This window comes from Dendrobates tinctorius, unplaced genomic scaffold (genome assembly GCF_039654945.1).
Source record: "Dendrobates tinctorius isolate UK_male_01 unplaced genomic scaffold, ASM3965494v1 ptg000315l, whole genome shotgun sequence".
NCBI lineage: Eukaryota > Metazoa > Chordata > Amphibia > Anura > Dendrobatidae > Dendrobates > Dendrobates tinctorius.
Window position 1 is genome coordinate 1978449 of NW_027361982.1, and position 287299 is coordinate 2265747.

The 287299-nt window shown below is 48.7% G+C and overlaps 5 protein-coding genes and 3 long non-coding RNA genes across 18 annotated transcripts; 5 read left to right on the top strand and 3 right to left on the bottom strand.

Moving 5' to 3' along the window:
- Positions 1–8267: 8267 nt before the first annotated feature.
- LOC141073745 (uncharacterized) lies at positions 8268–11456 on the bottom strand. The gene is made up of 2 exons (XR_012227060.1): positions 11325–11456; positions 8268–8937 (listed from the first exon to the last, which is right to left on the bottom strand). It is a non-coding gene; the product is annotated as an uncharacterized lncRNA (long non-coding RNA).
- A 15575-nt stretch (positions 11457–27031) lies between these two features.
- Positions 27032–72433, top strand: PPP1R13L (protein phosphatase 1 regulatory subunit 13 like). 3 transcript variants are annotated; one of them, XM_073561244.1, is made up of 12 exons: positions 27032–27050; positions 61807–61898; positions 64158–64279; positions 64406–64916; positions 65105–65200; positions 65286–65371; positions 65884–66747; positions 66829–66966; positions 71276–71409; positions 71499–71665; positions 71749–71945; positions 72250–72433. In XM_073561244.1, exons 2-12 carry the CDS (start codon positions 61844–61846, stop codon positions 72286–72288), a joined length of 2409 nt encoding a protein of 802 aa, XP_073417345.1. In that variant the 5' UTR covers positions 27032–27050; positions 61807–61843; the 3' UTR covers positions 72289–72433. The 3 variants fall into 3 exon arrangements, with proteins under 3 accessions (XP_073417345.1, XP_073417344.1, XP_073417343.1); XM_073561243.1 differs by lacking the exon at positions 27032–27050 and adding an exon at positions 41811–41967; XM_073561242.1 differs by lacking the exon at positions 27032–27050 and adding an exon at positions 57490–57758.
- A 1743-nt stretch (positions 72434–74176) lies between these two features.
- On the top strand, positions 74177–151091 carry ERCC2 (ERCC excision repair 2, TFIIH core complex helicase subunit). Of its 6 annotated transcripts, XM_073561238.1 has the most exons (30): positions 74179–74292; positions 75460–75580; positions 111313–111442; positions 116231–116330; positions 124291–124368; positions 124755–124817; positions 124891–125004; positions 125073–125189; positions 125282–125398; positions 125470–125593; positions 125662–125758; positions 125915–126048; positions 126169–126337; positions 126803–126921; positions 127000–127069; positions 127305–127374; positions 127456–127557; positions 127656–127719; positions 127787–127908; positions 128020–128112; positions 128185–128257; positions 129430–129500; positions 129581–129724; positions 131488–131631; positions 132394–132480; positions 148231–148440; positions 149537–149620; positions 149695–149859; positions 149937–150061; positions 150190–151091. In XM_073561238.1, exons 3-28 carry the CDS (start codon positions 111438–111440, stop codon positions 149776–149778), a joined length of 2655 nt encoding a protein of 884 aa, XP_073417339.1. In that variant the 5' UTR covers positions 74179–74292; positions 75460–75580; positions 111313–111437; the 3' UTR covers positions 149779–149859; positions 149937–150061; positions 150190–151091. The 6 variants fall into 6 exon arrangements, with proteins under 6 accessions (XP_073417340.1, XP_073417337.1, XP_073417338.1 ...); XM_073561236.1 differs by having other exon boundaries at positions 74178–74292; positions 149537–149859; XM_073561237.1 differs by having other exon boundaries at positions 74178–74292; positions 149537–149859; positions 149937–150050.
- A 31950-nt stretch (positions 151092–183041) lies between these two features.
- Positions 183042–188615, top strand: CKM (creatine kinase, M-type). Its single transcript, XM_073561245.1, has 8 exons — positions 183042–183162; positions 184377–184589; positions 185483–185637; positions 185837–185969; positions 186055–186226; positions 186482–186605; positions 186684–186873; positions 188160–188615. Exons 2-8 carry the CDS (start codon positions 184397–184399, stop codon positions 188336–188338), a joined length of 1146 nt encoding a protein of 381 aa, XP_073417346.1. The 5' UTR covers positions 183042–183162; positions 184377–184396; the 3' UTR covers positions 188339–188615.
- Positions 188616–195874: 7259 nt separating this feature from the next.
- Positions 195875–224142, bottom strand: MARK4 (microtubule affinity regulating kinase 4). Of its 4 annotated transcripts, none has more exons than XM_073561250.1 (18): positions 223270–224142; positions 222697–222894; positions 222565–222618; positions 212402–212450; positions 212257–212322; positions 210350–210420; positions 207857–207913; positions 207531–207767; positions 206125–206244; positions 205925–206024; positions 205526–205635; positions 205287–205440; positions 204069–204283; positions 203737–203840; positions 203426–203680; positions 201846–201925; positions 199566–199610; positions 195875–198973 (listed from the first exon to the last, which is right to left on the bottom strand). In XM_073561250.1, exons 1-18 carry the CDS (start codon positions 223309–223311, stop codon positions 198909–198911), a joined length of 2022 nt encoding a protein of 673 aa, XP_073417351.1. In that variant the 5' UTR covers positions 223312–224142; the 3' UTR covers positions 195875–198908. The 4 variants fall into 4 exon arrangements, with proteins under 4 accessions (XP_073417351.1, XP_073417352.1, XP_073417349.1 ...); XM_073561251.1 differs by having other exon boundaries at positions 203426–203662; positions 223270–224135; XM_073561248.1 differs by lacking the exon at positions 201846–201925 and having other exon boundaries at positions 223270–224139.
- Positions 224143–224407: 265 nt separating this feature from the next.
- LOC141073805 (uncharacterized) lies at positions 224408–268435 on the top strand. Its single transcript, XR_012227068.1, has 4 exons — positions 224408–224473; positions 250494–250538; positions 252717–252940; positions 268311–268435. It is a non-coding gene; the product is annotated as an uncharacterized lncRNA (long non-coding RNA).
- LOC141073806 (uncharacterized) lies at positions 227375–230179 on the top strand. Its single transcript, XR_012227069.1, has 2 exons — positions 227375–228438; positions 229749–230179. It is a non-coding gene; the product is annotated as an uncharacterized lncRNA (long non-coding RNA).
- EXOC3L2 (exocyst complex component 3 like 2) lies at positions 268274–284800 on the bottom strand. The gene is made up of 12 exons (XM_073561247.1): positions 284729–284800; positions 280547–281013; positions 278294–278727; positions 274996–275150; positions 274681–274906; positions 273247–273347; positions 272759–272869; positions 271601–271736; positions 271196–271318; positions 269240–269395; positions 269030–269151; positions 268274–268902 (listed from the first exon to the last, which is right to left on the bottom strand). Exons 2-12 carry the CDS (start codon positions 281001–281003, stop codon positions 268602–268604), a joined length of 2322 nt encoding a protein of 773 aa, XP_073417348.1. The 5' UTR covers positions 281004–281013; positions 284729–284800; the 3' UTR covers positions 268274–268601.
- Positions 284801–287299: the final 2499 nt, after the last annotated feature.

A 287299-nucleotide genomic window follows, 5' to 3' on the forward strand; every position in this document is an offset into this window, starting at 1 on the left:
AACCTTGATGCCTGGTTCATCATCTACATTTTCAATTCTTTATTCAAATCTCTCATCTCTGTATCAAAACATTCCTAATTCTATATAAAAGCCATTTCCTAGTTACCAATACTCTTATAAGATAAATCATTATCAAATACTTCATATTAAAACTTTTCAACAATTCTTGTAAGTGCTGGACACCGCTCCCAGCCGGGATCTCTTGCAGTGTCCTTTGATTGGAGTCATGCTCCAAATGAGGTAGACGTAATCTTCGCAAAGTGTCTATATGTAAAACCAAGAGAGGGCACCTAAATAGGTGCAACTATTTACAAACAAAAGTTTTTGGATCACTCCAAGTTCATGATCGCTCAGTTCAAATGTAGAGGCTGCCAACAACACAGGGCAACACTGGGAAAGCAAAAACTAAACCATGATGGTCAAAAATAGAACAAAAGGCACAATGGTGCATATAAACCCTCCTGGGTAACGAGAGTTAGTGTACGTTACTAGTGCTGGTCCCCTCCTGGGGTTCTGGAAGCTGCTGATTGGGTACTGCTACCAGATGTGATACTTTGGGTGTCTTCATCCTGTTGCTGGTTGCTTGCTAGTTCCAGTGCGCTGGTGCTGGTGCGTGGCCTAGCACTGAGGGATGCCGCAGCTTGTTGGCGCTGATAGGCGACTACATGGGGACTCGGCAGCCAAGGGATCCCAAGGTCACTATCCCAAAGCGACCTAGACTCCTCCAATCCCCGAAGATGCAGAATTGTGCGTGCCTGTTCCAGCCGCATTCTTCTCAGTAGGGACCTCCTCAACCTCCACATTTCTGACAGTCTAGTGCCCCCAGCTGACTCTTCCAACTGCTCCATTTCGAGTTCCCGCAAGTTGCCTCCGACAACGTGAAGTTGGGGGGCAACCCATTAGGAGGGCCGGGGTATATACCTGGTGCCTCCCGGCGGTGCGGTCTCTGTTCCGATGCAGGAATAGTGGCAGTGGACGCTGCTCGGTGGGACACCGGGGACGGCGGTGGAGCTAACGGCGGCTCTGGGTCCGCGGGGGTTTCTGTAGGGGCCTGCGCAGCCGCGTCAGGTCCGGACGGGGGCTTCTCTTCCTCCGCCTCAGCTCCCTGTGCTGTGTACAACTCCTCTGGTAGTAGCGGCAGAGAGGGAACAAAGTACGCTGCCGGTGGCATGGCAGCGGTTCCAGGCTCCACAGGGTCTTCCTGGAAGAGGTCCGGTGCAGCAGCGGCGGGTACCGGTGTCACGGGTACCGCAGGTGTAGGCCCCTCCTAGGCGCGCTGCAGGTTCAATGTCCATAGCGCTTCCTGCCTCAGTTGCAGGCGGCGCATCAGCTGGGCAATTTCGTCCTCCAGCTGCTGACGGTTCATCTCCGCTACGGGGTTGGAGCCTTCAGCCATGGCGCCGGGGAGATCCACTTCCCCGCTCTCCGCAGGCCTCCTTCCCTCTCTCTCCAAGATGGCGTTCTGGCGTTCATCTCCCTCCTCTCTCGGCCCCTTTCCCGCCACTGGATTCTGTCCCTCCTTCTTGGGGCGGCGTCTTCTTCCAGCGCCTCCATACCAAGCCAGTATACGAACCCCTCGGAGGGTGGGCCATGTTGCTGTCAAATAGTAATTCAGGCAGGGGAGGCCCAAGACTGTTCGCGGTCTTTTCCTAGGACCTCCCATCTCGTCATGCCCTTCTTCTCCACGCCAACGGCCATTTTTAATGTTCATTTCACAGTCTATCAAACTGGGTCTTCTGCACATTCTCAAAAGTTTTAAGTCCAACAAATCTTAGGCGCACAGAACCCGATGGCATCGGGTCTCGTCATCCTGTTTGTGACGCCAAGTTGCGTTGCCCTCCCAGGGCCGTGGGGTACTCGGTACCGGGCCGGTATCAGGGGGATGTGTCACAGCGGCGGTGACCCGGACCGTGGCCCTGGGCGCCCAAGTAATAGGAAGATGTGAATGGTGGAATGTAGTTAGATGAATAGTTCGTGACGCCACCTGTGGTTTTCGGCAAGGGAGGTGTTAAGCCGATGCTGCAGACATCCTCTGGTGTGGTGCAGCAATGATGTTATAGCCCTCCACAGGCAGGGCTGTTGTCCCAGGGCAGTGTAGATATGGAGACACTTAGATGATGTAGTGTCTGGCGCAGGGGATGTAGCAGTGCCAGGCGGAAGGACGCAGGAAGGAATGGAGGACACAAAGGCATGTAGTTCCAAAGCTTTACTCACAGTCTGTAGTGCCCGCTTCTGTGCCGTGTCCTCCGGGTCTGGGACTCAGTCAACCTCCAAGCAAGATGGAATGCTCCCTTCCACACTCCGCCAACTAATGTGCCTTTCCTGAACGTCTCCTCTATAGCGCCTTTAAGTGTGAAGATCTCCTAGTACTGAGTTACACTGGAGTTCCTCCTGACAGATGTTCCCAAGAACTCTACTTGTACGGCAGACAGCTGTAGCCTGCTTCGGGGACTCTCTACTCCTAAGTCCCGGCTCTCTATCCGTGTTGTTGTTGTGCCCTCAAGTCTTAGATGGGAGTAGCGAATTTACAGCCCACTACTCCACCGGTGTCTGCTGCAGAACCATTAGTGTTCATACAACCTCGGGGACCGGGCCCCGGCCTTGCGCTTAGAACTTCTAGGCAGGGGTCTTCCTCTAACCCACGTCCTCTATGTTCCCTTTTACTCCTGCGTTCCGTACTTGTCTTTTCCCTTCTATGGAAGCTCAGGTTCCGGTTCAATGTCCTTCTCCTTCTTTCCTTTCCTGTGCCAGCTGGCCCAAATTCTCTAGGTAGAAATGCTTTTGGGCCAGTACCAGGAGGTATTCGCCAACCATGAGGATGATTTTGGATGTACCACAGCCATTACGCACAGCATTCCCATGGCAGGAACGGCTCCCATCAGACAGCGGTATCGGCAGATTCCCCCGCAACTATATCAGGAGGTGAAAACTTTACTGGGCCAAATGCTGCGGAAAGGAGTTATCCGAGAAAGCCAGAGTCCCTAGGCAGCCCCCATCGTGTTAGTCCGCAAGAAGGATGGCACCTAGCGGTTCTGTGTGGACTATCGGAAATTGAACGTTTGTACCATCAAAGACTCATACCCGCTGCCTCGGATAGAGGAGTCCCTATCCGCCCTGGGGAAGGCGACATGCTTCTCGACTTTAGATCTGGCCAGCGGGTACTGGCAGGTGCCAATGTCAGAGGAAGACCGTGCCAAGACCGCGTTCATTCTCCCCATGGGACTGTTCGAATTTAATCGTATGCTGTTTGGGCTGGCCAACGCCCCTGGGACCTTCCAACAGCTGATGGAGCAGTGTCTGGGAGATCTCAACTTCGAGCCCACATTGATATACCTGGACGACATCATCATCATGCCACCACATTTGAGGACCACCTGGTTGGGGCAGGTGCTCGGGCGGCTGCAGAAGTATGGGTTGAAGGTAAAGCCCCAGAAATGCCACTTGTTTCGTACACAGATCGAATACCTGGGGCATACCGTCTCCGCCGAAGGCGTTAGACCATCCATGGAAAAGGTCGCCGCGATCCAAGGGTGGCCTACTCCCGAGACAGTAAAAGATGTACGAGCCTTCCCGGGGCTGGCCGGATATTACTGTCACTTCGTAAAGAACTTTGCAAGACGCGCTCGAGCCCTGCAAGACCTGCAGAAAGGGGCCCTTGCCGGAGCGAATGGATGGAAGATTCAGTGGCGCGAACCACAAGAAGAGGCCTTCCGAGATCTCAAAGCCACCCTCTCGGACACCCCGGTGTTAGCGTATGCAGATTTCTCACAGCCGTTAATACTGCACACTGACGGGAGCCTACACTGGCTAGGTGCTGTATTGTCCCAAGTACAAGACGGCCGGGAAAGAGTGATCACTTACGGCAGTCGATCACTCCACGACTCCGAACGAAATCCCGACAATTACAGCTCCTTTAAGCTCGAACTCCTCGCAGTAGTGTGAGCTATGACGAAGCGGATCGTAGAGTGCCTGGCGGGCTCCGAGGTGGTGGTACGAACTGACAATAACCCGCTGGCCCACCTCGAAAATGCCAAATTAGGGGCTCTGGAGCCACGATGGGTGGCCCGGATGGCCAAATTCAAGTACAAAATCATCTATAAAAGGGGAGCGGAGAATGTGCATGCCGACACCCTCTCCAGGATCCGGCGTACAACCCCAGGGCAAAGTCGAGATGACGAACTGAAAGGAGAGGAAACGCCGTTCGCTCTGGCCCCCCCCGGCCTTACGGCCACCACGCAAGAACAATCCCATATGGAGCCCCCAAGAGGCATGCTAGAACAACCCCATGATAAGTGGATCCAGCAACAGCAGAAGGATGGAGAAATTGGACCCCTACGTCAATGGGTGGCCACCGGCAAAATACCTAACGACTCCCAGAGGTAGACCTTGACTCAGGACACGTTGTTAATGCTGCGCCAATGGGAGAAATTAGTGATCAGAAAGGGACTATTGCACCGCAAGGCAGTATTGCGGACGACATCAGCAACAGCTTGGCAGGTAGTCGTGTCGGGAGCCCAACTTGGTGAACTAGCTCGAGAAGCCCATGAAAAAGGAGTTCATTTCGGGGCTCAAAAGACTTTTCAGAGGTTACAGCAAATGGTGTACCATCCTCGCTTACAAACTGCAGTGGAAGAGGCTTGCCGTGCGTGTCGCCTATGCGAGCTAGCTTAGCCACCCGCACAGCGGGCCCCAGTACAAACAATAGTAGCATCGGCACCCCTCGAACTCTTGATGATTGACTATTTGACCATTGGCCCCGCGCACCAGGGGTATGAACATAGCTACACCGTCTATATGGTATCGATAAGTCCCGGACCACTCCGTACCACCCACAGGGGAATGGGGCCTGCGAACGATTTATTCGAACGCTAATTCAAATGTTACGCACTCTGGCGATAAACCGGAAGGCCCGCTGGCCTGAGTACATCCCTGAACTGGTGTGGGTTTATAACAACCGGGTACACCGAGTCACCGGTTACAACCCTTACTCGCTGCTATTTGGCCGGGAAGGCAAGGGGATCATGGAGGTGGAATTAAATCTGTAAGAGCAACAACCGTGGACAGGGGTCTCGTCGTGGGTCCGGAACCACCGGCATCGGCTACAAACCCTGCACCGAATCATCCACACAAAACTCCAGGACCTGGAACATCCAGGGGGGACTCTGCCTCAACCCATCGACCTCTGGGCCGGGGATCGGGTACTCATACGTGATCAGCACACTCAGAACAAGCTGGAAGCCCGCTGGGAAGAGAGTCCATATCGAGTATTGCGCCGAGGAAACCCGACGGGCCAGTGTACGAAATACAACCTGAGAAAGACGGTGATCTCCCTACCCATACCGTGCACCGTAATATGTTATGGCCCTGTGCTTCCACCAACCCCACACGACCCGAGACCACGCCTCAGGTCCCAGAACCTCTGCCAGCAGTATGGGATGAGGACGATGAGGAAGACCTCCCAGCAGTACAAACGGACACTTCAAGGAATAATATCCCAGCGGACCCAGTCGACCCACCAGGCCCGACCGACCCGCCACCTTCCACCACCCAAGAAGACTCCACTACAGTTGAATCAAGACGCTCGGAGCGGGCAACAGCTGGCAAACCCCCCGAATCTACGAACAGGATTAGTTTGTATGGCAAAGGAGAACTGGCGAGCATACAGGATGGCCGAGTGTAGGAGGAGAAGTCCCCTCTGTGTATCCGGGCTGGAACCAAGGGGGCCGTCACCAAGGTTCCTAGGGAGACTGTTTCCGGGGGACACAATTGGGGCCGGACCGCAGAGACTTCTAGAAAGGTTGGGGGAGGAGCTACTATAAAAGGGGCTGAGGACGCCAACAGGAGTCAATCAACGCAGCAGGAGAGGAGAAGAGAGGAAGCTAAAGGGCACCAGAGAACCAGAGCGAGAGCCAGAACCAGAGCAAGCAGAACAGAGCAGCGATGGGAGAGACTGAAGGGAGACTCACTGCTAACAGAAGGGAGACGGCACCGAGCTGTCCAACGGAGAGACCCCGCCCGGCTCTGCCCCGCAGGTGTGGCCTGTATGCTGCCACCAGCTGCCGCCACCGCTCAGCTCCGACCCGCTGGTGCGGCCCGACTGCTCCCGCCCGCGGCGGCCGCCGCCCGACTCGGTATGACCCGTCCGCTCCCGCCCGTGGCAGCCGCTGCCCGACTCCACCCCGCGGGTGTGGCCTGTCCGCTGCCGCCCGCGGCTGCTCCACTCCAGCCTGCAGTTGCGGCCTGTCTGCTACCGCCTGCGGCCCCCGCAGCTCGGCTCTGGCCCACGGCTGCGGCCTACGCCGTCCGGACCCCGGGCAACGCCATCCCACCTCCGCCGGGAGGTGTGATGCAGAGGAACTCTTCAGGGGCCTGCTGTGCCCCCACTTTGCCAGGGCGTAGGAATGCCCGAAGTCTCCGCCAAATCTTCATCGGCTGGGCCCAGCAGCTGATACGCCGAAGCATCATCGATCATTGCTCTGCCAGACGTCAGAGAGGATAAGTGACACGTTGTTGTTAACATTCTGGACCCGTAGGTGGCCATACCGCAGCCCTATAATGACCGGTCTTTGCCGGGTTAGTCGTATTTGTGTTACTAGTGTATTCTTGTGTTGATCCCTGCGAGGATAACTGCTGTTAATGGATCACCCTCCCAGGGCTGTGGGGTACTCGGTACCAGGCCAGTCTCTCACAGGGGAATGTCACAGCAGCGGTGACCCGGTCCGTGGCCCTGGGCGCCCATGTAAAAGGGGTTAAGTGATGGAATAAAGTTTATGAGTGAATGATTCGTGACGCCACCTGTGGTGTTCATCAATGAAGATGTTAAGCTGACGCTGCAGACAGATCCTCTGGGACAGATGGTGTGGTGCAGCAATGATATTGTGGCCCTCCACAGGTAGGGCAGTAGTCCCAGGGCAGTGTAGATGAAGTGATAAGGGAGAGACGTGAATGGTGCAGTGTCAGGCACAGAGATGTAGCAGTGCTGAGGGTGTTGCAGGAAGAAGGCAAGGACACAACAGGGTGCAGTTTCTTTACCTTTACTTTGCTTGGCAAATGCAGTCCAGGGTCCAGATTACAGATGGCACAGGAGCTGGCTAGCCTGGAAGCAATTTAGGAATCTCTCTATGTAGATGGGTTGTGTAGTCTCCTTCCTAGCGCTTATTTTTAGGTACTTGCAGTACTGTGTTACACTGAAGTTCCACTTGCTTATTCTCTTTAGAACTCCCTTGTATGGCAGACAGCTGTAGCCTTCCTTCCCTGGCTCACACGACGCTGTGCCTCCGAGTCTTATGAGGGAATAGAGCATTTACAGCTTCCTATTCCTCCGGTTTCTGTTGCAGGACCATCAATCTCCCAGCTCTTTTCCTCCACGTCCACACACGTTGCCCTCCTCACACGAACTCCTATTTTCCCTTCCTGGCCCCCAGAGAGTAGCTCTTCCCCCAATTTTGGTTCAGAGCTCCCTCTGCTGGCCTGGAATGGAAACTGTGTTGTGTGTCTTGATAAACTGCCAGAGAGATGCCCCATTGCTTCCAAGCATGACATCACCCTCCCTAGGAGGAAGGCAATGCCACTGTGGCGACCATACTCCTGGGGGCACCACATTAACTTGTTTGGTTGCTCGAGATAGCCCCTATAGGCATATATATATATATATATATATATATATATAAAAGTTACATCTTAAAGTTCCTCCCGTCTCCCACCTCGTCACTGCATCCCGCGTACCTGCGATTACTACATACATTGCACAAACAAACCTAATTGGGGGGTGGAGCAGCTCGAGCACTGGAAGTGTATATAGAATTTTAGGGATTATTCATATTTTCCTGATACCTGGCCTCCATGTGTAATGCAGGATCTGCCACTCTCAACTTGTCCTCCATGTGTAGTGCAGGGTCTGTCAATCTCTACCAATCCTCCATGTGTAGTGTGGCATCTGTCACACTCTACCAATCCTCCATGTGTAATGTGGGGTCTGTCACTCTCTACCTGTCCTCCATGTGTAATGTGGGGTCTGTCACTCTCTACCTGTCCTCCATGTGTAATGTGGGGTCTGTCACTCTCTACCTGTCTTCCATGTGTAATGTGGGGTCTGTCACTCTCTACCTGTCCTCCATGTGTAATGTGGGGTCTGTCACTCTCTATCTGCCCTCCATGTGTATTTTGGGTCTGCCGCTCTCTACCTGTCCTCCATGTGTAGAGCGGGGGTCTGTCACTCTCTACCTGTGAGCAGGTTGCGGGGTGCATTGACAGACAAGAGACAGAGCAAGGATTAACTGGGTTTAATTTACAGTGGGATACTCCACGCTGGGAAGTAAAGGGTTAAACAAGGGATGAAGCAGTTCAAATGTAACATTGTAGGTAGGATTAAAGTACAGTAAAGACAGTAAGGGCAGTTCTTGTGGGGTTAACTTATCCTATCCGCCGATTCTCAGGCCGTGGGTGTTATGAAGCCGTGATGGCGCCAACAACGACTGGTGCAATGCTTGCGAAGGTCCTGGAAATAACGGTCATCTGACTACTGGCGGCAGCGGTTGATCTCCTGTACCTTCCGCTGAGCCCCTAGTCTATGTACCAGTGTAGCTGGAAGGATGGAGGCCACAGCACTGTCTGAGCCCAACGTGGTCTGGCAAACGTATACTGGAGAAGCAGCGCACAGATCACAGTTCCACCCTCGGTCTCTCTCAGGTGGTACACGCACGGTACTCATGGACCCGTAGCACTCAGCTCCTTGCTTAGTAATGATCAGTGAGCACACTGCACTTCCTTTCTCACAATCTCTGCTGGCATTGGCGGGGATGCTCCGGCGCGGGCCTGCGTCGTTCTGGTGCTCGAGGGAAGGCGAGCACACTCCTGTCTGCTGCGCGCTGTCTCGTCCCGCCAAGTCTGCCTGTTTCCGCGCACGCTGTCGTCTCAGAGCCTTAGTCACACCCCCTGCTGGTAAGTGCAAAGGTCTTATCAGAAATGGAACAAATTGTATATAACATACTTTGTCAAGCACTAATTCAAATTTATGCCCCTATATTTGTTATTACAATGCCGCACTTTACCTTTTTGCATTAAGCCCTAACAAGTGCCTCTGATTATTGCACTGCAGCACTTTTTTCACTGCAGCACTTTCCCCATTTTTTATACTGTTCAATACCTTTACCATTGCACTGCAGCACCTTTACTATTGCACTGCAGCACCTTTACTATTGCACTGCAGCACCTTTACTATTGCACTGCAGCACCTTTACTATTGCACTGCAGCACTTTCTATAGTGATATGAATTTAATAGCTATTTGCATTTTTTTCAGTATTCTATACATGATTGCACCGCAGCACTTTTTATAGCATTCATCATTTTATAAAGTTTTTTTGGCACTGTTGCACATTTTATAGGGTTTATTAACCTTCAGCACTTTATATTTTGTTTACATTAATATTAACCCTTTAATTGTTGTGTTTCTACTATTTCACATTATTTCTATATTAGTGCATTATTAATTTGGTAGCTTAATTTTGGTACATGCATTTAATTATTTATTAATTTTGATGGTTATAATTATGGTATTATTGTGCTATGCAGTAAATTATATATGAATGTACTATGAGCTATGTATTTTGACGGGCTATGTACTTGGATATTTAAATATATTTTTGTATAAATTTCATGAAATATTACTATTTTAAACGTGCTCTGTTTCAGCTATTTTTATTATTATTATTTGGTATACCTAAGGGTATGTGCACACGCTGCGGTTTTGCTGCGGTTTTGCTGCGGTTTTGGCCCTGCAGAACTGCAGCATTTCCGCAGACATGGTACTTTACCATGTTAGCCTATGGGTTTTAAAAACCGCAGTGCTCACGCTGCGGTTTTTTACCTGCGGAAAAGCTGCGGGTTTTTTTCCGCAGCATGTCAATTGTTTCTGCGGATTCTGCTGCGGTTTGCCACCTATTCCATTGTCCAGGTGTCAAACCGCAGGGCAAAACCGCAGGCCAAACCGCAGCAAAACCGCAGGTCACTTTACCTGCGGTTTTACTTGCGATTCCGCAGGAAAAAACCCGCAGGTGAATCTGCAGTGTGTGCACATACCCTAATAAATATTAATAAAATATATTTATATACTATTTCTTTTATGGTCTTTAAATGCACATTTTCTTATAGGATTTTAAGTGCAAAGGTGGTCCGGTTCACTAAGCTTTCCTCTGAACAACAGAGGAAACAATTCCGGACCCGGCACAAAACAGGTACCCCTGGTCTGGTCCTTCTTATATACCTGCCCTCCATGTGTAGTGAAATGTCTGTCACTCATTAACTGCCCTCCATGTGTATTTCGGGGTCTGTCACTCTCTACCTATCCTCCATGTGTAGTGCAGGGTCTGTCACTCTCTACCTGTCCTCCATGTGTAGAGCGGAGTCTGTCATTCTCTACCTGTCCTCCATAATAATAATAATAATAATAATTTTATTTTGATATCGCCAACACATTCACATTTTAGAGGGGACTTGTACAGACAATGAAAGACATTACAGCATAACAATAATCACATAGATCAACAGATACTAGACACGAAAGGTGGATGGTAACAATTGCTTATATTGTTCGGACCAGCCATAGTGTAAGAATCGGGTGTTAATGCTGAAAGAAACCGGTTATCAGCCTGAATATGCAGCAGTATAGACACAGAGGGCTATTAAATACATAAAGCATGTGAGAACAAGATACAAGGAACCTGGTTATGGTGAAAATTTTGAATGTTCATCACAGGGATAGTTAGGTTCCTGTCACTCCTTACAGCTGCTGCATTCAAGACAGATTGTAGGGGGAGAGTTTAGTAAGAGGAAGACCGATTAGCAGAGAATTACAATAGTCCAGACAAGAATGAATAAGAGCAACAGTAAAAGTAAGAAAAGGTTGAATTCTAGAAATGTTTTTGAGGTGCAGATAACTAGAGCGAGCCAGTGATCCGAATTTGGGGGTGAATGAAAGATCTGAATCAAGTATATTCTGCCTTCAAGCACGCTGACATGATGTGCAATCCAGCATACAGCATAAACCACAGCTCTGTCTTCCAAAATAAGCAGACTGTTCTCTGTAGTCTAACTTGTTTATTTGTGAAGAGTATAGAACATGTGGTAAAACTGTAAAGAATACAATGACATACATAAGTATTGGGCAGATGACCACACAGTTAATACAGATACAGGAAGCATTTAGTGTGATGCAATTTACATAGAAAGAAAACACCGGTGTCCAATTACATCTACTGACCACTGACTACTATGCAGCTAATAAACTCTCTGCACACACTGCATTGTAAGAAAGATTAAGCTTACCAGATATGCATTAACCAGATAACGAATTCAAGTTGGAGAATTAAGATGGAGGACAGGTAAACACGTGCATTCTATGATATACACAGAAGCAAAATGGCCCTTCTTCATCCCAGAATACATTGCTTCCTTCCCACAAAGCACTGCTTCAATCACATAGTGCATTGCTTCTGTTAAAGGCACAGACTATATAATGATATCAAAAACACTGCTATAAATTCAGCCACCACTAGATGGTGCTATAATTGTGAAGTACAGTATTCAGTTGTACGGGACATCTTGTTCTCCAGACTCCATTTTTGTGCTTGCGACGCCATTTTGTTGTTTATGAGTTAAATTTTGTAACTTAACTAGGTGAAAGTTCGCGGCTGTAATGAAACCAGACTGTCCCAGTCCGAGCAAGATATGAGACCCTAAAAGAATGTGCTATTGTTCTATTCTCTACGTCACGTAGCTAGGGACATATTCTGATTTTCTTGCAATATTATTGGCTTATAAAGTGAATGTATTAAGACGATGCTATTGGTAGCTGAGTACTTTGCATAATTAAGCAAAATACTATAAAAAGGTGACATAATAAAGGGGGTTAGTGATCTGCCTTGATCCTCCCGTACAGAAACCCCTGTCTCCGTGTGGTCATTCCCAGTTGCTAGCAACGCCCTGTGAATTAATTTGGAAATCACTGGATCAACCGTGAAGGGTTAATTTAGCCCTCCCTCAATAGCTCCCTCAACAGCTTGGCGCCCAACGGGGGCCCCCGAATAGGGACGCCTCTGCCCCCGGAGGACAACAAGACAAAGGACCTTCGGAGCGGACACAAGTGCTGGAAAATTGGGACTGATCATCCCCCACAACAACCATGGTAAGTTGGCAGTTATACTGTTCAGACTGACCGTTGGTGTGGTTTTCCTGTGCTTGTTGCTGCAAAGAGGATCTGAGGTTTGTCCCCGTGGTGGGGTGATTCTTGGGTGGAATCATATAGAGGTGCAGTCCCGTTGGGGGCCCAGTGCTCGAACCGTACCTCATAAGGGACGGACACCCCGGAGTGACCAGTGATTGTGGCTCTCTTTATAGTCAAAATATCCTGAAGTCCTGATCACTGTTAGATCGGGGGTGGTGAGGTGATCGAAGACTTGGTAGGATACGTAACTCAGGTAAATATAGATATATATATGTGATGAAGGAGCAGCCGCCATCTTAGATATGGGGCCACATGTCTGAGCTTGGCATCCATTTTGGTCTAAGTTCAGGAATTACAGGCAGTTAACGGCTTCTATACCCCCAGGTTCTGTGTACTTAGTAAATACAAGCAGGATTTAGTGTTCCAATGCTAAATAGCTAGGGCCATTGGTGTGATAATGAGGATAGGCCCAAAGCAGAGCTTCAAAGCTCAGGTACGGAGCCGTGCCAGCAGGGGGCCGGAAAAAAGCCTAGGGCTTCAATTAGAATGTACCTGCTAGCAGACGCAGGAATATACGTCCTTTGTGTGTCCCCGACGCTTTGGCTCCATCCTAGGAGCTTGGATTATTAGCCCACCCTCTGACACAGGGGGAGGAACCTAGCGTGTTTAAGGACTAGCAGCCCCTGGCAGATATTCATTCTTTCACACAGAAGATCCAGACGATGATGATCTAAGAAGGACCTGGGGACAGACCTGCCGAGGGGAGCAGCGGCCCATGCTTTGGGGGTCTGTCCGGCAACTAAGATTCTTGTACCTGTGGACTGCAGAGCTCCCCAGCACCCACATGACCCTACAATCTGGTAATCTTGTATCACAAATTCGAGCAAATGAACTCCAAATATGAAGCGTTCCATTAAAATACAATTTATTTCAATATATTTTTTTAAAAAAGACATACAAAAATAAAATAAAACAAGATGTCTCCAAAATGAGACGTCACCAAAAACTATTAAAGCTACTATCAAGGCTAACAATTATAACCATTCAATTCAGAATACACAGCGTATTTTTATGCCAAATAACTGAAAGAGACTAATACACTTTATATTTAAAGAGGTATATATATCAGGAAATCAATCCATATGGAAGCAGAGCCCAGCTATATTAACTCCATAGTTATATATTTATTATCAAAAAAATTGGTTATATGTATCAGCAGAGCCCAGCTCCATAATCACATATTTATTCCCAATAAAAAGATTATACATATCTAATAATACAAAAGCGTTTTCTAGAGGAAATGAATTTATACCTGATAGTATGTGATGGTGGCGTCTCACTATCCCTAATCTGGTAATCTTGTAAATCTTGTACCCTTATTGTTATATCTTTTCTCTGACTGCACATTTGCTGTATATTTCTGTAATTATCTAGTGCGCCCTTAAGGCAATTAAACTATAAACTTAATCTTAGGCTGATGCTTTTACTCTGATCACGAATCTTAGAACCCCCAGCGGGTAACAGGACCTCCTCCCTGGCGACCATTTGCTCTAGGTGCAGTTCCCTTATTGACCTGAGAGACAAAGGGGGCGCCGGAGAGCTGTGCCTGTGTAGTTACGTCACGGTCGTGACGTGGGAGGAACGGGTCTGTGTGCGTTCTTCCACAATATATATAACCAGAGGTGTCCGGAGGGATAGTCTGATACGCCCTCTTCCTTTCATTGAGTACCGTGAATTTTGGGCTTCCCAGAGGGGATTGACCCTGTGGAACAGACTGCTCCAGATCTATGCACAACTGAAGTAAGGATATTTAGCTCTAAGTGAGAGAATCTGTGGAAGGAAAAGAATTTCGTGGCTTGGCACATGAATTGTGTGACAAAGGTGTTAGGAAGAACAGAGGAAGTGAATTCTGATTGTTTCTGTTACTGCTATGTTGAAGAAGAAAAATTGTCTATTATGACAGGGCCTGGAAGTTTTGTGGTTCAAGAAAGTGACTGTGGTGTGAGAAAGTGATTAAGAAGGAACTGAGATTAATGAGACTAATGTGTCAGGCAAATAGTTAAAAGTGATGATTTGAAAGAAGAGGTCTCCCTGCTAGGTGACAATTGTATAAGGAGACCGGGAGTAGCAGCCCCCACCTTTGCTGACGGTACCTATTATCATCCGCCGCCAGCCTCAGTCCCCGTTATGCCTAATATTGCTAGTGGTTATGAGTATCCACCCCCTTCCAGATCCAGAAAAAAAAAGTTTTCAGAAGACTTTAACCAGCTCTGTATCAGCAGGGAAAGAAAAAAAAAAAGCAAGCTAGCAGCTGCAGCTGCTCCAGTTCTCCCTCCAATCCCAGCTCCCCCTCCCACATCACCCCCACCGCAGCTCGTTCACACACAGCAAACCCCAGCCCCTCCCTGCCAATTCTCGCCTGCAATGCTGGCGTTGTGCCTGACTTGGACACTTTCAGAGAGATTGTCATACTCCCACTGTTTTAATCGGAGTAGATGGTAGACCCAATTAATATACTCTTACAAAACCGATCCCTGTGGGACCCTTCCCCGAGGTTACTGCTCAGTTTGTAATCTCTCCCACATGTCCAGTAAATTTTCTAGGGGGCAGATTTATTATCACAGTTCCACTCCAGAATACAATTCCAAGATGATGGTCGGATGGTTCTTACGTTATATAATCCCTATGTAGATGAAGACAGTGAGGAAATCTGTATTTTTCATGACTTTCCCACAGATGCCACAAGGGGCCCAAAACAGTCCCATCTAGTTTGCAAAAAAAAAAAAATATGAGCAGATGTCTTTTGCCATTGCTGCCACTGTTAGTTTTCTCAAGTATCTGGCAGCACTGAACTGTCGGGTTTCGGCCTCGAGACTTCAGTTCTGCCTTGGTCAAGTGATATTCTTGGGTCACTGTCTCCTTCAGGGTGTCAGACACCTCGCAGAAGAAAGAAAAATAGCTGTCAGCTCCCTTCCTTTCCCAAAAGATGAAACTGAACTCCAGCTTTTTCTTGGACTATGCATTTATTTTTGTCAGTGGATACCAGATGCATCCTGCATAATGCAACCCCTTTACAATGCCTTGAAAGACGTATAATGAGCTATAAGGAAAGATGGCAATGATGAGGATTATCTCCAATATGATTGCTCCCAACTTCTGACTGAAGAGACAATTCACTCCCAATTCCTGATCTGGTGTTATACACGGATGGTTCAAGATATGCTGACGAGTTTGGTAGATTCCACACGGGATACGCTGTTACCACAGAGGACACTGTAGTGCACGCAGCTGTACTCTTGCCTCACAGTCAGCATAAGAAGCAGAACTCCAGGCTCTGTCTACTGCATGTACTTTGGCCAAGAATAGACAGGCTAATATATACATGGACTCACGGTATGCATTTGGTATTGCTCACGATTTTGGGGCTCTATGGGCCAATCGAGGGTTTATTACTACTGCCGGAATTCCAGTGAAAAATGCTGAAGCTGTTAAAGCCCTCATGTACTCGATCAAATTACCTACTCAGGTGGCCATTATCAAAGTTAAGGTGCACGGTCCTAGGAACAGTCCACAGACTGTTGGCAACGCATTTGCGGATATGCAAGCAAAAGCCGCCGCTCTCTTACCAGTTGAACCAACCATACCAACTATGGTGACCACACGCTCTCAGCGTAAACAGTTACAAGAAGCACTGACCCTACAAGAACCTGATGATCTACAACAGACTGAAGTTTTGTGTCGGACCCAGCAAGACCGCTTAATAACGATGCAGAGAATGTCTCCAAAGGAAAAGGTGAAGCAATGGAAGACTGATGGGGCACGTATGGATAATGGTCTCTGGAAAAAGGACCAACTCGTGTGTCTCCCTAAGCGGATGTACCCTGCTATTGCCACATGGGCACATGGACCTACACACCGATGGAAAAAATCAAGCCCTCGCACTGGTGCAAAAATTCTACTGGGCCCCGGGAATTTCCACAGTTTTGACAGCGCTCAACCATGCCTGTAATATCTGTCAGACCTGCAATCCTGGTCAACTTCAACGTGTACCCCCGAAGCATCTTGCTAAGCCCAACTATCCTTTCCAAAGGCTCCAGGTGGACCATATCACATTGCCTAAGTCTGGAAGGTATGAATACTGTTTGGTTGTTGTTGACATGTTCTCCAGTTGGCCGGAAGCATTCCCTGCTACCAACATGACTGCAAAAACCACAGCGAAGAAACTGGTGATGGAAGTCATATGCAGATATGGGGTTCCAGAAGTTGTTGAAAGTGATCAGGGCCCGGCCTTTTCTTCTCAAGTGTACCAAGAAGTTCTGACAATGCTTGGATCCACTGTAGCCCTCCATACTCCGTACCACCCACAATCCAGTGGGAAAGTTGAGAGGCTGAACGGCACACTGAAGGGACAATTGACCAAAATGATGCAGGAGACTACGACTCCATGGCCAGAGCTCTTACCCATTGTACTATACCACATCCGTACTACCCCTATTGTAAAATATGGTTTTGTGCCATATGAGATATTGTTTGGTGCAAGGCCCCCAGTTGCAAATTTCCAGCCTCAGCAGTTATCAGAAGAATCTGACCGTGCTGTTCAATATGCTATTCAGCTTAGCAAGATTTTTACTAACACCCATGCTCTAGTTTCCTTTTCTTTTCCAGATTCAGCAGAAACTGACACCTGTTATAACCTGAAGCCTGGTGATTTGGTAGTCGTGAAAAGGCATGTCAGGAAGCACGGACCAGAACCCTTGTATGACGGTCCCTATCACATCCTCCTCATCACCCAACAAGCCAATAGCAAATATAGGGGGCATAATGTTTTGGTTTTTCGCATTTTCCATATTATTATTGGTAGAAGTTAAAGTTAGAAGATATTCAATGACTCAGAGATCAATACGATAAAGATGATGATTGTAATAAGGACAGTTGGTGGTCAGACACCTTCTCCTTTCTCAATCCAGCCAATTGATTTAAGGGAATTGGGGGCTGGATAGCTGGGATCTTACAAAGCTTGTTGCATATTGCTGTATATGTGATACTAAAACTTGGTCTTTGGTGTATTTCTATATGTATTAGGAAATTCTGCACTAAGACAGCTAATGATGATACCAATGGTGTCGTTGCCCCTGCTCTTCTCTGCACCGATCTCAAAAGGCTACTTGATGAAGATGTTGAAGCCAAGCACATGGCTACCTACAAAAGATCTTCACCACCGTTATCAAAAGTTGTTATTCGTAAATTGTAGCATACAGGGGGGATGGGTGCGCCGCAACAGTCATGACTGATAACACGGCATCAGCCATGTGAAGACCAGTACCCCTCGAGCTTATGGCTTGGGATAGCACCTCTAATGCTGCATAATAGTTAACAAAATTTATCTAGGGGGGACTGTGAAGTACAGTATTCAGTTGTACGGGACATCTTGTTCTCCAGACTCCATTTTTGTGCTTGCGACGCCATTTTGTTGTTTACGAGTTAAATTTTGTAACTTAACTAGGTGAAAGTTCGTGGCTGTAATGAAACCAGACTGTCCCAGTCCGAGCAAGATATGAGATATGAGACCCTAAAAGAATGTGCTATTGTTCTATTCTCTACGTCACGTAGCTAGGGACATATTCCGATTTTCTTGCAATATTATTGGCTTATAAAGTGAATGTATTAAGACGATGCTATTGGTAGCTGAGTACTTTGCATAATTAAGCAAAATACTATAAAAAGGTGACATAATAAAGGGGGTTAGTGATCTGCCTTGATTCTCCCGTATAGAGAACCCCGTCTCCGTGTGGTCATTCCCAGTTCTAGCAACACCCTGTGAATTAATTTGGAAATCACTGGATCAACCGTGAAGGGTTAATTTAGCCCTCCCTCAATAGCTCCCTCAACATAATTAACCCAGCCCATAATACAAAACAGACTGCCCTATATCAGAGGGCAGAACAAAGTATGACCCCAAAACAGAGGGTAAGTTGCTGGGGAGTAATGGAGGAACCACACAAGGAAATGGCAATGTCGGGCATAGGTAGGTTAGTGAAGGGAGGACAAACAAGGAGTTCATTTTTTGACAGGTTCTGTTTCAGATAGAGGGAGCCCTCCATGTGTAGTGTGGGGTCTGTCACTCGCTACCTGCCCTCCATGTGTAGTGTGGGGTCTGTCATTCTCTACCTGTCCTCCATGTGTAGTGTGGGGTCTGTCACACTCTACCTAACCTCCCATTGTAGTGCAGGGTCTGTCATTCGCTACCTGCCCTCCATGTGTAGTGTGGGGTCTGTCACTCTCTACCTGTTTTACATGAGCAGTGCGGGGTCTGTCACTGTCTACCTGTCCTCCATGTGTAGTGCAGGGTCTGTCATTCTCTACCTGTCCTCCATGTCTAGTGCAGGGTCTGTCATTCTCTACCTGTCCTCCATGTGTAGTGCAGGGTCTATCATTCTCTACCTGTCCTCCATGTGTAGTGCAGGGTCTGTCATTCTCTACCTGTCCTCCATGTGTAGTGTGGGGTCTGTCACACTCTACCTAACCTCCCATTGTAGTGCAGGGTCTGTCACTTGCTACCTGCCCTCCATGTGTAGTGTGGGGTCTGTCACTCTCTACCTGTTTTACATGTGCAGTGCGGGGTCTGTCACTGTCTACCTGTCCTCCATGTGTAGTGCAGGGTCTGTCATTCTCTACCTGTCCTCCATGTGTAGTGCAGGGTCTGTCATTCTCTACCTGTCCTCCATGTGTAGTGCAGGGTCTGTCATTCTCTACCTGTCCTCCATGTGTAATGCAGGGTCTGTCATTCTCTACCTGTCCTCCATGTGTAGTGCAGGGTCTATCATTCTCTACCTGTCCTCCATGTGTAGTGCAGGGTCTGTCATTCTCTACCTGTCCTCCATGTGTAGTGTGGGGTCTGTCACACTCTACCTAACCTCCCATTGTAGTGCAGGGTCTGTCACTCGCTACCTGCCCTCCATGTGTAGTGTGGGGTCTGTCACTCTCTACCTGTTTTACATGTGCAGTGCGGGGTCTGTCACTGTCTACCTGTCCTCTATGTGTAGTGCAGGGTCTGTCATTCTCTACCTGTCCTCCATGTGTAGTGCAGGGTCTGTCATTCTCTACCTGTCCTCCATGTGTAGTGTGGGGTCTGTCACACTCTACCTAACCTCCCATTGTAGTGCAGGGTCTGTCACTCGCTACCTGCCCTCCATGTGTAGTGTGGGGTCTGTCACTCTCTACCTGTTTTACATGTGCAGTGCGGGGTCTGTCACTGTCTACCTGTCCTCCATGTGTAGTGCAGGGTCTGTCATTCTCTACCTGTTCTACATGTGTATGTGGGGGTCTGTCACTCTCTACCAGTCCTCCATGTGTAGTGTGAGGTCTGTCACTCTCTACCTATCCTCACATTGTAGTGTGGGGTCTGTCACTTTCTACTTTTCCTCCATTTGTAGTGCAGAGTCTGTCACTCTTTATCTGTCCTCCATGTGTAGTGTGGCGTCTGTCACTCTCTATGTCATGGTTAGGACATGGTTAATGTCCTGTTCTCACAGGGTTAACTTTTGCCGGCCTCTCTTTGGATCTGGGAGGGGTATTTATACTCACTCCAAACTAGCATTCTCTGTCAGTTATACTGCTGTTCTGGTGTGTCTGACCCCTGGTGTGCGTGTACTGTACTCTGCGTTGTTTGTTTGCTTCCCGTGTATGACCCGGCTTGTTCCTTCACTCTGTACTCCGTCTCTCGTTTTGGTACCATTGTCTTTTCTGGTTCTGACCTCCTGGCTTGGCTATCGTTACTCCGTTACAGTTTACCCCTATTGTACCGTCTAATGCCCGTTCTGGTTTTCTGATCTATTGCTACATCCTGACTATCCATTCTGTCTAATCCTTTGGTACTGTATTGCTATCTCATGCTTTGACCTCGGCTTGATCTGGTTTCTGTCTCTGTCTATGCCCCTTGGTAACATTGTCCTGTAGTTACCTTTCTAGGAGTTTCCCTGCAGCTCCTAGCTCCATGGAGCTTAGGCCACGCCCTCAGCATTCACGTGATTCAGGTCCTGGAGCATGCATTGTCACCACTGCTGCCCGCTCCGCAGGTATCTTTGTGCACAGTCTTTGTTCTCAGGACACGCGCACTGGCTCAGTGAGCAAGTGCAGAGCGGTGTTCCTGACACTCTACCTGTCTTCAATATGTAGTGCGGGTCTGTCACTCTCTACCTATCCTCCATGTGTAGTGCAGGGTCTGTCACTCTCTACCTGTCCTCCATATGTAGTGCAGGATCTCTTACTCTCTACCTGTCCTCCATGTGTAGTGCAGGGTCTGTCATTCTCTACCTGTCCTCCATGTGTAGTGCTGGGGTCTGTCACTCTCTACCTATCCTCCATGTATAGTGAAGGGTCTGTCACTCTCTACCTGTCCTCCATGTGTAGTGCAGGGTCAGTCATCCTCTACCTGTCACGTAAGTGATGATGTTTTACATCAATGTGCTTAGATCTTGCACTAATCTTCTCACTGCTGGCAAGTCTAATGCAACCTTAGTTGTCCTCTTTGATAACTGTTGGTTGAGCTAATGGCTTGCCGAAATCTTCCAAAAGTTTCAACTAAATTACTTCTTGACTGGCATAAGCAGTAGACATATTCTGCTTCTGTAGAAGATAATGCGACTGACATTTGTTTTCTGTATTAGGATTTATAAACAAAAAATCACCACGCTATGCTGAGAAAAGAGAGAATATATATGTTAAATACTCATGAGCACCCGTCCTTGCTTCCCGAGTGACGTCACATAAGCACCGCCCCCTATCACGCCGCGTCCTCAGCGCTGCTTCCAGCCGGAGCGCGCGAGGTGCTGGCGTTCTCCCGCTCCCTTCTTCTCATGCTGACTCTCCTACCGCCAAGCAGCCTTCCCCTTTACTCCATCTAACGGACAACAAGCTGCTACAGGCTGCACAAGTAAGTGCTTCTCATTGGTCACACTGCCCCTTTGAGAGGATTACTTTTGTAACCATCAGTGTCTCACTAGAATGCCTCCAATTGTGCCACCAAGGTGGACTGTCTCTAATTACTACCAGAACCCCACCAGAGGGCCTCCAGCGATCCAATTGATCCCAAACCACGCCATTTGGTACACGCCCAAATACCCAGTGTCATTTAAAACAACTTGGCACCCTTTCTTTGCTATACTGAGGGACTTTAATTTTTAATTTTCAATCTGCCATCTCCACAAGCCAATCATTCTAAAGCCCCCGTTACACACTGCAATATCGCTGGCAATATCACTGTAAAGTCACCGATTTTGTGACGTTGCAGCGATATTGCTAGCGATATCGCTGCATGTGATACTTACCTCCGACCGGCTCCCCCCCTGGTTATCGCTGATCGTGCGAGAAGCTCCGGGATCATTTCTCGTCGTCAGCTTCCTGCTGGGCTTCCTGTGGTGCCGAAGAGCGACACATGGACGCGGGCGGGAGGAAGCAGGAGCAGGATCGCCCCGTCTGACAGGTAAGTAGCGATCCCCGTCACTAGCGACCACCTAGCGATGCACCAGCGATCCTGACCGCGTCATATCGCTGGTCGGGATCGCTGGTGCATCGCTAGGTGTAACGGTACCCTAACAAACACCGTCTGGATCGTAATCTCCGTAATCTCCGGTCCTCCCAAGACCTCCTTCTCTCCTCCACACTTATTCACTCCTCACCCAACCGCCTCCAAAACTTCTCCCGAATAGCCCCTATTCTCTGGAATTCTTTGCCCCAACAAGTCCTACTATCAACCACATTTGGATCCTTCAGACGGAACCTGAAAACCCACCTCTTCAACCTCTTCAAGAAAGCCTACAGCCTGCAATGACCCCGCTACCTCCTTCTCTCTCACCACTACCTCAACCAACACCGGAACTGCTGCAACCCACCAACCTACTGTCTCCTTCCCCACCATCCTGTAGCATGTAAGCCCAAAAGGGAAGGGTCCTCTCTCCCCTCTGTATCAGTCTGTCATTGTTTGTTTGTTTACTGTGATATCTGTAATTTGTATGTAACCCCTTCTCATGTACAGCACCACGGAATCAATGGTGCTATATACAGTAAATAAATAATAATAAATAATATTGGTACAACGGTGTGGTTATTACTGCCCAGGGTGACGAGTAAGTACTGTATTTTCAAATCCTGCAGCCTTCTAGTGCACACTGTACACCCACTGTGTTAATACTAACATCACCATTTATTATTCCACTAGCCATACCCGTCAGCTGATGAAAATTATCTGCATCATATCTATTTCTTGAACATGTTCCACATCTACTCATTCAGCAAGTGAGTATTTAACATATATATTCTCTCTTTTCTCAGCATAGCGTGGTGATTGTTTTTAGTTTATAAATCCTAATACAGTACATTGTTATGGTCCCGGATGCTGCGCTCTCCTCCCGGCGCGTCCCTGGGTCCCGGCACGTCCCCGCACCCGGCTTCCAGGTTCCCCGGCATCGGGCACCCGCGCACTGGGGAAATTCCGGTGCTCTGCCTCCTGGGAATTATGATGCAGTGACGCCTCCCCCAACATGGTGGCGTCCACCGGCTATTTAGGATTGGGGTTTAGTCAGGTAAGGTGCCTGACTGTCGACTTCGGTGACACTGTCTCCTGCAGCGTTCACTCTGTCCCAGGCCGTACCTCTTGTCTGCACCTCCAGCGCTCTCTCTGTGTCTGCCGCTATCGCTCCTGCCTTCCCTTGCCTGCTTATTCTCCGGTGTTCCCCTCTGTTCGCTTGCCTCCTGCTGTGTCTCCCTGTCTTTGCCTTATCCATTTTTACCTCTCTATTATAGCCTCCCGTCTGTGCCATCCTCTGAGTCTGCTCGCAGTCCCTCCTCCACTGTTTCAGGTCCATTGCTGCTCTGATTATCTGTGTATCCTCTCCAGGCTTACCCCAGTCGCCCCTTTGGTTCTGGCCATCACGGTTCTACCCTCCGTGGGCCTGCCCCTAACACTCCCTGTATAGGGGGTGGTCATCACCTGGGCCGCTCGCCCTCAGGGGGCTCTGGAACCGTGACCCAGAGGGTCCACTTCCGGGTTGTTCTTTATCGCCCCTGTAACAGCAACCGTAAAATACATCAACAGGAGTAGACACAGTGCCTGTTATATCACCAGTTGCATCTGAGACCTACCTTCCCTCACCTTCTGAGTGGTTAGCGCCAGTGTATTCATACTAGTTTTATGACATTTGCTTTCTGCTGGACCAAGAAATTGAATTTTCTCCTAACTTGAACAAGTAACCACTTGTTGATTTCCGATCACTTGAATCTCCAGCCCAATCTGCATCCACATAACCTCTGAGAGTGAGATCTCCTGATGAAGATTTCTTAAGATTTAGTCTTTGAGTTTCTTTAAGATATTGAGAGAAAAGAGGGAGACACAAAAGTGCAAATAGGGTCTTATCAAACATTACACAGAGTTGTCCACCAAGAGAACTACTCACCTGGGAGAGTGAAGGAAAGACATATATTAATGGTGGCTGCTGCAGATCCACAGGTCAGTGCAGGACCTGGTTGAAGCATACACTTAGGTAGGAAGGAAGGATCATCCCCACGCTGCCGCAAGAAGAATTCCAAAAATTGTAGAGGTTTCAACGTGGTTTATTCTACGCGTTTCAGGGTTCAGGTGACCCCTTTCTCAGGACATACCACAAATATTGTATTTAGTCTTTGAGTTTCTTTAAGATATTGAAGAATTCTCTTAATTGCATTCCAGTCTCTTTGGCGTGGCTTGCTTACGCGTCGGCAGAGAATTCCAGCTGTGGCTCTGATATTTGGAAGAGTTGTGGTTGCTATGTACAGAAGCGCCCCCACTGCTTGTCTGTAACTCTCATTGCTGGGCAGCAGATCTTCTTCTTCCAACTTTTAAGTGTTTTGGTGTTGACGCACCTTTGGCTTCTGACATTCCAAACTGGTTTATGATTGTGGAAATTTTAGAACTTTGGTTGAGAAGAAAACTCCTATCTTCCTCTCTCTGGATTTGGATTCCAAATAATATGTCACATTTCCAAGGTCTTTAGACTCAATTGAGAATTTCACCAAGCTTTGCAATTTCATTTCGATTGTGGTAGCTCAGTAAGCTCTCATGTCTGGAGTTGGTGAAGGGACTCCATCTCTTCATTAGTAGCATTTATTCACTTCTGCTTCCCGTGGACAGGCAATTTTTCCATCTCCTGCCATGACTGTGGCTCTGGTTCAGGAAGTGTTCTGACCATATAAGAAAGGCGTGTAGCTGAGATAGCTTTGTTTGGCCTTTCTGATCTCCTGACTGGAGGTTGACTTGGTTCTTCTTTGTCTTCCTTGGTGGCTTCAGAGCTTATCCACACTTCAGTGTTTTCCTTTTCAGTGTTTGGGTTTGGTGATTGAGATTCTTGTTCTTGCTTCTTAGGTTGAATAACTGGCAGGGCCGGACTGGGACTAAAATTCAGCCCTGGCATTTGAAGTTACACAGGCCCACTAGTCACATGGTGACTATATAATATCTTTGTGCACTTGTAGTTTACAAGAAGTGAGAGGAGATTAACACGACTATATAACATGTAGTCAGAGCTGTGCCCAGTATTTCAGCTCAGTCCTATTTATTGCTTTTAGGTACAGTACTCCTCCCAAATCTCTGTCCCCTTTTGTATGCATGATTACAGAATTCCTGGCAGAACTGCTCTCTATTGGGCAACCAGACCCCCTGGTCATAGCCGCCCCTATCATACCTCCCAACTTTTGAAGAAGGGAAAGATGGACAAAGACTGCGGCGCGCGCAAATTTTGGTCACGCCCAGCCACACCCATTTCACAACTAGTCACACCCATGTCCACACCTAATCGCACCCATTTAGCACTGCTGATCACACTGACTGGTACTGAGGGCACAGTGGCTGGCATTATGGGCACACTGACTGGCACTAAGGAAGAGAGAAAACAGAGAGAGAGAGAAAAAAGAAAACAGAGAGAGCGAGAAAGAAAGGGGAAAGAAAGAAAGAACAGTGAGAGACAAAGAAAGAACAGTGAGAGAGAGAGAAAGAAAGAGGGGAAAGAAAGAAATAACAGAGAGAGACAGAGAAAGAACAGAGAGAGAAAGAAAGAAGTAAAGAAAAGAAAGAAAGAACAGAGAGAAAGAGAGGAAAGAAAAAGAAAGAAAGAGGGGAAGAAAGAACAGAGAGAGAAAAAAGAAAGATTAGAGAGAGAAAGAAAGAACAGAGAGAGAAAGAAAGAACAGAGAGAGAAAGAAAATGAGGGAAAGACAGAACAGAGAATGAAAGAACAGAGAAAGAAAGAAAAAGAGAGAAAGAAATAAAGAAAGATTCTACAAAGATACTATAGCAGCCCGGCTCCCATTGTAGTGCCCACCTGAGCCTCCCGATGCAGGACCTATCATGATCCGCTCACATGGCCGGCATCCCCGATTCCAAGGCAATTCTGCTGTCTGCGCTGTCGGAGGAGGACACGGTGATGGATCTGAAGCATTCCTGGTTCCGTCACAATCTCCTCAAGAAATTATCTCATTTCCGGTCAGCTTCCAGCACATCACTTCAGGTGGAACGTAATGTGTGTGTTTTAAAATGCTCCTTGGGGCTCCGCCGTGTACTCCTGTGTCCGTGGGAAAAGCCCGCTTTGTATGCTTTGTACACACTTGGCTCCGCTCCATACATCCCGTACACATATGGCTCCACTCCATACACACACGGCTCCTCTCCGTACACCTCGTACAGGCGTGGCTCCTCTCCGTACACCTCGTACACACGGCTCAGCTCCGTACACGAGTGGCTCCGCTCCGTACACCTCATACACACGGCTCCGCTCCGTACACCTCATACACACACGGCTCCTCTCCGTACACCTCGTACACGCGGCTCCTCTCCGTACACCTCGTACACATGCGGCTCCGCTCCGTACACCTCGTACACACGGCTCCGCTCCGTACACCTCGTACACACGCGGCTCCGCTCCGTACACCTCGTACACACGCGGCTCCTCTCCGTACACCTCGTACACACGCGGCTCCGCTCCGTACACCTCGTACACACGCGGCTCCGCTCCGTACACCTTGTACACACGCGGCTCCGCTCCGTACACCTCGTACACGCGCGGCTCCTCTCCGTACACCTCGTACACGCGCGGCTCTGCTCCGTATACCTCGTACACACTGCTCCGCTCCGTACAGCTCGTACACACGGCTCCGCTCCGTACACCTCGTACACACGGCTCCGCTCCGTACACCTCGTACACACACAGCTCCGCTCCGTACACCTCGTACACACACGGCTCCGCTCCGTACACCTCGTACACCCACGGCTCCGCTCCGTACACCTCGTACACACGGCTCTGCTCCGTACACCTCGTACACACACGTCTCCGCTTCGTACACCTCGTACACACACGGCTCAGCTCCGTACACCTCGTACACCCACGGCTCCGCTCCATACACCTCGTACACACGGCTCCGCTCTGTACACCTCGTACACACACGTCTCCGCTTCGTACACCTCGTACACACACGTCTCCGCTTCGTACACCTCGTACACACACGGCTCCGCTCCGTACACCTCATACACACACAGCTCTGCTACATCCACACTGTAAATCCTGACCCCACACATACTTACCTCAACCAGCACCATGACAACAGCAAAGCAGAGTCTTGCAGACGGTAGAGGCAAGGCTGAGCGCACAGGACCTGTGATGAGGTCACAGGAGGGGCGGAGTCAGGGGTGACATGATGGGGGTCTGGACAAAGGCTCCTGATCATGTGACCCCCTGACTCCTCCCCTCCTGTGACCTCATCACAGGTCCTGCGAACAGAGCGAGCAGGCAAGCGAGTGCGACGCTGTGAGTGGCTGCGGGGGGGAGGGGGTCTCATGCTAAGGCGAGGATGGGGTGCATGGGGGGGGCGGCTTAGCTCCCTGCAGTGCGGGAGGAACTTGAAACTATCACCGCCATGCCCGCAGAGGGCCAGCGGCAGGAGCAACAGTGGCCGCAGCAGCTGGCAAGCGGCCACCCGCGGCCCACGTGACAGCGGCCCACGTGACAGCGGCCCAGCGGGAAAATGCCCGGTTGGTTATATTGCCAATCCGGGCCTGATAACTGGTGTAACTTCATGGAATTTGAGCGATACAGAGTTTTCATCAATCACTACATTTCTGCTGATTGTTACTGTGTTGGTCTCTGGGTGCAGGATTCTGTATCCCTTGAGTTTTGCTATAGCACACCAGGACTCTTGCTTTGCGTGTGATTCCCACTTGGAACGTTTTTCTTTAGGAACATACATAAATGTTTTGCTTCCAAATATCCTGAGGTGCTTCAGGTTAGGCTTCTCGCAGTTCCATAGCTCATATGGAGTTTTATTTGTGGCTTTACCTGGCACTCTGTTTTGAAGATAGTAAGCTGTCATGATGGCTTCTCCTCAATACGTTGTAGGTAGATTTGCATCAAACAACATACTTCTTCCACTTTCACAGAGAGTACGGTTCTTTCTCTCTACAATGCCATTTTGTTCTGGGTTGTATGGAATGGTAGTCTGGAACACAATTCCATCCTTTTCCAAAATGGTTTGCACCTTACCACTTGTATATTCAGTTCCATTATCTGCACGCAGGACTTTTGACATTCTTCCAAATTTGTTAAACACTACAGCAACATATTCTTCAAGTTTCTGTGGAACTTCATCCTTACTGTGAAGCAGGTAGGTGATTGTATATCTGGAGTAGTCATCAATAAATGTGATGAGGTTTTGAACAGCTGACATGTGCCCGCAATAGGCGCAGGTGGAATTGCGATCCACCTGTGTCTATTAACTAGTTACACTCCACTGTCAAACGCTGACAGCGGCATTTAACCAGCGCTTCCTGCCGTGCGGCCGGAAATGTGCGCATCGAAGACCCCCGTCAAGTGATCGGGGGTCAGCGATGCGTTGGCATAACCACCAGATGTCTCCTGGAGGTGTCCATGGTTGTTGATGCCTGACTGCTATGAGCGCCACCCGGTGGTCAGCGCTCATGGCAATGCTGTATTTCTGCTACATATAGGCGATCTGAGCATCGCGTATATGTAGCAGAGCCGCTCATGCTATGGCAGCTTCTAGCCTCCCATGGAGGTTATTGAAGCATGCTAAAAGGAAAAAAAAGAGTTTTAAAAAATATAAAAAAAAATAAAGAAAACCTAAAAGCTTAAATCACCCCCCTTTTGCCCCATTCAAAACAAAACAATAAAAAAAAACATATACACTACTGTAAATTTGGGGTCACCCAGACAATTTTGTGTTTTCCATGAAAACTCATACTTTTATTAATCAAATGGGTTGCCAAATGAATTTAAAATCTTGTCCAGACATTGACAAGGTTAAAAATAAAAAAGATTTTTATTTGAAATAATAATTTTCTCCTTCAAACTTTTCTTTCGTTAAAGAATGCTCGCTTTGCAGCAATTACAGCATTGCAGACCTTTGGCATTCTAGCAGTTAATTTGCTGAGGTATTCTGGAGAAATTTCCCATGCTTCCAGAAACCCCTCCCACAAGTTGGTTTGGCTTGATGGGCACTTTTTGCGTACCATACGGGCAAGCTGCTCCAACAGCTCAATGGGGTTGAGATCTGGTGACTGTGCTGGCCACTCCATTACAGATAGAATACCAGCTGCCTGCTTCTTCCCTAAATAGTTCATGCATAATTTGGAGGAGTGCGTTGGGTCACAGTCCTGTTGTAGGATGAAATTGGCTCCAATCAAGCGCTGTCCACAGGGTATGGTATGGCATTTGCAAAATGGAGTTATAGCCTTCATTATTCAAAATCCCTTTTACCTTGTACAAATCTCCCACTATACCAGCACCAAAGCAACCCCAGAACATCACATTACCTCCACCATGCTTGACAGATGGCATCAGGCACTCTCCCAGCATCTTTTCAGTTGTTCTGCGTCTCACAAATGTTCTGTGTGATCCAAACACCTCAAACTTGGATTCATCTGTCCATAACACTTTTTTCCAATCTTCCTCTGTCCAATGTCTGTGTTCTTTTGCTTATATTAATCTTTTCCTTTTATTAGCCAGTCTCAGATATGGCCTCTTCACTGTAGACGTTAACACTGGCGTTTAGCGTGTACTATTTAATGAAGCAGCTAGTTGAGGACCTGCGAGGCATTGATTTCTCAAACTACAGACTCTAATATAATTGTCTTGTTGCTCAGTTGTGCAGCGGGGTCTCCCACTTCTCTTTCAACTCTGGTTAGAGCCTGTTTGTGCTCTCCTCTGAAGGGAGTAGTACACACTGTTGTAGGAAATCTTCAGTTTCTTAGAAATTAAGGCTATTCCATGCGAGAAATTGCCAAGAACAAGAATAGATTGTCGAGTTTCACATGAAAGTTCTATTTTTCTGGCCATTTTGAGAGTTTAATGGAACCAACAAATGTAATGCTCCAGATTCTCAACTAGCTCAAAAGAAGGTCAGGGTTTATAGCTTCGCTAATCAGCCAAACTGTTTTCAGCTGTGCTAACATACTTGTACAAGGGTTTTCAGGGGTATTCTAACCATCCATTAGGCTTCTTACACAGTTAACAAACACAAAGTACCATATGAACACTGGAGTGATGGTTGTTGGAAATAGGCCTCTATACACCTATGAAGATATTGCAATACAAACCAGATGTTTGCAGCTAGAATAGTCATTTAACACATTAACAATGTAATAGAGTGTATTTATGAATCACTTAATGTTAGTTTCATTGGAAAAAACTGTGCTTTTCTTTAAAAAATAAGGAAATTTCTAAGTGGCCCTAAACTTTTGAACGCTAGTGTACACATATTAGGTATCGCCCTGTTCAGAGAAAAAGGATTAACCCGAACGCTAAATGGCATAGCGAGAAAAAAAGAAAAAAAACGCCAGAATTACGTTTTTTAGGTTGCTGTGACATTGCATTAAAATGCAATAACGGGCGATCAAAAGAACTTATCTGCACAAAAGTGGTATCATTAAAAATGTGAGCTCTGTGCGTAAAAAAAACAAAAAAACAAGCCCTCACCCAACCCAAGATCATGAAAAATTGAGACGCTACGGGTCTCGGAAGATGGCGCAATTTATTTTTTTCTTTTTAACAAACTTTGGATTTTTTTTCACCACTTAAGTAAAAGAGAACCTTGACATGTTTGGTATCTATGAACTCTTAATGACCTGGAGAATCATAATGGCAGGTCACTTTTAGCATTTAGTGAACTTAGAAAAAAAAGCCAAGCAAAAAACAAGTGTGGGACTGCATTCTTTTGCAATTTCACGGCACTTGGAATTTTTTTCCCTTTTTGTAGTACATGACATGTTAGAATCAATGATGTCGTTCAAAAGTACAACTCGTCCCGCAAAAAACAAGCCCTCACATGGCCATATTGACAGAAAAATAAAAAAGTTATGGGAAAAATGGAAATGCAAAACCAAAAAATACCCCTGGTCATTACTGCTGCTTACATGCTGCGCTTTTCTTTTGAATTCATCCACAAGTTTGCCTTTAACATACTCTAGTGTCAGCTCATCATCTGGCTGTGCATCTAGTGCAGTCATGAGTGTGTAATATCTCTCTGGAAGGCCACTTAATAGAAGTGCAGCAACATGAAAATCTTTTTCTTCTCCAAGACCCCGGAGACGCTCCACAATCTCTAGGGTGTTTCTTATATAGTCCTGCATACTTTGTCCATCACTTGCTTAGCTTAGACTGATACAGCTTTCTCATGAGATAAAACTTATTGCTGAGATTTAATCTTTCATGCACTTTCTGTAACTCATCCCACATCTCCTTTGCAGTTGCACACTTGCATATATGCCCAATCTGATTATCATCTACACTGAGGGAGATCATGCTTTGTGCTTTCTGATCCTTCTCCGGCCAGTCATCTGGTAATGGATGAGGCACTTGTTCCAGACTATATTTCCACGTACCTTCTCTTATTAGCAGCATTTTCACCTTTAATTTCCAGGACTGGTAGTTCTGGCTAGTGAGGTTTGGCAATGAGAACTTGACAAGATTGCTGCTAGAGGACATCTTATCTGTTGCTCTCTGCTTGCTTTTGCTTTGGGCTTCTGTTGCTGTGTTAGGCTGATTTGATATTAGCGTTTTCTTAAGCTCCACCTACTTACTCATGCATTCTGCGTACCTAACATTGTGTACGCAGGGACATGCGTTGTATGCGGATGCGTCAACGTGCGTTATTTTGACGTGTCCACCGAATGCATCATGTTGCATTTTCTTGTGTTCAGCGGACACGTCAAAACGACGCATCCACATACAACGCATGTCCCTGCGTATACTTAGATAGGTACGCAGGACGCATGCGGAAGTAGGGGGAGCTTAAGGAAAGAAGTCTGCAACACCACGCTGCAGACTCAAACGCTAATGTGAATTTAGCCTTACTCTGGGGTTCTGTGTCACTCTGGGCCCATAACGTGTTGGCAGCGGATCATTCAGGATACTCTCCAAGCGAGTGACAACAGAGCTTCTTTATTTAGGAACATTCAGGAACAATATACAGTTGTGGGCAAAAGTATTGACACCCCTGCAATTCTGTCAGATAATACTCAGTTTCTTCCTGAAAATGATTGCAAACACAAATCCTTTGGTATTATTATCTTCATTTAATTTGTCTTAATGAAAAAACACAAAAAGAATTGTCCTACAGCCAAATTGGATATAATTCCACACCAAACATCAAAAAGAGGGTGGACAAAAGTATTGGCACTGTTCGAAAAATCATGTGATGCTTCTCTAATTTGTGTAAGTAACAGCACCTGTAACTTACCTGTGGCACCTAACAGGTGTTGGCAATAACTAAATCACACTTGCAGCCAGTTGACATGGATTAAAGTTGACTCAACCTCTGTCCTGTGTCCTTGTGTGTACCACATTGAGCATGGAGAAAAGAAAGAGGACCAAAGAACTGTCTGAGGACTTGAGAAACCAAATTGTGAGGAAGCATGAGCAATCTCAAGGCTACAAAGACCTGAATGTTCCTGTGTCTACCGTGCGCAGTGTCATCAAGAAGTTTAAAGCCCATGGCACTGTGGCTAACCTCCCTAGATGTGGACGGAAAAGAAAAATTGACAAGAGATTTCAACGCAAGATTGTGCGAATATTGGATAAAGAACCTCGACTAACATCCAAACAAGTTCAAGCTGCCCTGCAGTCTGAGGGTACAACAGTGTCAACCCGTACTATCCGTCGGTGTCTGAATGAAAAGAGATTTCTTACCCCGAGACATAAAAAAGCCAGAGTTTGCCAAAACTTACCTGAAAAAGCCTAAAACGTTTTGGAAGAATGTTCTCTGGTCAGGTGAGACAAAAGTAGAGCTTTTTGGGCAAAGGCATCAACATAGAGTTTACAGGAGAAAAAAAGAGGCATTCAAAGAAAAAACATGGTCCCTACAGTCAAACATGGCGGAGTGTTGTGAGTTCATTTTTCCCTTCACCATTGAGGTCTGATGAACTCCCGCCTCTGGTGAAGGAAGGTAGTGAGACTGATTACCAAACACCTGGGCAGCTAGATGATGACTGGGTGGCTGGAATTGAGGACTGGATATAAGGCTGCCGATGCCCTTCTTCCTGGCTGGTGATTTTCCTGCTGAATTCTTGGAGACCAGTCTGATTCCTGCATCTCAAAGCTAAGTTTTTCTGCTCTGCTTTGTACTCTTCAGTTTTGTTTTTGTTTTGCCTTGTTTTTTGGGAGTTCTGCCATCCCCGGCTGGGGGTGAGCTGAATTCCATTTTTGTCTCTGATCTGTTGATCTTTTGCTCTGTCTTCAGAATATACCTGAGTGCTGATATAGTCTTTTGAAGCCTAGCGACTTCAGGGCCTGTTTTTCCTATCAGACGGTTGGCTCATTTTGATAGGGTTTTTGCGGATGGCAGACAGCAGCTTTCCTATCCTGTCCTATGTAGTTAGCTTGGGCCCCATCATTTGCTCAACCTATCTTTCTATCTGTGTTAGTGTTTTCATCTTGCTTCACCGTCATTATATGTTGGGGGCTGCCTATTGCTTTGGGGTCTGCTCTGGGGCAGTTTAGTTTTTCCCCTTTCTGTCTTTAGGTTATGTAGTTCTCAGGCTGTGATCGAGGGGTCTAGGGCACCGTAGGAACCCCCCACGGTTACTGCTAGTTGCTGTGGATAGGTCCAGGGGTCTGCAATCCGATAGCTGCCAACCTCTCTGGTTTTTCTGGACTTAGCTGGTATTTTGTTTTTTCCTCCTTCGGTGACTCATCATAACAGAATCACCAGCCATACCGCAGATCCTAGGGTGCTCAATAGCAGGAGAGAATTGTAAAAAAAAAAAAAATTCTTGAATTTCCAGAATAATTGTAAATTATTTTTTGCCTTGAAGCCTAACTCGTCGGGGAACTCCGCGCAGCAGGTTAAAATTGTCATCTCTTTGCTGCGCGGCGATCCCCAGGATTGGGCGTTTTCTTTGAAACCTGATGATCCTATTCTGAATAATGTGAATGCATTTTTTCAAGCCTTGGGGTTGTTGTATGATGAATCTAATGCTATTGATCAGGCTGAAAAGACCCTGTTGGCATTAAGCCAGGGTCGGGATTCGGCAGAGTTGTACTGTCAAAAATTCTGAAAGTGGGCGGTCCTTACTACCTGGAATGATGGTGCCTTGGCAGCCCTCTTTCGGAAGGGTTTGTCAGAAACTGTAAAAGATACTATGGTGGGATTTCTTGTTCCCTCTGGTCTTGACGATTCTATGTCATTAGCCATTCAGGTGGATCGGCGTTTACGTGAACGCAAAACTACACGAGAGATGTTGCCACCTGTTGAACAAATGTCTGAACCTATGCAATGTGATAGAGTTTTGCCTAAGGCGCAACGTCAGGAGTTCAGAAGGCGTAATAAGCTGTGTTTTTTTTGTGGAGATGCCTCGCATATTATTTCTGTCTGCCCTAAACGAGAGAAACGTTGTGCACACACGTTTTCTGTGGGTGGTGTTCAACCTAAGTTTCTTCTGGCAATTACTCTGATCTGCACCCTGTCCACATTTTCCACCAAGGCTTTTGTGGATTCAGGAGCAGCTCTTAACCTGATGGACTTGGATTTTGCTAAACGTTGTGGATTTCCTATGACACCTCTGCGGACGCCTATCCCTTTGAGGGGGATTGATGCTACTCCTTTGGCGAAGAATAAACCTCAGTTTTGGACCCAGGTGGTAATGCGGGTCGCCCCAGACCATCAAGAAAATTGCAGATTTTGGGTGTTGCATAATTTGCATGATACCATTGTTCTGGGGTTTCCCTGGTTGCAAATCCATAATCCAGTTCTGGATTGGAAATCTTTGCCTGTGGTGAGTTGGGGTTGTCAGTGTGCCCTTAGTGATGCTCCTGTTTTCTCCACCTCTCCCCAGTCGCATGATGTTCCTGACTATTTGGCTGACTTTTATGATATATTTAGTGAGAATGAGTCTGCTCATAGGAGTTATGACTGTGCAATTGAGCTGAACCCGGGGTGTAAATTCCCCAAGGGTCGGCTTTTCAATTTATCTGTACCCGAGCACGAGGCTATGCGATCCTATATTAAGGAGGCATTGGAGAAGGGTCATATTAGACCATCCTCTTCACCCTTAGGTGCTGGGTTTTTTTTCGTGGCTAAAAAGGATGGTTCATTAAGGCCTTGTATTGACTATCGTGCCCTCAACAAAATTACTGTTAAATATCAGTATCCGTTACCCCTGATTTCTGATCTATTCTCTAGAGTTAAAGGTGCTTGCTGGTTTACCAAGCTTGACCTCAGGGGGGCGTATAATCTTATTCGCATTAAGCATGGGGATGAATGGAAGACGGCGTTTAATACTCCGGAGGGACATTTTGAGTACCTGGTGATGCCTTTTGGGCTCACTAATGCCCCTTCTGTCTTCCAGTGCTTCATGAACGATATATTCCGAGACTTTGTGGATAAATTTTTGATTATCTATCTGGATGATATTTTGATCTTCTCCAAGAATTGGAACTCTCATGTGGAACATGTTCGGACTGTGTTCCGGATTTTGAGGGAGAATTCCCTGTATGTCAAGGGATCGAAATGCCTTTTTGGGGTACAGAGGATTTCATTTTTGGGATTTATTTTGTCTCCGTCAACTATTGAAATGGACCCGGCCAAGGTACAGGCCATTTATGATTGGGTTCAGCCCACTTCTTTGAAGGCCCTCCAGAAGTTTTTGGGTTTTGCTAATTTTTATCGGAAATTTATAGCTAATTTTTCTGGTATTGCCAAGCCATTGACGGATTTGACTAGGAAGGGTGCTGATGTGCTGAATTGGTCTCCGGAGGCTGTTTCTTCCTTTCAGGAGCTGAAGCGAAGATTCACTTCTGCTCCGGTTTTGCGGCAACCTGATGTCTCACTCCCGTTTCAGGTGGAGGTGGACGCTTCTGAGATTGGTGCAGGACCGGTGTTGTCCCAAAAAGATCCTGTGACATCTAAAATGAATCCTTGTGCTTTCTTTTCCCGAAAGTTCTCCCCATCCGAACGTAACTATGATGTGGGGAATCGGGAACTGTTGGCCATGAAATGGGCATTTGAGGAGTGGAGACATTGGTTGGAGGGAGCCAAACACCAAGTCGTGGTCCTTACTGACCACAAGAATTTGATTTACCTGGAGTCGGCCAAGCGCTTGAATCCTAGACAGGCTAGGTGGGCCTTGTTTTTCACACGCTTTGATTTTGTGGTCTCTTTTCTTCCTGGCACTAAGAATGTCAAGGCAGACGCCCTCTCTAGGAGTTTCCTTGCTGATTCTCCTGTTGTGACTAAGCCTGCTACCATCTTAGGCGAGGGGGTAGTTCTTTCTGCCATCTCGCCCGATTTGAGACGTGCTCTTGAAGAATTTCAGGAGGACAAACCTGAGCGTTGTCCCAGTGGAAAGTTGTATGTTCCTGACCAGTGGAGGAAGAGAGTGATGTCTGAAGTTCATTGCTCTGCATTGGCTGGTCATCCAGGTATTTTTGGTACTAGAGATTTGGTGAGTCGGTCTTTTTGGTGGCCCGCCTTGTCTCATGATGTCAGGAATTTTGTGCAGTCCTGTGGGACTTCCTCCCGGTCTAAACCTTGTTCTCGCTCTAGTGGCTTGTTGATGCCTTTGCCAGTGCCCAGGAGGCCATGGACCCATATTTCAATGGATTTTATCTCTGATATGCCTGTCTCTCAGAGAATGACTGTTATTTGGGTGATTTGTGATGGATTCTCTAAGATGGTCCATCTTGTACCACTCCCTAAGTTGCCATCTTCCTCTGAGTTGGTGCCCTTGTTTTTGCAACAGGTGGTTCGCTTGCACAGGATTTCTGAGTACATTGTATCTGACAGAGGAGTTCAGTTTGTGTCTAGATTTTGGAGGACTTTCTGTTCCAAGCTGGGAATTCAGTTGTCCTTCTCCTCTGCGTTTCACCCTCAGACCAATGGGCAGACGGAGAGAACAAACCAGACTTTGGAGTCGTATTTGAGATGTTTTATTTCTGCCGATCAGGATGATTGGGTTTCATTTTTGCCCTTGGCCGAATTTGCTTTAAATAATAGAGCTAGTTCTGCCACTTTGATGTCACCTTTTTTTTGTAACTTTGGTTTTCACCCTCGATTTTCTTCAGGGCAAGTGGAGCCTTCTGCCTGCCCAGGTGTTGACACTGTGGTGGAGAGAATGCACCAGATCTGGGACCAAGTAGTGGATAAGTTGTCTCTCTCCCAGGAAAAGGCCCAGCGGTTTTCCAACCGGCGTAGGACCGTTGGTCCCCAGTTTAAGGTGGGTGATATGGTTTGGTTGTCATCAAAAAATATCGCTATGAAGGTGGCTTCTCCTAAGTTTAAGCCTAGATTTATTGGACCTTACAAGATTTTGGAGATTATTAATCCGGTCTCTTTTCGGTTGGCTCTTCCTGTCACATTTAAAATTCATAAGTCCTTGTTGAAGAGGTGTGTTGAACCAGTAGTTCCTGTGGTGGCACCTCCTGACCCGGTATTGGTTGAAGGTAACATGGAATATGAGGTAGAGAAGATACTGGATTCCCGTCTGGCTAGACGGAGACTCCAGTATTTGGTTAAGTGGAAGGGTTATGGTCAGGAGGATAATTCCTGGGTCTCTGCCTCTGATATTCATGCCTAAAGATTGGTGCGTGCCTTTCATCGGGCTCACCCGGATTGCCCTGGTGGCATGGATGAGGGTTCGGTGACCCCCTCCTCAAGGGGGAGGTACTGTTGTGAGTTCATTTTTCCCTTCACCATTGAGGTCTGATGAACTCCCGCCTCTGGTGAAGGAAGGTAGTGAGACTGATTACCAAACACCAGGGCAGCTAGATGATGACTGGGTGGCTGGAATTGAGGACTGGATATAAGGCTGCGGATGCCCTTCTTCCTGGCTGGTGATTTTCCTGCTGGATTCTTGGAGACCAGTCTGATTCCTGCATCTCAAAGCTAAGTTTTTCTGCTCTGCTTTGTACTCTTCAGTTTTGTTTTTGTTTTGCCTTGTTTTTTGGGAGTTCTGCCATCCCCAGCTGGGGGTGAGCTGAATTCCATTTTTGTCTCTGATCTGTTGATCTTTTGCTCTGTCTTCAGAATATACCTGAGTGCTGATATAGTCTTTTGAAGCCTAGCGACTTCAGGGCCTGTTTTTCCTATCAGTCGGTTGGCTCATTTTGATAGGGTTTTTGCGGATGGCAGACAGCAGCTTTCCTATCCTGTCCTATGTAGTTAGCTTGGGCCCCATCATTTGCTCAACCTATCTTTCTATCTGTGTTAGTGTTTTCATCTTGCTTCACCGTCATTATATGTTGGAGGCTGCCTATTGCTTTGGGGTCTGCTCTGGGGCAGTTTAGTTTTTCCCCTTTCTGTCTTTAGGTTATGTAGTTCTCCGGCTGTGATCGAGGGGTCTTGGGCACCGTAGGAACCCCCCACGGCTACTGCTAGTTGTTGTGGATAGGTCCAGGGGTCTGCAATCCGATAGCTGCCAACCTCTGTGGTTTTTCTGGACTTAGCTGGTATTTTGTTTTTTCCTCCTTCGGTGACTCATCATAACAGCGGAGGTTCCCTGATGTTTTGGGGTTGCTTTGCTGCCTCTGGCACTGGACTGCTTGACCGTGTGCATGGCATTATGAAGTCTGAAGACTACCAACAAATTTTGCAGCATAATGTAGGGCCCAGTGTGAGAAAGCTGGGTCTCCCTCAGAGGTCATGGGTCTTTCAGCAGGACAATGACCCAAAACACACTTCAAAAAGCACTAGAAAATGGTTTGAGAGAAAGCACTGGAGACTTCTAAGGTGACCAGCAATGAGTCCAGACCTGAATCCCATAGAACACCTGTGGAGAGATCTAAAAATGGCAGTTTGGAGAAGGCACCCTTCAAATATCAGGAACCTGGAGCAGTTTACCAAAGAAGAATGGTCTAAAATTCCAGCAGAGCATTGTAAGAAACTCATTGATGGTTACCGGAAGCGGTTGGTCGCCGTTATTTTGGCTAAAGATTGTGCAACCAAGTATTAGGTTGAGGGTGCCAATACTTTTGTCTGGCCCATTTTTGGAGTTTTGTGTGAAATGATCAATGTTTTGCTTTTTGCTTCATTCTCTTTTGTGTTTTTTCATTTAAGACAAATTAAATGAAGATAATAATACCAAAGAATTTGTGCTTGCAATCATATTCAGGAAGAAACTGAGTATTATCTGACAGAATTGCAGGGGTGTCAATACTTTTGGCCACAACTGTATGATAAGCTTAATAGATCAGGAATAAATAACTTGTGCGTCTCTATCTGTGCAGCATCTGCAGCAGGCTGCTTCTCTCATACACAGACACAGGAAAAGCAGGAAATACAGTCACATGCTCTCCCTGTGTGAGCCTCTGGGAGTTTTTTTTGCTGTAACTTTATGAACAGCATACAAATCTAGCAACTAAACACTCATAGACAGGAATGGAGTTGTTGCAACAAGCATATCCCAATAGTCTGTCACTCTCTGTCCTCCATGTGCAGTGCGGGGTCTGTCACTCTCTACCTGCCCTTCATGTGTAGTGCGGGTTCTGTCACTCTCTACCTGCCCTTCATGTGTAGTATGGGATCTGTCACTCCACCTGTTCTCTATGTGTAGTGCGGGATTTGTCACGCTCTACCTGTCCTCCATGTGCAGTGCTGGGTCAGTCACTCTCTACCTGCCCTCCATGTGTAGTGCAGGGTCTGTCACTTGCTATCTGTCCTCCTTGTGTAATGCAGGGTTTGTCACTCTCTACCTGTCCTCCATGTGTACTGCGGGGTCAGTCACTCTCTACCAGTACTAAAAGTGTAGTGTGGGATCTGTCACTCTCTGCTTAACCTCCATGAGTAGTGCAGGATGTCACTCCCTACTTGTCCTCCATGTGTAATGCAGGGTCTGACACCTCTCTACCTGTCCTCCATGTGTAGTGCAGGGTCTGTCACACTCTCCCTGCCTCCATGTGCAGTGCGGGGTACGTGACTCTTTACCTGTGCTTCATGTGTAGAGCAGGATTTGTCACTCTCTACCTGCCCTCCATGTGCAGTGTGGGGTCTGTTACTCTCTACCTGCTCTCCATATGTAGTACAGGGTCTGTCCTTTGCTCCTTGTCCTCCATGTACAGTGTCTTTCACTTGCTGCCTGTCCTTCATGTGCAGTGCAGGGTCTGTCACTTGCTCCCTGTCCGTCATGTGCAGTGCAGGGTCTGTCACTCATGCCTTGTCCTCCTTGTGCAGTGCAGGGTCTGTCACTTGCTCCCTGTCCTCCTTGTGCAGAGCGAGGTCTGTCACTTGCTGCCTGTCCTCCTTGTGCAGTGCAGGGTATGTCACTCATGCCTTGCCCCCCTTGTGCAGTGTAGGATCTGTCACTCATGCCTTGTCCTCCTTGTGCAGTGCAGGGTCTGTCACTTGCTCCCTGTACTCCTTGTGCAGAGCGAGGTCTGTCACTTGCTGCCTGTCCTTGTGCAGTGCAGAGTCTGTCACTTTCTCCCTGACCTCCACACGCAGTGCGAGGTCTGTCACTTGCTCCCTGTCCTTCATGTGCAGTGCAGGGTCTGTCACTCATGCCTTGTCCTCCTTGTGCAGTGTCTGTCACTCATGCCTTGTCCTCCTTGTGCAGTGCAGGGTCTGTCACTTGCTCCCTGTCCTCCTTGTGCAGTGCAGGGTATGTCACTCATGCCTTGCCCCCCTTGTGCAGTGTAGGATCTGTCACTCATGCCTTGTCCTCCTTGTGCAGTGCAGGGTCTGTCACTTGCTTCCTGTCCGTCATGTGCAGTGCAGGGTCTGTCACTCATGCCTTGTCCTCCTTGTGCAGTGCAGGGTCTGTCACTTGCTCCCTGTCCTCCTTGTGCAGAGCGAGGTCTGTCACTTGCTGCCTGTCCTTGTGCAGTGCAGGGTCTGTCACTTACTCCCTGACCTCCACACGCAGTGCGAGGTCTGTCACTTGCTCCCTGTCCTTCATGTGCAGTGCAGGGTCTGTCACTCATGCCTTGTCCTCCTTGTGCAGTGTCTGTCACTCATGCCTTGTCCGCCTTGTGCAGTGCAGGGTCTGTCACTTGCTCCCTGTCCTCCTTGTGCAGTGCAGGGTATGTCACTCATGCCTTGCCCCCCTTGTGCAGTGTAGGATCTGTCACTCATGCCTTGTCCTCCTTGTGCAGTGCAGGGTCTGTCACTTGCTCCCTGTACTCCTTGTGCAGAGCGAGGTCTGTCACTTGCTGCCTGTCCTTGTGCAGTGCAGGGTCTGTCACTTGCTCCCTGACCTCCACACGCAGTGCGAGGTCTGTCACTTGCTCCCTGTCCTTCATGTGCAGTGCAGGGTCTGTCACTCATGCCTTGTCCTCCTTGTGCAGTGTCTGTCACTCATGCCTTGTCCTCCTTGTGCAGTGCAGGGTCTGTCACTTGCTCCCTGTCCTCCTTGTGCAGTGCAGGGTATGTCACTCATGCCTTGCCCCCCTTGTGCAGTGTAGGATCTGTCACTCATGCCTTGTCCTCCTTGTGCAGTGCAGAGTCTGTCACTTGCTCCCTGTCCTCCTTGTGCAGTGCAGGGTCTGTCACTTGCTCCCTGACCGCCACACACAGTGCAGGGTCTGAAGTGACAGATGTGATCACAGGTTTCTTTATATAAAGTCAGTAAAACCCATACAAAATTGTGAAGTAAAATAATAAAGAGACTCTGACATAAATAAACCATTATTGCTGCATCAGTAATGACCCAGCAACGTTCTTTATCCCATATAGTAACAATAACAAGAACGGAATTACGGAGTTTCATCCTTAACGACAAGCACAGTCCTAAAATATATTGTTCATGTCCTAGAGTGTTTGCTATAAAAGCTACGAGTTGTAAATAACTTCGAGCCTGTTCAAAAACTGGAAAGTGGTTCTTAAGTGTGAAACTTAAATTAATTTCACCAAGTGGCGAAATCAGACCCATTATCAGGGATTAGTGGTGTTATGGGCATTTCCGGTGACTACCGAGCAGCACCACGTGACGCCGCCAGATCGCCCGATCCTTATGGAATGCTGGGAGGTGCGGAGTCCGGCAGGACGCGGGGCGCGTTGGGACTTGTAGTCTGCTGCTTCCTCGCCTGTTTCACTTTTGAAGCGATGGGGCAGGATAAGGACTACAAGTCCCGGCATTCCGTGCGCCGGCCCCACCTGTGGATGCGGAGCTACCTGCGTGTCCTGGAATGTGGGGGCGGGGCCTGCACCGAGACTTCGCCAAGTAACGAGAGAAGTGAAAAGACTCCCCGAAAGTGCAAAGAGGGGGCGGTGGAAGGAGAGCAGGTGAGAGACCCTCAGACAGTGGTGCTGTAGTGGAAATACTGTACAGGGGGTGTGTTGGGGGAACATTGGAAAGGGGTGAATGCTCTGCAGTGGGGGTGTCTTGGGGGAATACACTGTAAGGGGGGGGGATGCTCTGCAGGGGGGTGTCTTGGGGGAACACTGGAAAGGGGGGAATGCTCTGCAGGGGGGGTGTCTTGGGGGAAATGCTCTGCAGTGGGGGTGTCTTGGGGGAAATGCTCTGCAGTGGGGGTGTCTTGTACACTGTAAGGGGGGAATGCTCTGTAGGGGGGTGTCTTGGGGAAACGCTTTGCTGGGAGGTGAATGCTCTGCAGGCGGGTGTCTTGGGGGAATACACTGTAAGGGGGGGGATGCTCTGCAGTGGGGGTGTCTTGGGGGAAATGCTCTGCAGTGGGGGTGTCTTGGGGGAAATGCTCTGCAGTGGGGGTGTCTTGGGGGAAATGCTCTGCAGTGGGGGTGTCTTGGGGGAAATGCTCTGCAGTGGGGGTGTCTTGTACACTGTAAGGGGGGAATGCTCTGTAGGGGGGTGTCTTGGGGAAACGCTTTGCTGGGAGGTGAATGCTCTGCAGGCGGGTGTCTTGGGGGAATACACTGTAAGGGGGGGGATGCTCTGCAGGGGGGTGTCTTGGGGGAAATGCTCTGCAGTGGGGGTGTCTTGGGGGAAATGCTCTGCAGTGGGGGTGTCTTGGGGGAAATGCTCTGCAGTGGGGGTGTCTTGTACACTGTAAGGGGGGAATGCTCTGTAGGGGGGTGTCTTGGGGAAACGCTTTGCTGGGAGGTGAATGCTCTGCAAGGTGGGTGTCTTGGGGGAACACTGGAAAGGGCTGAATGCTCTGCAGGGTGGTGTCTTGGAATGCTCTGCAAGGTGTGAATACTCTGCAGTGGGGGTGTCTTGGGGGAATGCTCTGCAGTGGGGGTGTTTTGGGGGAATCCTCTGCAAGGGGGGAATGCTCTGCAGTGGTTGGGGAAACGCTTTGCTGGGAGGTGAATGCTCTGCAAGGTGGGTGTCTTGGGGGAACACTGGAAAGGGGGGAATGCTCTGCAAGGGGGTGTCTTGGGGAAACGCTTTGCTGGGGGTTGAATGCTCTGCAAGGTAGGAGTCTTGGGGGAACACTGGAAAGGGGTGAATGCTCTGCATTGGGGGTGTCTTGGGTGAATGCTCTGCAAGGGGTGAATGCTCTGCAGGGGGGTCTTTTGGGGGAATGCTTTGCAAGGGGTGAATGCTCTGCAGGGGGGGTCTTTTGGGGGAATGCTTTGCAAGGGGTGAATGCTCTGCAGGGGGTGTCTTGGGGGAATGCTTTGCAAGGGGTGAATGCTCTGCAGGGGGGTGTCTTGGGGAAATACTTTGCTGGGAGGTGACTGCTCTGCAAGGTGGGTGTCTTGGGGGAACACTGGAGAGGGGTGAATGCTCTGCAGTGGGGGTGTCTTGGGGGAATGCTCTGCAAGGGGTGAATGCTCTGCAGTGGGGGTGTCTTGGGGGAATGCTCTGAAAGGGGGGAATGCTCTGCAGTGGGGGTGTCTTGGGGGAATGCTCTGCAAGGGGGGAATGCTCTGCAAGGGGGGAATGCTCTGCAGTGGGGGTGTCTTGGGGGAATGCTCTGCAGTGGGGGTGTCTTGGGGGAATGCTCTGCAGTGGGGGTGTCTTGGGGGAATGCTCTGCAAGGTGGGAATGCTCTGCAGTGGGGGTGTCTTGGGGGAATACTCTGCAAGGGGGGAATGTTCTGCAGTGGTGGTGTCTGGGGGGAATACTCTGCAAGGGGGGAATGTTCTGCAGTGGTGGTGTCTTGGGGGAATACTCTGCAAGGGGGGAATGCTCTGCAGTGGGGGTGTCTTGGGGGAATACTCTGCAAGGGGGGAATGCTCTGCAGTGGGGGTGTCTTGGGGGAATACTCTGCAAGGGGGGAATGCTCTGCAGTGGGGGTGTCTTGGGGGAATACTCTGCAAGGGGGGAATGCTCTGCAGTGGGGATGTCTTGGGGGAATACTCTGCAAGGGGGGAATGCTCTGCAGTGGGGCTGTCTTGGGGGAATACTCTGCAAGGGGGGAATGCTTTGCAGTGGTGGTGTCTTGGGGGAATACTCTGCAAGGGGGGAATGCTCTGCAGTGGGGGTGTCTGGGGGGAATACTCTGCAAGGGGGAATGCTCTGCAGGGAGGTGTCTTGGGGGGAACACTGGAAAGGGGTGAATGCTCTGCAGTGCGGGTGTCTTGGGGGAATTCTATGCAGGGGGGTGTCTTGAGGAATGCTCTGCAGGGGGGTGTCTTGGGGGAATGCTCTGCAAGGGGGTGTCTTGGGGAAACGCTTTGCTGGGGGTTGAATGCTCTGCAAGGTGGGAGTCTTGGGGGAACACTGGAAAGGGGTGAATGCTCTGCATTGGGGGTGTCTTGGGTGAATGCTTTGCAGGGGGGTCTTTTGGGGGAATGCTTTGCAAGGGGTGAATGATCTGCAGGGGGGTGTCTTGGGGAAATACTTTGCTGGGAGGTGACTGCTCTGCCAGGTGGGTGTCTTGGGGGAACACTGGAGAGGGGTGAATGCTCTGCTGTGGGGGTGTCTTGGGGTGAATGCTCTGCAGTGGGTGTGCCTTGGGGGAATGCTCTGCAAGGGGGTGTCTTGGGGAAACTCTTTGCTGGGGGGTGAATGCTCTGCAAGGTGGGTGTCTTGGGGGAACATTGGAAAGGGGTGAATGCTCTGCAAGGGGGGAATGCTCTGCTGTGGGGGTGTCTTGGGGGAATACTCCGCAAGGGGGGAATGCTGTGCAGTGGGGGTGTCTGGGGGGAATGCTGTGCAGTGGGGGTAATCCTCTGCAAGGGGGTAATGCTCTGCTGTGGGGGTGTCTTGGGGGGGAATGCTCTGCAGTGGGGGTGTCTTGGGGGAGTACACTGTAAGGGGGGAATGCTCTGCAGGGGGGTGTCTTGGGGAAACGCTTTGCTGGGAGGTGAATGCTCTGCAAGGTGGGTGTCTTGGGGGAACACTGGAAAGGGGTGAATGCTCTGCAGGGGGGTGTCTTGGGGGAATGCTCTGCAAGGGGTGAATGCTCTGCAGTTTGGGTGTCTTGGGGGAATTCTCTGCAAGGGGGGAATGCTCTGCAGTGGGGGTGTCTTGGGGGAATTCTCTGCAAGGGGGGAATGCTCTGCAGTGGGGGTGTCTTGGGGGAATTCTCTGCAAGGGGGGAATGCTCTGCAGTGGGGGTGTCTTGGGGGAATGCTCTGCAGTGGGGGTGTCTTGGGGGAATACTCTGCAAGGGGGGAATGCTCTGCAGTGGGGGTGTCTTGGGAAACACTCTGCAAGGGGGGAATGCTCTGCGGGGGGGTGTCTTGGGGAAACGCTTTGCTGGGAGGTGAATGCTCTGCAAGGTGGGTGTCTTGGGGGAACACTGGAAAGGGGTGAATGCTCTGCAGTGCGGGTGTCTTGGGGGAATGCTCTGCAGTGCGGGAGTCTTGGAATGCTATGCAGGGGGGTGTCTTGGGGAAACGCTTTGCTGGGGGTTGAATGCTCTGCAAGGGGGTGTCTTGGGGAAACGCTTTGCTGGGGGTTGAATGCTCTGCAAGGTGGGAGTCTTGGGGGAACACTGGAAAGGGGTGAATGCTCTGCATTGGTGATGTCTTGGGTGAATGCTCTGCAGGGGGGTCTTTTGGGGGAATGCTTTGCAAGGGGTGAATGCTCTGCAGGGGGGTGTCTTGGGGAAATACTTTGCTGGGAGGTGACTGCTCTGCAAGGTGGGTGTCTTGGGGGAACACTGGAGAGGAGTATTGAATGCTCTGCAGTGGGGGTGACTTGGAATGCTCTGCAAGGGGTGAATGCTCTGCAGTGGGGGTGACTTGGAATGCTCTGCAAGGGGTGAATGCTCTGCAGTGGGAGTGTCTTGGGGGAATGCTCTGCAAGGGGGTGTCTTGGGGAAACCCTTTGCTGGGGGGTGAATTGTCTGCAAGGTGTGTGTCTTGGGGGAACACTGGAGAGGGGTGAATGTTCTGCAGGGGGGGTGTCTTGGGGAATGCTCTGCAGGGGGTGTCTTGGGGAAACGCTTTGCTGGGAGGTGAATGCTCTGCAAGGTGGGTATCTTGGGGGAACACTGGAGAGGGGTGAATGCTCTGCAGGGGGGTGTCTTGGGGGAATGTTCTGCAGGGGGGTGGCTTGGGGAAACACTTTGCTGAGAGGTGAATACTCTGCAAGGTGGGTGTCTTGGGGGAACACTGGAGAGGGGTGAATGCTCTGCAGGGGGTTGTCTTGGGGAAACGCTTTGGGAGGTGAATGCTGTGCAAGGTGGGTGTCTTGGGGGAACACTGGAAAGGGGTGAATGCTCTGCAGGGGGGGTGTCTTGGGGGAATGCTCTGCAAGGGGTGAATGCTCTGCAGTGGGGGTGTCTTGGGGGAATGCTCTGCAAGGGGTGAATGCTCTGCAGTGGGGGTGTTTTGGGGGAATGCTCTGCAAGGGGTGAATGCTCTGCAGTGGGGGTGTCTTGGGGGAATGCTCTGCAATGGGGATGTCTTGGGGGAATGCTCTGCAAGGGGGGAAACGCTTTGCTGGGGGGTGTATGCTCTGCAAGGTGGGTGTCTTGGGGGGAACATTGGAGTGGGGTGAATGCTCTGAAGTGGGGGTGTCTTGGGGGAATGCTCTGCAAGGGGGGAATGCTATGCAGGGGGGTGTCTTGGGGAAACGCTTTGCTGGGGGTTGAATGCTCTGCAAGAGGGTGTCTTGGGGAAACGCTTTGCTGGGGGTTGAATGCTCTGCAAGGTGGGAGTCTTGGGGGAACACTGGAAAGGGGTGAATACTCTGCATTGGGGGTGTCTTGGGTGAATGCTCTGCAAGGGGTGAATGCTCTGCATTGGGGGTGTCTTGGGTGAATGCTCTGCAAGGGGTGAATGCTCTGCAGGGGGGTCTTTTGGGGGAATGCTTTGCAAGGGGTGAATGCTCTGCAGGGGGGTGTCTTGGGGAAATACTTTGCTGGGAGGTGACTGCTCTGCAAGGTGGGTGTCTTGGGGGAACACTGGAGAGGAGTATTGAATGCTCTGCAGTGGGGGTGACTTGGAATGCTCTGCAAGGGGGGAATGCTCTGCAGTGGGGGTGACTTGGAATGCTCTGCAAGGGGGGAATGCTATGCAGGGGGGTGTCTTGGGGAAACGCTTTGCTGGGGGTTGAATGCTCTGCAAGGGGGTGTCTTGGGGAAACGCTTTGCTGGGGGTTGAATGCTCTGCAAGGTGGGAGTCTTTGGGGGAACACTGGAAAGGGGTGAATGCTCTGCATTGGGGGTGTCTTGGGTGAATGCTCTGCAAGGGGTGAATGCTCTGCAGGGGGGTCTTTTGGGGGAATGCTTTGCAAGGGGTGAATGCTCTGCAGGGGGTTGTCTTGGGGAAATACTTTGCTGGGAGGTGACTGCTCTGCAAGGTGGGTGTCTTGGGGGAACACTGGAGAGGAGTATTGAATGCTCTGCAGTGGGGGTGACTTGGAATGCTCTGCAAGGGGTGAATGCTCTGCAGTGGGAGTGTCTTGGGGGAATGCTCTGCAAGGGGGTGTCTTGGGGAAACTCTTTGCTGGGGGGTGAATTGTCTGCAAGGTGTGTGTCTTGGGGGAACACTAGAGAGGGGTGAATGTTCTGCAGGGGGGGTGTCTTGGGGGAATGTTCTGCAGGGGGGTGGCTTGGGGAAACACTTTGCTGAGAGGTGAATACTCTGCAAGGTGGGTGTCTTGGGGGAACACTGGAGAGGGGTGAATGCTCTGCAGTGGGGGTGTCTTGGGGAATGCTCTGCAGGGGGTTGTCTTGGGGAAACGCTTTGGGAGGTGAATGCTGTGCAAGGTGGGTGTCTTGGGGGAACACTGGAAAGGGGTGAATGCTCTGCAGGAGGGGTGTCTTGGGGGAATGCTCTGCAAGGGGTGAATGCTCTGCAGAGGGGGTGTTTTGGGGGAATGCTCTGCAAGGGGTGAATGCTCTGCAGTGGGGGTGTCTTGGGGGAATGCTCTGCAATGGGGATGTCTTGGGGGAATGCTCTGCAAGGGGGGAAACGCTTTGCTGGGGGGTGTATGCTCTGCAAGGTGGGTGTCTTGGGGGAACATTGGAGTGGGGTGAATGCTCTGAAGTGGGGGTGTCTTGGGGGAATGCTCTGCAAGGGGGGAATGCTATGCAGGGGGGTGTCTTGGGGAAACGCTTTGCTGGGGGTTGAATGCTCTGCAAGGGGGTGTTCTTGGGGAAACGCTTTGCTGGGGGTTGAATGCTCTGCAAGGTGGGAGTCTTGGGGGAACACTGGAAAGGGGTGAATGCTCTGCATTGGGGGTGTCTTGGGTGAATGCTCTGCAAGGGGTGAATGCTCTGCAGGGGGGTCTTTTGGGGGAATGCTTTGCAAGGGGTGAATGCTCTGCAGGGGGGTGTCTTGGGGAAATACTTTGCTGGGAGGTGACTGCTCTGCAAGGTGGGTGTCTTGGGGGAACACTGGAGAGGAGTATTGAATGCTCTGCAGTGGGGGTGACTTGGAATGCTCTGCAAGGGGTGAATGCTCTGCAGTGGGGGTGACTTGGAATGCTCTGCAAGGGGTGAATGCTCTGCAGTGGGAGTGTCTTGGGGGAATTCTCTGCAAGGGGGTGTCTTGGGGAAACTCTTTGCTGGGGGTGAATTGTCTGCAAGGTGTGTGTCTTGGGGGAACACTAGAGAGGGGTGAATGTTCTGCAGGGGGGTGTCTTGGGGAATGCTCTGCAGGGGGTTGTCTTGGGGAAACGCTTTGGGAGGTGAATGCTGTGCAAGGTGGGTGTCTTGGAGGAACACTGGAAAGGGGTGAATGCTCTGCAGGGGGGGTGTCTTGGGGGAATGCTCTGCAAGGGGTGAATGCTCTGCAGTGGGGGTGTTTTGGGGGAATGCTCTGCAAGGGGTGAATGCTCTGCAGTGGGGGTGTCTTGGGGGAATGCTCTGCAATGGGGATGTCTTGGGGGAATGCTCTGCAAGGGGGGAAACGCTTTGCTGGGGGGGTGTATGCTCTGCAAGGTGGGTGTCTTGGGGGAACATTGGAGTGGGGTGAATGCTCTGAAGTAGGGGTGTCTTGGGGGAATGCTCTGCAAGGGGGGAATGTTCTGCAGGGGGGTGTCTTGGGGAAATGCTTTGCTTGGAGATGAATGATCTGCAAGGTGGGTGTCTTGGGGGAACACTGGAAAGGGGTGAATGCTCTGCAGGCGGGTGTCTTGGGGAATGCTCTGCAAGGGGGTGTCTTGGGGAAATGCTCTGCAAGGTGGGTGTCTTGGGGGAACACTGAAGAGTGGGGAATGCTCTGCAAGGGGTGAATGCTCTGCAGGGGGGTGTCTTGGGGAATGCTCTGCAGGGGGGTGGCTTGGGGAAACACTTTGCTGAGAGGTGAATACTCTGCAAGGTGGGTGTCTTGGGGGAACACTGGAGAGGGGTGAATGCTCTGCAGGGGGGGTGTCTTGGGGGAATGTTCTGCAGGGGGTGGCTTGGGGAAACACTTTGCTGAGAGGTGAATACTCTGCAAGGTGGGTGTCTTGGGGGAACATTGGAGAGGGGTGAATGCTCTGCAGTGGGGGTGTCTTGGGGAATGCTCTGCAGGGGGTTGTCTTGGGGAAACGCTTTGGGAGGTGAATGCTGTGCAAGGTGGGTGTCTTGGGGGAACACTGGAAAGGGGTGAATGCTCTGCAGGAGGGGTGTCTTGGGGGAATGCTCTGCAAGGGGTGAATGCTCTGCAGAGGGGGTGTTTTGGGGGAATGCTCTGCAAGGGGTGAATGCTCTGCAGTGGGGGTGTCTTGGGGGAATGCTCTGCAATGGGGATGTCTTGGGGGAATGCTCTGCAAGGGGGGAAACGCTTTGCTGGGGGGTGTATGCTCTGCAAGGTGGGTGTCTTGGGGGAACATTGGAGTGGGGTGAATGCTCTGAAGTGGGGGTGTCTTGGGGGAATGCTCTGCAAGGGGGGAATGCTATGCAGGGGGGTGTCTTGGGGAAACGCTTTGCTGGGGGTTGAATGCTCTGCAAGGGGGTGTTCTTGGGGAAACGCTTTGCTGGGGGTTGAATGCTCTGCAAGGTGGGAGTCTTGGGGGAACACTGGAAAGGGGTGAATGCTCTGCATTGGGGGTGTCTTGGGTGAATGCTCTGCAAGGGGTGAATGCTCTGCAGGGGGGTCTTTTGGGGGAATGCTTTGCAAGGGGTGAATGCTCTGCAGGGGGGTGTCTTGGGGAAATACTTTGCTGGGAGGTGACTGCTCTGCAAGGTGGGTGTCTTGGGGGAACACTGGAGAGGAGTATTGAATGCTCTGCAGTGGGGGTGACTTGGAATGCTCTGCAAGGGGTGAATGCTCTGCAGTGGGGGTGACTTGGAATGCTCTGCAAGGGGTGAATGCTCTGCAGTGGGAGTGTCTTGGGGGAATGCTCTGCAAGGGGGTGTCTTGGGGAAACTCTTTGCTGGGGGTGAATTGTCTGCAAGGTGTGTGTCTTGGGGGAACACTAGAGAGGGGTGAATGTTCTGCAGGGGGGTGTCTTGGGGAATGCTCTGCAGGGGGTTGTCTTGGGGAAACGCTTTGGGAGGTGAATGCTGTGCAAGGTGGGTGTCTTGGGGGAACACTGGAAAGGGGTGAATGCTCTGCAGGGGGGGTGTCTTGGGGGAATGCTCTGCAAGGGGTGAATGCTCTGCAGTGGGGGTGTTTTGGGGGAATGCTCTGCAAGGGGTGAATGCTCTGCAGTGGGGGTGTCTTGGGGGAATGCTCTGCAATGGGGATGTCTTGGGGGAATGCTCTGCAAGGGGGGAAACGCTTTGCTGGGGGGGTGTATGCTCTGCAAGGTGGGTGTCTTGGGGGAACATTGGAGTGGGGTGAATGCTCTGAAGTGGGGGTGTCTTGGGGGAATGCTCTGCAAGGGGGGAATGTTCTGCAGGGGGGTGTCTTGGGGAAATGCTTTGCTTGGAGATGAATGATCTGCAAGGTGGGTGTCTTGGGGGAACACTGGAAAGGGGTGAATGCTCTGCAGGCGGGTGTCTTGGGGAATGCTCTGCAAGGGGGTGTCTTGGGGAAATGCTCTGCAAGGTGGGTGTCTTGGGGGAACACTGAAGAGTGGGGAATGCTCTGCAAGGGGTGAATGCTCTGCAGGGGGGTGTCTTGGGGAATGCTCTGCAGGGGGTGTCTTGGGGAAATGCTCTGCAAGGGAAGAATGTTCTGCAGGGGGTGTCTTGGGGAATGCTCATTAGGGGGGTGTCTTGGGGAAATTCTTTGCTGGGAGGTGAATGCTCTGCAAGGTGGGTGTCTTGGGGGAACACTGGAGAGGGGTGAATGCTCTGAAGGGGGGTGTCTTGGGGAACGCTCTGCGTGGGGGGAGTGGAACGCTCTGCGCAGGATGGTGTCATGTTGGAAAGTTGAACGTTCTGCCGGGTGAGGGAGGTTATTGTGTGGGGGGATGGATGGGTTAATTACGGGGGTGGGGGGGTGGAATGCTCTGCAGGTGGGGTTCTGTAATGCTGTAGATAAGCCCCCGATGTAACCTGAAAGATAAGAAAAATGAATTATATTATACTCACGGGGCGGCGGTCCGGTCCGATGGGTGTTGCGGTCCGGCGTCTCCCATCTTTTAACGGCAACCTCTCCCGGCGCCTGCGCTCTGCAGGACTCTGCTCTGCCCTCAACAGGGCAGAGCAGTGCACCTGCGCAGGAGCAACGTCAGGTAGCAAAGAAGAGGACATCACCGTTAGAAGATGGGAGGCGCCGGACCGGTCTGCGACAACCATCGGACCAAAACCGGACCCGGACCCCCCCCCCCCCGGTGAGTATAATCTAACGTGTTTTTCTTTTTAGGTTACATAGGGGGCTTATCTACATGCCATTGGTGTCATGGAAATTGAGGAGTAGGAGGTTTGGCTTACCGACTCTACAGTCCTGATAGCAATCCTGCAGTGACAATCATAGAGGTCTGCTGGGGACCTTTGGTTGTTATGCCAACCCATCGGTGACCCGTGATCTCGTGACGGGGTCACCGATGGGCGGGGTTTCCAGCGCTTGACAGAAATGCAAATTAAATGCCACAGTCAGTTTGACAGCGGCATTTAATGGGTTAACAACCGCTGGTGGTTCGCGATTCCAGCACCGCTGTTAGGCCCCTTTCACACATCAGTTTTTTGCTGTCAGTCGAATTTTGAAAAAAAAAAAAAAAGATCCGGCGACTGATGCAGCTGGATCCGTTTTTTCTCATTGACTTGTATTAGCGACGGATTGCCTCACGTTTCATCCGTTGTTCGACGAAAATTGTTTGTCCATCGGCCGGAGACGACGGACAAAGTAACTTTTTGTCCACTTCGAAAAATCGTACAGCGACGGATCGTTTACTAGAATGGAAGGCTATCTGTCGTAATCCGTCAAATGACATAATCCGACAATGGATTCCGTTTTTTTTTTTTTTTTTTTTTTTAACTGAGCATGCTCCAATTTATTTAGTATCAAATTATAGCCAGCCCCCAATTAGGAAAGGTATATAAACCTGCCAGGTAGGGATTCACTCAATCAGTGTCCCGTCCAGCACTTGGGGTAGCACGGTCCAAAACTTTGGTTAAAATAGAAAAAATTAATGGCTTAAAAAATGGATCCGTCAAAAAACTGAAGAAATGGATGAAAAAACTGATGCGACGGATCTGTCTAAAAAAAACAAAAAAAAAACGGATCCGTCGCATCAGTTTTTCACAATCTGCCATGAATCTGTCGAGCCAACGGATTGTGACGGCAAAAAACTGATGTGTGAAAGGGACCTTAGGCTATGTGCACACGCTGCAGTTTTGGCCGCTGCGGACGCGCCGCAGTTTTAGCTGCGGTGTACAGTACCATTCAAATGAATGGTAACCAAAAACCGCTGTGTAGACAGTGCGGATTTATCCTCGCGGTTTTCCTGCGGTTTTGAAACCGCAGAAAGAAGTGACATGTCAATTCTTTCTGCGGAATCCGCAGCGGTTTCCTATCTCCACCATTGTGGAGATGGTGAAACCGCAGGCAAAACCGCAGAGGTTTTATCTGCGGTTTTTGCAAAATCCGCGCGGATGAATCCGCAGCGGATTCCGCAGCATCTGCACACACCCTTAGAGGCACATGTCAGTTGTTCAAAACAGCTGACATGTCAGGAAAGATGTGGGCTCAGCGCCGGAGCCCACATCAAAGGGAGAGAGTCTGACATCGGCGTACTATTACGCCCGATGTTGGAAAAGGGTTAATGATGAGGCAAGCTTTATGGATTCTGTGTCTCAACACCAAGTTCCCTAATGGAATGAATTATAAGAACGATCTGTTCTACATATGTTAATAGCAGGCCACTCCCGTGGTTTTCCCTCACCTGATTCTTTCACCTGTGATTGGACATTCCTCTCCATATAAGTCTTATTGTATTTCTTTTCTGATATCCTATGACTAAGGGTGCACATTGCACCAGAAACGCGTGAGGATTTTTTTTCATTTTTTATCATGGATTAAATAAACTTGTGTGACTTTTACCTTGATGGTGTGCTATTTTGGCCCTATCTTCTATTCATAGGAAAGTGAATAACTTCCCAATGTCTGGGGGTCTGACCCACAGATCCCAAATGTTTCCCGGCTCTGCAGCCCCACGTCCTGATTGCCGCGGAGGTAGTCGTTTTGCCTTCATTGTCTGTGCACGGAGCCGTGCTCTGTTGTACTTTAGTGTTGCTCTGGCTGGGTTGCTGGAGCGTGGCTGTTGGCTCCTGCTCCTCCGATGCTTCTGCTTCCAGTATCGCTGAGAGCACAGTTCTGTCCACTGGGGCGACGCTGATCCTGCTGTTAATGTGCTCGATCACACTGCACTGCTGTTAAGATGAGACAACCCCTTTAATTGAATAATTTAGGAAAACATTAGAGAAAGCGATAGACATTTCTTTACAGACGGTGATGCCCCCCCATCTTGGTCTCTCTGAGGCCCCTGTAGAAACCCTGGGATTAAATAATGGGATCACTGTGGGGAGCGTCCTGTACATTATATATTGTATGTTTTGGGGGACTTCGTGTATGTTCCCTCAGTGAGATCTGTATATTCTCTTTAGTAGAGGAGAGATTTATACAGTGACTTGCAAAAGTATTCACCCCCTCAGCATTTTTGGTGTTTTGCTCCCTCACAACCTGGATTTTCACTTTTTTGTTGTTGAGGGTTTGCATCAGTTCATGTACAGAACATTCCAACAACTGTGAACATTTGGTTTTCTTTTGCTTGTAAAGCAAACGACTAATGGGAGAAAATAATTGAAAACTGGACAAAATAACTGCAAACTTCATTGTGCATAATGATTCACTCCCCTAACGTCAGTACTTTGTGCAACTACAGCTGTAAGTTGCTTTGGATAAGTCTGTATGAGCTTTCCACTTCTTGCCACTGGGATTATTGCCCATTCCTCAAGGCAAAACTACTCCATCTCCTTCACGTTAGATGGATTCCTGTGGTGAACAGCAATCTTCAAGTCTAACCACAGATTCTCCATTGGATTAAGGTCTGGGCTGTGACTCGGCCGCTCCAGAACATTCACACGTTTCCCCTTGAACCACTCAAGTGTTGATTTAGCAGTATGCTTTAGGTCATTGTCTTGTTGGACGGTAAACCTCCATCCAGTGTCAAATCACTGACTGAAACAGGGTTTGCTCATGAATATCCTTGTATTTCACACCATCCGTCTTCCCCTCTACTCGGACCATGTTCCCTGTCCCTTCTGACAAAAAACATCCCCACAGCAAGATGCTGCCACCACTATGTTTGACTCTGGGGATGGTATTGTTGGGGCGATGACTGTGTTGGTTTGGCCCCAGACATGGTGTGTACCTTGTGGGCCAAAAAGTTCAATTTTGGTCTCATCTGACCACAGCACCTTCCTCCATACATTGGGGAAGTCTACCACATGTCTTTTGGCAAACTCAAAATGAGCCTTAAAATTTTTGTAAGTAAAGGCTTTTTTTCTGGCCACTCTTCCATAAAGGCTACCTCTATGGAGTGTACGGCTTATTGTGGTCGTATGGACAGATACTCCAGTCTCTGCTTGGGAACTCTGCAGCCCCTTCAGGGTTAACTTTGATCTCTGTGCTGCCTCTCTGGTTAATGTAAAGTGCTGCGGAATATGTTGGCGCTATAGAAATAAAATTATTATTATGCCCTCCTTGCCCGGGCTGAGAGTTTTGGTAGGCGGCCCTTTCTTGGCAGGTTTGTTGTGGTACCATGTTCTTCCATTTGATGGTGATCTGGGGGATCATCAGAGATTGGGAGATTTGTTTATAACCCATCCACGATTTGTACTTCCCAACATCTTTGTCCCTGACTTGTCTGGAGATCTCCTTGTTCTTCATGGAGTTGTTTGGAGATCTCCTTGGTTTTCATGGTGTTGTTTGGAGATTTCCTTGGTCTTCTTGGTGGTGTTTGGAGATCTCCTTGAACCTCATGGTGTTGTTTAGAGATCTCCTTGGTCTTCATGGTGGTGTTTGGAGGTCTCTCTGGTCATAATAGTGTTATTTGGAGATCTCCTTGGTCTTCATGGTGGTGTTTGGAGGTCTCTCTGGTCATAATAGTGTTATTTGGAGATCTCCTTGGTCTTCATGGTGTTGTTTGGAGTTACCTTTGGTCTTTGTGGTGCTGTTTGGAGATCACCTTGGTCTTCTTGGTGTTTGGTTAGTGGTGCCTCTTGTTAATGGTGTTGTAGCCTCTGTGGCCTTTCAGAAAAGGTAAAGTGTATATACTGACAGACATGTGACACTTAGATTACACACAGGGGGACGTCCTGTCACTAAGCATGGGACTTATGAAGGGAATTGCTAGCACTAGAAATTTTTAGAGGCTTCATTGCAAAAGGGTTGAATACATATGCACATGCAAATTTTTAGTTATTTGATTTAAATTTTTGCCTATATTTTTCTCACTTCGTCAACTGTCTTAGACTATTTAATGCTGCTATGTCACACACAAATCGGATTACAAAAATATTTACACACAGGTAATGTAACAAAATACGGTAGGTTAAAAGCCAAGAAGGTTAATACTTTTGCAAGACAGACATGGTTGAGGCCATCTATGGGATTTCGGGGAGGGTGGATTCCTATAAACTGAGTCTCTGCTCTCGCTGTTATTATATAACGCCGGGATCCGGCCTGTGTCTGGCTGTTATGCAACAGTATCTGTGTATAAAACCAGATTGTGGCCTCACCCTAGTGATGTCAGGAGCCCGCGCTAACGTGTATGATCTCCACACGCTGCAGTTCCATGCAACACCACAAATAACACAGTGATAACTCTTATATACAAGAGGACAAAAACCAGAGCATGCGATAGAATGCATATAAAAATATCAGTAACTTTATTCAAAATCTTACAAAATGCATATAGTCATAGTAGTAATAAAGCGCCAGTCAGAAAATGCATATGACATACACCCAAACCTCACCGACTCCTTCCATGAAGATTGGACACCCCCTGAAGCAACCCCAATATGTAGCTATATAAACCCCATGTATACAAAAATGTCATTAAGCCTCAGTGGCCATATAGGGGACTCGGGGAATACAGAGTAATGTTATAAGGAACACAGTCACAACATACGTAGAAAGATCATATATATATAATAAGGTTGTGTCCAAACAAAACAACAAGAAGGGCTTACCATGGAGATGTGGGGGGAGAAGGGACGCCTGGCAGTAACATCTCCGACGCGCATTTCGTGGCGCAAAAGGCCGCTTTGTCAAGCGGAACACGCGTCGGGGATGTTACTGCCAGGCGTCCCTTCTCCCCCCCCACATCTCCATGGTAAGCCCTTCTTGTTGTTTTGTTTGGACACAACCTTATTATATATATGATCTTTCTACGTATGTTGTGACTGTGTTCCTTACAACATTACTCTGTATTCCCCGAGTCCCCTATATGGCCACTGAGGCTTAATGACATTTTTGTATACATGGGGTTTGACACTCTGGATATAGCTACATATTGGGGTTGCTTCAGGGGGTGTCCAATCTTCGTGGAAGGAGTCGGTGAGGTTTGGGTGTATGTCATTTGCATTTTCTGACTGGCGCTTTATTACTACTATGACTATATGCATTTTGTAAGATTTTGAATAAAGTTATTGATAATTTTATATGCATTCTTTCGCATGCTCTGGTTTTTGTCCTCTTGTATATAATAGTTTGTAGGAGCTTATGCATTTGGTACAGGATTCTGGGTGGTATTCCCCCATCTACGTGGTACTGTATCATATTTATGGGGCTTTTGTTGCCAGTGATAACTCTGTGTATAGATAATGTAGTAGATGTCACCTGCAGTCCTATGTAACAGCACAGATAACAGTGATAACTTTGAGTACAGATAATGTTGTAGATGTTACTTGCAGTCCTATATAACAGTGATAGGAGTACAGATAATGTAGTAGATGTCACCTGCAGTCCTATGTAGCTCCACATATAACAGTAATGACTGTGTGCAAATGTAGTAGCTATCACCTGCAGTCCTATGTAGCAGCACATATAAGACAGTGATAACTGAGTACAAATAATGTAGTAGATGTCACCTGTAACACCACAGATAACAGGTTGACTATGGCCCATTGTGACAATTACACTGTCGCCTCTGCTACATCTATCGTCTCTATGTTCAGCCTGTGTTGCTACATTTGTGGATGTCGCAACCTCCTGTTTGGATCCTCCCTCTCCCAGTTTATATTCAGCACCAGTTTGGCACCTTCCCATCCAGACCAGTACATCATGGTGCAGACACAGCAGCGACCGAAACTTACACGGTTTGGGAGTTTGGCGTCATTATCCAGAGGGAAGAACCTGCGCAGCCGCATATGGTGGGTGTACGGAGAGCCCCGTGGTTCTATCATCAGTAGTGGGTGAGGAGCTTTGGTGGTGTATAGAGGACAGGTGGTTATATCATGAGTAGCAGGTGAGCAGCTTTGGTGGTGCATAGAGGACAGGTGGTTCTATCATCAGTAGCGGGTGAGCAGCTTTGGTGGTGTGTGGAGGACTTTTCATAGTTACTAGGCCTTGACATAAGTTCTGTTGAAGTTTTTCCGAAACTTATTGATCGTTATAGGCCTTTTGTCAGAAGATGGACAGCAGTTCTCTTGGCCTCAGTCCGTGCACCATCTGTTAGGCCTGTTTCACGCATCCGTCTGTTACCATCAGTCAAAATCCGCCGTTTTGCAAAAAAAACGGATCCGCCATTTTGCTTGGCGGATCAGCTTTTTTCCCATTGAGTTGCATTACCGGCGGATCTTGACGGATGGCCATCCGTTGGATCCGTTTTTTTGCGGATCTGCCAAAATTTTATTGTCCTCCGACATGCCTGGACGGACAATGCAAAGTTTTGCCGGCTGGATCCGCATTTTACATTGCGCATGCCCGGAGGACTTGCCTCGGCCGTAAATTTAACCCTAATCTCTGTTCTGGCGGCTGAAAAATCTCTCTCTCTCGCTAAAAAGTTATTTTCCAATAGGTATCTATGGTGGACAGATGTCATGGCATCCATCCATCCAGGCTGTGGCCACTGTGGGGTGTATATCTCCTGAGGGTATACATGCCTCAGTGGTCATACATGAAGTGTGTGGTGCGACTATCCGGTATTGTTTGGCAGATACGTCCCTGGTCTCTACTGATTTGTGTTAGACGTGGTGTGACCTGCCTCTGGGGTATCATGTCCTTAGGGTAATACAGGTAATTAGATCCCATTTACCCAAGTCCCTTATGGGGTCTGGCGACTTTAGTGAGATTTTGTTGAACGATGCCGGACTAGAGCTGGAGATCAGCAGTGACGTATGACAACACAAAGGTTGATTTACTGTAGGATATTAGTGTTTGTGCCCTTCTGAGTTATGGCTGATTGAGCTGTATACAACATTTACAGAATACAAATGACCAGTCACCAAATAATATCACTGTGCAGATATAAACGCCATATAGCTACTGATAAAATCCAATAATACTGCTATATAAAGGCAAATAATACCACACTGAGCTCTGCAGAGTGACTGAATAACCACGACCCCTGTACAGTTAGTATAGTGGTAGATATCGTTCATAGGCAGGCTCGTTGCAGACGTTGACTCACAGTTCATGGTCTCCCTGATCGTAGTCATTCATTTTCCATTTTTTTTCTCCATTTGGCCCAGACCACTATCAGGACTTTAATCATTTGTGACTTTTCTCAGAAGAATGTACATACACAATGATCGGGCCTCTATAGAGTAATAGTGCCCTACCACCCGGGTGCCCCCAAATGGCGATGCTGCCAGCCCTGGGTCTCCCATACGGCGATGCTGTCCCGTCCCCCCCTCCCCGGGTGTCCCCATACGGAGACGTTGTTCTCCCCTGGGTGCCCCCATCTGGCGATGCTGCTTGCCCCCATACGGCGAGCTGCCCCCCCGGGTGCCCTGGGGTGTGGTGTCCCATACGGCGATGCTGTTTCATCTCCGGGTGCCCCCCTACGGCGATGCTGTTCCTTCCTCCATATGGCGGTGCTGCCTCCCCCCCCCCCCCGGGTTGTCCCATACGGCGACACTGTCCCCCCCCCCCCCCCCGGGTGCCTCCATATGGTGACATTGTTCTCCCCCGCTCCCCCCCCCCCCCGGGTGCCCCCAAATGACGATGCTGCCATCCTCGGGTGTCCCATACGGTGATGCTGTCTCCCCCCCCCCCCCCTCGGGTGCCCCCATAAGGTGACGTTGTTCTCCCCCGGGTGCCCCCATACGGCGGTGCTGCTTGCCCCCCTATGGCGATGCTGTGCCCTGTTCCCTGGGTGCCCTGGGGTGTCCCATACGGCGATGCTGTTCCTCACCCCCCCCCCCGTGCTCCCGTACGACGATGCTGTTCCATCTCCTCCAGGTGCCCCCCTACGTCGATGCTGTTCCTCACTTCCCCCCGGGTGCCCCCATATGGCGATGCCGCCTCCCCAAAGCCCCCCCTGGGGTGCCAACATACGGCGATGCTGTTCCCATGAGTGCCCCCGTAAGGTGATGCTGTTTGTCCCCCTAAGGTGATGCTGCAACCCCGAAGTCCCATCTGGGGTGCCACCATACGGCGATGCTGCTTCTCCCCCATCCCCAGTGCCCCCATACGGCGATGCTGTTTCACCTCCTCTGGGCCCCCCCTTTATGGCGATGCCGTCCCCCCCCCCCCTTGGGTGCCCCCATACGATGATGCTGTTCCTCCGCCCCCTTTCCGTGTACTACGGTACTACCATACGGCGATGCCGTCCTCCCACTTGCTGCCTCTATTCAGCGATGCACCCCCCACTGAACCTAGCTGCCTCTCCATCCAGCGATTGTGCCATCCCCTTAAATTCTCCCCTTACACTGCTATAGTTAGTCTCAAAGTAGCAAGCTGATATTTTTAATGGTCCTGAGGACGTGGATACCATTATAAGTACCGCAGACCCTAGCAGTGCACTGCCGGATCAGTCCATATTGCTTTTGCCATAATCTGCAGATGGGCAGTCCGTTCTTGGGGGGTGATGTGCAATGATTGCCGTCACTGAAGGTCTTGTGTTGGGAATTTGTACAATGCACCCTGTGCTGAGGATGAAGACCTGTTTACCCCTTATTTGTTGTCATCAGGAAAAACCCAGACAAGGAAGATACCAGCTGATTACCAGAGAGGAGCTGTCATCTGTGTAACCCTGACCCAAATATCTTCCCGATTTACATATCATGTATTATTACAGGAGGCGGACATTATAGCGTCACCTCCACTGGTGGTTTTCCATCTTTGGCAATGTTGCCTCTTCTCACTGGTCCTCAGACATTGTTGGGTGCGGTCATCCTGTCGCTGGTGGTCATGTATTAGCTGTTTGCATAGCAAATAGCCACGATGCGAAGGAGGAACCGGTCTCCACCTTTATGTGTTGCCAACAAGGAAATGCACCGATGAGGAAGATGATACCAGCTTCTTACATCAGATGAGACGCCCACTATAACCCTGACCCAAATATCTGCCTTATTACATAATGTGTGCTGTTATAGGTGCAACACGGGGTGTGGTCGCTGGTCCTCCATGGACGTGGACCCTCAACTTGCTGTCTGAAGTTCCCCAAACCCACTAGATAAAAGCCGGCCGAGCTCCCTGATATCAGTGAAGTCGGCTGCTCATCTAATCCGGGTTCAAGGGAACGACATATTGTAAAATATGAAGATTAGATTGTGAGCGCCTGGGATGATGTGAGTCCTGGGCTCGAATCCCACCAAGGGCAACATCTGCAAGGAGTTTGTATGTTCTCCCCGTGTTTGCGTGGGTTTTCTCTGGGTACTCCGGTTTCCTCCCACGTTCCAAAGACATACTGATAGGGAATCTAGATTGTGAGCCCCATCGGGGACAGTGATGATAATGTGTGCAAACTGCAAAGCGCTGCGGAATATGTTAGCGCTATATAAAAATAAAGATTATGATTACATGGGCTGTGAGCACCTAGGGTTTGTGATAATGGGAGTTATTTGTTACATGGACTATGAGCTCCTGGGGTCTGTGATTATAGGAGTGATACTTTGGGTGAGTTGTGGAGATTTGTGTGCTCCCGGGTTCAGTATATCATACGTCCCCATTCTCTTATTTGCTTTGCAGTCTCTCTGAATTAGGTTTTTGTGTGCTGTTTGTGTGTTTACCCCCACTCCCTTTTGCCCCTGGGGTAAGAATCCACCTCCATACTGTGCCGGCCAGGTTCACATGAATCTGTCACATTCCTGGCGTCGGTCTGCCCGCCCTGAGCATGAGTCACTCGCACCTGATATGTTTCCTTGTGCCTCCCTACTCCTGGCTCAGACACTATCTCCTCAGCTTTGGCCCATGCACCCACCTCTGCTTGCATCTCCACTTTCCCTCTTCTAAAATGGAAGTTCTTCTTCCCAGGACAAAGCTGCTCGGCTGGAGGGACAGGGTCTCTAAGATGGCGAGGGACAACGTCAAATCTGCGCACTCCCTCCTGGACCTGGACTTCCAGTGTAAGTGATGACCTCCAAGTAGATACAGAGCCAAGATGTGCAGAGTAATTATAGAGGGCTGCTCTGTCGGACCCGGCGCGGGCTTATAAAGCAATGTATACAGTTGTGTACATGATTTGGACTGTATGGTGCCCTAGTGTATAAGGTGTTTTGTAGGCTTATGAATAGGATGCTATAAAATAAATGTGTGTATACAGTGGGTACGGAAAGTATTCAGACCCCCTTAAATTTTTCACTCTGTTTCATTTCAGCCATTTGGTAAATTCAAAAAAAGTTTGATTTTGTCATTAATGTACACTCTGCACCCCATCTTGACTGAAAACAATGTAAAATTTTTTGCAAATTTATTAAAAAAGAAAAACTGAAATATCATATGGTCATAAGTATTCAGACCTTTTGCTCACATTCATATTTAAGTCACATGCTGTCCATTTCCTTGTGATCCTCCTTGAGATGGTTCTACTCCTTCATTGGAATCCAGCTGTGTTTAATTAAACTGATAGGACTTGATATGTAAAGGCACACACCTGTCTGTATAAGAGCTCACAGTGCATGTCACACCAAATGAGAATCATGAAGTCAAAGGAACTGGCCAAAGACAAAATTATGGCAAGGCACACATCTGGCCAAGGTTACAAAAGAATTTCTGCAGTACGCAAGGTTCCTAAGAGCATAGTGGCCTCCATAATCCTTAAATGGAAGAAGTTTGGGACAACCAGAAGTCTTCCTAGACCTGGCGGTCCAGCCAAACTGAGCAATCGTGGGAGAAGAGCCTTGGTGAGAGAGGTAAAGAAGAACCCCCAAGATCACTGTGGCTGAGCTCCACAGATGCAGTAGGGAGATGGGAGAAAGTTCCAGAAAGTCAACTATCACTGCAGCCCTTCACCAATCGGGCCTTTATGGCAGAGTGGCCCAACGGAAGTATCTCCTCAGTGCCAGACATATGAAAGCCCGCATAGAGTTTGCTAAAAAACACATGAAGGACTCCCAGACTATGAGAAATAAGATTCTCTGGTCTGATGAGACGAAGATAGAACTTTTTGGTGATAATTCTAAGCGGGATGTGTGGAGAAAACCAGGCACTACTCATCACTTGCCCAATACAATCCCAACAGTGAAACATGGTGGTGGCAGCATCATGCTATGGGGGTGTTATTCAACTGCAGGGACAGGACAACTGGTTGCAATTGAAGGAAATATGAATGCGGCCAAGTACAGAGAGATCCTGGATGAAAACCTCTTCTAGAGTGCTCTGGACCTCACACTTGGCCGAAGGTTCACTTTCCAACAAGACAATGTCCCTAAGCACACAGCTAAAATAACAAAGGAGTGGCTTCAGAACATCTCTGTGACCATTCTTGACTGGCCCAGCCAGAGCCCTGACCTAAACCCTATTGAGCATCTCTGGAGAGACCTGGCTGCAATGAAACAAAGAGTGAAAAATTTAAAGGGGTCTGAATACTTTCCGTACCCACTGTATATGGTCTTACACAGGTTGTGGTATGAGGTGCTGTTTATGGACCACGTGGTTGCAATATACAGACACACATAGTGTATCTGGAGCTGTATAAGGCCCGGTATATGTTGTGTGGTGATCTATAAGCTCCTGTCCCGGGATCTGGGCTCCTTATACTGTACACTGTATATAGTGTTTGTCATCGGCAGCGATATAATAAATACAGATGATTGCAGGGTGGAGTAATTTGTACAGGGATGGGACTGGAACATTGGGCAACACAGATACCGAGCAGATCCCTCCCGTCCACCCCACGTACAGTCATGTGTGCAGAGATGGCAGAGGAGTCTCCCCACCCTTTAATTCTTAATTATCTCCTTTCATTTGATAGAGTAGATGTGATAGCTGGTAGCAGGTTTTCATGGGGGCTGGGAGATGTGTACCTGCATCTGATATGAGGACAGGAAGTGTTGTCATGTGGACACAGACAGATACGCAGGGCCGTCGGCACTGGGAGACTATTCACAGTACAGGACCTTGAGAGAGAGTCAGTGAAGTGCATTGTGGGTAGGAGGTTCAGTGCTGTCCCCAGGCTGCTGAGGCTTCTCTTGCCACAATTACTACCAGATGAGGCTTTGGCCGTTCTGTGCCGGGACTCTGCCCATAGCCCGGAGGATGAAACTTCTCGACTGGCTCGGGTTTCTGGCTTATGTGGGTTGATGGAGCTGTGGTTATTGGGGAGGGTCCTTGGTAGAAAACTTCCCCTTCTCTGTTGATGATGGTTTTGTTCTGTTTCTCTGCAGCTTTGGCGGCTCATGAGCTGAATTTGAAACAGATGGAACTGGACTCGGCCACAGCCAAACTGGATGAACTGAGATGGGAACTGGAGAAGGGGAAGTCGTCCAGTATCCCCAGCAAGGTGGAGGTAAGACTAATAGCGTCAGTCTGTGCCTTTAAGGCTGCAGCCACATTGACTCTCAGATCTGGTCTGTCTGAATCAGCTGGAAATGTGACAGCACTCAAGTCTAACCCTTGTCTTGTCTCTCCATAGGGCACAGAAGTTTCCAGTTATCAGAATGCCAATCCCACCTTGTCTCCGTCCCTCACCCGCCGGTCCATGTCATCACAGAGCCCAACGTCAGTCAGTCTGACATCACCTCTGCATTCGAACAGACCCAGACAAGAGTCTTCCTTGGCAGCCCCGATGCCTCCATCTTTGACCATGAACTCCACATCCACTGTGTCCTCCATGTCCTTCAGCTCCTCCCCAAACATTACACGCAGGTCTTTGCCTTCTGATAGTGGCGACCCCTTTATGACTGTCTCACCCCGACCGTCCTGGGGTCGCCCTTCATCTCCTCGTCTCCAGTACTATGATCGCCCAACATCGTCCACCACCTCTCGTCTGTCTTCTGGCTCCTATGATTATGGCTATGTGCCTAAGTCAGTGTCACCTATTCCCGACGGACCACCCATGGGCATGTACACTGAATGGGCTCCACCGCAGAGACCCCCTCCAGCCTACGAGATCCCTTTAGGATTTTCCCAGCCTCGCTTCTCAGGTAACTGTAATACTCATGGTGACAACAAGATTTACCTTTTCCTCCATAACTACAGTCAGTTGGGAGTAGTAGTCATTTACAGGATGTCCTGCTCTCAGACAGCGCTCCTGCCAGTGTTGTAGCTATCGTGGTGATCAGTAGGTTTAGGACATCGTTGGGTGTTTAAGTTTGCACTGTCTCTTCTGCAGAAGATGTCGGTTCTCTGCGCCGGCGCCCTCCTCACCAGCGCAGTTGGAATGAGTCTGACTTGGACACAGTGTACGACAAGAAGACCATGCAAGATAGTGAGTGAGATTTCATTTACATGGCTCTGACTCTCCAGTAGGACGTTTTTTCTCTTTCATATTTTTAATTATTTGTTCTCTACAGGGCCTGATCGACCGTCTTTGGGTGGAGTTCCTGTAGTGAAGGCCTGGAGGGAAACTAGTCTAGACCCGACCCCAGTAAAGAGCAAGGTGGGTGAAGAAACAGCAGGACAACAATGATCCAGTAGGGTTGGTGCAGGACGTTTCACATACATTGTGCATTGGGTGTGTGATTATTCACGTTGAGTAATATGTAATTCACACGTGAAGCTCTGGTGTAAGATGATCCCTCGGTCCAAGCCGTCCTCACATGTGAAGGGATCTGGTTGGCAGATCAGCTTCAGGCCAGGTTGTCACTAGTCTGGTAATCAGTTGTGAGTCATTGTGTTCAACACCCCCAGGCCTGCGTGACACAGAATGTTCTATAGACAGAGGCCAAAATGTTCAGGTTATACAAAAATAGCTTTGTGCTGAGTCGGGGAGCGGGGGGGGGATTCCTCTTTCTAAATCTTCATGTCTATTTCACTCAAAATGATGCAGGATAAGGGTCATACAGGAGTGAAGGTGCACAGGTGGGAAGTGCCTGAGGTGCTCAAATCAGGGTCCCATGTAGCTGATGAGCCATTTGGTTTAATAACGGATTACATTTTCTCTCCCTTCAGGGTGATGTCTCCGTCTCCTCTACACTCCCTCGGGGCTACAAGTTTTCCTCTACAGACCGCATTTCTCAGGGGCCTGATCCTGGTTGGAAGTCTGGAGCAGGAACCTTGCCCAGATCTCTTCCCTCTCAGCAGCCCATTTCTCGCATTCCTGTCCCTCCACCTGGAGGTCGAGGTCAACCGCACAGACCTCTGCCCCTCTCAATGATCTTCCGTCTACAGAATGCATTCTGGGAACACCAGGCTCCACCTCAGATGTATTCATCTACTCCAGTGAATATGCCACCTGTAGCTCCAGTGTCCATTCCTGTGGTACCAGACATTTCCATTCCTGTGGCAACAGTTGTGACCCCACCTGCAAATGAAGAGGTCCCCCGACCTTTAAGCCCCACTCGCCTTCAGCCGCAACTGCCTCCATCATTAGCAGAGGTACAGAGGGTCCTGGAAGATATTCCACGACCACTGAGAAGACGAGGCTCTCAGGAGCACACTGCACAGGCCACCCCTCTTCCTTCGGACCGACGACAGTACCGGCAAATCATGGGACGACTCTTTGGAAAGGCAACTCCTAAATCCTCTGCTGTTCAAGAACAGACAAAAACTGATGAGAAACTTCAAGGATCTGGAAATAGAGCTGCTCCCTCCTTTGAAGAACAAGTTACAGAGGCAGAGATTATTTCCAGAATGAAGACTATTCCTGAGGAGCCTAGGAATGAAGAAAAACCTGAAGGCGCCACCTACAAGCCTACAGTTATTCCTGAGGACCCTGTCTGCATCATTCTGGAGGCATCAGAGTCCCGCGTAGGCGCCACGGCTCCAGAGGTGGAATTCAATGTTCCAGATGTGGTCAGCGGAGGACAAACCCTGGTAAGAGATGGTCTATTTAGAACAAAGACAAAATTGGTTGCAAAGCTTCATAATGAAGATTTGACTTCTGCTTTGTTTTAGGAAATACGTTCAGCTTTGAAAGGTCGTAATCCTCCACGAATGGCTCGGCCCAGACGTGCCCGGCTAGATCCCCTAATTCTGCTACTTGATGGGGCACTAACTGGGGAGCTGGATGTTGTCACGCAGGCTTTGAGGGAGGTAGGTTGTATGAACCAGAAGTGAGGGCAGTAGAAACATAAGAGGTTGGGTTATTTTTGATAGAAGACATCTGTATGTTGATCATAATTCTGGGAACAGGGAGTAGAGATGACTGCAGAGAAAACTGGATGGTGTGTCTAGAGTCTCTGTATCGGACCATAGTGTTCCCTCCAGAGTCTGGTTAGTTGATTCATAGTAAGTCTAATGCCTCTGGCTTGGGCTGCACTTTTTACATTGACAGCTATAAAATAAATAAAAACTAGATGGGAGTCCCTATTAGGACGAAGGTTATCTCTTCAAAGTTGGCAGGTTGCCTGGGGAAAAAGCGGCCAAATCCTCTATTTGCACCCTCTATAAGGAGAATCAGTATAAAGTTCTGATGTTTTGGTACCACACCCCTGATCTTCTCCACAGGCTGAATCCTTTGCTCTGAAACCAATTTTGGTGATGTGGCACTGACGTGGTTGCTCAATATCATATTTTCTGGTCCTTTCCAGGGATCATGGGTTTTGAGAGGAAGTGAGACAGTTAATCTCTAGGGTTCCTTATGTGGAGGTGGGACTTGACCCAACCATTTATCTATTAAACATTTCACCTAGGGGGATGGAGAAAAACTCATCTAACTTTATTACATATTCTTACAGCAGCAAGATGTTTGCTTGCCCTTAACTGGAACAAGTCCTCTCTTCCTTCATATCAGCATTTATTAAATAGAATTAATGACATCCATAGGATGGAGTATATGACGACCCTCTTGGGAGCGAGAGTAGATGGTTTTGACTCCATCTGGACCCCGTGGGACTACTTTTGGGCTCAGGCAAATGACTAGTCCAGCTTCTAAATGTCTGGTCTCCTGTTTGGATCCTGTATCCCTCTCCTACCCACCACTGATGTGTGCCTCGTCCTTTTGTCTATTTGAGTTTCATCTTTAGTTTATTTAGGGTATTCTGCATCTGTTTTTGCATGTTTATTGTGAGATGATCCTTGCTTAGGTAGAATATGGAAACATGGGTATCTAGTCCGACCTGACATAGATGCTCATAACCGTTTCTCATAAGGGGTTTCCCCCCCTACTCTTTCTCTCTCTCTGCCCCATTAAACTAAACTTAAAAAAAAAAAAAAAATATGGAAAAAAATCAGGCAGCACTCCAGTTCAAGGAAAAATTGTGGACTTTAATCCAGCACCAAGTGGGTGCAACGTTTCAACCTCACAGCACGGTCTTTGTGCTCGACAAAGACCGTGCTGTGAGGTCGAAACATTGCACCACTTGGTGCTGGATTAAAGTCCACAATTTTTCCTTGAACTGGAGTGCTGCCTGATTTTTTTTCCATTTATATTTTGCGTTGGACAACCGCATTACTCAGGAAGTATTACACCCCAAATCTGCTCAAGTTTGTGCTGCTTTCTGTTATATATAGTGCCTTGCGACAGTATTTGGCCCCCTGGAACTTTTCAACCTTTCCCCACAATTTTGTGGAAATTCAACAACTGAAAAGTGGGGCGTGCAATATTATTCGGTGTGTGTGTGTATATATATATATATATATATATATATATATATATATATATATATATATATATATATATATATATATATATATATATATATATATATATATATATTTTGTAGGGATGTGACTCGCTCAGGTGCAGCGGGAGACAATCATGAGGCAGGTTCTTCCCAAAGTTCATGAGGTTTATTTGCTCCATAAACCATATCTCAGCATATCACCAACATCGCCTCTAGCTTAGGCACAAAAGAACATAAACGTCCGTGGCTTCAGACTCGGACCGAGAGTCTCAGCACATGCTGGGAGGTGTAGTCCTCCTCATATACAACTAATATACATAGGCCAGGGCAATGTCCAGAGCAGCGCTCTATCTGCAGCCGCAGACACAGGAAGGCTTCTCCTTCCTTGGAACACAGACCACTCTCTGTAGTGTCCCACCTGGACACAGGGAAGTCTGTCCACACTCTGACAGACTCCCTCTCACTCTCACATGTGCCAAACACCTCAATTACATAGCCCTGTAACCACACCCAAAGGGGATCACATGGCTATGACATCACTAAAGGTTGTATAGACACACACAGGCTTCCCTGACACAGTGTAACAGAAAGATCAGCAGTACCTCTGCTGATCAATACACCCTGGAGCCTGCATCCCAAGGCCACCCACCTTGAGACCCATAATGGTCATTTAGGACCCTGCTCCTGTTACCACACTGAATGTGCCTGTACACCCGTCCTGGGACACCCACACAGCGCCCCCTAGCTGACAGTGGTAACTACACCACAAAATAAATATATATATATATATATATATATATATATATATTAGTACAGACCAAAAGTTTGGACACACCTCATTCAAGCGTTTTCTTTTCATGAGTATGAAAATCGTAGATTCACTCTGAAGGCATCAAAACTATGAATTAACACATGTGGAATTATATAATTAATAAAAAAAGTGTGAAACAACTGAAAATACTGTATGTCTTATAGTCTAGGTTCTTCAAAGTAGCCACCTTTTTCTTTGATTACTGCTTTGCACACTTTTGGCATTCTCTTGATGCGCTTCAAGAGGTAGTCACCGGAAATGGTTTTCACTTCACAGGTGTGCCCTGTCAGGTTTAATAAGTGGGATTTCTTGCCTTATAAATGGGGTTGGGACCATCAGTTATGTTGTGCAGAAGTCTGGTGGATACACAGCTGATACTCCTACTGAATAGACTGTTAGAATTTGTATTATGGCAAGAAAAAAGCAGCTGGGTAAAGAAAAAAACGAGTGGCCATCATTACTTTAAGAAATGAAGGTCAGTCAGTCCAAAAAATTGGGAAAACTTTGAAAGTGTCCCCAAGTGCAGTGGCAAAAACCATCAAGCGCTACAAAGAAACTGGCTCACATGAGGACCGCCCCAGGAAAGGAAGACGAAGAGTCACCTCTGCTGCGGAGGATAAGTTCATCCGAGTCACCAGCCTCAGAAATCGCAGGTTAACAGCAGCTCAGATTAGAGACCAGGTCAATGCCACACAGAGTTCTAGCTGCAGACACATCTCTACAACAACTGTTAAGAGGAGACTTTGTGCAGCAGGCCTTCATGGTAAAATAGCTGCTAGGAAACCACTGCTAAGGACAGGCAACAAGCAGGAGAGACTTGTTTGGGTTAAAGAACACAAGGAATGGACATTGGACCAGTGGAAATCTGTGCTTTGGTCTGATAAGTCAAAGGTTCCAACCACCGTGTCTTTGTGCGACGCAGAAAAGGTGAACGGATGATACTTATATAATTCCACATGTGTTAATTCATAGTTTTGATGCCTTCAGAGTGAATCTACAATTTTCATAGTCATGAAAATGAAGAAAACTCTTTGAATGAGGTGTGTCCAAACTTTTGGTCTGCACTGTGTGTGTGTGTGTGTGTGTGTATATAATATATTTAGATAGAGATATGAGATAGATGCACTTGTGATAGAGATCTCTGTAAACATTGGTGGGTATTAACTTGATAATCCTTAGCATTAAATTAACTTGGGTAAATTAACTGTAGACTTCAATTTCCTCAGCAGAGACTTGCGTGTACATTGGAAACTTCACTTTCCTCTCCACTTGCTGATGCCACTATATACATTGATTTATTGGAGAGTCCACCATTATCTTCTAAAGCAGTTGTGTACATAGACATTGCAGACTTTATCATTATCTTCAGGACCAGAACCTTCCTTGTAGATTGGAGACCTTGTTACTGTCCCCTAGAGAAAATTCTAAGCATACACATTGGAGACTTCACCATCCTCTTCTAGAGCTGATTCATTCATATACATTGCAGATTTGAACATAGTCTCCAGAACCCGATTAATCCATATACTTTGGCAACTTTATTTTCGGGAGCTGTTCACATAAATTAGAGACTTTGCCACATACATATTCTTTAGAGAACTGGCGGACAGAGACAGAAAAGGGCCCTTTTGCAGGTCCATATCTCATCATAATGCACAATTTCACCTGCTTTGGTGGTAGAAATGGGCCACCTAATCTTTGTCCCCTGTGTGGTTACATTAATGGCATGTCAGTCCCTGCATTGAAGACCTTACTATAGTCTTCAGAAGTGGATCCCACCATATGCATTGGCGAAGTCCCATCAGCAGCAGCTCCTGGCTGTAGATCCGTCCATGTGTATTTTCCACCTTCGTTGGGTTGAAGCATCCAATTTTGACTATATTTGGCGCTCGTGGCCCTTCTGGTTAGATTTCTTGTAATCAGATTCCTTTTCTTTTTACTGACTTTCCATTTACTCCTCTTTTAGGTCAAAGATCCAAGCCAGCCAAATGAGGAGGGCATCACCGCTCTTCACAACGCCATCTGTGGCGCCAATTTCCATATTGTTAATCTGCTCCTTAACCATGGTGCCAATGTCAATGCCGCTGACAGCCATGGATGGTAAGATGAGGGGGAATAGCAAACCTGAGGTGACTGGTCATTTACAGTGAACAGAGGTGAAATGATGCAGGTGAATTTGTTCTCCTCAGGACTCCTCTTCACTGCGCCGCTTCCTGCAACGACCTTCAGATCTGTTATATTCTGGTGCGACATGGAGCCGCCATCTTTGCTACAACTCACAGTGATGGTAGTTTAGCTGTGGATAAATGTGATCCCTACAGGGAAGGATACAAAGAATGTCTCACCTACCTGACAGGTTAGTCTCCTGCCACAGATCCTCTGTGTCACCCCATCCTTATGGATCTTCATCCACATGGATTTTTCTCTTCCTCTTCTCAGAGGTGGAGCAGTGTATGGGAGAGACGCAGAGTGGAGTTGTCTATGCCTTGTGGGATTACACTGCAGAGTTCGCAGATGAGTTGTCCATACGTGAGGGCGACACGGTCACTGTTCTCAGAAAAGATGGAGAAGGCGGTACCTGGTGGTGGGCAGCGCTGTGTGGCCGAGAGGGTTATGTGCCCCGCAACTATTTTGGTGTAAGTATTGAAGTAATGATGCATTGCAATTTTCAACCAGCGCAGAGTCATCTTGTATCTAAAGCTTTGACATTCTAGAAGATCTACAACTTCCAAATAGAATTTTTCATATTCAAACATCCTGATAATTAACTAAAACATTCTGGATTACCCCCCCACCTCCCCCAAAAAAAATAGAGATTGAGGATCCTTTCCTTCATGAGGTATCTGATGATCGCTCATTTTCTAATGTAATAAAACTCTCTTCCTCCGAGTGGTGCTATTGACTGTCACATTCACTGTTGTCTTCACTTTTGTGTTGCAGATGTACCCGAGGCTTCGCCCGCAGCGCAGTCCTCTGTGAGGTGTCAGCTGAAGATGTGTATGTTTGTGTGTGTACAGGCGGCTGTGTGTGTTGATATGTCTGATTTGTTACTTTTCTCCCCGTTCTTCCTTTAGCGTTTGTATAAATAGTCCTTTTTCTAATAAAATGACGAGCAGTGATTGTTTCTGTGGTTTCAGTCAAGTTTTGATTATCACTTGTAAATGTGTGACTTTTTTTCTTCACATGACTGGCATAAAAAGACCCAAATCACACTGCATTTGAGAAGGCCAGCATCTGATTCACCTCGTCATCCCCTTAAGTGGGGCGCAGGAAGAAATGAAACCTCAACCCATGAACATTTTTATAAATGATCTAGATAAGGGAACTGAAGGTAAACTGATCAGATTTGCACATGATGCAAAGTTAGGAGGGAGAGCTAACACTAGAGAAGACGGAGAAACGATTTTGAAGGATCTAGATAAGCTTGAACAATGGGCAGCGACAAATAAAATGGTATTTAACGGGGAAATGCAAGATTCTACTTTTGGGTAAGAAAAATGAAAATTACATTACAGAATGGGAGGAATAGAACTAAACAACAGCATGTGTGAAAAAGACTTGGGTATACTAATAGATCACAGACTGAACATAAGCCAACAGTGTGATGCAGCAGCAAAAAAGGTAAAGGCAGTTCTAGGATGTATTAAGAGAAGCATAGAGTCTAGATCACGAGAAGTAATTATCCTCCTCTACTCCTCCTTGACCAGGCCTCATCTGGAATACTGTTCTGGGCACATTTAAAAAAAAAAAAAAAAAAAAGACATTGAAAAACTGAAGCAAGTTTTATTTATTTTACTTATATAGCGCCATTAATACCACAGCGCTTTACAGACATTATCGGAACTGTCCCCATCATTAGGGCTCTCAATCTAGATTCCCTTTCAGTATGTCTTTGGAGTGTGGGAGGAAACCCACGCAAAAACAGGGAAAACATACAAACTCCTTGCAGATGAAGTTGAGAAGAGTGACCAGGATGGTGAGCGGACTGCAAAATATGTCCTATAAGGAAAGGTTAAAGGATCTGGGAAAGTTTAGGTTGAAAAAGAGAAGGCTAAGCGGAAACTTAATAGCGGTCTACAAATATCTGAAGCGCTGTCACAATGTAGAGGGATCATCATTACTCTGAGTTGCACATGCAAACATAAGAAGCAATAGAATGAAACAAAGAGAGAAGATACAGATTAGATACTAGAAAAAACGTTTTGACAGAGAGAGTGATCAATGAGTGGAACAGGCTGCCACAAGAGGTGGTGAGTTCTTTAATGGAAGTTTTCAAACAGAGGCTGGACAGACATCTGTTTGAGATGGTTTAGTGACTCCCACATTGATTAGGGGGTTGGGCACGAGGACCCTGGAGGTCCCTCCTAACTTTTACATTCTAAGAAATGAGCAGTCCCCATAATCTATTAAACTGGAGCCACATCAGAGACTTACAGCGCAGACGTCAATGTGCTGATATGGGAATGCCTCAACTGGAACGCGTTCAGTTACTATAATGGCGGCATCACACTGGCTGGTGCATAGTACAAGGGACCTTGCGTGTTTAATCTGACCTGGGAGTAATGTCTATGCAGAGTTCCTCTTCATACATCGGGAACAATGATCGCATACACTTGTTAGGATGGTTTTCTACACTCAGCCGAACACTTGTCTATAGAAAACTCTCCTCATACATACACATTTAATCACACCTTTCTACCTAGTTGTTTTTCCATCTACCGCCATCATCCTCTGGCATCAAGACAAAGCTGTCAGTTGAAAAGGGGAGGGTGTACATATAGGCTAAGTATACAGTTGGAAAGGTGTAGTTGTAGCGGACCAGTAACTTCTATTCTGATCTTCCCTCATAGAGCCATCAGAAAGGTCATCTACACCGAGCTCCCCTCATACAGCGGTGAGAAAGATGATCTATATTGAGGTCTCCTCATGCACCCATCAGAAAAGTTGTGTATTCTGAGCTTCCTTCATACGCCAGACAGAAAGGTACCCCCTTGCCGTGCTCCCCTCATATACTTGTTAGGTGTCCAGTACAGAGCTTCATATACCTACTAGAAAGGTTTTCTATATCAAGCTCCCCTCATACACTCATCAGAAAGGTCGTCTATACCGTGTTCCTCTCACATCTGTCAGAAAGGTCGTCTATACCGTGTTCCCCTCATCTGTTAGGCCGTCTATACCAGGGTTCCCCATCTCTGGTCCTCAAGGCCCACCAACAGGTCATGTTTTCAGGATTTCCCTTGCATTGTACAGGTGATACAATTATCACCTGGGCTATACTAAGGAAATCCTGAAAACATGACCTGTTGGTGGGCCTTGAGGACCGGAGTTGGGGAACCCTGGTCTATACCGTGTTCCCCTCATACATCCATCAGAAAGATTGTGTTCAGTTCTCAAAGACCAGTCATTTCTTCTATACAAAACCCCCTTCAAACACCCATCAAAATGGACTTCTACAGAGATTTCCTTCCACAACCATCAGAAAGATCTACTATACCAAGCTCCAATCATATGCAAGTCAGAAATGTCATCTCCACTGAGTGGATATTTAGTGTCCGGTGCTAAACTTCGAAAACTAACTTCTCTCGGAAGTCCGCTTTAATGTTAGGAGTTTTGGGGGATGTCTGGGGCCGAGAGATTTTTTTTCCAGATCCAAAATTCGGGTCTTGTTTTTAATGGGATTCGGGTGCAGTTTTGGAACCTGAACCGAACTTTGGACAAAAGTCCAGGTTGGGTACCAGAACCCGATTTTCCACCGTTCCGCTCATCCCTACCCATTATACATATGTCAGACAAGTCTTCTATGCAGAGCTCCCTTCATTCACCCAGCAGAAAAGTCCTCTATATTGACTCCTACAACAGTCAGCAAGGTCATCTAAACTGAAGGGGGAGGGTTGGTGACTGGCCGGTTGTTTTGCGATGTACAGGATGGGTAGGTGCCACAGTTCCTTCATATTACAAGAAATTCACTGAAAAGGACATAAAATCCCTCTCAAAAACGCCACAGAAAAAAGTGTCCTCCATAAGTGGCAGCACAGGTGCAAAATACTGATGAACTCGCAAGCCCGACCATCTCTAGGGGCAACTGCCCATTTTTAGAATTGAGGTGAGCTTAATTTTTTCGTTGCTTATGAACTTATTTTTTGCTTGCAGGCCCAAATGATCTCATGGTATGGTCGTCACTAATAATCTATAAGTTGACATGGTGCACGTGACGTATTTGTGTGACCTGTGCAGTATACAAGCCTCATCTGTGCACTTCTAATACTCAGCAGTAAGTTTCTGGTGTGGAGAAGCCCGTAGTCTCATCTCTGCCAGGCGTTGGTATTGTTTGTGAAGGAAGTGAGTCCACTTCCGGGTCCGGTTGTGTGGCGGAGCTATACAGGGTGGGTCTGGTTGTGTGACGGAGTTGTACGGGGTGGGTCCGGTTGGGTGGTGGAGCTGTACGGGGCGGGTCCGGTTGGGTGACTGAGCTGTACGTGGCGGGTTCAGTTGTGTGGCGGAGCTGTACGTGGTGGGTCCGGTTGTGTGGTGGAGCTGTACGGGGTGGGTCCGGTTGTGTGGCGGAACTGTACGGGGCGGGTCCGGTTGTGTGGTGGATCTGTACAGGGCGGGTCCGGTTGTGTGGTGGAGAGATGTACGGGGCGGATCCGGTTGTGTGGTGGAGAGCTGTACAGGGCGGGTCCGGTTATGTGGCGGAGCTGTACAGGGCAGGTCCGGTTGTATGGTGGATGTACGGGGTGGGTCCGGTTGTGTGGTGGAGAGCTGTACGGGGCGGGTCCGGTTGTGTGGTGGAGAGATGTAGAGGGGGGGTCGGGTTGTGTGGCAGGGCTGTACGGGGCGGGTCCAGTTGTGTGGTGGAGAGATGTAGAGGGGGGGCCGGTTGTGTGGCAGAGCTGTACAGGGTGGGTCCGGTAGTGTGGTGGAGAGATGTACAGGGCGGGTCCAGTTGTGTGGTGGAGAGATGTAAGGGGCGGGTCCAGGTGTGTGTCAGAGCTGTACAGGGCGGGTCCGCTTAATATGAAAAAAAATTCCAGCATCCAGATCAGTAATTAGATTAAAAATTTTTTTATTCCTTTATTCCAAAATTTAAAAAAATCATAAGATTCTCCATCATGATAAGAGACGTATCAGGACGTGTAGTTGGACGCGTTTCGGACAAAAAAACCAGTCCTTATTCTAAGACAACCAGTCTTAGAATAAGGACTGGTTTTTTGTCCGAAACGCGTCCAACTACACGTCCTGATGCGTCTCTTATCATGATGGAGAATCTAATGATATTTTTTTACATTTTGGAATAAAGGAATAAAAAATTTTTTAATCTAATTACTGATCTGGATGCTGGAATTTTTTTCCATATTACGCTTTGCTGCAGAGGGATCCTGTTTCCACATTCCGTGCACCGATCGGACTTATAGCTGTCTTCTTTGGGGTGAGCTGAAATTTTTTTTTTTTTTTTTACACCTTAGGGCGGGTCCGCTTGTATGGTGGATGTACGGGGCGGGTCCGGTTGTGTGGGGAGCTGTACAGGGCGGGTCCACTTGTATGATGGATTTATGGGGCGGGTCCGGTTGTATGGCTGAGCTGTAGAGGGCGGGTCAGCTTGTGTGGTGGATGTACGGGGCAGGTCCGGTTGTGTGGCGGAGAGATGTAAGGGGCGGATTCAGTTGTGTGGTGGAGAGCTGTACGGGGTGTGTCCAGTTGTGTGGCGGAGCTGTACAGGGCGGGTCCACTTGTGTGGTGGATGTTCGGGGCAGGTCCGGTTGTGTGGTGGATCTGTACAGGGCGGGTCCACTTGTGTGGTGGAGAGATGTACGGGGTGGGTTCGGTTGTGTGGTGGAGAGCTGTACGGGGTGTGTCCGGTTATGTGGTGGAGAGCTATACAGGAGGGGTCCGGTTGTGTGGTGGAGATGTAAGAGGCGGGTCCGGTTGTGTGGTGGAGATGTAAGAGGCGGGTCCAGTTGTGTGGTGGAGAGATGTAAAGGGGGGGTCCGGTTGTGTGGTGGTGAGATGTAGAGGGGGGATCCAGTTGTGTGGTGGAGAGATGTAGAGGGGGGGTCCGGTTGTGTGGTGGAGAGATGTAGAGGGGGGGGTCCGGTTGTGTGGTGGAGAGATGTAGAGGGGGGGATCCAGTTGTGTGGTAGAGAGATGTAGAAGGGGGGGTCCGGTTGTGTGGTGGAGAGATGTAGAGGGGGGTCCGGTTGTGTGGCAGCTGTACAGGGCGGGTACGGTTGTGTGGTGGAGAGATGTAGAGGGGGGGTCCGGTTGTGTGGTGGAGAGATGTAGAGTGGGGTCCGGTTGTGTGGCAGAGCTGTACAGGGCGGGTACGGTTGTGTGGTGGAGAGATGTAAAGGGGGGGTCCGGTTGTGTGGTGGAGAGATGTAGAGGGGGGGTCCGGTTGTGTGGTGGAGAGATGTAGAGGGGGGGTCCGGTTGTGTGGAGGAGAGATGTAAAGGGGGGTCCGGTTGTGTGGTGGAGAGATGTAGAGGGGGGGTGTAAAGGGGGGTCCGGTTGTGTGGTGGAGAGATGCAGAGGGGGGGTCCGGTTGTGTGGTGGAGAGATGCAGAGGGGGGGGGTCCGGTTGTGTGGTGGAGAGATGTAGAGAGGGGGCCGGTTGTGTGGCAAAGCTGTACAGGGCGGGTCCGGTTGTGTGGTGGAAAGATGTAAAGGGGGGGTCCGGTTGTGTGGTGGAGAGATGTAAAGGGGGGTCCGGTTGTGTGGCAGAGCTGTACAGGGCGGGTCCGGTTGTGTGGTGGAGAGATGCAGAGGGGGGGTCCGGTTGTGTGGTGGAGAGATGCAGAGGGGGGGGGTCCGGTTGTGTGGTGGAGAGATGTAGAGGGGGGTCCGGTTGTGTGGTAGAGCTGTACAGGGGGGGTACGGTTGTGTGGTGAAGAGATGAAGAGGGGGGTCCGCTTGTGTGGTAGAGAGATGTAGAGGGGGGTCCGGTTGTGTGGCAGAGCTGTACAGGACGAGTACGGTTGTGTGGTGGAGAGATGTAGAGAGGGGTCCGATTGTGTGGAAGAGCTGTACAGGGCGGGTACGGTTGTGTGGTGGAGAGATGTAGAGGGCGGGTACGGTTGTGTGGTGGAGAGTTGTAGAGGAGGGGTCCGGTTGTGTGGTGGTGAGATGTAGAGTGGGGGGGTCCGGTTGTGTGGTGGAGAGATGTAGAGGGGGGTCCGACTGTGTGGCAGAGCTGTACAGGGCGGGTATGGTTATGTGGTGGAAAGATGTAGAGGGGGGTCCGGTTGTGTGGTGGAGAGATGTAGAGGGGGGGGGTCCGGTTGTGTGGAGGAGAGATGTAGAGGGGGGTCCGGTTGTGTGATGGAGAGATGTAGAGGGGTGGTCCGGTTGTGTGGTGGAGAGATGTAGAGGGCGGGTACGGTTGTGTGGTGGAGAGATGTAGAGGGGGGTCCGGTTGTGTGGTGGTGAGATGTAGAGTGGGGGGGGGTCCGGTTGTGTGGTGGAGAGATGTAGAGGGGGGTCCGATTGTGTGGCAGAGCTGTACAGGGCGGGTCCGGTTGTGTGGAGGAGAAATGTAGAGGGGGGGTCCGGTTGTGTGGTGGAGAGATGTACAGGGGGGGTCCGGTTGTGTGGTGGAGAGATGTAGAGGGGGGTCCGGTTGTGTGGTGGAGAGATGTAGAGGGCGGGTACGGTTGTGTGGTGGAGAGATGTAGAGGAGGGGTCCGGTTGTGTGGTGGTGAGATTTAGAGTGGGGGGGGGTCCAGTTGTGTGGTGGAGAGATGTAGAGGGGGGTCCGGATGTGTGGTGGAGAGATGTAGAGGGGGTGTCCGGTTGTGTGGTGGAGAGATGTAGAGGGGGGGTCCGGTTGTGTGGTGGAGAGATGTAGAGGGGGGGTCCGGTTGTGTGGTGGAGAGATGTAGAGGGGAGGTACGGTTGTGTGGATGAGATATGTAGTGGGGAGGGGTCCGGTTGTGTGGCAGAGCTGTACAGGGCGGGTCCGGTTGTGTGGTGGAAAGATGTAAAGGGGGGGTCCAGTTGTGTGGTGGAGAGATGTAGAGGGGGGGGTCCGGTTGTGTGGTGGAGAGATGTAGAGGGGGTGTCCGGTTGTGTGGTGGAGAGATGTAGAGGGGGTGTCCGGTTGTGTGGTGGAGAGCTGTACAGGGCGGGTCCGGTTGTGTGGTGGAGAGATGCAGAGGGGGGGTCCGGTTGTGTGGTGGAGAGATGCAGAGGGGGGGGTCCGGTTGTGTGGTGGAGAGATGTAGAGGGGGGTCCGGTTGTGTGGTAGAGCTGTACAGGGCGGGTACGGTTGTGTGGTGAAGAGATGTAGAGGGGGGTCCGGTTGTGTGGTGGAGAGATGTAGAGGGGGGTCTGGCTGTGTGGTGGAGAGATGTAGAGGTCCGGTTGTGTGGCAGAGCTGTACAGGGCGGGTACGGTTGTGGTGGAAAGATGTAGGGGGGGGGTCCGGTTGTGTGGGGGAGAGATGTAGAGAGGGGGGTCCGGTTGTGTGGCAGAGCTGTACAGGGCGGGTACGGTTGTGTGGTGGAGAGATGTAGAGGGGGGGTACGGTTTTGTGGTGGAGAGATGTAGAAGGGGGTCCGGTTGTGTGGTGGTGAGATGTAGAGTGGGGGGGTCCGGTTGTGTGGTGGAGAGATGTAGAGGGGGGTCAGTTTGTGTGGCAGAGCTGTACAGGGCGGGTCCAGTTGTGTGGAGGAGAGATGTAGAGGTGGGGTCCGGTTGTGTGGTGGAGAGATGTAGAGGGGGGGTCCGGTTGTGTGGTGGAGAGATGTAGAGGGCGGGTACGGTTGTGTGGTGGAGAGATGTAGAGGAGGGATCCGGTTGTGTGGTGGAGAGATGTAGAGGGGAGGTACGGTTGTGTGGTGGAGAGATGTAGAGGGGGGGTCCGGTTATGTGGTGGAGAGATGTAGAGGGGGTGTCCGGTTATGTGGTGGAGAGATGTAGAGGGGGTGTCCGGTTGTGTGGTGGAGAGATGTAGAGGGGGTGTCCGGTTGTGTGGTGGAGAGATGTAGAGGGGGGGTCCGGTTGTGTGGTGGAGAGATGTAGAGGGGAGGTACGGTTGTGTGGTGGAGAGATGCAGAGGGGGTGTCCGGTTATGTGGTGGAGAGATGCAGAGGGGGTGTCCGGTTATGTGGTGGAGAGATGTAGAGGGGGTGTCCGGTTGTGTGGTGGAGAGATGTAGAGGGGGTGTCCGGTTGTGTGGTGGAGAGATGTAGAGGGGGGGGCCGGTTGTGTGGTGGAGAGATGTAGAGGGGAGGTACGGTTGTGTGGATGAGAGATGTAGAGGGGAGGGGTCCGGTTGTGTGGCAGAGCTGTACAGGGCGGGTCCGGTTGTGTGGTGGAAAGATGTAAAGGGGGGGTCCGGTTGTGTGGTGGAGAGATGTAGAGGGGGGGTCCGGTTGTGTGGTGGAGAGATGTAGAGGGGGTGTCCGGTTGTGTGGTGGAGAGATGTAGAGGGGGTGTCCAGTTGTGTGGTGGAGAGATGTAGAGGGGGTGTCCGGTTGTGTGGTGGAGAGCTGTACAGGGCGGGTCCAGTTGTGTGGTGGAGAGATGCAGAGGGGGGGTCCGGTTGTGTGGTGGAGAGATGCAGAGGGGGGGGTCCGGTTGTGTGGTAGAGAGATGTAGAGGGGGGTCCGGTTGTGTGGTAGAGCTGTACAGGGCGGGTACGGTTGTGTGGTGAAGAGATGTAGAGGGGGGTCCGGTTGTGTGGTGGAGAGATGTAGAGGGGGGTCTGGCTGTGTGGTGGAGAGATGTAGAGGGGGGTCCGGTTGTGTGGCAGAGCTGTACAGGGCGGGTCCGGTTGTGGTGGAGAGATGTAGAGGGGGGGTCCGGTTGTGTGGGGGAGAGATGTAGAGGGGGGGGTCCGGTTGTGTGGCAGAGCTGTACAGGGCGGGTCCGGTTGTGTGGTGGAAAGATGTAAAGGGGGGGTTCGGTTGTGTGGTGGAAAGATTTAGAGAGGGTTCGGTTGTGTGGCAGAGCTGTACAGGGCGGGTCCGGTTGTATGGTGGAGAGATGCAGAGGGGGGGTCCGTTTGTGTGGTGGAGAGATGCAGAGGGGGGGGTCCGGTTGTGTGGTGGAGAGATGTAGAGGGGAGGTACGGTTGTGTGGATGAGAGATATAGAGGGGAGGGGTCCGGTTGTGTGGCAGAGCTGTACAGGGCGGGTCCGGTTGTGTGGTGGAAAGATGTAAAGGGGGGGTCCGGTTGTGTGGTGGAGAGATGTAGAGGGGGGGGTCCGGTTGTGTGGTGGAGAGATGTAGAGGGGGTGTCCGGTTGTGTGGTGGAGAGATGTAGAGGGGGTGTCCGGTTGTGTGGTGGAGAGATGTAGAGGGGGTGTCCGGTTGTGTGGTGGAGAGCTGTACAGGGCGGGTCCGGTTGTGTGGTGGAGAGATGCAGAGGGGGGGTCCGGTTGTGTGGTGGAGAGATGTAGAGGGGGGTCCAGTTGTGTGGTAGAGCTGTACAGGGCGGGTAGGGTTGTGTGGTGAAGAGATGTAGAGGGGGGTCCGGTTGTGTGGTGGAGAGATGTAGAGGGGGGTCTGGCTGTGTGGTGGAGAGATGTAGAGGGGGGTCCGGTTGTGTGGCAGAGCTGTACAGGGCGGGTCCGGTTGTGGTGGAGAGATGTAGAGGGGGGGTCCGGTTGTGTGGTGGAGAGATGTAGAGGGGGTGTCCGGTTGTTTGGTGGAGAGATGTAGAGGGGGTGTCCGGTTGTGTGGTGGAGAGCTGTACAGGGCGGGTCCGGTTGTGTGGTGGAGAGATGCAGAGGGGGGGTCCGGTTGTGTGGTGGAGAGATGCAGAGGGGGGGGTCCGGTTGTGTGGTAGAGAGATGTAGAGGGGGGTCCGGTTGTGTGGTAGAGCTGTACAGGGCGGGTACGGTGGTGTGGTGAAGAGATGTAGAGGGGGGTCCGGTTGTGTGGTGGAGAGATGTAGAGGGGGGTCTGGCTGTGTGGTGGAGAGATGTAGAGGGGGGTCCGGTTGTGTGGCAGAGCTGTACAGGGCGGGTCCGGTTGTGGTGGAGAGATGTAGAGGGGGGGTCCGGTTGTGTGGGGGAGAGATGTAGAGGGGGGGGTCCGGTTGTGTGGCAGAGCTGTACAGGGCGGGTCCGGTTGTGTGGTGGAAAGATGTAAAGGGGGGGTTCGGTTGTGTGGTGGAAAGATTTAGACAGAGTTCGGTTGTGTGGCAGAGCTGTACAGGGCGGGTCCGGTTGTATGGTGGAGAGATGCCCGAGGGGGGGTCCGGTTGTGTGGTGGAGAGATGCAGGGGGGGGGTCCGGTTGTGTGGTGGAGATGTAGAGGGGGGTCCGGTTGTGTGGTAGAGCTGTACAGGGCGGGTACGGTTGTGTGGTGAAGAGATGTAGAGGGGGGTCCGGTTGTGTGGCAGAGCTGTACAGGGCGGGTACTGTTGTGTGGTGGAGAGATGTAGAGGGGGGGTCCGGTTGTGTGGGGGAGAGATGTAGAGGGGGGGTCCGGTTGTGTGGCAGAGCTGTACAGGGCGGGTAAGGTTGTGTGGTGGAGAGATGTAGAGTGGGGGTGGTCCGGTTGTGTGGTGGATAGATATAGAGGGGGGTCCGATTGTGTGGCAGAGCTGTACAGGGCGGGTACGGTTTTGTGGTGGAGAGATGTAGAGGGCGGGTACGGTTTTGTGGTGGAGAGATGTAGAAGGGGGTCCGGTTGTGTGGTGGTGAGATGTAGAGTGGGGGGGTCCGGTTGTGTGGTGGAGAGATGTAGAGGGGGGTCCGGTTGTGTGGTGGAGAGATGTAGAGGGGGGGTCCGGTTGTGTGGTGGAGAGATGTAGAGGGGGGGTCCGGTTGTGTGGTGGAGAGATGTAGAGGGCGGGTACGGTTGTGTGGTGGAGAGATGTAGAGGAGGGGTCCGGTTGTGTGGTGGTGAGATTTAGAGTAGGGGGGGTCCGGTTGTGTGGTGGAGAGATGAAGAGGGGGGTCCGATTGTGTGGCAGAGCTGTACAGGGCGGGTACGGTTGTGTGGTGGAGAGATGTAGAGAGCGGGTACGGTTGTGTGGTGGAGAGATGTAGAGGGGGGTCCGGTTGTGTGGTGGTGAGATGTAGAGTGGGGGGGGTCCGGTTGTGTGGTGGAGAGATGTAGAGGGGGGTCCGGTTGTGTGGTGGAGAGATGTAGAGAGCGGGTACGGTTGTGTGGTGGAGAGATGTAGAGGGGGGTCCGGTTGTGTGGTGGTGAGATGTAGAGTGGGGGGGGTCCGGTTGTGTGGTGGAGAGATGTAGAGGGGGGTCCGGTTGTGTGGCAGAGCTGTACAGGGCGGGTCCGGTTGTGTGGAGGAGAGATGCAGAGGGGGGTCCGGTTGTGTGGTGGAGATGTAGAGGGGGGGGTCCGGTTGTGTGGTGGAGAGATGCAGAGGGGGGGTCCGGTTGTGTGGTGGAGAGATGTAGAGGGGGGGTCCGGTTGTGTGGTGGAGAGATGCAGAGGGGGGTCCGGTTGGGTGGTGGAGAGATGTAGAGGGGGGGTCCGGTTGTGTGGTGGAGAGATGCAGAGGGCGGGTCCGGTTGTGTGGTGGAGAGATGTAGAGGGGGTGTCCGGTTGTGTGGTGGAGAGATGTAGAGGGGGTGTCCGGTTGTGTGGTGGAGAGATGTAGAGGGGGGATCCGGTTGTGTGGTGGAGAGATGTAGAGGGGGGGTCCGGTTGTGTGGTGGAGAGATGTAGAGGGGAGGTACGGTTGTGTGGTGGAGAGATGTAGAGGGGGGGTCCAGTTGTGTGGTGGAGAGATGTAGAGGGGGGGTCCGGTTGTGTGGCAGAGCTGTACAGGGCGGGTACGGTGGTGTGGTAGAAAGATGTAGAGGGGGGTCCGGTTGTGTGGTGGAGAGATGCAGAGGGGGGGTCCGATTGTGTGGTGGAGAGATGTAGAGGGGGGTCCGGTTGTGTGGCAGAGCTGTACAGGGCGGGTACGGTGGTGTTATGGAGAGATGTTGAGGGGAGTCCTGTTGTGTGGTGGAGAGATGTAGAGGGGGGTCCGGTTGTGTGGCAGAGCTGTACAAGGCGGGTACGGTTGTGTGGCGGAGAGATGTAGAGGGGGGGTCCGGTTGTGTGGTGGAGAGATGTAGAGGGGGGGTCCGGTTGTGTGGTGGAGATGTAGAGGGGTGGTGCGGTTGTGTGGTGGAGAGATGTAGAGGGGGGGTCCGGTTGTGTGGTGGAGAGATGTAGAGGGGGGGTCCGGTTGTGTGGTGGAGAGATGTAGAGGGGGGGTCCGGTTGTGTGGTGGAGAGATGCAGAGGGGGGGTCTGGTTGTGTGGTGGAGAGATGCAGAGGGGGTGTCCGGTTGTGTGGTGGAGAGATGTAGAGGGGGTGTCCGGTTGTGTGGTAGAGAGATGTAGAGGGGGGGTCCGGTTGTGTGGTGGAGAGATGTAGAGGGGGGGTCCGGTTGTGTGGTGGAGAGATGTAGAGGGGAGGTACGGTTGTGTGGTGGAGAGATGTAGAGGAGGGGTCCGGTTGTGTGGCAGAGCTGTACAGGGCGGGTACGGTTGTGTGGTAGAAAGATGTAGAGGGGGGTCCGGTTGTGTGGTGGAGAGATGCAGAGGGGGGGTCCGGTTGTGTGGTGGAGAGATGTAGAGGGGGGTCCGGTTGTGTGGTGGAGAGATGTAGAGGGGGGGTCCGGTTGTGTGGTGGAGAGATGTAGAGGGGGTGTCCGGTTGTGTGGTGGAGAGATGTAGAGGGGGTGTCCGGTTGTGTGGTGGAGAGATGTAGAGGGGGTGTCCGGTTGTGTGGTGGAGATGTAGAGGGGGGTCCGGTTGTGTGGTGGAGAGATGTAGAGAGGGGTCCGGTTGTGTGGCAGAGCTGTACAGGGCGGGTCCGGTTGTGTGGTGGAGAGATGCAGAGGGGGGTCCGGTTGTGTGGTGGAGAGATGTAGAGGGGGGGTCCGGTTGTGTGGTGGAGAGATGTAGAGGGGGGGTCCGGTTGTGTGGTGGAGAGATGTAGAGGGGGGGTCCGGTTGTGTGGTGGAGAGATGTAGAGGGGGTGTCCGGTTGTGTGGTGGAGAGATGTAGAGGGGGTGTCCGGTTGTGTGGTGGAGAGATGTAGAGGGGGGTCCGGTTGTGTGGTGGAGAGATGTAGAGGGGGGTCCGGTTGTGTGGCAGAGCTGTACAGGGCGGGTCCGGTTGTGTGGAGGAGAGATGCAGAGGGGGGTCCGGTTGTGAGGTGGAGAGATGTAGAGGGGGGGGTCCGGTTGTGTGGTGGAGAGATGCAGAGGGGGGGTCCGGTTGTGTGGTGGAGAGATGTAGAGGGGGGTCCAGTTGTGTGGTGGAGAGATGCAGAGGGGGGTCCGGTTGTGTGGTGGAGAGATGTAGAGGGGGGGTCCGGTTGTGTGGTGGAGAGATGCAGAGGGGGGGTCCGGTTGTGTGGTGGAGAGATGTAGAGGGGGTGTCCGGTTGTGTGGTGGAGAGATGTAGAGGGGGGATCCGGTTGTGTGGTGGAGAGATGTAGAGGGGGGGTCCGGTTGTGTAGTGGAGAGATGTAGAGGGGGGGTCCGGTTGATTGGTGGAGAGATGTAGAGGGGAGGTACGGTTGTGTGGAGGAGAGATGTAGAGGGGGGGTCCGGTTGTGTGGCAGAGCTGTACAGGGCGGGTACGGTTGTGTGGTAGAAAGATGTAGAGGGGGGTCCGGTTGTGTGGTGGAGAGATGCAGAGGGAGGGGTCCGGTTGTGTGGTGGAGAGATGTAGAGGGGGGTCCGGTTGTGTGGTGGAGAGATGTAGAGGGGGGGTCCGGTTGTGTGGCAGAGCTGTACAGGGCGGGTCCGGTTGTGTGGTGGAGAGATGTAGAGGGGGGGTCCTGTTGTGTGGTGGAGAGATGTAGAGGGGGGTCCGGCTGTGTGGCAGAGCTGTACAAGGAGGGTCCGGTTGTGTGGTGGAGAGATGTAGAGGGGGGTCCGGTTGTGTAGTGGAGAGATGTAGAGGGGGGTCCGGTTGTGTGGTGGAGAGATGTAGAGGGGGGTCCGGTTGTATGGCGGAGAGATGTAGAGGGGGGTCCGGTTGTGTGGCAGAGCTGTACAGGGCAGGTACGGTTGTGTGGTGGAGAGATGTAGAGGGGGGGTCCGGTTGTGTGGTGGAGAGATGTAGATGGGGGTCCGGTTGTGTGGCAGAGCTGTACAGGACGGGTACGGTTGTGTGGTGGAGAGATGTAGAGGGGGGTTCGGTTGTGTGGTGGAGCGATGTAGAGGGGGGGTCCGGTTGTGTGGTGGAGAGATGTAGAGGGGGGGTCCGGTAGTGTGGCAGAGCTTTACAGGGCGGGTACGGTTGTGTGGTGGAGAGATGTAGAGGGGGGGTCCGGTTGTGAGGTGGAGAGGGGGGGTCCTGTTGTGTGCCAGAGCTGTACAGGGCGGGTACGGTTGTGTGGTGGAGAGATGTAGAGGGGGGGTCCGGTTGTGTGGTGGAGAGATGTAGAGGGGGGTCCGGTTGTGTGGTGGAGAGATGTAGAGGGGGGTCCGGTTGTGTGGTGAAGAGATGTAGAGGGGGGGGTCCGGTTGTGTGGTGGAGAGATGTAGAGGGGGGTCCGGTTGTGTGGTGGAGAGATGTAGAGGGGGGGTCCGGTTGTGTGGTGGAGAGATATAGAGGGGGATTCCGGTTGTGTGGTGGAGAGATGTAGAGGGGGGTCCGGTTGTGTGGTGGAGAGAAGTAGAGGGGGTTCCGGTTGTGTGGCGGAGAGATGTAGAGGGGGGTCCGGTTGTGTGGCAGAGCTGTACAGGGCAGGTACGGTTGTGTGGTGGAGAGATGTAGAGGGGGGTCCGGTTGTGTGGTGGAGAGATGTAGATGGGGGTCCGGTTGTGTGGCAGAGCTGTACAGGACGGGTACGGTTGTGTGGCGGAGAGATGTAGAGGGGGGGTCCGGTTGTGTGGTGGAGAGATGTAGAGGGGGGGTCCGGTTGTGTGGTGGAGAGATGTAGAGGGGGGTCCGGTTGTGTGGCAGAGCTGTACAGGGCAGGTATGGTTGTGTGGTGGAGAGATGTAGAGGGGGGGTCCGGTTGTGTGGTGGAGAGATGTAGAGGAGGTCCGGTTGTGTGGCAGAGCTTTACAGGACGGGTATGGTTGTGTGGTGGAGAGATGTAGAGGGGGGGTCCGGTTGTGTGGTGGAGAGATGTAGAGGGGGGTCCGGTTGCGTGGTGGAGAGATGTAGAGGGGGGGTCCGGTTGTGTGGTGGAGAAATGTAGAGGGGGGGTCCGGTTGTGTGGTGGAGAGATGTAAGAGGGGGGGTCCGGTTGTGTGGTGGAGAGATGTACAGGGGGGTCCGGTTGTGTGGTGGAGAGATGTAGAGGGGGGGTCCGGTTGTGTGGTGGAGAGATGTAGAGGGGGGGTCCGGTTGTGTGGTGGAGAGATGTAGAGGGGGGGTCCGGTTGTGTGGTGGAGAGATGTAGAGGGGGGGTCCGGTTGGTGGTGGAGAGATGTAGAGGGGGGTCCGGTTGTGTGGCAGAGCTGTACAGGGCGGGTACGGTTGTGTGGTGGAGAGATGTAGAGGGGGGGTCCGGTTGTGTGGTGGAGAGATGTAGAGGGGGGGTCCGGTTGTGTGGTGGAGAGATGTAGAGGGGGTCCGGTTGTGTGGTGGAGAGATGTAGAGGGGGGGTCCGGTTGTGTGGTGGAGAGATGTAGAGGGGGGCCCGGTTGTGTGGTGAAGAGATGTAGAGGTGGGGGCCCGGTTGTGTGGTGGAGAGATGTAGAGGGGGGGTCCGGTTGTGTGGTGGAGAGATGTAGAGGGGGGATCCTGTTGTGTGGTGGAGAGATGTTGAGGGGGGGTCCGGTTGTGTGGTGGAGAGATGTAGAGGGGGGGTCTGGTTGTGTGGTGGAGAGATGTAGAGGGGGGTCCGGTTGTGTGGTGGAGAGATGTAGAGGGGGGTCCAGTTGTGTGTTGGAGAGATGTAGAGGGGGGGTCCAGTTGTGTGGTGGAGAGATGTAGAGGGGGGGTCCGGTTGTGTGGTGGAGAGATGTAGAGGGGGGGGGTCCGGTTGTGTGGTGTAGAGATGTAGAGGAGGGGTCCGGTTGTGTGGTGGAGAGATGTAGATGGGGGGTCCGGTTGTGTGGTGGAGAGATGTAGAGGGGGGGTCCGGCTGTGTGGAGGAGAGATGTAGAAGGGGGGTCCGGTTGTGTGGTGGAGAGATGTAGAGGGGGGTCCGATTGTGTGGTGGAGAGATGTAGAGGGGGGGTCCGGTTGTGTGGCAGAGCTGTACAGGGCGGGTACGGTTGTGTGGTGGAGAGATGTAGAGGGGGGTCCGGTTGTGTGGTGGAGAGATGTAGAGGGGGGGTCCGGTGGTGTGGTGGAGAGATGTAGAGGGGGGTCCGGTTGTGTGGTGGAGAGATGTAGATGGGGGTCCGGTTGTGTGGTGGAGAGATGTAGAGGGGGGGACCGGTTGTGTGGTGGAGAGATGTAGAGGGGGGGTCCGGTTGTGTGGTGGAGAGATGTAGAGGGGGGGTCCGGTTGTGTGGTGGAGAGATGTAGAGGGGGGTCCGGTTGTGTGGCAAAGCTGTACAGGGCGGGTACGGTTGTGTGGTGGAGAGATGTAGAGGGGGGGTCCGGTTGTGTGGTGGAGAGATGTAGAGGGGGGGTCCGGGTGTGTGGTGGAGAGATGTAGAGGGGGGGTCCGGTTGTGTGGTGGAGAGATGTAGAGGGGGGGTCCTGTTGTGTGGTGGAGAGATGTAGAGGGGGGTCCGGCTGTGTGGTGGAGAGATGTAGAGGGCGGGTCCGGTTGTGTGGTGGAGAGATGTAGAGGGGGGGTCCGGTTGTGTGGTGGAGAGATGTAGAGGGGTGGTCCGGTTGTGTGGTGGAGAGTTGTAGAGGGGGAGTCCGGTTGTGTGGTGGAGAGATGTAGAGGGTGGGTCCAGTTGTGTGGTGGAGAGATGTAGAGGGGGGTCCGGTTGTGTGGTGGAGAGATGTAGAGGGGGGTCCGGTTGTGTGGCAGAGCTGTACAGGGCGGGTCCGGTTGTGTGGTGGAGAGATGCAGAGGGGGGGTCCGGTTGTGTGGTGGAGAGATGCAGAGGGGGGGTCCGGTTGTGTGGTGGAGAGATGCAGAGGGGGGGTCCGGTTGTGTGGTGGAGAGATGTAGAGGGGGTCCGGTTGTGTGGTAGAGCTGTACAGGGGGGGTACGGTTGTGTGGTGAAGAGATGTAGAGGGGGGGTCCGGTTGTGTGGTGGAGAGATGAAGAGGGGGGTCCGCTTGTGTGGTAGAGAGATGTAGAGGGGGGTCCGGTTGTGTGGCAGAGCTGTACAGGACGAGTACGGTTGTGTGGAGAGATGTAGAGGGGGGGTCCGGTTGTGTGGTGGAGAGATGTAGAGGGCGGGTACGGTTGTGTGGTGGAGAGATGTAGAGGAGGGGCCTGGTTGTGTGGTGGTGAGATGTAGAGTGGGGGGGTCCGGTTGTGTGGTGGAGAGATGTAGAGGGGGGTCCGACTGTGTGGAAGAGCTGTACAGGGCGGGTACGGTTGTCTGGTGGAGAGATGTAGAGGGCGGGTACGGTTGTGTGGTGGAGAGTTGTAGAGGAGGGGTCCGGTTGTGTGGTGGTGAGATGTAGAGTGGGGGGGTCCGGTTGTGTGGTGGAGAGATGTAGAGGGGGGTCCGACTGTGTGGCAGAGCTGTACAGGGCGGGTATGGTTATGTGGTGGAAAGATGTAGAGGGGGGTCCGGTTGTGTGGTGGAGAGATGTAGAGGGGGGGTCCGGTTGTGTGGAGGAGAGATGTAGAGGGGGGTCCGGTTGTGTGATGGAGAGATGTAGAGGGGGGGTCCGGTTGTGTGGTGGAGAGAGGTAGAGGGCGGGTCCGGTTGTGTGGTGGAGAGATGTAGAGGAGGGGTCCGTTTGTGTGGTGGTGAGATGTAGAGTGGGGGTGGCCGGTTGTGTGGTGGAGAGATGTAGAGGACGGGTACGGTTTTGTGGTGGAGAGATGTAGAGGGGGGTCCGGTTGTATGGTGGTGAGATGTAGAGTGGGGGGGTCCGGTTGTGTGGTGGAGAGATGTAGAGGGGGGTCCGGTTGTGTGGCAGAGCTGTACAGGGCGGGTCCGGTTGTGTGGAGGAGAGATGTAGAGGGGGGGTCCGGTTGTGTGGTGGAGAGATGTAGAGGGGGGGTCCGGTTGTGTGGTGGAGAGATGTAGAGGGGGGTCCGGTTATTTGGTGGAGAGATGTAGAGGGCGGGTACGGTTGTGTGGTGGAGAGATGTAGAGGAGGGGTCTGGTTGTGTGGTGGTGAGATTTAGAGTGGGGGGGGTCCAGTTGTGTGGTGGAGAGATGTAGAGGGGGGTCCGGATGTGTGGTGGAGAGATGTAGAGGGGGTGTCCGGTTGTGTGGTGGAGAGATGTAGAGGGGGGGTCCGGTTGTGTGGTGGAGAGATGTAGATGGGGGTCCGGTTGTGTGGCAGAGCTGTACAGGACGGGTACGGTTGTGTGGTGGAGAGATGTAGAGGGGGGTTCGGTTGTGTGGTGGAGCGATGTAGAGGGGGGGTCCGGTTGTGTGGTGGAGAGATGTAGAGGGGGGGTCCGGTAGTGTGGCAGAGCTTTACAGGGCGGGTACGGTTGTGTGGTGGAGAGATGTAGAGGGGGGGTCCGGTTGTGAGGTGGAGAGGGGGGGTCCTGTTGTGTGCCAGAGCTGTACAGGGCGGGTACGGTTGTGTGGTGGAGAGATGTAGAGGGGGGGTCCGGTTGTGTGGTGGAGAGATGTAGAGGGGGGTCCGGTTGTGTGGTGGAGAGATGTAGAGGGGGGTCCGGTTGTGTGGTGAAGAGATGTAGAGGGGGGGGTCCGGTTGTGTGGTGGAGAGATGTAGAGGGGGGTCCGGTTGTGTGGTGGAGAGATGTAGAGGGGGGGTCCGGTTGTGTGGTGGAGAGATATAGAGGGGGATTCCGGTTGTGTGGTGGAGAGATGTAGAGGGGGGTCCGGTTGTGTGGTGGAGAGAAGTAGAGGGGGTTCCGGTTGTGTGGCGGAGAGATGTAGAGGGGGGTCCGGTTGTGTGGCAGAGCTGTACAGGGCAGGTACGGTTGTGTGGTGGAGAGATGTAGAGGGGGGTCCGGTTGTGTGGTGGAGAGATGTAGATGGGGGTCCGGTTGTGTGGCAGAGCTGTACAGGACGGGTACGGTTGTGTGGCGGAGAGATGTAGAGGGGGGGTCCGGTTGTGTGGTGGAGAGATGTAGAGGGGGGGTCCGGTTGTGTGGTGGAGAGATGTAGAGGGGGGTCCGGTTGTGTGGCAGAGCTGTACAGGGCAGGTATGGTTGTGTGGTGGAGAGATGTAGAGGGGGGGTCCTGTTGTGTGGTGGAGAGATGTAGAGGAGGTCCGGTTGTGTGGCAGAGCTTTACAGGACGGGTATGGTTGTGTGGTGGAGAGATGTAGAGGGGGGGTCCGGTTGTGTGGTGGAGAGATGTAGAGGGGGGTCCGGTTGCGTGGTGGAGAGATGTAGAGGGGGGGTCCGGTTGTGTGGTGGAGAAATGTAGAGGGGGGGTCCGGTTGTGTGGTGGAGAGATGTAAGAGGGGGGGTCCGGTTGTGTGGTGGAGAGATGTAGAGGGGGGTCCGGTTGTGTGGTGGAGAGATGTAGAGGGGGGGTCCGGTTGTGTGGTGGAGAGATGTAGAGGGGGGGTCCGGTTGTGTGGTGGAGAGATGTAGAGGGGGGGTCCGGTTGTGTGGTGGAGAGATGTAGAGGGGGGGTCCGGTTGGTGGTGGAGAGATGTAGAGGGGGGTCCGGTTGTGTGGCAGAGCTGTACAGGGCGGGTACGGTTGTGTGGTGGAGAGATGTAGAGGGGGGGTCCGGTTGTGTGGTGGAGAGATGTAGAGGGGGGGTCCGGTTGTGTGGTGGAGAGATGTAGAGGGGGTCCGGTTGTGTGGTGGAGAGATGTAGAGGGGGGGTCCGGTTGTGTGGTGGAGAGATGTAGAGGGGGGCCCGGTTGTGTGGTGAAGAGATGTAGAGGTGGGGGCCCGGTTGTGTGGTGGAGAGATGTAGAGGGGGGGTCCGGTTGTGTGGTGGAGAGATGTAGAGGGGGGGTCCTGTTGTGTGGTGGAGAGATGTTGAGGGGGGGTCCGGTTGTGTGGTGGAGAGATGTAGAGGGGGGGTCTGGTTGTGTGGTGGAGAGATGTAGAGGGGGGTCCGGTTGTGTGGTGGAGAGATGTAGAGGGGGGTCCAGTTGTGTGTTGGAGAGATGTAGAGGGGGGGTCCAGTTGTGTGGTGGAGAGATGTAGAGGGGGGGTCCGGTTGTGTGGTGGAGAGATGTAGAGGGGGGGGGTCCGGTTGTGTGGTGTAGAGATGTAGAGGAGGGGTCCGGTTGTGTGGTGGAGAGATGTAGATGGGGGGTCCGGTTGTGTGGTGGAGAGATGTAGAGGGGGGGTCCGGCTGTGTGGAGGAGAGATGTAGAAGGGGGGTCCGGTTGTGTGGTGGAGAGATGTAGAGGGGGGTCCGATTGTGTGGTGGAGAGATGTAGAGGGGGGGTCCGGTTGTGTGGCAGAGCTGTACAGGGCGGGTACGGTTGTGTGGTGGAGAGATGTAGAGGGGGGTCCGGTTGTGTGGTGGAGAGATGTAGAGGGGGGGTCCGGTGGTGTGGTGGAGAGATGTAGAGGGGGGTCCGGTTGTGTGGTGGAGAGATGTAGATGGGGGTCCGGTTGTGTGGTGGAGAGATGTAGAGGGGGGGACCGGTTGTGTGGTGGAGAGATGTAGAGGGGGGGTCCGGTTGTGTGGTGGAGAGATGTAGAGGGGGGGTCCGGTTGTGTGGTGGAGAGATGTAGAGGGGGGTCCGGTTGTGTGGCAAAGCTGTACAGGGCGGGTACGGTTGTGTGGTGGAGAGATGTAGAGGGGGGGTCCGGTTGTGTGGTGGAGAGATGTAGAGGGGGGGTCCGGGTGTGTGGTGGAGAGATGTAGAGGGGGGGTCCGGTTGTGTGGTGGAGAGATGTAGAGGGGGGGTCCTGTTGTGTGGTGGAGAGATGTAGAGGGGGGTCCGGCTGTGTGGTGGAGAGATGTAGAGGGCGGGTCCGGTTGTGTGGTGGAGAGATGTAGAGGGGGGGTCCGGTTGTGTGGTGGAGAGATGTAGAGGGGTGGTCCGGTTGTGTGGTGGAGAGATGTAGAGGGGGAGTCCGGTTGTGTGGTGGAGAGATGTAGAGGGTGGGTCCAGTTGTGTGGTGGAGAGATGTAGAGGGGGGTCCGGTTGTGTGGTGGAGAGATGTAGAGGGGGGTCCGGTTGTGTGGCAGAGCTGTACAGGGCGGGTCCGGTTGTGTGGTGGAGAGATGCAGAGGGGGGGTCCGGTTGTGTGGTGGAGAGATGCAGAGGGGGGGTCCGGTTGTGTGGTGGAGAGATGCAGAGGGGGGGTCCGGTTGTGTGGTGGAGAGATGTAGAGGGGGTCCGGTTGTGTGGTAGAGCTGTACAGGGGGGGTACGGTTGTGTGGTGAAGAGATGTAGAGGGGGGGTCCGGTTGTGTGGTGGAGAGATGAAGAGGGGGGTCCGCTTGTGTGGTAGAGAGATGTAGAGGGGGGTCCGGTTGTGTGGCAGAGCTGTACAGGACGAGTACGGTTGTGTGGAGAGATGTAGAGGGGGGGTCCGGTTGTGTGGTGGAGAGATGTAGAGGGCGGGTACGGTTGTGTGGTGGAGAGATGTAGAGGAGGGGCCTGGTTGTGTGGTGGTGAGATGTAGAGTGGGGGGGTCCGGTTGTGTGGTGGAGAGATGTAGAGGGGGGTCCGACTGTGTGGAAGAGCTGTACAGGGCGGGTACGGTTGTCTGGTGGAGAGATGTAGAGGGCGGGTACGGTTGTGTGGTGGAGAGTTGTAGAGGAGGGGTCCGGTTGTGTGGTGGTGAGATGTAGAGTGGGGGGGTCCGGTTGTGTGGTGGAGAGATGTAGAGGGGGGTCCGACTGTGTGGCAGAGCTGTACAGGGCGGGTATGGTTATGTGGTGGAAAGATGTAGAGGGGGGTCCGGTTGTGTGGTGGAGAGATGTAGAGGGGGGGTCCGGTTGTGTGGAGGAGAGATGTAGAGGGGGGTCCGGTTGTGTGATGGAGAGATGTAGAGGGGGGGTCCGGTTGTGTGGTGGAGAGAGGTAGAGGGCGGGTCCGGTTGTGTGGTGGAGAGATGTAGAGGAGGGGTCCGTTTGTGTGGTGGTGAGATGTAGAGTGGGGGTGGCCGGTTGTGTGGTGGAGAGATGTAGAGGACGGGTACGGTTTTGTGGTGGAGAGATGTAGAGGGGGGTCCGGTTGTATGGTGGTGAGATGTAGAGTGGGGGGGTCCGGTTGTGTGGTGGAGAGATGTAGAGGGGGGTCCGGTTGTGTGGCAGAGCTGTACAGGGCGGGTCCGGTTGTGTGGAGGAGAGATGTAGAGGGGGGGTCCGGTTGTGTGGTGGAGAGATGTAGAGGGGGGGTCCGGTTGTGTGGTGGAGAGATGTAGAGGGGGGTCCGGTTATTTGGTGGAGAGATGTAGAGGGCGGGTACGGTTGTGTGGTGGAGAGATGTAGAGGAGGGGTCTGGTTGTGTGGTGGTGAGATTTAGAGTGGGGGGGGTCCAGTTGTGTGGTGGAGAGATGTAGAGGGGGGTCCGGATGTGTGGTGGAGAGATGTAGAGGGGGTGTCCGGTTGTGTGGTGGAGAGATGTAGAGGGGGGGTCCGGTTGTGTGGTGGAGAGATGTAGATGGGGGTCCGGTTGTGTGGCAGAGCTGTACAGGACGGGTACGGTTGTGTGGTGGAGAGATGTAGAGGGGGGTTCGGTTGTGTGGTGGAGCGATGTAGAGGGGGGGTCCGGTTGTGTGGTGGAGAGATGTAGAGGGGGGGTCCGGTAGTGTGGCAGAGCTTTACAGGGCGGGTACGGTTGTGTGGTGGAGAGATGTAGAGGGGGGGTCCGGTTGTGAGGTGGAGAGGGGGGGTCCTGTTGTGTGCCAGAGCTGTACAGGGCGGGTACGGTTGTGTGGTGGAGAGATGTAGAGGGGGGGTCCGGTTGTGTGGTGGAGAGATGTAGAGGGGGGTCCGGTTGTGTGGTGGAGAGATGTAGAGGGGGGTCCGGTTGTGTGGTGAAGAGATGTAGAGGGGGGGGTCCGGTTGTGTGGTGGAGAGATGTAGAGGGGGGTCCGGTTGTGTGGTGGAGAGATGTAGAGGGGGGGTCCGGTTGTGTGGTGGAGAGATATAGAGGGGGATTCCGGTTGTGTGGTGGAGAGATGTAGAGGGGGGTCCGGTTGTGTGGTGGAGAGAAGTAGAGGGGGTTCCGGTTGTGTGGCGGAGAGATGTAGAGGGGGGTCCGGTTGTGTGGCAGAGCTGTACAGGGCAGGTACGGTTGTGTGGTGGAGAGATGTAGAGGGGGGTCCGGTTGTGTGGTGGAGAGATGTAGATGGGGGTCCGGTTGTGTGGCAGAGCTGTACAGGACGGGTACGGTTGTGTGGCGGAGAGATGTAGAGGGGGGGTCCGGTTGTGTGGTGGAGAGATGTAGAGGGGGGGTCCGGTTGTGTGGTGGAGAGATGTAGAGGGGGGTCCGGTTGTGTGGCAGAGCTGTACAGGGCAGGTATGGTTGTGTGGTGGAGAGATGTAGAGGGGGGGTCCGGTTGTGTGGTGGAGAGATGTAGAGGAGGTCCGGTTGTGTGGCAGAGCTTTACAGGACGGGTATGGTTGTGTGGTGGAGAGATGTAGAGGGGGGGTCCGGTTGTGTGGTGGAGAGATGTAGAGGGGGGTCCGGTTGCGTGGTGGAGAGATGTAGAGGGGGGGTCCGGTTGTGTGGTGGAGAAATGTAGAGGGGGGGTCCGGTTGTGTGGTGGAGAGATGTAATAGGGGGGGTCCGGTTGTGTGGTGGAGAGATGTAGAGGGGGGTCCGGTTGTGTGGTGGAGAGATGTAGAGGGGGGGTCCGGTTGTGTGGTGGAGAGATGTAGAGGGGGGGTCCGGTTGTGTGGTGGAGAGATGTAGAGGGGGGGTCCGGTTGTGTGGTGGAGAGATGTAGAGGGGGGGTCCGGTTGGTGGTGGAGAGATGTAGAGGGGGGTCCGGTTGTGTGGCAGAGCTGTACAGGGCGGGTACGGTTGTGTGGTGGAGAGATGTAGAGGGGGGGTCCGGTTGTGTGGTGGAGAGATGTAGAGGGGGGGTCCGGTTGTGTGGTGGAGAGATGTAGAGGGGGTCCGGTTGTGTGGTGGAGAGATGTAGAGGGGGGGTCCGGTTGTGTGGTGGAGAGATGTAGAGGGGGGCCCGGTTGTGTGGTGAAGAGATGTAGAGGTGGGGGCCCGGTTGTGTGGTGGAGAGATGTAGAGGGGGGGTCCGGTTGTGTGGTGGAGAGATGTAGAGGGGGGGTCCTGTTGTGTGGTGGAGAGATGTTGAGGGGGGGTCCGGTTGTGTGGTGGAGAGATGTAGAGGGGGGGTCTGGTTGTGTGGTGGAGAGATGTAGAGGGGGGTCCGGTTGTGTGGTGGAGAGATGTAGAGGGGGGTCCAGTTGTGTGTTGGAGAGATGTAGAGGGGGGGTCCAGTTGTGTGGTGGAGAGATGTAGAGGGGGGGTCCGGTTGTGTGGTGGAGAGATGTAGAGGGGGGGGGTCCGGTTGTGTGGTGTAGAGATGTAGAGGAGGGGTCCGGTTGTGTGGTGGAGAGATGTAGATGGGGGGTCCGGTTGTGTGGTGGAGAGATGTAGAGGGGGGGTCCGGCTGTGTGGAGGAGAGATGTAGAAGGGGGGTCCGGTTGTGTGGTGGAGAGATGTAGAGGGGGGTCCGATTGTGTGGTGGAGAGATGTAGAGGGGGGGTCCGGTTGTGTGGCAGAGCTGTACAGGGCGGGTACGGTTGTGTGGTGGAGAGATGTAGAGGGGGGTCCGGTTGTGTGGTGGAGAGATGTAGAGGGGGGGTCCGGTGGTGTGGTGGAGAGATGTAGAGGGGGGTCCGGTTGTGTGGTGGAGAGATGTAGATGGGGGTCCGGTTGTGTGGTGGAGAGATGTAGAGGGGGGGACCGGTTGTGTGGTGGAGAGATGTAGAGGGGGGGTCCGGTTGTGTGGTGGAGAGATGTAGAGGGGGGGTCCGGTTGTGTGGTGGAGAGATGTAGAGGGGGGTCCGGTTGTGTGGCAAAGCTGTACAGGGCGGGTACGGTTGTGTGGTGGAGAGATGTAGAGGGGGGGTCCGGTTGTGTGGTGGAGAGATGTAGAGGGGGGGTCCGGGTGTGTGGTGGAGAGATGTAGAGGGGGGGTCCGGTTGTGTGGTGGAGAGATGTAGAGGGGGGGTCCTGTTGTGTGGTGGAGAGATGTAGAGGGGGGTCCGGCTGTGTGGTGGAGAGATGTAGAGGGCGGGTCCGGTTGTGTGGTGGAGAGATGTAGAGGGGGGGTCCGGTTGTGTGGTGGAGAGATGTAGAGGGGTGGTCCGGTTGTGTGGTGGAGAGATGTAGAGGGGGAGTCCGGTTGTGTGGTGGAGAGATGTAGAGGGTGGGTCCAGTTGTGTGGTGGAGAGATGTAGAGGGGGGTCCGGTTGTGTGGTGGAGAGATGTAGAGGGGGGTCCGGTTGTGTGGCAGAGCTGTACAGGGCGGGTCCGGTTGTGTGGTGGAGAGATGCAGAGGGGGGGTCCGGTTGTGTGGTGGAGAGATGCAGAGGGGGGGTCCGGTTGTGTGGTGGAGAGATGCAGAGGGGGGGTCCGGTTGTGTGGTGGAGAGATGTAGAGGGGGTCCGGTTGTGTGGTAGAGCTGTACAGGGGGGGTACGGTTGTGTGGTGAAGAGATGTAGAGGGGGGGTCCGGTTGTGTGGTGGAGAGATGAAGAGGGGGGTCCGCTTGTGTGGTAGAGAGATGTAGAGGGGGGTCCGGTTGTGTGGCAGAGCTGTACAGGACGAGTACGGTTGTGTGGAGAGATGTAGAGGGGGGGTCCGGTTGTGTGGTGGAGAGATGTAGAGGGCGGGTACGGTTGTGTGGTGGAGAGATGTAGAGGAGGGGCCTGGTTGTGTGGTGGTGAGATGTAGAGTGGGGGGGTCCGGTTGTGTGGTGGAGAGATGTAGAGGGGGGTCCGACTGTGTGGAAGAGCTGTACAGGGCGGGTACGGTTGTCTGGTGGAGAGATGTAGAGGGCGGGTACGGTTGTGTGGTGGAGAGTTGTAGAGGAGGGGTCCGGTTGTGTGGTGGTGAGATGTAGAGTGGGGGGGTCCGGTTGTGTGGTGGAGAGATGTAGAGGGGGGTCCGACTGTGTGGCAGAGCTGTACAGGGCGGGTATGGTTATGTGGTGGAAAGATGTAGAGGGGGGTCCGGTTGTGTGGTGGAGAGATGTAGAGGGGGGGTCCGGTTGTGTGGAGGAGAGATGTAGAGGGGGGTCCGGTTGTGTGATGGAGAGATGTAGAGGGGGGGTCCGGTTGTGTGGTGGAGAGAGGTAGAGGGCGGGTCCGGTTGTGTGGTGGAGAGATGTAGAGGAGGGGTCCGTTTGTGTGGTGGTGAGATGTAGAGTGGGGGTGGCCGGTTGTGTGGTGGAGAGATGTAGAGGACGGGTACGGTTTTGTGGTGGAGAGATGTAGAGGGGGGTCCGGTTGTATGGTGGTGAGATGTAGAGTGGGGGGGTCCGGTTGTGTGGTGGAGAGATGTAGAGGGGGGTCCGGTTGTGTGGCAGAGCTGTACAGGGCGGGTCCGGTTGTGTGGAGGAGAGATGTAGAGGGGGGGTCCGGTTGTGTGGTGGAGAGATGTAGAGGGGGGGTCCGGTTGTGTGGTGGAGAGATGTAGAGGGGGGTCCGGTTATTTGGTGGAGAGATGTAGAGGGCGGGTACGGTTGTGTGGTGGAGAGATGTAGAGGAGGGGTCTGGTTGTGTGGTGGTGAGATTTAGAGTGGGGGGGGTCCAGTTGTGTGGTGGAGAGATGTAGAGGGGGGTCCGGATGTGTGGTGGAGAGATGTAGAGGGGGTGTCCGGTTGTGTGGTGGAGAGATGTAGAGGGGGGGTCCGGTTGTGTGGTGATGAAATGTAGAGGGGGGGTCCGGTTGTGTGGTGGAGAGATGTAGAGGGGAGGGGTCCGGTTGTGTGGCAGAGCTGTACAGGGCGGGTCCGGTTGTGTGGTGGAAAGATGTAAAGGGGGGGTCCGGTTGTGTGGTGGAGAGATGTAGAGGGGGGGTCCGGTTGTGTGGTGGAGAGATGTAGAGGGGGTGTCCGGTTGTGTGGTGGAGAGATGTAGAGGGGGTGTCCGGTTGTGTGGTGGAGAGCTGTACAGGGCGGGTCCGGTTGTGTGGTGGAGAGATGCAGAGGGGGGGTCCGGTTGTGTGGTGGAGAGATGCAGAGGGGGGGGTCCGGTTGTGTGGTGGAGAGATGCAGAGGGGGGGGTCCGGTTGTGTGGTGGAGAGATGCAGAGGGGGGGGTCCGGTTGTGTGGTGGAGAGATGTAGAGGGGGGTCTGGCTGTGTGGTGGAGAGATGTAGAGGGGGGTCCGGTTGTGTGGCAGAGCTGTACAGGGCGGGTACGGTTGTGGTGGAGAGATGTAGAGGGGGGGTCCGGTTGTGTGGGGGAGAGATGTAGAGTGGGGGGTCCGGTTGTGTGGCAGAGCTCTACAGGGTGGGTACGGTTGTGTGGTGGAGAGATGTAGAGTGGGGGTGGTCCGGTTGTGTGGTGGAGAGATATAGAGGGGGGTCCGATTGTGTGGCAGAGCTGTACAGGGCGGGTACGGTTGTGTGGTGGAGAGATGTAGAGGGCGGGTACGGTTTTGTGGTGGAGAGATGTAGAAGGGGGTCCGGTTGTGTGGTGGTGAGATGTAGAGTGGGGGGGTCCGGTTGTGTGGTGGAGAGATGTAGAGGGGGGTCAGTTTGTGTGGCAGAGCTGTACAGGGCGGGTCCAGTTGTGTGGAGGAGAGATGTAGAGGGGGGGTCCGGTTGTGTGGTGGAGAGATGTAGAGGGGGGGTCCGGTTGTGTGGTGGAGAGATGTAGAGGGCGGGTACGGTTGTGTGGTGGAGAGATGTAGAGGAGGGGTCCGGTTGTGTGGTGGTGAGATTTAGAGTAGGGGGGGTCCGGTTGTGTGGTGGAGAGATGTAGAGGGGAGGTACGGTTGTGTGGTGGAGAGATGTAGAGGGGAGGTACGGTTGTGTGGTGGAGAGATGTAGAGGGGGGGTCCGGTTGTGTGGTGGAGAGATGTAGAGGGGGGGTCCGGTTGTGTGGTGGAGAGATGTAGAGGGGGGGTCCGGTTGTGTGGTGGAGAGATGTAGAGGGGGGGTCCGGTTGTGTGGTGGAGAGATGTAGAGGGGAGGTACGGTTGTGTGGTGGAGAGATGTAGAGGGGAGGTACGGTTGTGTGGTGGAGAGATGTAGAGGGCGGGTACGGTTGTGTGGTGGAGAGATGTAGAGGAGGGGTCCGGTTGTGTGGTGGTGAGATTTAGAGTAGGGGGGGTCTGGTTGTGTGGTGGAGAGATGAAGAGGGGGGTCCGATTGTGTGGCAGAGCTGCACAGGGCGGGTACGGTAGTGTGGTGGAGAGATGTAGAGGGGGGTCCGGTTGTGTGGTGGTGAGATGTAGAGTGGGGGGGGCCGGTTGTGTGGTGGAGAGATGTAGAGGGGGGTCCGGTTGTGTGGCAGAGCTGTACAGGGCGGGTCCGGTTGTGTGGAGGAGAGATGCAGAGGGGGGTCCGGTTGTGTGGTGGAGAGATGCATAGGGGGGGTCCGGTTGTGTGGTGGAGAGATGTAGAGGGGGTGTCCGGTTATGTGGTGGAGAGATGTAGAGGGGGTGTCCGGTTATGTGGTGGAGAGATGTAGAGGGGGTGTCCGGTTGTGTGGTGGAGAGATGTAGAGGGGGTGTCCGGTTGTGTGGTGGAGAGATGTGGAGGGGGGGTCCGGTTGTGTGGTGATGAGATGTAGAGGGGGGGTCCGGTTGTGTGGTGGAGAGATGTAGAGGGGAGGTACGGTTGTGTGGATGAGAGATGTAGAGGGGAGGGGTCCGGTTGTGTGGCAGAGCTGTACAGGGCGGGTCCGGTTGTGTGGTGGAAAGATGTAAAGGGGGGGTCCGGTTGTGTGGTGGAGAGTTGTAGAGGGGGGGTCCGGTTGTGTGGTGGAGAGATGTAGAGGGGGTGTCCGGTTGTGTGGTGGAGAGCTGTACAGGGCGGGTCCGGTTGTGTGGTGGAGAGATGCAGAGGGAGGGTCCGGTTGTGTGGTGGAGAGATGCAGAGGGGGGGGTCCGGTTGTGTGGTGGAGAGATGTAGAGGGGGGTCCGGTTGTGTGGTAGAGCTGTACAGGGCGGGTACGGTTGTGTGGTGAAGAGATGTAGAGGGGGGTCCGGTTGTGTGGTGGAGAGATGTAGAGGGGGGTCTGGCTGTGTGGTGGAGAGATGTAGAGGGGGGTCCGGTTGTGTGGCAGAGCTGTACAGGGCGGGTCCGGTTGTGGTGGAGAGATGTAGAGGGGAGGTCCGGTTGTGTGGTGGAGAGATGTAGAGGGGGTGTCCGGTTGTGTGGTGGAGAGATGTAGAGGGGGTGTCCGGTTGTGTGGTGGAGAGCTGTACAGGGCGGGTCCGGTTGTGTGTTGGAGAGATGCAGAGGGGGGGTCCAGTTGTGTGGTGGAGAGATGCAGAGGGGGGGTCCGGTTGTGTGGTGGAGAGATGTAGAGGGGGGTCCAGTTGTGTGGTAGAGCTGTACAGGGCGGGTACGGTTGTGTGGTGAAGAGATGTAGAGGGGGGTCCGGTTGTGTGGTGGAGAGATGTAGAGGGGGGTCTGGCTGTGTGGTGGAGAGATGTAGAGGGGGGTCCGGTTGTGTGGCAGAGCTGTACAGGGCGGGTACGGTTGTGGTGGAGAGATGTAGAGGGGGGGTCCGGTTGCGTGGGGGAGAGATGTAGAGGGGGGGTCCGGTTGTGTGGCAGAGCTGTACAGGGCGGGTCCGGTTGTGTGGTGGAAAGATGTAAAGGGGGGTTCGGTTGTGTGGTGGAAAGATTTAGAGAGGGTCCGGTTGTGTGGCAGAGCTGTACAGGGCGGGTCCGGTTGTATGGTGGAGAGATGCAGAGGGGGGTCCGGTTGTGTGGTGGAGAGGTGCAGAGGGGGGGTCCGGTTGTGTGGTGGAGAGATGTAGAGGGGGGTCTGGTTGTGTGGTAGAGCTGTACAGGGCGGGTACGGTTGTGTGGTGAAGAGATGTAGAGGGGGGTCCGGTTGTGTGGCAGAGCTGTACAGGGCGGGTACGGTTGTGTGGTGGAGAGATGTAGAGGGGGGGTCCGGTTGTGTGGGGGAGAGATGTAGAGGGGAGGTCCGGTTGTGTGGTGGAGAGATGTAGAGGGCGGGTACGGTTGTGTGGTGGAGAGATGTAGAGGAGGGGTCCGGTTGTGTGGTGGTGAGATTTAGAGTAGGGGGGGTCCGGTTGTGTGGTGGAGAGATGAAGAGGGGGGTCCGATTGTGTGGCAGAGCTGTACAGGGCGGGTACGGTTGTGTGGTGGAGAGATGTAGAGAGCGGGCACGGTTGTGTGGTGGAGAGATGTAGAGGGGTCCGGTTGTGTGGTGGTGAGATGTAGAGTGGGGGGGGTCCGGTTGTGTGGTGGAGAGATGTAGAGGGGGTCCGGTTGTGTGGTGGAGAGATGTAGAGAGCGGGTACGGTTGTGTGGTGGAGAGATGTAGAGGGGGGTCCGGTTGTGTGGTGGTGAGATGTAGAGGGGGGGTCCGGTTGTGTGGTGATGAGATGTAGAGGGGGGGTCCGGTTGTGTGGTGGAGAGATGTAGAGGGGAGGTACGGTTGTGTGGATGAGAGATGTAGAGGGGAGGGGTCCGGTTGTGTGGCAGAGCTGTACAGGGCGGGTACGGTTGTGTGGTGGAAAGATGTAAAGGGGGGGTCCGGTTGTGTGGTGGAGAGATGTAGAGGGGGGGTCCGGTTGTGTGGTGGAGAGATGTAGAGGGGGTGTCCGGTTGTGTGGTGGAGAGCTGTACAGGGCGGGTCCGGTTGTGTGGTGGAGAGATGCAGAGGGGGGGTCCGGTTGTGTGGTGGAGAGATGCAGAGGGGGGGTCCGGTTGTGTGGTGGAGAGATGTAGAGGGGGGTCCGGTTGTGTGGTAGAGCTGTACAGGGCGGGTACGGTTGTGTGGTGAAGAGATGTAGAGGGGGGTCCGGTTGTGTGGTGGAGAGATGTAGAGGGGGGTCTGGCTGTGTGGAGAGATGTAGAGGGGGGTCCGGTTGTGTGGCAGAGCTGTACAGGGCGGGTACGGTTGTGGTGGAGAGATGTAGAGGGGGGGTCCGGTTGTGTGGGGGAGAGATGTAGAGGGGGGGTCCGGTTGTGTGGCAGAGCTGTACAGGGCGGGTACGGTTGTGTGGTGGAGAGATGTAGAGTGGGGGTGGTCCGGTTGTGTGGTGGAGAGATATAGAGGGGGGTCCGATTGTGTGGCAGAGCTGTACAGGGCGGGTACGGTTGTGTGGTGGAGAGATGTAGAGGGCGGGTACGGTTTTGTGGTGGAGAGATGTAGAAGGGGGTCCGGTTGTGTGGTGGTGAGATGTAGAGTGGGGGGGTCCGGTTGTGTGGTGGAGAGATGTAGAGGGGGGTCAGTTTGTGTGGCAGAGCTGTACAGGGCGGGTCCAGTTGTGTGGAGGAGAGATGTAGAGGGGGGGTCCGGTTGTATGGTGGAGAGATGTAGAGGGGGGGTCCGGTTGTGTGGTGGAGAGATGTAGAGGGCGGGTACGGTTGTGTGGTGGAGAGATGTAGAGGAGGGGTCCGGTTGTGTGGTGGTGAGATTTAGAGTAGGGGGGGTCCGGTTGTGTGGTGGAGAGATGTAGAGGGGAGGTACGGTTGTGTGGTGGAGAGATGTAGAGGGGAGGTACGGTTGTGTGGTGGAGAGATGTAGAGGGGGGGTCCGGTTGTGTGGTGGAGAGATGTAGAGGGGGGGTCCGGTTGTGTGGTGGAGAGATGTAGAGGGGGGGTCCGGTTGTGTGGTGGAGAGATGTAGAGGGGGTGTCCGGTTGTGTGGTGGAGAGATGTAGAGGGGGTGTCCGGTTGTGTGGTGGAGAGATGTAGAGGGCGGGTACGGTTGTGTGGTGGAGAGATGTAGAGGAGGGGTCCGGTTGTGTGGTGGTGAGATTTAGAGTAGGGGGGGTCTGGTTGTGTGGTGGAGAGATGAAGAGGGGGGTCCGATTGTGTGGCAGAGCTGCACAGGGCGGGTACGGTAGTGTGGTGGAGAGATGTAGAGGGGGGTCCGGTTGTGTGGTGGTGAGATGTAGAGTGGGGGGGGGCGGTTGTGTGGTGGAGAGATGTAGAGGGGGGTCCGGTTGTGTGGCAGAGCTGTACAGGGCGGGTCCGGTTGTGTGGAGGAGAGATGCAGAGGGGGGTCCGGTTGTGTGGTGGAGAGATGCAGAGGGGGGGTCCGGTTGTGTGGTGGAGAGATGTAGAGGGGGTGTCCGGTTATGTGGTGGAGAGATGTAGAGGGGGTGTCCGGTTATGTGGTGGAGAGATGTAGAGGGGGTGTCCGGTTGTGTGGTGGAGAGATGTAGAGGGGTTGTCCGGTTGTGTGGTGGAGAGATGTAGAGGGGGGGTCCGGTTGTGTGGTGATGAGATGTAGAGGGGGGGTCCAGTTGTGTGGTGGAGAGATGTAGAGGGGAGGTACGGTTGTGTGGATGAGAGATGTAGAGGGGAGGGGTCCGGTTGTGTGGCAGAGCTGTACAGGGCGGGTCCAGTTGTGTGGTGGAGAGATACAGAGGGGGGGTCCGGTTGTGTGGTGGAGAGATGCAGAGGGGGGGTCCGGTTGTGTGGTGGAGAGATGTAGAGGGGGGTCCGGTTGTGTGGTAGAGCTGTACAGGGCGGGTACGGTTGTGTGGTGAAGAGATGTAGAGGGGGGTCCGGTTGTGTGGTGGAGATGTAGAGGGGGGTCTGGCTGTGTGGTGGAGAGATGTAGAGGGGGGTCCGGTTGTGTGGTAGAGCTGTACAGGGAGGGTACGGTTGTGTGGTGAAGAGATGTAGAGGGGGGTCCGGTTGTGTGGTGGAGAGATGTAGAGGGGGGTCTGGCTGTGTGGTGGAGAGATGTAGAGGGGGGTCCGGTTGTGTGGCAGAGCTGTACAGTGCGGGTCCGGTTGTGGGGAGAGATGTAGAGGGGAGGTCCGGTTGTGTGGTGGAGAGATGTAGAGGGGGTGTCCGGTTGTGTGGTGGAGAGATGTAGAGGGGGTGTCCGGTTGTGTGGTGGAGAGCTGTACAGGGCGGGTCCGGTTGTGTGGTGGAGAGATGCAGAGGGGGGGTCCGGTTGTGTGGTGGAGAGATGCAGAGGGGGGGTCCGGTTGTGTGGTGGAGAGATATAGAGGGGGGTCCAGTTGTGTGGTAGAGCTGTACAGGGCGGGTACGGTTGTGTGGTGAAGAGATGTAGAGGGGGGTCCGGTTGTGTGGTGGAGAGATGTAGAGGGGGGTCTGGCTGTGTGGTGGAGAGATGTAGAGGGGGGTCCGGTTGTGTGGCAGAGCTGTACAGGGCGGGTACGGTTGTGGTGGAGAGATGTAAAGGGGGGGTCCGGTTGTGTGGGGGAGAGATGTAGAGGGGGGCGTCCGGTTGTGTGGCAGAGCTGTACAGGGCGGGTCCGGTTGTGTGGTGGAAAGATGTAAAGGGGGGGTTCGGTTGTGTGGTGGAAAGATTTAGAGAGGGTCCGGTTGTGTGGCAGAGCTGTACAGGGCGGGTCCGGTTGTATGGTGGAGAGATGCAGAGGGGGGTCCGGTTGTGTGGTGGAGAGATGCAGAGGGGGGGGGTCCGGTTGTGTGGTGGAGAGATGTAGAGGGGGGGTCCGGTTGTGTGGTAGAGCTGTACAGGGCGGGTACGGTTGTGTGGTGAAGAGATGTAGAGGGGGTCTGGTTGTGTGGCAGAGCTGTACAGGGCGGGTACGGTTGTGTGGTGGAGAGATGTAGAGGGGGGGTCCGGTTGTGTGGGGGAGAGATGTAGAGGGGGGGTCCGGTTGTGTGGTGGAGAGATGTAGAGGAGGGGTCCGGTTGTGTGGTGGTGAGATTTAGAGTAGGGGGGGTCCGGTTGTGTGGTGGAGAGATGAAGAGGGGGGTCCGATTGTGTGGCAGAGCTGTACAGGGCGGGTACGGTTGTGTGGTGGAGAGATGTAGAGAGCGGGTACGGTTGTGTGGTGGAGAGATGTAGAGGGGTCCGGTTGTGTGGTGGTGAGATGTAGAGTGGGGGGGTCCGGTTGTGTGGTGGAGAGATGTAGAGGGGGTCCGGTTGTGTGGTGGAGAGATGTAGAGAGCGGGTACGGTTGTGTGGTGGAGAGATGTAGAGGGGGGTCCGGTTGTGTGGTGGTGAGATGTAGAGTGGGGGGGGTCCGGTTGTGTGGTGGAGAGATGTAGAGGGGGGTTCGGTTGTGTGGCAGAGCTGTACAGGGCGGGTCCGGTTGTGTGGAGGAGAGATGCAGAGGGGGGTCCGGTTGTGTGGTGGAGAGATGTAGAGGGGGGGTGTCCGGTTGTGTGGTGGAGAGATGCAGAGGGGGGGTCCGGTTGTGTGGTGGAGAGATGCAGAGGGGGGGTCCGGTTGTGTGGTGGAGAGATGTAGAGGGGGGGTCCGGTTGTGTGGTGGAGAGATGCAGAGGGGGGTCCGGTTGGGTGGTGGAGAGATGTAGAGGGGGGGTCCGGTTGTGTGGTGGAGAGATGCAGAGGGGGGGTCCGGTTGTGTGGTGGAGAGATGTAGAGGGGGTGTCCGGTTGTGTGGTGGAGAGATGTAGAGGGGGTGTCCGGTTGTGTGGTGGAGAGATGTAGAGGGGGTGTCCGGTTGTGTGGTGGAGAGATGTAGAGGGGGGGTCCGGTTGGGTGGTGGAGAGATGTAGAGGGGGGGTCCGGTTGTGTGGTGGAGAGATGCAGAGGGGGGGTCCGGTTGTGTGGTGGAGAGATGTAGAGGGGGTGTCCGGTTGTGTGGTGGAGAGATGTAGAGGGGGTATCCGGTTGTGTGGTGGAGAGATGTAGAGGGGGTGTCCGGTTGTGTGGTGGAGAGATGTAGAGGGGGGGTCCGGTTGTGTGGTGGAGAGATGTAGAGGGGGGGTCCGGTTGTGTGGTGGAGAGATGTAGAGGGGAGGTACGGTTGTGTGGTGGAGAGATGTAGAGGGGGGTCCGGTTGTGTGGTGGAGAGATGTAGAGGGGGGTCCGGTTGTGTGGTGGAGAGATGTAGAGGGGGGGTCCGGTTGTGTGGTGGAGAGATGTAGAGGGGGGTCTGGTTGTGTGGTGGAGAGATGTAGAGGGGGGGTCCGGTTGTGTGGTGGAGAGATGTAGAGGGGGTCCGGTTGTGTGGTGGAGAGATGTAGAGGGGGGTCCGGTTGTGTGGTGGAGAGATGTAGAGGGGGGGTCCGGTTGTGTGGTGGAGAGATGTAGAGGGGGTCCGGTTGTGTGGTGGAGAGATGTAGAGGGGGGTCCGGTTGTGTGGTGGAGAGATGTAGAGGGGGATCTGGTTGTGAGGTGGAGAGATGTAGAGGGGGGGTCCGGTTGTGTGGTGGAGAGATGTAGAGGGGGTCCGGTTGTGTGGTGGAGAGATGTAGAGGGGGGTCCGGTTGTGTGGTGGAGAGATGTAGAGGGGGGTCCGGTTGTGTGGTGGAGAGATGTAGAGGGGGGTCCGGTTGTGTGGTGGAGAGATGTAGAGGGGGGTCCGGTTGTGTGGTGGAGAGATGTAGAGGGGGGGTCCGGTTGTGTGGTGGAGAGATGCAGAGGGGGGTCCGGTTGGGTGGTGGAGAGATGTAGAGGGGGGCTCCGGTTGTGTGGTGGAGAGATGTAGAGGGGGGTCCGGTTGTGTGGTGGAGAGATGTAGAGGGGGGTCCGGTTGTGTGGTGGAGAGATGTAGAGGGGGGTTCGGTTGTGTGGTGGAGAGATGTAGAGGGGGGTTCGGTTGTGTGGCAGAGCTGTACAGGGCGGGTCCGGTTGTGTGGAGAGATGCAGAGGGGGGTCCGGTTGTGTGGTGGAGAGATGTAGAGGGGGGGTGTCCGGTTGTGTGGTGGAGAGATGCAGAGGGGGGGTCCGGTTGTGTGGTGGAGAGATGCAGAGGGGGGGTCCGGTTGTGTGGTGGAGAGATGTAGAGGGGGGGTCCGGTTGTGTGGTGGAGAGATGCAGAGGGGGGTCCGGTTGGGTGGTGGAGAGATGTAGAGGGGGGGTCCGGTTGTGTGGTGGAGAGATGCAGAGGGGGGGTCCGGTTGTGTGGTGGAGAGATGTAGAGGGGGTGTCCGGTTGTGTGGTGGAGAGATGTAGAGGGGGTGTCCGGTTGTGTGGTGGAGAGATGTAGAGGGGGTGTCCGGTTGTGTGGTGGAGAGATGTAGAGGGGGGGTCCGGTTGGGTGGTGGAGAGATGTAGAGGGGGGGTCCGGTTGTGTGGTGGAGAGATGCAGAGGGGGGGTCCGGTTGTGTGGTGGAGAGATGTAGAGGGGGTGTCCGGTTGTGTGGTGGAGAGATGTAGAGGGGGTGTCCGGTTGTGTGGTGGAGAGATGTAGAGGGGGTGTCCGGTTGTGTGGTGGAGAGATGTAGAGGGGGTGTCCGGTTGTGTGGTGGAGAGATGTAGAGGGGGGGTCCGGTTGTGTGGTGGAGAGATGTAGAGGGGAGGTACGGTTGTGTGGTGGAGAGATGTAGAGGGGGGTCCGGTTGTGTGGTGGAGAGATGTAGAGGGGGGTCCGGTTGTGTGGTGGAGAGATGTAGAGGGGGGGTCCGGTTGTGTGGTGGAGAGATGTAGAGGGGGGTCTGGTTGTGTGGTGGAGAGATGTAGAGGGGGGGTCCGGTTGTGTGGTGGAGAGATGTAGAGGGGGTCCGGTTGTGTGGTGGAGAGATGTAGAGGGGGGTCCGGTTGTGTGGTGGAGAGATGTAGAGGGGGGGTCCGGTTGTGTGGTGGAGAGATGTAGAGGGGGTCCGGTTGTGTGGTGGAGAGATGTAGAGGGGGGTCCGGTTGTGTGGTGGAGAGATGTAGAGGGGGGTCCGGTTGTGAGGTGGAGAGATGTAGAGGGGGGGTCCGGTTGTGTGGTGGAGAGATGTAGAGGGGGTCCGGTTGTGTGGTGGAGAGATGTAGAGGGGGGTCCGGTTGTGTGGTGGAGAGATGTAGAGGGGGGTCCGGTTGTGTGGTGGAGAGATGTAGAGGGGGGTCCGGTTGTGTGGTGGAGAGATGTAGAGGGGGGTCCGGTTGTGTGGTGGAGAGATGTAGAGGGGGGGTCCGGTTGTGTGGTGGAGAGATGCAGAGGGGGGGTCCGGTTGTGTGGTGGAGAGATGTAGAGGGGGTGTCCGGTTGTGTGGTGGAGAGATGTAGAGGGGGTGTCCGGTTGTGTGGTGGAGAGATGTAGAGGGGGTGTCCGGTTGTGTGGTGGAGAGATGTAGAGGGGGGGTCCGGTTGGGTGGTGGAGAGATGTAGAGGGGGGGTCCGGTTGTGTGGTGGAGAGATGCAGAGGGGGGGTCCGGTTGTGTGGTGGAGAGATGTAGAGGGGGTGTCCGGTTGTGTGGTGGAGAGATGTAGAGGGGGTGTCCGGTTGTGTGGTGGAGAGATGTAGAGGGGGTGTCCGGTTGTGTGGTGGAGAGATGTAGAGGGGGGGTCCGGTTGTGTGGTGGAGAGATGTAGAGGGGAGGTACGGTTGTGTGGTGGAGAGATGTAGAGGGGGGTCCGGTTGTGTGGTGGAGAGATGTAGAGGGGGGTCCGGTTGTGTGGTGGAGAGATGTAGAGGGGGGGTCCGGTTGTGTGGTGGAGAGATGTAGAGGGGGGTCTGGTTGTGTGGTGGAGAGATGTAGAGGGGGGTCCGGTTGTGTGGTGGAGAGATGTAGAGGGGGTCCGGTTGTGTGGTGGAGAGATGTAGAGGGGGGTCCGGTTGTGTGGTGGAGAGATGTAGAGGGGGGTCCGGTTGTGTGGTGGAGAGATGTAGAGGGGGGGTCCGGTTGTGTGGTGGAGAGATGTAGAGGGGGTCCGGTTGTGTGGTGGAGAGATGTAGAGGGGGGTCCGGTTGTGTGGTGGAGAGATGTAGAGGGGGGTCCGGTTGTGAGGTGGAGAGATGTAGAGGGGGGGTCCGGTTGTGTGGTGGAGAGATGTAGAGGGGGTCCGGTTGTGTGGTGGAGAGATGTAGAGGGGGGTCCGGTTGTGTGGTGGAGAGATGTAGAGGGGGGTCCGGTTGTGTGGTGGAGAGATGTAGAGGGGGGTCCGGTTGTGTGGTGGAGAGATGTAGAGGGGGGTCCGGTTGTGTGGTGGAGAGATGTAGAGGGGGGGTCCGGTTGTGTGGTGGAGAGATGCAGAGGGGGGTCCGGTTGGGTGGTGGAGAGATGTAGAGGGGGGGTCCGGTTGTGTGGTGGAGAGATGTAGAGGGGGGTTCGGTTGTGTGGTGGAGAGATGTAGAGGGGGGTCCGGTTGTGTGGTGGAGAGATGTAGAGGGGGGTCCGGTTGTGTGGTGGAGAGATGTAGAGGGGGGTCCGGTTGTGTGGTGGAGAGATGTAGAGGGGGGGTCCGGTTGTGTGGTGGAGAGATGCAGAGGGGGGTCCGGTTGGGTGGTGGAGAGTGGAGAGATGTAGAGGGGGGTCCGGTTGTGTGGTGGAGAGATGTAGAGGGGGGTCCGGTTGTGTGGTGGAGAGATGTAGAGGGGGGTCCGGTTGTGTGGTGGAGAGATGTAGAGGGGGGGTCCGGTTGTGTGGTGGAGAGATGTAGAGGGGGTCCGGTTGTGTGGTGGAGAGATGTAGAGGGGGGTCCGGTTGTGTGGTGGAGAGATGTAGAGGGGGGTCCGGTTGTGTGGTGGAGAGATGTAGAGGGGGGGTCCGGTTGTGTGGTGGAGAGATGTAGAGGGGGGTCCGGTTGTGTGGTGGAGAGATGTAGAGGGGGGTCCGGTTGTGTGGTGGAGAGATGTAGACGTGACATTTTCAAAACTGTGTTAAAACAAACAAAAAAAAAAATGAAGCCGCATCACTGGGAGTAGAAGCTTCTTATAGAGAACAATGTTATGATCTTGCAGGTGTTTCTCGGGGATTTTAGGAAAGGATTTTTGCAGCTTCTGACCTAAAATATTGCCGCTCTAACCTGCAGCCTGAGGCCACCGCCCTCATAAGCGGGTTAGTTCATGTCCCCCCGCGCTGGTATTTGGTTTATCCCTTGTTTACCCCACCCCGGGTATTTGTTTTTCTCCCCGCCCTTATAGTCGGTTTATCGCTGGCGAACCATCACTCTGGCATCATCGTGCTTTGCAGCACGTCCGCCGCCATTTTTCTGAAGACATTATTTTAGCTCTATATTCGGGTCATAGGTCACAGCAGCATCAGATGACTTCACCTCGTTTTTTTATTTTTCCTTGCCAGAAACAAAAATGGCGACCGGACAGTCGTGAGCCCACTGCGTAACTCGTGCCAGTGTGCCCCTTAAGTAGCCAATAAAGAAATATCGGAGGGCGTGACCTGTTGTAGATGCGAACTCAGCGACAGCAATGAAGTAAGCGGTGAAATTACAAAATGTGTAAATTATTCAGCTCTCTGTATACTGTATACCCCATGTACAGCTGTATTATATTGTATACCCCTATATACAGCTGTATTATACTGTATGACCCTTTATACAGCTATATTATACAGTATACCTCTATATAGAGCATTCTCTATAGTGTATTATACTGTATACCCCTATACACAACTCTCTATATACCCATATATATAGCAGTACATACTGTATACCCCTTTATATAGCTGTATATATACTTTATACTGTACACCTCTATATACAGCTCTATTATAATGTATACTATTTACAGCTCTCTATATACCCCTGTACACAGCTCTCTATATACTGTATACTTCAATACACCGCTGTACATATTCTGTATACCCCTATATCCAGTTGTATTATACTGTATACCCCTATACACAGCTGCATATATACTGTATACCCCTATATACAGCTGTATATATACTGTATACCCCTATATACAGCTATATTATACCGTATACCTCTCTATACTGTATTATACTGTATACCCCTATATACAGCTGTATATATACTGTATACCCCTATATACAGCTGTATTATACTGTATACCCCTATATACAGCTGTATTATACTGTATACCCCTATACACAGCTGCATATATACTGTATACCCCTATATACAGCTGTATATATACTGTATACCCCTATATACAGCTATATTATACCGTATACCTCTCTATACTGTATTATACTGTATACCCCTATATACAGCTGTATATATACTGTATACCCCTATATACAGCTGTATTATACTGTATACCCCTATATACAGCTGTATTATACTGTATACCCCTATACACAGCTGTATATATACTGTATACCCCTATATACAGCTATATTATAACGTATACCTCTCTATACTGTATTATACTGTATACCCCTATATACAGCTGTATTATACTGTATACCCCTATACACAGCTGTATATATACTGTATACCCCTATATACAGCTATATTATAACGTATACCTCTCTATACTGTATTATACTGTATACCCCTATATACAGCTGTATTATACTGTATACCCCTATATACTGCTGTATTATACTGTATACCCCTATATACAGCTATATTATAACGTATACCTCTATACTGTATTATACTGTATACCCCTATATACAGCTGTATATATACTGTATACCCCTATATACAGCTGTATTATACTGTATACCCCTATATACAGCTGTATTATACTGTATACCCCTATATACAGCTGTATTATACTGTATGACCCTTTATACAGCTATATTATACAGTATACCTCTATATAGAGCATTCTCTATAGTGTATTATACTGTATACCCCTATACACAGCTCTCTATATACCCATTTATACCATATATATAGCAGTACATACTGTATACCCCTTTATATAGCTGTATATATACTTTATACTGTACACCTCTATATGCAGCTCTATTATAATGTATACTCCTATTTACAGCTCTCTATATACCCCTGGACACAGCTCTCTATATACTGTATACTTCAATACACCGCTGTACATATACTGTATACCCCTATATACAGTTGTATTATACTGTATACCCCTATACACAGCTGTATATATACTGTATACCCCTATATACAGCTGTATTATACTGTATACCCCTATATACAGCTGTATTATACTGTATACCCCTATATACAGCTGTATTATACTGTATACCCCTTTATATAGCTGTATATATACTTTATACTGTACACCTCTATATGCAGCTCTATTATAATGTATACTCCTATTTACAGCTCTCTATATACCCCTGGACACAGCTCTCTATATACTGTATACTTCAATACACCGCTGTACATATACTGTATACCCCTATATACAGTTGTATTATACTGAATACCCCTATACACAGCTGTATATATACTGTATACCCCTATATACAGCTGTATATATACTGTATACCCCTATATACAGCTGTATATATACTGTATACCCCTATATACAGCTGTATTATACTGTATACCCCATATACCCCTATATACAGCTGTATTATACTGTATATCCCTATACACAGTTGTATATATACTGTATACCCCTATATACAGCTGTATACCCCTATATATAGCTGTATTATACTGTATACCCCTATATACAGCTGTATTTTACTGTATACCCCTATACACAGCTGTATATACAGTGGGGCAAAAAAGTATTTAGTCAGTCAGCAATAGTGCAAGTTCCACCACTTAAAAAGATGAGAGGCGTCTGTAATTTACATCATAGGTAGACCTCAACTATGGGAGACAAACTGAGAAAAAAAAATCCAGAAAATCACATTGTCTGTTTTTTTTTTCATTTTATTTGCATATTATGGTGGAAAATAAGTATTTGGTCAGAAACAAGCAATCAAGATTTCTGGCTCTCACAGACCTGTAACTTCTTCTTTAAGAGTCTCCTCTTTCCTCCACTCATTACCTGTAGTAATGGCACCTGTTTAAACTTGTTATCAGTATAAAAAGACACCTGTGCACACCCTCAAACAGTCTGACTCCAAACTCCACTATGGTGAAGACCAAAGAGCTGTCAAAGGACACCAGAAACAAAATTGTAGCCCTGCGCCAGGCTGGGAAGACTGAATTTGCAATAGCCAACCACCTTGGAGTGAAGAAATCAACTGTGGGAGCAATAATTAGAAAATGGAAGACATACAAGACCACTGATAATCTCCCTCGATCTGGTGCTCCACACAAAATCCCACCCCGTGGGGTCAGAATGATCACAAGAACGGTGAGCAAAAATCCCAGAACCACGCGGGGGGGCCTAGTGAATGAACTGCAGAGAGCTGGGACCAATGTAACAAGGCCTACCATAAGTAACACACTACGCCACCATGGACTCAGATCCTGCAGTGCCAGACGTGTCCCACTGCTTAAGCCTGTACATGTCCGGGCCCGTCTGAAGTTTGCTAGAGAGCATTTGGATGATCCAGAGGAGTTTTGGGAGAATGTCCTATGGTCTGATGAAACCAAACTGGAACTGTTTGGTAGAAACACAACTTGTCGTGTTTGGAGGAAAAAGTATACTGAGTTGCATCCATCAAACACCATACCTACTGTAAAGCATGGTGGTGGAAACATCATGCTTTGGGGCTGTTTCTCTGCAAAGGGGCCAGGACGACTGATCCGGGTACATGAAAGAATGAATGGGGCCATGTATCGTGAGATTTTGAGTGCAAACCTCCTTCCATCAGCAAGGGCATTGAATATGAAACGTGGCTGGGTCTTTCAACATGACAATGATCCAAAGCACACCGCCAGGGCAACGAAAGAGTGGCTTCGTAAGAAGCATTTCAAGGTCCTGGAGTGGCCTAGCCAGTCTCCAGATCTCAACCCTATAGAAAACCTTTGGAGGGAGTTGAAAGTCCGTGTTGCCAAGCGAAAAGCCAAAAACATCACTGCTCTAGAGGAGATCTGCATGGAGGAATGGGCCAACATACCAACAACAGTGTGTGGCAACCTTGTGAAGACTTACAGAAAACGTTTGACCTCTGTCATTGCCAACAAAGGATATATCACAAAGTATTGAGATGAAATTTTGTTTCTGACCAAATACTTATTTTCCACCATAATATGCAAATAAAATGAAAAAAAAACAGACAATGTGATTTTCTGGATTTTTTTTTCTCAGTTTGTCTCCCATAGTTGAGGTCTACCTATGATGTAAATTACAGACGCCTCTCATCTTTTTAAGTGGTGGAACTTGCACTATTGCTGACTGACTAAATACTTTTTTGCCCCACTGTATACTGTATACCCCTATATACAGCTATATTATACCGTATACCTCTCTATACTGTATTATACTGTATACCGCTATACACAGCTGTATATGTACTTTATTATACTGTTTACCCCTCTATACAGCTATATTATACTGTATACAGCGCTCTGTATACTATATACCCCTGTATACAGCTCTCTATATACTGTATACCCCTGTATACAGCTCTCAATATACTTTATAATTCTATACAGAGCTGTATATATAGTATACAACTGTATTATACTGTACACTCTTATATATATGTATATGGTCATGGGACTATGGGATGGAGGATGTGTGATGGGTATATGGTCACTGGACTATAGGATGGAGGATATGTATGACGGGTATATGGGCACGGGACTATGGGATGGCGGATATGTATGATGGGTATATGGGCACAGGACTATGGGATGGAGGATATGTATGATGGGTATATAGGCACGGGACTATGGGATGGAGGATATGTATGATGGGTATATGGGCATGGGACTATGAGATGAAGAATATGTATGATGGGTATATGGGCATGGGACTATGGGATGGAGGATATGTATGATGGGTATATGGGCATGGGACTATGGGATGGAGGATATGTATGATGGGTATATGGGCATGGGACTATGGGATGGAGGATATGTATGATGGGTATATGGGCATGGGCCTATTGGATGGTGGATATGTATGATGGGTATATGGGCACGGGACTATGGGATGGAGGATAATTATAATTTGTTATAACTAACCACAGTTAGTTACTATGCCCGGGCAGCGCCGGGCTCTTCAGCTATACTTTATAATTCTATACAGAGCTGTATATATAGTATACAACTGTATTATACTGTACAATCTTGTATACAGCACTCTATATACTGTATACCCCTATATACAGCTGTATTATACTGTATACCCCTATATACAGCTGTGTATACTGTAGTAATGTGCTTTGTGCCCTCCTCCAGGCTGAATATTGAGGGGCTGCTGGTGCACTTTCCCTATGAGTACATCTATCCGGAGCAGTACTCCTATATGCTGGAGCTGAAGAGGACATTGGATGCCAAGGTGATGCCGGGGAGGGGTATTCTTGGTGGCAGAGATCGCAGGTAGTGATGATGTTGATGGTGGCATTACTGACGTGTGTAGGGATGATGATCCGTGTCTCTTTAGTTTTTCCTCCCGATTCTCCGTTTATTCTCCTTTATCGTTCATTGGGAGTTTAGATTGTGAACAGCTCTGGAGATAATGACGATTTCTGTGCGGAGCTGCGGAGTAAATACATATTGTAGTGCAGCGGGGTTGGTGCCATGTAACAGACAGGCAGTGACCAAGCAAAGTTCAGAGCAAAACATATTTAATGTCCAAACTCACATAAATAATAGCACACGGATTGCAATCGGGAAACAAGACAGTCCACATCCAAGACCGGTTGCTGTGGGTGACCGCACCACTGTGCTACGTTGAGTCAGAATCAGAGCGCAGAGTGGATTTGCCCTCACTTCCATACCGGGGATCCCTTTAAGAGGGGCCTGGGGTCAGAATCAGAGTGCAGAGTGGATTTTCCCTCACTTCCATACTGGGGATCCTTTTAAGAGGGGCCTGGGGTCAGAATCAGAGCGCTGAGTGGAATTGCTCTAACTTCCATACCAATGATCCATTTAAGAGAGACTGGTGTCTGAACCAGATCGCTGAGTGGAATTGCCCTAACTTCCATACCGGGGATCCCTTTAAAAGAGCCTGGGATCAGAACCAGAGTGCTGAGTGGATTTGCCCTGACTTGCATACCAATGATCCTTTTAATAGAATCCTGGGGTCAGATTCAGAGCGCTGACGGATTTGCCCCAACTTCCATACAGGAGATCCCTTTGAGAGAGGCCTGGGGTCAGTACCAGAGCATTTGAAGGCAATTGCCCTGACTTCCATACCAGGGATCCCTTTAAGAGAGCCTGGGGTCAGAACCAGAGCGCTAGGACTTCCGGTTCCGGCGCCAGCGTGGCTGCAGCGGGGTGAGGGAGCTCTGCGCTTCAGCCTGATATTGAGCGACTTAAATAGACCACTGGTGCGCGCTACTCAAAGGAAAGGTGACCGCTGACATCACCGCATACCGGAGGCACCGTGGACTGCTGCTCCGAAGCACGGGTGGCAAGAGCAGAGCCGCGGGAGCACGTGGGATGGCAGGAGAGATCCCCAAGATGGCGGTGGCTGCAGCAGCGCCACAAAGCGGGAAGCTCAGTAGTAAGGGAAACCCGGAGGCGCAGCTGAAAACACCCAGGTCAGAACGGGAAGAGACAGGGGGAACCCACATAAAGCCCCAAAGGACACCGCCGGCCGGAATCACAGAGCGGGGAAGGTCCGGTGACGGGGACGCTTATACAGGGAGACCGCAGGGAGCTGGCAAGAGAGGTGGCAGGATACCTCACGGGAGATATAAAATCTGCAGTGAAGGAGGCAGTAAAAGACGCTTTAGAAGAGATCCAGGAAATATCAGCGCAACATGCCAGCAGGCTGGGGCACTTGGAGCAGAGGGTGTCAGATATGGAAGATTGGACAATTCAGCTTGAACAGGAGCTGGAATTGTCCCGATAACAGGGCACATGGCTGAGGGACAAACTTGAGGACCTAGAAAACAGGTCCCGAAGAAATAACCTGCATCTAGTGGGGCTACTCGTATCTGTCACATATCAGCAACTCAATGAGATTTTTGAACAAGAACTGCCTACAGCCCTAGGAATACAAGATAAGTGCAAGGTGGAAAGAGCACACAGGGTAGGCCGGCATGGAGGGAGCATGGCCAGAGACACGCGCCTAAGTGGAGCGGGGCACGGTGACCAACGTACTCAGAGACTTCGCCAGGCTATTGCAAAGTATCTGGATTTCAAGGATAAGGACAAAATTCTGCGCCTTTTTAGGGCCAGGCGACAGCCACTCATGCTCCAAGGACATAAGGTTGTCATCTTTGAGGATTTTTCACCAGAAGTCACTAAAAACCGCAGGGCCTTCAGTGAGGTCTGTAGCCTCCCTCTACAAGAAAGGCATCCAGTTCCAGCTACTTTACCCTGCTGTCCTCAAAACGAGGCACACGGATGGCTCCTTTAAAATTTGGAGGGACTCCAGCGAAGCCACGAGGGCGTTCATGTCATCTCCCACGTGATCTCCCAATGGACGTCGCGACGAGGAAAGAGAAAGTGAGGAAAGCGGCAACCGCTCAGACCGCCTGAAGACATGAAAGCTCCACTAGGAAGGCTTTTCTACAAGGGCATCTCCAGACAGGAGGATCTCATTGATGGTGTCTGTTGATGTTGTACCTTAAATCGTTGCGTGATTACTCTAAAGTGAAGAAGGTCTCACAAACTTTTGAGAATTGCTGCAGCACGTAGATATAAGTTGATTGTACTCTATCCGTTCCCAATTTTTATGTCTTTATATTTCCAAAGTTTTACTTTTTCTTTATATATAGCCGGTACTGCAACTATGTCAAGTTGGCCAGGTTGAGGAGAAGGTAGTGGAGGGCCATGTTGGAAAAAATGGAAGTACTAGTGATATACATGGCAAGGGGGGGAAGGGAAGGGATGGGTGGGGAAGGGAATGTTGAAAATGTTTCCCGTGTTGGTGTATTCAGTTCGGGGACTAATTGGGTTTGGCTTGATATGTGCTGTAACACTTTAGATGCTTTTGTCAAGATTTGGTTCACTTCTCATAACACTCCTGGAGGCGGACTTTGGCTATCCCGCCCAATACTTTTTACACAGACAGATCGCTTGTCATCGAGCCACATTGTTACCACGAATGGTTAAGATCATAACATGGAATGTTAAGGGTCTTAAGACCCCAGAAAAAAGATCCTTAGTGCTTAGGCACCTGAAGAGATTGCGTGGAGACATAGTCCTGCTCCAGGAGACACATTTGCCTCAACATGACATGTTCCTTATGCACAGACTTTGGGTGGGAGAGGTTTATGGGTCGGGAGCCAAGGGAAGGCAGGCGGGGGTGATAATTCTGGTCAACAAAACACTTCTGCACAAACTGGTAACGTACCAACTTGATGATCAAGGAAGACATGTCAGAGTAGTCTTAGAAACTCCTAGCGGAATATTAGACATCCATAATGTTTATGCCCCCAACTCGGCCAGGGATGTGTTTTTCCAAACCCTTTGCACCTCAATTATGACTTCTGGCGCACATAACTTGATAATTGGAGGAGACATGAATGAGGTAATGCTGGATTCGGAGGACAGATCGAAAAGTGGGAGGGGTGGAAGCAGCGCTACTACGGAGAGGGGAAACTCTCCTCTGTGCAATTTTGCAACTGACCTAATGACCGGGGATGTATGGAGACAACATCACCCGGTCGAGCGGCAATACACCCACTATTTACACCCGCACAATTCATGGTCCCGTATTGACATGTTCCTGGTTAGCGAAAGCCTAAATGCAAAGGTTAAGGAGGCCAAGATAGGTGATCTAGTAAATTCAGATCATGCTCCAGTTGTCCTGACCTTATTTGATATGCACCCAAAAGGCTCGGACATAATATGGAGGTTCCCTCATTTCTTAAAAAAAGACAAAGACTTCGCCAAACTGTTGCGAGAGTTGTGGTCAGAGTATTTGCATCACAACCACCAATCCACAACGGACCACACACTACTCTGGGAGGCGGCTAAAGCCATTCTCAGAGGTAAAATAATAGCACACACTTTAATGGTAAAGAGGAGAGTGACCGACCAATATTTAAAGACAAGTAACTCTGTTAGACAAGCGTACAATAAGTTTCAAGGGCACCCCATTGAGGTCAGTAAAAAAGCTTGGTTGGAAGCGAAGTCAGAATTTGACACGTGGGCCAGAAAGAAGGAGATGTTGGGGAAGTCATTGACGGATGCCGAGCTCCACAGGTTTGGTGACAAAGCTGGACGCATGATGGCTAACCTAGCCAAAGGTAGATGTCCAGGGACTCAAATAGTAACACTCAAAAGACAAGATGACTCCATAACGACTGACCCGCGAGAAATAAACAGCATTTTGGGGAGGTTTTACGCTTCTCTATACGAACCCCGACGGTCTGATCAGGTGCAGAGAAGGAGATGGCTGGAGGGAGTGGAACTCCCGTTGATCTCTGAAACTGATCTATTAGAGTTAAACAGGGAAATAACAGAGGAAGAGATTTCTAGAGTTATTGGGGATCTAAATATTCATAAAGCCCCTGGGCCGGACGGGTTTGACGCCAGCCTCTATAAAATTTTGAAGGACCTGATCGCCCCGCGTTTGAAAAATCTGTACAATGATTTCCTAAGAGGCGAAGCCATTTCTGATCACATGAACACAGCCTATATTAAACTTGTCCCAAAGCGTGATAAACCCACTGATAACCCGGCCAACTTTCGCCCTATCTCTTTGATCAACCAAGATTTAAAAATTGTGGCAAAAATTATGGCTGACAGACTGGAAGGGATTCTTCCTAAATTATTGGGACCTGAACAAGCGGGATTTGTGAGGGGGAAATCGGCGGTAGGGACCATAAGGCGTTCAATGATGGTGCTGGAGGCAGTGAGGCTGGGAGACCATCGGGGAGGAGCTCCAGCCATGGTCATGCTAGATGCAGAAAAATGTTTGATAGTGTGGGGTGGCCATGGCTGGAGCAGGTGCTGGATAAGTTTGGTGTGCATGGAGGATTCAGAAACCTCTTGTCCTCGATATATACTAATCCCAAAGCCAGAGTTCACACACCGGGGTTTCTGTCAGACATAATATCATTAGGGAGAGGTACGAGACAGGCCTGCCCCCTTTCGCCGCTATTGTTTAATCTAGCCATTGAGCCGCTTGCCAGGTTTATCAATGCGGGCCCAAGCTTCCAGGGGATTAAAGTGGGCGAAAGAGAGATCAAATCTAGTTTCTTTGCGGACGATATTATTCTTTATATGGCAGACCCAAGTAGAGGCCTTCCTGGCTTAATGAGGCAGTTGGATACCTTCGGAGAGATATCGGGGTTTAGACTTAATAAAACTAAGTGCAAGGCTATGTTTCTTACTCATAGGCCTCAAGGAATTGACCAATTAGAACAGGGACAGGCTTCCATACATGGCATACCAATAGCAAGCAAGGCGATAAAATATTTGGGGATCTTTTTGGGGAAAGACTCAAGAGATATCTATAGACTTAACTATGCCCCCATCATAAATAAAATAATACAGGAACTAAAAAGGTGGAAAGACCTGCCACTGTCGCTCTTAGGAAGGAACTATCTGATCAAGATGATCAGCTTTTCCCGTCTACTGTATCCCCTGCAAACATTGCCCCTCCTTTTAAGACATGTAGATATAAACAAGCTCAACAAAGCCTTTTCTGACTTTCTATGGAGAGAAAGAAAAAGAATCAGCAAACATATATTGATGCTATCGAGGGATGAGGGGGGGCATAGCACTGCCCAACATCAGAGGGTACAATCTGGCCTGCATTTCCAGACACATTCTTGACTGGCTAAGACACACTAGCAAACACTCGGACTACACATTGGAGTCGGACTGGTGTAAGCCCTGGGACCTCACAGCGATCTTGCACTCCTCAAGCACGACATTAGAGCCGAAGGTGAGAAATTCAGTGATCTTTCGGGACACTAGGGCGGCTTGGAAGGCCATAAGATGCAAACTAGGCATGTCATGGAGGATATCTAAATATTTGACACCATGGGGACACCCCGACTTTAGTCAGGAAAAAGATAATGCTCTGTTTCAAATCTGTAGGGAAAAAGGAGTTAGAACTACGGGGAACCTGATGCAGATTCAAGAAAATAGATGGATGACGGCAGACAAGATTTTTCTCAGGTGGGGACTTGACCCTTCTCATATCTTGCAATATGCTCAGCTGCGACACAATTTATTCTCCAAATTACGAGACATACATAAAGAGTGTTATTCTTCCGAACGCGACAATCTTCTTTCAAGACACATATCTGAAGTGAATATCTCAACTATTTACCGGACCATGGGGGGAACCCTACTACCTTCGGGTCCACAAGAGTTGTTCAAGGGCTGGGAAACTAGACTGCAGGAAACGGGGGTAGTGGAATTGATTCTGTCTGGGTGGAATGAGTTGCGTAAGCATGTAAGAAATGAAAGATGGAGGGATACTCACTTCCAAATGATACATAAAGTCATACTAGGCTTTAATTTATCAGTCACACAAACTCACAAGGAGAGGCGGCAGGCTTGCCCAAAATACGACACCCCCAAGACAGACATGTTCCACGGTATATGGGAATGTGGTCTCGTACACACTCAGTGGGAGGAAATTAAAAATTAGGCGGGAGGCCTGATGAACATACACTTCCCACTAGACAAAATGCTATGGATTTTTCATAAGAGCACTGATTTAAGGCTAACCAAGTCAAACACTCAGCTCTTGCACACAGTTTCAATCCTGTACAAAAGACTTATTTTAAGACAATGGTTGGATGGGAGTGTACCGTGTCTCCGCCAGCTGCTGGTGGAACTAAAGAGGATGGTGCCTCTAGAGAAAATAGAAGCAGAGAGCGACAAAGACAGTAAGACGACAACATTTTTCTCAAAATGGAAGGATTTTATTTTGCAACAGTTTTCCAGAGAGGACATCATTGCTCTGGTCTCACCCTTCCGGAACACAACTTGGTACAACCTAGAAGACTTGCAGGGCACGTTGGGTGGCTTGAGATTAGGGGTAGACCCACGGTCATGAAACAGGGGGCAGGAAAGTAGAGGGAGAATCAGGTCGAGATGTGTAAAGTTCATTTATGATTATAAAAGCATCACATGAGTAAATTGGAGGGTAGGGGGGAAGAGGGGGGTTACACTGTTGTGTTATTTGGCAATTTGTACCAGCAATTCTGGATTGTTCATATTAAGCTGGTATTTGTAAAGGCATTTTTGAGATGTACTACTTATGTTTGACTTTTGTACTTATATGTGTCTTTCTTTGAAAACTCAATAAAAAGGATTTAAAAAAAAAAGAACCAGAGCGCTGAGTGGAATTGCCCTAACTTCCATAGAACCCAAGCGCTGAATGGATTTGTCTTGACTTCCATACCAAATGATCCCTTTAATAGAAGTCTGGGGTCAGAATCAGAGCGCTGAGGGATTTGCCCTCACTTCCGTACCGGGGATCCCTTTAAGAGGGGCCTGGGATCAGAACCAGAGCGCTTAGTGGAATTGCCCTAACTTCTATACCAATGATCCCTTTAAGAGACCCTGGGGTCAAAACCAAAGCACTGGATGGATTTGCCCTGACTTCCATACCAATGATCCCTTTAATAGAAGCATGGGGTCAGAATCAGAGCGCTGAGGGATTTGCCCTGACTTCCATACCAATGATCCCTTTAACAGAGGCCTGGGGTCAGAATCAGAGCGCTGAGGGATTTGCCCTAACTTCCATACCGGAGATCCCTTTAAGAGGGAAGATGTGCCTATGAGATGGAGGATGTGTGATGGGTATATGGGCAGGGGGGGGATTCATTTCTGTCATGTGCTCACTGCTCCTTTCTGGGGGGCAGACAATGGCTAGGAGCTTATGTTCCCAGGGATGCTAGATTTCTCCTACCCAGTCAGTGTCTGCTGAGGTATTTTCTGGTGTGGGAAAACTGTTGCTCATAGCAACCAATCACAGCTCAGCTTCTTTTAAACAGCTCTGGTGAAATGAAAGATGCTTAGTGATTGGTTGCAAGGAAAACTGTTGCTCATAGCAACCAATCATAGCTCAGCTTCTTTTAAACAGCTCTGGTGAAATGAAAGATGCTTCGTTATTGGTTGGTGATACACACACACACACACACACACATTCAATTTTATATATATATAGATTGCAACCACTGCTATGCCTGTGACTGCAATGCACTCCCGCGACCTCAATACGCCTCTGTGTGCATCCTGGGGAACACATAGCGACCCTTGCATATGACCCCGGTCACTGCCTCACAATATATAATAAATAAAGGCTATGATTGGCTGAGCCGGGATCATGTGATGGGGGCACACACCTCACTTGTCCTGTGTTTTCCCTGCAGGGTCATGGGGTCTTGGAGATGCCATCGGGGACTGGGAAGACGGTGTCGCTGCTGTCTCTGATCGTGGCCTATCAAAGAGTTAGTTTCTTTACTGTACTCTGTATGTATGTTAGGTACCGGGACCTCCTCATCCCTCTGTGTCCACTATATACTGTGTGTATGATAGGTACCGGGCCTTCCTCGTCCCTCTGTGTGCACTGTATACTGAGTGTATGATAGATATTGGTTCATTCCTCATCCTTCTGTATGCACCTTATACTGAGTGCATGATGGGTACCGGGCCCTCCTCGTCCCTCTGTGTGCACTATATACTGAGTGTATGATAGATATTGGTCCTTTCTTCATCATTTTGTATGCACCTTATACTAAGTGTATGATAGGTACCAGGCCCTCCTCATCCTTCTGTGACAAGGATGGGGCCCGTGTTCTTGCCTGTTTTCTTAATATCTGATGTTATTTTCCAGACGTATCCTTTGGAAGTGACCAAGCTGGTCTACTGCTCGCGGACCGTCCCAGAGATAGAGAAGGTGAGGTCTGGCGGTGGCCGCCATGCCTGGGCATTGTCGGTCTTCTCACTCATGACATGGTCACTACTTGCAGGTGGTGGAGGAGCTCCGGAAGCTGACGGACTACATACAGGCCCAGACAGGGGAGAAGCTGAATTTCTTGGCTTTGGCTCTGAGCTCCAGACGTAATTTGTGTGTGAATCCAGAGGTCGGTGTTCGATCTTGGTGCTTCCGGCTGCACTCTAGCCTCGTTATTCCGTGTTCTTCTCTTTATAGGTCAGCGCTCTCCGGTTTGGCAAAGAGATTGATGGTCGATGCCACAGCCTAACGGCTTCCTTTGTGAGGGCACAGAGGCAGCGAGACCCCAACGTCCCCTCCTGCCGCTTCTATGAGGTAAGATAGAGGTTGGATGAGGCCAGGGTTTGGGTTGCCTGGAGATTAAGTCTTGGCTCTCGCGCAGAACATTTACTCTTCCTTGTCCGCAGGAGTTTGATGCGATTGGCAGGGAGTCTCCACTTCCTCCCGGGATTTACAATCTTGATGACCTTCGGACTCTGGGGAGGCAGCGCGGGTGGTGTCCATACTACCTGGCCCGCCATGCTGTAAGTATGTGGTTCTGGGCGTTCCGTGTAGCCCCTCCGGACCCCTGCTTATCCTGCCTGTCTCCCCTCAGCTGTCTCAGTGCAATGTCATCGTGTACAGTTATCATTACCTTCTGGATCCCAAAATCGCCGATCAGGTGTCCCGGGAACTGGCCAAGAAATCTGTGGTTGTTTTTGATGAAGCTCATAACATCGGTGAGTTGGATCTTATTGTTTATCCCCCTCATTGTGATTCTCACTAAACCTTCCTGACTCCTCCGTAGATAATGTTTGCATCGACTCCATGAGCGTCACTATCACACGCCGGACCCTGGAGCGCTGCCAGAATAACATCGACACCCTGAACACTGCCATCCAAAAGTGAGTGAGCGGGGGGCACAATGCAAGCCGCGAGGGGGGATGTGGGAGTAAATTGCAAAGTGGGTGAGGTGGACGGTCATAGTGGGGTGAACAAGGCAATGGAGGAGTTGAGGGGATCACTGAGGGGGTCTCCCTGAGTCTCTGGTTTACTTTTAGGATTAAAGAAACTGATGAGCAGAAATTGAAACAAGAATACGCCCGGTTGGTGGAGGGTCTGCGTGAGGCCACGGTCGCCCGTGAGACGGATGTTTATCTAGCGAATCCTGTACTGCCGGATGAGATCCTGCAAGGTGAGATGGGTGGGGGTGACTATATACGCCTGTTTATGGTGGTATGCACAGTGGTGAGGGGGTCTTCACTTCCTGCAGATCTATATTTATAATATGAGGTCACCCTCATTTCTCTGGCAGAGGCTGTGCCCGGTTGTATACGCAATGCCCTGCACTTCCTGGGCTTCTTGCGGCGTTTAATTGGCTATGTCAAGTCTCGTCTGCGTTCAGGACATGTGACCCAGGAGGGTCCGGCCGCCTTTCTGCGTGACCTTTATGAGAAAGTCTGCATTGAACGGAAGCCGATGAGGTGAGTAGGTCTGTTGTGTCATGATATTTGGAATCAGACATCAGGCCGTTCCTCTGTCCTTGACCCACCGCTGCACACATCCTCACACCTGTTCCCACGTGTTTCCGTGTCCTCCCACTTGTTCCCGTGTCCTCCCACGTCTTTTTGTGTCCTCCCACATGTTAGTGCGTCCTTCTACGTGTTACTGCGTCCTCCCACGTGTTACTGCGTTTTCCTGCTTGTTCCTGCATCCTCCCATGTCCCATATTTTTGTTTTCCCACATATTTTTGTGTCCTCCCACATGTTCCTGCGTCCTCCCACGTGTTACTGCGTCCTCCCACGTTTTCCCGCATTCTCCCACATTTTCCCGCATCCTCCCACATGTTACTGCGTCCTCCCACGTGTTCCCGCGTCCTCCCACATGTTCCCGCGTTCTTCCACGGTTCCTGCATCGTGCCCACAACCACTTGTCTCTGATGCTGTAGGTTCTGCGCGGAGCGGCTGCGCTCACTCACACGGACGCTGGAGATTGCAGACATCACGGACCTGTCTCCTCTCACCCTCATCACTAACTTTGCCACGCTCGTCAGCACGTACACCAAGGGTGAGAGTCCTGGTTCCAGTCCAATCCCCAATATTTGCCTCGTCCATGCCCCTCATACTTGGATCTTTGTTCCCTCAGGTTTTATGATCATCATTGAGCCATTTGAAGACCGGACGCCAACGATCAGTAACCCCGTGTTACACTTCAGGTGACCCCCACCTGTTGCCTCCTATTACTGGTCAGCGGATGGGGATGGTGTAGTTGTCAGGACCCTGGGGCACCAGTGGGCTGTGGAGAGTATTGTATGTCTTTTGGCTGCTCCTCTTCCCTGACTTGATCCTTAGGTCTGAGCTTCCTCTCCCGGCCCCCTGTGTGGCTCGGAGCCTCCGTGGTCTCATAACGCAGTGAGTGACATCTCACACATTCCCTCTTTTCGCCCGCAGCTGCCTGGACTCGTCACTCGCTATAAAGCCGGTGTTCCAGAGGTTTCAGTCGGTCATCATCACATCTGGGGTACGTGGCGCTCGGCTACCTACTCTGCTCCACACCCCATCATACGTGCATGATCTCACCCCTAACTCCTTTCTCCCGCAGACTCTCTCCCCACTAGACATCTACCCTAAAATCCTGGACTTCCGGCCTGTGACCATGGCAACGTTCACTATGACCCTGGCCCGGGTCTGCCTGTGTCCGATGGTAAGAAGAGCATCATATGGTCAGAGAATAGAGCCCCTCCAGGTAGGGCGGTAACCATGGCAACCAGACCTTAGTGGAAACCTCTTCCATCTCCGTAGGTTGTTGCCCGAGGAAACGACCAAGTCGCCATGAGCTCCAAGTTTGAGACAAGGGAGGATCTGGGTAAGAGATCGGGTCCTGTATCTCCATGGTACTCTCTGCGTCACGTGACTGACCTCTGACCCCACAGCTGTCATGCGGAATTATGGGAATCTTCTCCTGGAGATGTCTGCTGTGGTCCCTGATGGGATAGTGGGATTTTTCACCAGTTACCAGTATATGGAGAACATTGTGGCCTCATGGTATGAGCAGGTAGGTGCCTCCTAATGTAAGGGGCTGGGAGACGTGCCTCGTGACAGTGACTCCACCGCTGTGGTCAGTGAGGGCCTTTCACCACTATCGCAATCCACCGTGTCCCACTAGGGAATCCTGGAGAACATCCAGAGGAATAAGCTGATCTTCATAGAAACCCAAGATGGGGCTGAGACCAGTGTGGCCCTAGAGAAGTATCAGGAGGTGAGGCAGGGGATTGGACAGGGCCCAATGCTCCAAAGGGGACCATATTCTCACCTTCATTTATAATTCCAGGCCTGTGAGAACGGACGGGGAGCCATCTTACTGTCTGTCGCTCGGGGAAAAGTGTCTGAAGGAATTGATTTCGGTAAGTGGCAGATAGGTGACATGTCATCAGGACCTCCGTATTGTGTCACATGACCAGGGCCCTCCATATTATATCATGTGCCTAGGGGCCTCCGTATGACGCCATGTGACCTGTGGCCTCCGTATGACATTACATGACCAAGGGGCCTCCATATTACATGATATGACCAGGGGACCTCCATATTACGTCACATGACCGGGGGCCTCTGTATTGTGTCATGTGATCAGGACCTCTGTATTATGTCTATTGTGTTCTGTGATCGGGCCCTCCATATTACATCATTTGACTGGGAGCCTCCATATTTTGCCACGTGGCTAGGGGCCTCCATATTATGTCATGTGGGCAGGGGCCTGCATATTACGTGACATTACCGGGGATCTCTGTATTACATAACGTGAACTTTAGCCTCTGTATTACGGCACATGACCAGGGGGCCTCCGTATTACGTCTCATGACCAGGGGCCTCCATATTACATGATATGACCAGGGGGCCTCCATATTCCGTCACGTGAGCGGGGGCCTCCATATTTCATGATATGACCAGGGGACCTCCATATTACGTCACATGACCGGGGGCCTCTGTATTGTGTCATGTGATCAGGACCTCTGTATTATGTCATGTAACTGGGGACTCCCTATTGTGTTCTGTGATCGGGCCTTCCATATTACATCATTTGACTGGGAGCCTCCATATTTTGCCACGTGGCCAGGGGCCTCCATATTATGTCATGTGGGCAGGGGCCTGCATATTACATGACATTACCGGGGATCTCTGTATTACATAACGTGACCGGGAGCCTCTGTATTACGGCACATGACCAGGGGCCTCGGTATTATGTCATGTGACCGGGGGCCTCCATATTACATCACGTGGACGGTGGTCTCCATATTACGACATGTGGCCTCCTTATTAAGTCATATGACTAGGGGGCCTCCGTATTATGTCACATGGCCAAGGGACTCTGTATTACGTCACGTGACAGGGGGCCTCCGTATTATGTCATGCGGCCTGAAGTCTCCATAGTATGTCACGTGACCGGAGGGCCTCCGTATTATGTCACATGACCATGTGCCTCCGTATTACATCACGTGACTGAGGCCTTCTTATTATATTATGTGACCAGGGCCCTGTATTACATCCTGGTGACCCTGTGTCTGCTCCTTCCCCACAGTCCACCATTATGGCCGAGCTGTGATCATGTTCGGGGTCCCGTACGTGTACACCCAGAGCCGAATCCTGAAGGTGCGTGATTGGACCCTGCAGCTCATGGCGCCTTCTCTCTCAGTGTAACGTCTCCTCTCTTTCCGCCTCTCGTCCTCCAGGCTCGCCTCCAGTTCCTGCGAGATCAGTTCCACCTGCGGGAGAATGATTTCCTGACGTTCGATGCAATGAGACATGCGGCGCAGTGCGTCGGCCGAGCGATCCGTGGGAAGACTGACTACGGGATCATGCTGTTTGCTGATAAGGTGATGTGATCACTCCGTGCTGGTGACTGATCCGCTGTTTCTAATGTGTTGTAAACTGCAGGGAGCTGAGGTCCCGTGTGGACACAACACAAAGGACAGGGCAAGCTCCGCCTTGGTGTACATGTCATCGCTGCTGACAGGACACAGGACAGGCTCCTCCCTGGTGTACATGTGATATAGCTGTTGACAGGACAGGCTCCGCCCTGGTGTACACGTGATCACTGCTAAGACAGACTCCGCCCTGGTGTACATGTGATCGCTGTTGACAGGACAGGCTCCGCCCTGGTGTACATGTATTAGCTGGTGACAGGACAGGCTCCACCCTGGTGTACACGTGATCGCTACTGACAGGACAGGCTTCGCCTTGGTGTACATGCGATAGCTGCTGACAGGACAGGCTCCTCCCTGGTGTACATGTGATATAGCTGTTGACAGGACAGGCTCCTCCCTGGTGTACACGTGATCGCTGCTGACAGGACAAGCTACGCCCTGGTGTACATGTGATCGCTGCTGACAAGACAGGCTCCGCCCTGGTGTACATGTGATCACTGTTGACAGGACAGGTTCCGCCCTGGTGTACATGTGTAAGCTGGTGACAGGATAGGCTCCACCCTGGTGTACACGTGATCGCTACTGACAGGACAGGCTCTGCCTTGGTGTCATGTGATAGCTGCTGACAGGACAGGCTCCTCCCTGGTGTACATGTGATATAGCTGTTGACAGGACAGGCTCCGCCCTGGTGTACACTTGATCGCTGCTGACAGGACAAGCTCCCCCTGGTGTACATGTGATAGCTGTTGACAGGACAGGCACCCCCCTGGTGTACATGTCTTAGCTGGTGACAGGACAGGTTCCACCCTGGTGTACACATGATCGCTGCTGACAGGACAGGCTCCGCCCTGGTGTACATGTGATCGCTGCTGACAGGACAGGCTCCGCCCTGGTGTACACGTGATCGTAGCTGACAGGACAGGCTCCTCCCTGATGTTCATGTGATCGCTGCTGACAGGACAGGCACCGCCCAGGTGTACATGTGATTGCTGCTGACAAGGCAGGCTCCTGCCTGGTGTACATATGATATTGCTGCTGACAGGACAGGCTCCTCCCTGATGTACATAGGATCACTGTTGACAGGACAGGCTCCACCCTGATGTACATGTGATATAGCTGCTGACAAGACATGCTCCGCCCTGATGTATGTGTGATAGCTGGTGACAGGACAGACTCCTCCCTGGTGTACATGTGATAGCTGTTGACAGGACAGGCACCCCCCTGGTGTACATGTCTTAGCTGGTGACAGGACAGGCTCCACCCTGGTGTACACATGATCGCTGCTGACAGGACAGGCTCCGCCCTGGTGTACATGTGATCGCTGCTGACAGGACAGGCTCCGCCCTGGTGTACACGTGATTGTAGCTGACAGGACAGGCTCCTCCCTGATGTTCATGTGATCGCTGCTGACAGGACAGGCACCGCCCAGGTGTACATGTGATTGCTGCTGACAAGGCAGGCTCCTGCCTGGTGTACATATGATATTGCTGCTGACAGGACAGGCTCCTCCCTGATGTACATAGGATCACTGTTGACAGGACAGGCTCCACCCTGATGTACATGTGATATAGCTGCTGACAAGACATGCTCCGCCCTGATGTATGTGTGATAGCTGGTGACAGGACAGACTCCTCCCTGGTGTACATGTGATAGCTGCGGACAGGACAGGCTCTGCCCTGGTGTTCATGTGACGATCTGTGTCTCCCTCACAGAGATACGCACGCTCCGATAAGAAGGGAAAGCTTCCGCTGTGGATTCAGGAACATCTGACAGACGCCAACCTGAACCTGACGGTGGACGAGTGCATTCACCTCTCCCGGCACTTCCTGAGGGAAATGGCGCAACCGTTCCGCAGGGCGAGTTCATTTTCCCACAACTTCTTCTACGTTGCAGCCATCAGCTGAGAACTGATCACATGTCTGGCCTCATGTGTCCTATTAATGGCTGGGCCAGAGAGAAGTCCTGTCCCCAGACTACCAAAGAGACCCGGCCTTCAAGACTCAGCCAGACTGCCCCTGCTCATGTGCCATGTCCTCTGCTCATGTCCTCTGCCTCTGCTCATGTCCTGTGCCTCTGCACATGTCCTCTGCCTCTGCTCATGTCCCATGTCTTCTGCTCATGTCCCATGTCTTCTGCCTCTGCTCATGTCCTCTGCCCCTGCTCATGTGCCATGTCCTCTGCTCATGTCCTCTGCCTCTGCTCATGTCCTCTGCCTCTGCTCATGTCCTGTGCCTCTGCACATGTCCTGTGCCTCTGCACATGTCCTCTGCCTCTGCTCATGTCCCATGTCTTCTGCTTATGTCCAGTGTCCTCTGCCTCTGTTCATGTCCTCTGTTTCTGTTTATGTCTCTGCCGATGTCATCGGCCATCTGCTCATGACTCCTCTGTCTCTGCTCATGTCCCGTGTCCTCTGCTCGTGTCCCGTGTCCTCTGCTCGTGTCCCGTGTCCTCTGCTCGTGTCCCGTGTCCTCTGCTCGTGTCCCGTGTCTTCTGCTCGTGTCTCATGTCCTCTGATCATGTCCCATGTCCAATGCTCATTTCTTCTGTCTTTGTTCATGTTTCCTTTGTCTCTACTCATGTCCTCTTCCCACTGCTCATATTCTCTGTTTCTTCTGTAGGAGGACCAGCTCGGCTTGTCTCTGTTGACGCTGGAGCAGTTGCAGTCTGAGGACATGCTGCAGAAGATCCAGGAGATCGCTCATCAGGTGTGAACTCCGCAGACGTGAGCTGGATGTGAGGGTCCTCGGCTTGCCAGCCCTCAGGTTGTCCTCCAGTCCTGACTTGTGTCCAGGATGTGACCTTGGGATAGGGGTCTCTGTGGGGATCTCTGTATAGGTTTTTACATATAGAATAAATTGCTACATTTCGCATCGGTGCTGCACGTATCATTATTGGGAATCTTCTGATTGGTGCAATCTGTGTGTGAAGTGAGGACTTCTCCACTCATCCCACCCCGTCCCGCTCTCACTCTACAGTTTTCTAGCTCTCTGATATGTTCGGATGTATTTAATAGTGACCCATTCTGCACTCAGTTCACTATTTCCAACACTTCTCATTAGTGCAGCACTATTACCGACTCTTCTTATTAGTGCGGCACTATTACTGACTCTACACATTAGTGCGGCACTATTACTGACTCTTCTCACTAGTGCGGCATCATTGCTGACTCTTCTCATTTGTGCAGCACTATTACTGACACTTCTCATTAGTGCGGCACTATTACTGACTCTTCTCATTAGTGCGGCACTATTACTGACACTTCTCATTAGTGCGGCATTATTGCTCACTCTTCTCTTTCGTGCGGCACTATTACTGACACTTCTCATTAGTGCGGTACTATTACTTGCTCTTCTCATTAGTGCGGCACTATTACTGACTCTTCTCATTAGTGCGGCATTATTACTGACACTTCTCATTAGTGCGGCACTATTACTGACTCTTCTCATTAGTGCGGCACTATTACTGACTCTTCTCATTAGTGCGGCACTATTACTGACACTTCTCATTAGTGCGTCACTATTACTGACACTTCTCATTAGTGCGGCACTATTACTTGCTCTTCTCATTAGTGTGGCACTATTACTGACTCTTCTCATTAGTGCGGCACTATTAGTGACACTTCTCATTAGTGCGGCACTATTACTTGCTCCTCTTACTAGTGTGGCACTATTACTTGCTCTTCTCATTAGTGCGGCACTATTCCTGACACATCTCATTAGTGCAGCACTATTACTGACTTCCATTAAAGTGACGCCTCTCACTAGTGCAGCACTTTTCACCGATGCAGTGCCTCTTATTACTGGTCCTCCGCACGTCTCTGTGAAAACCACCAGCATCCAAACTGCACTGACGAAGAGCCTTAATCCGCCAAACGCCTGTCTGAAAATCGAAATCTTCTCCTTTTGGTGAAAGCATTGATTGATAGGGTTGTAGGGTTGGAGTGTCCCACAGGTGGCAGTAGAGAGCCGCGTCCTCCTCCTTCCTTTGATCCGCACCCCAATAGTTCAGCGATCGTCACTTATCCGACGCTTCTCATTACTCCAATGTTTCATTGTTGCTAAGATGTTAGCGGTGGACTTCTCACTGCTGTGATATTCTGATCTTCGGCTCCTCTTACTGGTGCTAGTTTCTAATTGCACGACCCTTCTCCAGTGTGTGACACTTCTCACCAGTGCCACACTGGTCATTACTGGGATGTTTCTCATTGCCGTCCATCAGCGTGAGACTTGTTACTAACAATTCTAATTAGCTCCTGCCTCTTCAGTATTGGGATATCTTTCACCTTTGTGACACTGACTTGTTAATGTGACTATCCACTTGTCATCAGCCTGACATTATGGCCCATCCGCTCGATAACATCAAGAGTGACACAGGAATGATCATCAAGCAACTGAAAGATGCCATGGAAAACACAAAAGCAAATGGTAAATGGCATAAAGTGTGTCCAAGAATCGGACATGACTGACTGGAAAGAATCCAAGTCAATTTAGAGGTACTGATTCTGGAAGCAAGTTCTGGACAGAAAGTCTCCTTCCCCTTCTGGCAGCTTTGGGATCTAGAGTACTGAAGATATATTAGAAGTCAGGCATTTAGAAAGATATTTCTAAATGCTGTCCAGTCAACGTAGCATCAAGATGTGTGACCCTAAACACTCAGCAGGAGGAGGTGAACTGAGCATGTGTGTCCTCTAACACTCGGCTCATTAGGAAGACATGTCTGAACTTGTGTGACCCCATCATTTGGCTCAGATTAAGGTGACTGAGCATGTGTGTCCTCCAGCACTCAGCTTATTAGGTGTATGTGACTGAGCATGTGTGTCCACCGGAACTAGGGGCATGTGCACATTGCTACACTCTCTGACCATCAGTTGACCATTCTATGTTGGGTAATAAAGGAGCCCTTCATTCAATGTATGTAAATGACCAGTACTGATCATTTTCATGATCTTTACAACAGCAAATCCGATATTTAAAGGCAGGAGATCCCCACTGAACGACACTTGCACTTGGCTTGGGCGGCATGATTTAATTAATGATGGCGTTTTTCATAGTCTTGAGTATTCATTCTTAGCGTCATATGTATAGTTGATGACATGAAACTTGGGATGCATTTGATGCATCAGGTCGATCCACCTTATGACACAGGACGATGGTGGCATCACTCCCGAAACGTTGCATGATGGAAGATCTAGAAATTTCTGTGCATTGATCTACATTGGTTTGTAAAAGTGTCCCCCCCATTAGCGTTTTACCTACTTTGTTACATTACAGCCTATAGCTACAGTGCCTTGCGAAAGTGTTCAGCCCCCTGGAACTTTTCAACCTTTTCCCACACATAACATGCTTCAAACAAAGATACCAAATGTAAATTTTTGGTGAAGAATCAACAAGTGGGACATAATTATGAAGTTGAACGAAATGTATTGGTTATTTTATTGGAAATACAAAAACTGAAAAGTGAGGTGTGCAATATTATTCGGCTCCTTTACTTTCAGTGCAGCAAACTCACTCCAGAAGTTCATTGTGGATCTCTGAATGATCCAATGTTGTCCTAAATGACTAATGATGATAAATATAATCCACCTGTGTGTAATCAAGTCTCCGTATAAATGCACCTGCTCTGTGATAGTCTCAGGGTTCTGTTTGAAGCACAGAGAGCATCATGAAGACCAAGGAACACAACAGGCAGGTCCGTGATACTGTTGTGGAGAAGTTTAAAGCCGGATTTGGATACAAAATGATTTCCAAAACTTTAAACATCCCAAGGAGCACTGTGCAAGCGATCACATTGAAATGGAAGGAATATCATACCACTGCAAATCTACCAAGACCCGGCTGTCCCTCTAAACTTTCATCTCAAACAAGGAGAAGACTGATCAGAGATGCAGCCAAGAGGCCCATGATCACTCTGGATGAACTGCAGAGATCTACAACTGAGGTGGGACAATCTGCTAATAGGACAACAATCAATCGTACACTGCACAAATCTGGCCTTTATGGAAGATTGGCAGGAAGAAAGCCATTTCTCAAAGATATCCATAAAAAGTGTCATTTAAAGTTTGCAACAAGCCACCTGGGAGACACACCAAACGTGGAAGAAGGTGCTCTGGTCAGATGAAACCAAAATCGAACTTTTTGGCAACAATGCAAAACGATATGTTTGGCGTAAAGGCAACACAGCTCATCACCCTGAACACACCATCCCCACTGTCAAACGTGGTGGTAGCATCATGGTTTGGGCCTGCTTTTCTTCAGCAGGGACAGGGAAGATGGTTAAAATTGATGGGAAGATGGATGGAGCCAAATACAGGACCATTCTTGAAGAAAACCTGTTGGAGTCTGCAAAAGACCTGAGACTGGGACAGAGATTTGTCTTCCAACAAGACAATGATCCCAAACATAAAGCAAAAAGGAGATTTTTGTGTACTCACCGTAAAATCTCTTTCTCTTAGCCTTTAATTGGGGGACACAGAACCGTGGGTGTTATGCTGCTGTCCACTAGGAGGCGACAATATGCATAATCTGAAAAAGATTAAATTTGGCTCCTCCTCTGCAGTATACACCCCTGGAGGGCGTCAGCCTTCTCCAGTTTTGTGCAAAAGCATTAGGAGGAACGTAACACAAATAACATAACCATGCCTGTAAGAAGGCCACTATGTACGAGCTCAAAGAACAATATGAGAACTCAACTATCAACGACCCGTAAAGGAAACAGGGTGGGAGCTGCGTCCCCCAATTAAAGGCTAAGAGAAAGAGATTTTATGGTGACTACACAAAAATCTCCTTTACTCTGTCGCCTAATTGGGGGACCGTGGGACGTCCCAAAGCAGTCCCTGGGTGGGAAGCAGTGGACGAATATTGTGCTGACAGTCCCCTAGATTTGGGGTACTGCTGCCTGCAGGACCCGTCTACCCAGGCTCGCATCCGCTGAGGACTGAGTATGCACTCTGTAGTGTTTTGTAAATGTGTGCAGGCTAGTCCAAGTGGCTGCCTTACACACTTGATGTGCCGAGGCTTGATGCCGAATGGCCCAAGAGGCTCCTACCGCCCGCGTAGAGTGTGCCGTGATATCGGCCGGAAGAGGAGAATTGACAAGTCGGTAAGCCTCTTGTATGGTGGACTTGATCCACCTAGCAAGGGTGGCTTTGGAAGCCGGTAGACCCTTGCGAACGCCTTCTGGAAGAAGGAAAAGTGAATCAGACTTCCGGAAGGGAGCAATCCTAGACACGTAAATACGCAATGCCCTGACCAGGTCAAGTGTATGCAGAGCCTTCTCCACTCTATGAACAGGAACCGGGCAAATAGATGGTAGTGAGATTTCCTCATTGAGGTGGAAGCTGGACACAACCTTCCGAAGGAAGGATGTGACTGTACAGAGAACCACCTTGTCCTGATGGAAAACCAGAAAGGGTTGTCTGCAGGAAAGGGCTGAAAGTTCGGACACCCTGCGTAGCGAGGTGATTGCCACCAGAAAGACCACCTTCTGTGACAGAAAGCGGAGTGAGACCTCCTTAAGGGGTTCAAAAGGAGGTGTCTGCAATGCTGTCAAGACCAGGTTGAGGTCCCACGTCTCCAATGGATGTTTGTAGGGGGGAACCAAACGGGAAACCCCTTGGAGAAAGGTCCTCACTTGCGGCTTATTAGCAATACGCCTCTGAAAGAGCACTGATTGCGCTGACACTTGGCTCTTAAGCGAGCCCAGGGATAGCCTGGCGTCCAGGCCCGACTGAAGGAAACCGAGGATCTTTGGAAGAGAGTAGGGAAGTGGGACCTGTCCTCGAGATTCGCACCATGTGAAGAAAGCCTTCCAGGTACGATAGTAAATCCTGGCTGAAGCTGGCTTAAGAGCCCTGATCATGGTTTTAACGACGTCCGTCGAAAAACCTGCTTGGGTCAAAACCCAGGTCTCAATGGCCATGCCGTCAAATTGAGAGCCCCTGAGTTCTGGTGGAAGAACGGGCCTTGTGACAGAAGGTCGGGACGTGTGGGGAGACACCAGGGAGCGTCTGCTGTGAGTTGCACGACGTCGGCGTACCATGTATGCCTGGGCCAGTCTGGAGCGATCAGGATGGTGGGAACTCCCTCTTGCTTGATCTTCCTCTGGACTCTGGAGATCAGGGGGAGGGGTGGAAAAATGTACAGAAGCTGGAATTGGGTCCAGTCCTGAACCAGGACCGCGGGTCGTGCGTCCTGGCCATGAAATTGGGAACCTTGGCATTGAGATGGGATGCCATCAGATCCACATCCGGGGTCCCCCAGCGATGGCAGATCTGACGAAAAACTTCGGGATGGAGAGACCACTCCCCCCGAGTCCATTCCTTGTCTGCTGAGATAGTCGGCTTCCCAGTTGTCCACACCCGGAATGTGGACCACAGAGAGTACCGACCTCGCATCCTCTGCCCAGTGTAGGATACGTGTTACTTCGTTCATCGTCTGGATACTGCGGGTCCCACCTTGATGGTTCACATATGCCAGCGGTGGCATTGTCCGGCTGTACTCTGATATGAGAGTCTGCTAGCAAGTGATGAAAGGCTTTCAATGCCAGGAAGATGGCCCGAATTTCCAGGATGTTGATGGGCATGGTCGCTTCCATTGGTGACCACTTGCCTTGCGCTCTGTGATGTAGATGCACCGCGCCCCAACCCGTAAGGCTTGCGTCGGTTGTCAAAACCTTGCATTGACCGGAGAGAAAGGATTTTCCCCATGCAAGCGAGGTTGGCTTGAGCCACCAGTGCAGGGACCTCCTGGTTTTCGATACTAACCGGAACTCCCTGTCGAGGGAGAACGGATTCCTGTCCCAGGACTTGAGGATGGCCAGTTGAAGGGGTCTGAGGTGAAACTGGGCAAATGGTACCGCCTCCATTGCCGCTGCCATCCTGCCAAGTACTCTCATGGCATACCGGAGAGATCGGGGGTACTTGCGGAGGAGAGTGCGAACTCCCAAACGGAGAGCCAGTGCCTTATCCCTGGGGAGGATCACCAGACCCCTGGAGGTGTCGAATAGCATCCCCAGGAAGGCCAGAGACTAACTCGGGGTAGTCGAGAACTTCTGTAAATTGACTAACCATCCCAGGCGACTCAGAGTGTCTATGGTGATTGAGACGTTGACCTCGCAGTCCTTGAAGGTGGGGGCCTTGACGAGAAGGTCGTCCAGATATGGAATGACTACTATGCCTCTGGAGTATAGAACGTCCATGGTGGCTGCCGTGACCTTTGTAAATGTTCTGGTAGCCGTAGCGAGACCGAACGGGAGGGCCACAAACTGGTAATGGTCTTGGTTGATTGCGAATCTGAGAAATCTCTGATGGGCGGGAGCAATCGGTATATGCAGGTATGCGTCCTGTATGTGTATGGAGGCGAGAAATTCTCCTTTTGGACCCAACGATTGACCGGAGGGATTCCATGCGAAAGTGACGAACTCGAACATACTTGTTTAGTTGCTTGAGGTCTAGTATGGGTCGGACGCTGCTTCCCTTCTTGGGCACCACGAACAGATTGGAGTAGAACCCTCGTAAGCGCTCATCTGCTGGAACCGGTACTAAGACTCCTGCTTGCAGGAGGGACGAAACCGCTTGATGGAAGGCTCGAGCTTTGAGTGGAGGCTTTGGAGGACCGGAGAGAAAGAACCTGTGCGGTGGGCTGGTAGTAAACTCGATCTTGTATCCTGAAGACACTATTTCCTTGACCCACTTGTCTTCTGTAATAGGAAGCCAGACCTGCTGAAAGAGTAGCAGTCGTGCGCCAACAAGTGGGGTGTCTTCCGGAGGGCATGAGTCATGATGAGGGGAAAGTCTGAGCTTTTCCTCCTTTGGATTTTGCCTGGCTTGCTTTTGACTGCCAGTTCCTGTCCGGCCTCTGTGCTGCCCATGTGTTGTCTCTGCGGGTGGAGCGGTTACGATTTTGTGCTGGGCGCGATACGGACCAGCCTGAAGAATTCCGAAAGGATCGGAAACGAGATTGATTACGTCTTTTAAACGTGCGTGTTGGTTTTAGTTGAGGGAGAGAAGTACTTTTACCCCCAGTAGCATTGGATATCACTGTATCCAGCTTTTCACCGAAAAGACGTCCACTGAAGTACGGGAGATTTGTCAGGGACTTTTTTGAGGCCGCATCCGCCTTCCATTCTCTCAGCCAGAGAATACGCCGGATTGTGATGGCGTTTGATGCTATTCCCGCTACCCTCTTGCAGAATCCAACGCTGCATGGACCATGTAATCTGCCACTACTGAAATTTGCACCGCCTGGTCCGCCAGCTGAGGATTTGAAGCTTGGAGGCCCTGTTGCAATCGATTAGCCCAGGCTATAATGGCCTTGGCTGCCCAAACTGAAGCAAATGCGGGAGCCAGAGAGGCACCTGCCGCTTCGAAGATTGAACGCGCCATGTGTTCTACCTGTCTGTCTGCTGCGTCTTTGAGGGTTGAGCTGTCCGGCAGTGAGAGAAGTGTTTGTGCTGCCAGCCTAGAGACTGGGGGGTCCACTTCAGGCGGGTCTGTCCAATCCTTAATGTCCTTCTGTGGGAAGGGGTACTTTGCTTCCAAGTATTTGCGATTGGCGAATTTTTTCTCAGGCTGCGAAAAATGCTTAGAAAGTATTGTTTGAAATTCCGGGTGATTAGGGAAGACCTTAGATGGTTTCTGAACACTCTCGAAGGAAATCTTGTGTTCTGGTGCTTCCGGGGTTGGATCAGAAATGTCCAGTACCCGAAGGATGGAAGAGATTATATCCTTAACTAGCGCCGTATTGCTAGGGGGACAAGGAACCAGAGTGTTCTCCGTTTCATTATCTGAGTTAGAGTCACATATGCCCTCTGAGTCTTGCGCATCGCTAAGGAGCTCCCTAGCGGGCGAACTAGGGCGGAGGTGTTCTGTGGTCTGGGATCGTTGTGGAGATCCGCATTGTGTGTCTCTATCAGGGGACGGTCTCGGTGACCTGGAGCCACTGTGTCTCTCCCTGGAAGGGGGCGACCTAGTGCGATGTGAGGACGTAGGTGAATGCGACCTGTGGATCTTTGCTGGGTAACGTTCATAGCCGAGACATGACCCTGCAGAGCCTGCAGTAGTGTGGAGGTCAGGTTATCTATAGACTGTGTCAAAGACTGCGACATCTGAGTCGCCCATTCCGGCGCAGTAGCGGTCGCAGAAGCGTTGGTAGGGACTTCTTGGGGTTCTGACCCAGTGTTTTGGGTACAGTTCTGGCAGTGCTGGTACGTGCTGCCGCTGGGGAGAGTGGCTTTGCAGGCTGTACAGACTGCATAAAAACAGTCTTGTCTGGTCCTTTTCCTTGAGCCCGACATAGTGTCTAGAGGCTAATTAGCATAGGCCCTACAGGGGTATCTACCCAGAGGAAAAAGGAATAGGGGAGCGTTATATGAACTCACAGCTGAGTACGGAGCACCCAGCTGTGATCTTACCCCACCGGTGCGCCCCCTAGGTCCAGCGCCGATAAATCCCACTCCTGTGCCCCCCAGAGACCGCTGTGCTGCCTTCAGCTTCAGGTGCAGCAAGATGGCCACCGGGTTCTGAGGTAGAGGAGGAAGGGGGTGGAGAGCTGAAAAGGGAGCGCTGAGTTATGTAAAAGCGCGCCCTTCCTGACTCGATCCGCCCCTTCTATGACACTGCGGAGTGTCATTTTCGTCATCCGGGGGGCAGGCCGGGGGGCGGGAATAAGGCGGCGACTTCGGCTAGGCCGAAGCTGTGGCCTAAATTTGAGACCTCATGCCCAGAAGGGCTCCAGGACGGCGCAGTTGTCCGGGGGGGGGTCGGGTTCAAACCAGACCCCCCGGATGAATGGTAGGCTAGTGGTGGGGTCATGAGCGCAACCTGGGCCCTGTGGGGGGTCCCTTTGAGGCGCTATGCAGCCGGTGCTGCCGGAGAGACGGGCGCAGGGAGCCCTGTCTCTGACAAGTGCCATTCCTGCCTGCACCTCCCCCGGTCCCAACAGGAGCCCGCAGCTGGGCTGGGGTCCCTGGACTTGTAAGTGGCCGAATGGTGCCTGATACAGGCCCTACCTGCGGTGTCTCAACCTAATGCCCCCATAGGGGGATTAGGGAGGGTGCTGCTGTCACCGTCAGGGGGCTTCATCCTATCCTCGACCTCAACCCAGAGCCCAAGGGAACTGGGGAAGGAGGCAGGGTTCTCGACTTCGCACCAGTATCCGAAGGACTAGGGAAGGAGCAACATGGAGAAGAGCCATCTCGACCTCAACCGGGTACCCCTTAATAGGGGACTGAGGAGGGAGCCATGCCGGGAGTCTCGCTGGTGGCCCACTTTTCTTCATCTGTAATCCGTTGGGAAAAAAAATCAAGGAAGAAAAAAAAACGGATTAAAAAAAATCTTAGGTGTGCCTCCTTGCGACACTAAGCAAAAACTGGAGAAGGCTGACAACGTCCAGGGGTGTATACTGCAGAGGAGGAGCCAAAGTTAATCTTTTTCAGATTATGCATAGTGTCGCCTCCTAGTGAACAGCAGCATAACACCCATGGTTCTGTGTCCCCCAATTAGGCGACAGAGTAATCTACAATAGAATGGTTCACGAATAAATGTATCCAGGTGTTAGAATGGCCAAGTCAAAGTCCAGACCTGAATCCAATCGAGAATCTGTGGAAAGAACTGAAAACTGCTGTTCACAAACGATCTCCATCAAACCTCCCTGAGCTCGAGCTGTTTGCCAAGGAAGAATGGGCAAGAATTTCAGTCTCTCGATGTACAAAACTGATAAGAGACATATCCCAAGCGACTTGAAGCTGTAATCGCAGCAAAAGTGGCGCAACAAAGTGTTAAGTTAAAGGGGCTGAATAATATTGCACGTCCCACTTTTCAGTATTAGTATTTCCACAAAAATTTAAAATAACCAATAAATTTCATTCAACTTCACAATTGTGTCCCACTTGTTGTTGATTCTTCACCAAAAATTTACATTTGGTATCTTTATGTTTGAAGCATGATATGTGGGAAAAGGTAGAAAAGTTCCGGCAGGCAGAATACTTTTGCAAGGCACTGTGTGTGTATATATATATATATATATATATATACATAACAGCCAGGGAGGCAAAAAACTGTATGCAACAATAGGGATCGTAGAAAACCGGTGAGAAATATGCACCATAAAAATAGCTGTCAAACAACCCCCTGATAGTTACAGGAGGGCATTGTACCCCTACACTTGTAAACATACTGTTTGAGTGGTATAATTTAAGCATCAGCTCCAAAGAATCACCTCCTCATATGTTTTATAAAGTGTATAATGTGTGCAGGAGAGCCAGCACCCTAGATACTAAATCCACCATAGTGGTGCAGCTACTGTACAAACAAGGTGAGTATTATGTTCCATTATAATGTGTATATAGTAAATCAACAGCAGATAATGGAGCTTTCTCATCCAAGGTTTGATTGAAGTCCAGCTTAAAAACCATCACCCCCTTTACAGAGCCCATCAGGAGACAGAGGCACAGATGTATGTCTCTATTATGCATCCAATCTAAAGGGCAATATAGGGAATATTAATAGGACAGAAGACCACCTCTTGACACGTTTCTTGCCTCACTAGGATTCATCAGGGGATCCAGTAGTCTGGTAGGGGGGGTCCGTACCCTCACCTCTTGAACAAAACCTAGTTCCTCGGCTCCTTTTAAACTGTAATGAAGTGCTCGACTCCCAGATGCAATAGGCGTCACATTCGTCTATCAAAGCACGTGCTCAAGATATTGACCGCAGTCAGCGCCTGTGTCTTGCCCTCGGGAGTTATGTCATGCGCATTACTTCTTCCCCTTGGAGCGCAAACGTTCAATATCCGGTGCCTTCGTTCCGATACCAGGAGGTGCGTCTTCACCGTTGCTTCCTCCTCTTGGAACACAGGACTTACATATCCGGTATTCCGACGCCTTACGTGTCGTTTCACGTCATTATCATTACCCTCAACACATGGTCAGACCCTCTCTGGGTGTATACACCCACCCCTGATGTGGAATGTATATATTGTCCACCCTTTGGAAAGCATTTTTTAATAATGTTGAACCGCAAGATTTCCTCCATATTACTGGAGACAGGAGACCGGTGTATATGCCAATCCAAGGGGGGGACAAATGTCCCCATAACTAAGACTAATCAGAGAGCTCTTATTTGGGCAAAGAAGAATGTCTGTCATCTGGGACAAAGGTAACATAGTTTGTCGCAAGCTACCAAGGTGTCCATCCATGACATTGTGGTATCATAAAGGGCTCAACTGAGCTTATTGAAAAGAATATTTGGCAGGGACGGGGAAGATGGATGGTGCAAAAGAAGTATCATTTCTCCTTGCGGAGAATGACATGCTAAGCATGTCGAGGTGAGGAGACTTAAAGCCGCAATGCTCCTCTGGGAAATATGCTAATTATGCAAATTGTCTCTTCAGAGAGGAAGAGGACTAGAACTCTAGTGCCACCTATTGGAGGTAGCAATCCTAAAAGTCAATGTTGACCCTTTAACGAGCCTAGTTACATGACTTAGGATAAAAGCCAAGCCAGAATCTCCATTTGCAGACACTGTGTTTCGGGGTACTGCCCCTCAACAGTGCAAAGTGGGAGATCTGGTTTGGCTATCCTAAGTCATGTAACTAGGCTCGTTAAAGGGTCAACATTGACTTTTAGGATTGCTACCTCCAATAGGTGGCACTAGAGTTCTAGTCCTCTTCCTCTCTGAAGAGACAATTTGCATAATTAGCATATTTCCCAGAGGAGCATTGCGGCTTTAAGTCTCCTCACCTCGACATGCTTAGCATGTCATTCTCCGCAAGGAGAAATGATACTTCTTGGATATCGGTCAGACGCCTCTCTCACAGCCAAACCAGATCTCCCACTTTGCACTGATGAGGGGCAGTACCCCGAAACACAGTGTCTGCAAATGGAGATTCTGGCTTGGCTTTTATCCTAAGTCATGTAACTAGGCTCGTTAAAGGGTCAACATTGACTTTTAGGATTGCTACCTCCAATAGGTGGCACTAGAGTTCTAGTCCTCTTCCTCTCTGAAGAGACAATTTGCATGATTTAAGACTGGGACGGAAGTTCACCTTCCAACAAGACAATGACCTAAAGCATACTGCTAAATCAACATTCGAGTGGTGTAAGGGGAAAAGTGTGAATGTTCTGGAGCCTAGTCACAGCCCAGACCTTAATCCAATGGAGAATCTGTGGTCAGATATGAAGATTACTGTTCACCAGAGGAAACCATCTAATGTGAAGGAGCTGGAACAGTTTTGCCTTGAGGAATGGGCAAAAATCCCAGTGGCAAGATGCCAAAAGCTCATAGAGACTTATCCAAAGCAACATACAGCTGTAATTGCCACAAAAGGAGGCTCTACAAAGTACTGACTTTAGGGGGGTGAATAGTTATGCACACTGAAGTTTTCAGTTATTTTGTCCTAGTTATTGTTTGCTTCACAATAAAATGAAAACCAAATGTTCACAGTTGTAGGCATATTCTTCACATGAACTGATTCAAACCCTTAAAAATACAGTGAAATACCAGGTTGTAAAACACAGAAAATGCCCAGGGGTGTGAATACTTTCGCAAGGCACTGTACATGGATGTGTCTGTGAGTTCTACTGGCATGTGAGTGGTTTTCTTTAGTTTCTTGTGACTTCCATTTTTTGATGACGGCCTGTGCAAGGTTGGGGACCAGGTATGGTGTTTAGAGGGTAAGGCAAATATTGGGCATTAATGGCTCTAACATTTAGCACTGTAGTGTAAGAAATCATCCCATCAATCAATGTTACACAATAAAAGGGGGGTGAAAACTTTTCTGCAGTGTGTGGTGTATATTGTGTGGGCTGTCACTGGTTGGCACCCACCAGACACTGAATACTTGGCAGAGTCAGGAGTCTAAATTAAGCCCCAAGCAGACAGATACAGATTGCAGGACTTAGAAGGAGGATCACAGCTGGAGGCTGAAGTGCAAGCTCAGTGCCCCCCACATGCCCGACCCGTGCCCCCCAGCCATCTGAACACAACCTCAGACACATTCACAGGATAAATCTGCACTGGTGAAACAGCAAAAAGTTCTAAACTGAAAGGAAAGGTCGGCCTCCACTGGTGTGTAGATTGGTGAGCCATGTAATGTAATATATCTGTGGGACACAATTTACAAGCTGGCAAGACTCCAGAAGAGTCCACAGAGAAGGATCAGGATAAGCTGGAATATCATAGACAAATTATCAGCACAATGTCAGGCGGCTGCTGGTTAAGCCTGCAGGACATTGTCATGGACGAGCAGGAGAGCGACACAATATTCCAACGTCATAAAGCTGTAAAGGCATCACCTCAGGAAAGGATGAGATGATTCACTATGAGGAATACATGGTTGTCTCTGGAAATTACATGTCTTTCCTGTAAGAGCAGTATTCCTGCGGAGTAGTCACCTTAAGACCCACAGTGGCGTGTAAAAGTTTGGGCACCCCTGGTCAAAATTACTGTTATTGTGAACAGTTAAGCAAGTTGAAGATGAAATGATCTCTAAAAGGCCTAAAATTAAAGATGACACATTTTGCTTGCATTTTAGGCAAAAAAAAAAAATTATCCTTTACATTTTAAAAATTACAAAAAAAGAAAAATGGGCCAATGCAAACGTTAGTACCTACTACCAACCCCTTTTGCAAGTATCACAGCTTGTAAACGCTTTTAGTAACCAGACAAGAGTCTTTCTATTCTTGTTTGAGGGATTCTCCTCCATTCTTCCTTGGAGAATTCCTCCAGCTCTGTGAGATTCCTGGGGTGTCTTGCATCATCTGCTATTTTGAGGTCTTGACACAGATTTTCAGTGATGTTCAGCTCAGGGGACTGTGAGGGCCATTATAAAACCTTTTCAGCTTGTGCCTTTTAAGGTTGTCTATTGTGGATTGTGACGTGTGTTTAGGGTCATTATCGATTTGTAGAAGCCATCCTCTTCCTCTTTTCACCTTCTGCTTTCTTACAGATAGTGGTGTTATGTTTGCATCAAGAATTTGTTGAAATTTCATTGAATCCATTCTTCCCTCTACCCGTTAAATGTTCCCCGTACAATTGGCTGCAACACAACCCCAAATGCAATGATCCACCCCCATGCTTAATGATTGGCTAGATTTTCTTCTCCTGAAATTCGGTGCCCTTTCTTCTCCACACATACCTTTGATCATTGTGGCCAAAGAGTTCTATTTTATCCTCATCGGTCCACAGGACTTGATTCCAAAATAAATCAGGCTTATTTAGATGTTCTTTTGCGTACTTCTGACCCTGAATTTTATGGTGAGGACGCAGGAGAGGTTTTCTTCTGATAACTCTTTTATGAAGGCCATATTTGTGCAGGTGTCTTTGAAAAGTAGAACAATGTGCCACAACTCCATAGTCTGCTAAATCTTTCTGAAGGTCTTTTGCAGTCAATCTCTATAGCAATTCTGCAAGCAACTCTTACTGAAATTTTGCCTGGTCTTCCAGACCTTATCTTGACCTCAACTGTTCCTGCTAGCTGCCATTTCTTAATTACATTTCGAACTGAGGAACGGGCAACTTGAAATCGATTTGCTATCTTCTTATAGCCTTCTCCTGCTTTGTGAGCCTCCACTATTTTCATTTTCAGAGTGCTAGGCAGGTGCTTAGAAGAACCCATTGCTGCTGTTTTTTGGCACAAGGTTAGAGGAGGCTGGGTTTTCATAAAGCTGGGAAATTTGCATCACCTGGCCTTTCTTAACGATGATGGCGAACAAGTCATAACCCTAAGGCTGTGTTCACACACAGCATTTTTTTAGTGGTTTTTACTGCGGTTTTCACTATAAAACCGCTAAAAATAAGCTTCCCAGTCATTTCTATGCATTTTGCACTTTTTGTGCACATTGATGCGTTTTTTACCGTGAAAAAAACGCGCATTGCGGTAAAAAACGCAGCATGCTCATTAATTTTGCGGATTTTACAGCGGTTTCGGCTTCTTCCATGCGGTTTGAAACCGCTGCGGAAAAAAACGCATCAAAACCGCGGAAAAATAAGTGCGGTTTCTGGGAAGGGATTCAGGTTTTTGAGCAGAAATTTTCTGCAACGTGTGCACTTAGCCTAAGGCTACTTTCACACATCAGGTTTTTTCCGACAGGCAGGATCCGGCTATTTTTTAAAAACCCGGATCCAGCGAAATCTGCCGCTGGAACCGGTTTTCTCTCATTGAATTGTATTAGCGCCGGATTGTGCCGCATGGCCTTCCATTTCTTCCGGTTTTCACTGGATCCGGATAAAAAAAATTTTACGGCATCTGGAAAAAAACAGTAAAGTTTTTTGTCTGCGGCGAAAAACCGGACAGCGCTGGATCCAGCGCTTTCGGCTTTTTGCTATAATGGCAGAATGCGCCAGATCCGGAAAAAGCCGGATCCGGTTTTTAAGTGTGAGCATGCTCAGATCCAATTGGCCAGCCCCCAGGAAACGGATATAAACAATGCCAGTGAGGCCCTCATCCATTACCATGCAGCCAGCCACAGAGGAGCCAGCCGCAGAGAAGCCAGTCGCAGAGCGGCCAGCGACAGAGCGGGGCCAGCGAGAGCGCGTGGCCAGCCACAGAGCAGCCAGAAGCCGCAGAGCAGCCGCAGAGCCAGGCCAGTCAGTTAGACAGCTACAGCCATCCAGCAGCAGACATGTCTTCTTCTTCTGGGACCCCTCCCCGCGTAGTCTGTGCTTAGAGGTAAATAATTTTTTTTTATTTTGTTTTTATGTATGTATTTATGTATATATTATTATTTTTATTCTGAACAATAATACAAAAGCCCTTAAATTTTATAGCCCTTAAATTTTATCACACTCCATCTCTGATATGCTATCTCCGAGCACGTCGTCCCTTTTACTGCACCAGCTATTTGGCACAATAACAGTGCTCCATTTGCTGTCCCACATAATCGCGCCCTCTAGATGGTAAAATTGCCCCCTAGAAAATGTTAATGCCCTGTGCAAGTGCCCTAGAAAACAGTGACCACATTTTCCCCCTAGAAAGTAATAATGCCCTGTGTATTCTTTTGATGGTCACAATACACTAAGTGCTCTTATAACAATAATGCTAATTGCCCCACTTAATTTTTAATAATATCCCCAGAATCCCCCAATGTACAGCGCCCATATACACAGTATGATGGGCCAACAGCTCCCCTATACACAGTATGATTTGTCCACAACTCCCCTTTACTCTCCCCTTTTAAATCAACGCAGGTGCTGAAACTGTTTTCCATCCCAATTTGCACAGCTTTGAAGCCTGCCTCTTATGCTTCGACAAACAATTTTGCACAAGTCTCTGCGTATTAATTTGTTGAAATGCCTCTCTTATGTAATTTTTCAAATCACTGACACTTTTGGATTTTTGACTGTAAACGTTGTCCTTGAGTACTCCCAAAAAGAACAAATCCATTGGGGTCAGGTCTGGTGAATATGCCGGCCAATCAAGTGGGCCTCTTCGGCCAATCCATTTATTAGGAAATGTTTCACTACCCTATTTTACACATACTGTCCACCTACTTTTGGACCCCCCTGCTATGTATGTGTATGTATGTGTGTGTGTGTGTATATATATATATATATATATATATATATATATACACATATATACTGTATATATATATATATATTAGTCGATATGCTTTGTATAATAGGAAGCTGCAGCAGCTGAAGAGGTGCTTGCAGAAGCACATCATCACACTACACATAAAAAAGTGATCGTTATAGACAACACACTGCACACAACACATAAGCCTACATCCAAGCACATAATTTTGTTTGTTTTAATTTTATAGTCTTCTGATTCTGGTGCTCGATCCAGAGGTCCTCAAAGCGCCTCCCAGGGTCGTCGGCGTGTGCGGCCAGGCGGTCTACATCGGGTAAGCACTTTTATTTATTTTTTTCAAACGTTATGTTGTTGTTTTGAGTCTTTTTTTTTTTTTTTCTTTAACAGGCTTCACAGTGTGCTCCTGAATCAGACGGTGAGGAGGAGGCCGGGATCCTCATCGATCTGATCCGAGAGCGGGAGCCATTGTGACCCGTCGGCTCTGGGAGCCAGTATGCCAGCAACTTTTGGCCAACTGGGAGGGCCTCGATGTTCGGGCACAGCATCAAGCACGTAAGTATGCACAGTTCAGTCATGTTGCTGGATGTAACAGTGTTGTATACTAACTATTTTGTGCTTTCACTTTTCAGGCGAGAGAATTGTCAAGCGGTGGCGGTCAATCAGGGATCGCTTCAAGAAGGAGTTCAACAAAGAGATGCGGGCCCCGAGTGGATCTGGAGGACGCAGGAGCAAGTACAAATATGGTGAGCAGAAGGTAAATATTACCCATCCCATTTAAGAAAAAATGTTTACATGTCTAACTCTTTTTTTTTTTGTTTGAATCAGGGCCATGCAATATCAATATATTAATATTAATTATCTTTTTTTCTCTTTATTCCACAGCACCATCTGCAGCACTCAGGAGCCTGCAGAGTTGAACCCTTCTGGGCGATCCCTCAGGAGTCCGCCACCGAGGGACACTTCGACAGTCCTGGCCCATCTGCACCTTCCAAACCTTCCCTCACATCTGATCCCTCGGTCCCACCCCCTTGCGCTGGAGCGTCGTGGCCCACTGCATTGCATGAATCTGCTGGTGAGGATATAGCTTTTCCTTTACCCCACCCATCTGCTGCTGCCACCTCTAGTATACCTGTGGGTTCTGGGCGACAGGACCAGAGGGGTCAGGAGAAGAGCTATGTGCCCAAGTTCTTGCATCTGAGTGCATCCTTCCAGAGCTGTCTGAAACTGTTGTCTGAGCAAATGACCGCAGGATTTAATTTGCTCAACAACAGTATTCTTGAGTTGCATACACTCCTGTTTAGGATGCAGTCAGATGCAAGTAAAGCTCCCAACCACACATTTTTCCAATCAGTACTCGAGCGCATGGATAAGCTATCTCCTGACCAGCAGATGCATGTAATGCAATCGTGCCACTTTGCTCTAGCGCATGTTAGCTCCCAAGCCCCTCCACCCACCCCGGTACTTCCTCCCACCCACACCTGCTCCCCCTCCAGCCACTGTCCCTCCTCCCCCTCCTATGCAATACCAGCATCATGGCCCGTACCAACATACCGCCCCGTACCACTTCCCACCAACTTCATCCTCGCCTCCACTCCCTGCCCCATCATGCCCCAAACACAACCCTCTTCTCCACCCACCACCACTTCTGCCTCCCAATCCATCCACTCCACCCCTCAAACCTTCCAAATTTCCAATACTACTCCCGGTTTCATGTCCACCTGTTCTATTTCTTTCTCCACCCCTTCACCTGTTTTACCTACTGATCCTTCACCACCACCACCATCACTTTCCTCTCTCCACACTCCAAATGTTGAAGTGTCCAAATCTGACAGCCCCTCCAGCATTAGCTCCACCCCCCACTATGTAGATTTATAATTTTTTGGTCTTAATAATTTGTAAATTAAAAAAAAAGGTTATTGGTTAAAATTGTAGTCTTTTATTTAGTTCTAAGGTTTTTAAGGTAAAAAAGGTGGTTAAAACAAAGTAAAATACTGTGGGTAAAGATGTTAAAATACTTTGGGGAAAAAAACACAATGTACACAACTTTGGGTTAAGAAGGTAAAATAATTTGGGTAATACACAACCAGTTACACAACTTTTGGTAAAGAAGGTAAAATACTTTGGGTAAGACACACCAGGTACACAACTTGGGTAAAGAAGATAAAATACTTTGGGTAATGCACAACCAGGTACACAACTTGGGTAAAGAAGGTAAAAGACATAGGGTAAAGAAGGTCAATGACTTTTGGTTACAAGAGAAATTTTTCAAACTCTCATCCTGCCAGTCCACTCTTCCTTGAGGTGAAATAAAGTATTCAGCAAACTTGTCCCTCATTCTGGAAACTGACACAGAACTTCTATACGTAATGTGATAATCATGCAAGGTGGTTTCTTCAGGGTGGTCATCAATGGAAATCTGTTCCTTGCATATAACAAAATTGTGCAGAACCACACAAACTTTCCCCACCTCGTCCACAGTTTCAGTCTTCAGGTTGATAGCGGTCAATAGAACTAGCCATTTGGCTGTCAGAATCCCAAAAGCACACTCCACCATTCTGCGTGCTCGTGTGAGGCGGTAATTAAAAATTCTTTTAGTTGGCGTCAATCCACTACTGGAGTATGGTTTCAGCAGGTGTACCGATAGTTGGAAGGCTTCATCCCCAACACAAACAAATGGCATTGGTGGCCCAGAGGTTTCAGGCAGCGGTCTTGGGGGTGGAAATTGGAAGGTGTTTCCATAGACATGACGCCCCACTGCAGACAATTTGAAAACTTGGGAATCACTGGAGAGGCCATAGGCCCCAATATCAACCGCTATAAACTTGTATTCAGCGTCAGCGATGGTCATGAGCACAATGGAGAAATATTTTTTATAGTTAAAATATTCCGATCCAGATCCAGCAGGTTTGACAATGCGGATATGTTTCCCGTCCACTGCACCCAAGCAATTGGGAAACTGACAGATTTGTTGGAATTTATCTGCAATTTCCAGCCAACTCTCCGTTGTGGGATGTGGTATAAACTCGGCATGTAAAGAGTCCCACAATGCACGGCATGTGTGCTTCACAATTCCGGAGATGGTGGAAATCCCAAGTCTGAACTGGAAATGGAGTGACGAAAGGGATTCGCCAGTTGCAAGGAATCTGTGACAAAAAAAGGGGAAAATGAGTACAAAATACCAGAAATAACATTACAGTTATAAATCAGCTTTAACAGTAGGAGATACAATAACAAGAATTATTAAAAACTACCAGCAACAACATTACAGTTAGAAGTGTGCTTTAAAAGGAGGAGATACAACAAAAATGGCTTACTGAAGAGTCACCATCAGACGCGCCGCCACGCATCATTCTCTTGGCTGTGATGAGGTGGATCCACAAACGTCGTCGGTTCAGACACATGATGCACTGCTGTCTCTCTCGCTCCTTCTTCAAAACAATCGCTTTCAAACGATTCACCTCAACAGCAAAATCCACATTAATCTTCAGAATGTTTGCTATCACGCCTTCCATCTTTGCCAGCCACTTGCTCTCCTCTACAACCTGCACTTGCTCCTCTACAACCTATCAAATATGGCCTGTCGGAACCCTGTATATATAGGTTTTCAGTAGCCATTCACGTTTGAGAGCCTCCCATGGGCGTTTTAAAAAACCGGATCCGTCTTAAAACGGATTAAAAAAAAACGGAAGAAACGGATGGAAAACTGATTAAATGGATCCGGATTTTTGCCGGATCCGCTAGACAGATCCGGCGGAAAAACGGATTCATTTCATCAGTTTTTCAGACTTGACGCCGGATCCTGCCTGTCGGAAAAAAACTGATGTGTGAAAGTAGCCTAACAGGCTAATTAAGGTCTGAAACCTTTTTTTAAGTTTTTAAGTTGCATTGGCCCATTTTAAAATGGAAAAAAATATATATTTATATAATTTGTGTTTTGTCAAAAATACAAAGGAAATGTGTCATTTTTACCTTCAGCCTTTTTAGATATTTCATCTTTAAGTTGCTTAACTATTCACAATAACTGTAATTTTGTTGCCCAGACATGCCACTGTAGCTATATATCAGAGGATGAGGACATTCACTAATAAACTGTGGTGTGAATGTAAAATAATACAACAGCGCCTTTTCCTTTTTGACCATAGAAAAGTACCAGTCTTCTTTACTGTTAGAGCAGTGAATCTGTGTAATAGTCACCTCCTGAGAGGATCATCACAGAAGGGCTTGAGATGAATAACTGATGATCCAGAATCCATTAGTCTGATCACAGATGTGCAGTCCCCAGCCTCTCTCGCCTCCATTCCTTTCATTCACCCGTGCCCTTTCCACTCCATCTCGCCCTTAGATTATTCTCTTCCTCTACCTTTCCCTCTTTCACATCCTTCCTTTCCCTACTTCTTCACCCTTTTCTTGTCTTCGTCATGCTCAATACTCGCCTTTCTTTGCCCGCCGACTCCCTGCCCCATTACTTTCCACCACCCCAGTCCTTTCCCCTGCTTCTCTGTCCCCTCCTTATCCCGGGCCTCTCATGTCCCCCTTCCTTCATTTTTTCTTTCCCCTTTACATTCCTTTACTCTCTAAATTCCCTTCTTTACTCTCCTACTTTCTACCTTCTTTACTCTCACACCTGAGTGTCATTTACCCGTCCTCAGTGTTACCCATTTTTTTACGCTTGTCCTTTCCCCTTTCTTTACCTCGTCCACTCTCCTTCACTCCCTCACATTTTTTCATCCAATCCCCTCTATTTTCCAGTTCATCTCCTTTCACCTTCTCCCCTTCCTCCTATCCACTCCTTTCTCTGCCTTCCCACGTGTCCTCTCTATCTTACTGTAATGGTGGTGGGAGCTAATGGATTGCTCTCAGACCCCCAAGGGATAAATATTTACTTGTATGTGGCACAGATAGAATACTCCCTGGGCTGCAGTTAGCTGGGACAGGGTTATCTGAAGTGACCAGAACAGTTGGGAGGGGGATCTGAGTGTTAGTAGCAGAGGGAGGAAGTGACAGTCAGTTAATGCGAGGGCAGCAGTGAGTATGCAGTGGGACTTTTGGGCTGCTAGGGACAACGTGAACCTAATACATTCGGGGCAGTACATTGCCGTAAATACCCTTTGTGTGATTCTGTCTAGTGGCCAAGTACAACCTCGAGATGGACGTTGGGGGCCAGGGGCAAACTCAGCTTGTGAAACTACAGGAAAAGATGGACTCAGACTACATGAGCAAAGGGTATTGCAATCTAGAAATGCTGCTAGAGGTGAGGAAGATCCCCAAGGGCTAGGAAAGCCAGAGAGAGGGATATACCACTTATCCTGAGAACCAGGGCTAAAGTTGTATCCGGTACCTGTGGGAAAGATGACAACCCTTTGGAACTTATCCTTTAAACCTGCTTGTAAATACTGTACAGACTGCCATTCTCTAAGTAAAAGTTTGTTTTTTATTAACCATGTGTCTCCTGGATTGTTTCCTGCCCTGGTTCCAGAAGAGGGATTCCTGGACTCAGAAGAAACTTGCAGGCCAGAAGTAAGTGGGAAGCACCACATACACAGTGGTACACCAGGACTGATACACACAATGTCTGTAGGATGCCAGAACGAGTGGGGTCCAAAGCTCTCCCCCGACTACTTTGCTTGGGCATCTTACATTACTCTACCTCTGTTCTCTCTCTTCCCCTTTCCCATCCACTGTCCCTCTTTCCTCCATCACCTCCACCTTTCACGTTCCCCTTCCTTCACCATTTTCCTCTTCCCTTTTCACTTCACTCTCTTGCCTTCATCCCTTTTCTCTCTCCCGTTCCCCTTCCTTCACCCTTGTTCTCTCTTATCACTCTTTCACCCTCTAGCACCATCCTCTCTCCCATTTCCTTTCCCCTCTTACCTCAATCCCCTTCCCCTCTCCTGTTCCCCTTCCTTCACTCTTGTTCTCACCCCTTATCACTCCTTCACCCTCTTGCCTCCATCCCTCCACTCTTTCTTCTGTCCCCTCCTTTACCCCTGGGTTCTCGGTAGACAGGTGTCTTTATTGTCCTTGCTATGGGAAGTTCTTGGACTACGCTTTCTACTTGTGCTTAGTTTTCTCCCTTCCCCCGATCTCGTCATGTTTCTTAAAATATCACAAAAAGTGAACAACTGCGAAAAAGACCTTGCAATACAAATTAAACATTTAAAACAAAACTTCGTTGTACTGACCTCTGCCTGGGCTAAATACTTATATATAAACCCTTGTGTCAGTTTCTCTGCTCCTATTAGTTACTGACCCTTAACCTATTGGATTCTGCTTTGTGACACCAGGGAAACAAAGCTCGAGGTTCAGCCCATTGTAAACCTATAATTAATGCCTTTTAAACACCCATCATGCATTGCTCAAGGTAGACGTCAGAGCGCGGCCACTGGAGTCACCCTTAGGGTGTGGTCTCTCTCTCTGTCTTGTCAAAAAACGGATCCAGTGCATCAGTTTTTTACAATCTTCACAGGATCCGGGTTTTAATGTTTGGCTGCTGTCACACACTAAAAAGTGCTTTTTATTGCGAAAACTAGTTTTTGTGTCACCATATTTTGAGAGCTATCATTTTTCTATATTTTGGCCCACAGAGTCATGAGAGCGTTTATTTTTTTGCGGGACTAGCCGAAGTTTTTATTGGTACCATTTTCGGGCACATGACATTTTTTGATCGCGTTCTATTCCAATTTTTGGGAGACAGAATTAACAAAAACAGCAATTCAGGAATTGCCTTTTGTTTTTGCTTTTTACACTGTTCCGAGTGTGGTAAAATTGGTAAGGCATTTTTATTCTTCGGGTCGGTACGATTACATCGATACCTCATTTATATATTATTTTTTTTTTTATGTTTTGGCACTTTTACACAATGAAAACTATTTTATAGAAAAAATAATTATTTTTGGATCTCTTTGCTATAACTTTTTTATTTTTCTGCTGATGGAGCTGTATGATGGCTTGTTTTTTTGCAGGACAAGACGACATTTTCAGCGGTACCATTTTTAGTTACATTCATCTTTTTATTGCTTTTTTTTTGCACTTTTTGTTAGGCAGTATGATGATAAAACATTGTTTTTTGCCTTCTTTTTTTTTCACAGTGTTCACTGAAGGGGTTAACTAGTGGGACAGTTTTATAAAATGGGTCGTTATGGACATGGCGATACCAAATATGTGTACTGTTATTGTTTATTATTTTATTTACATAAATATGTGTTAAATATCAGGAACGCAGGATGCAGTGACTAGCAGGAGGCAGAGCAAGAGTTAACAGGTTTATTACAGGGGATACTCCACGCAGGGAGAGTGTAAGGGGTATAAAAGGTAAGGTTCATTATAGTAACAGAGAGAGAATAAATGTTCATATAACAGGTGAACTTATCAGTCTGAAGTTTCCGGATGGTGAAGGCTTGAAATCCCATGGTGGCGCCGCAAGTGACACGAGAAGTCTCTGGCCTGATCCTGTAGGAAAGTGAGGCACTGTCTCCTGACGGCAGCGGCGTATCCTGGCTCCCCTAGGCGCAGCCTCACAGTCTCGGGTCGAAGCACATGATGCGGCGTAGTCTGTGGAAACGCCGGAGAACAACTGGGTTCAGAGGAGGGGGCCGGGGTTATGCTACCTGGCTCTGCGTGTTCCTCCCGGTCAGAAATTGTCTGCGGCACGGGACGTCTTCTCTGTGTCACAGGTGAGCAGGCACACAGTCACAAGCTGCTCACAGTCAGTAGGCACGGGAGCTGGCAATATGCAGCACAGTCCTGTACTCTGGCATCTCTCTGTGGAGAGTGAAGCAACCTTCTCCTGGTGCGCACGCTGTCTTCCCGCCAAGAGACCTGCATTGGCGAGCTATGTCCCTTTTAAGTCTGACCCGCTGCCTGCAGTCGAGTGCAAAGGTCTGTCCTGGTCAGAAAGCTCTCCACCCGGCAACAGTGGTGACAGTCCCAATAGTTCCGGACCTGACAAGAGAGAGGTACCACTGGAACGGTCCCTCTCCCTACAATCCCCCTCTCCTTTTGCTAGCCATTCCACAGTTGAGGGTTCTTGTAAAACGCGTGACTTTTCTTTTTGAACAGTTCGTTGCCAAATAAATTGGTCTTGATTATATCGATTGGGGGGTATTCCGGCTGTTGTTCGTTCAGAGTGCCGTAAATCAGAATGAGTGTAGTTAAACCTCCACCAGGGGGAGCTGGTGAGGGAAGAGAGGTTACACACAGAGTAGCAACACTGAGCAACCGCACAGGTGTCACAGGTAACAAGAGAATGATCAGACAAACCGAGTCAGAAACGATCAGGAGCAGATGTACCAGAAGTAGTAGCAATACACGTAGTCAAAATACCAAGCCGAGGGTCAAAAAGCCAAACATGAGCGTGGGGTCCAAAAACATGAGACGGAAGACGTGGTTGGGGTACAAGCTGGAGAATCCAAAGCCAGAGAATGTAGCAGCAGAGATGAATACCAAGAGATGGCGTCAGAGATCATTCCAGGTCATACACGTGGATACAAGTCAAAGGCAGGAGGATCACCAAGGTACAAGGGTCAGAGGCTCTAAACTGGAAGCTTAAGCTATCACTAACACTGCTCAGCAGGCTGTGACAGACTGAAATAGCCCAGCTAGCTCCAGAACGAGGCCGAGGAGATTAACCCCCCCATGACCAGTTCAGAGTTATAACAACAGAAAATAAACTCCGGACTGGGCCATGACAATGAGTAGTTGAGTCACCTTGAGAGGTCGAGTCGAGTTGTATAGGAGAGCGGTAGTTCACCTGTTCCTACTGAGGCAGACCACTCAGGAACCTCGGATTATTGTCCGGATTGAACATCTTCGGGTGGTCGTTCAAGACCTTCTCTTCACAATTCACTGAAACTGGTGGAGATATTTCTAGAGCATTTTGTACCTCTTCCACTCGTACAGAATCCCTGGACAGACAGGGCCGAAGCATTTTCTGGTGAACTATTCGAGTAATAGAATTCACTCCCTCTTCAGACTGGATCTCGTATACAGGTCCTTCAGAGTTGACTCGCCGCTTCACCTGATACGGGTTCATCTCCCACCAGCTTTCCAGTTTGTCTCGAGGATGTTTCTCATGTACTAGTACACGGTCCCCTACCTGGAGATCTGTCCCCCGCTGCGGAGTCCTCTCCAAATTCTTGGAATCTGGTCCGCTCAAGGCGATGCAAAGTTGGCGGTGTTCTCGAACCCAGGTGGACACCCCCCATCTGTGGGTAGTCCTCTAGATCCAGCTCCAGCTCAGTAATCTCTTTCCCTGAGCGACCAAATAACAAGGTGTATGGCATATAACTGGTGGTTCGATGTGTTCAATTATTATATACCCATACTAATTCTGCTACGTACTCAGGCCACCGGGCTTTACGGTCTTCCATCAGGTTTCTCAACTTTTGAATTAACATCCTATTGAACCGCTCATAGGTTTCATTTCCCTGAGGATGATACCGGGCGGTGCGAGGCTTCTCAATATGGTAAATACCGTGTAATTCTTCCATCACCTTCCCTAGGAAGCAGGCCCCCTGGTCAGAATGAATAAGCTTTGGACATCCGTAGACTTGAATGAAATTTTTACAGATGGCAAGCGCGGCGGACTCCGCAGTGTGATCATGTGTCGGGGTCACAACAGCGAACTTCGTGAAGTGGTCCGCCATTACCAGACAATGTTCGTACCCTTGATGAGCTGGCCCGATAGTCTATCATTAACAGTTAAAGGGGGCAGAAATCACAATAGTTTGAGTGGGAGCTCTCTGCTCTGATGGTTTTGCTAACTCACAACTCTTGCATAGCCGACAAGTCTCTTCCACTATAGCCTTCAGTCGAGGATGGTAAACTAACCATTATAACCACTGAAAAATCTCTTGTCCAAAATGTGCTCTTCTTTCATGTGCCTCTGTGGCCACCTTGGGTTACAGCGTCTCTGGGATTACCACTTGCCAGGTGACATGTAGTTCCCGTTGTAATTGGACCTTTCGATACAGCGATCTGTTCATCATTTGAAGAAGCTCCCTCCATTGCAGAATCCGCAGAATCTCTGGGGATAGGGCATTTCTCTCTTCTAGACTGGGCAGCCACTTTGACCTCACCCACTGTCTCAGTTGGGCAAGCTCACCATCTTCCTGCTGCAACCGGACCCACTCATCACGGGCCCGCCCCAAGACACCCTACCGGGCCAACACTTGCACCTGTTCCTGCGTTGCTACCGTCCTGGCAGATTCTCGGAACTTGAGGATTTTCTCATCTTCTAATTCCTCATCCCTATTTCGCCCAGGCTTTGCATGTTTCTCCCTGGATAAAGTGTCAGCATGAGTATTCTCAGCCCCTCTTTTGTAGGTGATCTTATATCGAAATTTTGCCATTTTAGCCACCCATCATTGCTCCAGAGCTACCAGCTTCGCATTTTCCAGATGAGCCAGAGGGTTGTTATCAGTGCGCACCAATACTTCCAATCCGGACAAGTATTCTGTGAACCTATCCGTCATCACCCACACCAACGCCAGCAGCTCTAACTTGAAGGAACTGTAATTGTCCGGATTTTGTTCGGAATCATGAAGGGACCGACTCGCATAAGCGATCACCTTCTATCTTCCGTCCTGCATCTGCATCTGCGACAACACAGCCCCAAGTTCATGAAATGTGGAGAATGAACAATTGAGAAAAGTCCGCATATGTCAATACAGGTGCTTCTGTCAATGCCTTCTTCAGGTCTTGAAAGGCCTTCTCCTGTCGTTCTTCCCAAAGAACAGTCCATTTTTTTGCGCCCAAGGGCACTCCCCTTAAAAGTTCCAGCAGTGAATTCACTATGCGGGCAAAATTCCTCACGAAATGCCAGTAATACCCGGTCAGTCCCAAGAATGCTCGTACGTCTTTCACCGTCCTCGGTGTGGGCCAATCTTGTATCACAGCAACCTTCTCTCGAGATGGTCTTGCCCCTTCAGCAGAGACAACATGACCCAAGTACTCAATTTGAGTGCGGAACAGATGACATTTCTGAGGTTTCACTTTTAGTACGTGTCTTTGAAACACCTGTTACAGTCTTTGTAAATGGTCCTCAAATGAAGCAGCATACACTTTAATGTCATCAAAATAGATGAGCGTGGATTCAAAATGTAAATCGCCTAAACACCTCTCCATTAACCGTTGGAATGTTCCAGGACCACTGGCTAAAATGAACGGCATCCGATTAAATTCATACAGTTCCATGGGAAGTATAAAGGCTGTCTTTGGCCAGTCCTGCTCCAACATTGGTACTTGCCAGTAGCCGCTGGCGAGGTCCAATGGTGAAAAGAATTTGGCTTTTCCCAATGCAGGCAAAGATTCTTCAATCCTGGGTAACGGATATGAGTCTTTCACAGTACAGGCATTGAGTTTACGATAGTCCACACAAAAACGCAGTGTGCCGTCCTTCTTCCGGACTAATACTATAGGGGCAGCCCACGGACTTTGGCTCTCCCTTATGACCCCTTTCTGCAGCATCTGACTTAGCATACTTTTCACCTCTTGGTATAGTTGGGGAGGACTTTGTCAATATAGTTCTCTTATGGGTGTGGCGTTTTCTGTTGAAATCTCATGAGTGATTGCTATAGTGCAGCCGAAAACCTCCTCATGACGTGCAAACATGTCCCGATACCGCCCCAGTAGAGCCTTCACCTGCTGAATCTGTAGTGGAGTAAGGTCTGTCAGCTAGGCTCGCATCTGTTCCAATATGTCATCTTTCCTGGATATGCTGGAGCTCTGGCGTCAGAGAAGTATCTACTGCCACAGTCCAAGGGTTTCCCTACTTTACCATTAGCTGCACAGCCTGGGGGGTTTCACTTCTTCTGGCATGCCCATAATCCGAGCTACTTCACTTCTAGGAGATATTGTGATGTCCTGTTCTCCCAAATTGACACAGCGTATGGGGACCGTTTCGTCACGAACAATGGCTAATGTACGCACCACAAGGAGACCTAGGGGTAGTTGTCCCATAGTGGATGGCTCGATTTGGGTCTCCACTCCTTCTAGAGGTGTACAAGCCCGGACAGGCAAGGTCAGCATGGTCTGCCCTGGCGGCAAAACGAGTTTAGCAGAGGCTGGAATGATCACTTTTCCCAGCATCCCTCAGTCACTGGAGGACTCATGAGCTTGAGCAATGCGAGTCAACTGTTGGAAAACTCTTCTCTGGGGAGTGTGTGGGCTCCACTGCATCAGAGTTACATAAGAGGGCTCATTGATGAGGAGACTCCCAAACTCCTTTAACACATTCTTCCCCATGGTAACGGCATGTCTGTTACCTACTTCTCCATGGGTCAGCACCACACCCTTCCGTCCCAGATAGTTATCTGCATCCACACCACTACTGCGACCAGAATAGGCAAATGATTGGCATCTGTCAACTTTATCACTGGGCCCCACTCAGGCTGGCATTGCCTCAGGAAAATGTCGCCGGAAGTAGTTTTCAGGCATCGTAGTCACCTGCGAGCCTGTATCTACCAGCCAACGTACGTCTCGACTGTCCATTTTGGCCCAGACAAGAGGGCACATTGAGACTAGATTTGTGGGACTTCATATACTCCTTTGTGACTGTTCAGGCTCCAGGCGGCATCCACCAGGCTCGGAGCCCAATAGTTTAATAAACAGCGTTGTTGGGGTCTACCCCATCGTGGGCACTCCCGAACTACATGTCCAATCTCTCCACAATTAAAGCAGGTGAGGGTTCTCTGTCGACGGAACATCCATGATTCGCGATGGAGATCTGGGTCATCCCTGCCCCTGACGGATTCGAGGTACCTCCTGACTTCTTCACATCAGCCAGCTCCCTTCTAATATCTTGGAGTTCCTTCTGCAATTCTTCCACCCATTGTGGCTCAGTGATCATGTTTACAGATACCTCTCCTCTCCGTACCTTCCCTATTGGGACTGTCACCCCCTGCTCTTGTTCACGTGTGTGTGCTTTGCTTCCTATCTCAGGAAAGGTCATGCGAGGGTTCACCCGCAAGCGCTCCCGCAGAGCCTGTTTTGTCAGTATGTCCTGTAAGTCTGTCACCAATTGGTCTCGCACCAGTACGTCAGTAGGGCCTATGCCTATGCCTCTTTCCTAACGACAGCAGTATGTATCTCCTGGACAGCGTTCATGTACTGAGTTACAGTCTCCCCCTCTCTTTGCATATGGCTAAATAGACGCATCCTCAACTCCCCTATGTCCGTGGGGTCCCCTTCAAAATTTGTAGCACCTTGTTAAAGGTGCCTCGCTCTCTGGGAGGCCTCTCCATCTAAAGCCATCATGGCCACTTTGGCTTCCAATGCAGTGGTCAAGGGGTGCATTCTCATCATCCCCCTAATGCGTTCAGTCCAGCTCCATTACATAGTATTGCTCCCCGTAGACTTAGGGAGGTTGTTCAACATTGCCCCCAGAGAAATGCTAAACCTAGGGCCGACTCCAGTGGCTTGATCTGCCGCCTCCGTGCTGTTAGACTACATCCTGCCGACTACGGTAAGTGTTAAATAGCAGGAACGCGGGATCCAGTGACGAGCAGGAGGCAGAGCAAGAGTTAATGGGTTTATCACATGGGATACTCCACGCAGGGAGAGTGTAAGGGGTATAAAAGGTAAGGCTCATTATAGTAACAGAGAGAGAATAAATGTTCATATAACAGTCTGAAGTTTCCAGATGGTGAAGGCTTGAAATCCACGGTGGCGCTGCAAGTGACACGTGAAGTCTCTGGCCTGATCCTGTAGGAAAGTGAGGCACTGTCTCCTGACGTCAGCAGTGTATCCTGGCTCCCCTAGGCGCAGCCTCAAGGTCTCGGGGCGAAGCACACGACGAGGAGTATGTGGCACCGCCGGAGAACAACTGGGTTTGGAGGAGGGGCCGGGGTTATGCTACCTGGCTCTGTGTGTTCCTCCCGGTCAGAACTAAGTCGCGCGCCAGCAATAGTCAGTGTTACGGCACGGGACGTCTTCTCTGTATCAGAAGTGAGCGGGCACACAGTCACAAGCTGCTCACAATCAGTAGGTGGGGGAGCTGGTAAAATGCAGCACGGTCCTGTACTCTGGCATCTCTCTGCAGAGAGTGAATCAACCTTCTCCTGCTGTGCATGCTGTCTTCCCGCCAAGGGCCCTGCATTGGTGCGCACCGTCCCTTTTAGGTCTGTTTCACATTTCCGTTTCTTGTCGTCAGTCAAAATCCGCCAATTTTAGAAAAAAACGGATCAGCCAAAAAAGGGGCGGATCCGTTTTTTCCCCCCATAGACTTACATTAGTGGTGGATCCGCCAAGATTTTGACGGATCCGCCAAGATTTTAGCGGCTCCCGGGCAGATGAGACGGACCCGGCAACGTTTTTTTGCCTTGACGGTCCGCTATTTTTAAGTGCCCATGCTCGGAAGCTTTACTCCGGGAGGCATTTTAACCATGAAATGCCGTTCCGGTAGCGGCGAAAATTTTTTTTTTTCTCTCTCTCCCCCCCCAGGCTACGGTTCCTTTAAAATGCAGACTTCGGCGGATCCGTCAAAACAACGGTCCGGTGGCACCTGTTGGTGTCTTTTTTACGGATTGCAACTGACAGCAAAAACGTTAGTGTGAAACAGGCCTTAAGTCGAGTGGAAACGTCTGTCCTGGTCAAAAAGCTCTCCCCCCCAACAACAGTGGTGACAGCCCCAATAGTTCCGGCCCTGATACGAGAGCGGTATCACTGGCCCGGTCCATCTCTCTACATTTGTATTTATTGAAAAAATATTTGTTTGTTTTTTCTTTATTTGGGGATTTTTTTAAAAAAAATATTTTGACACTTTTTAAGATTATTTTTTTTAACTTAACTTTTTTACATTGTCCCAGTATGGGACATTACTGTATAACATCAGATCACTGATCTGATATTCTGCAATGTATCTGAACAGACATTGACATGCGCCATCTTGCAGCCGGGGTCTCCATGGAGACCATCAGGACAACGCTATGGCATTGTGTTGCCCTGATGGAAGTGCGCAGGCAGCCCCTCTATGTCGCTGTGACTAATGACAGCGGCATCAGAGGGGTTAAATGCACGTGATCGGTGCTAGCATCGATTGTGTGCGTTGCTGCAGGGTGTCAGCTGTCAGATACAGCTGACACCCGCACCCGATTGCCGCAGCGCTCAGCGTGAGGCCGCGCGATCGGTGTGCCATACTAGTACTGCTGTTTGCAGGAACGCAGTACTCGCAGAGCAGTACTAGTATGGCGCAAAAGCCATCCCACCAGCATCAAGGTGTACTCAATCAGGACGGTCCTAACCTCTAATATTAAAACCTTACCATGCATCATAGTGATGTCATTGTGAATAAGGGCCTTATAATAGGGCCTTAGGCTGGTTTCACACTAGCGTTTTTTTGCGCTGCGTTTTTGCGCATACATGCGCATGCGTCCTTTTCCCCTATCTTTAACATGGGTGCGCATGGTCTAGCATTTACATGCGTTCGTACGCGTTTTACGTGCGCATGCGTTTTATTGTAGTGTGCGCCCAAGCGCGCCGGATGCTACCTGTTACATTTTTGGTCCGTCCGACCTGTCTCAAAAAAACGCATGCGCACAGAATGCGCAAAAAAACAAATTACAGTCTATGGGAACGCAGATGTGCGCATGGACATGCGCACGTCTGCGTTTAAAAACACATGCGTTTTAAGAATAAAAATGGCTAAAAAATGGTTAAAACACATGCGCAAAAAAGCAGCAAACGCATACAAAACGCATACAAAACGCATGATGCGTTTTTTGTATGCGTTTGCACTGCGCAAAAACGCAGCGCAAAAAAACAGTAGTGTGAAACTAGCCTTACCCCAAGACCTGGGTGTGGCTTGTGTCTTTCCCTATGGCCTGGGTGTGGCTTCTGCTTTACCACCATGACATAGGTGTGGCTTGTGTCTTTCCCTATGACCTGGGCGTGGCTTCTGCCTTATCCCATCACCTGGATGTGGCTTGTGTCTTTCCTTACTATCTGGGCATGGCTTCTGCCATGCTCTATGACCTGGGTGTGGCTTCTGCCATGCTCTATGACCTGGGTGTGGCTTCTGCCTTATCCCATGATCTGGGTGTGGCTTGTGTCTTTTTCTATTACCTGGGTGTAGCTTCGACCTTATCCCAGAACCTGGGTGTCGCTTGTCTTTCCCTATGACTTGGGTGTGGCTTGTGTCTTTCCCCATGATCTGGGTGTGGCTTGTGTATTTCCCTATGACCTGGGTGAGGCTTCTGCCTTACCCCTCTGCCTTACCCCATGACCAGGGTGTGGCTTGTGTCTTTCCCTATGACCTGAGCGTGGCTTCTGCCTCACCCAATGACCTGCGTGTGGCTTGTGTCTTTACCTATGACCTGGGCGTGGCTTCTGCCTTGCTTAGTATTTATGGGGGCATGAAGATCAGGAAATACTTGAGCTTTGGGAATAAGCTCTTCACCTTGTAGAAGCGACGACAAGGTAGACGATTTTACTTGGTTCCATTCTCAGTACGTCCAGTTCAGTCACGGAGGCAACATAGGGTTCGTTACAGAGTACATCTTTTACTCTCCCTGTGCTTTCCCTCGCTTCTTCCGGAATGTCCCAGGGTCGTACCGACATGTCCGGTACTGCAGCGTTCCTTCTGTTTAGCCTCACTAACTTCAGCAGTTCCCCTTTCCATTTCGACCCAGACATAAGGGCATCTGCCCACGTAGTTGGCTGCCACATATTGAAGCTGCCCTGCATTCCTTTGCTGCTGTGACCTTCAGCCCGCGGGCCCTGGCCGACTGGGCTACTGGCTTAAACATTACGTTGCCAACTGCCCTGTAAAGGCTCTCAGGCCCTACTGACTAAAATGGGGGAAACTCACAGTTGGCTCCTCCTATATTAGCTATTCGCTACCCTAATCTAGGTGTGCTTATGGGTCCCCATCCAGTGAGCTAACTTAAGTACTGCACTTTCCCTACAACATACATATTGTTACACCCGGTCCCCGTCCTGGCACTGCGCCCAGGTCTGCCGCTGTTACACCTGGCCCCTGTCCTGGCGCTGCGTCCAGGCCTGCCGCTGTTCTCCATTCTGGGCACTCACCTCGAGCCTCTCATGCTGCTGCTCAGCGTTCTGTCCTCCCTCCTGCCTCCTCCTCCTGGCGTCCTGTGAGGAGATCTGTAGCTAAGACTATTAGGGCACGCCCGCCCACTCTCTTGCCTTCTTAAAGGGGCAGCGTGCATTATTCAAAAAATGCAATCAACCAATGGCAGCGCACTGGCTGCTATTTCTGGCCTCTCCTCCATAGGGAGAGCGCCGGAGCAACAAGTATTTATAATTGCTACATCCGGTTCTCATGCTTACCTGTCTGCGCTGCATCTGCAGTCTCTGTGCATTGTCTAATGCTCTCTATTTCCACAGCATATCAGTATCCTGTGTTACCTGGTTATATCAGCAACCATCTGGGCCTAAGCCACCTCGTTCCGCCTACAGCCATCCGAGTCCAAGGACTGTGTGAAGGTCACTGGAACCGACTCCTAACCAAATAACCGGATCCAGGACCCAGCGCATTACGGACTCTACTGTAACCTTTGTTATCCCTTTTGGTCCCGCTGGGACAGCTGCCACGTGTTCGGGGTCTAACTGGAGGTAGCACCTGTGTCCTCCGGGTATTCCATTCTGGCCCTGCCTGAGGGGCTTTACTACGGGTGCCCGGGGCTCACTAGTCACGCCCCCTTCGGAGCCCCCCCGGACCGTGGTTCCGAGGTTCCACTTAAAAAATGAAAACGAATGTGAACTTCACCATCTCTGCCTCCGCTTCCATTCATTACAGATTGCTCCGGCCATGGAATCCGCTGGACCCCAGAGGCCTCCGACGCTGGAGTTGTACCAAGAGGTGACCCGTTTAAGAGATCAACAGGATAAAATCACGACATATCTACATAACCTGTCCATCCGCATGGATTCTCTGCAGAACCCGGCTGCTCCTGATTCACCTAGAAACACCCAGGTACCTGCTGTCTTGACAAGCAAGGGCTCCCGCCTGGCGGCTCCTACCCGCTTCCATGGTGATCCCACTCAGTGTCGGGGTTTTCTCAATCAGTGTACCCTACACTTCGAAATATTGGGGCATATGTTTGCTTCTGACCGTGCCAAAGTGGGCTTCATTATGTCACATCTAGCAGGAGAGGCTCTCGCCTGGCTGAATCCATTATGGGAGAGAGGAGACCCGCTGGTTAATGATCTTCAATCTTTCCCAGAAACTTTTCGCAGGACCTTTGATGAAACTGGCCAGGTCACGTCGACCGCTTCTGCCCTGCTTCGCTTACGCCAAGGAACCCTCACGGTGGCTCAGTATGCTGTTCCGTTCCGCACCCTCTCGTCTGAGTTATCCTGGAACAATGAGGCCTTGCTGAAAATTAAGGATGAGCTGGCGATCGGGACAGGCCTACCATCTTGGATGACCTGATTTCCTTGGCGACCCGGATTGACCTGCGTTTTCAGGAGCGTTCCATGGAGATTAAGCGTGACAGGAGGTCCTACCACCTGGACTCTAATTCTTCCAAGATGTCTACCTCATCCTCTTCTCCCGAAGCTATGGAGGTAGATCGAGTAAGTCTGGCCAGCCGCCGCCAGGAGGCGCGTCGCAAAAACAGAAGCTGTCTGTACTGTGGTAGTTCCGAACACCTGATCCGCTCCTGTCCAAAGAAGTCGGGAAACTCCTGTGCCTAGGCTCGGTAGGAGAGGCCACCATAGGTAGAGAACGTTCCTCTCCTTCGTTGCAGATCTCAGTCTCCGTGTTACGGCGGCGGAACACGCTTAAAAAAATATAAATAAGCGTGTTCGCCGCCCGGGGTCCACCGTGCGGCAGATGGAAAGACCGCTGCTAACAGAGGCAGAGCACTACGGCTTTAGTGTGCACTGGGTATAACTGCACCCAATATGCACTGAGGCAAGCTCTGTTCACACACAGAGCTGCCCGCACAGAGTATACAATAACGCTTATTTGGCTTGTATCCTAAGTCATACTACAAGACTCGTTAAAGGGTTGATTGTGACTTGTAGGATCGCTACTACCAATAGGTGGCGCTGTAGAGTAAAAGTCCTCTTTCTTTCTGAAGAGGCAATTTGCATACAATAACGCTGAGTCTGTTCTATGTCACAGACTGACAGCAACACAGATACGGTATTTAAGGTCACAGGAGTAGCCTTAAACCGCAGGACTACTCCGTCTAGACCTACCGTAACAAAAGATGCGGAACGTCGCAACTGCGAACGTTCGAAAGACTGCAACCGCAGCGCGGTGTGCACGGAGCACCAGAGGAGACACCGCAAACTCGCTGGCGCGATGCAGGACGCTAGCTGCTGGAAAAGTATAGCTGGAGCGCGCTGACGCTAGCGCTGCTACTGGCGGCTGCCCAATCACTCACACAATCGTAATATCGGAGGAAAGGGGTTTCATAATAAGTCAGTCACCAGTCCAAGCATCCATCACCATACATACAGCAGCAGTATGAAAATACTAGCGCATGGCATAGCGGCCATGCGCACTTTTTATACCGTACGGGACCTGCCAGAAATCTCCAGAGCCCTGAGCATAACCAATCAAATCAGGAGCAGGACCTGAGCAGCTGACTCCTGAACTCCAATGAGAGCTAGTCCCGTGAGCATGCTCAGAAGCTGGAACAAAGGACTTAGCCTCTGGAAACAAATGTGTGGATCTGGATTCCCGCATAGGCATTATAGAACCCAGATTCCTAACATTACCCCCCCTCCTAGGGCCCCCTCCTCCCTGAACCCTCCGGTCCACCAACCTGTGCCCGACAGAGGTACAGGTCTCAGACTCGTCAAAAGGCGAGCCTGATGTCCCGGTAGGTGAAACCGAAAAGCGGGACACACGGACGGTATCAGGAGACGCCAGATCGCCAGGTCTCAGGAGGGATACCCGGGAGACAATGGGAGTTTTAGGAGATGGCCGCTGTGTAACGACGGGTGTAGCCACACTCCGTTCGGGAAGACTATCCCGAGCACATAGGGTGCATGCCCAAATAAATTTCTTTACGTCCCGAGCCCTGTGCGGCCACCAATACGCACCGGCCAAAGACTTCGTGGTCTGCATATAGCCACGATGGCCGTCTGCATTGGGCGCGTGTGCCCACGAGAGGACTTTAGGCTGCTGGCAAGGAGGGACGAAGGTCTCGCTTACCGGCTCACAGTCAGAGCATTGCGGGAAACTGTCTTCCTGGGAAACAGCTAGTAGGTGGTGACAACCGCATACAGGCTCTTGAACCGGACATGTCTCAGACATGGCGCGAGACACCTCCACGTGCTCGGGTGGCGGAACCTCTGATTCAGATACCTCCAGAGGCTCAAAAAATTTGGGAGCCGGAGTACCTCTCCGTTTGGAGTGTGCTCGCTCCAAACTGCGCTCCGAAAAACGGAGGTCAATCCGCGAGGAGATTGATATTAACTCCTCGAGATTGGTAGGAATTTCTCTCGTGGAGAGAGCATCCTTTACATGCTCCGCTAATCCCTTCCAGAACACAGGAATTAGAGCCTTGTCAGACCACTCCAACTCGGACGCCAGTGTCCGAAAACGGACGGCGTATTGACTGACCGAGAGTGATCCTTGGGACAAGGCGAGCAATTTAGAGAGGTATCATGTGTGACCCGTGGACCCAGAAAGACCTGCCTGATAGCAGTTAACAAATTAGCTGCGGTCCGGATATCCGGGTCACCACACTCCCATAATGGTGTGGCCCATTCCAGCGCCTTGCCCGACAGTAGGGATATAATAAAGGCCACCTTGGCCCGCTCTGTAGGGAATTGCGCAGCCAGCAGCTCCAGGTGAATCGAGCACTGGCTGATAAAACCTCTACAGGAGGCGCCATCCCCAGAATATTCTTCGGGTAACGGGAGGCGGGTAACTGTCGGTGCAAGGGCGGACATGGACATACGCCCAACCGCGTCCGTAAGGGCTTGGACAGCAGCATCTGTGGCCTGCGAAGCTGCGAGAGCTCTCTCAAGGGTAGCAAGACGAGCCTCGAGCTGACGCACAAGCTGTAACAGCTGCTGCTGGTCTGCCATCTTTAGCCAGACCCTGGCGCTAGTATTATGTTACAGCGGCGGAACACGCTTAAAAAAATATAAATAAGCGTGTTCGCCGCCCGGGGTCCACCGTGCGGCAGATGGAAAGACCGCTGCTAACAGAGGCAGAGCACTACGGCGGTAGTGTGCACTGGGTATAACTGCACCCAATATGCACTGAGGCAAGCTCTGTTCACACACAGAGCTGCACGCACAGAATATACAATAACGCTGAGTCTGTTCTATGTCACAGACTGACAGCAACACAGATACGGTATTTAAGGTCACAGGAGTAGCCTTAAACCGCAGGACTACTCCGTCTAGACCTACCGTAACAAAAGATGCGGAACGTCGCAACTGCGAACGTCCGAAAGACTGCAACCACAGCGCGGTGTGCACGGAGCACCAGAGGAGACACCGCAAACTCGGCGCGATGCAGGACGCTAGCTGCTGGAAAAGTATAGCTGGAGCGCGCTGACGCTAGCGCTGCTACTGGCGGCTGCCCAATCACTCACACAATCGTAATATCAGAGGAAAGGGGTTTCATAATAAGTCAGTCACGAGTCCAAACATCCATCACCATACATACAGCAGCAGTATGAAAATACTAGCACATGGCATAGCGGCCATGCGCACTTTTTATAGCGTACGGGACCTGCCGGAAATCTCCAGAGCCCTGAGCATAACCAATCAAATCAGGAGCAGGACCTGAGCAGCTGACTCCTGAACTCCAATGAGAGCTAGTCCCATGAGCATGCTCAGAAGCTGGAACAAAGGACTTAGCCTCTGAAGACAAATGTGTGGATCTGGATTCCCGCATAGGCATTATAGAACCCAGATTCCTAACACTCCGTGACCTGCGGAGCAATCAAATTTTCTGGACTCTGTCTGTTGGACTCCGGAGCCGCCGGAAGCTTTATCCAGCAGGCGCTTGTGGATCGCTACCACTTACCAGTTCAGGCTCTTCCTAACCCATTGCGGGTAACCGCTGTCGATGGCCAGCCTCTGACCGAACCCGTCCAGTTCCAGACTGAGCCAGTGGAACTCCGGGTAGGTCTTATGCATTCTGAAAGAATCCATTTTTATGTGTACCCTGGTTTGTCTCACCCCTTGCTTCTAGGTTTGCCTTGGTTTCAGAAACCAGTCCTTAATTGGAGAACAGGCGAAATTCTACGTTGGGGAGATTCCTGCTTGGACCGTTGTTTAACCCGGATTGAACCAGCTTCACCCCCGGTCCAACCTGCTACCCTGCCTGGATTACCATCCGCTTACTGATCCTTCTCGGATGTCTTCGGGAAAAAGGAGGCTGAAAAACTCCCCCCCACAGGTTGTATGACTGTCCAATAGACCTTCTTCCTGGAACATCTCCTCCCCGTGGGAGAGTTTACCCTCTTTCCCAGGCAGAGACTCAGGCTATGTCGGACTGCATCCAGGAGAACTTGGCCAGAGGGTTTATCCGAAAATTGTCGTCACCGGCAGGAGCAGGCTTCTTCTTCATGAAGAAAAAGGACGGATCCCTGCGGCCATGTATCGATTACCGAGGACTGAAACAGATAACGGTAAAAAACAGGTACCCTTTGCCTCTAATTTCAGAACTGTTTGACCGTCTCCAAGGGGCCAGGATCATCACCAAGCTGGATCTCAGAGGGTCTTACAATTTGATCCGAATCAGAGATGGAGACGAATGGAAAACAGCCTTCAACACCCGTGATGGCCACTACGAGTACCTGGTAATGCCGTTTGGTCTAAGCAATGCTCCCGCTGTTTTCCAAGAGTTCGTCAATTACATTTTCAGGGATATGCTTTACACTTGTGTTGTTGTCTACCTAGACGACATTCTGATTTTTTCTACTGACTTGGTCTCGCATCGCAGACAAGTGCGCTTGGTCTTACAGAGGCTCAGGGAGAACAGACAGTACGCCAAGTTTGAAAAGTGCCTCTTTGAACAATCCTCTTTGCCTTTCCTCAGTTACATTGTTTCCTCCACAGGATTAAAAATGGATCCAGAGAAGTTATCGGCTGTACTCAAGTGGCCTCGTCCGTCTGGGTTGAAGGCCATACAGCGATTCCTGGGCTTCGCCAACTACTACAGGCAATTCATTCCTAACTTCTCTACCTGCGTGGCGCCCATCTCAGCTCTAACCCGGAAAGGTACAAATCCGAAGGATTGGCCTCCTGAGGCTGAGGAGGCCTTTGTTTCTCTCAAAAAGGCCTTTGCTGTCGCACCTGTTGTTCATCGTCCTAACTCCAATGAACAATTTTTTCTTGAGGTCGATGCCTCTTCAGTAGGTGCGGGAGCTGTACTAACCCAGAAATCGTCCTCCGGGCGAATGCACTTCCTGTGGTTTTTTTTCCAAGGTTTTTTCTTCCGCAGAGAGGAATTATTCTGTTGGAGATCAGGAATTGTTGGCTATCAAATTGGCTCTGCAGGAGTGGAGGCATCTTCTAGAAGGAGCTCTTCATCAGGTAGCCATATACACTGATCACAAAAACCTTGCTTACCTCCAAACTGCACAAAGGCTGAATCCTCGTCAAGCCCGCTGGGCTTTGTTTTTTGCTCGTTTTAACTTTGTTCTTCATTTTCGCCCAGCTGACAAAAATGTCAAAGTAGATGCACTTTCCAGAGCCTTTCTACCTCCTGATCAAGAAGAAGAACCGCAGCACATCATTGAACCCTCAAGGTTAGTCGCGGTCGCTTCTACTGATCTTGCCCGGCTACCTCCCGGGAAAACTTTCGTGTCAGCTTCTGAGCGTACTCGTGTCCTTCGGTGGGGTCACTCGTCCAAGTTGGCTGGTCACGCCGGCCAGAGAAAGACTCTCATCACCCGGTACTACTGGTGGCCTGCCATGGCTAAGGACATTCTGGAGTACGTCACAGCCGGTCCTTCCTGTGCTCATAACAAGACGGCCAAGCATCTACCCGCAGGTAGGCTTCAGCCTCTTCCAATTCCGTCTGCTCCCTGGCAACATATCGCGATGGACTTCATCACAGATCTCCCGATCTCATCTGGCTGTTCTGTGGTGTGGGTAGTGGTGGATCGCTTCTCTAAAATGGCTCACTTCGTTCCACTACCCGGTCTTCCAACTGCTCCTGAGTTGGCGGACCTGTTCATCCGGCACATCTTCCATCTCCATGGTTTCCCTCTCCACATCGTGTCCGACAGAGGAGTCCAGTTCACCTCAAGATTCTGGAGAGCAGTTTGTAAACTGGTAAGAATTGAACTGGATTTTTCCTCAGCGTACCATTCCCAGACCAATGGACAAGTGGAGAGGACAAATCAAATCCTGGCTGGATTCCTGCGTCACTTTGTCAACGCCCATCATGACGACTGGGTAGACTTACTGTCCTGGGCTGAATTTTCTTACAACAATCAAGTAAGTGAATCTTCTGGAAAGTCTCCCTTTCAGATTGTCTTTGGATTGCAACCCGGAATACCTCTTCTCATCTCCGGATCATCTGGCGGTCCAGCTGCCAATACTTTCTCCGAAGATTTTTCTAAGGTCTGGAGGGATACCAAAACTGCTCTGGAGAAAGCCTCCCAGCGTATGAAAAGGCATGCGGACAAGAGACGTTTGGATGCACCTATCTTTCGCCCCGGAGACAAGGTATGGCTCTCTTCTAAGTACATCCGGTTAAAGATGTCATCCTACAAATTGGGTCCCCGGTTCATCGGACCATTTGAGATCTTGAGACAAATCAATCCAGTCTCGTACAAGCTGAAGTTGCCCATTTCCCTACGTGTGCCTAACTCCTTTCATGTTTCTTTCCTCTAACCAGTAGTTTTGAGTCCCTTCTTTAAGGATCCGGGTACCACTCCTGACCCTGTCTCGGAGGATGATGTTTTTGAGGTAAAACATATCCTGGCCGTAAAAAAAAGTAAGGGGTAAGACCTACTACCTGGTGGACTGGAAGGGTTTTGGTCCTGTGGAGAGATCTTGGGAGCCTAGGGAGAACATCCAGGCTCCTCTTCTCCTTAAAAGGTTCTACGCAGGCTTGAAGAAGAGGGGGTGTAAAGAGGGGGATACTGTTACACCCAGTCCCCGTCCTGGCGCTGCACCCAGGTCTGCCGCTGTTACACCTGGCCCCCGTCCTGGCGGTGCGTCCAGGCCTGCCGCTGCTCTCCGTTCTGGGCACTCACCTCGAGCCTCTCATGCTGTTGCTCAGCGTTCTGTCCTCCCTCCTGGCGTCCTGTGAGGAGATCTGTAGCTAAGACTATTAGGGCACGCCCGCCCACTCTCTTGCCTTCTTAAAGGGGTGGCGTGCATTATTCAAAAAAATTCAATCAACCAATGGCAGCGCACTGGCTGCTATTTCTGGCCTCTCCTCCATAGGGAGAGCGCCGGAGCAACGAGTATCTATCATTGCTACATCCGGTTCTCATGCTTACCTGTCTGCGCTGCATCTGCAGTCTCTGTGCATTGTCTAATGCTCTCTGTTTCCACAGCATATCAGTATCCTGTGTTACCTGGTTATATCAGCAACCATCTGGGCCTAAGCCATCCCGTTCCACCTACAGCCATCCGAGTCCAAGGACTGTGTGAAGGTCACTGGAACCGACTCCTTACCAACTAACCGGATCCAGGACCCAGCGCATTACGGACTCTGTTGTAACCTTTGTTATCCCTTTTGGTCCCGCTGGGACAGCTGCCACGTGTCCGAGGTCTAACTGGAGGTAGCACCTGTGTCCTCCGGGTATTCCATTCTGGCCCTGCCTGAGGGGCTTTACTACGGGTGCCCGGGGCTCACTAGTCACGCCCCCTTCGGAGCCCCCCGGACCGTGGTCCCGAGGTTCCACTAAAAAAATAAAAACGAATGTGAACTTCACCATCTCTGCCTCCGCTTCCATGCGTTACACATATTTACACATTACACTACACAGTAGCAGCATTACAAAACATACATGACATAACACGAACACGGGCAAGGGGAGTGGGGCACCACTTAGCCTTGGCAGACCCCTTACAGATGGCACCTTCCACATATAGACAGACACATCCGAATGTGACCGTCCCGAGAATTCACACCTCAGTCTCATGAAAAGATGGATGACATCACCTGTGTAATGACGAGGAACTCCAACCTCAGTACATGGCCGCAGCAAGATCAAATCATGTAACGCGGCGACTGCTCGGAATTAAGAAAGTGAAAATGTCCTTCTGTCACTAAATCCCCACCCTAAATTTAATGTGAATCTTGAACCGCACTCTGTGAATAGTCCCGCATACAGTACAGGAAGACGCTGACCCCATCCCCCGAAGGGCAGCTCATCCCCCGCTGGTGGCAGCTGCTAGGATATAATGGATTACAGGAGACCTCGGGACACAACCGGTAGTCCGGGGGGGGGGTGGGGGGGGGGTGGCGGGCAGGGACAGAACTGGCAGGACTGACAGCCCCACATCTGTGTGTCAGTATAAAATATGTGCTCACAAGTGGTGCGGGTGTCAGCATTACAGCACCCCTTCCTTAACCCGCGCCACCTGGTCTGCACAGGAAAATCAGCAATAAGGGATCTGTCTCTTCTAGAATGCGAGTTCTTATGATCAGCAGGGTCATCTCTCTCTCCTGTATCTTGTAAACTCTTATGATCAGTGGGGTACTCTCTTCTGTAGAGTATAAGCTCTAATGGTCAGTGGGGTCCTTTCTCTCTCCTGTAGAGTGTAAGCTCTTATGATCAGCAGGATCCTCTCTCTCCCTTAGCGATGCACCAGCGATCCCGACAACGATATGGATCGCTGGTGCATTAAAGTGGTCGCCAGTGAGCTGCCACACAGGCAGATCTCACCAGCGACATAGCAGCGGTCGGGGGTCGCTACTTACCTGTCAGACGAGGCGATCCTGACGTCATCCCGCCTGCGTCCATGCGTCGCTCGTCGGCGCCACAGGAAGCCCAGCAGGAAGCCGCCGCCGAGAAACGGCCCAGGACGTTCTCGCGCAATCAGCGATAGCCGGCGGAGGAGCCGGTCGGAGGTATCACATGTAGCGATATTGCTGCTACGTCACAAAACCAATGACGTTACTGCGATATTGCTAGCGATATCGCTATGTGTAACGGGCCCTTTAGCTCTTATGGTCAGTGGGGTTCTCTCTCCTGTGGAGTGTAAGCTCTTATGGTCAGCAGGGTTCTCTCTCTCCTATAGTGTGTAAGCTCTTATGGTCAGTGGGTCCTTTCTCCTGTAGAGTGCAAGCTCTTATGGTCAGTGGGGTGCTCTCTAGCGTAGAGTGTAAGCTCTTATGGACAGTGGGGTTCGCTCTCTCCTGTATATTGTAAGCTCTTATGGTCAGCGGGGTACTCTCTCTCCTGTAGAGTGTAAGCTCTTATGGTCAGTGGGGTCTTCTCTCTCCTGTACATTGTAAGTTCTTATGGTCAGCGGGGTCCACTCTCTCCTGTAGAGTGTAAACTCTTATGGTCAGTGGCAGGAGCGGACATACCGCATGCGCAGCTGATGCGGTTGCATCGGGACCTGGAGGTGGAGGAGGGCCCCGGCGGGACAGCTAATAATGAGGGCAATCTGGCCTGTTTATCCGCCCCCGAGGCTCCGGGGGGCCCCTGGCCAGATTGCCCTCATGTGAGGCGAGCAGGGAGAGATCCCTGCAGCTCCGCTACCAGCAAGAGAAAATGGCGGCAGAGCTGCAGTGATCCGTCCTGCTCCCTGCCCGCACTTTCTGTCACTCACACAGTCAGCAGCGAGGCAGGATGGTATCATCATTCAGCGCCGTTCCTGTGCCAGACAGAGGAAGCTGTCGGCAAAGGTGATGCTGCGGGAGAGCGTGCGGAGGTGAGAGGTGCAGAGAGGTGTGTGTGTGTCTGTGTCGCTGCGGGGGAATGTTCAGAGAGGTGAATGGTGCTCTGTGTAGGTGGAGGAGAGGATAGTGATGGGGAAAAGGCAATGATGGGGGTGACGGAGATTGCAATGATGAGGTGGTGGGGAAGAAAGCAATGATGGTGGCAGTTAAAAAGACAATGATGGGGCGGTGGGGGAGAAGGCAATGATGGAAGTGGTGGAAAGGGCAATGATGGGGGTGTTGGAGGAGAAGGCAATAATGGGGGTGATGGAGAGAGCAATGATTGAGGTGGGGGAGAGAACAATGAGGGGTGTGGGGGATTGAGATAGGAGGAAGGGGGATTTATAATGTATTGAAGAACAGAGGGAGGTGGAGGAAGACGTTATTACCGCTTATTATGTCTAACACAGTCCCTTAGTATATAGTGTACTCACTTATTATACATAGTACAGCCCCTTAGTATATAGTGTACTCACTTATTATGTAAAGCACAGTCCCTTAGTATATAGTGTACTAGTGTACTCGCTTATTATGTATAGTGCCATCCCTCAGTATATAGTGAAGTCACTTTTTATGATGCACTCCCTTATTATATAGCTTTCTCTGCTGTTATGTACAGTGCTGTCTCTTACACAGTGTATTCTTGTTATTTTTGTTATTCACAGCACCCTCTTTTATTACATAGTCCCCTCTCTTCTTAGATATAAAATGACTGCTGATGGAGAAGCCGGTGACCAGACTACCAGTCCATCATCTCCTCCATTAGAAATGAAGTTTTCCTATGCTCCATTAGCCATCATTGCATTATATATCTAACAAGACAGGACGGTATGTAATAAAAAAACAGGGCTCTATGTAATCCAATATGTAAGGGACGGTGCTGTACATAACAAGAGAGGGCACTGTATAATAAGAGACGGCAATATACATAATAAAGAAGACTATGCAATATATATACACATGCATGCGTGTGTGGCTATATAAGCTGTCAGTGTCCACCCCTGGTCAGCGGGGTCCTCTCTCCTGTAGAATGTAAGCTCTTATGGTCAGCGGGGTCCTCTCTCCTGTAGAGTGTAAGCTCTTATGGTCAGCAGGGTCCTCTTTATTCTAATGTCACATCTAGATCTTCAGTTTTAGTTGCTGAGTCACATGTAGATCATAGATTATATAACAGTATCAGTCTGCTGCTTCTATGGCCAGCAGGACAGCCTGCATTTTTAAAGCATTAGCGTCACCTCATCCAAAGTTTGCGGTTCGGTTCTACTTTAGATGCCTTGAAAATAGTACTCAGATACAAGAATTCATGATATATGATAGCAACTTGACTGCCTACACCGGTCAATATAGGAGACTCCCTGTGTGCAGAGATACATGATAACATTCTGTCTGCAGCCACCACTTGGGGGAGCTCCCAGTATACAGACATATATGATAAGATCCCGTCTGCAGTCACCACTAGGGGGAGCTCCCTGTATACAGAGATACATGATAAGATCCCGTCTGCAGCCACCACTAGGAGGAGCTCCCTGTATACAGAGATACATGATAAGATTCTGTCTGCAGTCACCACTAGGGGGAGTTCCCTGTATACAAAGATACATGATAAGATACTGTCTGCAGTCACCACTAAGGCGAGCTCCCTGTATACAGAGATATATTATAAGATTCTGTCTGCAGCCACCACTAGGGGGAGCTCCCTGTATACAGAGATACATGATATGATTCTGTCTGCAGTCACCACTAGGGGGAGCTCCCTGTATACAGAAATACATGATAAGATTCTGTCTGCAGCCACCACTAGGGGGAGGTCCCTGTATACAGAGATACATGATAAGATCCTGTCTGCAGTCATAAGGGGAGCTCCCTGTATACATAGATACATGATAACATTCTGTCTCCAGCCACCACTTGAGGGAGCTCCCTGTATACAGAGATACTTGATAAGATCCTAATATATAAGATAAATCTGATGAACATAATGGGAGGGAAGAATAAACAAAATTCTATAGGATAGAAACAAAATCCCACACAACCTCCATGGATAGGGACAATAAATGACCAACTGTAAGACTATAATCACAGGCAAAAGGAGAATCCAGTCAAAAGGTCAAACAGCAGAATAAGAACAATTTTATTGATATAAGTAAAAAATTGTACAGACAAACAGGCATACAATAGGGCTGGGAGATGGAGCATAGCTATTACAACCACATATAGGAGGCCCAGGATGGGTCTGACAAGGGCAGGTATGTGTAAACATTATAATAGTGAAAGTACATCACATCGCTCCTCAAAGCATGCACAATGGCAGCTAAACCATATTCACACAATAGGCTCATAACGCAAATAGCGCACCATAGTGGTGAAATTGTATACAAGTACCTGATAGGGAGCAGAGCAACCTTGCCGGACAGTCCCACCCGCCCCGACGTGCGTTTCGGCGTACCTTTATCAAGGGGCATAAGGTCCGAGTTGTGTACATGGTCTTTAAGTAGTCTATACCCCAGAAATCCTCATTTCAGCAGCGTGGCCCCCCGATGACATCACGTCCACCAGATCGCGCTCGCGCGGGCAGCTGAGAGTCAGAGCCGAAACGCGCGTTGGGGCGGGTGGGACTGTCTGGCAAGGTTGCTCTGCTCCCTATCAAGTACTTGTGTTGTGAGTTCATTTTCCCCTTCACCTTTGATGTCTGATGAACTCCCTCTGCTGATGAAGAGAGGTAGTGAAATTGATTGGGTTGAGAAGAACCTGTCATCTGAACATGTGGAGCCTGATTGGACACTCGGAATCACTGAGTGGATATAAGGCAGGAGACGCCCTACAGGGGTGCTGGTGATCCTTTCTGCTCTGAGCTCTTGCAACCAGTTAGTCCTGTCTACTGAAAGCTAAGTTTTTGCTTTCTTATTTTTCCATGAGATTTTGTCTGTTTGCTTAGTGTTTTGTGCTCAGCCTGCCTTTGTTGGGACGGGCTGAGCTCCATTTTTGTCTCTGATCAGTTTATCTCTTTGCTCTGTTTTCAGAATATACCTGAGTGCTGATATAGTGATTTTGAAGTCTAGCGACTTCAGGGCCTTTTTCCCTATCAGACGGTTGGGACATTTTTGGTAGGGTTTTTTGCGGATTGCAGCCAGCAGCTTTTCTGTCCTTTCCTATTTAGTTAGTTGGGCCCCATCGTTTGCCCAACCTGTCTTTCTGTCTGTGTTTTCATCTGCTTTTCACCGACAATACATGTTGGGGGCTGTCTATTGCTTTGGGGTCTGCTCTGGGGCAGTTTAGATTTCCCCTTTCTTTCTTTAGGCTTATGTAGTTCTCCAGCTGTGAACGAGGGGTCTAGGGCACCGTAGGAACCCCCCACGGCTACTGTTAGTTGTGGTGAATAGGATCAGGGGTCTGCAATCCGATAGCTACCAACCTCTCCAGTTTTCTGGACTTAGCTTGTATTTTTGTTTTTTCCTCCTTCGGTGAATCATTCATAACATACTTGTATACAATTTCACCACTATGGTGCGCTATTTGCGTTATGAGCCTATTGTGTGAATATGGCTTAGCTGTCATTGTGCATGCTTTGAGGAGCGATATGATGTACTTTCACTATTATAATTTTTACACATACCTGCCTTTGTCAGACCCATCCTGGGCCTCCTATATGTGGTTGTAATAGCTATGTTCCATCTCCCAGCCCTATTGTATGCCTGTTTGTCTGTACAATTTTTTACTTACATCAATAAAATTGCTCTTATTCTGCTATTTGACCTTATGACTGGATTCTCCTTTTGCCTGTGATGATAAGATCCTGTCTGCAGCCACCACTAGGGGGAGCTCCCTGTATACAGAAATACAAGATAATATACTGTCTGCAGTCACCACTAGGGGTAGCTCCCTGTGTACAGAGATACATAAGATTCTGTCAGCAGCCACCACTAGGGGGAGGTCCCTGTATACAGAGATACATGATAAGATCCTACCAGCAGTCACCACTAAGGGGAGCTCCCTGTATACAGAGATACATGATAAGATTCTGTCTTCAGCCACCACTAGGGGGAGCTTCCTGTATATAGAGATACATGATAAGATTCTGTCTGCAGTCACCACTAGGGGGAGCTCCCTGCATACAGAGATACATGATAAGATCCTGTCTGCAGTCACCACTAGGGGGGGCTCCCTGCATACAAAGATACATGATAAGATTCTGTCTGCAGCCATCACTAGGGGGAGCTCCCTGTATACAGAGATACATGATAAGATTCTGTCTGCAGCCACCACTAGTGGGAGGTCCCTGTATACAGAGATACATGATAAGATCCGGCCTGCAGTCACCACTAGGGGGAGCAACTTGTATACAGAGATACATGATAAGATCCTGTCTGCAGCCACCACTAGGGGGGGCTCCCTGCATACAAAGATACATGATAAGATTCTGTCTGCAGCCATAACTAGGGGGAGCTCTACATATACAAAGATACAGGATAACATTGACTGCAGTCACCACTAGTGGTAGCTCCCTATATACAGAGATACATGATAAGATTCTGTCTGCAGCCACCACTAGAGGGAGCTCCCTGTATACAGAGATACATGATAAGATTATTTCTGCACCCACCACTAGGGGGAGCTCCCTATATACAGAGATACAGGATAAGATTTTCTGCAGCCACCACTAGGGGGAGCTCCCTGCATACAGAGATACAAGATAAGATCCTGTCTGCAGTCACCACTAGGGGGGACTCCCTGCATACAAAGATACATGATAAGATTCAGTCTGCAGCCATCACTAGGGGGAGCTCTACATATGCAGAGATACAGGATAACATTGACTGCAGTCACCACTAGTAGTAGCTCCCTATATACAGAGATACATGATAAGATTCTGTCTGCAGCCACCACTAGAGGGAGCTCCCTGTATACAGATACATGATAAGATTCTTTCTGCACCCACCACTAGGGGGAGCTCCCTATATACAGAGATACAGGATAAGATTTCCTGCAGCCACCACTAGGGGGAGCTCCCTGCATACAGAGATACATGATAAGATTCTGTCTGCATCCACCACTAGAGGGAGCTCCCTGTATACAGAGATACATGATAAGATTCTTTCTGCACCCACCACTAGGGGGAGCTCCCTGTATACAGAGATACATGATAAGATTCTTTCTGCACCCACCACTAGAGGGAGCTCCCTGTATACAGAGATACATGATAAGATTCTTTCTGTATCCACCACTAGAGGGAGCTCCCTGTATACAGAGATACATGATAAGATTCATTCTGCACCCACCACTAGAGGGAGTTCCCTGTATACAGAGATACATGATAAGATTCTTTCTGCACCGACCACTAGGGGGAGCTCCCTATATACAGAGATACAGGATAAGATTTTCTGCAGCCACCACTAGGGGGAGCTCCCTGCATACAGAGATACATGACAGGATGGAGTGTGAAGGGCCTACAATGCTATGAAGAGGTTCTCTGTCCCCAGAGAGGTTGCGGTCAGTCCCTTAGGCCCTAGCATTATGTGGCCCTGCAGGGTATATGTGTTTAGGGCCTCACTTCCAGAGGTTTTAGTTAGAGCTGCCTGCACTATTGTTTTCGTTGCACACAGACCTCATGTAGATTGTCAGGTCTCTGGATCGGCATAATGCCAGTGCCATTCATATTGCCAATGTCAATTGCATGGATATTTTCTGCTGGCAGTTATCAGCCACCCTCTAGCATGTCACCCAGAAGGTATCTGCACCATGCCCATGAGCCCCCCAGTGCCCCCAGCTCTCTGCAAGGTGACAGAGTGGGCATCCTCTGTGGAGATATCACCCTGCAGGGGAGCTCCCCCCCCATCGTCCCCTCTAATAATAACTCCCTGTAAGCTGAGCTCTTCTCCTCCAGATAAAGGCATCTTCACAGGCAGAGCAGCAGCCAATCAGATCGCGGCAGCCCTGACGACATCACTGTGAGGCGCTTCACACCTCTCAGCTGTGGCCAATAGGACGGCTCTGGCCATTATATATTGGGAGATTTTTGGACAGACTGACGGGTCACCCTGAAGTTTGCTCCGTCTCTACAGCAGGTAATGCTTCTTAACCCCTTTCTTGCCAGGGACATCCACGACTTAACACTTTGTGGCCGGAGAGGACACAGAAAGCTGCAGAACTTTATAACTATTTTTATTACAAAATTAACCTGCATATTTATAAAGTGAGATGAACACCGATGGGGTGCAGCCCCCGAATACTGCAAACTGTGCTCTTCTGTCCAACAGAGAAACACTGGCTGCAGAGCGAGCCTTGCTCCACCATTAAACCCAACGTTGAGTGCGCAGCTGACCCCCTGTGCTGGTTGCAGAGGTAACCATGCGCTAACACCAACCCCAAACCTGACACTGTCACCTATTGCAGAGCAAATTCTGCATACATCCCTGCACCGATGCTAACCCAACACTGACTGCACAGCTAGTACCTGCACCCTCCACTGCCGACTACCAACAGTGGCCCCAACCCCAGCGCAGGTTGCAGAGGTAACCCTGCATTAATCGCTCTCCAAATGAAATCACCTACTTTACAGCTAGGTATGCAGGAAACACGGCACTGACTTTGACCACTGCCTAACAGCTGCACCAACCCCAAAAATGCACCAACACTAGCCCTCGCTTCAACACAAAGGTCTACATTTATCTCTACATCATCGACTACATTATACCTAACCCTGACCTGCAGAGCATTCTCTAGTCGTAGATCCTGAAAAAAAAGCATAATATTGCAGAGCACTCCACCACCATGCAGAACATGTGGCTTCCACTGCAGTGCTCCATCTCTCTTCACAGTTCCTGCTGCCTCTTATGGGAAGGGAGAATTGAACAGTTGGGGGAGTAACCAGAACCCCACCCCAAACCTCTTGCTGTTTACTACCATTTGAGACCCCCTTGCACCCCCTACCCCGGGACCAGCCTCTCCTGCCCATCTCCTGTCACCAGCTGCCACCACCTGTCAGCCGGCAGAGAGATCTATATATACTGAGAATGTGCTGTCACTGCACTGATACCGTGGCACTTGTGGGGAACTCACTCCCTAGGTGACATTCTACACCACCACTGTTACATAACATGACCCTCCGGCTACTACAAAGAGTTAAGGGTCTCACGCACACATGTGCAGCTGCCAGGAGGAGGGCGCCGGGTGCCCAAAATCCATCAGGTCGTTTTACTAATAGAATTTTGTGGATCTCGATCCAACCTCTCCTGATCCTTTCCATTCACCTGCCTGCACTAACCCTTCCTTTCTGCAGGTCCAGCCCGAACTCTCACCATGCCTTTCGGAAACACCCACAACAACTTCAAGTTGAATTACTCAGCGGAGGAGGAATTTCCCGACCTCAGCAAACACAACAACCACATGGCCAAAGCCCTGACTCTTGACATCTACAAGAAGCTCAGAGACAAGCAGACACCCAGCGGCTTCACCCTTGACGATGTCATCCAGACCGGTGTGGACAACCCCGGTAAGTTGTACTGTTCTGCTTTATAGGCATCCCACGCCATGCAGGCTCAGGAGAGCCCTGAACCCAGAGACCAAGAGCCAACCAGGGCACCCAGACCCTGCTCCTGAGGGACAGATTTATTACTGTCTACCACTTAGAGACCATGGGCCAAATGTAACCCAGAGGTGCTCAAAGAATGACAGATTTTGGTCATCTTGCTAGATAAGATGGGAGACTTTTTATTTCTTTATGCCACCGCTGGGTTGGGCTACTTGCCATTCACTGATTTTGGATGCCCCGCCACCCTTGCTGGTGATTGACAGGGGGCTGACTTAGCTGGAGCCTGAGTTCTAGGCACGGCCATGCTGTCAATCAACAGAAAAGGTGGTAGGCATGCAAAATCCGAGAATGGATTTGTGCACTGAGCTTTTCGGCAATGCTTAAGGTGCAGCACGCATACCCCAAGAATCCCTTTAAGTCACCCCCCCCCCCCCCCATTTGGCTACAGCGTGCTCTTTGTTGTACACATGAAAGCACTAAAAAGTGTGCTAAAGATAAAAAATCTGGAAGAAGATGGGTCTGCTCATTTGTTACCTTACTTAAGTCATTTTAGAAATCGCTTCTACTCTTGTTCATTTCCATCAGGTTTTATACTGCAGTCACATCCAGAGCTGCTGTCATGGAACAGAAGCTTGCACCTTTGGTTGTGACAGGAGGATAAGACAAGGTAACAATAAAGGTTGTATCCATCATGTAAGATGTGTCCTTCTACAGCATAAAGATAATGTTACAGGATAGAGTTGAAATCTTCCTGCAGGATTCATCCGGGACGAGCCCCCAATTTAGCAGTAGTAGAATGATTCCACCAGGTCCCAGGAGCTCACACATCTGACTTCTTTCTCCTCCCGTTTTAGGACACCCTTTCATCATGACTGTCGGTTGTGTTGCTGGAGATGAAGAATCCTATGACGTGTTCAAGGATCTGCTGGACCCAGTCATTGAGGATCGTCACAACGGCTACAAACCCACAGACAAGCATAAGACTGACCTCAACTTCAGCAACCTGAAGGTAAGAAGCAGTGGTGGCTGCACAGTATAATGTGTCCAGCTCCGGTCATTATAATCTTATAATGTGTCAGCACAGGTATGACCACCTTTTAGGATTTTATGCCCCATAAAATCCCCATTTTTGTCAAGTCCAGTTGATGGAGAAGCTGGAGTGAGGGTGAGAAGAGGCCACAAACTGAACTGGCTGCTTGTTTTTCCAGGGAGGTGATGATCTGGACCCAAACTACGTCCTGAGCAGCCGTGTGAGGACTGGTCGCAGCATCAAGGGATACACACTACCCCCCCACTGCAGCCGCGGTGAGCGCCGCGCTATTGAGAAGCTGTCCATCCAGGGTAAGTGATCGGAGTATGGTGGGGTCGCAGTATGTGCACACAGCTAGCCTGTGGCCACCGAAATGATGTCCATATCTCTTCGCAGCTCTCAACAGCCTGACAGCAGAATTCAAGGGCAAATACTACCCCCTGAAGGACATGACTGATGCCGAGCAGCAGCAGCTCATCGACGACCACTTCCTGTTTGACAAGCCTGTGTCTCCCTTGCTTCTGGCTGCTGGCATGGCTCGCGACTGGCCCGATGCCCGCGGTATCTGGTACGTGACTGCACAACCAGGCTGAGACACAATCCAGGTCATTTAATAGCTGCATGGTGACTTGATTTGTTTGGTGGCTGCTCACAGTCATTCTGCCCCATATGTGAAGGCTTCCAAAAATATAGATGGTACCGGCACGTGTTGCCTACCTTGTCCCGGACACCTGTGACCCCTCAGTGGCCGTGCTATAGTTGCCCCGTCAGATCAGGGATGACATCTGGCTACCAAGGCTCATTCTATCCTCATCTCTTCCAGGCACAATGATAACAAGACTTTCTTGGTCTGGGTGAATGAAGAGGACCATCTGAGAGTTATTTCCATGCAGAAGGGTGGTAACATGAAGGAGGTCTTCCAACGCTTCTGTGTTGGTCTCCAAAAGGTAAGATGACAACTTCCATTCACGTTTACAAACACATGATCTATGACTTCAGTTCCCACCTGTGGTTTTCTGTCACAGATTGAGGAGATTTTCAAGGCCGCTGGACATCCCTTCAGCTGGAGCGAGCATCTTGGTTACATCCTGACCTGCCCATCCAACTTGGGCACAGGTCTCAGGGGGGGTGTTCACGTCAAACTCCCCAACCTCAGCAAGCACGCCAAATTCGAGGAGATCCTGACCAGACTCCGTCTACAAAAGAGAGGCACTGGTGAGCATGGTTTTTCAATTACTGTCCAATAATCCTTGGGACAGGTTTATATAAGAGAACGATGAGACCCTATTGTGGTTCATATAAGAGGATGATGGGGCCCCATACTGGTTCATATAAGTGGATGATGGGGCCACATACTGGTTCATATAAGTGGACGATGGGGCCTCATACTGATTCACGTACAGGAAAGATGGGGTCCCATACAGGTTCATACACAGGGAAGATGGGGGGCCCCATACTGATTCAGATAACAGGATGATGGGGCCCCATACGGATCCATACACAGGGAAGATGGGGCCCCATACGGGTTCGTACACAGGGAAGATGGGGCCCCATACTGGTTCATACAAAGGGAATACGAGACCCTTACAGGTTCATACAAAGGGAAGATGGGGCACCATACAGGTTCATAAAAAGGGAAGATGGGGCCCCATACTGGTTCATACAAGAGGATGATGGGGCTCCATACAGGTTCATATACAGGGAATATGGGGCCCCATACTGGTTCATATACAGGGAAGACGGGGCCCCATACTAGTTCATACAAGAGGATGATGGGGCTGCATACAGGTTCATATACAAGGAATATGGGTCCCCATACTGGTTCATATACAGGGAACATGGGGCCCCATACTAGTTCATACAAAGTGAAGACAGCGCCCCATACTGGATCATACAAAGAGGCAAATGGGACCCTTACAGGTTCATATAAAGGGAAGATGAGGCCCCATATAGGTTCATATAAAGGGAAGGTGGGGCCCCATACAGGTTCATATATAAGAAAGATGGGGCCCCATCCAGGTTCATATACAGGGAAGATGGGGCCCATACTGGTTCACTTACAGGGAAGATGGGGCCAGAAACAAATTCATACACAGGGAAGATGGGGCCCCATACAGGTTCATACATAGGGAAGATGGGGCCCCATACAAGTTCATATACAGGAAAAATGGGGCCCCACATAGGTTCATACAAGAGGAAGATGGGTCCGCAGACTGGTTCATACACAGGGAAGATGGGGCCCCATACTGGTTAATAAACAGGGAAGATGGGGCACCATACTGGTTCATAAACAGGGAAGATGGGGCACTATACTGGTTCATACACAGGGAAGATGGGGCACCATACTGGTTCATACACTGGGTCAATAGCGCCCGTAGTACGTCAATCAGTATCCATAACTCCAGCTGGGTACTAATGAAGCAGTGCGGACTCTGTATCTGCTGGCATCTTGGACTTGGTGTCCCGTCCACAGCTCTCACCTCCGTCCTCTCTCTTCACAGGTGGAGTCGACACTGCCGCCGTCGGAGGCACCTTTGACATTTCCAATGCTGACAGACTGGGCTTCTCGGAGGTGGAACAGGTCCAGATGGTGGTAGATGGTGTGAAGCTGATGATTGAGATGGAGAAGAAGCTGGAGAAGGGAGGATCCATTGATGACTTAATTCCAGCACAGAAGTAAAATGCGCAGCAGAGACAGAGCCCTACAGGTCCCCACACCACCGGAGGGGGCCCAGGAGACCCCACTGAGATCATTAGAGGTTGGAAGACACATCTTCATAGGAAGGCATTAGAAATGGGGAGCGAGGAGGGAAATCACCGGCCGTGGCACGGCCCCTCGATGTGTGGCATCACATCCTGATGGTTTTATTGTATATATTGTAAAACACCAAAACCCCCCATTTACTATGTGCCCCCCGATATCAGCAGAAGGCAATAAAGGAGAATTTCACCTCTTATTCTTCTATGTGTGATGGTGAAGTGAATGTGAGCACAGAGAGATGAATGTATGAGCGATGGGACTTATACATCTCAAATGTGTGATATACAAGTGTGACACCTGTAGAGGGGCTGTATACGAGGGTGACACCTGCAGAGGGGGCTCTATACCAATGTGACACCTGTATAGGGGGCTCTATACCAATTTGATACCAGAAGAGGGGGCTCTATACCAGTGTGACTCCTGTAGACGGGGCTATATACCTGGGTGACACCTGTAGAGGGGGCTGTATCCCAGGGTGACACCTGTAGAGGGGCTCTATTACAGTATGATACCTGTAGGGGGGGCTCTATACCATTGTGACACCTGTAGAGGGGCTCTATTACAGTGTGACACCTGCATAGGGGGCTGTATACCAGGGTGATACCTGTAGAGGGGGCTCTACACCAGTGTGACACCTGTAGATGGGGCTGTATACCTGGGTGACACCTGTAGAAGGGGCTGTAAACCAGGGCAATACCTATAGAGGGGGATCTATAACAGTGTGACACCTGTAGAGGGGCTCTATTACAGTGTGACACCTGCATAGGGGGCTGTATACCAGGGTGATACCTGTAGAGGGGGCTCTACACCAGTGTGACACCTGTAGATGGGGCTGTATACCTGGGTGACACCTGTAGAAGGGGCTGTAAACCAGGGCAATACCTATAGAGGGGGATCTATAACAGTGTGACACCTGTAGAGGGGCAGTATACCAGGTCGACACCTGTAGAGGGGCTGTATACCAGGTTGACACCTGTAGAGGGGCTCTATACTAGAGTGACACCTATAGAGGGCAGGGCTGTGGAGTCGGTAAGCCACAGTTGCGACTCTGACTCCTGGATTTTATCAGGCTCCGACTCCGACTCCTTCATAAATGGCCAATTCATAACAACAAATTTACTGTTGTAAAATATTAAACATCGTGCTTATTCAGTTTCTCACCATGATATAAGTAATCAGACCACTTAGAGCAAAAACTACATTTATTAGAATACAATTAGAATATAGCAAATAACTTTTATAAACTTTTCTAAACTGTAAGTAAATATGCAATAAACACTTTTATGCAGTTAAGAAGAAATCTATAAATTTGTCCTCAGAAAAAGTATTGCCTCTGTCAGATCCTCCTTCATGGATGCCCTCAAATCTGATCTAATTATTTTGAGAGCAGAGAACAACCTCTCTACACTAACTTGTGTTGGTGGCAAAGCAGTAACCACTCGGGCAACATCTCTGACAATGTCAGGATACAGAGGAATCGCTTGTTGCACTGTTATTTTTGATGAACGGTCAAATTTCTCAATTTCTTTTAGTGCACATGAAAAATTCTGCTGAAATGTACTGGCTGTGTTCCTTGATGGGGATGACTCTTCTTCTATGCGGGAACGCTTTGCACGGTCCTTGTGATCCTAATATTTTTTGAAATTAAATTCTTCATCAGTTGATGATGAGGGTGAAGATGTGGCAGGACGACCAAATTCTTCTTGTTCCTCCTGACTGTTCTGCAACCCTTTCATCCTTACTGCTATTTCAAACAGAGCTTCTTTTCCTTTACTTAGCTGCTGATCATCTAGAAGAATACGATGCATTGGGTCTACATAAACAGCTGCCAAAAGAATGTTATTTTGTAATAGTAGCTCCTCTCTCCGTTTCATTGATGTAGCAATGCCACTTGCAATTAACCCTCCTCTTTGGGACAGGCGAAACATCAGGTTCTTCCACTCCTTTAAGAAAATACCTGGAGTTAAGTCCTCTGCTTGTAATTTTTTAGTCACTGTAAATGGGTGCTCTAGCAATTTTTCCAGCTCAGTCACCTGATTCCACTGACTTTCATTTAGTGTCAGTTGAGGGTTAGCCATGTCTACAAGAAAGGTTTTCAGTTCAACCAAGCGCTGAATCATTAAGTAAGTACTGCCCCATCGTGTGGCTTGATCAATAATTGCCCCTTTTCCAGCATGTCTCTTCAAAATTGAGTCAACTTTAGGGGTTCTGGCAACAGTAGCCAATTTTCTCACCTTGCCAATCAGTGCAGCAGCATGTCCTTCTTGCAGCCTGTCTCTTATAGCCAGCTGTAGCGTATGCACAACACAGCGCTTGTGATGAATGAAAGAACATATTGACACAGTTTCAACAAGATCATCTAAACTATCATGTTGCTGTTCATCTGAAGCAACTTCAGTTTGCTCCTCAGTTACAATACTGTGTTCCTCTATTTCAAACATTTCCGTGTCTGTGGACCCAGAATGTTCTTCTAGCTGCTGGTCACCATCATTACTCTCATTCATTAGCTTAATAGTACTTATCATATTTGAAGCATTGTCAGTTACGACAGAAAGAACTTGCTCTTTTTTAAGTTCATAGTCTTGCAGAACCTTTTCCACCAAGACCTGGAGAAACTTACTGGTGTGATGAGCTTTGGTGTCTTTTACTGCCAATGTCTTGGTAACTATTTCATTTTTGTCACAAACAAATCGGACATTGATGGCAAAATAGTTCACTCTGTGACGTGTGCAGGCATCCATTTTAAGAAAAAGAAAGCGTCCCTTGAGAGTTTTTTTAAGTTCTTCCTTTTGTTTAAAAGCTTCTTCGATTACTAATTTTCTAATACTCTCTCTCTCTCTCCAGAGAAACACCAAGCTTGCGGGCCATTTCCCCATTCAGACACATAAAAGCTGGTCATGAAAATAATGAAATAGGCACACTATCCTTTACAACAAGCTCTATGATCTGTTTTTTAAATGTATCTACTGTCATTGTCACAGTAACTTTGTCACTGACAAAATATCTTGCAACTGATGGCTGCAAAGTTCTCTGCTCCTTTGTTTGGCTGGAAGAGCTGGGCACTGGTTCATTGGTTTGGATGCAGTCTTTCTCATCCACTGCTTTCAGTACTTCTGGATGAAAGCGCTGTAAATGTCTCTTTAGATTAGAAGCTCTGGTAGGAGCATTTTTATCTTTTTTTCCTTCATATGCACTCATCTTGGCTTCACAGCATTTGTTTTCGTCTGGATCATTTGTCATACACTGACAGACATAATGTTTTCTATCTTGAGTGATGGTGAAATGTTCAAATACAGCTGATTTAATGTGATGCTTCTTTGACATTCTCAGGTTTTTAATTCTGCATTCACAATCCAAATGACAATTGTTTTTCCTAAAAACAATTGTACAAAATTATTGCCAGGTCGTACAACTGATATAGTGGTCAGTAATACTGTTATTATTCCTCATGTACTCACAGTTAACTGATGCAAAGTTTGTTGAAAGGATAATACTTCTTACAGTCTTCCTCTTCTGAGTAGCAGGCAGCTGTGAGATGCTTGGAAGATGCACACCTAGTATGATCTAGTCTAGAGGAGGAGCTTTACTACTAAGAATTTGCAACACATTTTCACTTTCAGTTTCATACATTGTAAGTAGGGGGGTTGGGGCAGCATGAGGTTAACCAAGTATAAGATTAGATAAGGGCAGTGGAGAACAGTGACACACAAGAAGTAAGAAATGTCTCTATCTCCAGCAGAACTGCTTATCACTGTTATTCATAGTTTGATAGAACATATACAGTGGGGAAAAAAAGTATTTAGTCAGTCAGCAATAGTGCAAGTTCCACCACTTAAAAAGATGAGAGGCGTCTGTAATTTACATCATAGGTAGACCTCAACTATGGGAGACAAACTGAGAAAAAAAAATCCAGAAAATCACATTGTCTGTTTTTTTTTCATTTTATTTGCATATTATGGTGGAAAATAAGTATTTGGTCAGAAACAAGCAATCAAGATTTCTGGCTCTCACAGACCTGTAACTTCTTCTTTAAGAGTCTCCTCTTTCCTCCACTCATTACCTGTAGTAATGGCACCTGTTTAAACTTGTTATCAGTATAAAAAGACACCTGTGCACACCCTCAAACAGTCTGACTCCAAACTCCACTATGGTGAAGACCAAAGAGCTGTCAAAGGACACCAGAAACAAAATTGTAGCCCTGCACCAGGCTGGGAAGACTGAATCTGCAATAGCCAACCAGCTTGGAGTGAAGAAATCAACTGTGGGAGCAATAATTAGAAAATGGAAGACATACAAGACCACTGATAATCTCCCTCGATCTGGTGCTCCACGCAAAATCCCACCCCGTCGGGTCAGAATGATCACAAGAATGGTGAGCAAAAATCTCAGAACCACGCGGGGGGGACCTAGTGAATGAACTGCAGAGAGCTGGGACCAATGTAACAAGGCCTACCATAAGTAACACACTACGCCACCATGGACTCAGATCCTGCAGTGCCAGACGTGTCCCACTGCTTAAGCCTGTACATGTCCGGGCCCGTCTGAAGTTTGCTAGAGAGCATTTGGATGATCCAGAGGAGTTTTGGGAGAATGTCCTATGGTCTGATGAAACCAAACTGGAACTGTTTGGTAGAAACACAACTTGTCGTGTTTGGAGGAAAAAGAATACTGAGTTGCATCCATCAAACACCATACCTACTGTAAAGCATGGTGGTGGAAACATCATGCTTTGGGGCTGTTTCTCTGCAAAGGGGCCAGGACGACTGATCCGGGTACATGAAAGAATGAATGGGGCCATGTATCGTGAGATTTTGAGTGCAAACCTCCTTCCATCAGCAAGGGCATTGAAGATGAAACGTGGCTGGGTCTTTCAACATGACAATGATCCAAAGCACACCGCCAGGGCAACGAAGGAGTGGCTTCGTAAGAAGCATTTCAATGTCCTGGAGTGGCCTAGCCAGTCTCCAGATCTCAACCCTATAGAAAACCTTTGGAGGGAGTTGAAAGTCCGTGTTGCCAAGCGAAAAGCCAAAAACATCACTGCTCTAGAGGAGATCTGCATGGAGGAATGGGCCAACATACCAACAACAGTGTGTGGCAACCTTGTGAAGACTTACAGAAAACGTTTGACCTCTGTCATTGCCAACAAAGGATATATCACAAAGTATTGAGATGAAATTTTGTTTCTGACCAAATACTTATTTTCCACCATAATATGCAAATAAAATGAAAAAAAAACAGACAATGTGATTTTCTGGATTTTTTTTTCCTCAGTTTGTCTCCCATAGTTGAGGTCTACCTATGATGTAAATTACAGACGCCTCTCATCTTTTTAAGTGGTGGAACTTGCACTATTGCTGACTGACTAAATACTTTTTTTCCCCACTGTATATTTGAGTAACATTTATAAAATTCATATGAAAGTTCAATTATGAAATATTAATACATTTTTTTTAAAGCTGGAGTCGGTACATTTCTACCGACTCCGACCAAAACTAACTCAGACTCCACAGCCCTGATAGAGGGGGCTGTATACCAGGGTGACACCTGTAGACAGGTCTCTATACCAGGGTGACACCTTTACAGGGGACTATATACCAGGGTGACACCAGTAGAGGAGGCTGTATACCAGAGCAACACCTGTAGAGGGCCTCTATACCAATGTGACACCTGTAGAGGGGGCTGTATACCAGTATGACACATGTAGTGGGGCCTCTATACTAAGGCGACACCTGTAGAGGGGGCTCTATACCAGTGTGACACCTTTAGAGGTGGCTCTATATCAGTGTGATATAGTTAGCACTGGGCATCCCCCCTATATGGTGTTACTAAGAGGCTGTGAACCTGATGCTCTGCATTCCCTGTGTGAACACTGCCACATACGAATTTTTTTTTTTTTTGCACTGGTGTGCCACACGGCCAATCCCTGATTGTAGGCTGGCTGTCTCATTTGGCATTTTGCACCTGTGCAGTTGCCATTTTACTTGGGTCCGCTGCACCCTGTTTAGTGCAGATGTATTGAGGCCTGTTTACACAGGTAAGCATGTCTGCCTGTTTTTGGTGTTTTCCTGAATATTGGAGGATTTTTTTCCTCTTACTGTGGTTTTCATGCTAGAGTAGGACTGACAAGTGTAAGGAACCTTGGCGCGGTTTGCCAGCTTACGTATTATGGCCAGAATATCAACCAATACCTTACATATATTTATATGTTTTTATGCACTTTATATCTTTTTCAGGGTGTAGTTGGGCCCAAATGGTTCTGTAAACTGTGGCATCTGTTCACACGGGATGCATTATAGTTAGCACTGGGCAGCCTCCCTATATGGTGTTACTAAGAGGCTGTGAATCTGATGCTCTGCATTCCCTGTGTGAACACTGCCACATTTTTTTTTTTTGCACTGGTGTGCCACACGGCCAATCCCTGATTGTAGGCTGGCTGTCTCATTTGGTATTTTGCACCTGTGCAGTTGCCATTTTACTTGGGTCCGCTGCACCCTGTTTAGTGCAGATGTATTGAGGCCTGTTTACACAGGTAAGCATCTCTGTCTGTTTTTGGTGTTTTCCTGAATATTGGAGGATGTTTCTCCTCTTTCTTTCATTTTCATATCAGGGTGATACCTGTAGAGGGGGCTCTATAGCAAGGTGACACCTGTAGAATGGGCTCCATACTAATGTGACACCTGTAGGGGAGGGGTCTGTATACCAGGTTGACACTTGTAGAGGGGGTTCTACACCAGTGTGACACCTGTAGAGGGGACTCTACACCAAGTTGACACCTGTAGAGGGGGGGTTCTATACCAGTGTGACACCTGTAGACGGGGCTGTATACCAGGGTGACACCTGGAGGGGGTCTGTATACCAGTGTGACACTTGTAGAGGGGGGCTGTATACCAGGGTGATACCTATAGATTTGGATCTATACCAGTGAGACACATGTAGAGGGGGGCTGTATACCAGAGTGACACTTGTAGAGGGGGCTCTATACCAGTGTGGCACCTGTAGAGGGGGCTCTATAATAGTGTGACACCTGTAGAGGGGGCTCTATACCAGTGTGACACCTGTAGAGGGGGCTCCATATCAATGTGACACCTGTAGAGGGGGTCTGTATGCCAGGGTGACACCTGTAGAGGGGGCTCTATACTAGGGTAACATCTGTAGAGAGGCCTCTATATCAGTGTGACATCTGTAGATGGGGCTTTATACCAGTGTGACACCAGTAGAGGGGTCTGTATAACAGGGTGATACCTGTAGAGGGGGCTCTATATACCAGAGTGATACCTGTAGAGGGGGCTGTATACCAGGGTGACACCTGTAGAGGGGGCTGTATACCAGGGTATGCATGCTGCAGATGCTTATGCCACGTTGTACATGCAGAGATTAATATTTCAATTTCCAGTATTGCACTGTCGCCCTCCCATACCCCTTCGCTGCCTACACAATACATACAGACCATGATTGGGTTTCATAGGGTGATTTTAATAAATAGTTTTGGGGTACATTGTCGGAAGGAGGGTTCACTGCTGACGTTCTACACTACGAGCGTGTGTGCTGGGTACATGACACCGCTTGCGCTCTGGTTTCTAGTTTCGGCACTGTGTGGGTGTCAGGAGCTCAAGGACCCTATTCTGAACACTGTAGTTGTCGGACTGCTACCCCCATCATTGTGTGACATATGGAGAGGCTTAAATTAATAACCAAACATTACGAGGCACCTGCAGATCATCTCAAGAAAGGAAGGAAGTGACTGGAACATTATAGTGTAGGCTCCATTATGAAATATTTACAGCGGCTCCCAGGTGGCACTTTACTGCATTCATGCGGTGTAGATGGTGCTGGGGATCGGACAGCAGTATCAGACATAAGGTTAAAATGGTGCCAGGACTGGCTGAAGTGATGATGAAGATGCAGTTTCGGGTGTGAGGTGTAGATGGTGTTGGGGGCTGGCAGCAGTGATGAGGATGCAGTGCAGCAGTATGGTGGGTGGGGTGTAGATGGTGTTGCAGGATGGCTGCAGTGATGATGAGGGTGCAGTGTAGAATTATGGGGTGTACGTGATGTTGGAGGGCTGGCTGCAGTGATGAGGGTACAGTGCAACAGTACCAGGTGTGGGGTGTACATGTGTCGGGGGGGCTGGCTGCAGTGATGAGGGTGCAGTGCAGCAGTATCGGGTGTAGATGTTGTTGGGGTCTGGCTGCAGTGATGAGGGCGCAGTGCGAGGCGTGTGTGGTGTTGGGGGGCTGGCTGCAGTGATGAGGGTGCAGTGTAGCAGTAACGGGTGTGGGGTGTATGTGGTGTTAGGGGGCTGGCTGCAGTGATGAGGGCACAGTGCAGCAGTACTGGGTGTGGGGTATTTGTTGAGTCGGGAGGTATGGCTGCAGTGATGAGGGCGTAGTGTAGCAGTATGAGGTGTACAAGGTGTCGGGGGCTGGCTGCAGTGATGAGGGCGCAGTGCAGCAGTAACGGGTGTAGATGTCAGGGGCTGGCTGCAGTGATGATGAGGATGCAGTGTAGCAGTATGGAGTGTGGGGTACACGTAGTGGCGGAGGGCTGGCCGCAGTGATGAGGGTGCAGTGTTGCAGTATGTGTGGGGTGTATGCGGTGTCGGGGGGCTAGCTGCAGTGATGAGGGCGCAGTGCAGCAGTACCAGGTGTGGGGTGTACATGGTGTTGGCTGCAGTGATGAGGGTGCAGTGCAGCAGTGTGGGGTGTACGTGATGTGGGTGGCTGGCTGCAGTGATGAGGGTACAGTGCAGCAGTATGAGGTGTGGGGTGTACGTGGTGTCGGGGGGCTGGCTGCAGTGATGATGAGGGTGCAGTGTAGCATTACCGGGTGTGGGGTGTTTGTGATGTCGGGGGGCTGGCTGCAGTGATGAGGGTGCAGTGCAGCAGTATGAGGTGTGGAGTGTATGTGGTGTGGGGGGGCTGGCTGCAGTGATGAGGGTGCAGTGTAGGGTGTACATGGTATTGAGGGGCTGGCTGCAGTGATGAGGGTGCAGTGAAGGGTGTACATGGTGATGAGGGGCTGGCTGCAGTGATGAAGGTGCAGTGCAGCAGTACCGGGTGTGGGGTGTACGTGGAGTCAGGGGGATGGGTGCAGTGATGAGAGTGCAATGTAGCAGTATGAGGTGTGGGGTGTACATGGTTTCAGGGGACCAGTTGCAGTGATGAGGGTGCAGTGCAGCAGTACCAGGTGTGGGGTGTATGTGGAGTCGGGGGGCTGGCTGCAGTGATGAGGGTGCAGCAGCACCAGGTGTGGGGTGTATTTGGTGTCGGGGGTTTGGCTGCAGTGATGAGAGTGCAGTGTAGCAGTATGAGGTATGGGATATATGTGGTTTCGGGGGGCTGGCTGCAGTGATGAGGGTGCAGTGCAGCAGCACCAGGTGTGGGATGTATGTGGGGTCAGGGGACTGGCTGCAGTGATGATGATAGTGCAGTGTGGGGTGTATGTGGTTTCAGGGGGCTGGCTGCAGTGATGAGGGTGCAGTGCCGCAGTATCTGGTATGGACTCTTAGCGGAGCATTTACAGTGATGGCGGTGCAGTAGTATTACCAGCATAGGTGGTGGTTTTGCAGCAGTGATGAGGATGCAGTAAAGCGAGTGACTTTACATGGTGCCGGGATCTTGTTGCAGTGATGAGGGCACAATCCAGTGCTGGGTTTGGCGAGTGGGCACCACGCCGGGCGATAGTACGTGTGAAGAGGGCAGCAGCCAAATAACCCTCCCCCCACCAGGAATCTGCGTGACCTGCACATATCGTTATATACACTGACCCCTGGATGATGGGGGTCTCCAAGCGCAGTGGTAGGCGCATCCGATTCATCAGGGGGCGGCGAGAAGCAGACTGGTGATACGTGGGGTGGGTGCCATGATGGGCAGCGACGTGTTATGGAGAACAGGATAACATAGCACATGTGTCGGGGGAGGGGCTAATATAATGTCCAATATTCAAGTGGGCAGAGCCAGAAACGGGAGAGAATTTGGGAAGGAAACTTAATAAGGTCTCGGATCCGGCGTCTGTTCCGCACTGTGCAGAACCCCAAGTAAAAATCACCGCCCCTCCCCCGCGATGGCACGGCTCTCAGGACACAAGTGGGCATGGCACGTCCAGAAGGGGCGTCTCATGGGTGGCGTGGACGTCGTCCTCCTGCGTCCACCATAGATCCTCTGACAAATCCCTACAGGTGCAGCATCCACACCAGGAGGCGTCCATCTTAAAGGCACAGCGTCCCGACAGTAAAGGAGAGGGTGGCTGCCCTGAACAGGTCGTGCTTCACCCCCGATGGGGCTCGTCCCAGCTTCAAAAAGCTACAGCAGCATCCTACAGGATATCCACAGAACGAATATATCCCCTTCTTAAAGTCCCAGCGTCCCAACGGTGACAAGTGGGCGGAGCTTGCCTGGTAAGGGCCGAGGTCTTCCCACTGGGTAAGATTCACTGGGAGCAGTCGAGGGGGCTGGCGAATTCAAGGGGGGGCGCCGGTTGGATTTCGTCACATCCCCGGAAGGTCGGAGCAGGCCTGAGTTGGCCGACGCTTTATACCAAGGTATATAGCTACTGCAGAAAGACAGAGAAAGAACTGTAAAGAAGGGAGCACAGAGGGGAAAATGGCTGCCCTGCTAGACACATTGGAAAGCCGGGCTCTAAGGTGGAGGACACGGTCATCTCCTGACCTCACTAACTGCTCTACGGTTAAGGCCACCATCATATCCTGACCTTACTACCTGCTCAATGGTGGAAGCCTCAGTCATCTCCTGACCTCACCACCTGCTCCATGGTGGAGGCCTCCATCATCTCCTGACGTCACTACCTGCCCCATGGTGGAGGTCACCATCATCTCCTGACCTCACTACCTGCTCCATGGTGGAGGTCTCCATCTCCTGACCTCACTACCTGCTTCATGGTGGAGGTTGCCATCATCTCCTGACCTCACAACCTGCTCCATTGTGGAGGATGTCATCATCTCCTGACTTGACTACCTGCTCCATAATAACCAGAATCTTCAGCCGGACCGGCCGGAGCCGTCAGAACACGGCAGGAGGAGAACCCCGTGTGACCTCCTGAAGCTGCACAGATCTTCTCACACTTTATATAATGACACTGAATCAGGGATGATGGGAGTGGTAGTCAGGGATAGAGGAGTACTTGCCTTGTGACCTCAGGTCTCCGGACTCTCTCAGATTCGTCTGTGACCCTGAAAATATAAGTGATGATACCATGAAGAATCACAGAAGGTGAATGGACACATCCCCAGAGCTCGGCCCTCACACCGGGGACACTATATGGGGGCATTGCAGAGGAACCGCAGGACCCTGGCCTGGTGCTGGTGGTCATTACAGGATTTAACAGAGCTACAGCGACACCATCATCCACCACAACGGACCGGCCCACCAAGTCATCACACATCAACTGCATCCGAAGTCACAGCAATCATCATGGGATCCATCATCTCATCCCAAATTTACCAAGAACTCTATGATGACCACTCCCAGTGTAATGGTGAAGAGAGGAGTAGGAGGTGTATTAGTATAATGGTGCTTGGAGGAGGAGGTGTGAAAGTATAATGGTGCAGGGAGTAGGAGGAGGTGTGATAGTATAATGGTGCAGGGAGGATGTGTGATAGTATAAAGATGCAGGGAGTAGGAGGAGGTGTGATGGTATAATGGTGCAGGGAGTAGGAGGAGGTGTGATAGTGTAATGGTGCAGGGAGGATGTGTGATAGTATAAAGATGCAGGGAGTAGGAGGAGGTGTGATGGTATAATGGTGCTGGGAGGAGGAGGTGTGATAGTATAATGGTGCAGAAGAGGATGAGGTGTGATAGTATAATGGTGCAGGGAGGATGTGTGATAGTATAAAGATGCAGGGAGTAGGAGGAGGTGTGATAGTATAATGGTGCAGAAGAGGAGGAGGTGTGATAGTAGAATAGTGAAGGGAGGAGGTGTGATGAAATTGTGCAGGGAGGATGAGGAGGTGTAATTGTATAATGGTGCAGAGAAGGAGGTGCGATAGTAAAATGGTGCAAGGAGGAGGAGTTGTGATAATATAATGGTGCAGGGGAGGAGGAGGTGCGATGGTATAATGGTTCAGGGAGGAGGACGTGCGATAGTAAAATGGTGCAAGGAGGAGGAGATGTGATAGTATAATGGTGCAGGGAGTAGGAGGAGGTGTGATAGTGAAACTGTGCAGGGAGGATGAGGAGGTATGACAGCATAATGGTGCAGGGAGAAGATGTGATAGTAAAATGGTGCAGGGAGAAGGAGGAGATGTGATAGTATAATGGTGCAGGGAGGAGATGTGATAGTATAATGGTGCAGGGAGGAGATGTGATAGTATAATGGTGCAGGCAGGCAGATGTGATACGATAATGGTGCAGGGAGGAGGAGATGTGATAGTAGAATAGTGCAGGCAGGCAGGCAGGAGGTGTGATAGCATATTGGTGCAGGGAGGAGGAGTTGTGATTTGGCATTATGTGGATGAAAGGAGGAAGTGGAGGGGTTTCATGTAATGATATGGGGAGGCGACAGTGGTAGAAGTGTGGTAAAGCAAGAAATGATGGTGGTCATGTACCTGTATGGACCATACCCGGCATTAACTACAAGGCCGGACATTACTAACACCCATAAGGACCAGACCCGGCGATGACCACAAGGCCAGAAACTACTAACATCTGTATGGACCAGACCTGGGCGCTAACCACAAGGTTGGAAACCACTAACACTTGTAAGGACCAGACCCGGCGCTGACCACAAGGCCAGATATTACTAATACCCGTAAGGGCCAGACCCGGCGCTGACCACAAGGCCGGACATTACTAATACTTGTAAGGGCCAGACCCGGCGCTGACCACAAGGCCGGACATTACTAATACTTGTAAGGGCCAGACCCGGCGCTGACCACAAGGCCGGACATTACTAATACTTGTAAGGGCCAGACCCGGCGCTGACCACAAGGCCGGACATTACTAATACTTGTAAGGGCCAGACCCGGTGCTGACCACAAGGCCAGATATTACTAATACTTGTAAGGACCAGACCCGGCACTGACCACAAGGTCAGATATTACTAATACCCGTAAGGACCAGACCCGGCGCTGACCACAAGGCCGGACATTACTAATACTTGTAAGGGCCAGACCCGGCGCTGACCACAAGGCCGGACATTACTAATACCTGTAAGGACCAGACCCAGCGCTGACCACAACACCAGACGGTATTGGCACACACACTGGCCTATACCTTCCTCATCATGAATACCTGGCACAGAGCCGACTTCCCCTCCTCACAGCCCACCACTCAGTTTTAAAGTGGCCGGTAATGACCACTACAAACCTCAGCAAGTATTCAGCTGCACATCTCATGGCTGCAGCTCAATGGTGACCATCACACTCGCCCACTGGTGCAGGTTATTAAGGGGACAGGGAGACACTTACTGATCTTGCTGTCCTGAGGGAGAGACACTCCAGACACACAGCGGTGAGACGCCTGTCTCTTAGAGGGGTCAAGAGCGACCCTGGAGAGGAAGCCAGAAAGTGAAAGGGGACAAAGACAGAAGGGGAAAGGGGAGAAAAACTATGAGAAGGTGGGCGATAGGAAAGGAGGAAAGCAGAAAGTAGTGCAACAACAACTACAGTCCACTAGTGTCCCCAACTGTGTCACCCACCCACAGATACAGAGGACTCAACGCAAGTGAGTGCAGCGGGTACAAATCAACTGAGAACAGCAGGTACAACCAAACTGAGTACAGCGGATACAGTGCAACTGAGCGCAGCGGGTACAAATCAACTGAGAACAGGTGATACAGGGCAACTGAGCACAGTGGATACAAAGCAACTGAGCACAGCGGGTACAATGCAATTGAGTGCACAGGTCACAGTGTAACTGAGCGCAGCGCATACACTAACTGAGCGCAGCGGACACAGTGCAACTGAGAGCAGTGGGTACAAAGCAACTGAGCGTAGATGGTACATTAGAAATAAGAGCAATGGGTACATGCAAATGAGTGCATGTGAGTACAACACAATTGTAAGCAGCGGGTACAATGCAACTGAGCGTAACAGGTACATTTGATCTAAGAGCAATGGGTACATGCAACAGAACAGCGGGTACAATGCAACTGGTACAGTGCAACTGAGTGCAGCGGGTACAACGCAACTGATCGAAGTAGGAACAGTGCAACTGAGAGCAGAGGGTACAATGCAACTGGTACAGTGCAACTGAGCGCAGACAGTACAATGCAACAGAGCACAGCAGGTACAGTGCAAATGAGAGCAGCAGGTACAATGCAACTGAGGGCAGAGGATCCAACGCATCTGAGCGCAGCGGGTACAACGCAACTGAGCGCAGTGGGTACAGTACAACTGAGTGCAGCGGGTATAACGCAACTGAGTATAGTGGGTACAACGCATTTGAGCACAACCGGTACTATGCAACTAAGCGCAGAGGGTACAGAGCAACTGAGCGTAACGGGTACAACACAACTGAGTGCAATAGGTACAGAGCAACGGAGCATAGCGGGTACCATGCAACTGAAAGCAGTGGGTACAACGCAACTTAGCTCAGCGGGTACAATGCAACTGTGAGAGTAGTGGGTACAATACAACAGTCAAGTGTAAGGATTTTTTTTTGTAAGACAGGTTGCAGTTTGCAATTAAGCCATTCACTTTATCATAGAACATCCATAAAGAAGAGAAAAATATCCAAGTGCGGTTAAATGGTTAAGATAATGCAAATCCACCATTGTTTTTGGGGTTTTGTTCGTACACCTACTATTGTGCGGTGAAATCAAAGGGTGACTAGATTCTCCACCTACCACAATTATGAGTTGGTTGTAAATTCTGAAAATTTTTAACAACAAAACTTGTTGTTTGTGGTTTTATCCCCGGGGGTCCAACATGTTTAGGATGGTGAGGCCCATAGTCGCTGATAATACTCCCATCATGCTCTGCTCTCAGCCAGATGGGCTGTCACCTACTTCACAGGGTCTCCCGGCCCCCCCCATATTCTGCCTTACCTGCGGGTCAGTTTGGAGGTCAGCTTGCTGAACAGGTTGGAGGTGGCTCGGGATCGGCTCTGGTTTAGCCCCTCGTGGGGGTGTGTGGGCGAGCTGGGAGGTGGATTCTGACCCCTCCGATCTCTGACGTGGCCGCCATGGAAAGTGCTGCGGACATTGGACCCTCGGGAGAGGCTGCTGCGCTCTGCGATGCTCTGCGTTGAGGGCGATGGTGCAGGCGGCCGAGAAGGCGTGGAGCTGAGTGACAAGACAGAGCTGGGGGTCAGAGGGGGCAGCGTCATCCTGTCACGTCCCGCCAGCCCAACACTTACCTGTTCTCCTTTCCATTGTGGAGCAGGGAGTGGCGCTCTGAAGCGTGGCGGTCTGTGCACACGTACGTGTTCCTGCGGCCCATCACACCCGGAGGAGTGTTCATCTGGCAGACAGAGAGAAATCAGAATGTGCCGGAGGCCGAGAACCTGCCCCAACCTTCTCACAGCTGAAGGCTTGTTGCAATGTGTCTACACAATCCATGGAGAGCTGGATCCCACACTGACACATTGTAGCAAACCACAACTTGGATCAGATCAGGGCAGGTTTTCAGCTCTTGGCAGCAAGCAGAGTTCTTGAAAATGGTGGGAAGGGAGAAAAGTCTGAGCCTTACAGTGGTGGGTGGAGCCTCTTTGCGCGGCTCTGGAATTTCCGCCTTGTTTGGGTTGTGAGCGTGGCTAACCATAGGGCTGGAGGGAGGGGGAGGCCGGCTACCCCCACTCACAGATCCACTGCCCCTCCTGGGGGCAAGACGCTCCCCAACTGTGCCATCATCAACTGCCCCGGGAGGACTGCGCTTGGCTTGGGAGGGAGTGGGTGCAGGACCACCTGCCGAGGAAAGATGACGTCTTAGGGAAGCCCATCCACATAACATCGCAGCAGTGTGGGGTCAACTTAAGTGTTGGTATCCTGTACCCCAAGTGTCAAAGTCATTATCCTTTACCCATAGTGTCAGTGTCACTATCCTGTACCCCAAATGTCACTATCCTGTACCCCGAGCGTCAGAGTCATTATCCTGTACCCCGAGCGTCACTATCCTGTACCCCAAGTGTCACTATCCTGTACCCCAAGTGTCACTATCCTGTACCCCAAGTGTCACTATCCTGTACCCCGAGCGTCAGAGTCATTATCCTGTACCCCGAGCGTCACTATCCTGTACCCCAAGTGTCACTATCCTGTACCCCAAGTGTCACTATCCTGTACCCCAAGTGTCACTATCCTGTACCCCAAGTGTTAGTCATTATCCTCTACCCCTAGTATCAGTGTCATTGTCCTGTACCCCGAGTATCAGTGCCATTGTCCTGTACCCTGAGTGTCAGTGTTATTATCCTTTACCTCTACTGTCAGTGTCATTATCCTTTACCTCTACTGTCAGTGTCATTATCCTGTAGCCCGAGTGTCAGTGTCATTGTTCTGTTCCCCGATAGTCTTTGTCCTGTACCCTGAGTCAGTATCATTATCCTGTACCCAGAGTGTCAGTGTCATTATCCTGTACCCCGAGTGTCAGAGTCATTACCCTGTACCCCGAGAATCAGTGTCCTGTACCCCGAGAGTCAGTGACATTATCCTGTATCCCGAGTGTCAGTGTCATTATCCTGTGCCGAGTGTCAGTGTCATTATCCTGTGCCGCGTGTCAGTGTCATTGTTCTGTACCCAGAGTGTCAGTATCCTGTACCCTGAGAGTCAGTGTCATTGTCCTGTACCCCCAGTATCAGGGTCATTGTTCTGTACCCTGAGAGTAAGAGAGTTCAAGCTTGACATTTTTCCCTGTCTCTCCTCTGGGTCTCCAGGTGGATCTTGGTGACCATGCCTGAATGGTGCGGGTACTCACAGAAGTCGCTGTGCCTCCTCTGCCTCTGGTAGCCTCGCTGGTTCTTACTGTGGGAGGTTGATGATGATTTGGTGGCACCATTGGTGACATCTGAGGTGACTCGGCTCCGAGACAGTGAGAGCGTGCTGTCTGAGCGAGACTCGCCCCCTTCATTCTGCAGGACAGAGAGGAGAGATGTCAGCGCCGTCTCACCTGGCCCCGGATGGCGATGTCAGGACTGCGCCTGTGGCCGGTCTCACCTCGGCTTTCCGCCCCAGCAGCAGGTAGGTCGCCATCACTTCATTGTACTTATTAGAGTTTAAAGCGTCTTTGATCTCCTCCCTGGAATATCCCATCTCCAGCATAATCTCTGAGGAAGACGAGGAGACACTTGAAAGACTAACACACACACATACATACATGGACAGGGCTGGAATGGGAATTGACCTCGAGGACCCCCTGCCAGGGATGCAACAATTCAGAAACTCACAGAAAGGCCTAGGGGTCTGGGCTCTCCTACAGGGAGAAATAGACTGGAAGCTTTTACATTTAATGATTTCACTAGACAAGATGGGGAGGAGTAGTCCAGTGTCACTGTGGGTGATTAGTGAGTGAGCAGGAGACATGTTATGAACAGTATCGGGGTGCGTCGCCCTCACCAATGCGCTTGGGATCAGCGTGGTCTTCCTCCGGCTCCTTGTATGGCTTCAGATCATCACTATCAAACCCGATATTCATCCATTTATCATTCATTATTTGCTGAGCAAAAAAGGTTATAAAAAAAAGAAGAAAAAGAGTCAGGATATCGATGGTTAAATAAGGATATGACTGGGGTGAGAGGCGGCAGTGGTGTGCTCACCTCTAGGGTGCAGCGTTTAGTGGGGTTCAGCACCAGGAACCTGCGCAGAACACTCTCACAGTCAGTGCTCATGTAGAAAGGGACCCTGTATTTACCACGAAGGACACGTTCCCTCAGCTCCTGCCGAAACAGTAGAAGAAAATCATTATAGTGTGGTCAGCTCCATCCATCAGAACCAATATCCTGGGAGCCGCACATCAGGGAACTAATGAGCTGCACCCAAGAGAACAACAATCAGCATCTGAGGACCTGCACCCCAAAAAGACCAAAGAACAGCATCTGAGGACCCACTGCCAAGACACAAAAGAACAGCATTTGTCGTCCCGCAACCCAAGAAACCAAAGAACAGCACCCAAAGACCTGCACCTCAGTAAACTAACGAACAGCATCCAAGGACCGGGCACCCAGGAGACCAACTATCAGCATTCAAGGACCAGCACCCCAAGAGACCAACTAACCGCATGTGAGGATATGCACTACAGAAGACCAACAATCAGCATCCGAGGACCCACCTCCTAGGAGACTAACGATCAGCCTTCGAGGACCCACACCCCAAGAGACCATCTAACAGTATCTGAGGGCCCACATCCTAGGAAACCAACGATGGACATGCACCACAAGAAATCAAAGAACAACATCTGAGGACCTAAATCAGAGGAGACAAATGAACACAAACTGTGGTCCCGCACTACAGAAGACCAAGCAATTGAATTGCAGGACACTTACGCCAACAGACCAAAGATCAGTATCTGAGGACCACCACCAAAAGAAACCAGAGAACAGTGCCTGAAGAGACCAACGAACAGCATCTGGGCACCTGAACCCCAGGAGACCAATGAACACCAACCAAGGTCCTGCATTTCAGAAGAAAGAGCAAGGAAATCGCAGGACCCACACCCCAAAGAGACCAATGATTAGCATCCGAGGACCCGCGCTACAGAGGATCAGACAATGGAATCACAGGAGCCGTACTTTAGGACGCCAATGAACAGCAGCATGACAGCTTCACTCCAGGCGACCAACGAGCAAATGGAGCAGCGCCCCAGTAGACTAATAAACAGCGTCACAGGAGTCGCACTCCAATAAATTAATGAGCGGCGTCCCAAGGAGACCAATGAGAAGCATCATGGGAGCATCACTCCAAGAGCCCAATGAGCAGTGTCTCTAGAGCTGCACCCCAGAATACTGATGAGCAGTCTCACATGAGCAGCACCCCAATAAACTAATTAGTGAAGTTGCACGATCTGGACCCCAACGAGCAGTCATGCAGCCACACCCCAGAAGACCAAATAGCAGCGCTGATGGAGCCACTCACCAGGAGACTGGGGGGCGCTTTGCTTCCGCTTGCTGAGTTTCCTTCATTCTCCCCCTACAGTTGACCTCATGGACAAATTACAAAGATTTACCTTAAGGTTCTGTCCATCAAATGGCAGGGACCCACTGACCAGTGTGTACAGGATGACCCCAAGGCTCCACACATCCACTTCAGGACCATTGTACCTCTTGCCCTGGAATAATTCAGGAGCAGCATATGGGGGGCTCCCACAGAACGTGTCCAGTTTTCCTCCAGGAGTAAATTCATTACTAAACCCAAAGTCTGCAATCTTTATATTGGCCTCAGAGTCGAGTAGGAGATTCTCAGCCTGAAAGAGCAAGCGGGATGGGAGGAGAGGGACATGATACAAGAGTGGAGACAGTCGCAGTAGACCCGGGATCTAGGAAAGCTTCTCACCTTAAGATCTCGATGAACGATGTTCTTCTGATGACAGTAGTGGACGGCGGATACAATCTGTAAAGAGACGAGGCCTATGGTCACTATTACTGGATACAGAAGCCTCCACCAGGCTACCATATATCACCATGGCCCCGGTGGAGTGATGCACAACGAGAAGCTCCACATAAGTCAGTGCATCCTGACTCTGGCACCACTTGCAGACGCTCTGTTAGCTGTGCAGCCATAGTACAGATGTAGCTGCGCCCCTCCATGTGGGCCCAATGGGTACAGGATTTCGCAACAAAATCGTGCAGCAATTGGTCATCACGGTGGGCAGAGCTTTGGCACATGCTGCTGGCATCACCATCTGACGATGCCTAAAATGTAAAAGGCACCTCATGAAAAGGTTTGTGCAAAGCTTTGTAGTTTTTCCTTATCAGCAAGGCAGCAGATAATCTATTGATCCCTGAGGGTCAGACTGTTGGTATCACCAGACATCCTGAGAACTCTGAATGGAACGGAGGTCGAGCATGAACATGTCCACTCCATTCATTGTCTATGGGAGTGTCAGGGATAGCAGTCTCCTAGAATGTGAAAAGTCGAACACCCGACATTCAGCAAGCAAGTCTAGGGGATATCAAATCCTACATATAATCTAGTAGGGCACGTGATCATCACTGACCTCATCCTTGAGCTAAAGAGGAGGGGAGATAAATAAAGGTGGCAATCCACGTAAGGCAGAAATACACAAAGCGGACACACTTTATTAGAGACACCATCCCATACGTGACCCCGGAGTGCAGTGTAAAATCCCATCCTTAGTTTACCACAGCAAATGGTAAAATCAAGAGGTCTGAGCGGCCTTGAGGGCCTGGTGCTAGAGAAGTCTACCAGAAGTGGTGAGAGGAAAAGCATCCAAGGTCAGGTAGATGGAAATAACCAGTCACTGAAAGTGGTCAAAGAAGGGTATATAGAATCGTTCTGTGAAAGGATCAGAAGAGGACATGAAGAATTCTTTAGCACAGTCGATGATGACATTTCCAGGGCCATTACGGTCTACGAGAACAGTGATTCCAAAGAGGAAAAATTGTCAGATGAATCCAGTTGGGGCACCCTGGTTCAACACCTGTAGATAAATTACTCCTTCCTGTCAGGCAGGCACAGGAGCAGTAATGGAGGGAAGGTTTTCTTGGTGCACCCTGGCTCCTCTGGTACCTGTAGATTGATGTTCTCTTCTTGTTAGGCTAGTGGAGGAGCAATAATGGTGGGGAAGGGTTTCTTGGTGCACCCTGGCTCCTCTGGTACCTGTAGATTGATGCCCTCTTCTTGTTAGGCTATTGGAGGAGCAGTAATTGTGTAGAAAATTTTCTTGGTGCACCATGGCTCCTCTGGTACCTGTAGATTGATGCCCTCTTCTTGTTAGGCTAGTGGAGGAGCAGTAATAGTGTAGGTGGTTTTCTTGGTGCACCCTGGTGGCTTCTCTGTTACCTGAAGATTGATGTTCTCTTCTTGTTAGGCTAGTGGAGGAGCAGCAATGGTAGGGAAGGTTTTCTGGGTGCACCCTGGCTCCTCTGGTACCTGTAGATTGATGCCCTCTTCTTGTTAGGCTAGTGGAGGAGCAGTAATAGTGTAGGTGGTTTTCTTGGTGCACCCTGGTGGCTTCTCTGTTACCTGAAGATTGATGTTCTCTTCTTGTTAGGCTAGTGGAGGAGCAGCAATGGTAGGGAAGGTTTTCTGGGTGCACCCTGGCTCCTCTGGTACCTGTAGATTGATGCCCTCTTCTTGTTAGGCTAGTGGAGGAGCAGTAATGGTGGGGAAGGGTTTCTTGGTGCACCCTGGCTCCTCTGGTACCTGTAGATTGATGCCCTCTTCTTGTTAGGCTAGTGGAGGAGCAGTAATGGTGGGGAAGGGTTTCTTGGTGCACCCTGGCTCCTCTGGTACCTGTAGATTGATGCCCTCTTCTTGTTAGGCTAGTGGAGGAGCAGTAATGGTGTAGGTGGTTTTCTTGGTGCACCCTGGTGGCTTCTCTGTTACCTGAAGATTGATGTTCTCTTCTTGTTAGGCTAGTGAAGGAGTAGTAATGGTGGGGAAGGTTTTCTTGGTACTCCTTCAAAACTCACATTTTGGCATTAGGGTTTACCTAAGTATTGTGACCATTCCTCCCTTAATGGCGGCTGTTTCCCCCATGGCAGAAGGACAATGCTGTAGTGATCACATAGTTATTAATTCAAGAAACAAGACAATTAGTTTTCCCTCACTTCCTCGGCCATTACTGTCACCAGACATTATTTCTATAGAGCAGTAGAAAGGGTTGCTTACAGCATGTCAGCACCTCCACCGAATGATCCAGTCTGCATGGGCTGATATTCCCGCAGAACGCCCTCATCACCGAGTGAAATCTGTGCTGCCAGGAATCCAGCGCTCTATGGGATGGCTGTCTCTACTAAAGTGGCCATTCAGTTGAAACACATCAGTCGTCAGAATAGAGATGGACGGGGAGCCCACACTTACCTGACGAAATTTGGCACGTGCTTCCTTCTCCTTCATCCGACCATGAGACACCAGGTAATCAAACACTTCACCTGAAGGAGAAAGAAGATGATTTTTTTTTTTTTCAGTAAATATATTTATTTGAATTTTAAACAGTAAGAACAATAAAAGGAGACATTACAATGTCCAGAGCTATACAGTACTCCTCTATAAAAGCAGCACGAGTGTAGCCGAACAAGAACTCTGGTACATAAAGGAATACATGCTTGCCATTTTGAGAATCACCTCCGGACATGAACCTTATACACAGAACCTATGTAAAAAGTAATCGTAGCGATAGAAGAGAGAAAGTGAAAAGAAAGGGGGGGAAAGGAGGAGAGAGGAGGGAAGGTTAGGGGAGACCCAGCAATGTAAATGCCCACGTATTAAGGCTTATGAATATGTACGCAGCCAAGTCAGGAACCTCGTGCTCTCCTTGAAGGATTGCCAGAGGAACCAGGTGCGTCCCTGTTCACATGCAGCATCCCCACCACTCGCCGCAAGTGACTCCAGGCGATTTAGTCTCTCCATTTCAGTGATCCATTCCTCCGTGGAGGGGAACTCAGTGGACCTCCAATGTCGGGGAATAACCGCTCTGGCAACCGTTAGGCAAAATCTCAAAATCCCCTTTTTAACAGAAGCAATCGAACTAGGTATCAGGGACAGCAGGGCCACTTGAGGTGAGGGCTCATGGCGGACCCCAGTCATCAGGTGGAAGGCATCAAAAACTGAGTTCCAGAAGGGTTGCAGGGGACCACAAGACCACCAAATGTGAAGCATAGAGCCCATGGCGGATCCACATCTCCAGCAGGTGTCCGGAGTTTCCGGATTAATCCTGTGGAGTAGTGTGGGGCACCTATACCAGCGTGTCAGCAATTTATAATTCCTCTCCTGCGCCCGATTGGACATTGTCATCTTATGTGCAAGAGTAAAAATTTTCAAACTAACCGCCTCAGAAAAGGTGATCCCCAGGTCCCTCTCCCAAGCCTCCATAAATCCAAGCTTAGTAGGGGGGAGCGAGTTCAAGACCAGGCCATAGAGTGCCGAAACCACATGGGAGGGACCCTCGGTAGGGAGCATCAGGGACTCAAATGGCGTCAGTGCCCCCATCGGCACACTAAGAAAGCTCCGCAATTGCAGAAACTCCAGCCAGGACAGCGGTGTAGTATGACCAAGGCCTCATAATCCCCGCACATCAGAGAGCCCCGCCAGCTTATCCTTCACCTGACCCAGTCCCACCTCGTCAAACCGTGACCAACACAGATACGTCAATCTATTCATTGCTGGGGGAAAGGCCGGATTGTCAAAAAGGGGACTCAATCGGGAGGTCAAGCGTAGTTTCACATAGGATCTGTTCCAGAACAACCTGTGTGAGTGGAGCATAACTTGACACGGGTGGGCGTCCGATCCCCCCCAGCCAAGGCAGCCAATACAAAGAAGAGGGTGATAAAAGTTTCTCCAAGAGCACCCACTGTTTATGAGCATCACCGAACCTCCAATCGACAATCCTGGAGAGCAAGACTGCCTGATAATAACGTTTAAAATCAGGAAGGCCTATTCCTCCTTTAGTCTTGGGTCTCACTAGTACCGAGAACCGGGTCCGCGGTTTCCTAGTCCCCCAAATAAAGCTATTGATAGCTGATTGCAGGCGCCTGAAAAAGCAATCCGGAACCTGCACTGGAGCCGTCTGGAAGAGATAGAGGAATCGGGGCAAGATTTCCATTTTGACCACTCCCACCCGTCCAAACCAAGATAGCCGAGGTCTGCCATATCGTTTAAGGTCCAAGATAGTTTTCTGCAGGAGCGGGACATAGTTGAAAGAAGATGATTAGATGATAAGGTGAGATCGGGAGAATCAATGGGAGGAGGGATGAGATGAGACCCCGTACCTCCACTCGCGTACTCCATGATCAGGTAGAGCGTCTTCTCCGTCTCAATCACCTCGAACAGTTTCACTGTAAGGAAGAGACGGGAGAGTGAGCGATGGAAGTGAGAGGAAAGCGTAGGCTGTGCCTCGAGGGGGTCTACACTCACCAATATTTGGGTGGTTCAGTCCTTTCATGATTCGAACTTCACGGAAAAGCTGCATAGACACAAAATGGAAGGAAATGGTAAAAAAGGGTTATACATAAATGATCTACAAATATAGAACTAACATACAAGATCATGTATGTGATTTAGTAGGAAGGGCCAGACGTACACAACCTTGCAGGAGGGGCCAGGAGTATGCAAACCTCGTAGGAGGGGCCAGACGTTCGCAAAGCTCAGGCCAGATGTACACGACCTCATAAGACGGACCAGACATATGTGATCCTGTAGAGGAGCCAGACGCATGCGACACCATATGAGGAGCTGGACATATGCAATCTCGTAGGAAGGGCCAAATGTACGTGATCTCATGGTGGACAAGACTACGCAATTTTGTAGGACAGGCCAGACAAACTCGATTTTGTAGGACGGGACAGACACTTGCGACCCTGTATTAGCAACAAGACTTACGTGACCTCGTACGAGGAGCTAGACATACGTGATCTCATTGGAAGAGCTAGATGTACGGGATCTCGTAAAAGGGGCCAGACGTACACAATCTCGTAGGAGGGTTTAGACTCTGCGACCTTGTAGGCCAGGCCAGTCTGTTGTAATCTCGTACGATGGGCCAAGATGTATGCAACCTTATAGGAGGGGCCAGAGGTACGCGATCTCGCAGGAGAGGCCAGAGGTACGCGATCTCGCAGGAGAGGCCAGAGGTACGCGATCTCGCAGGAGAGGCCAGAGGTACGCGATCTCGCAGGAGAGGCCAGAGGTACGCGATCTCGCAGGAGAGGCCAGAGGTACGCGATCTCGCAGGAGAGGCCAGAGGTACGCGATCTCGCAGGAGAGGCCAGAGGTACGCGATCTCGCAGAAGAGGCCAGAGGTACGCGATCTCGCAGGAGAGGCCAGAGGTACGCGATCTCGCAGGAGAGGCCAGAGGTACCCGATCTCGCAGGAGAGGCCAGACGTACGCGATCTCGCAGGAGAGGCCAGACGTACGCGATCTCGCAGGAGAGGCCAGACGTACGCGATCTCGCAGGAGAGGCCAGACGTACGCGATCTCGCAGGAGAGGCCAGACGTACGCGATCTCGCAGGAGAGGCCAGACGTACGCGATCTCGCAGGAGAGGCCAGACGTACGCGATCTCGCAGGAGAGGCCAGACGTACGCGATCTCGCAGGAGAGGCCAGAGGTACGCGATCTCGCAGGATGGGCCAGATGTACGCGATCTCATAGTACAGGCACGACGTACGCGACCTCATAAGAGGAGCCAGATGTAGGCGATCTTGTAGGAGGAGCCAGAAGTACAGTATGTAATCGCGTAGGACAAGCCAGACTTATAAGATCTCATAGAACGGGCCAGAGGTAAGCAATCTTGTAGGAGGAGATAGAGGTATGCAACCTTGTAGGACAGGACAGACATATGTGATCTCGTACAATGGGCCAGATTTACGCGATATCATAGGAAAAGCCAGACGTACGCAATCTAGTTGGAGGAGCCAGACACACGCGATTCTCATAACTGACTTAACTCTCCATATATGATCTAATCACATGCCAGATTTTATAAGCATGGGTCTGCATACATAATCTCATAACAGATCAGTCTCTACACACGTGATCCCATATAACATGCACAAGTCTATATAAAGCTCATGACCACATATAACAATCAGTATCCTCATAGATGATCCCACATAACGTACTGCACTACTTTACACACATGGTCTCGTAAATATTCAACCCATCAGACTCTCACCAACAACGGAAACCTTCAAGAAGAACCTGAAGACCCACCTGTTCCCACAAGCCTACAGCCTGCAATGATCCTCGGTCTACTGAACCACCACACATCCAGCTCTACCCTCTCCTACTGTATCCTCACCCATCCCTGTAGACTGTGAGCCCTCGCGGGCAGGGTCCCCTCTCCTTATGTACTTGTGTGTCCCTTGTCTTACACATGTTTATTATACTTGTCTATATTTCCCCTTTTCACATGTAAAGCGCCATGGAATAAATGGCGCTATATAAAGGAATAATAATAATAATAATAATAATAATAATCTTCTATACATACAATCCCCTATACTAAACAGGAGATATAAAAAGTTTACACACCCCTAGTAAAATTACAGGGTTTTGTCATGTAAACAAAATCCTACCAAGAAGACTCATTTCAGAATTTTTTTATTTTTAAACCTTTAGGCTAAGTTCACACTCGGCGTTTTTGCAGCGTTCTTTTAAATCTTATTTTCAGCTGCGCTTTACAGTACCAGCAAATTCTATGAGATTTCAGAAATCTCATGCACACAGCTTGTTTTTTTGTCATCGCGATTTTGTGCTTTGCATGTTTTTTTTGCACAATGGAGCAGGTCACTTCTTTCCGTGTTTTTTTTTCAGCGTTTTTCATACATTGAAATGAATGGGTGGTGAAAAAAATGATTCTGTCGAGCAGGACGTTTTTTTTCAACAGAAAACTTTAACAGTATGTACAACAGACAAATCAAGCATGCCAAAACTGCAGTAAAAATTGCACACAAAAAACGCATGAAAAACCAAGGAAAACCTGCTAGTGTGAACTTACTCTTAGTATGTACAAACCCATTAAGAAACAAACTGAAACCAGGGAAAATAAAAATAAAACCAAAATAAAGTGGTTGCATAAGTGTGAGCACCCTTTTGTAATTGGGGATGTGATTGTGTTCACACAGCCGCCAACATTGACACCAATTCTGATTAACTACAGAGAAAGTGTCGCTGCTCTAGGAAGATTTTCTGGTCCGTAAACAGCTGACAACACAGCAAAGGGATCTTGTTGTAGAAAGTTATCAGGGGAAGGGGACAAAGCATTTCCAAGGCATTAGATCTACCATGGACACTGTGAAAAAGAGGCTTAAATTTGGCACAAAAGTGACATTACCTAGAACTGTACGTCCCTCAAACATTAATGAAAAGACAAAAAGAAAATTGGTCCAGGAGGCCGCCAAGAGGCTGCCAGCAACATTAACCCCTTAACGACTTATGACATATAGGTGCATCATAGGTTATGTCCCTCCCTTTGATGCTGTCTCCGATGCTGAGGCCGCATCTTTTCCCGGCACATGACAGCTGATTTAATAGCGCAAACCAGATGCGCATCACAAATGACACCCATCGGAGCCCGTTACATGACCACGGGGCGCCAATGGGTTGGCATGACAGCCGGGGGTTGTGGGCTGCATTCATAGGAGATGATGATTATTGCTACACATAGCAGGGTTGACGCCCCAGCGATCAGATGATTGCAGCTTCAAATCTACTCATGGGACTATTGAAGCAAGTAAAAAGTAGAAATTATATATTAAAAATTGTAACAGGTCAAATTACCCCCTTATTGCCCCATTCAAAATAAAACACTAAAAAAATACAGGTCTAAGGGGTAAGGTTTCTCCTTGTGGAGAGTGACATGCCAGCTCTGGCTTGTCAAGGTAAGGAGGCCAATAGCCTGAAACACCGTGTCTGCAAATTGAGATTCTGATTTGGCTTTTATCCTAAGTCATATTACAAGACTCGTTAAAGGGTTGATTGTGACTTGTAGGATCGCTACTACCAATAGGTGGCGCTGTAGAGTAAAAGTCCTCTCTCTCTCTGAAGAGGCAATTTGCACATAAAAAAAATACATATTTTGTATCGCCACGCTCAGAAATGACTGATCTACCAAAATATAATATAAAAACCACTTAAATAAAAAAGAACCTAGACATGTTTGGCGTCTACAAACTCGCAATGACCTGGAGAATCATAAGGCAGGTCAGTATTAGCATTTAGTGAACATGCAAAAGCAAAAAAAGAAAAAACAATTGTGGAATTGCACATTCTTTTGCAATTTAAAATTTCACTGCAATTTTTCCCCGTTTTCCAGTTCACTATATGGTAAAATCAATGGTGTTGCTCAAAAGTACAACTTGTCCTGATAAAAAAAATAAAAAAACCAAAACCCTCACATGGCCATATTGACTGAAAAATAAAAATGTTATGGCTCTGAGAAGATGGAGAGCAAAAAAACAAAATGCAAAAATGGAAAAATCGCAAGGTCATGAAGGGGTTAAAAGAGCTGTCATAATTTCAATAAAGTCCTGGTTGTGTACTGTACATGACAACAATCTCTCATTCTAGACATATGTCTGTCCTGTGATGTCAGGTGGAAAGACAGAAGCCTTTTCTGACAAAGAAACACATCCAAGCCCAGCTATGCTTTGCTAGAACCATCTGTAAAAATACTATGGTAAACATGTTTTGTCTGATGAGACCAAGGGGGAAAATTTTCGGCCATACTTCCAAAAGGTGCAAAACCAACACTACGCCTCTCCAGCAGATCACCAGCCCCACAATGAGGCATGATGGAAGTAGCATTGTGTTTTGGCGCTGTGAGGAATTTCACCTTTCAGCACAACAATGACCCTAAGTGACCTCCATATCACCAAAAGAACGGCTTCACTAGAAGAAGATGAAAGTTTTGGAATGGCCCAGTCCAAGCCCAGACCTGAACCCAAGTGGCAATCTGTGGTGTCCTGAAGGGAGTGCTGTACACAGGAGATGCTCCCACAATTTGTCATATGTGCAGCTACTGCAAGGAGGAGCTGGGAAAGATTGCTATTTCTAGAAGTGCCACGCTGATAGACCCCCGACCCAAAAAGACTGAATGGTTATGATTTCCTAGGAGACTTTACCAGAGTATTAGTGTAAAGGTGTGCAAACTCATTATCTTACTTCTTTATTTTTCTTTTGCTTCTCAATGGATTTGTACAGATTAAGGTCAACATTAAAGGTGGAAAATGTTATTAAATGATTCTTTTTTGCAGGATTTTTTTTTTACATGACATAAACCTGGAATTATAACAGGGGCATGTAGACTTTTTGTATCCACTGTATGATCCCATTTAACAGACCTGACATAAGGAATTACACTAGTCTACATATATGATCACATATAATAGACGGGACTCTACATACAGAATCTCATGTACGATCAGTGATGACAGCAGAACCCACCACGATGCAGGAATGTGATCCCCACCAGTGATTGGTATGATGTACCAGCTGAGACATTGTGCCTGAAGTGATAGCACTCAGAGGCCTACAAAGTCTCAGCAATGACATCACACATCATACAAGTGTCAGCAGTGACATCACTGGTCACACAAGAGCCGCCAGTGATGTCTGACAGGAAATGACAGTGATGTTAGGCACAAGATGGGAGATGTCATAGACGAGACAACAAAAGGGTGACGATAATATCAGACTGCAAATGCCACAAGACTTTCCCTCAAAATGTCGCAAACCAAAGTAAGGAGGACATAAAGTGTTCTGGTGCTGATGCCTTGATTAAACAGATCTGCATGAGCAGTCCTGGTAGATGTCCAGGATGAGTGGACCTGGTAGATGCCCTGGGATGACTGGTCCTGGTAGATGCCCTGGGATGAGCGGACCTGGTAGATGCCAAGGATGACTGCTCCTGGTAGATGCCCCGGGATGAGCGGTCCTGGTAGATGCCCCGGGATGAGCGGTCCTGGTAGATGCCCCGGGATGAGCGGTCCTGGTAGATGCCCCGGGATGAGCGGTCCTGACTTCTTCAATATTAGTCGTCCTTCTCTGTGTTGAATTTGATCAATGCAACAGTTGCTATGGATGATACTAAAACATTTGGGCCTGCTATTATGAGGGTGTGCACATACTTTAAGCTATAATGGCGACCACTAACAAGAGGTGCAGAAAGCTCAGCTCATGTCTCATGAAGATCAGTCAACAGTGGCAGATACTAGTCTGTCATATGTGGAAACTTTGGACATCCATGTACTGGAGGTGCTGAAGAACGGAGAAGAGGAGTCCTGAATATACAGAGGGACATAGGGGCAGACCCCGACTCATTGCACAATGAATAATTTCCACGCTAGAGGTGGGGAAGCAGCAACTGACGGTGGTGGTGGGTGAACAGCTACACTGACGGCGGTGGTGAGGGAACAGCTACACTGACGGCGGTGGTGAGGGAACAATGACTTTGCACTTGGTAATAGGGGGAAAAGTGACTTTGCCCGTGGTGGTGAATCTGTGAGTCTGCCAGTAATGGTGGTGCATCAGTGACTTCACTGGAAGTGGTGGGAGATGACACTGATGAGCATCGCATGAGGGGGAAAGCCGCCAGCATGATTTATTTATCTGTGCTCCTGCAGGTGATCCATAAATAAGTGATGAAGCAGAAGCAATATAAAGAGATCATCAAGAAGCGGAAAGTTCAGCCCACATGTCCCACCCCATGACACCTGGCTCACTGCCGGCCGGGGCTTCACCTACGACTGGAGCAGATCATCCAAATATAGAAAATCATAAAGAAGGCTCCTCAATGATATTTAGCCAGTCCATATTGTGTGCACCTTGCTCCATGGTTCCCCTTATCCCTGTGCTCCCTTACAGTCCTGAAATCCAGGACTGTGGAGTAGGCAAGTCAAATCTTTGACTCCAACTTCGACTCCACAGCACTGGTCACTACTGAGAATGTGCGGAAAGTGCAGCACAGATTCATCTCAACTAAAAGACAAGATCCTTAGATCAGGAACAGAACAGACAGGTATAGGACATTTCATAACTTTCCCAAATTATTATGAAATCATTTACATCACATCCTGAATTGAACTACCGTACCAATTTATTATATATTTTTGGAGTCGGACCTGGTCCATTTTATACCGACACCAAAATGGACACAGACTTCGACTCTACCTCCACAGCCCTGCTGCAATCCCACCGGCTCCTGAATGTGGCACATCATTTGTGGGCTGCATGTGGACGTCTAGGTTTTATCTGATGAATCAACTTCTCATCTACACGTTCTTCCATTAATCAATGCACACTAATTAATGATGGTTGATTCCAGACTAATTTATTTTGGGGTGACACCCACGCCTCACAGCTTCACCTCTACATGCCCCGTGCTGTAACAACATGTCAGAGTCGCCGCCTCTCATCACAGAATGGAGCACAAGACCTTGACCTAAATATCCTCTTGGAGTAAATATCCGTCCTAAATATTCACAGCTGATGTTCAATAAAGCAAACAGTGTCCGAGCCGGAAACAATCAGAAAGGACAAAAGAGTAGACATTACAGTATAAAACTCTATAGTAAGAGGAGATGGGAACAGTCTTGCCCTAACACCTGCAGAACACCAGGGAAACAACAAACCAATCCCCACCATCTCCTACCATCAGGGACACAACTATCCAACTCCATCACTTCGTGCCACCAGGGAAACTATCCATCCCCATCATCTCCGGTCACCATGGACACATCTATCCAACCCCATCATCTCCTGTCACCATGTGCACAAGTATCCAACCCCCATCATCTCCTACCACCAGGGACACAACTAACCCATCCCTATCATCTTCTGCCATCAGGGACACAACCACACAACCCCATCATCTCCTGCCATCAGGGACCCAACCATCCAACCCTATCATCTCCTGCCACCAGGGACACAACTATCCACCCTCATCATCTCCTGCCACCAGGGACACAACTATCCTCCCTCATCATCTCCTGCCACCAGGGACACATCCATTCAATCCCCATCATCTCCTGCCACCAGAGACCCAACTATCCAACCTTCATCATCTCCCTGCTACAAAGGACACAACTATTGAACCCCCATCATCTCCGGTCACCATGTACACAATTATCCAATCCCATCATCTCCTGTCACTATGGACACAACTATTCAACCCCCATAATCTCCTGCAATTAGGGACACAACCATCCAACCCCATCATCTACTGTCACCATGGACACAACTATCCAACCCCCATTATATGATGCCATCAGGGACACAACCATCCAACCCCATCATCTCCTGTCATCAGGAACACAACCATCCAACCCCATCATCATCTCCTGTAACTGTATGGAGAATTGTGGGGCACATTATACTGTATGGAGCACTTTTTGTGGCCATTATACTGTATGGAGGGCTGTGTGGGGATTACAGTTGGGAGAAGCAATCTGTGATGGGGTCACCATTCCGTGTCTGGGGGATTGAGGGGAGGGAGGTACAGTAGTATCATATTGTGCGTGTGGAGAAATTAATTCACTGAGGAGGTATCATTCTGTGTTTGGGGGGCACTTTTGATAGCATCATTCTTTATTATCTGTATTATTCAAGGTTATTTATTCTTTGTTATTACATATGTAAATTAGGCCGCAATTTGCTTTTTATTTCTCTTACATAACATATTATATTATTCCAATATTTTATTCTAAGATCTATTAATTAAAATGTACTTTGTGGGACAACCCCTGAAAGTTTGCTTCCATATGAAAAATGTCATTATTATATTTGATGATAAGGAAAAACTTCCTCAGTTGTAGACATTTTTTTTTAAATAAATATCAAGGTAGGCCTGTGACGTGGTTGAAGCTTTTAATTTTGGCCTTCTGTGTATTTGAGTTTTACGTTCCTGATCTTTAGACTTCTATGGGGCAGTATATCCTGTACAGTATCTAAAGATTTCTATGAGACGATGTATCCTGTACAGTATCTATAGACTTCTATGAGGCAGTATATCTTGTACAGTATCTATAGACATCTATGGGGCAGTATATCCTGTACAGTATCTATAGAATTCTATAGGACGATGTATCCTGTACAGCAGGGTTCTCCAACTCCAGTCCTCAAGACCCACCAACAGATCATGTATTCAGGATTTCCTTAGTATTGCTCAGGTGATAATTGCTTCACCTGTGCAATACAAAGGAAATCCTGAAAGCATGATCTGTTGGTGGGCCTTGAGAACTGGAGTTGGAGAACCCTGCTGTACAGTATCTATAGACTTCTATGGGGCGGTGTATCCTGTACAGTATCTATAGACTTCTATGGGATGATGTATCCTGTACAGTATCTATAGACTTCTATGGGGCGGTGTATCCTGTACAGTATCTATAGACTTCTATAGGGCGGTGTATCCTGTACAGTATCTATAGACTTCTATAGGGCGGTGTATCCTGTACAGTATCTATAGACTTCTATAGGGCGGTGTATCCTGTACAGTATCTATAGACTTCTATGGGGCGGTATATCCTGTACAGTATCTATAGACTTCTATGGGGCGGTATATCCTGTACAGTATCTATAGACTTCTATGGGGCGGTATATCCTGTACAGTATCTATAGACTTCTATAGGATGATGTATCCTGTACAGTATCTATAGACTTCTATGGGATGATGTATCCTGTACAGTATCTATAGACTTCTATGGGATGATGTATCCTGTACAGTATCTATAGACTTCTATGGGATGATGTATCCTGTACAGTATCTATAGACTTCTATGGGGTGGTGTATCCTGTACAGTATCTATAGACTTCTATAGGGTGGTGTATCCTGTACAGTATCTATAGACTTCTATAGGGCGGTGTATCCTGTACAGTATCTATAGACTTCTATAGGGCGGTGTATCCTGTACAGTATCTATAGACTTCTATAGGGTGGTGTATCCCGTACAGTATCTATAGACTTCTATGGGGCGGTGTATCCTGTACAGTATCTATAGACTTCTATAGGGCGGTGTATCCTGTACAGTATCTATAGACTTCTATGGGGCAGTGTATCCTGTACAGTATCTATAGACTTCTATGGGACTGCTGTGTCTTTTTAGATCAGACAGGCTTGTGGCCGTATCTGCAGGAATCACTGAGGGCAGAGCCTGGCAGCAGCTGCAGCCTGTACCCAGCCGGGATGTATGGCGCAGGGCCTGGACGGTTTAAAAAATATTCACAGCAGAGGGAAGGAAGACAATGACCGATGCACAAAGTACTTCCTGTCAGGAATGTAATCGAAGAACACTTCCTGCAGAGCATCCCTCGTGCCATAAGCGCCAATATCACACAATCCCGTTTAGCACTGTACTGAACTGCTGTACTACAACTCCCAGCATGCTCGGCTTGGTATAAGGCCTGGTGAGTGATCAGATGTGATTCTCTGACGTATCTTTTCATTAGCATCAATAAGCACATCCTGGGGCCCTCATGGGTCAGGCCTAAGGAAGTCAACCAAAGGATCCAATCAGAGCCCACCACAGGCAAAAACTGAGGAGCCCTGCAGTGATCGGCTCCCCACACCCCAAAACACGTCTCACCTTTTGAAGGCTGCTGGGATTCAGCTGCGTTTTATCGATGATCTTTATAGCAACCTGAAAGCGAAAAAAGATGAGAGATCACATGAGGGGCTCAGGCCGCGTGTAGTTGGCGGTACACGTCAGGACTCTCACCTCTCGCCCGGTTAGGACATGTCTCCCCAGCTTCACTTTTGCAAAGTTTCCCTTTCCTATGGTCCTCAGAAGCCTGTAATTGCCGACATGAGGCTCCTCGGGGGCGGAGCTCCGGGATCGAGCTCCTGGGGGGCGGGAGGGCCAGGAGGCGGAGGAGGAAGAGGTGGTGGAACCTTTTTCAGAGCGGGCAGAGCCAGTCTGAAAGCAAAAAATAAATCTAGAGCTATGAATGGAACCGCTATAAATAAGACGCTGAATTAAAACCTCCGTTCACAAATTATCCTCCCCTGGGCGCTGACAGGAGAGCGTCGCCGCTTATTAATTACCCGAGCCTCCCCCTCACAAAATGTTCATTGAATTGTATTGATGGAGACGCCACCATGTGGGGGACCTCCGAGCGGGTGACAGTAAGGACTGAGGTACTATATATATATATAAAGGCCCCCCAGTGTGGAATAAGCTCTCGCCCCGATGAAAGAGACAGCGTCTCCATCACTGGCAACATGTCCAGATCACACCCACCGTACAGACCAGGCCCAGATGTGACACCGGGGGCGAGACGCCAGCACTCACCGTCTCATTTATCCGCTCGCTGCCAGTGGAAGCACGAGACATGTTCAGGCCACAAGAGACTGCTCCAGCCCAGGGTCAATGAGACATCCTGCCCCGGCGGTGGCCGAGCCGGTGCTCTCACAGCATTCCTTTGCACCCCAGCAGGGGCTGTGAGGAGGATGGGGATGAGGGTGAGGAGGATGGGGATGAGGAGGATGGGGGTGAGGATGAGGAGGATGGGGGTGAGGAGGGTGAGGGCAGAGAGGAGGATGGGGGTGAGGAGGGTGAGGGCAGAGAGGAGGACGGGGGTGGCCTTCTCAGCAGCAGGGAGCTCTCCCCATCATCCGCACTCTCCAGGCTCTGCGGTCCTTTACGTCTCTGAGGCCTCGGCTCTCCTCCAGGACGCTCACTCCCTGGCTGTCTCCGGCTGTCTCTCCATGGTGCCCTGGCAGCTGTCTCTCTGGGCGGGGTCAACTCTCTGACTGCCCCCTCCCCCTCCTGCCTCTTAAACAGACAGTCCACACATCACTGACAATGAATGGGAGGCTCTGACAATGGCGGCGAGGGAGGAACCGGCAGCTGCTGGGGGACAGGGGGTCAATCACTGCACATCCCCTGAAGAGGCCGGGACTGGAGGGGTTAATCGGACCCAACTAGACAGCCCGGCAAAGAAGGGTTAATCCAGAGAGAGAGACACACACACACACACACACACGTCTGGCACATGAGGGGTTAATATAAGGATACAGAGCCTGGCTCAGGAGGGGTGAATCTCTTCACACACAGACCCTGGCACATGAGGGGTTAATATAAGGACACAGAGCCTGGCTCAGGAGGGGTGAATCTCTTCACACACAGACCCTGGCACAGGAGGGGTTAATGTAGCAGCGTCTGTGCGCTCTCATGGTTCCGGCAGTTAATTGGTCACTGCAGAGTCGGATCAAGTCTTCCTGATGTGGGAAGGGTCAGAGATCGCAGCGGCCTGTAATTGGTTACATCCTGGTCCTAGCGACAACCTTTGACCCAATCAAGAACAGCAGGCGGGGCTTGGTCGTTCCAAACCCCCCGAGTGACTGACTGCTGATTACTCCACCCACAGGGGAGGAGTCATGTTTGCGCATTCGTAAAAGCAATGAGTAATTGATGCATATAGGACGGAGCAGCTCCCCCTCTTTTAGCGCCATTGAAATCAACTAGAAAATTCGGGTATTCAAAAACTAGCGAAGTGGGTAGTACCATGATAGAGTGAGGGGTGTGTGATACCGTGTGCTGAGGTCTGTGTCTAGTCCTATCCTGCATCATACTGACGGTTCAGCTGTGTATCTAATCATGTAGTGTGTGATACTGTCTGCTAAGCTGTGTATCTAATCTTGTGTGGTACTGACTGCTGAGCTGTATCTAATCCGCTCCTGTGTGATACTGACTGCTGAGCTGTGTATCTAATCCTCTCCTGTGTGATACTGTCTGCTGAGCCGTGTATCTAATCCTCTCCTGTGTGATACTGACTGCTGAGCCGTTTATCTAATCCTATCCTGTGTGATACTGACTGCTGAGCTGTGTATCTAATCCTATCCTGTGTGATACTGACTGCTGAGCTGTGTATCTAATCCTATCCTGTGTGATACTGACTGCTGAGCCGTGTATCTAATCCTATCCTGTGTGATACTGACTGCTGAGCTGTATCTAATCCGCTCCTGTGTGATGCTGAGCTGCGTATCTAATCCTATCCTGTGTGATACTGACTGCTGAGCAGTGTATTTAATCCTCTCCTGTGTGATACTAACTGCTGAGCTGCGTATCTAATCCTATCCTGTGTGACACTGACTGCTGAGCAGTGTATCTAATCCTATCCTGTGTGACACTGACTGCTGAGCTGTGTATCTAATCCTATCCTGTGTGATACTGTCTGCTGAGCCGTGTATCTAATCCTATCCTGTGTGATACTGACTGCTGAGCTGTGTAGCTAATCCTATCCTGTGTGATACTGACTGCTGAGCCGTGTATTTAATCCTATCCTGTGTGATGCTGTCTGCTGAGCCGTGTATCTAATCCTACCCTGTGTGATACTGACTGCTGAGCTGTGTATCTAATCCTATCCTGTGTGATACTGACTGCTGAGCCGTGTATCTAATCCTACCCTGTGTGATACTGACTGCTGAGCTGTATATCTAATCCAATCCTGTGTGATACTGACTGCTGAGCCGTGTATCTAATCCTATCCTGTGTGATACTGACTGCTGAGCCGTGTATCTAATCCTATCCTGTGTGATACTGACTGCTGAGCTGTGTATCTAATCCTACCCTGTGTGATACTGACTGCTGAGCCGTGTAACTAATCCTATCCTGTGTAATACTGTCTGCTGAGCTGTGTATCTAATCCTACCCTGTGTGATACTGACTGCTGTGTATCTAATCCTATCCTGTGTGATACTGACTGCTGAGCCGTGTATCTAGTCCTATCCTGTGTGATACTGACTGCTGAGCCGTGTATCTAGTCATCCTGTGATACTGACTGCTGAGCCGTGTATCTAATCCTATCCTGTGTGATACTGACTGCTGAGCAGTGCATCTAATCCTATTCTGTGTGATACTGACTGCTGAGCTGTGTATCTAATCCTACCCTGTGTGATACTGACTGCTGAGCTGTGTATCTAATCCTACCCTGTGTGATACTGACTGCTGAGCCTCAGCAATGGGCTCGCAGTGGTTGCACCCCCAGGCGGTGACATTGATTTGGGAGGCCGTGTCCTCCATGTTTCCTCACTGAGCGCCTGTCGGTGGTTTCCGCCTGTTGCAGTGATTGCGGCGTCCACTTCGGCTTTCTTTGGTGCAGGTTTGTCTGAGAGACGATGGGAGGAGAGGAAATGTCCTCGATGTATAAAGAGTGGAAATCCAATGGTGGAGGCTCCCTGACAACTCATCGCGTCTCATCAGACACAAGGACAGCGGCCATGGTGGCTTTGCACCACACCATCCGACGCTCGGCATTGTGCTTGGTGATGTAGGGCTGCAGCGGTAGCTCAGTGTTTGTGCTGAGAGGAGGTCTGGACTCTGCAGTTATGGGGTCAGCAGAGCATTGATGACTTTTCTGCCCTCTGCTCCTCAGCACTCGGCCCCCCACTCTGTAACATTACGGGGTCTCCACCTCATGGCTGAGTTGATGCGGTTCCTTCCACTTCACAAAAATATCACTCACAGGTGATGAAATTTCTTCCACCTGCATCTGCCATGGACGGACTTGTTACTCCAGTGGTTCCTATTACAGGGCTGTGCTGGGATCAGTGCGCTCCGGACCACCGGCCGATCTTTCACATGGTAGTAAAGGGAGGCAGCAGAGTGGGGGCTGAAGGTTATACACTGGGGGCATAATGAGGCTAGATGTTATCTATCGGGGGTGTTATGCGGTCAGATATTATCCACCGGGGTGGGGTGGGGTAATGGGGCCGTATGTTATACATCGGGAACTTTATCCAGCAATGACGTCCACAATGGGGATAAAAGTCAGGACCAGAAGTAATAACATCCTGTTCTTCAATCACCTGCCCCCTTAGGCTTGCGATTAGCTTCAGCGGTCAAGTGACTGAAGAACAGGATATCCTTGCTCCGTACCTTGGTTGAGACCACTAGAGTAAGACCACCAGAGTGTGTCCTAAGGATGTAGATTCCTGATCCATGACACGCTTAAAATGGTGAAGGACTAAAGCCCCTTTTACATTTAGCGATGCACCAGCGATCCCGACCACGATACGATCCGGTCAGGATCGCTGGTGCATCGCTAAATGGTCGCTAGTGAGCTGCCACACAGGCAGATCTCGTAGCGACGCAGCAGCGGTCGTTACTTACCTTTCAGATGCAGCGATCCTGACATCCTCCGTCCACGCGTCGCTCGTTGGCGCCAGCAGAAAGCGGCCGACGAGAAAAGGACGTGGACGATCTCGCGCGATCAGCGATAACCAGCGGGGGAGCCGGTCGGAGGTAAGTATCACACATAGCGATATCGCTAGCAATATCGCTGCTACGTCACCAAATCGGTGAGACTTTAGCGATATCGCTATGTGTAAAGGCCCCTTTAGATTGCATCAGTTTCAGATTGGTGGCTCCAACACCTGACACCCTGATTGTGCACTAATCTACGAGCCAGAACACATCGGCTACAGACTTTATCCAGGAGTTGTTCTGAAGTAATGGGAGCTGAGCTGCAGTCCCGAGAATGGTTTCATACGTGGTGAACCCCCAGCAGCCGCACAGGACTTGGTTCCTGGTGTTGAACCTTGCTGTAACAATTGATGACCTTTCCTAAGGACAGGAGATCAATATCTTAGTCGTGGAAACCCCTTTTCCATCTGATTTGCTACTAACGACAGATGAATGTGCCACTGTTGGTGCGCCGAGGCCCAAACCCAAGGAAAGTGATCTCATGGAGAATCTCGAATGTGTTCAAACCTCATAGTGATCGCAGACATGCCAACATCTTGCCTCATCATTTCCAAATCGTGTGGTTATTGGGCACCAATTTGCTTAGAGTTTCGGATTCAGCATCTGCGATCACCTAAGAGAAGGAATAGCAGTTTTTGGGTGTTTTTTAATTATTTGCTCATATATCATTGTTATTCAGTCCAACAATATGACCACATTGACGCATACGAAATGTCAATGCGAGATGAGATCCCTTCCCTGGAGTAAGAAATGCGGAAGTTATTGTGTTGGGCCGAACACAATCTGACCGATTGCAATAGTCCATGTTTGGGGGAAGGAGAAGCTCAAGCCCTCTACACAGTGAGAGGAACTGAATCGTGAAGTTTGTCTTGAAGTAGCACAGACCTTATGGCTGCATGCAAGAATGAGAATTTGAGATTTTGCTCCTTGAACAGATTAGACCATCCTTACCTCGTAAACTCCAGAAGTCTCCAGTGAACTCACAATTTATCTTATATTTGTCCACCAAGAAGTAAACATCCTAAAGGTTCTTGGTAATATCTAGAAGGACAGTCATAATTCTTGAGTAGATAAGGTGATCAAAAATGATCATCAAGTCAACCCCTGACCGTACCTCTCGGCAAGATACGTTATCATTGGAAAACCTGGAGGCTGATTTGTCTGCAGGTTTACCAGGTGTTTTAATGTTTCATTGGATACCATCTTGCCATGTAAGGCTTGAGTCAACCATCAGTATTTGGATGGCAAAACCAGGTGAGTCTCCAAAACACAGAAAAGATGTCAATCTTTCAATCATAGTTTGTCTCTGTAATTTCCACTCCTGATTTTGGCTCGCCAACAGTGATGCAAAAATACTGAGGTGTGAATGAGGCAGAAGAAACCTAAGGCTAAGTTCACACGTAGAGGAACTCCCGTGGAAGTTACTGCGGGAATTCCGGAATCCCATTCCGCTGGAAAATCGCATTTTAAATTCCCGCGGAAAAACTAGCATTTTGCAAGCATAATTAGCTTGCAGAATGCTAGCGTTTTCCAAGCGATCTGTAGCACGGTTTGGAGAACTGATTGACAGGTTGGTCACACTCGTCAAACATAGTGTTTGACAAGTGTGACCAACTTTTTACTATGAGGCTGCCTATGCGGCATCAGTAGTAAAAAGATCTAATAAAAAAAAATTGGGTTATATTCACCTTCCGACGTCCCGCACAGCGTCCCCAGGCCTCCGCGAATCTCCGGCAGGTCCCGTTCCCAGTGATGCATTGCGGCAATGACCTTTGATGACGTCGCGGGACCTCTCGCGAGACCGCTACAGTATCGCGAGACAGCGACGTCAGCAGAGGTCATTATCGCAATGCATCACTGGGAACGGGACCTGCCACGTGTATTGCTGAAGCCTGGGGACGCTGTGCGGGACATCGGAAGGTGAATATAACCCGATTTATTTTTTTATTTTAATTCTGTTTTTTTTTTAACAGGGAAAAGGTACCCAGAGCGCGGAGGACAGTCTCCTCTCCTCCGGACTGTGGATACCATCCACAAATGTTCTGCTTACTTTTCGCATGGTGTGCACAGCCACATGCGGAAAGTAAGCAGAACAATGCATTCCTATGTGGGCGGAATCGCCGCGATTCCGTAAAATAATGAGCATGCTGCGTATTTTTCCGTGATGCGATTCCGCCGTGGGAAAATCCGCAGCATCAGCACAGCATTGCGGAATCCCATAGGATTGCATGGGATGCTGTTTTTTTTGTGGCAAAATCATGCGTTAGATAACACCGCGACGTGTGAACGCTGCCTAAGACCACCTATCAGCAGTATTTCTCTCCTAGAACTTCTCTACATTTCTTGGAAGATTTTATCTCTACCACATTCAAACCATCAAAGACCACTCAACCGAAATTGGTAGCCTAGACAATTAGCGGTCTGGAGGCTTTGGTGTCCAGAGAGCCTTATCTTCAAATTTTTCCTGACCAAATCTTTCCAAGAAGATTACAAAACTGTATTCCTATGATTTCTTCTCAGGCCTTTACACACAGGTGATGCAGCTTCCAATTTTTCTTCTTCAGATTTTATTGATGGGAAGAACACTCAAACTGAATACTACACTACAGCTGGATTTCGAGAACCTAATGGACGACTATAATATTTATGATGGATAATAACTTTTGGCCTGAATAAATAGACACTCGTCTTACTTACCTCGGACAGGATCTGGATCCTCCTTTCCCTTTCGGGGATCCTGGATGGAGTTGGCAAGAAGAAGCCAGCCACCTTCTGAATCTTCAGTTCTGCTATGATTTCCCAATCTTCTAAGGCTTTTCTATATTTCTTGGTGTGCTGCCCCGATTAAGTGCAATGTTTCATTATTTTACGATGTACCTTTTGGAATGTGGTATAGTTATTTTGGGGAAATAATTTAACACTGATTGGTTTTCATTTGTTTCCGGAGGCTTCTGTTGATCTGCTGCCTAAGGGCTCAAAAAATCCAGACGTTTCACATGCATTGTACTGTCACTGCTGTATCTAAGCTAACATCATACTGTATGCTAGGCCTGTGTACATATAAGCCTCTCATGTGTTATACTGTATGCAGAGATGATGTATCTAAGGCTATTTGTGATATCATCAGCTGTGCCACTGTATCTAATCCATCATGATACGGCCTGCTGGAGCTAATATATCGAATCCCATTATGTCTGATACTGTCTGCCCAGTCACTGTATCCAAGCCTTTATGTGTGACGTCTGCTGAGCTGCTGTATCTAAAGTTATGTATCCTACATCATGGGAACGTTGATGAGTTGGAAGATGCAGATTAGGGGTCCTAGTAAAATGGCACAGATGAGGGATGAGAGTTATATATCATTACACAGTGAGCTGGAATCATAGGTGTTCCTCATGTCTCTTTACATATCATCACTAGGGATGAGCGATATTGCCCAATATCGTATCGGAATTCCGATTTTGGAAAATATCTGAATTTCAGTTTTCCGATATCGATGCAAGTCAATGGGGAAAAAAAAAATTGGAATTACAAAATGACCACTACAGTGCTATATAATGGATAAAATGGAGGGGAAACACCTCAGGATAATGGGGAAGGAGTTTGCAGAGGCAGAGGAGCAAAAAAATCGCTAGAAAAATGCACAAAGCGAAAGCTGTAGCAGGAAAACTGGTCGCCATCTTCTTAACAGCGGTGTTTTTTCTTTGGGTTAGGGTTATACTTATGGTTAGTAGGGTTATAGGGGTTAGGATTAGTAGGGTTAGGGTTAGTAGAGTCAGGGTTTATGGTTTGGGTTATAGTTAGTAGGGTTAGGGTTTAGGGTTATGCTTATGGTTAGTAGGGTTAGGGGTTAGGATTAGTAGGGTTAGGTTTAGTAGAGTCAGGGTTTACGGTTAGGGTTATGCTTATAGTTAGTAGGGTTTAGGGTTATGGTTAGTAGGGTTAGGGTACGGTTATGCTTATGGTTAGCAGGGTTAGGGTTTTGGGTTAGTAGGGTAAGGGTCAGGGGTTAGGGTTAGTGGTAAGGGTTAGGGATAGTTAGGGTTAGGGGCTCAGAGGCTGAAGGATTATGGGATTTCCGATGTGAAAAAAATATTGGAATCTGAAATCGGAATTCCGATATCGCAAATATCGGGCCGATTTCTGATATTTCAATATTGGAAAGCTCATCCCTAATCATCACCAAAACTGATCCCTTAACCTCTGACAAGAGGGTTTCCATATATTCTCTATCACCTTGTGTGTTCTGCGAGATAAAGACTCACCACTAAAGGATGTAAAGTAATAAACTGATAACGATGGGGAAGAAAGAGAATACAGGGGAAGAAAGAGAAGAGGGGAAAGAAGCAAAGGAACGAATGAGAAGAATAAAATATCAAGAAAATGAGGAATGCTAAGAGAATCAGAGGAAAAAGTGAAAGAAGCAAAGACAGTGAAGGGAATACAGGAAAAGGGTAAAGAATAAAAAAATGGTGAAAGACAAGAAAAAGTCATGGAAAAAAGAAAATGGAATGAAGTAAAGGGGAAAAAAATCAGTAATCAGGAAAGTAAACAGAATGAAGCAAATGGAAACAAGATTAAAAAGGGGGAAATTAATAATGTAAATAGAAAAAAGGACAGGGGCATATGAAAAAGGAATAAAGGAAAGAAAGAGAAAGGAGGAATGAAGAATAAATGAAAAAGGGAATTACTGGAAAAAGTACAGACAGGAAGAATGGGAAAAGAATACAGAAAGAAGCATAGTAAAGAGTAGACAAAGCAAAAGCCAGAGAAAAGGAAATGAAGCTCAAAGAAATGTCATGACAAACTGAGAGATGAATGGGACGGTAACACAGGTCTAGAAGCAGAACGAATAATAATAATGTAAAAAAGGAAAGTATAAGCAGCAATGGGACGAAGGATGAGGAAAGGGAAGGGAAGAGTGGAAAATTGTTGGCGAAAGAAAGGGAATGAAGAAAGAGATAAGAGAAATATGAAATGGACAATGAAAGAATAAGAAGAGTAGAAAAGCAAAGCAAAGTAAGGACCAAGGAAAGCAAAAAGGGTGAACAAAAAGGGAAGGAAGAAAAGTGCAAGAAGAGGATTTTTTTTTTTTTTTATTTATTTTACTCATTTATATAACTCCATTAATTCCACAGTGCTTTACAGACATTATTGGCACTGTCCCCGATGGGACTCACACTCTAAATTTCCTATCAGTTTGTCTTTGGAATGTGGGAGGAAACCAGAGTACCTGGAGGAAACCCACGCAAACACGGGGAGAACATACATATTCCATACAGATGTTGTCCTTGGTGGGATTTGAATCCAGAACCCCAGCAATTACCGCTGAATAAGATAAAATGGAGGCAATAAAGAATAGGGAAGAAAAGAAATAAAGATACAGGATGAAAGAACAAAGAAAGAAGCAAAGTGAAGGAAAAATGGAATGAATGAAAGCTGAAAGGAATTAAGGGAAGGAAAATAAAATGCAGTTGAAATAAATGAAGTTATATGAAAGTGAGAACTAACAGAAATAAGGAAAACGAAAATGTGAAGGAAGAACGTCAAAAAGGAAAAGGGTAAATTAAAGTAATAAGGTTAGATAAAGAAGAAGCAGTTAAAGATAAAAGGGAATGCACAATGGTAAGAAAAACAAGCAATGTAATGCGAGGAAGAGAAAATTTAACAAAAAAAGGATGAAAAGTGAGAGAGAATAGTAAAATAAATAAGAGAGTAGGATGATGGGGAAAGAAACAAAAAGGGAGATCAAACAAAAAGACAGTTGAACAGGAGAAATGGAAAGCGGCAACGCAGAGTAAGGAAGAGCAGAGAAAGGAGTAAAAGGAAGCAACAATAGGAAAAAAGTCAGGGAAAAGAATAAGTAAACAGAAATATCAGTTAGATCCAGAAAAGAAGGAAGGAAGAGCGAAAATCTGTAAGGAATGGAAGCCAAAGAGAAAGGTAAATGAAAATGGACAATGGGAAAGAAAAACATTGATTAACACAATGAAAGAAAACAAAGCGAGAAACAAGCACAGGGATTGTAGCTGGAGGGGAACAAAACAAAGGGAGTGCAGAACATTGAAAAATGGAAGAACAAAGGAATAAGGGAGCGCACTGCTTAGATAAAGATGTAAAAGGGAAATACAAGCATATAGCAGAATGAAGAAGTAACGGAAAGAAAAAAAAAAAGAAGGAACGGGAAAAAGTAGCAAAGTGGTAGAACGAAATTCAAAAGAAGCAAGAGGAAGCAAAGGGAAAGAAGTAAAAAAAATAAATGAGACAAACTGAAGAACAAGAAAATTATCCAAAGGGAAAGAAAAACAAAACAAAGCTCAAAGAGAAAAATGTGAGTCCCAGTGTAAGTAGCAGCTGAGTGTGAGTGGACACTGACAGTGTGGCTCAGGCTATGTGACTGGAGTAATGAAGTGACCATCGCAAACTCTCGTCACTCTGAAGTTCCATGAAATGTCCAGACAGTGGCAGCAGATACGTGGGCTAATACATGGGAGAGGTGGCGTCAGACTGTAGATATCACATTCTGTGCTTCAGTGATTGTCACATAATTGTCATCAGTGCAGAAAACATCATCGTCCCCTGTAACCAGCGCAGGACGTATAATCCCTTCCATTCTCACAGAATATCTTCATCATTGCTCCACTTTTCATTGTTATTAAGTATACATGATAATAATAATCTTTATATAGCGCTAACAAATTCCGCAGCGCTTTACAGTTTTGCACACATTAGCATCATTGTCCCTGAAGGCTCACAATCTAAATTCCCTATCAGTATGTCTTTGGAATGTGGGAGGAAACCGGAGTGCCCGGAGGAAACCCACGCAAACACGGGGAGAACATACAAACTCCTTGCAGATGTTGTCCTTGGTGGGATTTGAACCCAGGACCCCAGCGCTGCAAGGCTGCAGCGCTAACCACTGAGCCACTGTGCTGCCCTGACATAGACCCCACACCTTATACTACAGCATCAGCTCATCATCTGCTACTTCTGCCAACCTGCCTGTATACATGTGAGAGGTTGTCACAGACAGGAATGAGTATAATATGTAATTCTCGCCTGCACCACTGCTAATATCAGAGTGCGAGCGTTCACAGGCCTAGAAAGAAGGATTTGACCTGTAGGCTGTTGCTTTGTGACCTGCTGTGGTTCAGCGTTTCCTGACGTTTCTTCTTGTTTTTCCCCAGAGATTTTTCTGTGTTACCTAGCTTGGCTTTGCCTCCACTAGATCCGATTTATCCGTGTACCGACCTGTGGCCTGAACCGTACCCGGTCTTATAGTGATTATTGTATCTGTCTCTGCCTGCTTGTCAGTGGCCCATACATGAGAGACTCACAGAAATGGGGGATCTGTGGATGACACTCTTATGGGGGATCTGTGGATGATGCACTGTTATGGGGGATCTGTGGATGACACTCTGTTATGGGGGATCTGTGGATGACACTCTGTTATGGGGGATCTGTGGATGACACTGTTATGGGGAATCTGTGGATGACACTGTTATGGGGAATCTGTGGATGACACTCTGTTATGGGGAATCTGTGGATGACACTGTTATGGGGAATCTGTGGATGACACTCTGTTATGGGGGATCAGTGGATGACACTGTTATGGGGAATCTGTGGATGACACTCTGTTATGGGGGATCTGTGGATGACACTCTGTTATGGGGATCTGTGGATGATACTCTGTTATGGGGGATCTGTGAATGACACTCTGTTATGGGGATCTGTGGATGATACTCTGTTATGGGGGATCTGTGGATGACACTCTGTTATGGGGATCTGTGGATGATGCACTGTTATGGGGGATCTGAGGATGACGCGCTGTTATGGAGGATCTGAGGATGACGTGCTGTTATGGGGGATCTGAGGATGACACTCTGTTATGGGGGATCTGAGGATGATGCGCTGTTATGGAGGATTTGAGGATGACGCGCTGTTATGGGGGATCTGTGGATGACGCGCTGTTATGGGAGATCTGTGAATGACCCGCTGTTATGGGGGATCTGAGGATGACACTCTGGTATGGGGGATCTGAGGATGATGCGCTGTTATGGAGGATCTGAGGATGACACTCTGTTATGGGGGATCTGTGGATGACGCGCTGTTATGGGAGATCTATGAATGACCCGCTGTTATGGGGATCTGAGGATGACGCGCTGTTATAGGAGATCTGTGGATGACGCACTGTTATGGGGGATCTGAGGATGACGCGCTGTTATGGGGGATCTGAGGATGACGCGCTGTTATGGGGGATCTGAGGATGACGCGCTGTTATGGGGGATCTGAGGATCACGCGCTGTTATGGGGGATCTGAGGATGACGCGCTGTTATGGAGGTTCTGAGGATGACATGCTGTTATAGGGGATCTTAGGATCACGCGCTGTTATGGGGGATCTGAGGATGACGCGCTGTTGTGGGAGATCTGTGAATGACCCGCTGTTATGGAGGATCTGAGGATGACGTGCTGTTATGGGGGATCTGAGGATGATGCGCTGTTATGGAGGATCTGAGGATGACGCGCTGTTATGGGAGATCTGTGAATGACCCGCTGTTATGGGGGATCTGAGGATGACGCGCTGTTACGGAGGATCTGAGGATGACGTGCTGTTATAAGGATCTGAGGATGACGCGCTGTTATAGGAGATCTGTGGATGACGCGCTGTTATGGGGGATCTGAGGATGATGCGCTGTTATGGAGGATCTGAGGATGATGCGCTGTTATGGGGGATCTGTGGATGACGCGCTGTTATGGGAGATCTATGAATGACCCGCTGTTATGGGGATCTGAGGATGACGCGCTGTTATAGGAGATCTGAGGATGACGCGCTGTTATGGGGGATCTGAGGATGACGCGCTGTTATGGGGGATCTGAGGATGACGCGCTGTTATGGGGGATCTGAGGATGACGCGCTGTTATGGGGGATCTGAGGATGACGCGCTGTTATGGGGGATCTGAGGATGACGCGCTGTTATGGGGGATCTGAGGATGACGCGCTGTTATGGAGGATCTGAGGATGACGCGCTGTTATGGGGGATCTGAGGATGACGCGCTGTTATGGGAGATCTGTGAATGACCCGCTGTTATGGAGGATCTGAGGATGACGCGCTGTTATGGGGGATCTGTGAATGACGTGCTGTTATGGGGGATCTGAGGATGACGCGCTGTTATGGGAGATCTGTGAATGACCCGCTGTTATGGGGGATCTGTGAATGACACGCTGTTATGGGGGATCTGAGGATGACGTGCTGTTATGGGGGATCTGAGGATGACGTGCTGTTATGGGGGATCTGAGGATGACGCGCTGTTATGGGAGATCTGTGAATGACCCGCTGTTATGGAGGATCTGTGAATGACACGCTGTTATGGGGGATCTGAGGATGACGTGCTGTTATGGGGGATCTGAGGATGACGCGCTGTTATGGGGGATCTGAGGATGACGCGCTGTTATGGGGGATCTGAGGATGACGCGCTGTTATGGGGGATCTGTGGATGACGCGCTGTTATGGGGGATCTGTGAATGACACGCTGTTATGGGGGATCTGAGGATGACGCGCTGTTATGGGGGATCTGAGGATGACGCGCTGTTATGGGAGATCTGTGAATGACCCGCTGTTATGGGGGATCTGAGGATGACGCGCTATTATGGGGGATCTGAGGATGACGCGCTGTTATGGGGGATCTGAGGATGACGCGCTGTTATGGGGGATCTGAGGATGACGCGCTGTTATGGGGGATCTGTGGATGACGCGCTGTTATGGGAGATCTGTGAATGACACGCTGTTATGGGGGATCTGAGGATGACGCGCTGTTATGGGGAATCTGAGGATGATTTATTGTTAGGGGTGATTTTGTGCCCTGCTTGATTTCCTTTTGTTGCACAGTGTGTATTCCTGATTCCTTGTGACATGGCATATTCTCCCTGTGTAAGCGATGGCGGTATATCATGTATACAGCTGTTATATAATGTGTGCACGTAGCGAAGTGTTGGCAGTGGAGGAGGTAACTTTCTGTGACTTCTCGGCGTGTGCGGTGGGTGGATGATTTTTCCTCTGTAATTACCCATCGCCCCTCAAACAATTACAGCTAAACATATGTTACCCTAATTAGATTTCTTGTGAGTGGGATCTGGGTGCGAGGAGCGATGTTCTCAGCAGACGGTTGTGTGGACTCCAGGTAACAGGCCTGTTCTCACCGATGCTCACTGCATTGTTTGGACTTTCACAGTTAGATTGTTGAGTTAACTTTCAATTGTGGGAATAACGCTTTATCTCCCATACAATGGAAGAAAATGTATGAGTAGCTGGGTCCGACTGCTGGGACTTACAGGTCACCCGACGCTCTGCATCTGTATGGGCGGAGGATGATCATGTGCCGTCTTCTAGTAAATCAATGGCGCTTGTCCGTCTTTGCCCCACTAGGACGCGGCTCTAGAAACCCTCCGCAGTTACTAAATTATCCCAAGAACTTTCATGTTGGAAATATTCTTTTATGGACCTCTGTGTATGAACTGTCATTCCCAATCACTGCCAAGGGGTAAAAGCCCAGTAATCAAATCAGTGATATTTTCCTTGTTTAACTGGAATTCCGTGTATCCGGATAGAGGCGTGATGTGGGATATTGCACACCTGTGTGCATGTGACCCTAAAACTATGTAAACGTGCAAGCGCTCAGGAAATCACATGACGATGGGCACATAATCCAGGTTACTGCATGTAGATGTGCATATGGCCACATGACGTAGGGAATCGCACGTGACCGATTGTTGGCTGTGGACGTTTGTGTCCTTGGCTATTACATGCATATGACTGGTAATTCCCCCTGGAGATGGGTGCATGACCTGGATAAGACATATTGCATAGTATATTACATGTAACGGTATGCTGTTTGGAGTTGAAAATGGAATGGAAACCTCAGTTCTTCTCACAAACTTAGTCTTCACTCCACAAACTCTGCAGAAGGCCTCACTGTGCCCGTAACTGGACACAGGCCTGGGACTGGCCCATAGGGGAACAGGAGAATCCCCCGGTGGGCCCCCCAAAGTCCGACACTGTATGTACATGTGACAGATGTCGTGTACATCGACGTGTCCAGTAGTCGGGCCTTCTTGTGTCGTTGGCCTTTTCTTGCCTGTAGACTGGCGCTCATGACACCCCCCGCCCCGTGTTATCTTGGCGTGTCCCAGTGACATGGCGTGCAAGGGCTGAGGTCGCAGTATTGTCCTGCGGAGTTCACAGCTGTCAGCGCTGGATGATTTAGTGTTCTTATAAACAGACGGTGTTTAGCGCTGCCCCGGCTTCCCTTGGGAGGGGATCACTCTTCTCTAGAGGAAACTTCCATTAGGTTGGATGCTGATCTTATTTTGCTTTTTTATTTTGAAGGGGATATTACAGTTTTGGTTGTTGAGAAATGAACATATACACAATTGCCGAGGGGTTGCAGCGTTCTGCGAACAATGAGGTCACAAGTTCACAGATGTATCTGCTAAGATTAGGCTGCATAACAATGTTTCCATAATAAACGTGGGGGCCGTCAATATGTCAGGCGGCCATATATGTTAGATGTAAGTTGGCCAAATTTTGGTGGGACCATCTAATGTGAATATCTTATTTGGCCCGAGTCACAGACGTGAGGGATTGGACATGTTGAGCTTAATCCTTTTGTGCACCGGTGAGGTAAGTCACATCTGGCAGGTCTAAAAGATTCAGGTGGGAGTGAAAAGGTTCTGAGTCAGATATAACCTGAAGGCAGTGAGTGTGCAGTCTAGAGTTATTGTGGAACCACACGTGGAAATGGCAATGTCGGATTTGGCAGGTTAATAGGAGAAAAACAAGTACCAGTAGTTCAGTTTTGGAAACATTTAGTTTCAAACACAGGGAGGACATGATGTTAGAGACAGTGGACAGACAATCACTGGTATTATGTTGTAAACCAGGGTGATGTCAGGAGCAGAGGTGTATAATTGTGTGTCATTAGAGATGGGACTGGAACCCAAATCTACAGATGGTTTGTCCAATAGGGGCAGTGTACAAGGAAAAGAGGAGGAGGCCTTGGACTGAGCCCTGAGGAACCCCAACAGTTAGAGGAGGGGATCTAGAACCAGGAGAGAGCAGTTTGTTTGAGCCCGATAGAGCGGAGCATAGTGGAACTGGTGAGTCAGATGCCACAGAGATCCAGGAGAATCAGTAGAGAGCAGTGACCATTAGATTTAGCCATTAGCTTAGGAACATCTTTAATGATCTATCAGGTCTTAACACTGGTTTTTCCTAACTGATGTTATGTCCACTGGACGGCCCGTTTGCTCACTCCAAATTACAACAAACACAGGTGAAGGTGGTCTCCCAATTCCAATATTTGGGAATTATAACAGCTCCCCTTAATGGAAAGAAATCTTAATGAAAATGATCTGAATTTGGAAATCGGAAGTCCACAGGAATTTTATGTTAACCAGTTAATCAGTAATTATTATTATTATTATGCATTTATATAGCGCCATTTATTCCATGGCGCTTTACATGTGAAAAGGGGAAATATAGGCAAGTATAATAAACATGTGTAAGACAAGGGACACACAAGTACATAAGGAGAGGGGACCCTGTCCGCGAGGGCTTACAGTCTACAGGGATGAGTGAGGATACAGTAGGAGAGGGTAGAGCAGGTTGTGTGGTGGTTCAGTAGACCGAGGATCATTGCAGGCTGTAGGCTTGTGGGAACAGGTGGGTCTTCAGGTTCTTCTTGAAGGTTTCCGTTGATGGTGAGAGTCTGATGTGTTGCGGCAGGGAGTTCCAGAGTATGGGGGAAGCACGGGAGAAGTCTTGTATGCGGTTGTGGGAAGAAGAGATAAGAGGGGAGTAGAGAAGGAGATCTTGAGATGATCGAAGGTTGCGTGCGGGTAGGTACCTAGAGACCATGTCACAGATGTATGGAGGAGACAGGATGTGGATGGCTTTGTATGTCATGGTTAGGGTTTTGAATTGTAGCCTCTGGGCAATAGGAAGCCAGTGAAGGGCCTGGCATAGGGGGGAGGCTGGGGAATAGCTGGGAGACAGGTGGATTAGTCGGGCAGCAGAGTGTAGGATGGACTGGAGCAGAGCCAGAGTGCTAGAGGGGTGGCCAGAGAGTAGGAGGTTGCAGTAGTCGAGGCGGGAGATAAGAGCATGCACTAGTGTTATTGTGGTTTCGTGGTTGAGGAAAGCGGATCCGGGAAATATTTTTGAGTTTGAGGCGGCAGGAGGAGGCGAGGGCTTGGATATGTGGTTTGAAAGAGAGCGCAGTCGAGGATCACCCCAAGGCACCGAGCGTGCAGGACTGGGGAAAGAGAGCAGCCGTTGACATTGATGGATAGGTCTGGTGGGGGGGTAGAGTGAGATGGGGATAATATGATGAATTCTGTTTTGTCCATGTTCAGTTTGAGAAAGCGAGCAGAGAAGAAGGCTGAGATAGCAGACAGACATTGTGGGATTTGTCAGTAAGGAGGCGAGGTCGGGACCAGATAGGTAGATCTGCGTGTCATCGGCATAGAGGTAATACTGCAAACCGTGGGATTCTATGAGCTGTCCCATGCCAAAAGTATAAATGGAGAATAGTAGGGGTCCTAGGACAGAGCCTTGGGGAACACCAACAGACAGGGGGCGAGGTGAGGAGGTGGTGTGTGAGGGAGACACTAAATGTTCGGTCTGTTAGGTATGATGGGATCCAGGATAGGGCCAGGTCAGTGATGCCAAGAGATGAGAGAGTCTGTAGCAAGAGGGAATGGTCTACGGTGTTGAAGGCAGAGGACAGGTTCAGGAGAAGGAGGACAGAGTAGTGTCGCTTGCTCTTGGCGGTTAGTAAGTCGTTAGTGACTTTAGTTAGGGTAGTTTCAGTTGTGATGCGGTCGGAAGCCAGATTGTAACCGGTCGAAGAGGGAACAGGAGGAGAGGTGGGAGGACAGTTCAAGATATACTGTACATGCTGTTCCAGTAGTTTTGAGGCGTAAGGGAGAAGAGATATTGGGCGATAGTTAAACACCGAGGATTGGTCAAGGGAGGGCTTTTTGAGGATGGGTGTGATTGAGGCATGTTTGAAGGATGAGGGAAAGACACCATTTGTAAGTGAAAGGTTGAAAAGGTGTGTTAGAAATGGGATGAGGACTGTGGCCAAGTTAGGGATGAGGTGAGATGGGAGTGGGTCGAGGGCACAAGTGGTGAGGTGTGATCTTGACAGAAGGGTGGAGAGCTGATCTTCTGTCATGGTGGAGAAGCTGGCTTTTGCAGAACAGGGCTGAGCGGCTAAGAGGGGCATTGGGGCTGCGGGCCAAAGTTTTGTCTGATCGTGTCGATCTTCTGCTTAAAGGAGGCAAAGTCTTCAGCAGAAATGAGAGGAGGGGGAGGAGGTGTTGTGGTACGGACTAGAGAATTGAAAGTGTTGAAGAGCTGTTTAGGGTTGTGAGACAGGGAGGATATGAGAGATGCGAAGTAAGTTTGTTTTGCGGCAGAGAGCGTGGCCTTAAAGCTGACAAAGGACTGCTTGTATGCGTTGAAGTGCTCAGTAGAATGGGTTCTCTTCCATCTCCGCTCAGCGGCCCTGGAAACCCGTCTCAGTTCTTTGGTCAGGCTGGTCAGCCAGGGCTGACTGTTGATTGTTCGAGTTTTGCTCTGCATGAGGGGGGCAGCTGAATCAAGTGTTGCTGTTATTGTGGTGTTATAAAAAGTGGCAGCAGCATCTGTGTCATGAAGGGTAGCTATGTCTGTAAGAGGGAGAAGGGACTCAGAGAGTGATTGTAAATTGAGGTGTTTGAGATTCCTGCGAGGGTGAGCGAGTTTATGGAGCGGGGGTTGCGCAGTAGCAGAGGAGAGGGAAGAGAATGTCAGTAGGTTGTGGTCAGACAAGGGGAGGGGTGAGTTTTTGAGATTAGCGAAGGAACAGAGACGAGTGAAGATAAGGTCCAGTGTGTGACCATCTTTGTGAGTGGCCGCAGAGGACCATTGAGTGAGGCAGAGGGAAGCCGTGAGCGATAGAAGTTTAGAGGCAACCGGGGTGGAATTGTCAATGGGGGTGTTGAAGTCGCCCATGATGGTGGGGATGTCAGCAGAAAGGAAATGGAGTAGCCAGGTGGTGAAGTGGTCGAGAAAGGTGGAGATGGCTAGTTCTGGTGGGCGGTAGATGACAGCCAGTAGGAGGGGGAATATATGCGGACGGAGTGCACCTTGAACGAGGGAAGAGTAGCGGAGGGTGGCTGAGGAATTGGGGTAAAGGAGCAGGTATCAGACAGGAGGAAGCCAACTCCTCCACCACGTTTGTTGCTGGGGCGAGGGGTGTGAGAGAGATGGAATCCGCCATAGGAATGCGCAGCTGGAGAGGCTGTGTCAGAGGGAGTGAGCCAGGTTTCAGTGATGGCGAGGAAGGAGAGTTTGTTGGTGATAAAGAGGTCATGGATAAATGATAGCTTGTTGCAGACAGAGCGTGCGTTCCATAGGGCTCCAGGTAAGGGGGTTGAGGGAGTGGGGGCTGGATGAATGGGTATGAGGTTATCATGGTTGCGAGGACGTGTAGAGGATCGTGGCAGGGTGGTAGAAGTCAGTGTGGGGATGTGTTGAGGAGGGCCAGGATTTGGGGATACGTCACCAGCAATAAGGAGTAGTAGACAGAGCATTAGAAGGTGGGAGCAGGATAGGACATGATGTGGCCGTGTGTGTCTGGAGAAAAAGGATTGTATGTGGAGGAACAGTTGTGAGGAGAAGGTTAGGTGGCTGGGGAGAATGGAGGGGGAGATGAATAGTTCCTTACTAGGAGGGGGGATTGCAGGAGTTAGGGAGAAAGAGTAGTATGGGGGTGATAGTAAAAAGAAGGCGAAACATTGTTGTGGTGTTTATAGGCTGTTGCCTTGCAGTCAAATTCCAGTCCAATTCTAGTCTAATTCAGAGTACTTAGAAATCAGTACTTCGAAATAAGGATTTTTAAATTGATGGAGCCGACTTCGTCTGGAGCAGACCCATGGTGCTGAATATATGTGCAGCTAAACACAATCAGCTGTGAGTGAGAGTGGGGTGTGACTGCCCAGGCCAAATGCACAGAGTTAGGCTACTTTCACACATCCGGTGTGTGGGGTCTGGCGGCGTGCGGCGAAAAGCCGGACCGCCGGATCCGGCCTGCAGCCGTGACACCGGATGTGTGTGTGTGGCGTCTGATACGGCTCGGACGTGATTTAAAGGAGCCGCAAGAGGAGAGAGGAGGTGGACAGAGGCAGCCGCTGAGAGAGACAGCTGCTGAAAGGGAGGGGAGGAGAGGAGAGGGGGGTGGAAAGAGAGAGAGACATGTGGGGTTAACACTTAGTGTCCAGGCGAGAGAATCTCTCTCTCTTGCCGGGCACTTGTGGGGTTAACCCCACAGAGAGATCTCTCTCTCTCACCCAGACACTGTGAGTGTTAACCCCACAAGTGCCCGGCGAGAGAGATCTCTCACAAGTGTCTGGGTGACAGAGAGAGATCTTTCTCTCTCTCTCTCGCCGGGCACTTGTGGGGTTAACATTCACAGAGTCCGGGCATGCGCTGTGGAAAAAGCCGGTCCGGCGCTGACAAAAAACGTTGCAGAGAACGTTTTTTGCAGATGCCGGACGGCTAATTTCTGCCGTGTCCGGCAACAACCGGACACAACGCATAACCATCCGGCACGATGCGGCGACCATGAAAGCTTATGGGACAAAACCGGATCAGGTGCTGGATCCGGTTATGAAAAATTTCGCCGCATCGTGCCGGATTACAAAAACCGGATGTGTGAAAGAGGCCTTAAGCAGAGGTCATAAAAGGGGAAAGGGGTTATACAGACCACTTAGATGTGTGGCAAAGATAACAAGATGGAGTACAATTATGGATACAAGAAGATGGGTAAGCTATGCATACCATATAAAATACAATGCAGTTCACATGGGGCATACAGGAGCATGGGAAAGTGGTGTATATTCAGCAATGCATACCATATAAAATACAATGCAGTTCACATGGGGCATACAGGAGCATGGGAAAGTGGTGGATAGTCAGCAATGCATACCATATAAAATACAATGCAGTTCACATGGGGCATACAGGAGCATGGGAAAGTGGTGGATAGTCAGCAATGCATACCATATAAAATACAATGCAGTTCACATGGGGCATACAGGAGCATGGGAAAGTGGTGGATATTCAGCAATGCATACCATATAAAATACAATGCAGTTCACATGGGGCATACAGGAGCATGGGAAAGTGGTGGATATTCAGCAATGCATACCATATAAAATACAATGCAGTTCACATGGGGCATACAGGAGCATGGGAAAGTGGTGGATATTCAGCAATGCATACCATATAAAAAACAATGCAGTTCACTTGGGGCATACAGGAGCATGGGAAAGTGGTGGATATTCAGCAATGCATACCATATAAAATACAATACAGTTCACTTGGGGCATACAGGAGCATGGGAAAGTGGTGGATATTCAGCAATGCATACCATATAAAAAACAATGCAGTTCACTTGGGGCATACAGGAGCATGGGAAAGTGGTGTATATTCAGCAATGCATACCATATAAAATACAATACAGTTCACTTGGGGCATACAGGAGCATGGGAAAGTGGTGTATATTCAGCAATGCATACCATATAAAATACAATGCAGTTCACATGGGGCATACAGGAGCATGGGAAAGTGGTGGATATTCAGCAATGCATACCATATAAAAAACAATGCAGTTCACTTGGGGCATACAGGAGCATGGGAAAGTGGTGGATATTCAGCAATGCATACCATATAAAATACAATACAGTTCACTTGGGGCATACAGGAGCATGGGAAAGTGGTGGATATTCAGCAATGCATACCATATAAAAAACAATGCAGTTCACTTGGGGCATACAGGAGCATGGGAAAGTGGTGTATATTCAGCAATGCATACCATATAAAATACAATACAGTTCACTTGGGGCATACAGGAGCATGGGAAAGTGGTGGATATTCAGCAATGCATACCATATAAAATACAATGCAGTTCACATGGGGCATACAGGAGCATGGGAAAGTGGTGTATATTCAGCAATGCATACCATATAAAAAACAATGCAGTTCACTTGGGGCATACAGAAGCATGGGAAAGTGGTGTATATTCAGCAATGCATACCATATAAAATACAATACAGTTCACTTGGGGCATACTGGAGCATGGGAAAGTGGTGGATATTCAGCAATGCATACCATATAAAATACAATGCAGTTCACATGGGGCATACAGGAGCATGGGAAAGTGGTGTATATTCAGCAATGCATACCATATAAAAAACAATGCAGTTCACTTGGGGCATACAGGAGCATGGGAAAGTGGTGTATATTCAGCAATGCATACCATATAAAATACAATGCAGTTCACATGGGGCATACAGGAGCATGGGAAAGTGGTGGATATTCAGCAATGCATACCATATAAAATACAATGCAGTTCACATGGGGCATACAGGAGCATGGGAAAGTGGTGTATATTCAGCAATGCATACCATATAAAATACAATGCAGTTCACTTGGGGCATACAGGAGCATGGGAAAGTGGTGGATATTCAGCAATGCATACCATATAAAATACAATGCAGTTCACATGGGGCATACAGGAGCATGGGAAAGTGGTGGATATTCAGCAATGCATACCATATAAAATACAATGCAGTTCACATGGGGCATACAGGAGCATGGGAAAGTGGTGGATATTCAGCAATGCATACCATATAAAAAACAATGCAGTTCACTTGGGGCATACAGGAGCATGGGAAAGTGGTGGATATTCAGCAATGCATACCATATAAAATACAATACAGTTCACTTGGGGCATACAGGAGCATGGGAAAGTGGTGGATATTCAGCAATGCATACCATATAAAAAACAATGCAGTTCACTTGGGGCATACAGGAGCATGGGAAAGTGGTGTATATTCAGCAATGCATACCATATAAAATACAATACAGTTCACTTGGGGCATACAGGAGCATGGGAAAGTGGTGTATATTCAGCAATGCATACCATATAAAATACAATGCAGTTCACATGGGGCATACAGGAGCATGGGAAAGTGGTGGATATTCAGCAATGCATACCATATAAAAAACAATGCAGTTCACTTGGGGCATACAGGAGCATGGGAAAGTGGTGGATATTCAGCAATGCATACCATATAAAATACAATACAGTTCACTTGGGGCATACAGGAGCATGGGAAAGTGGTGGATATTCAGCAATGCATACCATATAAAAAACAATGCAGTTCACTTGGGGCATACAGGAGCATGGGAAAGTGGTGTATATTCAGCAATGCATACCATATAAAATACAATACAGTTCACTTGGGGCATACAGGAGCATGGGAAAGTGGTGGATATTCAGCAATGCATACCATATAAAATACAATGCAGTTCACATGGGGCATACAGGAGCATGGGAAAGTGGTGTATATTCAGCAATGCATACCATATAAAAAACAATGCAGTTCACTTGGGGCATACAGGAGCATGGGAAAGTGGTGTATATTCAGCAATGCATACCATATAAAATACAATACAGTTCACTTGGGGCATACTGGAGCATGGGAAAGTGGTGGATATTCAGCAATGCATACCATATAAAATACAATGCAGTTCACATGGGGCATACAGGAGCATGGGAAAGTGGTGTATATTCAGCAATGCATACCATATAAAAAACAATGCAGTTCACTTGGGGCATACAGGAGCATGGGAAAGTGGTGTATATTCAGCAATGCATACCATATAAAATACAATGCAGTTCACATGGGGCATACAGGAGCATGGGAAAGTGGTGGATATTCAGCAATGCATACCATATAAAATACAATGCAGTTCACATGGGGCATACAGGAGCATGGGAAAGTGGTGTATATTCAGCAATGCATACCATATAAAATACAATGCAGTTCACTTGGGGCATACAGGAGCATGGGAAAGTGGTGGATATTCAGCAATGCATACCATATAAAATACAATGCAGTTCACATGGGGCATACAGGAGCATGGGAAAGTGGTGGATATTCAGCAATGCATACCATATAAAATACAATGCAGTTTACATGGGGCATACAGGAGCATGGGAAAGTGGTGTATATTCAGCAATGCATACCATATAAAATACAATGCAGTTCACATGGGGCATACAGGAGCATGGGAAAGTGGTGTATATTCAGCAATGCATACCATATAAAATACAATGCAGTTCACATGGGGCATACAGGAGCATGGGAAAGTGGTGGATATTCAGCAATGCATACCATATAAAATACAATGCAGTTCACATGGGGCATACAGGAGCATGGGAAAGTGGTGTATATTCAGCAATGCATACCATATAAAATACAATGCAGTTCACATGGGGCATACAGGAGCATGGGAAAGTGGTGGATATTCAGCAATGCATACCATATAAAATACAATGCAGTTCACATGGGGCATACAGGAGCATGGGAAAGTGGTGTATATTCAGCAATGCATACCATATAAAATACAATGCAGTTCACATGGGGCATACAGGAGCATGGGAAAGTGGTGTATATTCAGCAATGCATACCATATAAAATACAATGCAGTTCACTTGGGGCATACAGGAGCATGGGAAAGTGGTGTATATTCAGCAATGCATACCATATAAAATACAATGCAGTTCACATGGGGCATACAGGAGCATGGGAAAGTGGTGGATATTCAGCAATGCATACCATATAAAATACAATGCAGTTCACATGGGGCATACAGGAGCATGGGAAAGTGGTGTATATTCAGCAATGCATACCATATAAAATACAATGCAGTTCACATGGGGCATACAGGAGCATGGGAAAGTGGTGTATATTCAGCAATGCATACCATATAAAATACAATGCAGTTCACTTGGGGCATACAGGAGCATGGGAAAGTGGTGTATATTCAGCAATGCATACCATATAAAATACAATGCAGTTCACAGTAATGTACTCAAAACCTCTGAACTTTTATAGGCGGAATTTCACCTGTTTGAAAGCAGTTTATTTCACTACTTCCAACCTAAACATGCATATAAAGCCCAATGTAAGTTAAATAATTTTGTAGATCAGAAAAATATCACGTTAGACAATATATGCTCAGCAAGGGTCACTGAGGGGGTGATTTCATGTATATATGATGACTTGCTGTTCATCTTTCTGAAAAAGTTTCTTTGGCTGGTTAAACAAAAGTGGGAATTGGATTTGGGGGGCATGTCTGAGGACTGGTGGTCTTCTATTCTAGAATAGGCATATGAATGTACAGTAGTGTAATGACAAAAAAAAAAATTTTATGAAATCCATGTGCAATGGAGGAACTTTTATGGGTTATTTAAGAATAAGTATTGCTTTTTTTTGTTTTTTAAAAAAAGTTCCCCCTTTCATTCAAATGAAATAAGGCAAAAATGGTATTTTTCCACCAAAAAAGGACATGCAATTTTGCATTATTATCTTTTATGTTGACAATAGGAGGGCATATTCCTCGTCCAGATAGACCTGTTTGCTTTTACACTGTTGCTGGAATTTCTAGAAGACATTTTCTGAATGCACTTCTTGATCGTAAAACTTGAAGCTTTGTACTGAAAATGAAAAGATAATACTAAGTTCCAAAATATTTTAAAATATTCCAGAATGTTCTAGATGTGAATAAAATACCACTTTTTGTTACAACTTAGAAAGATATTTTCTTTAAAGATTAAAATTAAAAGACGAAAAATCTTTTGAAAAAGAGGGGGAACTTTTTAAAATATTTTACAAATTTGATGATACTAATGTCATTTGAATGCAATTGTTCCTCCAATGTAAGGGGTTTCATTTTCGTTTTGCAAAATTTTTAAAATTGTCATCACCCTAATGTACAGTGCCTAAAGACCCCCCCCCGGTTTGTATTCTGGGATACGTTGATGAGCTGCAAGTGGACAAGGTGGGGAAAATTGCTATTGCATGCCTGGTGTTTGCCACCAGGAAACTAATTGCTAAAAACTGGATCTCAGGGAGACCTCCCTACCGCAGGGAATCAAACATGTGAAATCTCTTATCCTGGTTGAAAAAGGTTTATCCCAAAAGGAAAAGAAGTACATTTGACAAATTTTGGTCTCCTTGGGAGGTCCGTAACTATTAATTATTGTTGTTTAACGTTGTGCTGAAGAGCCTTAAAATATACTCTATATTTCTGGAATGCACGCTGCTTAGCTGGTCCTGACAGTGTGACCAGACATGTTGTAGATGTTTTGGACTTTATATTCCTATATACACTGTATTTTGGATTCTGGTCGAGTACGACTGATGTTTGGAAGGGTTGGTTGTTCGGGGGAGGAAAGAGTTGAGGTTCAAATGATCTGATTTGGATATCCTGTTTTTCCTTTCTGTAAATGTTTTAGAATTAATAAAAAGTTACTTGATTTATTTATAAAAAAAAAAAAAAGAGACGTTAGTGAGGGCATTTTCTGTAGAGTGTACAGAGGAGAAGCTGGATTGTAAAGAGGCAAGAACAGAGTGATATGAGAGATAACGGATTAGACAGGAGTGGACCAAGCATTCCAAGAGCTGAAAGATGAAGAGAAGACTAAGACCGGTCTGTAATTAGCAGCACAGTTCTGGTCAAGGGACTTTTTTTTTTTTTTTTGTAATGGGTTTATGATGGCGTGTTTTGAAGGAGGAGGGAAAGATACCAGAAGAAAGAGATTAATTATTTTAGGTGGGTAGTGACAGCTGGGGAAAGGCAGGAGGAGATGAGAGGCAACATGGTCACCAGTGCAGGTAGGTGGTTGAAACAAGCAGCCTGGAAGCTTCTGTGTCTGTGACTGGTTAAAAGACATAAAGTGAACTTGGTGATATGTGGTAGAGAAGCCATGATATTGGGGGATTTGGAGACAGTTTACTCTTTGATATGATCAATCTCTTTGAGTCAGTAGTCATATTGTCCACGCTGCCGTTGGTGATCAGTGCCGACACTTTAGGACTGGGGAGGGAGTGGAAAGTGTCAGAGTGGTTTAGGATTGTTGGTAGTGAGCCGATGAGGGTGTTGAAGGTGTTTGGTGAGATGAGAGGCAGAGTTATATATTTTAAGCATTAACTTATCATGGATGAATTCTTCTACCAAATGTGTTTTTCTCTAAAACCGTTCATCACTGCAGGAGAAGATGAGTTGGTGGCGTGAGTCTGGGAGAAGATGAGTCAGTGGCGTGAATCTGGGTTTCTGTCATCTGTGTGTTGTGGTGCAGGAGGCGCTGCCTCATCCAGCACACTTGTGAGTGTCTTACTTATGTTTTCCAGCTAAATAAAGGCACGAGACAGAGGAGATTCCAGACAATGATAACGGTAAATTATTTTCTGGTTGGTTGTCAATGGCATGAACGTTTCTATTTCTGCATTATACAGTGTTGTCCTAAACAGTGAGACAAATATTAATAGAAAAGGAAGGAAGGTTGTGATCAGAGGAGAGTTACTAAAGTCAGAAACTGAGGTGTAGTCAGAAATGTGTATAAGATCCACCCTATTGTCTCTGGAGTATAACATAACCGGCAGAGTACCCCATCCCACACGTTTCTCCCCTCTTCAATATCATGGAGCACTCATCAGCGGAAGAAGAGAATAACGGGCTCAAAACAGCTCCTGCTGAATGGAGAGCATGTGTCCGGTAGACTGGTGTACATGCGTCTGGGCTCAAGTTTGTGTTTCTCCCTTTTTAAGATTCCCGCCGGACACAGACCGGAAGAGGATGCCACCGGTCAAAGTTCGCCGGAAATAATGTTATACCTTATCTTGGAACGCAAAGTGTGCTCTGCCATAGCCAGAAGTTCTGCACTGTTCGCAGACCGGATGTGAGCGTCTAAGTCCACCGGAAGTCAAATTCTGGCTCCACGTGGAATGCATGCGTTCCACTATAGCCAGAAGTTCCGCACAGATCGGAGGTCAGATGTAGACACCACAGATCACAGGTCACCGGAAGTTAAGTTCCTGCCCTCCGTGGAACGCAAACTCGTTCCACTGTGGTCGGAACTCCGAACTGGCTGTGTGGAGCCCATAGATGCGTTCCACCATCAGATGTACAAAGTACATGTTTAGTTACGCCTGCTGCTACAAACACTTGCATCCTACCGTATGTATGGTAGTCAATATATACAGTATTTGGGCAAAATTCCAGTATGTGTGTGATACATTATTTTTCTTTTGGCTACAGGTGTCGTTTTAAAACGTTCCCAACATCAGTAATGGGATACCATTATCCGTTGCTCAGTCAGATTTTATAAACTCACAGATGTCCCCAAAATTGCATTATCCTTTTGCTACAGGTGTCATTATTACACAGTTCTAAAATTCAGTGTTAGGATATCATTATCAGGTGCTTACTGCGAACTGACCATTGGCAATCAACTATATATTGGAGTGCACAAAGACTTTAAGTCACATCCAGACAAAAAAATGGAAAGGCATAACAAAAATTGGCATAATTGTAGAACTGGTAGATAACCAGTAAATAATGTTCATATGGTATGATCCCTTAGGGATCAATATGCCTTAGAACAGTTTTCTGTATTGCGGACATTTATGTAAACAGTAACACCAATTCACATAAAGCTAGTGAAGTTGAGTTGCTCATTGATACCCCTGGACTCACTGATTCAAGAAGAAAGATCCATCGTGTCTCTCATTGAAGGATCTTTTTGTTCCAGTCGCCAAGCCTTTTGGATTGAGGTATGGTTTCTATAGCCCTAATGGATAGCAACCTCAAATCGCTTTGATGGTATTGGACCATACGGAGTGTCAGAGGTGTATCCCTACCATGTTTGATATCACTAATGTGTTCTCCAATCCTGACTTTAAAAGGTCTCTTTGTTTTGCCCAAATAGTCTTTAGGGCATGTGCAGGTGCATACATACACAATTCCCCGTTGTTTTACAATTGACAAAGTCCCTATTATATACTCTGCCAGTGAGGGCTCTAGAAAAGGTTCTAGACACATTAATGCATCAACAAAAGGTACAGTCGCCACATCTGAACGTACTAGATTCTCTGCGATCCAGCCATGTGCCCGTTGGTTTTTGGGTTGTGTAATGGCTATGGACCTCGAAATCTTGCACGGATCTGCCTCTCCTAAATGTTGCTGATGGTCTTTGTGAAATTTGATCCGTAATATCTGGATCTGCAAGTAAGGCCTCTTTCACGCATCCGTTTGTCTCCAGTCAAAATCCGCCGTTTTGCAAAAAAAACGGATCCGCCATTTTTCTTGGCGGATCCGTTTTTCTTCCCATTGACTTGCATTATCGGTGGATCTTGACGGATGGTCATCCGTTGGATCCGTTTTTTCACGGATCCGCCAAAATTTTGGCGTCCGCTGACATGAGGTCGGACAATGAAACTTTTTTTTGGCTGACCGGATCCGCATTTGTCATTGCGCATGCGTGGAAGAATTGCCTTTGGCAGAAATTTAACCCTAAATCCCGTTCTGGCGGCTGAAGAAAATCTCTCTCTCTCTCTCCTTTTTTCCGAGTACAGGTTCCTTTAAAATGCAACCTTCGCCGGATTCGTCAAAACAACGGTCCGGTGCCCCACGTTGCTGTCCAGCCGCCGTCGGATCCGTTTTCCATCATTTTCGCGGATTTCAGCTGATCTAATAAACGGAAGTGTGAAACAGGCCTAAGATGTCCCGGAGTCTGCGTGTCATATCTTCAGATTCTCTCGTGACTGGAGAGAACAGATCTGTGCGATTTCTCCCTAGGGTATGTTGGTAGCCTGCCTCAATAGCATGTCTTGGATGCCCCTTTTGTTAAAGAATCTTTTCAGGTTGTCTGACTGTGCCTCAAACTCACCCAGGGATGAACAGTTCCTCCTAAACCTCAGGGACTGCCCCTTAGGGAGGCCCTTCCTGAGACTTAGTGGGTGGTGGCTCTCAAATCTGAGGAGACTGTTCGTCGCTATAGGTTCACAATATCTCATGGTTTTTACATACCCTACCGTACCCTATGCTATCATGATATCCAAAAAGGAGATCCTGTCTCCTCCTACCTCACAGGTAAATTTCAGACCAACAGTATTTATGTTCAAGTATGAAAGAAAATCCTCAGATCTTTGGTCCCCTGACCACAGGACAAGGATGTCTTGAATGTATCGCCCCCTTGTATCTGGGGGCACCATGTGACATCCCCATCATGAAACACAGCGTTGTCCTCCCAGCAGCCCGGGAGCAGCTTGGCATAAGTGGGGGCAGAGGGGCTCCCTATAGCCGTGCCCCTGAGCTGGTGGTAGAACTTACCGCTGAATAGAAAGTAGTTATGGCCAAGGACGTATTCCAGCAGTTCCAACAGAAATCTATTCTGCCTGTCCAAATAAGTTCTTCTCATGTTTAAATAGTATTGGATTGCTTTTAGACCCTGGTCATATGGTATACTGCAACCCCTGGCAAAAATTATGGAATTGCCGGTCTTGGTGGATGTTCATTCAGTTGTTTAGTTTTGTAGAAAAAAATCAGATCACAGACATGGCACAAAACTACAGTCAATTCAAATGGCAACTTTCTGGCTTTAAGAAACACTAAAAGAAATCAAGAACAAAAAATGTAGTAGTCAGTAATGGTTACTTTTTTAAAGCAAGCATAGGGAAAAATTATGGAATCACTCAATTCTGAGGAAAAAATTATGGAATCACCTTGTAAATTTTCATTCCCAAAACTAACACCTGCATCAAATTAGATCTGCTTGTTAGTCTGCATCTAAAAAGGAGTGAGCACACCTTGGAGAGTCCACCAAGTGGACTGACATGAATTATGGCTCCAACATGGCTCAATTGAAACAAAGGAGAGGATTATCAAACTCTTAAAAGAGGGTAAATCATCACGCAATGTTGCAAAAGATGTTGGTTGTTCACAGTCAGCTGTGTCTAAAATCTAGACCAAATACAAACAACATGGGATGGTTGTTAAAGGCAAACATACTGGTAGACCAAGGAAGACATCAAAGCGTCAAGACCGGAAACTTAAAGCAATATGTCTCCAAAACAGGAACTGCACAACAAAACAAATGAGGAACAAATGGGGGGAAACTGGAGTCAACGTCGGTGACTGAACTTTAAGAAACCGCCTAAAGGGAATGGGATTTACATATAGAAAAGCTTAAACGAAAGCCATCATTAATACCTAAACAGAAAAAATCAAGGTTACAATGGGCTAAGCAAAAGCAATCATGGACTGTGGATGACTGGATGAAAGTAATATTCAGTGATGAATCGTGAATCTGCATTGGGCAAGGTGATGATGCTTGAACTTTTGTTTGGTGCCGTTCCAATTTGAGTTATAAAGATGACTGCCTGAAGAGAACATGCAAATTTCCACAGTCATTGATGATATGGGGCTGCATGTCAGGTAACGGCACTGGGGAGATGGCTGTCATTACATCTTCAATAAATGCACAAGTTTATGTTGATATTTTGTACACTTTTCTTATCCCATCAATTGAAAGGATGTTTGGGGATGATATCATTTTTCAAGGTGATAATGCATCCTGCCATAGAGCAAAAACTGTGCAAACATTCCTTGAAAAAAGACACATAAGGTCAATGTCATGGCCTGCAAATAGTCCGTATCTCAATCCAATTGAAAATCTTTGGTGGAAGTTGATGAAAATGGTCCATGACAAGGTTCCAACCTGCAAAGCTGATCTGGCCACAGCAATCAGAGAAAGTTGGAGCCAGATTGGTGGAGTACTGTTTGACACTCATTAAGTCCATGCCTCAGAGACTGCAAGCTGTTAGAAAAGCCAGAGGTGGTGCAACAAAATACTAGTGATGTGTTGGAGTGTTTTTTTGTTGGTTTGTTTTTCATGATTCCATAATTTTTTCCTCAGAATTGAGTGATTCCATAATTTTTTCCCTATCTTGGGAACCATTACTGACTACCACACTTTTTGTTCTTGATTTCTTTTAGTGTTTCTTAAAGCCAGAAAGTTGCCATTTGAAATAACTTTAGTTTTGTGCCATGTCTGTGATCTGCTTTTTTTTCTACAAAATGAATGAACATCCTCCAAGGCTGGTGATTCCATAATTTTTGCGAGGGGTTGCACTATATAGTGATTCAACGTCAATAGGCGTGAGGATCGTCCCTGGTTTTGTTTGTAAATCTTTGTTTGGTTAATCGGTCGTGTCCCTAATGTGTGAGTGTAGGGCTTTCACAAAAGGGGCAGAGCATCTTGTCTAGGTACACACTCAAGTTCTGCCTCATGGCATCTATTGCTGACACAATTGGGCACCCTTTAAGAGGGATGAGGCCTTTGTGCACTTTTGGTAATGAATTTAAAGTTGCCAGAGTAGGGTATTTCGGCAGCATATAATCAAATTCATTTTTTGAGATGAGATGTTTATCAAATGCTCTGCTGAGAATATTTTCTAGGGCAGTGTGGTACTGGGGTGTAAGATCCCTTCTCAGGACTTCATATGTGGTGTCTGACAAAATCACTAAACACATATTGAGATATTTCTCAGCATCCATGATTAGAACATTTCCCCCTTGTCTGAAGGTTTTATAATTGTTGAAGTTCTTTTCTAAGAAATATAATGCTTCTCTTTGGTCTCTTGACATATTTGGGGTCTGTGGTTTATGTCTAGGGTTGATCTTTATAATCTCATTTGTTATTAATTTAGAAAAGATGTCTATACTATTGCACTCATACTTTTTGGCTTAAGTTCCGAGAAGGGATGGTCTCCTATCACCCTACTGCCTTCTTCAGATAATCCTACCAGGATTCTTACATCCTCTAAAGAGTCCAGGGAAATACCGAGCTTTTGACATTTTTGTTTGTCATTATTTCAGAAGAATTTTTTCCATTTAAGTTTCCCAAGAAATAAATTGGTATCCAAAATTCATAATCATTCGTACCAACGACAAAATGTGACACCTTTCATTGGGTGAAGGATATAAGTTTATTTCTTAGGAAACTTAAATGGAAAAAATTCTTTTGAAATAATTCCAGACATAATTGACACATACTGGAATTTTGCCCAACTACCGTATATTTATATTGGTTACCATACCTATGGTAGGATGCAGGTGTTTATAGCAGCAGGCGTGACTAAACATGTACTATGTACATCCGACAGTGGAATGCATCTATGCGCTCCACGCAGCCATTTCGGAGTTCCAGGCACAGTGGAACGCATTTGCGTAACATTACAGAGCAGGGGGCCGAGTGCTGAGGAACAGAGGGCAGAAAGGTCACCCGCTGACTCAATAAATGCAAAAAACAATCCTCTGGTATTAACATCAGCACAAACTCTACGCACCCGCTGGAACCTCATGGCTGAGCAGCTGCATGAACCATAACATCACCTGCACAATGCCAAGCATCGGATGGAGTGTTGTAAAGCCGCCACCACTGGACTCTTGAGGAGACGTGTTCTGTGCAGTGATGGATCACATTTCTCTATCTGCGTCTGATGGTTCTTTTCTCTTTCCCATGACTGTGCCCAGTGCATAGGGTCCGTACAGAGACGGTTGGGGAAGATTGGTTGAAGAACAGAACCTGGACCTCAGCCCCATCATTCACCTATAATGGAGGCTGTGAGCCTGTCCTCTCCCCAACATCAGGGTCTGACATCACAAATGCTCTTCTGGATGAAGGCGCAAAAAGACCCACAGACATCTCCAAACTTTTGTCTATAGTCTTCCCAGAAGAGCGAGAGCCGATACATCTGCAGAGGGGCGACTTCATATTAATGTCTACTTCTTGGAGGGGGCACATGTCTTTTTCCATATAGCACACATACCATACACACATATACCACACGCAGTGCACACATTATTATCCTATATACCAGGTCTGTTGGGCGCGGCCATGTCTCTTCCGCACAGGGTGGGATAATGGATGTCCTATTACTTCTTGGCAATAAAATAAGAGACTGTGAGCGGCAGGGAAGACATCGGTGGTGGTCCCCTGATAACAGCCAAGGCCAGACCTCCTGTTCTATATATACCTGCTGTATACTTAATGACCGACCTGACACAGACTGCTTCCCGCGCTCGTCCCCTCCCTGTCGCCTGCCAATTTCACTACATAAACAAGAAACAAGCACTTTCCGGAGAAAAACCATCAACAGCTCCGGCGCTGCAGGAGTGGATATTAATACTAATTATATCGCCAGCCAACACCCCCCCCCCCTCTTCTACAGGCAGGAAATGATTTATTCCAGGAATCAGATGTGGGAACTTCTTAGTTAACCCTTCAGTCACTGTAGGCATCTCCGTTAGTGCCCAGCGCAGATCTATAGATCCATCTTGAACTATCCTCCCACCTCTCTTCTTGCTCCCTCCTTGACCACTTGCAATCTGGCTTCCGGCCACATCACTCCACTGAAACTGCCCTAACTAAGGTCACCAATGACCTACTAGCTGCCAAGGCCAAGCGACACTACTCTGTCCTCCTCCTCCTGGACCTGTCCTCTGCCTTTGACACAGTGGACCATTCCCTATTACTACAGACCCTCTCATCTCTTGGTATCACAGACTTGGCCCTACCTTGGATTGCGTCATACCTAGCAGACCGGACATGCAGCGTCTCCCATTCGCACACCACGTCCTCACCGCGCCCCCTATCTGTCGGAGTCCCGCAAGGTTCAGTCCTAGGGCCCCTGCTCTTCTCCGTTCACACCTTCGGCCACGGACAGCTCATAGAATCTCATGGCTTTCAGTATCATCTCTATGCTGATGACACACAGATCTACATCTCTGGACCAGATATCACCTCCCTACTAAACAGAATCCCTCAATGTCTGTCTGCTATTTCATCCTTCTCCGCTAGATTTCTAAAACTTAATATGGACAAAACAGAATTAATCATCTTTCGCCCATCTCACGTGACCCCCCCCCCCCAACAGACCTATCCATTAACGTAAACGGCTGCCCACTCTCTCCAGTCCCACAAGCTCGCTGCCTCGGGGTTATCCTTGACACTGATCTCTCCTTCAAACCACATATCCAAGCCCTTTCCTCTTCCTGCCGACTTCAACTCAAAAATATTTCACGGATCCGTGCATTCCTCAACCAAGAATCTGCAAAAACCCTAGTCCATGCCCTCATCATCTCCCGCCTTGACTACTGCAACCTCCTGCTCTGTGGCCTCCCCCCTAACACTCTCGCACCCCTCCAATCTATTCTTAACTCTGCTGCCCAGCTAATCCACCTGTCCCCCCGCTATTCCCCGGCCTCTCCCCTCTGTCAATCCCTGCACTGGCTCCCCATTACCCACAGACTCCAGTTCAAATCCCTAACCATGACATACAAAGCCATCCACAACCTGAGTCCTCCGTACATCTGTGACCTAGTCTCCCGGTACTCACCTGCACGAAACCTCCGATCCTCACAAGATCTCCTTCTGTACTCTCCTCTTCCCACAATCGCATACAAGATTTCTCCCGCGCATCCCCTCTACTCTGGAACTCTCTACCACAACATATCAGACTCTCGCCTACCATGGAAACCTTCAAAAAGAACATGAAGACCTACCTCTTCCGACAAGCCTACAACTTTCAGTAACCACCGATCCAGCAAACCGCTGCACGACCAGCTCTACCCTCGCCTACTGTATCCTCACCCATCCCGTTGTAGATTGTGAGCTCTCGCGGGCAGGGTCCTCTCTCATCCTGTACCAGTCGTGACTTGTATTGTTTAAGATTACTGTACTTGTATGTATTATGTATACCCCTCCTCACATGTAAAGCGCCATGGAATAAATGGCGCTATAATAATAAATAATAATAATGGAAGCTCCCCAACATGGAGGTCATGTTGTTAGATTTCAACTTTTCATCTAATGATCATCGATGACGTTGCATTGTGATCTACCATCTACCACTGCGTTGCGGCCAATCAGAAGAATCCAGTCCCATTGGAATGATGATCACGCGTCTCGCCCGTCTTTGTCTTATAGGCCTCAATGTAAGTCGCACAAAAGCTGTTGGTTGCAAAGAGCTTCAACCCTTCCCCATATGTGTTTGTGCTGTGTAACCTTCCACTGGGAATAAGGAGGGGGCTTTACCTTGAAATCCCGCCTCATACCATTATCCCTCCACATTTCCCAGTAGGCACTATACACACCAGTGGCTTTCTTCAGGCAACAACCAAACTCAGTTTCTTCCATCATCAGACTGCCAGATAGTGATTCATCACTCCAGAGAACATGGATGTGCTTTACACCCGATACTTGGCTCGGGGCTTGGAGATCTTAGGTTTATGTGCGTCGGCTCCACTATAGATGCCCATTTCATGGTTCTCTCGCTGCATAATTCTACTGATGTCCCTTTCGGGTGCAATTTGGGACTCATGTAACAGGATAAGTTAAGTTAATTTTTACACACCACCGATTTCAGCCCTTGGCGTCCGCTCTTTTTGCATTGTGTCGTGTTTTGTGGTTAAGTTGTGGTTACAATAGTATCACATTACAGAGTTCAGATGAGGGCCAATATCAGACACTTCATGATTCATGACCCGTCTTGGGAGTAAAGGTGACGCCCCATGACTGCGCCATAATTACAGTCCCTGAACTCTTCGGTGCTGCCCAGATTACTACCAATGCAAGATTACCTGTCTGTGAGCCGGATCATATACACGTCTGTAATGGGTGTGGTTGTAAATAGAAGGGGGACAAATAGTTTAGGTTTGTGCGCTAAGTGGATGATTAAGTGTGCAAATAGTGGTTCCCAGGCCATAGAGGCCGGTGATGCCTAGGCCAGTGGGAGACAACGCTCTGAGCTGCTGCACAGATCACAATGCTCTGAGCTCCAGGATACTGCAGACTGCCAATGTAATCCAGTTATATTTTATGCTGAAGGGCTTTATCCAAACCAGTCATACTGTCAATGGTGTATCCAAGCCTATCCTATTCTAGTGAGAACAAGATTAAGAAAGGGGAAATGCTGGATGTAAGCCCGGTGGGCAATGGAACTTAGCTGGCAAGGTGCTTGCCAAGCAGGAAGGTAATGGTGAGAAGAATGGAGATAAGAGAAGAGACCATTCCGGTCCAGTTCTGCAGTAGCCATCTAGATGGGTAAACTTAGTGAAGAGGAGTCATGGACAATTCAGAGTCACCAAGTTTTCTCGAACATGTGAGTTCTCGGAACATGTAGAGTCTACGTGTGAACGTGGAGATAATACTGATGCTCGAAAAGCTGCGCTGCAAGTTGAGAAGGGAAAGAAACATCAACCACCTGCAGACTGTAAAGCATGGAGAAGCCACCAGAGAAATTCAGAGACTGAAGGCAGAGATTATTGTACAGGAATGAAAGAATTTGATCACCAAATGAGACAGTGATCCTGTTCTGGGGAGATAGAAAAAAGCCAAAGTCAGAGCCAGAATCTACGGCCAGAACAGAAAATGAGAGGAAGATGATAAGGATGATGGCTGGGAACAACATGTGGGTTTACAACAAACCTTAGATTCTTGGTGGGAAATCCAAGCTATTTATGTTCGGGAACTGTCCTCTCTGTAGAGGAAGCTGAGGCTATAGAATATGTTGACCTCATCCCTGTCTGTGTGCTTGCACTGTGACATCATTCCTGTCCATGTGCCTGTGGCATGACATCGTCCCTGTCCATGGGCCTGCGCCGTGACCTCATCCCTATCCGTGTGCCTGCGGTGTGACATCCCTGTTTGTCCACCTGCAGCGTGACATGATCCCTGTCCGTGAACCTGTGCCGTGACTTCATCCCTATCCGTGTGCCTTCAGAGTGACATCTTTCCTGTCCATGCGCCTTCAGTGCGACATCATCCCTGTCCGTGTGCCTCAGACATGGCATCATCCCATTATGTGGTTACGCAATGTGAGATCCGTGATCTACGATTGTTTTAACCCTTTATATCTGTATCTTAGTTGCCCACTTTGACGCCTTCTTGGTGCCCATGGTCCCTGTCAGCCATTACAGAATAGTATTGAATGCAGTGCAGAAAGCTGCCAGCGGCACCAGCCGAGACGAGTGTGCGCTGATGGCGTCCATTCCTCAGCAGTAATGTAATGTCTCTCAGGAATGCGATACATTTCCAGGATTGTTAGACGGCTCTGAGCTTTGATGATCACAATGAGAGATGCGGAGGTGACGGCGGCACGATGACACCCACACAGCTATATATATAAGCCTATATTTAGCCATTCCACCTAATGAAGAACGTTGTGTTTTACGATCTGGCCACGACGCTGTCCCCCACCTACATCACTGTAGTATATAATAATGGTGATCTCATCTCTATATATACCTTGTATAATAGTACTCAAAAAGGAGGAAAGATGCTGATAAACTTGCACTTTCTAAATTTAAACAATGTCAATTGTTAGTAAATAACAAGCACAAAAGCTGAGACAAGACAAAAAGCACTTAAAATTACCCCAGAACCTGTCTCCTAGGCCAAATATTGGCACAGGGGTACAACCCATGAGCGCCATGATGAACAGTAGAGCCTTGTAGATGTGGTGGGTTCTCTATTATTCGGCATCTTGTTCTCCTGAGGAAAAATGGACTAAAAAAGAGATTACTCTGACTCAAAAATTTTTCCCAATTTCATAGAGGGAGCAGAAATTGAAATTGCTCAGATATTGGGCGATAACAAAACCAACAAATTATCACCAGGGTGCAAGAAACGTGCCAAAGTTACGAGAAAAATCACAGGTGAAGCGACCAGAAAGCCATTATCCTCCAGAACTGTCATATTCCAGAGGTAGGGCTGGGGTTAGGAGGCCGAACCCGACCACCACTGAGCAAGATACAGAAATACAAGGTGTTTAGTGCTCAAAAAACAGGTCCGAGGTGAGAAGGCAGAGCCCAACCACCACTGAGTAAGACAAAGAAGCACAAGGTTTTCAGTGCTCAAAGACACTGCCAACGTGAGGAGGTTGAGTCCGACCACCACTGAGAAAGACACAAAAGGAGAAACGTCAGGACGGGGCCAGGAAATATCTGATACAGATTGATCACAGGTTTTGTGGACTGATGAGATGAGACGACTCTGGACAGAGCAGAAGGACAGGCCGTGGCTGATCAGTACCGGGCACAGACTTCCACTTCCCCTCAGACACCAAGACACCATCATGGTGGAATTGGTCATTGCTCTTGGTGGGATTATTAATGAGGAGCTTGTTGGACCTTTTCAGGTTGACAGTGAATCACAATTTCTTCCCAAACCTCGTTGATAAGAAGATACTTTCTAACAGCAGTGGAGCAGGAATACACTGTGTTCCAAAATATTATGCAAATGATATTTTTCTATGATTTTCCTAAATAGTCAGTACAAATGACAGTCAGTCTAATAAAAGTCATCACCCGTTAGAGTATACATCAAATTTTATTGACGAAACCTCCCAATGATAACAGTATAATCTCCAAAATGACTAAAAACTCAAATTGCACTATTCCAAATTATTATGCACAGTAGAATTTCTAAACATTTGATATGTTTTAAAGAACTGAAAATGCTCATTTGTGGAATTTGCAGCATTAGGAGGTCACATTCACCGAACAAAAAGGCTATTTAACTCCAAAACATCCTAACAGGCCAAATTACATGTTAACATAGGAACCCTTCTTTGATATCACCTTCACAATTCTTGCATCCATTGAACTTGGGAGTTTTTGGAGAGTTTCTGCTTGTATTTCTTTGAATGAAGTCAGAATAGCCTCCCAGAGCTGCTGTTTTGATGTGAACTGCCTCCCACCCTCACAGATCTTTTGCTTGATGATACTCCAAAGGTTCTCTATAGGGTTGAGGTCAGGGAAAGATGGTGGCCAAACCATGAGTTTATCTCCTTTTATGCCTATAACAGTCAATGACTCAGAGGTATTCTTTGCAGCATGAGATGGTGCAGTGTCATGCATGAAGAGGATTTTGCTCCTGAAGGCACATTTCTGCTTTTTATATGATGGAAGACAGCTGTCAGTCAGAAACTCTATATACTTTGCAGAGGTCATTTTCACACCTTCAGGAACCTTAAAGAGCCCTACCAGCTGTTTCCCCATGATTCCGGCCCAAAACATGACTCCTCCACCTCCTTGCTGACGTCGCAGCCTTGCTGGGACATAGTGGCTATCCACCAACCATCCACTACTCCATCCATCTGGACCATCCAGGGTTGCTCGAAACTTATCAGTAAACAAGACTGTTTGAAAATTAGTCTTCATGTATGTCTGGGCCCACTGCAACCATTTCTGCTTGTGAACACTGTTTAGGAGTGGCCGAATAGTAGTCTTATGTACCACAGCAAGCCTTTGAAGGATCCTACACCTTGGGGTTTGAGGGACTCCAGAGGCACCAGCAGCTTTAAATATCTGTTTGCTGGTTTGTAATGGCTTTTTAACAGCTGCTCTCTTAATCCGATGAACTTGCCTGGCAGAAACCTTCCTCATTCTGCCTTTATCAGCACAAATATGTCTGTGCTCAGAATCAACCACAAATCTCGTAACAGTACGATGATCACGTTTAAGTTTTTGGGAAATATCTAATGTTTTCATCTCTTGACCAAGGCATTGCACTATTTGATGCTTTTCAGCAGCAGAGAGATCATTTTTCTTTCCTAAATTCCTTGAAACCTGTGCCCTGCTTAATAATGTGGAACATCATTCTTAAGTAGTTTTCCGTTAATTGGGCTCACCTGGTAAACTAATTATCACAAGCGATTGAGATTGATTTCAGTGATCCAAAGAGTCCTGATACACAATAGTATCTATGAGTTTATTTGAAAAACACAAAATTACATCTTTATGACACTTAAATCCAATTTGCATAATAATTTGGAACACAGTGTAAGTCTGCGTCTCTCCAGAAAACCAGGATTGTTCTGCAGGACAAGGCTTCATCACTGCATCGAAGACTCAACTTCTCGGTGATAGCTAAGGCGTTATAGGGTTATTCGGGACTATTTTTTTTCTCATGGAGCTAAGAACTCACAGGCAGGTTATTGTTAACTACCTGCCAGATGCTGATCACTGCAGTCCCAGAACGGTCACAGACCGGTCCAACCAGCAATTCTTCATCTTCCGGTGATATACCGCTGGCAGAGCAGCATCTTCTCTTCCGCCAGCTCCCCGCTGACGATCTGTGGGGAGCTGGCTGTCAATCAACATGACGTCGGCAGTCACTCCCTGTTAACAGAACAGATGGAAGAGAAAAGCTTCTCTGTTGATGTGAGATCAAAAAAAGCGGCAGAATCGGTGGTAAATGCGGTCCATGACTGATCTGACCCGGGGTCAGGCAGAACAGCCAGGTAACTAACAACTACTGTACTGTTAGTTCTTAGGCTGGTTTCACACTTACGTTTTTTTGTGCTGTCCCTTTGCGCAAAAAAAGCATTCCTTTTTTTTCCTATACTTTACATGGGTGCGCATACACATGCGTTTGCATGCGCATGCGTTTTTTTGTAGTGTGCGCCCGGGCGCATAAAATGCATCCTGTTGCATTTTTTGTGTGTCCGACTTGTCCCAAAAAAACACATGCGCACGCAATGCGCACAAAAGTCACCCAAAAACCCACTATAGTCTATGGGTGCGCATGTTAATGCGCACGTCAGCGCAAAAAAAGCATGCGTTTTTAAAAAAAACCATGCGCTAAAACACAAAAAAAGCACACAAATGCATGATGCGTTTTTACGTGCGTTTGCACTGCGCACGGTGTGCAGCGCAAAAAAACGCAAGTGTTAAAGTAGCCTTAGCCCCATGAGAAAAAAATAAAATAATCCCAGAAAACCGCTTTAAAGATGGAGAATAATGACCCGGCCTCTTCCTCACCCAACCTAAACCCTAGTGAGAACTTGTGGCCCTTCTTCCAAGGGAGATTTCAAGTGAAGAAGAACAGTCACTTCTCTGAGCCATGTCTGGGGCTTTGGTTGTAAGAATTTGGCAGAGTCCATAGATTGAGCTTATGGCTGTCACTGAGGAGAAGGGCGGCCACATTACTGTATATATTACTATATCACCACTGAGGAGAAGGGCGGCCATATTACTATATACCTATTACCGTATCATCACTGAGGAGAAGGGCGGCGATATTACTATATATGTATTACTATATAACACTGAGGAGAAGGGCGGCGATATTACTATTTATATTACTATATCAGCACTGAGAAGGGCAGTCATATTACTATATATGTATTACTATATCACACTGAGGAGAAGGGCAGCCATATTACTATATATGTATTACTATATCACACTGAGGAGTAGGGCGGCGATATGACTTTATATATTACTATATTAACACTGAGGAGAAGGGCAGCCATATTGTTATATATATATTACTATATAATCACTGAGGAGGGCGGTCATATTACAATATGTATTACTAAATCATACTGAGGAGAAGGGTGGCCATTAGGGTGACCGCAAAAAATCGATGTCGGAATTTTGTCCGTCTGGATCCCACAAAACGATTCCCCTTTCCAGATATTGAGAGAGCCAAAATTTGAGCTCGATCAAACGACGTTAACCCGTGCCGCTCGTCGCTCAAAGTTTGAAAAAATCCAAATTGAGGTATTTTAAGATTTAGGTATTTTGCATAGTCTGTTAGACTATAAAGAATGTGACAACATTGCAGAAATAGCCCTGACCAAATTTTCGAACCATTTGTGGTATTTGAATGCAGAGTTGGTGGGATTATCGTTTTTTGATCCCACCATTACAGACAATGAAAAGTTGTTAATGGCTAATAAATTGCTCAGTAGCACAGATGAACCATCAGAGCACGCTAGGGTTGTAAATCCAAAAGTTAGGAAAGAAAAATTAAAAGAGGTAGGAAGTAACCGACTTTAACAACCTTCTGACAAAAGATGAAGAACAAAAGCAATATGTCCTGCAAGTTGTAAGCAAATGCCGAGCATTATATTCTGACGTTTCAAAAACTACTTTAACAAAAGCTCTAGAAGAGATTAGATAACTATGTAAAATTATCAACTCATGTAGGTTAGCGTGCTCTGATGGTTCATCTGTGCTACTGAGCAATTTATTAGCCATTAACAACTTTTCATTGTCTGTAATGGTGGGATCAAAAAACGATAATCCCACCAACTCTGCATTCAAATACCACAAATGGTTCGAAAATTTGGTCAGGGCTATTTCTGCAATGTTGTCACATTCTTTATAGTCTAACAGACTATGCAAAATACCTAAATCTTAAAATACCTCAATTTGGAATTTTCAAACTTTGAGCGACGAGCGGCACGGGTTGACATTGTTTGATCGAGCTCAAATTTTGGCTATCTCAATATCTGGAAAGGGGAATCGTTTTGTGGGGTCCAGACGAAAAAGATTCTGACATTTTCCCCCCATATGAGATCCGGTCACCCTAGTGGCCATATTACTACTGTATATGAATTACTATATCATCACTGAGGAGAAGGGCGGCCATATTGCTATATATATTACTATATCATCACTGAGGAGAAGGACGGCCATCTTACTATATATAATAAAATATCATCACTGAAGAGAAGGGCAGCCATATTAATATATATATTACTATATCATCACTGGGGAGAAGGGCGGCCATATTTCAATATATTTTACTACATCATACTGAGGAGAAGGGCGGCCATATTACTATACTATATCATGACTGAGGAGAAAGGGGGCCATATTACTATATATATTAAAACATACTAAGGAGAAGGGCAGCCATATTACTATATATTACTGTATAACACTGAGGAGAAGGGCAGCCATATTACAATATGTATTACTACATCATACTGAGAAGGGCGGCCATATTACTATATATATTACTATATCATCACTGAGGAGAAGGGCGACCATATTACTATATATCACTATATCACACTGAGAAGGGCGGCAATATTACTATATCACACTGAGAAGGGTGGCCATATTACTATATACCTTACTATATCACACTGAGAAGAAGGGTTGCCATATTACTATATATATTACTATATCATCACTGAGGAGAAGGGCAACCATATTACTACATCGCCACTGGGACTTATGGGAAATGTCAGAAATGTATTTTGCACATTGAGCCCTTTAGTCCATGGCAACTTTTATGGTATAATCATGATGATCACACACCATGTTTTAGCCGTAAGGTTCCCATTTACCTTTTTGACTGACAGCAGTGCAGTTATTCAATAATAAAATTTATCATCAAATTGCCTAATAATTGTGCACACAATGTGCAGTATATAATAGCAGTGATCTCTCCTCTGTCACCGCAGTGTATAATACTAGTGATCATCAGTGGTGTAACTAAAGTCCTATTGGCCCCAGGGCAATATGTGGCCCTTGACTGCCCTCCAGCATGTTGTTCAGATGTGTGGGCAGTTAGAGGTTCAGGTCTATATTTTGCCCCAAGGTCCTTAGGACTCTAGTTACGCCACTATGTAATAATATTTCCTACTTCTCCTTCACACGTGTCTTGGGTCACTTTTATTTTCTTATCCTAATGGGGTTAAATCCGTGCACACGGCCACCATCCTATCAGCCGCCATCTAAACAGGATGCGATGGTGACCTCTGCCGCCTGTTCCCTCCTGTATCCTGTTTATTTTGCTGTATCCCCTCATTGACACTTCCCTGTCACCTTGAGAACAACATTCCAGGACCCATAAAAGTTTGTCATAAACCACTTCCAAGACCCATGCTTGACCTGCTGATGAGTAAGAGCCCTCCTGAATTATTGGGTGCTTCCAAGGACTCTTAAAGGTTCCAGAGGGACATAATCGTGGAAAGGAAGCCATTGTAGTCTATGGACAGAAAATAAGACCTGGGAGCAGCTATAGGGGGCACAGAGGTGGTAGCTTGGCAAGGCCCCAAGCTCCCTATTAGATTGGACACCAGTATTAGAAATGGAGCATGCCTGTTCATCATTTTGCATAGGGGCACAGGAGCCACAATGTTCCTGCTGACTGTGGGTGACTTGTGATATAGTGTATATGTAGACTTTTATTTTGTAAATAAAGTACAAAGAAATCTAGGCATCTATTAATCCAGAATATCTAATAATCCAGTATCACTGCCATATTGCTAGCCATTGGACATTTATTGGTTTATTTCTTGAAAGTAATAACGAGGACAATGCAAACTGTTAAATTAATCTTTATTACATTGACTCTTTAGAATATATTCTACATATACATGGAGGACATCTTCTGGAAGTCTCAGTCTTATTAATCTCCAAGAAAAGCCCCCGTTGACTCACATGATACTCCGCTCAGAAGTATGGAGTGTCATTCAAGGCCATGACTGCTGGGCTGCAGAAAGAAGAACTGAGCTCTTGCCATGACATACAATGGCAGTATGACATAGCCAAACATCTCACATCATCTCTCTTGTGTATTCAGCTTTCATCATTTCTCCACTATTAACCACCTTTTATCCATGACATTGGCCAAACATGTCTGTGGCCATCTAGAGCTGCGTGTCCTCTTCTCCGTTGCCTAAGCCACCACCAGGAGTGCTTAAAATGTTTGTTCTCTGACGGCTCAGCCGATTGAAAGTCCTGCGACCAAACTGGGAGACCCGAGAGAGATTGATATTTACACAGCGGGTATCTCGTGTGAAGCTAATATCAGCAAAAAATCCTGGAGTGCCCCGACACAGAGGAAACACGTCTACACCTTCTAAGTCATGGAGGACACCCAAGATCTGCTGCCTGGAGCTTGGATCCCAAAAGCCACGAACATCAAGTAGAGAAGACAGATGACGCTTCCTGAGAGAAGATCATGGATCGGTCATCAATGGAAATAATGTAATGGTGAGTGGAAGAGATGGGCAAAAGCATGACCAGGTACAGATAAACACAATAAGTAAGGAGGAGCTCAGGACTATGCACTCACCTGAAATCCGGAAAGTCGGACACTAGCATTCCAACTTCCATCTGGATAGACGGCGTGTCCTCTAGCACAAGAATCTCAGTGAGTCGAGGTATGACTTGGTCCAGAGTGGTTTCAGGAGATTCCTATGGAGAGAAAGGAGACATGATCCAATAATGAGTTCAGGCACCACCACGAGGACTTCAGCTCTGGATCTGCAGAATCTTCACTTACCAACCTGCTGAAGATCTGACCCAGCTGCTTGGACTCTTCTCTCATCTTGGAGGCCACTTTCCTCCTAGTCTTTGAATTGGTGCAGGATATTTTGCCTTGTATGAGAGGGCGAACCAGCTCCAGCAAGATTCTACGATGGACCTCTGATATGGTGGCCTGTAGAGAAGTGCCGAACATCATCAATCTGCACTAGAAACACCAATGCACTCTCTCAAATATGCGGTAGCAGGTGCACAAGTAGGGTTTCCAGCCCATGTAATAGAGTAAAACAACTCGGCACTCAGGTTACAGTTCTTATCGTTTTATTTTGCATCCAGATTATGCGTGTTAAACGTTTTCGATCCAATAATGGATCTTCATCAGAACTTCTCTAAAGGAATGAACAAATATACAAAAATAGAAATAAATCCATATTAGTGAGTATCACAATATAGAGAAAAATATATCAAATCTTACAATGCATGAAGAGAAATATATATTTCAAAGAAAACCAAATCATGTCAAGCAGTATGAAGCTTGTAAAATAATATCTTGAGGATGGGTTTCATGTGCCAGTGATCTGTGAGACAAGGTATATAGGTCAATATTAAGGAAATAACCGCCTTAAATTCCTGTATAGCAATCATGAGAAGTGAATTTATGATATAAGGATATCATGGCCTTCCGTTATCAAGGTGCCAACCGTAAAGTGCAGAGTGCTAATTATGCCTGGTGCGTGAATTCTATCTTTCCTATAAGAAAGCAAAGAAACAGACATCGATTGCAGGTCCCCTAGAACAATAACATGCAGAAAATATTATATTATGCCCATTGACAGTGGTGTGAGGGTGCAGGATCAACATTTATAGAAAATAATAGCCAATACCTGTTAATGGGATATATAAAGGGGCATTAATGCGCTTGGTATGGCGACCTTAGTCGCTTATTTTGTGGCGCTGTAAAAAAGTAAAAATAAACAGGATTTGTTTGGGTATTATAGTATTCAAAGTCACCAAATGGTGAAGGAGAAGATCAGTATATTACCTGCTCCTCCTTGGCCCACATGAATAGCGGTGTAACCGCTGGGGTGAAGGACGCCAGGAACCTTGCGGTGTGAACGCTGTAATGGAGGACGCCAGAGAGCACCGGAGTATATCCGGGTTTATATGACCCGGCGGGGAACTCCCCCAATTACGTCTTCGGGTCCGTGCATTACTGGCTGTGGCGGTCACGTGTTTACCCGGCGGGGAGGGATTGGCTCTGTCAAAGAGTCTGCGCGCTGCAGGCTAAGAGGTTGCATGTATGTTAAGGAGAAGCGCGCCTGCGCTGTTTGTACTTTTGTAACGTTACAAAAGTACAAACAGCGCAGGCGCGCTTCTCCTTAACATACATGTGTTATTGTTCTAGGGGACCTGCAATTGATGTCTGTTTCTTTGCTTTCTTATAGGAAAGATAGAATTCACGCACCAGGCATAATTAGCACTCTGCACTTTACGGTTGGCACCTTGATAACGGAAGGCCATGATATCCTTATATCATAAATTCACTTCTCATGATTGCTATACAGGAATTTAAGGCGGTTATTTCCTTAATATTGACCTATATACCTTGTCTCACAGATCACTGGCACATGAAACCCATCCTCAAGATATTATTTTACAAGCTTCATACTGCTTGACATGATTTGGTTTTCTTTGAAATATATATTTCTCTTCATGCATTGTAAGATTTGATATATTTTTCTCTATATTGTGATACACACTAATATGGATTTATTTCTATTTTGTATATTTGTTCATTCATTTAGAGAAGTTCTGATGAAGATCCATTATTGGATCGAAAACGTTTAACACGCATAATCTGGATGCAAAATAAAACGATAAGAACTGTAACCTGAGTGCCGAGTTGTTTTACTCTATCATCAATCTGCACGTCACATCCAGGAGTCATAGAAATGTCGGTGCTGAGGATATGTACCTGGTAAGGTCCCGGGCTTAGTTTGCGAAGGGCAGCTGTTCGCTCTCCCAGGATGGACACAATCCCATCACATGCATCTGAATTGTTCAGCCATCGCCGGCTCAGAAGCTTTTTGGAAAATGGCTGTTGTAAGAAAAGAGAGAAATTCCCTCAATCGAGCTGATAATTGCTTCGATCGTCTTGCTGAGAGCTCACACAAGCGTCTCCCCCCTTTGTATTATAAAGCCTAGTTTAAAAAAATGGTCTCCAAATCTCCGCATCTTGACCCAATGTAAGATACCACTGACGTGCAACTGACATTCATCCCATACAGACTGCAGGTACCAGTATCATTTACCGCCAGGTACACCGAGCATACAAACCAAATCTGGTGTGAGCCGAGACAGCCTTATTACATGGCTTTACCTTTATGTCAAGCAGAATCAGGTCAGAGATGGCCCTTGTGGCAAGAGCTGTTATCCGGCCAAGAGATCCCTCAGCTTGATTTTTAGCATCTACTCCATCTTCTTTAGCGATCTGCGCCATACGGCTGGCGAATTCCCTGAGCATGAAGTTTACAGACTTGAATGCTGCGAGATTTTATTTATTCTTATATAAACAATACATGAATGATTTCTATTAATTGATAAAATTGGAATTTTATATAAAATGTGTCATGCCAATGGATTCCCATGAGCTGGGAGAGAATATTTATTGGTTATTTACATACAGCTCTGGCAAAAATGAAGAGACCACTTCCAAATGTTCAGTTTGTCTGATTTTTCTAATTATAGGTATATTTTTGAGTAAAATGTAAATTGTTCTTTTAGTCTACAAACTTCTGACATCATGTCTCCGAATTTCCAAGCAATAAATTATGATTTTTTTTTTCTGAAAAGGAGAAATGGTCAAAATTAAAAACAAAAAACAAACAATGCTATCAGACCTCAACTAATGCAAAGAAAACAAGATCATAATAATTTAGCAACAACAATACTAAGGTTTTAACTCGGGAAGAGTTCTGAAATCAATATTTTGTGGAATAACCATGATTTTTAAAAACAACTTTCATGCTTCTTGGCATGCTTTCCACCAGTCTTTCACACTGCTTGTGGCACAAAAATTCAAGCAGTTCTTCTTTGTTTGATAGCTTGTGACTATCCATCTTCCTTTTGATTACATTCCAGAGGTTTTCAATGGGGCTCAGGTCTGGAGAATGGGCTGCCCATGACAGGGTTTTGATGTGGTGGTCTCTTAATTTTTGCTAGAGCTGTAAGTTGCTGGATGTAATCAGCCCTTTTGTCATTAGGTGGCGCTGTCCTTTACATTCTCTATATCAGTAATGTTATGTATTGGTTGTATTGCTCCTCTTGTCAGTAGGCGGCGCTGTGTATTCTTTATATCCATGGGTTACATATTGGCTGTCGTCTGCTCATCTGGCCATTTGGTGGCACTGTGCTGTACATTGTCTATATTGTCCATACATTAAGGTCGCCGTCACGGCAGATCTTGCCCTTTGTCATCTTTTCCCTATTTAAGGAATATGTTTATATCTGAGTAACAGACAGATTGAGGGTCACTCACTGGAATGGGGGGCAGCAGTTGACGATACTGATGATCCGGTATATGAAGGCCTCGGTCGTTTCTGTCAGCCCTTCCTGCTCCAAATAAAATCTCTCCACCGACTTGTGGAATCTGGTAAAAGGGAGAAGAGAAGGAATGAAGACAAGACCCCTGAATAATGGCTGGGACCTTGTGGACTGTGAGCCCCCACAGGCAGGGTTCCCCTCTCTATCCATCTGTCACTTATTTAGTTCACGTGCTTTCTACTTGTTTTATCTTCTGTTATGTGCCTAAACCTTCTATGTCATGTACAGATGGAATTATTTGGAGCTTTAAAATAAATAAAAATGACTGTTACCAGTGATCATGACCTGTGACCTCTCATCATGACCCTTGACCTCTCTTCATGACCTGTGACCTCTCATCATGACCTAAGATCCAGAGCTTATGTCCTGCTACCTGGCCTTACAATGACTGACCCAAATATTGGACTTTCTACTGGAAAATACCTGCACAGGAAATCAGAGAAGCAGCAAAGGCAGGTGAGAGCCAACATCACCCCAAATCCTTCACTGATCAGTGGTGCTCGGTCAATGTGCGGTTTCATGATCTATTGGGAAGAGGAACATCGGTAAGAGATCAGATAATGGACAGTGGTTTAGAACAGTCAGAATGGTGGGAAAACTGATAATGGACCGAGAGATGGGAGAACAGATAATGGACTGAGCAGTCGGAGAACAAATAATGGACCGAGTGGACAGAGAACAGATAATGCACCCAGCAGTTAGAGAGTAGATAATGGACTGAGTGATCGGAAAACAGATAATGGAATGAGCAATCGGATAATAGATAATTAACCAAGTGGTTGAAGAAAAGAAAATGGACTAAGCAGTCAGAGAACAGATAACGGACAGAGAGGTCAGAAATCAGATAATGGACTGAGTAGTCAGAGAACAGATAATGGACTGTGTGGTTGTAGAACATAGAACATATTATGGGCAGAAAATAGACCAAATAGTCAGAGAACAAATAATGGACTGAGCAGTCAGAAAACAAATGGACTGAGTGGTTGGAGAGCAAAAAATAAACCGAATGGTCAGAGAAGTGATAATGGACGGAGCGATCGGAGAACCAATAATTGACCCAGCAGTTAAAGAACAGATAATGGACCAAGAGATCGGAGATCAGATAATGGATGGAGCGATCGGAGAACAGATAATGGTCGGAGCAATCGGAAAACCTATAATGGACCTAGCAGTTAAAGAACAGATAATGGACCGAGCAGTCAGAGAACTGATAATGGACTGAGCGGTTAGGGAACCGATAATGGACCTAGCGGTCAAGGAACAGGTAATGGACTGAATGGTTGCAGGACAGATAATGGACCGAGAGGTCGGAGAACAGATAATGGACCGAGCTGTCAGAGAACTGATAATGGACTGAGCGGTTAGGGAACCGATAATGGACCTAGCGGTCAAGGAACAGGTAATGGACTGAATGGTTGCAGGACAGATAATGGACCGAGAGGTCGGAGAACAGATAATGGCCCGAGCTGTCAGAGAACAGATAATAGAGCAGTCGAAGAAAATATCATGGACCGAGCGGTCGAAGAACAGATAATGGACCAAGCAGTCGAAGAACAGATAATGGACTGAATGGTGAGAGAACTGATAATGGACCGTGAGGTCGGAGAACAGATATTGGACAGATAATGGACCAAGCAGTCAGAGAATAGACAAAGGACAGTGACTGGACGACAGATGATGGACAGGGGTCGGGAAACGTGTAATAGACGCAGATTGTATTAAAGATACTAAAAAGCAGTTGGAAAAGAGATTATGGACAGTGGTCAGAGAACATAAAATACACAGTGGTCATGTAATGGAGAATAGACAGAGATGAGAGAAAAGAGAATGGGTAATAATCAGAAAATGAGGGTTTACCTGAATGACCCTGCCACTGAAGCCTGACAGGAGATCCTCATTCCTCATCATCTGGGTCCAGCGATCTTGCTCCACCTTGAGTTCTTCCTCCAGTCTGTGGGAGACGCGCTGCTGTATGAGGCTGCCGTACTGCTTCTCCAGCATGGTCCGGGTGTCACTGGTCAGCAGAGGGCCCAACTCATATGGGTTGATGAGTGGGGAGATCTCTGGTCTGGACAGGATATCCCTGTATGGAGAGGCCACAGGCATCCCTTATATCCAGCATGTCACCCGTCATCCCATGCCTGCCCCAGCATCATCTCTGCTGCCCCTCACCTGCAGTACACATTACTGTTCCAATCTAGAATGAAGTAGATGTCATTGGTTTCCAGATCTCGTTGGGCTGCCGCACTGAGCCACTCTGATACGACGCGATGGTAGGCAGATAAGTAGATCCGGAAAACCTCAAAGTCCCTGGGATATGAACAAACCTATGGAAAGAAGAAACATAACCCACCTCATGTCAAATACATGCGACAAGGATCCGTAGATTCCTGGTCCCTTCATCTCTAGGAGTTTTGGCTCCCTGCAACTACATGGACCCAAAATAAGTCAGACTTAAAGCCAAGGGCATTGTAGAAGCAGCTGGTGACACCACAACGGGGGCAGTGCTATGAGCTCCTCATATTACTAATTTATAGGACAATTATTATCAAAGTCTAAATAATGGACAGGTCCAATCAATAATGTAGCTAGCTATTTTCATCCATGATAGGTACACTCATCAAGATAGATAGCTACAATCATCAATGTTGTGAATTCATGTTTATAAATGGGTACATCTGTGTAGATAGGTATAATCATCCATGATAGGTACAGTCATCAATATAGACAGGTACCTTCATCACTTTGGACAGGTACAATCATCCGTGTAGAGAGGTGCATTCATCAAAGTAGACAGGTACATTAATCTATGAGGACAGGTACAATCATCCGTGTCGACAGATTCATCCATTTGTACAGGTATATAGAAAGGTGTGTTTGTCCTTGTGGTCAAATAAATTCATACACAGGGACAACTTATTCACCTGGACAGATTCATCCATCCACCTGGTCAGGTACATTCTTGCACGCAAGCAGGTATGTCTGTCCATGTACAGTACATTCACACTCGTGGACCCTTATTTTCTTGGCCAGGAACGTGTCCATGTACAGTACATTCACACTCATTGACCCTTACTTTCCTGGACAGGTACGTGTGTCCATGTACAGTACATTCACACTCGAGGATCCATATGTTCCTGGCCAGGTACGTGTGTCCATGTACAGTACATTCAGACTTGTGGACCCTAATGTTCCTGGCTAGGTATGTGTGTCCCTGTACAGTACATTCACACTCATGGACCCTTACTTTCCAGGCCAGGAACGTGTATCCATGTACGGTACATTCACACTCGTGGATCCTTATTTTCCTGGCCAGGTACGTGTGTCCATGTACAGTACATTCAAACTCGTGGACCCTTATTTTCCTGGCCAGGTATATGTGTCCATGTACAGTACATTCACACTCATGGACCCTTACTTTCCAGGCCAGGAACGTGTATCCATGTACGGTACATTCACACTCGTGGACCCTTTTGTTCCTGGCCAGGTATGTGTGTCCATGTACAGTACATTCACACTCGGGGACCCTTATTTTCTTGGCCAGGAATGTGTCCATACAGTACATTCACACTTGTTGACCCTTACTTTCCTGGCCAGGTACGTGTGTCCATGTACAATACAGTACATTCACACTTATGGACCCTTATTTTCCTGGCCAGGTACTTGTGCCCATGTACAGTACATTCACATTTGAGGATCCATATGTTCCTGGCCAGGTACGTGTGTCCATGTTCAGTACATTCAGACTCGTGGACCCTAATGTTCCTGGCTAGGTACGTGTGTCCATGTACAGTACATTCACACTCATGGACCCTTACTTTCCAGGCCAGGGACGTGTATCCATGTACGGTACATTCACACTCGTGGATCCTTATTTTCCTGGCCAGGTATGTGTGTCCATGTACAGTACATTCACACTCGTGGACCCTTATGTTCCCGGCCAGGTATGTGTGTCCATGTACAGTACATTCACACTCGGGGACCCTTATGAAACTGGCCAGGTATGTGTGTCCATGCACAGTACATTCACACTTGTGGACCCTTATGTAGAGTTCCTGGACAGGTACATGTGTCCATGTACAGTACATTCACACTCGTGGTCCCTTATGTTTCTGACCAGGTATGTGTGTCCATGTACAGTACATTCATACTAAGGGACTCTTATGTTCCTGGCCAGGTATGTGTGTCGATGTACAGTACATTCACACTCGGGGACCCTTATTTTCCTGGCCAGGTATGTGTGTCCATGTGCAGTACATTCACACTCGGGGACCCTTATGTTCCCGGCCAGGTATGTGTGTCCATGTACAGTACATTCACACTCGGGGACTCTTATTTTCTTGGCCAGGAATGTTTCCATGTACAGTACATTCACACTCGTTGACCCTTACTTTCCTGGCCAGGTACGTGTGTCCATGTACAATACATTCACACTTATGGACCCTTATTTTCCTGGCCAGGTACTTGTGCCAATGTACAGTACATTCACACTTGAGGATCCATATGTTCCTGGCCAGGTATGTGTGTCCTTGTACAGTACATTCACACTCGGGGACCCTTTTGTTCCTGGCCAGGTACGTGTGTCCATGCACAGTACATTCACTCTTGTGGACCCTTATGTAGAGTTCCTAGACAGGTACGTGTGTCCATGTACAGTACATTCATACTCGGGGACCCTTATTTTCCTGGCCAGGTATGTGTGTCCATGTACAGTACATTCACACTCGGGGACCCTTATGTTCCTGGCCAGGTATGTGTGTCCATGCACAGTACATTCACACTCGGGGACCCTTATGTTCCCGACCAGGTATGTGTGTCCATGTACAGTACATTCACACTCGTTGACCCTTACTTTCCTGGCCAGGTACGTGTGTCCATGTACAATACATTCACACTTATGGACCCCTATTTTCCTGGACAGGTACTTGTGCCAATGTACAGTACATTCACACTTGAGGATCCATATGTTCCTGGCCAGGTATGTGTGTCCTTGTACAGTACATTCACACTCGGGGACCTTTATGTTCCCAACCAGGTATGTGTGTCCATGTACAGTACATTCACACTCGGGGACAATTATTTTCTTGGCCAGGAATGTTTCCATGTACAGTACATTCACACTCGTTGACCTTATGTTCCTGACGAGGTATGTGTATCCATGTACAGTACATTCATACTCGGGGACCCTTATGTTCCTGGCCAGGTATGTGTGTCGATGTACAGTACATTCACACTCGGGGGCCCTTATTTTCCTGGCCAGGTATGTGTGTCCATGTACAGTACATTCACACTCGTGGACCCTCATGTTCCTGGCCAGGTAGGTGTGTCCATGCACAGTACATTCACACTCGTGGACCCTTATTTTCCTGGATACGTACGTGTGTCCATGTGGAAGAATATACCTATGCTATGTTTATTTACGTGGACAGATTCCTTATTTCCACCCTGACTAGTGCACTCATTCACTTACCAAGTAGTTCTTCACTGAGGTCAGGTCTTCCACCACAATCCTCTTGACTCTGTCAGCTTGAGATGGGAGCGAGCCCATTTTGCCCTCCAGGTTGCTCTTTAACCTCTGTTTCACGCTCCTCTGGACAGCCTCCACCCAATATGCCCTCATGTTCTTGTTGCCAGGTGGGTTTTCCCGAGCCTCTTCTTGCTGGATGACACCGATCACCTCGTTCAGTTTCAGGTGCTTCCCTTTGTTGTTGAGAGACTCTTCCACCACTGCCCACATCTCCTTCATCAGAGCCTCATACAGCAGAGTCACGTCTTTGGCCTGTCGGCCCGGACTCTTCAGAGCCACCGGACTCAGCTCTACGTCACACTCAGCCTCTAGTTCCACAATATGCTGGTCGGCCGACCGCAGCTCCCGGCGCTGGATGAGCTGTAGGATCTCCAACACTGGATCAAGGGAAAAGTCAGGTTACTCAGCTGCATCAGATCTTCTGCTGAGCGTTGTGCTGTGCATTATGGTGACACTTATTAATGCTCGTTCTCCAATTATTGGCCCATATAACTGGGCCTTAAAGGATATCGACACCTTTGGAGCAATTATTTTTCATTTACTCAACCATGTATTTTCAACTGAAAATGTTTAGGTTTCATTCAAAATTTTACATGGCTCTTTTTCCTCTACACAATGCTAGCTGTAGAATGAGATAACTGACAATCCATCATTGAGCTCGTCCTGACCGAGAGTTTGTACCTGTTTTATCTGTCTTTTATCAGCTCCATTGGGCTGATTTATGACCGCATCAAAGTTCACCTTCACATTGATGTACTCTGTGGTCATAAATCAGCAGAGAAGAGATCTGATAAATACAAGTTACAATCTCCCTGACACTACAAGCTCATTGAGGGATTCTCAGTTTACTAATTCTGCAGCCAGCAATGTGCGGAAATATAAGTCTGCAACAGCCAAATGGGCCAAAATTTATGTAGCCCCAAATGCATGCACTTAAGTAACAAAAAAAGGCCTGAAGGTGTCTGTAGCAGTTATGTGAATGGACGAGACGACTGCACCAACTCTCAGGTACTGAGGCTCTCTTTTCTGGAGGTTAATAGTATATGCCATACAGACCAGTAGAAGTGGGAGTCTCAGACTTCGAGACCTCCAGGCCCTGCTACATGTCACTTCTGTGTAAGGATCCGTTTACATGGACCGACCATGTCCGGTCACCAGAAGACAGGAGCAAATTGTGTCTCACAGATGTCATCCGCCTCCCTAATTCTCCATCCACATCATCCTGCGCTGCGTGACCTGTGTCCCCATGAATAGTAACATGGGCCACATGTGATATGGTGGGTGTGAGGTATCATTCTGTCTATGTTCATATTTCTACTGGTTTTAGCAGTGTTGTCTTGTTTCTCTGTATCATTCTGTGTATTTCCCATCTAGATTAGAGTCTTAATTACCTTACAAAAGGTCCGATAATTGAATGAGCTCAGTAACCATCTACAGCCTGAATGTGCCCATGCCTCTTGATGAACCCCTGCTGACATTTCCTAACTGTCCATTCATGACCCCTCTGTTCTCCAAATGCCACAAATCACCCCCTGTAGTGTCTTGATCTCTGAGGCCCCATTCCCAGGTCTGAGGGGCCTGAAAACCATCCAACCTGTCTGCCTACACCTGCATATAAGGAGGGGGCCTGAGAAGGACATGTTGACCAGTAAGATACATCTTTTGTGGGATGTAGATGCTAAGGCCAGCACCCCAGAGAGACTTGGATAAACCCTGATTAACCTGGAGGATACTGCTGGAGAAATCCTATACAGCCGGGGTCAGACTTGCAAAAAACTCGCACGAGTCTCGCACCTCAATACCCGGCACTGCAGCTGGCACTCGGACCGGAGCGTTCAGCTGCATAGAAATACATGCAACCGCACACGCCGGTTCCGAGAGCAAGCGGTAGTGCCGGGTATTGAGATGCGAGACTCTGACCCCGGCCTATGGAGAAGTATCTGGAGGTACACAGCCATAACGATCTCTAAGCAGAGGATTTGACTCTCATCTCCCGGGGCATTTATCGCCTTACTGGACTGCATCCATGTTCCTCTACGATTTCATCCTCTGTGTGGTGAATTGTTTTATGGACCTTTCAGTTTGCATGTAATAAATATTCTTGGGGTCGTTCACTAATCTCTCACTCTGTTGATTGGGCGATACTGGAGTAGGACCCCGTGACACCACATCACAGGGGCCACAATGAGGACTCACCAGAGAGCGGCTCTCGAGGTTTCTCGGCTTCTCGGATAACCTCATTGCTTTCAGGAACCACTTCCACCATGGACTCCCTCTGTGACCGGTTCCCCAAGCTTCCCCCACTGCTACCAAGCCATAGAAAGGAGAGGCGCTTGACTCCTCCACCAGGGACACCTCCCTCTTCATCTCCAACATCTTTTTTGCGGCCGAGAGACAAAATACTGACATCCTCCGATTTCCTTCTCCCTCGTCTTTTCTCAGGTGTTCCTCTCACCCCTAAAAGACTTTTCCCTCCTTTCCAAAAAGGTGAAAGTCCAGCAATTTTCTCAAGTGTTCCTCGACGCTTTGCGTCTGATCCCAAAGGTTCCCTCTTACCCTCCACCTCATAGTCAAGGAAAGGGTTTCCCCCCTCAGGGGCCGGCCGGTCCAGTGGTCTATCCTCGTCAAACGGATTGGGAGCTGTGACTGGCATGGCCTCAGATCTGAAAAAAAAAAAATGACTTCAACGACCTTCAACCGTCTGATCCCAAAAATTAAAAAATTAATAACGAAAAATGAAATGCTATGCAATACCAGCTGTAGATATATAATTATATAGAGGCGATGCCAGGTTATACCAGCTGTGCATATATAATTATACACAGGAGATGCCCAGGTTATACCAGCTGTACATATATAATTATATACAGGAGATGCCCAGGTTATACCAGCTCTACATATATAATTATGTACAGGAGTTGCCCAGGTTATACCAGCTGTACATATATCATTATACACAGGAGATACCCAGGTTATACCGACTGTATATATATAATTATATACAGGAGATATCCAAGTTATACTAGCTGTACATATATTATTATGTACAAGAGATGCCAGGTTATACCAGCTGTGCTTATATAAATATGTACAGGAGATACCCAGGTTATACCAGATGTACATATATATAATTATATACAGGAGATGCCCAGGTTGTACCAGCTGTACATATACAATTATATACAGTAGATGCCCAGGTTATAGTGGCTGTACATATATAATTATATACAGAAGATACCCAGGTTATACTAGCTGTACATATATAACTATATACAGGAGATGCCCAGGTTATACCGGCTGTACATATATAACTACGGTATATACAGGAGATGCCCAGGTTATACCAGCTGTACATATATAATAATGTCCAGGAGATGAACAGGTTATACCAGCTGTAAATATATAATTATAAACAGGAGATATCCTGGTCATATCAGCTGTACATATACATTTATATACAGTAGATACCCAGGTTATAGCGGCTGTACATATATAATTATACACAGGAGGTGTCCAGGTTATACCAGCTTTACTTATATTATTAAACACAGTAGATACCCAGGTTATACCAGCTGTACAGATATAATTATATACAGGAGATGCCCAGGCTATACCAGCTGTACATATATAGCTATACAGGAGATATCAGGTTTCACCAGCTGTACATATATAATTATATACAGGAGATACCAGGTTATACCGGCTGTACATATATAACTATATACAGGAGATGCCCAGGTTTTACCGGCTGTACATATATAGCTATACAGGAGATATCAGGTTTCACCAGCTGTACATATATAATTATATACAGGAGATACCAGGTTATACCGGCTGTACATATATAACTATATACAGGAAATGCCCAGGTTATGCCGGCTGTGCATAAATAACTACGGTATATACAGGAGATGCCCAGGTTATACCAGCTGTACATATATAATAATGTCCAGGAGATTAACAGGTTATACCAGCTGTAAATATATAATTATATACAGGAGATATCCTGGTTATGTCATCTGTACATATACATTTATATACAGTAGATACCCAGGTTATAGTGGCTGTACATATATAATTATACACAGGAGGTGTCCAGGTTATACCAGCTTTACTTATATTATTAAACACAGTAGATACCCAGGTTATACCAGCTGTACAGATATAATTATATACAGGAGATGCCCAGGCTATACCAGCTGTACATATATAGCTATACAGGAGATATCAGGTTTCACCAGCTGTACATATATAATTATATACAGGAGATACCAGGTTATACCAGCTGTACGTATATAATTATATATATTTTAGATGCCCAGGTTATACCATCTGTACATATATAATTATATACAGGAGATGCCCAGGTTATACCATCTGTACATATATAATTATATACAGGAGATGCCCAGGTTATACCAGCTGAACATGTATAATTATATACAGGGGATGTCCAGGTTATACCAGCTGTACATATATAATTATATACAGGAGATGCCCAGGTTATACCATCTGTACATATATAATTATATACAGGAGATGCCCAGGTTATACCAGCTGTACATATATAATTATATACAGGAGATGCCTAGGTTATACCAGCTGTACATATATAATTATATACAGGGGATACCCAGGTTACACCAGCTGTACATATATAATTATATACAGGAGATACCCCGGATATACCAGCTGTACATATATAATTATATACAGGAGATGCCCAGGTTATACCAGCTGTACATATATAATATAATTATATACAGGAGATGCCCAGGTTATTTATACCAGCTGTACTTACAGTATATTATTATATACAGAAAGATGCCCAGGTTATACCAGCATTCTTCATACAGTATATACAAGCATATGTATATATGTATTATTTCTACCATCTATAGCTACTCATTGTTACTGTTTTCATTTACCTTCATACAACGCTTGATACTTTCTTTATATCGTGGTATATATATATATATATATATATATATATATATATATATATATTTACACTGCTGGAGGAGCAGGTCTGATCTCTTTGGTCATGTGCCGGTTGCTCTTTACCTTCTGCATTAACCATGTCCCACGTGGCTCGTCCTGTGACTATACGTCTTGTGATTGTTATACCTGCATTATTCCAACTCCTATACCTTGTATGATACTGCTCATGTGTCCCTATTATACCATTATACCATGTATTACACCCTGTATTATACTGCTCCTTATACCCTATTATACCATGTATTATACTGCTCATTATACTCTATTATACCATGTATTGCACCCTGTATTATACTATCATTATACCCTATTATACCATTATACACTGGATTATACAGCTCAGTATTCCCTATTATACCTATATCTTACACCCTGTATTATACAGCTCAATATACAGTACTCTATTATACTATTAAACCATGAAGTATACAGCTCAGTATACCCTATTATACCATGAAGTATACAGCTCAGTATACCCTATTATACTATGTATTATACAGCTCAGTATACCCTATTATACCATGAAGTATACAGCTCAGTATACCCTATTATACTATGTATTATACAGCTCAGTATACACTATTATACCATGAAGTATACAGCTCAGTATACGCTATTATACCATGAAGTATACAGCTCAGTATACCCTATTATACTATGTATTATACAGCTCAGTATACGCTATTATACCATTATACTATGTATTACAGACTATATAGTCATCATTCTCAGTATTGTACCTATTGTTATAACATGAATTGTCCCCTGTAATATTCCCTGCGTTATACGCTCTATTATTGTGTGTTTTATACTTTTCTTCATCTGCATCCTATTCTTTATAATACCCTATATTATACCATGTTTTATACCCTGTTGTGCACTTTATGTTGCACTTTGTAGCATACCATGTCTTCTCTCTGCCCATATATCCTGTCTTTTACCGTTTTATACCCTATATTAGACATTGCAGTTTACTATTCTATATTTTACCATTGCTATATTATTTGGCCATATTCTCAAAATGTTATGGTCCTTATACCGCGGCAGTGTCATTTATGACTTGCACATACGTAGCCGCCTGTGTGGAGCAGATTTTACGTCACCCTTTCTGGAGATATTTCTTGCTATGAGCTGCGGGGTTATTTTCCTACTCCCCTGTACTTGTGTGATGTTATGTCTCATGACTTCTATTTTCATGTCTACACAGCGCCTTCCCCACCTCATCCTACAAGACAACACAAAGGTCTGGGAAACTATTAGGCCGCAACGCGTCAAAGATGAAGCCAAGCCCGGCAGGCATCACACACAGAACATGTCGGCAGAGCTGTCTGCGGACCCGTGTGTGCACCACCACAGCATACATGGACGCTCACTCACCCAGCTGACACCAGCCCGCCGACGTCCTGAGCTGATCCTACTGCATCTCTCGGCTGTTCCTGCGTGTGTTCAAGTGTGTGGGATATAAATGGAGACAGGAAATCTCCCTTCCCATCCCATCCCATTCCTGTCACCTCTTTCCCCTCCCAATCTACAGGAAACCTTGGCCAGTCTCAAGGAAATGCCAAGGTCTCTTGACCTGGTGGCCGCCATCTTTAAATACAACGCGGAGGAAATGAGAGGAATTTGAAGCCATGAAAAACACATTTAGAAATGAAAACACAGAAAGTGATTGTTTTCCGTTCCCGACCAGAATTCATTGTACATCGGGCCCTCGGCCTCATATGTCTTATCTTACGTGTGCATCCTGGTGCCATATGACCCCTCCATGGTTCATTTGGGTCATTATGTGCCTGTCACCTCTGTGTCCTACAGGATGAGAAGAACGTGTGTGGATTAGGTTCTGATGAAGAGGGAACTGTATGGCTGTCTGACCCCCATCTACATCCACAGACAGTAATATGGAGAAAAGTATGTGCCTCCCACATCCACCTCTGGGGGCTTCTCTGTCCTCATCTACATCCATAGACATTAATATGTACAAAAGTATGTGCTCCCCACATCCACCACCAGGGACTTCTCTGTCCTCATCTACATCCATAGACATTAATATAGAGGAAAGTATGTGCCTCCCCACATCCACCTCCAGGGGCTTCTCTGTCCTCATCTACATCCATAGACATTAATATGGAGAAAGTATGTGCTCACCACATCCACCTCCAGGGGCTTCTCTGTCCTCCATCTACATCCATAGACATTAATATGCAGGAAAGTATGTGCCCCCCACATTCACCTCCGGGGGCTTCTCTGTCCTCATCTACATCCTTAGACATCAATATGGAGAAAGTATGTGCCCCCCCCACATCCACCTCTGGCGGCTTCTCTGTCCTCATCTACATCCATAGACATTAATATGAAGAAAAGTATGTGCCCCCCACATCCACGTCCAAGGGCTTCTCTGTCCTGCATCTACATCGATAGACAATATGGAGGAAAGTATGTGCCCACACATCCACCTCCGGGGGCTTCTCTGTCCTCATCTACATCAATAGACATTAATATGGAGGAAAGTATGTGCCCACACATCCATCTCCGGGGATTCTCTGTCCTCCATCTGCATCCATAGACATTAATATAAAAAAAGTATGTGCCCCCCACATCCACCTCTGGGGGCTTCTCTGTCCTCCATCTATATCCACAGACATTAATATGGAGAAAAGTATGTACCCCCCACATCCACCTCCGGTGGCTTCTCTGTCCTCATCTACATCCATAGACATTAATTTGAAGAAAAGTACACTACCGTTCAAAAGTTTGGGGTCACCCAGACAATTTTGTGTTTTCCATGAAAACTCATACTTTTATTAATCAAATAAGAGTAAATAAGAGTTGCCAGATGAATTTAAAATCTAGTCCAGACATTGACAAGATTCAAAACAATTTTTTTGTTTGAAATAATAATTTTCTCCTTCAATCTTTGCTTTCGTCAAAGAATGCTCCCTTTGCAGCAATTACAGCATTGCAGACCTTGGAATTCTAGCAGTTAATTTTCATGAGTAATTTGGAGAAATTTCACCCAATGCTTCCAGAAGCCCCTCCCACAAGTTGGTTTGGCTTGATGGGTACTTTTTGTGTACCATACGGTCAAGCTGCTCCCACAACAGCTCAATGGGGTTGAGATCTGGTGACTGCACTGGCCACTCCAATACAGATAGAATACCAGCTGCCTGCTTCTTCCCTAAATAGTTCTTGCATAATTTGGAGGTGTGCTTTGGGTCATTGTCCTGTTGTAGGATGAAATTGGCTTCAATCAAGCGCTGTCCACAGGATATGGCATGGCATTGCAAAATGGAGTGATAGCCTTCCTTATTCAAAATCCCTTTTACCTTGCACAAATCTCCCACATTACCAGCACCAAAGCAACCCGAGACCATCACATTACCTCCACCATGCTTGACAGATGGCGTCAGGCACTCTTCTAGCATCTTTTCAGTTGTTCTGTGTCTCACAAATGTTCTTCTGTGTGATTCAAACACCTCAAACTTGGATTCGTCTGTCCATAACACTTTTTTCCAATCTTCCTCTGTTCAATGTCTGTGTTCTTTTGCCCGTATTAATCATTTTCTTTTATTAGCCAGTCTCAGATATGGTTTTTATTTGCCATTCTGCCCTGAAGGCCAGCATCCCGGAGTTGCCTCTTCACTGTAGACATTGACACTGGCATTTTGTGTGTACTATTTAATGAAGCTGCCAGTTGAGGACCTGTGAGGCATCGATTTCTCAAACTACTGACCCTAATGTACGTGTCTTGTTGTTCACTTGTGCAGTGGGGCATTCCACTTCTCTTTCTACTCTGGTTAGAGCCTGTTTGTGCTCTCCTCTGAAGGGAGTATTACACACCGTTGTAGGAAGTCTTCAGCTTCTTGGCAATTTCTCACATGGAATAGCCTTCATTTCTAAAACAAGAATAGACTGTCGAGTTTCACATGAAAGGTCTTTTTTTCTGGCCAT

Coding starts and splice junctions, on each gene's coding strand:
- MARK4 (XM_073561248.1), bottom strand. CDS start 223,311: ATGTCTCGTGCTTCCACTGGCAGCGAGCGGATAAATGAGACG. Junction 207,914..210,349: donor CACGTGCCAAATTTCGTCAG/GTAAGTGTGGGC, acceptor GTCTCTTTACAG/ATTGTATCCGCCGTCCACTA. Junction 199,611..203,425: donor ACCTCCAAACTGACCCGCAG/GTAAGGCAGAAT, acceptor TTATATTTTCAG/GGTCACAGACGAATCTGAGA.
- CKM (XM_073561245.1), top strand. CDS start 184,397: ATGCCTTTCGGAAACACCCACAACAACTTCAAGTTGAATTACTCAGCG. Junction 185,638..185,836: donor TCAACTTCAGCAACCTGAAG/GTAAGAAGCAGT, acceptor TTGTTTTTCCAG/GGAGGTGATGATCTGGACCC. Junction 186,606..186,683: donor TCTGTGTTGGTCTCCAAAAG/GTAAGATGACAA, acceptor TTTCTGTCACAG/ATTGAGGAGATTTTCAAGGC.
- EXOC3L2 (XM_073561247.1), bottom strand. CDS start 281,003: ATGCCAGTCACAGCTCCCAATCCGTTTGACGAGGATAGACCACTGGAC. Junction 278,728..280,546: donor ACCTCGAGAGCCGCTCTCTG/GTGAGTCCTCAT, acceptor CCCTTGATCCAG/TGTTGGAGATCCTACAGCTC. Junction 275,151..278,293: donor CCTCAGTGAAGAACTACTTG/GTAAGTGAATGA, acceptor TTCTTTCCATAG/GTTTGTTCATATCCCAGGGA.
- PPP1R13L (XM_073561242.1), top strand. CDS start 57,505: ATGGCCCATTGTGACAATTACACTGTCGCCTCTGCTACATCTATCGTC. Junction 65,372..65,883: donor CGACCCCAGTAAAGAGCAAG/GTGGGTGAAGAA, acceptor CTCTCCCTTCAG/GGTGATGTCTCCGTCTCCTC. Junction 71,946..72,249: donor TGCCCCGCAACTATTTTGGT/GTAAGTATTGAA, acceptor TTTGTGTTGCAG/ATGTACCCGAGGCTTCGCCC.
- ERCC2 (XM_073561236.1), top strand. Junction 125,759..125,914: donor CTGAACACTGCCATCCAAAA/GTGAGTGAGCGG, acceptor GTTTACTTTTAG/GATTAAAGAAACTGATGAGC. Junction 127,558..127,655: donor GGGTCTGCCTGTGTCCGATG/GTAAGAAGAGCA, acceptor CCATCTCCGTAG/GTTGTTGCCCGAGGAAACGA.